The sequence below is a fragment of the Pristiophorus japonicus genome, chromosome 19 (assembly GCF_044704955.1).
Source record: "Pristiophorus japonicus isolate sPriJap1 chromosome 19, sPriJap1.hap1, whole genome shotgun sequence".
NCBI classification, from domain to species: Eukaryota; Metazoa; Chordata; class Chondrichthyes; family Pristiophoridae; genus Pristiophorus; species Pristiophorus japonicus.
The window spans coordinates 42,700,547-42,959,433 of NC_091995.1; positions in this window are offsets into that span (position 1 = coordinate 42,700,547).

A 258,887-nucleotide genomic window follows, 5' to 3' on the forward strand; every position below is an offset into this window, starting at 1 on the left:
TGTTCAGTGTTCAGTGGTCAGTATCAGTGTTCTGTGTCAGTGTCAGTGTTCAGTGTTCAGTGGTCAGTGTTCAGTGTCAGTGTTCAGTGTCAGTGTCAGTGTTCAGTGTTCAGTGTTCAGTGTCAGTGTCTGTGTCAGTGTCAGTGTTCATTGTCACTGTCAGTGTTCAGTGTCAGTGTTCAGTGTTCAGTGTTCAGTGTCAGTGTCAGTGTCAGTGTCAGTGTCAGTGTCACTGTCAGTGTTCAGTGTCAGTGTTCAGTGTTCAGTGTCAGTGTCAGTGTCAGTGTCTGTGTCTGTGTCAGTGTTCAGTGTCAGTGTCAGTGTTCAGTGTTCAGTGTTCAGTGTTCAGTGTCAGTGTTCAGTGTCAGTGTTCAGTGTCAGTGTCAGTGTTCAGTGTTCAGTGTCAGTGTCAGCATTCAGTGTTCAGTGTCAGTGTTCAGTGTCAGTGGTCAGTGTCAGGGTTCAGTGTCAGTGTCAGTGTTCAGTGTCAGCATTCAGTGTTCAGTGTCAGTGTTCAGTGTCAGTGTTCAGTGTCATTCAGTGTCAGTGTTCAGTGTCAGTGTTCAGTATCAGTGTTCTGTGTCAGTGTCAGTGTTCAGTGTTCAGTGGTCAGTGTTCAGTGTCAGTGTTCAGTGTCAGTGTCAGTGTTCAGTGTTCAGTGTTCAGTGTCAGTGTCTGTGTCAGTGTCAGTGTTCAGTGTCACTGTCAGTGTTCAGTGTCAGTGTTCAGTGTTCAGTGTTCAGTGTCAGTGTCAGTGTCAGTGTCACTGTCAGTGTTCAGTGTCAGTGTTCAGTGTTCAGTGTCAGTGTCAGTGTCAGTGTCTGTGTCTGTGTCAGTGTTCAGTGTCAGTGTCAGTGTTCAGTGTTCAGTGTCAGTGTCAGTGTCAGTGTCAGTGTCAGTGTTCAGTGTCAGTGTCAGTGTTCAGTGTTCAGTGTTCAGTGTTCAGTGTCAGTGTCAGTGTTCAGTGTTCAGTGTTCAGTGTCAGTGTTCAGTGTTCAGTGTCAATGTTTAGTGGTCAGTGTTCAGTGTCAGTGTTCAGTGTCAGTGTCAGTGTTCAGTGTCAGTGTTCAGTGTCAGTGTTCAGTGTCAGTGTCAGTGTTCAGTGTCACTGTTCAGTGTCAGTGTCAGTGTTCAGTGTCAGTGTCAGTGTCAGTGTCAGTGTTCAGTGTCAGTGTCAGTGTCAGTGTCAGTGTCAGTGTCAGTGTTCAGTGCCAGTGTTCAGTGTCAGTGTCAGTGTCAGTGTTCAGTGTTCAGTGTTCAGTGTCAGTGTCAGTGTTCAGTGTCAGTGTTCAGTGTCAGTGTCAGTGTTCAGTGTCAGCATTCAGTGTCAGTGTCAGTGTCAGTGTGCGGTGTTCAGTGTTCAGTGTTCAGTGTCAGTGTTCAGTGTCAGTGTCAGTGTTCAGTGTCAGTGTCAGTGTTCAGTGTTCAGTGTCGGTGTCAGTTTTCAGTGTCAGTGTCAGTGTTCTGTGTCACTGTCAGTGTTCAGTGTCAGTGTTCAGTGTTCAGTTTCAGTGTCAGTGTCAGTGTCAGTGTTCAGTGTCACTGTCAGTGTTCAGTGTCAGTGTTCAGTGTCAGTGTTCAGTGTCAGTGTCAGTGTCAGTGTCAGTGTCAGTGTCTGTGTCAGTGTTCAGTGTCAGTGTCAGTGGTCAGTGTCAGTGTCAGTGTTCAGTGTTCAGTGTCAGTGTCAGTGTTCAGTGTTCAGTGTTCAGTGTCAGTGTCAGTGTCAGTGTCAGTGTTCAGTGTCAGTGTTCAGTGTCAGTGTTCAGTGTCAGTGTTCAGTGTCAGTGTCAGTGTCAGTGTTCAGTGTCAGTGTTCAGTGTCAGTGATCAGTGGTCAGTGTTCAGTGTCAGTGTTCAGTGTCAGTGTCAGTGTCAGTGTCAGTGTCAGTGTTCAGTGTCAGTGTCAGTGTCAGTGGTCAGTGTCAGTGTTCAGTGTCAGTGTCAGTGTTCAGTCTTCAGTGTTCAGTGTTCAGTGTTCAGTGTCAGTGTCAGTGTTCAGTGTTCAGTGTTCAACTGTCAGTGTTCAGTGTCAGTGTTCAGTGTCAGTGTCAGTGTCAGTGTCAGTGTCAGTGTCAGTGTTCAGTGTTCATTGTCGGTGTCGGTGTCGGTGTCAGTATTCAGTATCAGTGTCAGTGTTCAGTGTCAGCGTTCAGTGTCAGTGTCAGTGTTCAGTGTCAGTGTCAGTGTTCAGTGTCAGCGTTCAGTGTCTGTGTCGGTGTTCAGTATCAGTGTCAGTGTTCAGTGTCATTGTCAGTGTTCGGTGTTCAGTGTCAGTGTCAGTGTCAGTGTTCAGTGTCAGTGTTCAGTGTCAGTGTCAGTGTCAGTGTCAGTGTTCAGTGTCAGTGTTCAGTGTCAGTGATCAGTGGTCAGTGTCAGTGTCAGTGTTCAGTGTCAGTGTTCAGTGTCAGTGATCAGTGGTCAGTGTCAGTGTCAGTGTTCAGTGTTCAGCGTCAGTGTCAGTGTTCAGTGTCAGTGTCAGTGTTCAGTGTCAGTGTCAGTGTCAGTGTTCAGTGTCAGTGTTCAGTGTCAGTGATCAGTGGTCAGTGTCAGTGTCAGTGTTCAGTGTCACTGTTCAGTGTTCAGTGTCAGTGTTCAGTGTCAGTGTTCAGTGTTCAGTGTCAATGTTTAGTGGTCAGTGTTCAGTGTCAGTGTTCAGTGCCAGTGTCAGTGTTCAGTGTCAGTGTTCAGTGTCAGTGTTCAGTGTCAGTGTCAGTGTTCAGTGTCACTGTTCAGTGTCAGTGTCAGTGTTCAGTGTCAGTGTCAGTGTCAGTGTCAGTGTTCAGTGTCAGTGTCAGTGTCAGTGTCAGTGTCAGTGTTCAGTGCCAGTGTTCAGTGTCAGTGTCAGTGTCAGTGTTCAGTGTTCAGTGTTCAGTGTCAGTGTCAGTGTTCAGTGTCAGTGTTCAGTGTCAGTGTCAGTGTTCAGTGTCAGCATTCAGTGTCAGTGTCAGTGTCAGTGTGCGGTGTTCAGTGTTCAGTGTTCAGTGTCAGTGTTCAGTGTCAGTGTCAGTGTTCAGTGTCAGTGTCAGTGTTCAGTGTTCAGTGTCGGTGTCAGTTTTCAGTGTCAGTGTCAGTGTTCTGTGTCACTGTCAGTGTTCAGTGTCAGTGTTCAGTGTTCAGTTTCAGTGTCAGTGTCAGTGTCAGTGTTCAGTGTCACTGTCAGTGTTCAGTGTCAGTGTTCAGTGTCAGTGTTCAGTGTCAGTGTCAGTGTCAGTGTCAGTGTCAGTGTCTGTGTCAGTGTTCAGTGTCAGTGTCAGTGGTCAGTGTCAGTGTCAGTGTTCAGTGTTCAGTGTCAGTGTCAGTGTTCAGTGTTCAGTGTTCAGTGTCAGTGTCAGTGTCAGTGTCAGTGTTCAGTGTCAGTGTTCAGTGTCAGTGTTCAGTGTCAGTGTTCAGTGTCAGTGTCAGTGTCAGTGTTCAGTGTCAGTGTTCAGTGTCAGTGATCAGTGGTCAGTGTTCAGTGTCAGTGTTCAGTGTCAGTGTCAGTGTCAGTGTCAGTGTCAGTGTTCAGTGTCAGTGTCAGTGTCAGTGGTCAGTGTCAGTGTTCAGTGTCAGTGTCAGTGTTCAGTGTTCAGTGTTCAGTGTTCAGTGTTCAGTGTCAGTGTCAGTGTTCAGTGTTCAGTGTTCAACTGTCAGTGTTCAGTGTCAGTGTTCAGTGTCAGTGTCAGTGTCAGTGTCAGTGTCAGTGTCAGTGTTCAGTGTTCATTGTCGGTGTCGGTGTCGGTGTCAGTATTCAGTATCAGTGTCAGTGTTCAGTGTCAGCGTTCAGTGTCAGTGTCAGTGTTCAGTGTCAGTGTCAGTGTTCAGTGTCAGCGTTCAGTGTCTGTGTCGGTGTTCAGTATCAGTGTCAGTGTTCAGTGTCATTGTCAGTGTTCGGTGTTCAGTGTCAGTGTCAGTGTCAGTGTTCAGTGTCAGTGTTCAGTGTCAGTGTCAGTGTCAGTGTCAGTGTTCAGTGTCAGTGTTCAGTGTCAGTGATCAGTGGTCAGTGTCAGTGTCAGTGTTCAGTGTCAGTGTTCAGTGTTCAGTGTCAGTGATCAGTGGTCAGTGTCAGTGTCAGTGTTCAGTGTTCAGCGTCAGTGTCAGTGTTCAGTGTCAGTGTCAGTGTTCAGTGTCAGTGTCAGTGTCAGTGTTCAGTGTCAGTGTTCAGTGTCAGTGATCAGTGGTCAGTGTCAGTGTCAGTGTTCAGTGTCAGTGTTCAGTGTTCAGTGTCAGTGTCAGTGTCAGTGTCAGTGTTCAGTGTTCAGTGTCAGTGTTCAGTGTCAGTGTCAGTGTTCAGTGTCAGCATTCAGTGTCAGTGTCAGTGTCAGTGTCAATGTTCAGTGTCAGTGTTCAGTGTCATTCAGTGTCAGTGTTCAGTGTTCAGTGTTCAGTGTCAGTGTTCAGTGTTCAGTGTCAGTGTTCAGTGTTCAGTGTCAGTGTCAGTGTTCAGTGTCAGTGTTCAGTGTTCAGTGTCAGTTTTCAGTGTTCAGTGTTCAGTGTTCAGTGTCAGTGTCAGTGTTCAGTGTCAGTGTCAGTGTTCAGTGTTCAGTGTTCAGTGTCAGTGTCAGTGTTCAGTGTCAGTGTCAGTGTCAGTGTCAGTGTTCAGTGTCAGTGTCAGTGTCAGTGTCAGTGTCAGTGTCAGTGTTCAGTGCCAGTGTTCAGTGTCAGTGTCAGTGTCAGTGTTCAGTGTTCAGTGTTCAGTGTCAGTGTCAGTGTTCAGTGTCAGTGTTCAGTGTCAGTGTCAGTGTTCAGTGTCAGCATTCAGTGTCAGTGTCAGTGTCAGTGTTCAGTGTTCAGTGTTCAGTGTTCAGTGTCAGTGTTCAGTGTTCAATGTCAGTGTCAGTGTTCAGTGTCAGTGTTCAGTGTTCAGTGTTCAGTGTCAGTGTTCAGTGTCAGTGTCAGTGTCAGTTTCAGTGTTCAGTGTCAGTGTTCAGTGTCAGTGTCAGTGTTCAGTGTCAGTGTCAGTGTTCAGTGTTCAGTGTCAGTGTCAGCATTCAGTGTTCAATGTCAGTGTCAGTGTCAGTGTCAGTGTTCAGCGTCAGTGTCAGTGTTCAGTGTCAGTGTCAGTGTCAGTGTTCAGTGTCAGTGTTCAGTGTCAGTGTCAGTGTTCAGTGTCAGTGTTCAGTGTCCAGTGTCAGTGTCAGTGTTCAGTGTTCAGTGCCAGTGTTCAGTGTCAGTGTTCAGTGTTCAGTGTTCAGTGTCAGTGTCAGTGTCAGTGTTCAGTGTCAGTGTCAGTGTTCAGTGTCAGCATTCAGTGTCAGTGTCAGTGTCAGTGTCAGTGTCAGTGTCAGTGTCAGTGTCAGTGTCAGTGTCAGTGTTCAGTGTTCAGTGTCGGTGTCAGTATTCAGTATCAGTGTCAGTGTCAGTGTCAGTGTTCAGTGTCAGTGTCAGTGTTCAGTGTCAGTGTTCAGTGTCAGTGTCAGTGTCAGTGTTCAGTGTCAGTGTCAGTGTCAGTGTTCAGTGTCAGTGTTCAGTGTTCAGTGTCGGTGTCGGTGTTGGTGTCAGTATTCAGTATCAGCGTCAGTGTTCAGTATCGGTGTCAGTGTTCAGTGTCAGTGTCAGTGTCAGTGTCAGTGTCACTGTCAGTGTCAGTGTTCAGTGTCGGTGTCGGTGTCAGTATTCAGTGTCAGTGTTCAGTGTCAGTGTTCAGTGTCAGTGTCAGTGTTCAGTGTCAGTGTCGGTGTTGGTGTCAGTGTTCATTGTCAGTGTCAGTGTCTATGTCTGTGTCGGAGTTCAGTATCAGTGTCAGTGTTCAGTGTTCACTGTCAGTGTCTGTGTCGGTGTCAGTGTTCGGTGTTCAGTGTCGGTGTCAGTGTTCAGTGTCAGTGATCAGTGTTCAGTGTCAGTGTCAGTGTTCAGTGTTCAGTGTCAGTGTCAGTTTTCAGTGTCAGTGTCGGTGTCAGTGTTCAGTGTCACTGTCAGTGTTCAGTGTTCAGTGCCAGTGTTCAGTGTTCAGTGTCAGTGTCAGTGTCAGTGTCTGTGTCAGTGTTCAGTATCAGTGTCAGTGTCAGTGTTCAGTGTTCAGTGTCAGTGTTCAGTGTCAGTGTCAGTGTTCAGTGTCAGCATTCAGTGTCAGTGTCAGTGTCAGTGTCAGTGTCAATGTTCAGTGTCAGTGTTCAGTGTCATTCAGTGTCAGTGTTCAGTGTTCAGTGTTCAGTGTCAGTGTTCAGTGTTCAGTGTCAGTGTTCAGTGTTCAGTGTCAGTGTCAGTGTTCAGTGTCAGTGTTCAGTGTTCAGTGTCAGTTTTCAGTGTTCAGTGTTCAGTGTTCAGTGTCAGTGTCAGTGTCAGTGGTCAGTGTCAGTGTTCAGTGTCAGTGTCAGTGTTCAGTGTTCAGTGTTCAGTGTCAGTGTCAGTGTTCAGTGTCAGTGTCAGTGTCAGTGTCAGTGTTCAGTGTCAGTGTCAGTGTCAGTGTCAGTGTCAGTGTCAGTGTTCAGTGCCAGTGTTCAGTGTCAGTGTCAGTGTCAGTGTTCAGTGTTCAGTGTTCAGTGTCAGTGTCAGTGTTCAGTGTCAGTGTTCAGTGTCAGTGTCAGTGTTCAGTGTCAGCATTCAGTGTCAGTGTCAGTGTCAGTGTTCAGTGTTCAGTGTTCAGTGTTCAGTGTCAGTGTTCAGTGTTCAATGTCAGTGTCAGTGTTCAGTGTCAGTGTTCAGTGTTCAGTGTTCAGTGTCAGTGTTCAGTGTCAGTGTCAGTGTCAGTTTCAGTGTTCAGTGTCAGTGTTCAGTGTCAGTGTCAGTGTTCAGTGTCAGTGTCAGTGTTCAGTGTTCAGTGTCAGTGTCAGCATTCAGTGTTCAATGTCAGTGTCAGTGTCAGTGTCAGTGTTCAGCGTCAGTGTCAGTGTTCAGTGTCAGTGTCAGTGTCAGTGTTCAGTGTCAGTGTTCAGTGTCAGTGTCAGTGTTCAGTGTCAGTGTTCAGTGTCCAGTGTCAGTGTCAGTGTTCAGTGTTCAGTGCCAGTGTTCAGTGTCAGTGTTCAGTGTTCAGTGTTCAGTGTCAGTGTCAGTGTTCAGTGTCAGTGTCAGTGTTCAGTGTCAGCATTCAGTGTCAGTGTCAGTGTCAGTGTCAGTGTCAGTGTCAGTGTCAGTGTCAGTGTTCAGTGTTCAGTGTCGGTGTCAGTATTCAGTATCAGTGTCAGTGTCAGTGTCAGTGTTCAGTGTCAGTGTCAGTGTTCAGTGTCAGTGTTCAGTGTCAGTGTCAGTGTCAGTGTTCAGTGTCAGTGTCAGTGTCAGTGTTCAGTGTCAGTGTTCAGTGTTCAGTGTCGGTGTCGGTGTTGGTGTCAGTATTCAGTATCAGCGTCAGTGTTCAGTATCGGTGTCAGTGTTCAGTGTCAGTGTCAGTGTCAGTGTCAGTGTCAGTGTCACTGTCAGTGTCAGTGTTCAGTGTCGGTGTCGGTGTCGGTGTCAGTATTCAGTGTCAGTGTTCAGTGTCAGTGTTCAGTGTCAGTGTCAGTGTTCAGTGTCAGTGTCGGTGTTGGTGTCAGTGTTCATTGTCAGTGTCAGTGTCTATGTCTGTGTCGGAGTTCAGTATCAGTGTCAGTGTTCAGTGTTCACTGTCAGTGTCTGTGTCGGTGTCAGTGTTCGGTGTTCAGTGTCGGTGTCAGTGTTCAGTGTCAGTGATCAGTGTTCAGTGTCAGTGTCAGTGTTCAGTGTTCAGTGTCGGTGTCAGTTTTCAGTGTCAGTGTCGGTGTCAGTGTTCAGTGTCACTGTCAGTGTTCAGTGTTCAGTGCCAGTGTTCAGTGTTCAGTGTCAGTGTCAGTGTCAGTGTCTGTGTCAGTGTTCAGTATCAGTGTCAGTGGTCAGTGTCAGTGTCAGTGTTCAGTGTCAGTGATCAGTGTCAGTGTCAGTGTTCAGTGTTCAGTGTCGGTGTCAGTTTTCAGTGTCAGTGTCGCTGTCAGTGTTCAGTGTCACTGTCAGTGTTCAGTGTCACTGTCAGTGTTCAGTGTTCAGTGTCAGTGTTCAGTGTTCAGTGTCAGTGTCTGTGTCAGTGTTCAGTGTCAGTGTCAGTGGTCAGTGTCAGTGTCAGTGTTCAGTGTCAGTGTTCAGTGTTTAGTGCCAGTGTTCAGTGTCAGTGTTCAGTGTCAGTGTTCAGTGTCAGTGTCAGTGTTCAGTGTCAGTGTCAGTGGTCAGTGTCGGTGTCAGTGTTCAGTGTCAGTGTCAGTGTTCAGTGTTCAGTGGTCAGTATCAGTGTTCTGTGTCAGTGTCAGTGTTCAGTGTTCAGTGGTCAGTGTTCAGTGTCAGTGTTCAGTGTCAGTGTCAGTGTTCAGTGTTCAGTGTTCAGTGTCAGTGTCTGTGTCAGTGTCAGTGTTCATTGTCACTGTCAGTGTTCAGTGTCAGTGTTCAGTGTTCAGTGTTCAGTGTCAGTGTCAGTGTCAGTGTCAGTGTCAGTGTCACTGTCAGTGTTCAGTGTCAGTGTTCAGTGTTCAGTGTCAGTGTCAGTGTCAGTGTCTGTGTCTGTGTCAGTGTTCAGTGTCAGTGTCAGTGTTCAGTGTTCAGTGTCAGTGTTCAGTGTCAGTGTTCAGTGTCAGTGTCAGTGTTCAGTGTTCAGTGTCAGTGTCAGCATTCAGTGTTCAGTGTCAGTGTTCAGTGTCAGTGGTCAGTGTCAGGGTTCAGTGTCAGTGTCAGTGTTCAGTGTCAGCATTCAGTGTTCAGTGTCAGTGTTCAGTGTCAGTGTTCAGTGTCATTCAGTGTCAGTGTTCAGTGTCAGTGTTCAGTATCAGTGTTCTGTGTCAGTGTCAGTGTTCAGTGTTCAGTGGTCAGTGTTCAGTGTCAGTGTTCAGTGTCAGTGTCAGTGTTCAGTGTTCAGTGTTCAGTGTCAGTGTCTGTGTCAGTGTCAGTGTTCAGTGTCACTGTCAGTGTTCAGTGTCAGTGTTCAGTGTTCAGTGTTCAGTGTCAGTGTCAGTGTCAGTGTCACTGTCAGTGTTCAGTGTCAGTGTTCAGTGTTCAGTGTCAGTGTCAGTGTCAGTGTCTGTGTCTGTGTCAATGTTCAGTGTCAGTGTCAGTGTTCAGTGTTCAGTGTCAGTGTCAGTGTCAGTGTCAGTGTCAGTGTTCAGTGTCAGTGTCAGTGTTCAGTGTTCAGTGTTCAGTGTCATTGTCAGTGTTCAGTGTTCAGTGTTCAGTGTCAGTGTTCAGTGTTCAGTGTCAATGTTTAGTGGTCAGTGTTCAGTGTCAGTGTTCAGTGTCAGTGTCAGTGTTCAGTGTCAGTGTTCAGTGTCAGTGTTCAGTGTCAGTGTCAGTGTTCAGTGTCACTGTTCAGTGTCAGTGTCAGTGTTCAGTGTTCAGTGTCGGTGTCAGTTTTCAGTGTCAGTGTCAGTGTTCTGTATCACTGTCAGTGTTCAGTGTCAGTGTTCAGTGTTCAGTGTCAGTGTCTGTGTCAGTGTTCAGTGTCAGTGTCAGTGTTCAGTGTTCAGTGTCAGTGTCAGTGTCAGTGTCAGTGTCAGTGTCAGTGTTCAGTGTTCAGTGTTCAGTGTCAGTGTCAGTGTTCAGTGTTCAGTGTTCAGTGTCAGTGTTCAGTGTTCAGTGTCAATGTTTAGTGGTCAGTGTTCAGTGTCAGTGTTCAATGTCAGTGTCAGTGTTCAGTGTCAGTGTTCAGTGTCAGTGTTCAGTGTCAGTGTTAGTGTTCAGTGTCACTGTTCAGTGTCAGTGTCAGTGTTCAGTGTTCAGTGTCGGTGTCAGTTTTCAGTGTCAGTGTCAGTGTTCTGTGTCACTGTCAGTGTTCAGTGTCAGTGTTCAGTGTTCAGTGTCAGTGTCAGTGTCAGTGTCAGTGTTCAGTGTCACTGTTCAGTGTCAGTGTCAGTGTTCAGTGTTCAGTGTCGGTGTCAGTTTTCAGTGTCAGTGTCAGTGTTCTGTGTCACTGTCAGTGTTCAGTGTCAGTGTTCAGTGTTCAGTGTCAGTGTCAGTGTCAGTGTCAGTGTTCAGTGTCACTGTCAGTGTTCAGTGTCAGTGTTCAGTGTCAGTGTCAGTGTCAGTGTCAGTGTCAGTGTCAGTGTCTGTGTCAGTGTTCAGTGTCAGTGTCAGTGGTCAGTGTCAGTGTCAGTGTCAGTGTTCAGTGTTCAGTGTCAGTGTCAGTGTTCAGTGTCAGTGTTCAGTGTTCAGTGTCAATGTTTAGTGGTCAGTGTTCAGTGTCAGTGTTCAGTGTCGGTGTCAGTTTTCAGTGTCAGTGTCAGTGTTCTGTGTCACTGTCAGTGTTCAGTGTCAGTGTTCAGTGTTCAGTGTTCAGTGTCAGTGTCAGTGTCAGTGTTCAGTGTCACTGTCAGTGTTCAGTGTCAGTGTTCAGTGTCAGTGTCAGTGTCAGTGTCAGTGTCAGTGTCTGTGTCAGTGGTCAGTGTCAGTGGTCAGTGTCAGTGTCAGTATTCAGTGTTCAGTGTCAGTGACAGTGTTCAGTGTCAGTGTTCAGTGTTCAGTGTCAGTGTCAGTGTCAGTGTCACTGTCAGTGTTCAGTGTCAGTGTTCAGTGTTCAGTGTCAGTGTCAGTGTCAGTGTCTGTGTCTGTGTCAGTGTTCAGTGTCAGTGTCAGTGTTCAGTGTTCAGTGTCAGTGTCAGTGTCAGTGTCAGTGTCAGTGTTCAGTGTCAGTGTCAGTGTTCAGTGTTCATTGTTCAGTGTCAGTGTCAGTGTTCAGTGTTCAGTGTTCAGTGTCAGTGTTCAGTGTTCAGTGTCAATGTTTAGTGGTCAGTGTTCAGTGTCAGTGTTCAGTGTCAGTGTCAGTGTTCAGTGTCAGTGTTCAGTGTCAGTGTTCAGTGTCAGTGTCAGTGTTCAGTGTCACTGTTCAGTGTCAGTGTCAGTGTTCAGTGTTCAGTGTCGGTGTCAGTTTTCAGTGTCAGTGTCAGTGTTCTGTGTCACTGTCAGTGTTCAGTGTCAGTGTTCAGTGTTCAGTGTCAGTGTCTGTGTCAGTGTTCAGTGTCAGTGTCAGTGTTCAGTGTTCAGTGTCAGTGTCAGTGTCAGTGTCAGTGTCAGTGTCAGTGTTCAGTGTCAGTGTCAGTGTTCAGTGTTCAGTGTTCAGTGTTCAGTGTCAGTGTCAGTGTTCAGTGTTCAGTGTTCAGTGTCAGTGTTCAGTGTTCAGTGTCAATGTTTAGTGGTCAGTGTTCAGTGTCAGTGTTCAGTGTCAGTGTCAGTGTTCAGTGTCAGTGTTCAGTGTCAGTGTCAGTGTTCAGTGTCAGTGTCAGTGTCAGTCTTCAGTGTCAGTGTTCAGTGTCCAGTGTCAGTGTCAGTGTCAGTGTCAGTGTCAGTGTTCAGTGTTCAGTGCCAGTGTTCAGTGTCAGTGTCAGTGTCAGTGTCAGTGTCAGTGTTCAGTGTCAGTGTCAGTGTTCAGTGTCAGTGTCAGTGTCAGTGTTCATTGTCAGTGTTCAGTGTCAGTGTCAGTGTTCAGTGTCAGTGTTCAGTGTTCAGTGTTCAGTGTCAGTGTTCTGTGTCAGTGTCAGTGTTCAGTGTTCAGTGTTCAGTGTCAGTGTCAGTGTCAGTGTCAGTGTCTGTGTCAGTGTTCAGTGTCACTGTCAGTGTTCAGTGTCAGTGTTCAGTGTTCAGTGTTCAGTGTCAGTGTCAGTGTCAGTGTCAGTGTCAGTGTCACTGTCAGTGTTCAGTGTTCAGTGTTCAGTGTCAGTGTCAGTGTCAGTGTCAGTGTCAGTGTCACTGTCAGTGTTCAGTGTCAGTGTTCAGTGTTCAGTGTCAGTGTCAGTGTCAGTGTCTGTGTCAGTGTTCAGTGTCAGTGTCAGTGTTCAGTGTCAGTGTTCAGTGTCAGTGTCAGTGTCAGTGTCAGTGTTCAGTGTCAGTGTCAGTGTCAGTGGTCAGGGCCAGTGTTCAGTGTCAGTGTCAGTGTTCAGTGTCCAGTGTTCAGTGTTCAGTGTCAGTGTCAGTGTTCAGTGTTCAGTGTTCAGTGTCAGTGTTCAGTGTCAATGTTTAGTGGTCAGTGTTCAGTGTCAGTGTTCAGTGTCAGTGTCAGTGTTCAGTGTCAGTGTTCAGTGTCAGTGTCAGTGTTCAGTGTCACTGTTCAGTGTCAGTGTCAGTGTTCAGTGTTCAGTGTCGGTGTCAGTTTTCAGTGTCAGTGTCAGTGTTCTGTGTCACTGTCAGTGTTCAGTGTCAGTGTTCAGTGTTCAGTGTCAGTGTCAGTGTCATTGTTCAGTGTCACTGTCAGTGTTCAGTGTCAGTGTTCAGTGTCAGTGTCAGTGTCAGTGTCTGTGTCAGTGTTCAGTGTCAGTGTCAGTGGTCAGTGTCAGTGTCAGTGTTCAGTGTTCAGTGTCAGTCTCAGTGTTCAGTGTCAGTGTTCAGTGTTCAGTGTTCAGTGTCAGTGTTCAGTGTCAGTGTCAGTGTCAGTGTCAGTGTTCAGTGTCAGTGTTCAGTGTCAGTGTTCAGTGTTCAGTGTTCAGTGTCAGTGTTCAGTGTCAGTGTCAGTGTCAGTGTTCAGTGTCAGTGTTCAGTGTCAGTGATCAGTGGTCAGTGTTCAGTGTTCAGTGTTCAGTGTCAGTGATCAGTGTTCAGTGTCAGTGTTCAGTGTCAGTGTTCAGTGTTCAGTGTCAGTGTCAGTCTTCAGTGTCAGTGTTCAGTGTCCAGTGTCAGTGTCAGTGTCAGTGTTCAGTGTTCAGTGCCAGTGTTCAGTGTCAGTGTCAGTGTCAGTGTTCAGTGTCAGTGTCAGTGTCAGTGTCAGTGTTCAGTGTCAGTGTTCAGTGTCAGTGTCAGTGTTCAGTGTCAGCATTCAGTGTCAGTGTCAGTGTCAGTGTCAGTGTTCAGTGTCAGTGTTCAGTGTCATTCAGTGTCAGTGTTTAGTGTTCAGTGTCAGTGTTCAGTGTCAGTGTTCAGTGTTCAGTGTCAGTGTCAGTGTTCAGTGTTCAGTGTCAGTGTTCAGTGTCAGTGTTCAGTGTCAGTGTTCAGTGTTCAGTGTCAGTGTCAGTGTCAGTGTCAGTGTTCAGTGTCAGTGTCAGTGTCAGTGTCAGTGTCAGTGTCTGTGTCAGTGTTCAGTGTCAGTGTCAGTGGTCAGTGTCAGTGTCAGTGTCAGTGTTCAGTGTTCAGTGTCAGTGTCAGTGTTCAGTGTCAGTGTTCAGTGTTCAGTGTTCAGTGTCAGTGTCAGTGTCAGTGTTCAGTGTCAGTGTTCAGTGTCAGTGTTCAGTGTTCAGTGTCAGTGTTCAGTGTCAGTATCAGTGTCAGTGTTCAGTGTCAGTGTTCAGTGTCAGTGATCAGTGGTCAGTGTTCAGTGTTCAGTGTTCAGTGTCAGTGATCAGTGGTCAGTGTCAGTGTTCAGTGTCAGTGTCAGTGTTCAGTGTCAGTGTCAGTGTCAGTCTTCAGTGTCAGTGTTCAGTGTCCAGTGTCAGTGTCAGTGTCAGTGTCAGTGTTCAGTGTTCAGTGCCAGTGTTCAGTGTCAGTGTCAGTGTCAGTGTCAGTGTCAGTGTTCAGTGTCAGTGTCAGTGTTCAGTGTCAGTGTCAGTGTCAGTGTCAGTGTTCATTGTCAGTGTTCAGTGTCAGTGTCAGTGTTCAGTGTCAGTGTTCAGTGTTCAGTGTTCAGTGTCAGTTTTCAGTGTCAGTGTCAGTGTTCTGTGTCACTGTCAGTGTTCAGTGTCAGTGTTCAGTGTTCAGTGTCAGTGTCAGTGTCAGTGTCAGTGTTCAGTGTCACTGTTCAGTGTCAGTGTCAGTGTTCAGTGTTCAGTGTCGGTGTCAGTTTTCAGTGTCAGTGTCAGTGTTCTGTGTCACTGTCAGTGTTCAGTGTCAGTGTTCAGTGTTCAGTGTCAGTGTCAGTGTCAGTGTCAGTGTTCAGTGTCACTGTCAGTGTTCAGTGTCAGTGTTCAGTGTCAGTGTCAGTGTCAGTGTCAGTGTCAGTGTCAGTGTCTGTGTCAGTGTTCAGTGTCAGTGTCAGTGGTCAGTGTCAGTGTCAGTGTCAGTGTTCAGTGTTCAGTGTCAGTGTCAGTGTTCAGTGTCAGTGTTCAGTGTTCAGTGTCAATGTTTAGTGGTCAGTGTTCAGTGTCAGTGTTCAGTGTCGGTGTCAGTTTTCAGTGTCAGTGTCAGTGTTCTGTGTCACTGTCAGTGTTCAGTGTCAGTGTTCAGTGTTCAGTGTTCAGTGTCAGTGTCAGTGTCAGTGTTCAGTGTCACTGTCAGTGTTCAGTGTCAGTGTTCAGTGTCAGTGTCAGTGTCAGTGTCAGTGTCAGTGTCTGTGTCAGTGGTCAGTGTCAGTGGTCAGTGTCAGTGTCAGTATTCAGTGTTCAGTGTCAGTGACAGTGTTCAGTGTCAGTGTTCAGTGTTCAGTGTCAGTGTCAGTGTCAGTGTCACTGTCAGTGTTCAGTGTCAGTGTTCAGTGTTCAGTGTCAGTGTCAGTGTCAGTGTCTGTGTCTGTGTCAGTGTTCAGTGTCAGTGTCAGTGTTCAGTGTTCAGTGTCAGTGTCAGTGTCAGTGTCAGTGTTCAGTGTCAGTGTCAGTGTTCAGTGTTCATTGTTCAGTGTCAGTGTCAGTGTTCAGTGTTCAGTGTTCAGTGTCAGTGTTCAGTGTTCAGTGTCAATGTTTAGTGGTCAGTGTTCAGTGTCAGTGTTCAGTGTCAGTGTCAGTGTTCAGTGTCAGTGTTCAGTGTCAGTGTTCAGTGTCAGTGTCAGTGTTCAGTGTCACTGTTCAGTGTCAGTGTCAGTGTTCAGTGTTCAGTGTCGGTGTCAGTTTTCAGTGTCAGTGTCAGTGTTCTGTGTCACTGTCAGTGTTCAGTGTCAGTGTTCAGTGTTCAGTGTCAGTGTCTGTGTCAGTGTTCAGTGTCAGTGTCAGTGTTCAGTGTTCAGTGTCAGTGTCAGTGTCAGTGTCAGTGTCAGTGTCAGTGTTCAGTGTCAGTGTCAGTGTTCAGTGTTCAGTGTTCAGTGTTCAGTGTCAGTGTCAGTGTTCAGTGTTCAGTGTTCAGTGTCAGTGTTCAGTGTTCAGTGTCAATGTTTAGTGGTCAGTGTTCAGTGTCAGTGTTCAGTTTCAGTGTCAGTGTTCAGTGTCAGTGTTCAGTGTCAGTGTCAGTGTTCAGTGTCAGTGTCAGTGTCAGTCTTCAGTGTCAGTGTTCAGTGTCCAGTGTCAGTGTCAGTGTCAGTGTCAGTGTCAGTGTTCAGTGTTCAGTGCCAGTGTTCAGTGTCAGTGTCAGTGTCAGTGTCAGTGTCAGTGTTCAGTGTCAGTGTCAGTGTTCAGTGTCAGTGTCAGTGTCAGTGTTCATTGTCAGTGTTCAGTGTCAGTGTCAGTGTTCAGTGTCAGTGTTCAGTGTTCAGTGTTCAGTGTCAGTGTTCTGTGTCAGTGTCAGTGTTCAGTGTTCAGTGTTCAGTGTCAGTGTCAGTGTCAGTGTCAGTGTCTGTGTCAGTGTTCAGTGTCACTGTCAGTGTTCAGTGTCAGTGTTCAGTGTTCAGTGTTCAGTGTCAGTGTCAGTGTCAGTGTCAGTGTCAGTGTCACTGTCAGTGTTCAGTGTTCAGTGTTCAGTGTCAGTGTCAGTGTCAGTGTCAGTGTCAGTGTCACTGTCAGTGTTCAGTGTCAGTGTTCAGTGTTCAGTGTCAGTGTCAGTGTCAGTGTCTGTGTCAGTGTTCAGTGTCAGTGTCAGTGTTCAGTGTCAGTGTTCAGTGTCAGTGTCAGTGTCAGTGTCAGTGTTCAGTGTCAGTGTCAGTGTCAGTGGTCAGGGCCAGTGTTCAGTGTCAGTGTCAGTGTTCAGTGTCCAGTGTTCAGTGTTCAGTGTCAGTGTCAGTGTTCAGTGTTCAGTGTTCAGTGTCAGTGTTCAGTGTCAATGTTTAGTGGTCAGTGTTCAGTGTCAGTGTTCAGTGTCAGTGTCAGTGTTCAGTGTCAGTGTTCAGTGTCAGTGTCAGTGTTCAGTGTCACTGTTCAGTGTCAGTGTCAGTGTTCAGTGTTCAGTGTCGGTGTCAGTTTTCAGTGTCAGTGTCAGTGTTCTGTGTCACTGTCAGTGTTCAGTGTCAGTGTTCAGTGTTCAGTGTCAGTGTCAGTGTCATTGTTCAGTGTCACTGTCAGTGTTCAGTGTCAGTGTTCAGTGTCAGTGTCAGTGTCAGTGTCTGTGTCAGTGTTCAGTGTCAGTGTCAGTGGTCAGTGTCAGTGTCAGTGTTCAGTGTTCAGTGTCAGTCTCAGTGTTCAGTGTCAGTGTTCAGTGTTCAGTGTTCAGTGTCAGTGTTCAGTGTCAGTGTCAGTGTCAGTGTCAGTGTTCAGTGTCAGTGTTCAGTGTCAGTGTTCAGTGTTCAGTGTTCAGTGTCAGTGTTCAGTGTCAGTGTCAGTGTCAGTGTTCAGTGTCAGTGTTCAGTGTCAGTGATCAGTGGTCAGTGTTCAGTGTTCAGTGTTCAGTGTCAGTGATCAGTGTTCAGTGTCAGTGTTCAGTGTCAGTGTTCAGTGTTCAGTGTCAGTGTCAGTCTTCAGTGTCAGTGTTCAGTGTCCAGTGTCAGTGTCAGTGTCAGTGTTCAGTGTTCAGTGCCAGTGTTCAGTGTCAGTGTCAGTGTCAGTGTTCAGTGTCAGTGTCAGTGTCAGTGTCAGTGTTCAGTGTCAGTGTTCAGTGTCAGTGTCAGTGTTCAGTGTCAGCATTCAGTGTCAGTGTCAGTGTCAGTGTCAGTGTTCAGTGTCAGTGTTCAGTGTCATTCAGTGTCAGTGTTTAGTGTTCAGTGTCAGTGTTCAGTGTCAGTGTTCAGTGTTCAGTGTCAGTGTCAGTGTTCAGTGTTCAGTGTCAGTGTTCAGTGTCAGTGTTCAGTGTCAGTGTTCAGTGTTCAGTGTCAGTGTCAGTGTCAGTGTCAGTGTTCAGTGTCAGTGTCAGTGTCAGTGTCAGTGTCAGTGTCTGTGTCAGTGTTCAGTGTCAGTGTCAGTGGTCAGTGTCAGTGTCAGTGTCAGTGTTCAGTGTTCAGTGTCAGTGTCAGTGTTCAGTGTCAGTGTTCAGTGTTCAGTGTTCAGTGTCAGTGTCAGTGTCAGTGTTCAGTGTCAGTGTTCAGTGTCAGTGTTCAGTGTTCAGTGTCAGTGTTCAGTGTCAGTATCAGTGTCAGTGTTCAGTGTCAGTGTTCAGTGTCAGTGATCAGTGGTCAGTGTTCAGTGTTCAGTGTTCAGTGTCAGTGATCAGTGGTCAGTGTCAGTGTTCAGTGTCAGTGTCAGTGTTCAGTGTCAGTGTCAGTGTCAGTCTTCAGTGTCAGTGTTCAGTGTCCAGTGTCAGTGTCAGTGTCAGTGTCAGTGTTCAGTGTTCAGTGCCAGTGTTCAGTGTCAGTGTCAGTGTCAGTGTCAGTGTCAGTGTTCAGTGTCAGTGTCAGTGTTCAGTGTCAGTGTCAGTGTCAGTGTCAGTGTTCATTGTCAGTGTTCAGTGTCAGTGTCAGTGTTCAGTGTCAGTGTTCAGTGTTCAGTGTTCAGTGTCAGTGTTCTGTGTCAGTGTCAGTGTTCAGTGTTCAGTGTTCAGTGTCAGTGTCAGTGTCAGTGTCAGTGTCTGTGTCAGTGTTCAGTGTCACTGTCAGTGTTCAGTGTCAAGTGTTCAGTGTTCAGTGTTCAGTGTCAGTGTCAGTGTCAGTGTCACTGTCAGTGTTCAGTGTTCAGTGTTCAGTGTCAGTGTCAGTGTCAGTGTCAGTGTCAGTGTCACTGTCAGTGTTCAGTGTCAGTGTTCAGTGTTCAGTGTCAGTGTCAGTGTCAGTGTCTGTGTCAGTGTTCAGTGTCAGTGTCAGTGTTCAGTGTCAGTGTTCAGTGTCAGTGTCAGTGTCAGTGTCAGTGTTCAGTGTCAGTGTCAGTGTCAGTGGTCAGTGCCAGTGTTCAGTGTCAGTGTCAGTGTTCAGTGTCCAGTGTTCAGTGTTCAGTGTCAGTGTCAGTGTTCAGTGTTCAGTGTTCAGTGTCAGTGTTCAGTGTCAATGTTTAGTGGTCAGTGTTCAGTGTCAGTGTTCAGTGTCAGTGTCAGTGTTCAGTGTCAGTGTTCAGTGTCAGTGTCAGTGTTCAGTGTCACTGTTCAGTGTCAGTGTCAGTGTTCAGTGTTCAGTGTCGGTGTCAGTTTTCAGTGTCAGTGTCAGTGTTCTGTGTCACTGTCAGTGTTCAGTGTCAGTGTTCAGTGTTCAGTGTCAGTGTCAGTGTCAGTGTTCAGTGTCACTGTCAGTGTTCAGTGTCAGTGTTCAGTGTCAGTGTCAGTGTCAGTGTCAGTGTCTGTGTCAGTGTTCAGTGTCAGTGTCAGTGGTCAGTGTCAGTGTCAGTGTTCAGTGTTCAGTGTCAGTGTCAGTGTTCAGTGTCAGTGTTCAGTGTTCAGTGTTCAGTGTCAGTGTTCAGTGTCAGTGTCAGTGTCAGTGTCAGTGTTCAGTGTCAGTGTTCAGTGTTCAGTGTTCAGTGTCAGTGTCAGTGTCAGTGGTCAGTGCCAGTGTTCAGTGTCAGTGTCAGTGTTCAGTGTCCAGTGTTCAGTGTTCAGTGTCAGTGTCAGTGTTCAGTGTTCAGTGTTCAGTGTCAGTGTTCAGTGTCAATGTTTAGTGGTCAGTGTTCAGTGTCAGTGTTCAGTGTCAGTGTCAGTGTTCAGTGTCAGTGTTCAGTGTCAGTGTCAGTGTTCAGTGTCACTGTTCAGTGTCAGTGTCAGTGTTCAGTGTTCAGTGTCGGTGTCAGTTTTCAGTGTCAGTGTCAGTGTTCTGTGTCACTGTCAGTGTTCAGTGTCAGTGTTCAGTGTTCAGTGTCAGTGTCAGTGTCATTGTTCAGTGTCACTGTCAGTGTTCAGTGTCAGTGTTCAGTGTCAGTGTCAGTGTCAGTGTCAGTGTCAGTGTCTGTGTCAGTGTTCAGTGTCAGTGTCAGTGGTCAGTGTCAGTGTCAGTGTTCAGTGTTCAGTGTCAGTCTCAGTGTTCAGTGTCAGTGTTCAGTGTTCAGTGTTCAGTGTCAGTGTTCAGTGTCAGTGTCAGTGTCAGTGTCAGTGTTCAGTGTCAGTGTTCAGTGTCAGTGTTCAGTGTTCAGTGTTCAGTGTCAGTGTTCAGTGTCAGTGTCAGTGTCAGTGTCAGTGTTCAGTGTCAGTGTTCAGTGTCAGTGATCAGTGGTCAGTGTTCAGTGTTCAGTGTTCAGTGTCAGTGATCAGTGTTCAGTGTCAGTGTTCAGTGTCAGTGTTCAGTGTTCAGTGTCAGTGTCAGTCTTCAGTGTCAGTGTTCAGTGTCCAGTGTCAGTGTCAGTGTCAGTGTTCAGTGTTCAGTGCCAGTGTTCAGTGTCAGTGTCAGTGTCAGTGTTCAGTGTCAGTGTCAGTGTCAGTGTCAGTGTTCAGTGTCAGTGTTCAGTGTCAGTGTCAGTGTTCAGTGTCAGCATTCAGTGTCAGTGTCAGTGTCAGTGTCAGTGTTCAGTGTCAGTGTTCAGTGTCATTCAGTGTCAGTGTTTAGTGTTCAGTGTCAGTGTTCAGTGTCAGTGTTCAGTGTCAGTGTCAGTGTTCAGTGTTCAGTGTCAGTGTTCAGTGTCAGTGTTCAGTGTCAGTGTTCAGTGTTCAGTGTCAGTGTCAGTGTCAGTGTCAGTGTTCAGTGTCAGTGTCAGTGTCAGTGTCAGTGTCAGTGTCTGTGTCAGTGTTCAGTGTCAGTGTCAGTGGTCAGTGTCAGTGTCAGTGTCAGTGTTCAGTGTTCAGTGTCAGTGTCAGTGTTCAGTGTCAGTGTTCAGTGTTCAGTGTTCAGTGTCAGTGTCAGTGTCAGTGTTCAGTGTCAGTGTTCAGTGTTCAGTGTTCAGTGTCAGTGTTCAGTGTCAGTGTCAGTGTCAGTGTTCAGTGTCAGTGTTCAGTGTCAGTGATCAGTGGTCAGTGTTCAGTGTTCAGTGTTCAGTGTCAGTGATCAGTGGTCAGTGTCAGTGTTCAGTGTCAGTGTCAGTGTTCAGTGTCAGTGTCAGTGTCAGTCTTCAATGTCAGTGTTCAGTGTCCAGTGTCAGTGTCAGTGTCAGTGTCAGTGTTCAGTGTTCAGTGCCAGTGTTCAGTGTCAGTGTCAGTGTCAGTGTCAGTGTCAGTGTTCAGTGTCAGTGTCAGTGTTCAGTGTCAGTGTCAGTGTCAGTGTCAGTGTTCATTGTCAGTGTTCAGTGTCAGTGTCAGTGTTCAGTGTCAGTGTTCAGTGTTCAGTGTCAGTGTTCTGTGTCAGTGTCAGTGTTCAGTGTTCAGTGTTCAGTGTCAGTGTCAGTGTCAGTGTCAGTGTCTGTGTCAGTGTTCAGTGTCACTGTCAGTGTTCAGTGTCAAGTGTTCAGTGTTCAGTGTTCAGTGTCAGTGTCAGTGTCAGTATCAGTGTCAGTGTCACTGTCAGTGTTCAGTGTTCAGTGTTCAGTGTCAGTGTCAGTGTCAGTGTCAGTGTCAGTGTCACTGTCAGTGTTCAGTGTCAGTGTTCAGTGTTCAGTGTCAGTGTCAGTGTCAGTGTCAGTGTCAGTGTCAGTGTCACTGTCAGTGTTCAGTGTCAGTGTTCAGTGTTCAGTGTCAGTGTCAGTGTCAGTGTCTGTGTCAGTGTTCAGTGTCAGTGTCAGTGTTCAGTGTCAGTGTTCAGTGTCAGTGTCAGTGTCAGTGTCAGTGTTCAGTGTCAGTGTCAGTGTCAGTGGTCAGTGCCAGTGTTCAGTGTCAGTGTCAGTGTTCAGTGTCCAGTGTTCAGTGTTCAGTGTCAGTGTCAGTGTTCAGTGTTCAGTGTTCAGTGTCAGTGTTCAGTGTCAATGTTTAGTGGTCAGTGTTCAGTGTCAGTGTTCAGTGTCAGTGTCAGTGTTCAGTGTCAGTGTTCAGTGTCAGTGTCAGTGTTCAGTGTCACTGTTCAGTGTCAGTGTCAGTGTTCAGTGTTCAGTGTCGGTGTCAGTTTTCAGTGTCAGTGTCAGTGTTCTGTGTCACTGTCAGTGTTCAGTGTCAGTGTTCAGTGTTCAGTGTCAGTGTCAGTGTCAGTGTTCAGTGTCACTGTCAGTGTTCAGTGTCAGTGTTCAGTGTCAGTGTCAGTGTCAGTGTCAGTGTCAGTGTCTGTGTCAGTGTTCAGTGTCAGTGTCAGTGGTCAGTGTCAGTGTCAGTGTTCAGTGTTCAGTGTCAGTGTCAGTGTTCAGTGTCAGTGTTCAGTGTTCAGTGTTCAGTGTCAGTGTTCAGTGTCAGTGTCAGTGTCAGTGTCAGTGTTCAGTGTCAGTGTTCAGTGTTCAGTGTTCAGTGTCAGTGTCAGTGTCAGTGTTCAGTGCCAGTGTTCAGTGTCAGTGTCAGTGTTCAGTGTCCAGTGTTCAGTGTTCAGTGTCAGTGTCAGTGTTCAGTGTTCAGTGTTCAGTGTCAGTGTTCAGTGTCAATGTTTAGTGGTCAGTGTTCAGTGTCAGTGTTCAGTGTCAGTGTCAGTGTTCAGTGTCAGTGTTCAGTGTCAGTGTCAGTGTTCAGTGTCACTGTTCAGTGTCAGTGTCAGTGTTCAGTGTTCAGTGTCGGTGTCAGTTTTCAGTGTCAGTGTCAGTGTTCTGTGTCACTGTCAGTGTTCAGTGTCAGTGTTCAGTGTTCAGTGTCAGTGTCAGTGTCATTGTTCAGTGTCACTGTCAGTGTTCAGTGTCAGTGTTCAGTGTCAGTGTCAGTGTCAGTGTCAGTGTCAGTGTCTGTGTCAGTGTTCAGTGTCAGTGTCAGTGGTCAGTGTCAGTGTCAGTGTTCAGTGTTCAGTGTCAGTCTCAGTGTTCAGTGTCAGTGTTCAGTGTTCAGTGTTCAGTGTCAGTGTTCAGTGTCAGTGTCAGTGTCAGTGTCAGTGTTCAGTGTCAGTGTTCAGTGTCAGTGTTCAGTGTTCAGTGTTCAGTGTCAGTGTTCAGTGTCAGTGTCAGTGTCAGTGTCAGTGTTCAGTGTCAGTGTTCAGTGTCAGTGATCAGTGGTCAGTGTTCAGTTTTCAGTGTTCAGTGTCAGTGATCAGTGTTCAGTGTCAGTGTTCAGTGTCAGTGTTCAGTGTTCAGTGTCAGTGTCAGTCTTCAGTGTCAGTGTTCAGTGTCCAGTGTCAGTGTCAGTGTCAGTGTTCAGTGTTCAGTGCCAGTGTTCAGTGTCAGTGTCAGTGTCAGTGTTCAGTGTCAGTGTCAGTGTCAGTGTCAGTGTTCAGTGTCAGTGTTCAGTGTCAGTGTCAGTGTTCAGTGTCAGCATTCAGTGTCAGTGTCAGTGTCAGTGTCAGTGTTCAGTGTCAGTGTTCAGTGTCATTCAGTGTCAGTGTTTAGTGTTCAGTGTCAGTGTTCAGTGTCAGTGTCAGTGTTCAGTGTTCAGTGTCAGTGTTCAGTGTCAGTGTTCAGTGTCAGTGTTCAGTGTTCAGTGTCAGTGTCAGTGTCAGTGTCAGTGTTCAGTGTCAGTGTCAGTGTCAGTGTCAGTGTCAGTGTCTGTGTCAGTGTTCAGTGTCAGTGTCAGTGGTCAGTGTCAGTGTCAGTGTCAGTGTTCAGTGTTCAGTGTCAGTGTCAGTGTTCAGTGTCAGTGTTCAGTGTTCAGTGTTCAGTGTCAGTGTCAGTGTCAGTGTTCAGTGTCAGTGTTCAGTGTTCAGTGTTCAGTGTCAGTGTTCAGTGTCAGTGTCAGTGTCAGTGTTCAGTGTCAGTGTTCAGTGTCAGTGATCAGTGGTCAGTGTTCAGTGTTCAGTGTTCAGTGTCAGTGATCAGTGGTCAGTGTCAGTGTTCAGTGTCAGTGTCAGTGTTCAGTGTCAGTGTCAGTGTCAGTCTTCAATGTCAGTGTTCAGTGTCCAGTGTCAGTGTCAGTGTCAGTGTCAGTGTTCAGTGTTCAGTGCCAGTGTTCAGTGTCAGTGTCAGTGTCAGTGTCAGTGTCAGTGTTCAGTGTCAGTGTCAGTGTTCAGTGTCAGTGTCAGTGTCAGTGTCAGTGTTCATTGTCAGTGTTCAGTGTCAGTGTCAGTGTTCAGTGTCAGTGTTCAGTGTTCAGTGTTCAGTGTCAGTGTTCTGTGTCAGTGTCAGTGTTCAGTGTTCAGTGTTCAGTGTCAGTGTCAGTGTCAGTGTCAGTGTCTGTGTCAGTGTTCAGTGTCACTGTCAGTGTTCAGTGTCAAGTGTTCAGTGTTCAGTGTTCAGTGTCAGTGTCAGTGTCAGTATCAGTGTCAGTGTCACTGTCAGTGTTCAGTGTTCAGTGTTCAGTGTCAGTGTCAGTGTCAGTGTCAGTGTCAGTGTCACTGTCAGTGTTCAGTGTCAGTGTTCAGTGTTCAGTGTCAGTGTCAGTGTCTGTGTCAGTGTTCAGTGTCAGTGTCAGTGTTCAGCGTCAGTGTTCAGTGTCAGTGTCAGTGTCAGTGTCAGTGTTCAGTGTCAGTGTCAGTGTCAGTGGTCAGTGCCAGTGTTCAGTGTCAGTGTCAGTGTTCAGTGTCCAGTGTTCAGTGTTCAGTGTCAGTGTCAGTGTTCAGTGTTCAGTGTTCAGTGTCAGTGTTCAGTTCAATGTTTAGTGGTCAGTGTTCAGTGTCAGTGTTCAGTGTCAGTGTCAGTGTTCAGTGTCAGTGTTCAGTGTCAGTGTCAGTGTTCAGTGTCACTGTTCAGTGTCAGTGTCAGTGTTCAGTGTTCAGTGTCGGTGTCAGTTTTCAGTGTCAGTGTTCTGTGTCACTGTCAGTGTTCAGTGTCAGTGTTCAGTGTTCAGTGTCAGTGTCAGTGTCAGTGTTCAGTGTCACTGTCAGTGTTCAGTGTCAGTGTTCAGTGTCAGTGTCAGTGTCAGTGTCAGTGTCAGTGTCTGTGTCAGTGTTCAGTGTCAGTGTCAGTGGTCAGTGTCAGTGTCAGTGTTCAGTGTTCAGTGTCAGTGTCAGTGTTCAGTGTCAGTGTTCAGTGTTCAGTGTCAGTGTTCAGTGTCAGTGTCAGTGTCAGTGTCAGTGTTCAGTGTCAGTGTTCAGTGTTCAGTGTTCAGTGTCAGTGTTCAGTGTCAGTGTCAGTGTCAGTGTCAGTGTTCAGTGTCAGTGTTCAGTGTCAGTGATCAGTGGTCAGTGTTCAGTGTTCAGTGTTCAGTGTCAGTGATCAGTGGTCAGTGTCAGTGTTCAGTGTCAGTGTTCAGTGTTCAGTGTCAGTGTCAGTCTTCAGTGTCAGTGTTCAGTGTCCAGTGTCAGTGTCAGTGTCAGTGTTCAGTGTTCAGTGCCAGTGTTCAGTGTCAGTGTCAGTGTCAGTGTTCAGTGTCAGTGTCAGTGTCAGTGTCAGTGTTCAGTGTCAGTGTTCAGTGTCAGTGTCAGTGTTCAGTGTCAGCATTCAGTGTCAGTGTCAGTGTCAGTGTCAGTGTTCAGTGTCAGTGTTCAGTGTTCAGTGTCAGTGTCAGTGTCAGTGTCAGTGTTCAGTGTCAGTGTCAGTGTTCAGTGTCAGTGTTCAGTGTCAGTGTCAGTGTCAGTGTTCATTGTCAGTGTTCAGTGTCAGTGTCAGTGTTCAGTGTCAGTGTTCAGTGTTCAGTGTTCAGTGTCAGTGTTCTGTGTCAGTGTCAGTGTTCAGTGTTCAGTGTTCAGTGTCAGTGTTCAGTGTCAATGTTTAGTGGTCAGTGTTCAGTGTCAGTGTTCAGTGTCAGTATCAGTGTTCAGTGTCAGTGTTCAGTGTCAGTGTCAGTGTCAGTGTTCAGTGTCACTGTTCAGTGTCAGTGTCAGTGTTCAGTGTTCAGTGTCGGTGTCAGTTTCCAGTGTCAGTGTCAGTGTCTGTGTCAGTGTCAGTGTTCAGTGTCACTGTCAGTGTTCAGTGTCAGTGTTCAGTGTTCAGTGTCAGTGTCAGTGTCAGTGTCAGTGTCTGTGTCAGTGTTCATGTCAGTGTCAGTGGTCAGTGTCAGTGTCAGTGTTCAGTGTCAGTGTTCAGTGTTCAGTGTTCAGTGTTCAGTGTTCAGTGTTCAGTGTCAGTGTCAGTGTTCAGTGTTCAGTGTTCAGTGTCAGTGTTCAGTGTCAATGTTTAGTGGTCAGTGTTCAGTGTCAGTGTTCAGTGTCAGTGTCAGTGTTCAGTGTCAGTGGTCAGTGTCAGTGTTCAGTGTCAGTGTCAGTGTTCAGTGTCACTGTTCTGTGTCAGTGTCAGTGTTCAGTGTTCAGTATTCAGTGTCAGTGTTCAGTGTCAGTGTCAGTGTCAGTGTTCATTGTCAGTGTTCAGTGTCAGTGTCAGTGTTCAGTGTCAGTGTTCAGTGTCAGTGTTCAGTGTCAGTGTCAGTGTTCAGTGTTCAGTATCAGTGCTCAGTGTCAATGTTTAGTGGTCAGTGTCAGTGTTCAGTGTCAGTGTCAGTGTTCAGTGTCAGTGTTCAGTGTCAGTGTCAGTGTCAGTGTTCAGTGTCAGTGTCAGTGTCAGTGTCACTGTCAGTGTTCAGTGTCAGTGTTCAGTGTTCAGTGTCAGTGTCAGTGTCTGTGTCAGTGTTCAGTGTCAGTGTCAGTGTTCAGTGTTCAGTGTTCAGTGTCAGTGTCAGTGTCAGTGTCAGTGTTCAGTGTCAGTGTCAGTGTCAGTGGTCAGTGTCAGTGTCAGTGTTCAGTGTCAGTGTCAGTGTTCAGTGTTCAGTGTTCAGTGTTCAGTGTTCAGTGTCAGTGTCAGTGTTCAGTGTTTAGTGTTCAGTGTTCAGTGTTCAGTGTCAATGTTTAGTGGTCAGTTTTCAGTGTCAGTGTTCAGTGTCAGTGTCAGTGTTCAGTGTCAGTGTTCAGTGTCACTGTTCAGTGTCAGTGTCAGTGTTCAGTGTTCAGTGTCGGTGTCAGTTTTCAGTGTCAGTGTCAGTGTTCTGTGTCACAGTCAGTGTTCAGTGTCAGTGTTCAGTGTTCAGTGTCAGTGTCAGTGTCAGTGTTCAGTGTCACTGTCAGTGTTCAGTGTCAGTGTTCAGTGTCAGTGTTCAGTGTCAGTGTCAGTGTCAGTGTCAGTGTCAGTGTCTGTGTCAGTGTTCAGTGTCAGTGTCAGTGGTCAGTGTCAGTGTCAGTGTTCAGTGTTCAGTGTCAGTGTCAGTGTTCAGTGTCAGTGTTCAGTGTTCAGTGTTCAGTGTCAGTGTCAGTGTCAGTGTCAGTGTTCAGTGTCAGTGTTCAGTGTCAGTGTTCAGTGTTCAGTGTTCAGTGTCAGTGTCAGTGTCAGTGTTCAGTGTCAGTATTCAGTGTCAGTGATCAGTGGTCAGTGTTCAGTGTTCAGTGTTCAGTGTCAGTGATCAGTGGTCAGTGTCAGTGTTCAGTGTCAGTGTCAGTGTTCAGTGTCAGTGTCAGTGTCAGTCTTCAGTGTCAGTGTTCAGTGTCCAGTGTCAGTGTCAGTGTCAGTGTCAGTGTTCAGTGTTCAGTGCCAGTGTTCAGTGTCAGTGTCAGTGTCAGTGTTCAGTGTCAGTGTCAGTGTTCAGTGTCAATGTTCAGTGTCAGTGTCAGTGTTCAGTGTCAGCGTTCAGTGTCAGTGTCAGTGTCAGTGTCAGTGTTCAGTGTCAGTGTTCAGTGTCATTCAGTGTCAGTGTTCAGTGTTCAGTGTTCAGTGTCAGTGTCAGTGTTCAGTGTTCAGTGTCAGTGTTCAGTGTCAGTGTTCAGTGTTCAGTGTCAGTGTTCAGTGTCAGTGTCAGTGTCAGTGTCAGTGTTCAGTGTCAGTGTCAGTGTTCAGTGTCAGTGTTCAGTGTCAGTGTCAGTGTCAGTGTCAGTGTTCATTGTCAGTGTTCAGTGTCAGTGTCAGTGTTCAGTGTCAGTGTTCAGTGTCAGTGTTCTGTGTCAGTGTCAGTGTTCAGTGTTCAGTGTTCAGTGTCAGTGTCAGTGTCAGTGTCAGTGTCAGTGTCAGTGTCTGTGTCAGTGTTCAGTGTCACTGTCAGTGTTCAGTGTCAGTGTTCAGTGTTCAGTGTCAGTGTCAGTGTCAGTGTCAGTGTCACTGTCAGTGTTCAGTGTCAGTGTTCAGTGTCAGTGTCATTGTCAGTGTCTGTGTCTGTGTCAGTGTTCAGTGTCAGTGTTCAGTGTCAGTGTCAGTGTCAGTGTCAGTGTTCAGTGTCAGTGTCAGTGTCAGTGGTCAGTGTCAGTGTCAGTGTCAGTGTCAGTGTTCAGTGTTCAGTGTTCAGTGTTCAGTGTCAGTGTCAGTGTTCAGTGTTCAGTGTTCAGTGTCAGTGTTCAGTGTCAATGTTTAGTGGTCAGTGTTCAGTGTCAGTGTTCAGTGTCAGTGTCAGTGTTCAGTGTCAGTGTTCAGTGTCAGTGTCAGTGTTCAGTGTCGGTGTCAGTTTTCAGTGTCAGTGTCAGTGTTCTGTGTCACTGTCAGTGTTCAGTGTCAGTGTTCAGTGTTCAGTGTTCAGTGTCAGTGTCAGTGTCAGTGTTCAGTGTCACTGTCAGTGTTCAGTGTCAGTGTTCATTGTCAGTGTCAGTGTCAGTGTCAGTGTCAGTGTCTGTGTCAGTAGTCAGTGTCAGTGGTCAGTGTCAGTGTCAGTGTTCAGTGTTCAGTGTCAGTGACAGTGTTCAGTGTCAGTGTTCAGTGTTCAGTGTTCAGTGTCAGTGTTCAGTGTCAGTGTTCAGTGTCAGTGTCAGTGTTCAGTGTCAGTGTTCAGTGTTCAGTGTCAGTGTTCAGTGTCAGTATCAGTGTCGGTGTTCAGTGTCAGTGTTCAGTGTCAGTGATCAGTGGTCAGTGTTCAGTGTTCAGTGTTCAGTGTCAGTGATCAGTGGTCAGTGTCAGTGTTCAGTGTCAATGTTTAGTGGTCAGTGTTCAGTGTCAGTGTTCAGTGTCAGTGTCAGTGTTCAGTGTCAGTGTTCAGTGTCAGTGTCAGTGTCAGTGTCAGTGTCAGTGTTCAGTGTCACTGTTCAGTGTCAGTGTCAGTGTTCAGTGTTCAGTGTCGGTGTCAGTTTTCAGTGTCAGTGTCAGTGTCTGTGTCAGTGTCAGTGTTCAGTGTCACTGTCAGTGTTCAGTGTTCAGTGTCAGTGTCAGTGTCAGTGTCAGTGTTCAGTGTCAGTGTCAGTATCAGTGTCAGTGTCAGTGTCAGTGTCAGTGTTCAGTGTCACTGTTCAGTGTCAGTGTCAGTGTTCAGTGTTCAGTGTCGGTGTCAGTTTTCAGTGTCAGTGTCAGTGTCTGTGTCAGTGTCAGTGTCCAGTGTCACTGTCAGTGTTCAGTGTCAGTGTCAGTGTCTGTGTCAGTGTTCATGTCAGTGTCAGTGGTCAGTGTCAGTGTCAGTGTTCAGTGTCAGTGTTCAGTGTTCAGTGTCAGTGTTCAGTGTCAGTGTCAGTGTTCAGTGTTCAGTGTCGGTGTCAGTTTTCAGTGTCAGTGTCAGTGTCTGTGTCAGTGTCAGTGTTCAGTGTCACTGTCAGTGTTCAGTGTTCAGTGTCAGTGTCAGTGTCAGTGTCTGTGTCAGTGTTCATGTCAGTGTCAGTGATCAGTGGTCAGTGTTCAGTGTTCAGTGTTCAGTGTCAGTGATCAGTGGACAGTGTCAGTGTTCAGTGTCAGTGTCAGTGTTCAGTGTCAGTGTCAGTGTCAGTCTTCAGTGTCAGTGTTCAGTGTCCAGTGTCAGTGTCAGTGTCAGTGTCAGTGTTCAGTGTTCAGTGCCAGTGTTCAGTGTCAGTGTCAGTGTCAGTGTTCAGTGTCAGTGTCAGTGTTCAGTGTCAATGTTCAGTGTCAGTGTCAGTGTTCAGTGTCAGCGTTCAGTGTCAGTGTCAGTGTCAGTGTCAGTGTTCAGTGTCATTCAGTGTCAGTGTTCAGTGTTCAGTGTTCAGTGTCAGTGTCAGTGTTCAGTGTTCAGTGTCAGTGTTCAGTGTCAGTGTTCAGTGTTCAGTGTCAGTGTTCAGTGTCAGTGTCAGTGTCAGTGTCAGTGTTCAGTGTCAGTGTCAGTGTTCAGTGTCAGTGTTCAGTGTCAGTGTCAGTGTCAGTGTCAGTGTTCATTGTCAGTGTTCAGTGTCAGTGTCAGTGTTCAGTGTCAGTGTTCAGTGTCAGTGTTCTGTGTCAGTGTCAGTGTTCAGTGTTCAGTGTTCAGTGTCAGTGTCAGTGTCAGTGTCAGTGTCAGTGTCAGTGTCTGTGTCAGTGTTCAGTGTCACTGTCAGTGTTCAGTGTCAGTGTTCAGTGTTCAGTGTCAGTGTCAGTGTCAGTGTCAGTGTCACTGTCAGTGTTCAGTGTCAGTATTCAGTGTCAGTGTCATTGTCAGTGTCTGTGTCTGTGTCAGTGTTCAGTGTCAGTGTTCAGTGTCAGTGTCAGTGTCAGTGTCAGTGTTCAGTGTCAGTGTCAGTGTCAGTTGTCAGTGTCAGTGTCAGTGTCAGTGTCAGTGTTCAGTGTTCAGTGTTCAGTGTTCAGTGTTCAGTGTCAGTGTCAGTGTTCAGTGTTCAGTGTTCAGTGTCAGTGTTCAGTGTCAATGTTTAGTGGTCAGTGTTCAGTGTCAGTGTTCAGTGTCAGTGTCAGTGTTCAGTGTCAGTGTTCAGTGTCAGTGTCAGTGTTCAGTGTCGGTGTCAGTTTTCAGTGTCAGTGTCAGTGTCAGTGTCAGTGTCTGTGTCAGTAGTCAGTGTCAGTGGTCAGTGTCAGTGTCAGTGTTCAGTGTTCAGTGTCAGTGACAGTGTTCAGTGTCAGTGTTCAGTGTTCAGTGTTCAGTGTCAGTGTTCAGTGTCAGTGTTCAGTGTCAGTGTCAGTGTTCAGTGTCAGTGTTCAGTGTTCAGTGTCAGTGTTCAGTGTCAGTATCAGTGTCGGTGTTCAGTGTCAGTGTTCAGTGTCAGTGATCAGTGGTCAGTGTTCAGTGTTCAGTGTTCAGTGTCAGTGATCAGTGGTCAGTGTCAGTGTTCAGTGTCAATGTTTAGTGGTCAGTGTTCAGTGTCAGTGTTCAGTGTCAGTGTCAGTGTTCAGTGTCAGTGTTCAGTGTCAGTGTCAGTGTCAGTGTCAGTGTCAGTGTTCAGTGTCACTGTTCAGTGTCAGTGTCAGTGTTCAGTGTTCAGTGTCGGTGTCAGTTTTCAGTGTCAGTGTCAGTGTCTGTGTCAGTGTCAGTGTTCAGTGTCACTGTCAGTGTTCAGTGTTCAGTGTCAGTGTCAGTGTCAGTGTCAGTGTTCAGTGTCAGTGTCAGTGTCAGTGTCAGTGTCAGTGTCAGTGTTCAGTGTCACTGTTCAGTGTCAGTGTCAGTGTTCAGTGTTCAGTGTCGGTGTCAGTTTTCAGTGTCAGTGTCAGTGTCTGTGTCAGTGTCAGTGTCCAGTGTCACTGTCAGTGTTCAGTGTCAGTGTCAGTGTCAGTGTCTGTGTCAGTGTTCATGTCAGTGTCAGTGGTCAGTGTCAGTGTCAGTGTTCAGTGTCAGTGTTCAGTGTTCAGTGTCAGTGTTCAGTGTCAGTGTCAGTGTTCAGTGTTCAGTGTCGGTGTCAGTTTTCAGTGTCAGTGTCAGTGTCTGTGTCAGTGTCAGTGTTCAGTGTCACTGTCAGTGTTCAGTGTTCAGTGTCAGTGTCAGTGTCAGTGTCTGTGTCAGTGTTCATGTCAGTGTCAGTGGTCAGTGTCAGTGTCAGTGTTCAGTGTCAGTGTTCAGTGTTCAGTGTTCAGTGTCAGTGTCAGTGTTCAGTGTTCAGTGTTCAGTGTCAGTGTTCAGTGTCAATGTTTAGTGGTCAGTGTTCAGTGTCAGTGTTCAGTGTCAGTGTCAGTGTTCAGTGTCAGTGGTCAGTGTCAGTGTTCAGTGTCAGTGTCAGTGTTCAGTGTCACTGTTCTGTGTCAGTGTCAGTGTTCAGTGTTCAGTGTTCAGTGTTCAGTGTCAGTGTTCAGTGTCAGTGTCAGTGTCAGTGTTCAGTGTCAGTGTTCAGTGTCAGTGTCAGTGTTCAGTGTCAGTGTCAGTGTTCAGTGTTCAGTATCAGTGCTCAGTGTCAATGTTTAGTGGTCAGTGTCAGTGTTCAGTGTCAGTGTCAGTGTTCAGTGTCAGTGTTCAGTGTCAGTGTCAGCGTCAGTGTTCAGTGTCAGTGTTCAGTGTTCAGTGTCGGTGTCGGTGTTGGTGTCAGTATTCAGTATCAGTGTCAGTGTTCAGTGTCAGCGTTCAGTGTCAGTGTCAGTGTTCAGTATCGGTGTCAGTGTTCAGTGTCAGTGTCAGTGTCAGTGTCAGTGTCAGTGTCAGTGTCACTGTCAGTGTCAGTGTTCAGTGTTCAGTGTCGGTGTCGGTGTCGGTGTCAGTATTCAGTATCAGTGTCAGTGTTCAGTGTCAGCGTTCAGTGTCAGTGTCAGTGTTCAGTGTCAGTGTCAGTGATCAGTGGTCAGTGTCAGTGTTCAGTGTCAATGTTTAGTGGTCAGTGTTCAGTGTCAGTGTTCAGTGTCAGTGTTCAGTGTCAGTGTCAGTGTCAGTGTCAGTGTCAGTGTCAGTGTTCAGTGTCACTGTTCAGTGTCAGTGTCAGTGTTCAGTGTTCAGTGTCGGTGTCAGTTTTCAGTGTCAGTGTCAGTGTCTGTGTCAGTGTCAGTGTTCAGTGTCACTGTCAGTGTTCAGTGTTCAGTGTCAGTGTCAGTGTCAGTGTCAGTGTTCAGTGTCAGTGTCAGTGTCAGTGTCAGTGTTCAGTGTCACTGTTCAGTGTCAGTGTCAGTGTTCAGTGTTCAGTGTCGGTGTCAGTTTTCAGTGTCAGTGTCAGTGTCTGTGTCAGTGTCAGTGTTCAGTGTCACTGTCAGTGTTCAGTGTTCAGTGTCAGTGTCAGTGTCAGTGTCAGTGTCAGTGTCTGTGTCAGTGTTCATGTCAGTGTCAGTGGTCAGTGTCAGTGTCAGTGTTCAGTGTCAGTGTTCAGTGTTCAGTGTCAGTGTTCAGTGTCAGTGTCACTGTTCTGTGTCAGTGTCAGTGTTCAGTGTTCAGTGTTCAGTGTTCAGTGTCAGTGTTCAGTGTCAGTGTCAGTGTCAGTGTTCAGTGTCGGTGTCAGTTTTCAGTGTCAGTGTCAGTGTCTGTGTCAGTGTCAGTGTCCAGTGTCACTGTCAGTGTTCAGTGTCAGTGTCAGTGTCAGTGTCTGTGTCAGTGTTCATGTCAGTGTCAGTGGTCAGTGTCAGTGTCAGTGTTCAGTGTCAGTGTTCAGTGTTCAGTGTCAGTGTTCAGTGTCAGTGTCAGTGTTCAGTGTTCAGTGTCGGTGTCAGTTTTCAGTGTCAGTGTCAGTGTCTGTGTCAGTGTCAGTGTTCAGTGTCACTGTCAGTGTTCAGTGTTCAGTGTCAGTGTCAGTGTCAGTGTCTGTGTCAGTGTTCATGTCAGTGTCAGTGGTCAGTGTCAGTGTCAGTGTTCAGTGTCAGTGTTCAGTGTTCAGTGTTCAGTGTCAGTGTCAGTGTTCAGTGTTCAGTGTTCAGTGTCAGTGTTCAGTGTCAATGTTTAGTGGTCAGTGTTCAGTGTCAGTGTTCAGTGTCAGTGTCAGTGTTCAGTGTCAGTGGTCAGTGTCAGTGTTCAGTGTCAGTGTCAGTGTTCAGTGTCACTGTTCTGTGTCAGTGTCAGTGTTCAGTGTTCAGTGTTCAGTGTTCAGTGTCAGTGTTCAGTGTCAGTGTCAGTGTCAGTGTTCAGTGTCAGTGTTCAGTGTCAGTGTCAGTGTTCAGTGTCAGTGTCAGTGTTCAGTGTTCAGTATCAGTGCTCAGTGTCAATGTTTAGTGGTCAGTGTCAGTGTTCAGTGTCAGTGTCAGTGTTCAGTGTCAGTGTTCAGTGTCAGTGTCAGCGTCAGTGTTCAGTGTCAGTGTTCAGTGTTCAGTGTTCAGTGTCGGTGTCGGTGTTGGTGTCAGTATTCAGTATCAGTGTCAGTGTTCAGTGTCAGCGTTCAGTGTCAGTGTCAGTGTTCAGTATCGGTGTCAGTGTTCAGTGTCAGTGTCAGTGTCAGTGTCAGTGTCAGTGTCACTGTCAGTGTCAGTGTTCAGTGTTCAGTGTCAGTGTTCAGTGTCAGTGTCAGTGTCAGTGTTCAGTGTCAGTGTTCAGTGTCAGTGATCAGTGGTCAGTGTTCAGTGTTCAGTGTTCAGTGTCAGTGTTCAGTGTCAATGTTTAGTGGTCAGTGTTCAGTGTCAGTGTTCAGTGTCAGTGTCAGTGTTCAGTGTCAGTGTCAGTATCAGTGTCAGTGTTCAGTGTCAGCGTTCAGTGTCAGTGTCAGTGTTCAGTATCGGTGTCAGTGTTCAGTGTCAGTGTCAGTGTCAGTGTCAGTGTCAGTGTTCAGTGTCATTCAGTGTCAGTGTTCAGTGTTCAGTGTTCAGTGTCAGTGTCAGTGTTCAGTGTTCAGTGTCAGTGTTCAGTGTCAGTGTTCAGTGTTCAGTGTCAGTGTTCAGTGTCAGTGTCAGTGTCAGTGTCAGTGTTCAGTGTCAGTGTCAGTGTTCAGTGTCAGTGTTCAGTGTCAGTGTCAGTGTCAGTGTCAGTGTTCATTGTCAGTGTTCAGTGTCAGTGTCAGTGTTCAGTGTCAGTGTTCAGTGTCAGTGTTCTGTGTCAGTGTCAGTGTTCAGTGTTCAGTGTTCAGTGTCAGTGTCAGTGTCAGTGTCAGTGTCAGTGTCAGTGTCTGTGTCAGTGTTCAGTGTCACTGTCAGTGTTCAGTGTCAGTGTTCAGTGTTCAGTGTCAGTGTCAGTGTCAGTGTCAGTGTCACTGTCAGTGTTCAGTGTCAGTATTCAGTGTCAGTGTCATTGTCAGTGTCTGTGTCTGTGTCAGTGTTCAGTGTCAGTGTTCAGTGTCAGTGTCAGTGTCAGTGTCAGTGTTCAGTGTCAGTGTCAGTGTCAGTTGTCAGTGTCAGTGTCAGTGTCAGTGTCAGTGTTCAGTGTTCAGTGTTCAGTGTTCAGTGTTCAGTGTCAGTGTCAGTGTTCAGTGTTCAGTGTTCAGTGTCAGTGTTCAGTGTCAATGTTTAGTGGTCAGTGTTCAGTGTCAGTGTTCAGTGTCAGTGTCAGTGTTCAGTGTCAGTGTTCAGTGTCAGTGTCAGTGTTCAGTGTCGGTGTCAGTTTTCAGTGTCAGTGTCAGTGTCAGTGTCAGTGTCTGTGTCAGTAGTCAGTGTCAGTGGTCAGTGTCAGTGTCAGTGTTCAGTGTTCAGTGTCAGTGACAGTGTTCAGTGTCAGTGTTCAGTGTTCAGTGTTCAGTGTCAGTGTTCAGTGTCAGTGTTCAGTGTCAGTGTCAGTGTTCAGTGTCAGTGTTCAGTGTTCAGTGTCAGTGTTCAGTGTCAGTATCAGTGTCGGTGTTCAGTGTCAGTGTTCAGTGTCAGTGATCAGTGGTCAGTGTTCAGTGTTCAGTGTTCAGTGTCAGTGATCAGTGGTCAGTGTCAGTGTTCAGTGTCAATGTTTAGTGGTCAGTGTTCAGTGTCAGTGTTCAGTGTCAGTGTCAGTGTTCAGTGTCAGTGTTCAGTGTCAGTGTCAGTGTCAGTGTCAGTGTCAGTGTTCAGTGTCACTGTTCAGTGTCAGTGTCAGTGTTCAGTGTTCAGTGTCGGTGTCAGTTTTCAGTGTCAGTGTCAGTGTCTGTGTCAGTGTCAGTGTTCAGTGTCACTGTCAGTGTTCAGTGTTCAGTGTCAGTGTCAGTGTCAGTGTCAGTGTTCAGTGTCAGTGTCAGTGTCAGTGTCAGTGTCAGTGTCAGTGTTCAGTGTCACTGTTCAGTGTCAGTGTCAGTGTTCAGTGTTCAGTGTCGGTGTCAGTTTTCAGTGTCAGTGTCAGTGTCTGTGTCAGTGTCAGTGTCCAGTGTCACTGTCAGTGTTCAGTGTCAGTGTCAGTGTCAGTGTCTGTGTCAGTGTTCATGTCAGTGTCAGTGGTCAGTGTCAGTGTCAGTGTTCAGTGTCAGTGTTCAGTGTTCAGTGTCAGTGTTCAGTGTCAGTGTCAGTGTTCAGTGTTCAGTGTCGGTGTCAGTTTTCAGTGTCAGTGTCAGTGTCTGTGTCAGTGTCAGTGTTCAGTGTCACTGTCAGTGTTCAGTGTTCAGTGTCAGTGTCAGTGTCAGTGTCTGTGTCAGTGTTCATGTCAGTGTCAGTGGTCAGTGTCAGTGTCAGTGTTCAGTGTCAGTGTTCAGTGTTCAGTGTTCAGTGTCAGTGTCAGTGTTCAGTGTTCAGTGTTCAGTGTCAGTGTTCAGTGTCAATGTTTAGTGGTCAGTGTTCAGTGTCAGTGTTCAGTGTCAGTGTCAGTGTTCAGTGTCAGTGGTCAGTGTCAGTGTTCAGTGTCAGTGTCAGTGTTCAGTGTCACTGTTCTGTGTCAGTGTCAGTGTTCAGTGTTCAGTGTTCAGTGTTCAGTGTCAGTGTTCAGTGTCAGTGTCAGTGTCAGTGTTCAGTGTCAGTGTTCAGTGTCAGTGTCAGTGTTCAGTGTCAGTGTCAGTGTTCAGTGTTCAGTATCAGTGCTCAGTGTCAATGTTTAGTGGTCAGTGTCAGTGTTCAGTGTCAGTGTCAGTGTTCAGTGTCAGTGTTCAGTGTCAGTGTCAGCGTCAGTGTTCAGTGTCAGTGTTCAGTGTTCAGTGTCGGTGTCGGTGTTGGTGTCAGTATTCAGTATCAGTGTCAGTGTTCAGTGTCAGCGTTCAGTGTCAGTGTCAGTGTTCAGTATCGGTGTCAGTGTTCAGTGTCAGTGTCAGTGTCAGTGTCAGTGTCAGTGTCAGTGTCACTGTCAGTGTCAGTGTTCAGTGTTCAGTGTCGGTGTCGGTGTCGGTGTCAGTATTCAGTATCAGTGTCAGTGTTCAGTGTCAGCGTTCAGTGTCAGTGTCAGTGTTCAGTGTCAGTGTCAGTGATCAGTGGTCAGTGTCAGTGTTCAGTGTCAATGTTTAGTGGTCAGTGTTCAGTGTCAGTGTTCAGTGTCAGTGTTCAGTGTCAGTGTCAGTGTCAGTGTCAGTGTCAGTGTCAGTGTTCAGTGTCACTGTTCAGTGTCAGTGTCAGTGTTCAGTGTTCAGTGTCGGTGTCAGTTTTCAGTGTCAGTGTCAGTGTCTGTGTCAGTGTCAGTGTTCAGTGTCACTGTCAGTGTTCAGTGTTCAGTGTCAGTGTCAGTGTCAGTGTCAGTGTTCAGTGTCAGTGTCAGTGTCAGTGTCAGTGTTCAGTGTCACTGTTCAGTGTCAGTGTCAGTGTTCAGTGTTCAGTGTCGGTGTCAGTTTTCAGTGTCAGTGTCAGTGTCTGTGTCAGTGTCAGTGTTCAGTGTCACTGTCAGTGTTCAGTGTTCAGTGTCAGTGTCAGTGTCAGTGTCAGTGTCAGTGTCTGTGTCAGTGTTCATGTCAGTGTCAGTGGTCAGTGTCAGTGTCAGTGTTCAGTGTCAGTGTTCAGTGTTCAGTGTCAGTGTTCAGTGTCAGTGTCACTGTTCTGTGTCAGTGTCAGTGTTCAGTGTTCAGTGTTCAGTGTTCAGTGTCAGTGTTCAGTGTCAGTGTCAGTGTCAGTGTTCAGTGTCGGTGTCAGTTTTCAGTGTCAGTGTCAGTGTCTGTGTCAGTGTCAGTGTCCAGTGTCACTGTCAGTGTTCAGTGTCAGTGTCAGTGTCAGTGTCTGTGTCAGTGTTCATGTCAGTGTCAGTGGTCAGTGTCAGTGTCAGTGTTCAGTGTCAGTGTTCAGTGTTCAGTGTCAGTGTTCAGTGTCAGTGTCAGTGTTCAGTGTTCAGTGTCGGTGTCAGTTTTCAGTGTCAGTGTCAGTGTCTGTGTCAGTGTCAGTGTTCAGTGTCACTGTCAGTGTTCAGTGTTCAGTGTCAGTGTCAGTGTCAGTGTCTGTGTCAGTGTTCATGTCAGTGTCAGTGGTCAGTGTCAGTGTCAGTGTTCAGTGTCAGTGTTCAGTGTTCAGTGTTCAGTGTCAGTGTCAGTGTTCAGTGTTCAGTGTTCAGTGTCAGTGTTCAGTGTCAATGTTTAGTGGTCAGTGTTCAGTGTCAGTGTTCAGTGTCAGTGTCAGTGTTCAGTGTCAGTGGTCAGTGTCAGTGTTCAGTGTCAGTGTCAGTGTTCAGTGTCACTGTTCTGTGTCAGTGTCAGTGTTCAGTGTTCAGTGTTCAGTGTTCAGTGTCAGTGTTCAGTGTCAGTGTCAGTGTCAGTGTTCAGTGTCAGTGTTCAGTGTCAGTGTCAGTGTTCAGTGTCAGTGTCAGTGTTCAGTGTTCAGTATCAGTGCTCAGTGTCAATGTTTAGTGGTCAGTGTCAGTGTTCAGTGTCAGTGTCAGTGTTCAGTGTCAGTGTTCAGTGTCAGTGTCAGCGTCAGTGTTCAGTGTCAGTGTTCAGTGTTCAGTGTTCAGTGTCGGTGTCGGTGTTGGTGTCAGTATTCAGTATCAGTGTCAGTGTTCAGTGTCAGCGTTCAGTGTCAGTGTCAGTGTTCAGTATCGGTGTCAGTGTTCAGTGTCAGTGTCAGTGTCAGTGTCAGTGTCAGTGTCACTGTCAGTGTCAGTGTTCAGTGTTCAGTGTCGGTGTCGGTGTCGGTGTCAGTATTCAGTATCAGTGTCAGTGTTCAGTGTCAGCGTTCAGTGTCAGTGTCAGTGTTCAGTGTCAGTGTCAGTGATCAGTGGTCAGTGTCAGTGTTCAGTGTCAATGTTTAGTGGTCAGTGTTCAGTGTCAGTGTTCAGTGTCAGTGTTCAGTGTCAGTGTCAGTGTCAGTGTCAGTGTCAGTGTTCAGTGTCACTGTTCAGTGTCAGTGTCAGTGTTCAGTGTTCAGTGTCGGTGTCAGTTTTCAGTGTCAGTGTCAGTGTCTGTGTCAGTGTCAGTGTTCAGTGTCACTGTCAGTGTTCAGTGTTCAGTGTCAGTGTCAGTGTCAGTGTCAGTGTTCAGTGTCAGTGTCAGTGTCAGTGTCAGTGTTCAGTGTCACTGTTCAGTGTCAGTGTCAGTGTTCAGTGTTCAGTGTCGGTGTCAGTTTTCAGTGTCAGTGTCAGTGTCTGTGTCAGTGTCAGTGTTCAGTGTCACTGTCAGTGTTCAGTGTTCAGTGTCAGTGTCAGTGTCAGTGTCAGTGTCAGTGTCTGTGTCAGTGTTCATGTCAGTGTCAGTGGTCAGTGTCAGTGTCAGTGTTCAGTGTCAGTGTTCAGTGTTCAGTGTCAGTGTTCAGTGTCAGTGTCACTGTTCTGTGTCAGTGTCAGTGTTCAGTGTTCAGTGTTCAGTGTTCAGTGTCAGTGTTCAGTGTCAGTGTCAGTGTCAGTGTTCAGTGTCAGTGTTCAGTGTCAGTGTCAGTGTTCAGTGTCAGTGTTCAGTGTCAGTGTTCAGTGTCAGTGTCAGTGTTCAGTGTTCAGTATCAGTGCTCAGTGTCAATGTTTAGTGGTCAGTGTCAGTGTTCAGTGTCAGTGTCAGTGTTCAGTGTCAGTGTTCAGTGTCAGTGTCAGCGTCAGTGTTCAGTGTCAGTGTTCAGTGTTCAGTGTCGGTGTCGGTGTTGGTGTCAGTATTCAGTATCAGTGTCAGTGTTCAGTGTCAGCGTTCAGTGTCAGTGTCAGTGTTCAGTATCGGTGTCAGTGTTCAGTGTCAGTGTCAGTGTCAGTGTCAGTGTCAGTGTCAGTGTCACTGTCAGTGTCAGTGTTCAGTGTTCAGTGTTCAGTGTCGGTGTCGGTGTCGGTGTCAGTATTCAGTATCAGTGTCAGTGTTCAGTGTCAGCGTTCAGTGTCAGTGTCAGTGTTCAGTGTTCAGTGTCAGTGTTCAGTGTCAATGTTTAGTGGTCAGTGTTCAGTGTCAGTGTTCAGTGTCAGTGTCAGTGTTCAGTGTCAGTGTTCAGTGTCAGTGTCAGTGTTCAGTGTCGGTGTCAGTTTTCAGTGTCAGTGTCAGTGTTCTGTGTCACTGTCAGTGTTCAGTGTCAGTGTTCAGTGTTCAGTGTTCAGTGTCAGTGTCAGTGTCAGTGTTCAGTGTCACTGTCAGTGTTCAGTGTCAGTGTTCAGTGTCAGTGTCAGTGTCAGTGTCAGTGTCAGTGTCTGTGTCAGTAGTCAGTGTCAGTGGTCAGTGTCAGTGTCAGTGTTCAGTGTTCAGTGTCAGTGACAGTGTTCAGTGTCAGTGATCAGTGGTCAGTGTTCAGTGTTCGTGTTCAGTGTCAGTGATCAGTGGTCAGTGTCAGTGTTCAGTGTCAATGTTTAGTGGTCAGTGTTCAGTGTCAGTGTTCAGTGTCAGTGTCAGTTTTCAGTGTCAGTGTTCAGTGTCAGTGTCAGTGTCAGTGTCAGTGTCAGTGTTCAGTGTCACTGTTCAGTGTCAGTGTCAGTGTTCAGTGTTCAGTGTCGGTGTCAGTTTTCAGTGTCAGTGTCAGTGTCTGTGTCAGTGTCAGTGTTCAGTGTCAGTGTCAGTGTCAGTGTCAGTGTCAGTGTTCAGTGTCACTGTTCAGTGTCAGTGTCAGTGTTCAGTGTTCAGTGTCGGTGTCAGTTTTCAGTGTCAGTGTCAGTGTCTGTGTCAGTGTCAGTGTCCAGTGTCACTGTCAGTGTTCAGTGTTCAGTGTTCAGTGTCAGTGTCAGTGTCAGTGTCAGTGTTCAGTGTCAGTGTCAGTGTCAGTGTCAGTGTCAGTGTCAGTGTCAGTGTTCAGTGTCACTGTTCAGTGTCAGTGTCAGTGTTCAGTGTTCAGTGTCGGTGTCAGTTTTCAGTGTCAGTGTCAGTGTCTGTGTCAGTGTCAGTGTCCAGTGTCACTGTCAGTGTTCAGTGTTCAGTGTCGGTGTCAGTTTTCAGTGTCAGTGTCAGTGTCTGTGTCAGTGTCAGTGTTCAGTGTCACTGTCAGTGTTCAGTGTTCAGTGTCAGTGTCAGTGTCAGTGTCTGTGTCAGTGTTCATGTCAGTGTCAGTGGTCAGTGTCAGTGTCAGTGTTCAGTGTCAGTGTTCAGTGTTCAGTGTTCAGTGTCAGTGTCAGTGTTCAGTGTTCAGTGTTCAGTGTCAGTGTTCAGTGTCAATGTTTAGTGGTCAGTGTTCAGTGTCAGTGTTCAGTGTCAGTGTCAGTGTTCAGTGTCAGTGGTCAGTGTCAGTGTTCAGTGTCAGTGTCAGTGTTCAGTGTCACTGTTCTGTGTCAGTGTCAGTGTTCAGTGTTCAGTGTTCAGTGTTCAGTGTCAATGTTTAGTGGTCAGTGTCAGTGTTCAGTGTCAGTGTCAGTGTTCAGTGTCAGTGTTCAGTGTCAGTGTCAGCGTCAGTGTTCAGTGTCAGTGTTCAGTGTTCAGTGTCGGTGTCGGTGTTGGTGTCAGTATTCAGTATCAGTGTCAGTGTTCAGTGTCAGCGTTCAGTGTCAGTGTCAGTGTTCAGTATCGGTGTCAGTGTTCAGTGTCAGTGTCAGTGTCAGTGTCAGTGTCAGTGTCACTGTCAGTGTCAGTGTTCAGTGTTCAGTGTCGGTGTCGGTGTCGGTGTCAGTATTCAGTATCAGTGTCAGTGTTCAGTGTCAGCGTTCAGTGTCAGTGTCAGTGTTCAGTGTCAGTGTCAGTGATCAGTGGTCAGTGTCAGTGTTCAGTGTCAATGTTTAGTGGTCAGTGTTCAGTGTCAGTGTTCAGTGTCAGTGTTCAGTGTCAGTGTCAGTGTCAGTGTCAGTGTTCAGTGTCACTGTTCAGTGTCAGTGTCAGTGTTCAGTGTTCAGTGTCGGTGTCAGTTTTCAGTGTCAGTGTCAGTGTCTGTGTCAGTGTCAGTGTTCAGTGTCACTGTCAGTGTTCAGTGTTCAGTGTCAGTGTCAGTGTCAGTGTCAGTGTCAGTGTCTGTGTCAGTGTTCATGTCAGTGTCAGTGGTCAGTGTCAGTGTCAGTGTTCAGTGTCAGTGTTCAGTGTTCAGTGTCAGTGTTCAGTGTCAGTGTCACTGTTCTGTGTCAGTGTCAGTGTTCAGTGTTCAGTGTTCAGTGTTCAGTGTCAGTGTTCAGTGTCAGTGTCAGTGTCAGTGTTCAGTGTCAGTGTTCAGTGTCAGTGTCAGTGTTCAGTGTCAGTGTTCAGTGTCAGTGTCAGTGTTCAGTGTTCAGTATCAGTGCTCAGTGTCAATGTTTAGTGGTCAGTGTCAGTGTTCAGTGTCAGTGTCAGTGTTCAGTGTCAGTGTTCAGTGTCAGTGTCAGCGTCAGTGTTCAGTGTCAGTGTTCAGTGTTCAGTGTCGGTGTCGGTGTTGGTGTCAGTATTCAGTATCAGTGTCAGTGTTCAGTGTCAGCGTTCAGTGTCAGTGTCAGTGTTCAGTATCGGTGTCAGTGTTCAGTGTCAGTGTCAGTGTCAGTGTCAGTGTCAGTGTCAGTGTCACTGTCAGTGTCAGTGTTCAGTGTTCAGTGTTCAGTGTCGGTGTCGGTGTCGGTGTCAGTATTCAGTATCAGTGTCAGTGTTCAGTGTCAGCGTTCAGTGTCAGTGTCAGTGTTCAGTGTTCAGTGTCAGTGTTCAGTGTCAATGTTTAGTGGTCAGTGTTCAGTGTCAGTGTTCAGTGTCAGTGTCAGTGTTCAGTGTCAGTGTTCAGTGTCAGTGTCAGTGTTCAGTGTCGGTGTCAGTTTTCAGTGTCAGTGTCAGTGTTCTGTGTCACTGTCAGTGTTCAGTGTCAGTGTTCAGTGTTCAGTGTTCAGTGTCAGTGTCAGTGTCAGTGTTCAGTGTCACTGTCAGTATTCAGTGTCAGTGTTCAGTGTCAGTGTCAGTGTCAGTGTCAGTGTCAGTGTCTGTGTCAGTAGTCAGTGTCAGTGGTCAGTGTCAGTGTCAGTGTTCAGTGTTCAGTGTCAGTGACAGTGTTCAGTGTCAGTGTTCAGTGTTCAGTGTTCAGTGTCAGTGTTCAGTGTCAGTGTTCAGTGTCAGTGTCAGTGTTCAGTGTCAGTGTTCAGTGTTCAGTGTCAGTGTTCAGTGTCAGTATCAGTGTCGGTGTTCAGTGTCAGTGTTCAGTGTCAGTGATCAGTGGTCAGTGTTCAGTGTTCAGTGTTCAGTGTCAGTGATCAGTGGTCAGTGTCAGTGTTCAGTGTCAATGTTTAGTGGTCAGTGTTCAGTGTCAGTGTTCAGTGTCAGTGTCAGTTTTCAGTGTCAGTGTTCAGTGTCAGTGTCAGTGTCAGTGTCAGTGTCAGTGTTCAGTGTCACTGTTCAGTGTCAGTGTCAGTGTTCAGTGTTCAGTGTCGGTGTCAGTTTTCAGTGTCAGTGTCAGTGTCTGTGTCAGTGTCAGTGTTCAGTGTCAGTGTCAGTGTCAGTGTCAGTGTCAGTGTCAGTGTCAGTGTTCAGTGTCACTGTTCAGTGTCAGTGTCAGTGTTCAGTGTTCAGTGTCGGTGTCAGTTTTCAGTGTCAGTGTCAGTGTCTGTGTCAGTGTCAGTGTCCAGTGTCACTGTCAGTGTTCAGTGTTCAGTGTTCAGTGTCAGTGTCAGTGTCAGTGTCAGTGTTCAGTGTCAGTGTCAGTGTCAGTGTCAGTGTCAGTGTCAGTGTCAGTGTTCAGTGTCACTGTTCAGTGTCAGTGTCAGTGTTCAGTGTTCAGTGTCGGTGTCAGTTTTCAGTGTCAGTGTCAGTGTCTGTGTCAGTGTCAGTGTCCAGTGTCACTGTCAGTGTTCAGTGTTCAGTGTCGGTGTCAGTTTTCAGTGTCAGTGTCAGTGTCTGTGTCAGTGTCAGTGTTCAGTGTCACTGTCAGTGTTCAGTGTTCAGTGTCAGTGTCAGTGTCAGTGTCTGTGTCAGTGTTCATGTCAGTGTCAGTGGTCAGTGTCAGTGTCAGTGTTCAGTGTCAGTGTTCAGTGTTCAGTGTTCAGTGTCAGTGTCAGTGTTCAGTGTTCAGTGTTCAGTGTCAGTGTTCAGTGTCAATGTTTAGTGGTCAGTGTTCAGTGTCAGTGTTCAGTGTCAGTGTCAGTGTTCAGTGTCAGTGGTCAGTGTCAGTGTTCAGTGTCAGTGTCAGTGTTCAGTGTCACTGTTCTGTGTCAGTGTCAGTGTTCAGTGTTCAGTGTTCAGTGTTCAGTGTCAGTGTTCAGTGTCAGTGTCAGTGTCAGTGTTCAGTGTCAGTGTTCAGTGTCAGTGTCAGTGTTCAGTGTCAGTGTCAGTGTTCAGTGTTCAGTATCAGTGCTCAGTGTCAATGTTTAGTGGTCAGTGTCAGTGTTCAGTGTCAGTGTCAGTGTTCAGTGTCAGTGTTCAGTGTCAGTGTCAGCGTCAGTGTTCAGTGTCAGTGTTCAGTGTTCAGTGTCGGTGTCGGTGTTGGTGTCAGTATTCAGTATCAGTGTCAGTGTTCAGTGTCAGCGTTCAGTGTCAGTGTCAGTGTTCAGTATCGGTGTCAGTGTTCAGTGTCAGTGTCAGTGTCAGTGTCAGTGTCAGTGTCACTGTCAGTGTCAGTGTTCAGTGTTCAGTGTCGGTGTCGGTGTCGGTGTCAGTATTCAGTATCAGTGTCAGTGTTCAGTGTCAGCGTTCAGTGTCAGTGTCAGTGTTCAGTGTCAGTGTCAGTGATCAGTGGTCAGTGTCAGTGTTCAGTGTCAATGTTTAGTGGTCAGTGTTCAGTGTCAGTGTTCAGTGTCAGTGTTCAGTGTCAGTGTCAGTGTCAGTGTCAGTGTCAGTGTTCAGTGTCACTGTTCAGTGTCAGTGTCAGTGTTCAGTGTTCAGTGTCGGTGTCAGTTTTCAGTGTCAGTGTCAGTGTCTGTGTCAGTGTCAGTGTTCAGTGTCACTGTCAGTGTTCAGTGTTCAGTGTCAGTGTCAGTGTCAGTGTCAGTGTTCAGTGTCAGTGTCAGTGTCAGTGTCAGTGTTCAGTGTCACTGTTCAGTGTCAGTGTCAGTGTTCAGTGTTCAGTGTCGGTGTCAGTTTTCAGTGTCAGTGTCAGTGTCTGTGTCAGTGTCAGTGTTCAGTGTCACTGTCAGTGTTCAGTGTTCAGTGTCAGTGTCAGTGTCAGTGTCAGTGTCAGTGTCTGTGTCAGTGTTCATGTCAGTGTCAGTGGTCAGTGTCAGTGTCAGTGTTCAGTGTCAGTGTTCAGTGTTCAGTGTCAGTGTTCAGTGTCAGTGTCACTGTTCTGTGTCAGTGTCAGTGTTCAGTGTTCAGTGTTCAGTGTTCAGTGTCAGTGTTCAGTGTCAGTGTCAGTGTCAGTGTTCAGTGTCAGTGTTCAGTGTCAGTGTCAGTGTTCAGTGTCAGTGTTCAGTGTCAGTGTTCAGTGTCAGTGTCAGTGTTCAGTGTTCAGTATCAGTGCTCAGTGTCAATGTTTAGTGGTCAGTGTCAGTGTTCAGTGTCAGTGTCAGTGTTCAGTGTCAGTGTTCAGTGTCAGTGTCAGCGTCAGTGTTCAGTGTCAGTGTTCAGTGTTCAGTGTCGGTGTCGGTGTTGGTGTCAGTATTCAGTATCAGTGTCAGTGTTCAGTGTCAGCGTTCAGTGTCAGTGTCAGTGTTCAGTATCGGTGTCAGTGTTCAGTGTCAGTGTCAGTGTCAGTGTCAGTGTCAGTGTCAGTGTCACTGTCAGTGTCAGTGTTCAGTGTTCAGTGTTCAGTGTTCAGTGTCGGTGTCGGTGTCGGTGTCAGTATTCAGTATCAGTGTCAGTGTTCAGTGTCAGCGTTCAGTGTCAGTGTCAGTGTTCAGTGTCAGTGTCAGTGTTCAGTGTCAGCGTTCAGTGTCTGTGTCGGTGTTCAGTATCAGTGTCAGTGTTCAGTGTCATTGTCAGTGTTCGGTGTTCAGTGTCAGTGTTCAGTGTCAGTGTTCAGTGTCAGTGTCAGTGTCAGTGTTCAGTGTCAGTGTGCAGTGTCAGTGTGCAGTGTCAGTGTTCAGTGTCAGTGTTCAGTGTCAGTGATCAGTGGTCAGTGTCAGTGTCAGTGTTCAGTGTCAGTGTTCAGTGTTCAGTGTCAGTGATCAGTGGTCAGTGTCAGTGTCAGTGTCTGTGTTCAGTGTCAGTGTCAGTGTCAGTGTTCAGTGTCAGTGATCAGTGGTCAGTGTCAGTGTCAGTGTTCAGTGTCAGTGTTCAGTGTTCAGTGTCAGTGATCAGTGGTCAGTGTCAGTGTCAGTGTTCAGTGTTCAGTGTCAGTGTCAGTGTTCAGTGTCCGTGTCAGTGTTCAGTGTCAGTGTCAGTGTCAGTCTTCAGTGTCAGTGTCAGTATTCAATGTCCAGTGTCAGTGTCAGTGTCAGTGTTCAGTGTTCAGTGCCAGTGTTCAGTGTCAGTGTCAGTGTTCAGTGTTCAGTGTCAGTGTCAGTGTTCAGTGTCAGTGTTCAGTGTCAGTGTCAGTGTTCAGTGTCAGCATTCAGTGTCAGTGTCAGTGTCAGTGTCAGTGTCAGTGTTCAGTGTCAGTGTTCAGTGTCATTCAGTGTCAGTGTTCAGTGTTCAGTGTTCAGTGTCAGTGTTCAGTGTCAGTGTTCAGTGTTCAGTGTCAGTGTCAGTGTTCAGTGTCAGTGTTCAGTGTTCAGTATTCAGTGTCAGTGTTCAGTGTCAGTGTCAGTGTCAGTGGTCAGTGTCAGTGTTCAGTGTCAGTGTCAGTGTTCAGTGTTCAGTGTTCAGTGTTCAGTGTCAGTGTCAGTGTTCAGTGTTCAGTGTTCAGTGTCAGTGTTCTGTGTCAATGTTTAGTGGTCAGTGTTCAGTGTCAGTGTTCAGTGTCAGTGTCAGTGTTCAGTGTCAGTGTTCAGTGTCAGTGTCAGTGTTCAGTGTCACTGTTCAGTGTCAGTGTCAGTGTTCAGTGTTCAGTGTCGGTGTCAGTTTTCAGTGTCAGTGTCAGTGTTCTGTGTCACTGTCAGTGTTCAGTGTCAGTGTTCAGTGTTCAGTGTTCAGTGTCAGTGTCAGTGTCAGTGTTCAGTGTCACTGTCAGTGTTCAGTGTCAGTGTTCAGTGTCAGTGTCAGTGTCAGTGTCTGTGTCAGTGTTCAGTGTCAGTGTCAGTGGTCAGTGTCAGTGTCAGTGTTCAGTGTTCAGTGTCAGTGTCAGTGTTCAGTGTCAGTGTTCAGTGTTCAGTGTTCAGTGTCAGTGTCAGTGTCAGTGTCAGTGTTCAGTGTCAGTGTTCAGTGTCAGTGTTCAGTGTTCAGTGTTCAGTGTCAGTGTTCAGTGTCAGTGTCAGTGTCAGTGTTCAGTGTCAGTGTTCAGTGTCAGTGATCAGTGGTCAGTGTTCAGTGTTCAGTGTTCAGTGTCAGTGATCAGTGTCAGTGTTCAGTGTCTGTGTCAGTGTTCAGTGTCAGTGTCAGTGTCAGTGTTCAGTGTTCAGTGCCAGTGTTCAGTGTCAGTGTCAGTGTCAGTGTCAGTGTCAGTGTTCAGTGTCAGTGTCAGTGTTCAGTGTCAGTGTTCAGTGTCAGTGTTCATTGTCAGTGTTCAGTGTCAGTGTCAGTGTTCAGTGTCAGTGTTCAGTGTTCAGTGTTCAGTGTCAGTGTTCTGTGTCAGTGTCAGTGTTCAGTGTTCAGTGTTCAGTGTCAGTGTCAGTGTCAGTGTCAGTGTCTGTGTCAGTGTTCAGTGTCACTGTCAGTGTTCAGTGTCAGTGTTCAGTGTTCAGTGTCAGTGTCAGTGTCAGTGTCAGTGTTCAGTGTTCAGTGTTCAGTGTCAGTGTCAGTGTCAGTGTCAGTGTCACTGTCACTGTTCAGTGTCACTGTTCAGTGTCAGTGTTCAGTGTCAGTGTCAGTGTCAGTGTCTGTGTCAGTGTTCAGTGTCAGTGTCATCAGTGTCAGTGTTCAGTGTCAGTGTCAGTGTCAGTGTCAGTGTCAGTGTTCAGTGTCAGTGTCAATGGTCAGTGTCAGTGTTCAGTGTCAGTGTCAGTGTTCAGTGTTCAGTGTTCAGTGTTCAGTGTCACTGTTCAGTGTCAATGTTTAGTGGTCAGTGTTCAGTGTCAGTGTTCAGTGTCAGTGTCAGTGTTCAGTGTCAGTGTTCAGTGTCAGTGTTCAGTGTCAGTGTCAGTGTTCAGTGTCAGTGTTCAGTGTCAGTGTCAGTGTTCAGTGTCACTGTTCAGTGTCAGTGTCAGTGTTCAGTGTTCAGTGTCGGTGTCAGTTTTCAGTGTCAGTGTCAGTGTTCTGTGTCACTGTCAGTGTTCAGTGTCAGTGTTCAATGTTCAGTGTTCAGTGTCAGTGTCAGTGTTCAGTGTCACTGTCAGTGTTCAGTGTCAGTGTTCAGTGTCAGTGTCAGTGTCAGTGTCAGTGTCAGTGTTCAGTGTCAGTGTCAGTGGTCAGTGTCAGTGTCAGTGTTCAGTGTTCAGTGTCAGTGTCAGTGTTCAGTGTCAGTGTTCAGTGTTCAGTGTTCAGTGTCAGTGTTCAGTGTCAGTGTCAGTGTCAGTCTTCAGTGTCAGTGTTCAGTGTCCAGTGTCAGTGTCAGTGTCAGTGTTCAGTGTTCAGTGCCAGTGTTCAGTGTCAGTGTCAGTGTCAGTTTTCAGTGTCAGTGTCAGTGTCAGTGTCAGTGTTCAGTGTCAGTGTTCAGTGTCAGTGTCAGTGTTCAGTGTCAGCATTCAGTGTCAGTGTCAGTGTCAGTGTCAGTGTTCAGTGTCAGTGTTCAGTGTCATTCAGTGTCAGTGTTCAGTGTTCAGTGTCAGTGTTCAGTGTCAGTGTTCAGTGTTCAGTGTCAGTGTCAGTGTTCAGTGTTCAGTGTCAGTGTTCAGTGTCAGTGTTCAGTGTCAGTGTTCAGTGTTCAGTGTCAGTGTCAGTGTCAGTGTCAGTGTTCAGTGTCAGTGTCAGTGTTCAGTGTCAGTGTTCAGTGTCAGTGTCAGTGTCAGTGTCAGTGTTCATTGTCAGTGTTCAGTGTCAGTGTCAGTGTTCAGTGTCAGTGTTCAGTGTTCAGTGTTCAGTGTCAGTGTTCTGTGTCAGTGTCAGTGTTCAGTGTCAGTGTCAGTGTTCAGTGTCAGTGTTCAGTGTCAGTGTTCAGTGTCAGTGTCAGTGTTCAGTGTCACTGTTCAGTGTCAGTGTCAGTGTTCAGTGTTCAGTGTCGGTATCAGTTTTCAGTGTCAGTGTCAGTGTTCTGTGTCACTGTCAGTGTTCAGTGTCAGTGTTCAGTGTTCAGTGTCAGTGTCAGTGTCAGTGTTCAGTGTCACTGTCAGTGTTCAGTGTCAGTGTTCAGTGTCAGTGTTCAGTGTCAGTGTCAGTGTCAGTGTCAGTGTCTGTGTCAGTGTTCAGTGTCAGTGTCAGTGATCAGTGTCAGTGTCAGTGTTCAGTGTTCAGTGTTCAGTGTCAGTGTCAGTGTTCAGTGTCAGTGTTCAGTGTTCAGTGTTCAGTGTCAGTGTCAGTGTCAGTGTCAGTGTCAGTGTTCAGTGTCAGTGTTCAGTGTCAGTGTTCAGTGTTCAGTGTTCAGTGTCAGTGTTCAGTGTCAGTGTCAGTGTCAGTGTTCAGTGTCAGTGTTCAGTGTCAGTGATCAGTGGTCAGTGTTCAGTGTTCAGTGTCAGTGATCAGTGGTCAGTGTCAGTGTTCAGTGTCAGTGTCAGTGTTCAGAGTCAGTGTCAGTGTCAGTCTTCAGTGTCAGTGTTCAGTGTCCAGTGTCAGTGTCAGTGTCAGTGTTCAGTGTTCAGTGCCAGTGTTCAGTGTCAGTGTCTGTGTCAGTGTTCAGTGTCAGTGTCAGTGTCAGTGTCAGTGTTCAGTGTCAGTGTTCAGTGTCAGTGTTCAGTGTTCAGTGTTCAGTGTCAGTGTCAGTGTCAGTGTCAGTGTCAGTGTTCAGTGTCAGTGTCAGTGTTCAGTGTTCAGTGTCAGTGTCAGTGTCAGTGTCAGTGTCAGTGTTCAGTGTCAGTGTTCAGTGTCAGTGTTCAGTGTTCAGTGTTCAGTGTCAGTGTTCAGTGTCAGTGTCAGTGTCAGTGTTCAGTGTCAGTGTTCAGTGTCAGTGATCAGTGGTCAGTGTTCAGTGTTCAGTGTCAGTGATCAGTGGTCAGTGTCAGTGTTCAGTGTCAGTGTCAGTGTTCAGAGTCAGTGTCAGTGTCAGTCTTCAGTGTCAGTGTTCAGTGTCCAGTGTCAGTGTCAGTGTCAGTGTTCAGTGTTCAGTGCCAGTGTTCAGTGTCAGTGTCTGTGTCAGTGTTCAGTGTCAGTGTCAGTGTCAGTGTCAGCGTTCAGTGTCAGTGTCAGTGTCAGTGTCAGTGTTCAGTGTCAGTGTTCAGTGTCATTCAGTGTCAGTGTTCAGTGTTCAGTGTCAGTGTCAGTGTTCAGTGTTCAGTGTCAGTGTTCAGTGTCAGTGTTCAGTGTTCAGTGTTCAGTGTCAGTGTTCAGTGTCAGTGTCAGTGTCAGTGTTCAGTGTCAGTGTCAGTGTTCAGTGTCAGTGTTCAGTGTCAGTGTCAGTGTCAGTGTTCATTGTCAGTGTTCATTGTCAGTGTCAGTGTTCAGTGTCAGTGTTCAGTGTCATTCAGTGTCAGTGTTCAGTGTTCAGTGTTCAGTGTCAGTGTCAGTGTTCAGTGTTCAGTGTCAGTGTTCAGTGTCAGTGTTCAGTGTTCAGTGTTCAGTGTCAGTGTTCAGTGTCAGTCTCAGTGTCAGTGTTCAGTGTCAGTGTCAGTGTTCAGTGTCAGTGTTCAGTGTCAGTGTCAGTGTCAGTGTCAGTGTTCATTGTCAGTGTTCAGTGTCAGTGTCAGTGTTCAGTGTCAGTGTTCAGTGTCAGTGTTCTGTGTCAGTGTCAGTGTTCAGTGTTCAGTGTTCAGTGTCAGTGTCAGTGTCAGTGTCAGTGTCTGTGTCAGTGTTCAGTGTCACTGTCAGTGTTCAGTGTCAGTGTTCAGTGTTCAGTGTCAGTGTCAGTGTCAGTGTCAGTGTCACTGTCAGTGTTCAGTGTCAGTGTTCAGTGTCAGTGTCAGTGTCAGTGTTCAGTGTCACTGTCAGTGTTCAGTGTTCAGTGTCAGTGTCAGTGTCTGTGTCAGTGTTCATGTCAGTGTCAGTGGTCAGTGTCAGTGTCAGTGTTCAGTGTCAGTGTTCAGTGTTCAGTGTTCAGTGTTCAGTGTCAGTGTCAGTGTTCAGTGTTCAGTGTTCAGTGTCAGTGTTCAGTGTCAATGTTTAGTGGTCAGTGTTCAGTGTCAGTGTTCAGTGTCAGTGTCAGTGTTCAGTGTCAGTGGTCAGTGTCAGTGTCAGTGTTCAGTGTCAGTGTTCAGTGTCAGTGTCAGCGTCAGTGTTCAGTGTCAGTGTTCAGTGTTCAGTGTCGGTGTCGGTGTTGGTGTCAGTATTCAGTATCAGTGTCAGTGTTCAGTGTCAGCGTTCAGTGTCAGTGTCAGTGTTCAGTATCGGTGTCAGTGTTCAGTGTCAGTGTCAGTGTCAGTGTCAGTGTCAGTGTCACTGTCAGTGTCAGTGTTCAGTGTTCAGTGTCGGTGTCGGTGTCGGTGTCAGTATTCAGTATCAGTGTCAGTGTTCAGTGTCAGCGTTCAGTGTCAGTGTCAGTGTTCAGTGTCAGTGTCAGTGTTCAGTGTCAGCGTTCAGTGTCTGTGTCGGTGTTCAGTATCAGTGTCAGTGTTCAGTGTCATTGTCAGTGTTCGGTGTTCAGTGTCAGTGTTCAGTGTCAGTGTTCAGTGTCAGTGTCAGTGTCAGTGTTCAGTGTCAGTGTTCAGTGTCACTGTTCAGTGTCAGTGTCAGTGCTCAGTGTCAGTGTTCAGTGTCAGTGATCAGTGGTCAGTGTCAGTGTCAGTGTCAGTGTTCAGTGTCAGTGTCAGTGTCAGTGTTCAGTGTCAGTGATCAGTGGTCAGTGTCAGTGTCAGTGTTCAGTGTCAGTGTTCAGTGTTCAGTGTCAGTGATCAGTGGTCAGTGTCAGTGTTCAGTGTTCAGTGTCAGTGTCAGTGTTCAGTGTCCGTGTCAGTGTTCAGTGTCAGTGTCAGTGTCAGTCTTCAGTGTCAGTGTCAGTGTTCAGTGTCCAGTGTCAGTGTCAGTGTCAGTGTTCAGTGTTCAGTGCCAGTGTTCAGTGTCAGTGTCAGTGTTCAGTGTTCAGTGTCAGTGTCAGTGTCAGTGTCAGTGTTCAGTGTCAGTGTTCAGTGTCAGTGTCAGTGTTCAGTGTCAGCATTCAGTGTCAGTGTCAGTGTCAGTGTCAGTGTTCAGTGTCAGTGTTCAGTGTCATTCAGTGTCAGTGTTCAGTGTTCAGTGTTCAGTGTCAGTGTTCAGTGTCAGTGTTCAGTGTTCAGTGTCAGTGTCAGTGTTCAGTGTTCAGTGTCAGTGTTCAGTGTTCAGTGTTCAGTGTCAGTGTTCAGTGTTCAGTGTTCAGTGTTCAGTGTCAGTGTTCAGTGTCAGTGTCAGTGTCAGTGGTCAGTGTCAGTGTTCAGTGTCAGTGTCAGTGTTCAGTGTTCAGTGTTCAGTGTTCAGTGTCAGTGTCAGTGTTCAGTGTTCAGTGTTCAGTGTTCAGTGTCAGTGTTCTGTGTCAATGTTTAGTGGTCAGTGTTCAGTGTCAGTGTTCAGTGTCAGTGTCAGTGTTCAGTGTCAGTGTTCAGTGTCAGTGTTCAGTGTCAGTGTCAGTGTTCAATGTCACTGTTCAGTGTCAGTGTCAGTGTTCAGTGTTCAGTGTCGGTGTCAGTTTTCAGTGTCAGTGTCAGTGTTCTGTGTCACTGTCAGTGTTCAGTGTCAGTGTTCAGTGTTCAGTGTTCAGTGTCAGTGTCAGTGTCAGTGTCAGTGTCAGTGTTCAGTGTCACTGTCAGTGTTCAGTGTCAGTGTTCAGTGTCAGTGTCAGTGTCAGTGTCTGTGTCAGTGTTCAGTGTCAGTGTCAGTGGTCAGTGTCAGTGTCAGTGTTCAGTGTTCAGTGTCAGTGTCAGTGTTCAGTGTCAGTGTTCAGTGTTCAGTGTTCAGTGTCAGTGTCAGTGTCAGTGTCAGTGTTCAGTGTCAGTGTTCAGTGTCAGTGTTCAGTGTTCAGTGTTCAGTGTCAGTGTTCAGTGTCAGTGTCAGTGTTCAGTGTCAGTGTTCAGTGTCAGTGATCAGTGGTCAGTGTTCAGTGTTCAGTGTTCAGTGTCAGTGATCAGTGGTCAGTGTCAGTGTTCAGTGTCAGTGTCAGTGTTCAGTGTCAGTGTCAGTCTTCAGTGTCAGTGTTCAGTGTCAGTGTCAGTGTCAGTGTCAGTGTTCAGTGTTCAGTGCCAGTGTTCAGTGTCAGTGTCAGTGTCAGTGTCAGTGTTCAGTGTCAGTGTCAGTGTTCAGTGTCAGTGTTCAGTGTCAGTGTTCATTGTCAGTGTTCAGTGTCAGTGTCAGTGTTCAGTGTCAGTGTTCAGTGTTCAGTGTTCAGTGTCAGTGTTCTGTGTCAGTGTCAGTGTTCAGTGTTCAGTGTTCAGTGTCAGTGTCAGTGTCAGTGTCAGTGTCTGTGTCAGTGTTCAGTGTCACTGTCAGTGTTCAGTGTCAGTGTTCAGTGTTCAGTGTCAGTGTCAGTGTCAGTGTCAGTGTCAGTGTTCAGTGTTCAGTGTTCAGTGTCAGTGTCAGTGTCAGTGTCAGTGTCAGTGTCAGTGTCACTGTCAGTGTTCAGTTTCAGTGTCAGTGTCAGTGTCTGTGTCAGTGTTCAGTGTCAGTGTCAGTGTTCAGTGTCAGTGTTCAGTGTCAGTGTCAGTGTCAGTGTCAGTGTTCAGTGTCAGTGTCAATGTCAATGTTCAGTGTCAGTGTTCAGTGTCAGTGTCAGTGTTCAGTGTTCAGTGTTCTGTGTTCAGTGTTCAGTGTCAGTGTCAGTGTTCAGTGTTCAGTGTTCAGTGTCAGTGTTCAGTGTCAATGTTTAGTGGTCAGTGTTCAGTGTCAGTGTTCAGTGTCAGTGTCAGTGTTCAGTGTCAGTGTTCAGTGTCAGTGTTCAGTGTCAGTGTCAGTGTTCAGTGTCACTGTTCAGTGTCAGTGTCAGTGTTCAGTGTTCAGTGTCGGTGTCAGTTTTCAGTGTCAGTGTCAGTGTTCTGTGTCACTGTCAGTGTTCAGTGTCAGTGTTCAGTGTTCAGTGTTCAGTGTCAGTGTCAGTGTTCAGTGTCACTGTCAGTGTTCAGTGTCAGTGTTCAGTGTCAGTGTCAGTGTCAGTGTCAGTGTCTGTGTCAGTGGTCAGTGTCAGTGTCAGTGGTCAGTGTCAGTGTCAGTGTTCAGTGTTCAGTGTCAGTGTCAGTGTTCAGTGTCAGTGTTCAGTGTTCAGTGTTCAGTGTCAGTGTTCAGTGTCAGTGTCAGTGTCAGTGTCAGTGTTCAGTGTCAGTGTCAGTGTTCAGTGTTCAGTGTTCAGTGTCAGTGTTCAGTGTCACTGTCAGTGTCAGTGTCAGTGTTCAGTGTCAGTGTTCAGTGTCAGTGATCAGTGGTCAGTGTTCAGTGTTCAGTGTTCAGTGTCAGTGATCAGTGGTCAGTGTCAGTGTTCAGTGTCAGTGTTCAGTGTTCAGTGTCAGTGTCAGTGTCAGTCTTCAGTGTCAGTGTTCAGTGTCCAGTGTCAGTGTCAGTGTCAGTGTTCAGTGTTCAGTGCCAGTGTTCAGTGTCAGTGTCAGTGTCAGTGTTCAGTGTCAGTGTCAGTGTCAGTGTTCAGTGTCAGCGTTCAGTGTCAGTGTCAGTGTTCAGTGTCAGCATTCAGTGTCAGTGTCAGTGTCAGTGTCAGTGTTCAGTGTCAGTGTTCAGTGTCATTCAGTGTCAGTGTTCAGTGTTCAGTGTCAGTGTTCAGTGTCAGTGTTCAGTGTTCAGTGTCAGTGTCAGTGTTCAGTGTTCAGTGTCAGTGTTCAGTGTCAGTGTTCAGTGTCAGTGTTCAGTGTTCAGTGTCAGTGTCAGTGTCAGTGTCAGTGTTCAGTGTCAGTGTCAGTGTTCAGTGTCAGTGTTCAGTGTCAGTGTCAGTGTCAGTGTCAGTGTTCATTGTCAGTGTTCAGTGTCAGTGTCAGTGTTCAGTGTCAGTGTTCAGTGTTCAGTGCTCAGTGTCAGTGTTCTGTGTCAGTGTCAGTGTTCAGTGTTCAGTGTTCAGTGTCAGTGTTCAGTGTCAATGTTTAGTGGTCAGTGTTCAGTGTCAGTGTTCAGTGTTCAGTGTTCAGTGTCAGTGTTCTGTGTCAGTGTCAGTGTTCAGTGTTCAGTGTTCAGTGTCAGTGTTCAGTGTCAATGTTTAGTGGTCAGTGTTCAGTGTCAGTGTTCAGTGTCAGTGTCAGTGTTCAGTGTCAGTGGTCAGTGTCAGTGTTCAGTGTCAGTGTCAGTGTTCAGTGTCACTGTTCTGTGTCAGTGTCAGTGTTCAGTGTTCAGTGTTCAGTGTCAGTGTTCAGTGTCAGTGATCAGTGGTCAGTGTCAGTGTCAGTGTTCAGTGTCAGTGTTCAGTGTTCAGTGTCAGTGATCAGTGGTCAGTGTCAGTGTCAGTGTTCAGTGTTCAGCGTCAGTGTCAGTGTTCAGTGTCAGTGTCAGTGTCAGTGTTCAGTGTTCAGTGTCAGTGTCAGTGTCAGTGTCAGTGTTCAGTGTCAGTGTCAGTGTTCAGTGTCAGTGTTCAGTGTCAGTGTCAGTGTCAGTGTCAGTGTTCATTGTCAGTGTTCAGTGTCAGTGTCAGTGTTCAGTGTCAGTGTTCAGTGTTCAGTGCTCAGTGTCAGTGTTCTGTGTCAGTGTCAGTGTTCAGTGTTCAGTGTCAGTGTTCAGTGTCAATGTTTAGTGGTCAGTGTTCAGTGTCAGTGTTCATTGTCAGTGTTCAGTGTCAGTGTCAGTGTTCAGTGTCAGTGTTCAGTGTTCAGTGTTCAGTGTCAGTGTTCTGTGTCAGTGTCAGTGTTCAGTGTTCAGTGTTCAGTGTCAGTGTTCAGTGTCAATGTTTAGTGGTCAGTGTTCAGTGTCAGTGTTCAGTGTCAGTGTCAGTGTTCAGTGTCAGTGGTCAGTGTCAGTGTTCAGTGTCAGTGTCAGTGTTCAGTGTCACTGTTCTGTGTCAGTGTCAGTTTTCAGTGTTCAGTGTTCAGTGTCAGTGATCAGTGGTCAGTGTCAGTGTCAGTGTTCAGTGTCAGTGTTCCGTGTTCAGTGTCAGTGATCAGTGGTCAGTGTCAGTGTCAGTGTTCAGTGTTCAGCGTCAGTGTCAGTGTTCAGTGTCAGTGTCAGTGTTCAGTGTCAGTGTCAGTGTCAGTGTTCAGTGTCAGTGTTCAGTGTTCAGTGTCAGTGATCAGTGGTCAGTGTCAGTGTCAGTGTTCCGTGTTCAGTGTCAGTGTCAGTGTTCAGTGTCAGTGTCAGTGTTCAGTGTCAGTGTCAGTGTCAGTCTTCAGTGTCAGTGTCAGTGTTCAGTGTCCAGTGTCAGTGTCAGTGTCAGTGTTCAGTGTTCAGTGCCAGTGTTCAGTGTCAGTGTCAGTGTTCAGTGTTCAGTGTTAGTGTCAGTGTCAGTGTCAGTGTTCAGTGTCAGTGTTCAGTGTCAGTGTCAGTGTCAGTGTTCAGTGTCAGTGTTCAGTGTCAGTGTCAGTGTTCAGTGTCAGCATTCAGTGTCAGTGTCAGTGTCAGTGTCAGCGTTCAGTGTCAGTGTTCAGTGTCATTCAGTGTCAGTGTTCAGTGTCAGTGTTCAGTGTCAGTGTTCAGTGTTCAGTGTCAGTGTCAGTGTTCAGTGTTCAGTGTCAGTGTCAGTGTTCAGTGTCAGTGTTCAGTGTTCAGTGTTCAGTGTCAGTGTTCAGTGTCAGTGTCAGTGTCAGTGGTCAGTGTCAGTGTTCAGTGTCAGTGTCAGTGTTCAGTGTTCAGTGTTCAGTGTTCAGTGTCAGTGTCAGTGTTCAGTGTTCAGTGTTCAGTGTCAGTGTTCTGTGTCAATGTTTAGTGGTCAGTGTTCAGTGTCAGTGTTCAGTGTCAGTGTCAGTGTTCAGTGTCAGTGTTCAGTGTCACTGTTCAGTGTCAGTGTCAGTGTTCAGTGTTCAGTGTCGGTGTCAGTTTTCAGTGTCAGTGTCAGTGTTCTGTGTCACTGTCAGTGTTCAGTGTCAGTGTTCAGTTTTCAGTGTTCAGTGTCAGTGTCAGTGTCAGTGTTCAGTGTCACTGTCAGTGTTCAGTGTCAGTGTTCAGTGTCAGTGTCAGTGTCAGTGTCTGTGTCAGTGTTCAGTGTCAGTGTCAGTGGTCAGTGTCAGTGTCAGTGTTCAGTGTTCAGTGTCAGTGTCAGTGTTCAGTGTCAGTGTTCAGTGTTCAGTGTTCAGTGTCAGTGTCAGTGTCAGTGTCAGTGTTCAGTGTCAGTGTTCAGTGTCAGTGTTCAGTGTTCAGTGTTCAGTGTCAGTGTCAGTGTCAGTGTTCAGTGTCAGTGTTCAGTGTCAGTGATCAGTGGTCAGTGTTCAGTGTTCAGTGTTCAGTGTCAGTGATCAGTGGTCAGTGTCAGTGTTCAGTGTCAGTGTCAGTGTTCAGTGTCAGTGTCAGTCTTCAGTGTCAGTGTTCAGTGTCCAGTGTCAGTGTCAGTGTCAGTGTCAGTGTTCAGTGTTCAGTGCCAGTGTTCAGTGTCAGTGTCAGTGTCAGTGTCAGTGTTCAGTGTCAGTGTCAGTGTTCAGTGTCAGTGTTCAGTGTCAGTGTTCATTGTCAGTGTTCAGTGTCAGTGTCAGTGTTCAGTGTCAGTGTTCAGTGTTCAGTGTTCAGTGTCAGTTTTCTGTGTCAGTGTCAGTGTTCAGTGTTCAGTGTTCAGTGTCAGTGTCAGTGTCAGTGTCTGTGTCAGTGTTCAGTGTCACTGTCAGTGTTCAGTGTCAGTGTTCAGTGTTCAGTGTTCAGTGTCAGTGTCAGTGTCAGTGTCAGTGTCAGTGTCAGTGTTCAGTGTTCAGTGTCAGTGTCAGTGTCAGTGTCAGTGTCAGTGTCACTGTCAGTGTTCAGTGTCAGTGTTCAGTGTTCAGTGTCAGTGTCAGTGTCAGTGTCTGTGTCAGTGTTCAGTGTCAGTGTCAGTGTTCAGTGTCAGTGTTCAGTGTCAGTGTCAGTGGCAGTGTCAGTGTCAGTGTTCAGTGTCAGTGTCAGTGTCAATGGTCAGTGTCAGTGTTCAGTGTCAGTGTCAGTGTTCAGTGTTCAGTGTTCAGTGTTCAGTGTTCAGTGTCAGTGTCAGTGTTCAGTGTTCAGTGTCAGTGTTCAGTGTCAATGTTTAGTGGTCAGTGTTCAGTGTCAGTGTTCAGTGTCAGTGTCAGTGTTCAGTGTCAGTGTTCAGTGTCAGTGTCAGTGTTCAGTGTCACTGTTCAGTGTCAGTGTCAGTGTTCAGTGTTCTGTGTCACTGTCAGTGTTCAGTGTCAGTGTTCAGTGTTCAGTGTTCAGTGTTCAGTGTCAGTGTCAGTGTTCAGTGTCACTGTCAGTGTTCAGTGTCAGTGTTCAGTGTCAGTGTCAGTGTCAGTGTCAGTGTCAGTGTCTGTGTCAGTGTTCAGTGTCAGTGTCAGTGGTCAGTGTCAGTGTCAGTGTTCAGTGTTCAGTGTCAGTGTCAGTGTTCAGTGTCAGTGTTCAGTGTTCAGTGTTCAGTGTCAGTGTTCAGTGTCAGTGTCAGTGTCAGTGTTCAGTGTCAGTGTTCAGTGTCAGTGTTCAGTGTTCAGTGTTCAGTGTCAGTGTTCAGTGTCAGTGTCAGTGTCAGTGTCAGTGTTCAGTGTCAGTGTTCAGTGTCAGTGATCAGTGGTCAGTGTTCAGTGTTCAGTGTTCAGTGTCAGTGGTCAGTGTCAGTGTTCAGTGTCAGTGTTCAGTGTTCAGTGTCAGTGTCAGTGTCAGTCTTCAGTGTCAGTGTTCAGTGTCCAGTGTCAGTGTCAGTGTCAGTGTTCAGTGTTCAGTGCCAGTGTTCAGTGTCAGTGTCAGTGTCAGTGTTCAGTGTCAGTGTCAGTGTCAGTGTCAGTGTTCAGTGTCAGTGTTCAGTGTCAGTGTCAGTGTTCAGTGTCAGCATTCAGTGTCAGTGTCAGTGTCAGTGTCAGTGTTCAGTGTCAGTGTTCAGTGTCATTCAGTGTCAGTGTTCAGTGTTCAGTGTCAGTGTTCAGTGTCAGTGTTCAGTGTTCAGTGTCAGTGTTCAGTGTTCAGTGTCAGTGTTCAGTGTCAGTGTTCAGTGTCAGTGTTCAGTGTTCAGTGTCAGTGTCAGTGTCAGTGTCAGTGTTCAGTGTCAGTGTCAGTGTTCAGTGTCAGTGTTCAGTGTCAGTGTCAGTGTCAGTGTCAGTGTTCATTGTCAGTGTTCAGTGTCAGTGTCAGTGTTCAGTGTCAGTGTTCAGTGTTCAGTGTTCAGTGTCAGTGTTCTGTGTCAGTGTCAGTGTTCAGTGTCAGTGTCAGTGTTCAGTGTCAGTGTTCAGTGTCAGTGTCAGTGTTCAGTGTCAGTGTCAGTGTCAGGGATCAGTGGTCAGTGTCAGTGTCAGTGTTCAGTGTCAGTGTCAGTGTTCAGTGTTCAGTGTCCAGTGTCAGTGTTCAGTGTCAATGTTTAGTGGTCAGTGTTCAGTGTCAGTGTTCAGTGTCAGTGTCAGTGTTCAGTGTCAGTGGTCAGTGTCAGTGTTCAGTGTCAGTGTCAGTGTTCAGTGTCACTGTTCTGTGTCAGTGTCAGTGTTCAGTGTTCAGTGTTCAGTGTTCAGTGTCAGTCTTCAGTGTCAGTGTTCAGTGTCAGTGTTCAGTGTCAGTGTCAGTGTTCAGTGTCAGTGTTCAGTGTCAGTGTTCAGTGTCAGTGTCAGTGTTCAGTGTTCAGTATCAGTGCTCAGTGTCAATGTTTAGTGGTCAGTGTCAGTGTTCAGTGTCAGTGTCAGTGTTCAGTGTCAGTGTTCAGTGTCAGTGTCAGCGTCAGTGTTCAGTGTCAGTGTTCAGTGTTCAGTGTCGGTGTCGGTGTTGGTGTCAGTATTCAGTATCAGTGTCAGTGTTCAGTGTCAGCGTTCAGTGTCAGTGTCAGTGTTCAGTATCGGTGTCAGTGTTCAGTGTCAGTGTCAGTGTCAGTGTCAGTGTCAGTGTCAGTGTCACTGTCAGTGTCAGTGTTCAGTGTTCAGTGTCGGTGTCGGTGTCGGTGTCAGTATTCAGTATCAGTGTCAGTGTTCAGTGTCAGCGTTCAGTGTCAGTGTCAGTGTTCAGTGTCAGTGTCAGTGTTCAGTGTCAGCGTTCAGTGTCTGTGTCGGTGTTCAGTATCAGTGTCAGTGTTCAGTGTCATTGTCAGTGTTCGGTGTTCAGTGTCAGTGTTCAGTGTCAGTGTTCAGTGTCAGTGTCAGTGTCAGTGTTCAGTGTCAGTGTTCAGTGTCAGTGTTCAGTGTCAGTGTCAGTGTCAGTGTTCAGTGTCAGTGTTCAGTGTCAGTGATCAGTGGTCAGTGTCAGTGTCAGTGTTCAGTGTCAGTGTTCAGTGTTCAGTGTCAGTGATCAGTGGTCAGTGTCAGTGTCAGTGTCAGTGTTCAGTGTCAGTGTCAGTGTCAGTGTTCAGTGTCAGTGATCAGTGGTCAGTGTCAGTGTCAGTGTTCAGTGTCAGTGTTCAGTGTTCACTGTCAGTGATCAGTGGTCAGTTTCAGTGTCAGTGTTCAGTGTTCAGTGTCAGTGTCAGTGTTCAGTGTCCGTGTCAGTGTTCAGTGTCAGTGTCAGTGTCAGTCTTCAGTGTCAGTGTCAGTGTTCAGTGTCCAGTGTCAGTGTCAGTGTCAGTGTTCAGTGTTCAGTGCCAGTGTTCAGTGTCAGTGTCAGTGTTCAGTGTTCAGTGTCAGTGTCAGTGTCAGTGTCAGTGTTCAGTGTCAGTGTTCAGTGTCAGTGTCAGTGTTCAGTGTCAGCATTCAGTGTCAGTGTCAGTGTCAGTGTTCAGTGTCAGTGTTCAGTGTCATTCAGTGTCAGTGTTCAGTGTTCAGTGTTCAGTGTCAGTGTTCAGTGTCAGTGTTCAGTGTTCAGTGTCAGTGTCAGTGTTCAGTGTTCAGTGTCAGTGTTCAGTGTTCAGTGTCAGTGTTCAGTGTTCAGTGTTCAGTGTTCAGTGTCAGTGTTCAGTGTCAGTGTCAGTGTCAGTGGTCAGTGTCAGTGTTCAGTGTCAGTGTCAGTGTTCAGTGTTCAGTGTTCAGTTCAGTGTCAGTGTTCAGTGTTCATTGTTCAGTGTTCAGTGTCAGTGTTCTGTGTCAATGTTTAGTGGTCAGTGTTCAGTGTCAGTGTTCAGTGTCAGTGTCAGTGTTCAGTGTCAGTGTTCAGTGTCAGTGTTCAGTGTCAGTGTCAGTGTTCAGTGTCACTGTTCAGTGTCAGTGTCAGTGTTCAGTGTCAGTGTTCAGTGTCAGTGATCAGTGGTCAGTGTCAGTGTCAGTGTTCAGTGTCAGTGTTCAGTGTTCAGTGTCAGTGATCAGTGGTCAGTGTCAGTGTCAGTGTCAGTGTTCAGTGTCAGTGTCAGTGTCAGTGTTCAGTGTCAGTGATCAGTGGTCAGTGTCAGTGTCAGTGTTCAGTGTCAGTGTTCAGTGTTCAGTGTCAGTGATCAGTGGTCAGTGTCAGTGTCAGTGTCAGTGTTCAGTGTCAGTGTTCAGTGTCAGTGTCAGTGTTCAGTGTCAGCATTCAGTGTCAGTGTCAGTGTCAGTGTCAGTGTTCAGTGTCAGTGTTCAGTGTCATTCAGTGTCAGTGTTCAGTGTTCAGTGTCAGTGTTCAGTGTCAGTGTTCAGTGTTCAGTGTCAGTGTTCAGTGTTCAGTGTCAGTGTTCAGTGTCAGTGTTCAGTGTCAGTGTTCAGTGTTCAGTGTCAGTGTCAGTGTCAGTGTCAGTGTTCAGTGTCAGTGTCAGTGTTCAGTGTCAGTGTTCAGTGTCAGTGTCAGTGTCAGTGTCAGTGTTCATTGTCAGTGTTCAGTGTCAGTGTCAGTGTTCAGTGTCAGTGTTCAGTGTTCAGTGTTCAGTGTCAGTGTTCTGTGTCAGTGTCAGTGTTCAGTGTCAGTGTCAGTGTTCAGTGTCAGTGTTCAGTGTCAGTGTCAGTGTTCAGTGTCAGTGTCAGTGTCAGTGTCAGGGATCAGTGGTCAGTGTCAGTGTCAGTGTTCAGTGTCAGTGTCAGTGTTCAGTGTTCAGTGTCCAGTGTCAGTGTTCAGTGTCAATGTTTAGTGGTCAGTGTTCAGTGTCAGTGTTCAGTGTCAGTGTCAGTGTTCAGTGTCAGTGGTCAGTGTCAGTGTTCAGTGTCAGTGTCAGTGTTCAGTGTCACTGTTCTGTGTCAGTGTCAGTGTTCAGTGTTCAGTGTTCAGTGTTCAGTGTCAGTGTTCAGTGTCAGTGTTCAGTGTCAGTGTTCAGTGTCAGTGTCAGTGTTCAGTGTCAGTGTTCAGTGTCAGTGTTCAGTGTCAGTGTCAGTGTTCAGTGTTCAGTATCAGTGCTCAGTGTCAATGTTTAGTGGTCAGTGTCAGTGTTCAGTGTCAGTGTCAGTGTTCAGTGTCAGTGTTCAGTGTCAGTGTCAGCGTCAGTGTTCAGTGTCAGTGTTCAGTGTTCAGTGTCGGTGTCGGTGTTGGTGTCAGTATTCAGTATCAGTGTCAGTGTTCAGTGTCAGCGTTCAGTGTCAGTGTCAGTGTTCAGTATCGGTGTCAGTGTTCAGTGTCAGTGTCAGTGTCAGTGTCAGTGTCAGTGTCAGTGTCACTGTCAGTGTCAGTGTTCAGTGTTCAGTGTCGGTGTCGGTGTCGGTGTCAGTATTCAGTATCAGTGTCAGTGTTCAGTGTCAGCGTTCAGTGTCAGTGTCAGTGTTCAGTGTCAGTGTCAGTGTTCAGTGTCAGCGTTCAGTGTCTGTGTCGGTGTTCAGTATCAGTGTCAGTGTTCAGTGTCATTGTCAGTGTTCGGTGTTCAGTGTCAGTGTTCAGTGTCAGTGTTCAGTGTCAGTGTCAGTGTCAGTGTTCAGTGTCAGTGTTCAGTGTCAGTGTTCAGTGTCAGTGTCAGTGTCAGTGTTCAGTGTCAGTGTTCAGTGTCAGTGATCAGTGGTCAGTGTCAGTGTCAGTGTTCAGTGTCAGTGTTCAGTGTTCAGTGTCAGTGATCAGTGGTCAGTGTCAGTGTCAGTGTCAGTGTTCAGTGTCAGTGTCAGTGTCAGTGTTCAGTGTCAGTGATCAGTGGTCAGTGTCAGTGTCAGTGTTCAGTGTCAGTGTTCAGTGTTCAGTGTCAGTGATCAGTGGTCAGTTTCAGTGTCAGTGTTCAGTGTTCAGTGTCAGTGTCAGTGTTCAGTGTCCGTGTCAGTGTTCAGTGTCAGTGTCAGTGTCAGTCTTCAGTGTCAGTGTCAGTGTTCAGTGTCCAGTGTCAGTGTCAGTGTCAGTGTTCAGTGTTCAGTGCCAGTGTTCAGTGTCAGTGTCAGTGTTCAGTGTTCAGTGTCAGTGTCAGTGTCAGTGTCAGTGTTCAGTGTCAGTGTTCAGTGTCAGTGTCAGTGTTCAGTGTCAGCATTCAGTGTCAGTGTCAGTGTCAGTGTTCAGTGTCAGTGTTCAGTGTCATTCAGTGTCAGTGTTCAGTGTTCAGTGTTCAGTGTCAGTGTTCAGTGTCAGTGTTCAGTGTTCAGTGTCAGTGTCAGTGTTCAGTGTTCAGTGTCAGTGTTCAGTGTTCAGTGTCAGTGTTCAGTGTCAGTGTCAGTGTTCAGTGTTCAGTGTTCAGTTCAGTGTCAGTGTTCAGTGTTCAGTGTTCAGTGTTCAGTGTCAGTGTTCTGTGTCAATGTTTAGTGGTCAGTGTTCAGTGTCAGTGTTCAGTGTCAGTGTCAGTGTTCAGTGTCAGTGTTCAGTGTCAGTGTTCAGTGTCAGTGTCAGTGTTCAGTGTCACTGTTCAGTGTCAGTGTCAGTGTTCAGTGTCAGTGTTCAGTGTCAGTGATCAGTGGTCAGTGTCAGTGTCAGTGTTCAGTGTCAGTGTTCAGTGTTCAGTGTCAGTGATCAGTGGTCAGTGTCAGTGTCAGTGTCAGTGTTCAGTGTCAGTGTCAGTGTCAGTGTTCAGTGTCAGTGATCAGTGGTCAGTGTCAGTGTCAGTGTTCAGTGTCAGTGTTCAGTGTTCAGTGTCAGTGATCAGTGGTCAGTGTCAGTGTCAGTGTTCAGTGTTCAGTGTCAGTGTCAGTGTTCAGTGTCCGTGTCAGTGTTCAGTGTCAGTGTTCAGTGTCAGTGTTCAGTGTCAGTGTCAGTGTTCAGTGTCAGCATTCAGTGTCAGTGTCAGTGTCAGTGTTCAGTGTCAGTGTTCAGTGTCATTCAGTGTCAGTGTTCAGTGTTCAGTGTTCAGTGTCAGTGTTCAGTGTCAGTGTTCAGTGTTCAGTGTCAGTGTCAGTGTTCAGTGTTCAGTGTCAGTGTTCAGTGTTCAGTGTCAGTGTTCAGTGTCAGTGTTCAGTGTTCAGTGTTCAGTGTCAGTGTTCAGTGTCAGTGTCAGTGTCAGTGGTCAGTGTCAGTGTTCAGTGTCAGTGTCAGTGTTCAGTGTTCAGTGTTCAGTTCAGTGTCAGTGTTCAGTGTTCAGTGTTCAGTGTCAGTGTTCTGTGTCAATGTTTAGTGGTCAGTGTTCAGTGTCAGTGTTCAGTGTCAGTGTCAGTGTTCAGTGTCAGTGTTCAGTGTCAGTCTTCAGTGTCAGTGTCAGTGTTCAGTGTCACTGTTCAGTGTCAGTGTCAGTGTTCAGTGTCGGTGTCAGTTTTCAGTGTCAGTGTCAGTGTTCTGTGTCACTGTCAGTGTTCAGTGTCAGTGTTCAGTGTTCAGTGTTCAGTGTCAGTGTCAGTGTCAGTGTCAGTGTTCAGTGTCACTGTCAGTGTTCAGTGTCAGTGTCAGTGTCAGTGTCAGTGTCTGTGTCAGTGTTCAGTGTCAGTGTCAGTGTCCGTGTTCAGTGTCAGTGTCAGTGTTCAGTGTTCAGTTCAGTGTCAGTGTTCAGTGTTCAGTGTTCAGTGTCAGTGTTCTGTGTCAATGTTTAGTGGTCAGTGTTCAGTGTCAGTGTTCAGTGTCAGTGGTCAGTGTCAGTGTTCAGTGTTCAGTGTTCAGTGTCAGTGTTCAGTGTCAGTGTCAGTGTCAGTGTTCAGTGTCAGTGTTCAGTGTCAGTGATCAGTGGTCAGTGTTCAGTGTTCAGTGTTCAGTGTCATTGATCAGTGGTCAGTGTTCAGTGTTCAGTGTCAGTGTCAGTGTTCAGTGTCAGTGTCAGTGTCAGTCTTCAGTGTCAGTGTTCAGTGTCCAGTGTCAGTGTCAGTGTCAGTGTCAGTGTTCAGTGTTCAGTGCCAGTGTTCAGTGTCAGTGTCAGTGTCCGTGTTCAGTGTCAGTGTCAGTGTCAGTGTCAGTGTTCAGTGTCAGTGTTCAGTGTCAGTGTCAGTGTTCAGTGTCAGCGTTCAGTGTCAGTGTCAGTGTCAGTGTCAGTGTTCAGTGTCAGTGTTCAGTGTCATTCAGTGTCAGTGTTCAGTGTTCAGTGTTCAGTGTCAGTGTCAGTGTTCAGTGTTCAGTGTCAGTGTTCAGTGTCAGTGTTCAGTGTTCAGTGTTCAGTGTCAGTGTTCAGTGTCAGTGTCAGTGTCAGTGTCAGTGTTCAGTGTCAGTGTCAGTGTTCAGTGTCAGTGTTCAGTGTCAGTGTCAGTGTTCATTGTCAGTGTTCAGTGTCAGTGTCACTGTTCAGTGTCAGTGTTCAGTGTCAGTGTTCTGTGTCAGTGTCAGTGTTCAGTGTTCAGTGTTCAGTGTCAGTGTCAGTGTCAGTGTCAGTGTCTGTGTCAGTGTTCAGTGTCACTGTCAGTGTTCAGTGTCAGTGTTCAGTGTTCAGTGTCAGTGTCAGTGTCAGTGTCAGTGTCACTGTCAGTGTTCAGTGTCAGTGTTCAGTGTCAGTGTCAGTGTCAGTGTCTGTGTCTGTGTCAGTGTTCAGTGTCAGTGTTCAGTGTCAGTGTCAGTGTCAGTGTCAGTGTCAGTGTTCAGTGTCAGTGTCAGTGTCAGTGGTCAGTGTCAGTGTCAGTGTCAGTGTCAGTGTTCAGTGTTCAGTGTTCAGTGTTCAGTGTTCAGTGTCAGTGTCAGTGTTCAGTGTTCAGTGTTCAGTGTCAGTGTTCAGTGTCAATGTTTAGTGGTCAGTGTTCAGTGTCAGTGTTCAGTGTCAGTGTCAGTGTTCAGTGTCAGTGTTCAGTGTCAGTGTCAGTGTTCAGTGTCGGTGTCAGTTTTCAGTGTCAGTGTCAGTGTTCTGTGTCACTGTCAGTGTTCAGTGTCAGTGTTCAGTGTTCAGTGTTCAGTGTCAGTGTCAGTGTCAGTGTTCAGTGTCACTGTCAGTGTTCAGTGTCAGTGTTCAGTGTCAGTGTCAGTGTCAGTGTCAGTGTCAGTGTCTGTGTCAGTGGTCAGTGTCAGTGGTCAGTGTCAGTGTCAGTGTTCAGTGTTCAGTGTCAGTGACAATGTTCAGTGTCAGTGTTCAGTGTTCAGTGTTCAGTGTCAGTGTTCAGTGTCAGTGTTCAGTGTCAGTGTCAGTGTTCAGTGTCAGTGTTCAGTGTTCAGTGTCAGTATTCAGTGTCAGTGTCAGTGTCGGTGTTCAGTGTCAGTGTTCAGTGTCAGTGATCAGTGGTCAGTGTTCAGTGTTCAGTGTTCAGTGTCAGTGATCAGTGGTCAGTGTCAGTGTTCAGTGTCAATGTTTAGTGGTCAGTGTTCAGTGTCAGTGTTCAGTGTCAGTGTCAGTGTTCAGTGTCAGTGTTCAGTGTCAGTGTCAGTGTCAGTGTCAGTGTTCAGTGTCACTGTTCAGTGTCAGTGTCAGTGTTCAGTGCTCAGTGTCGGTGTCAGTTTTCAGTGTCAGTGTCAGTGTCTGTGTCAGTGTCAGTGTTCAGTGTCACTGTCAGTGTTCAGTGTTCAGTGTCAGTGTCAGTGTCAGTGTCAGTGTCAGTGTTCAGTGTCAGTGTCAATGTCAGTGTCAGTGTCAGTGTCAGTGTTCAGTGTCACTGTTCAGTGTCAGTGTCAGTGTTCAGTGTTCAGTGTCGGTGTCAGTTTTCAGTGTCAGTGTCAGTGTCTGTGTCAGTGTGTTCAGTGTCACTGTCAGTGTTCAGTGTTCAGTGTCAGTGTCAGTGTCAGTGTCAGTGTCTGTGTCAGTGTTCATGTCAGTGTCAGTGGTCAGTGTCAGTGTCAGTGTTCAGTGTCAGTGTTCAGTGTTCAGTGTCAGTGTCAGTGTTCAGTGTTCAGTGTCGGTGTCAGTTTTCAGTGTCAGTGTCAGTGTCTGTGTCAGTGTCAGTGTTCAGTGTCACTGTCAGTGTTCAGTGTTCAGTGTCAGTGTCAGTGTCAGTGTCAGTGTCTGTGTCAGTGTTCATGTCAGTGTCAGTGGTCAGTGTCAGTGTCAGTGTTCAGTGTTCAGTGTTCAGTGTTCAGTGTCAGTGTCAGTGTTCAGTGTTCAGTGTTCAGTGTCAGTGTTCAGTGTCAATGTTTAGTGGTCAGTGTTCAGTGTCAGTGTTCAGTGTCAGTGTCAGTGTTCAGTGTCAGTGGTCAGTGTCAGTGTTCAGTGTCAGTGTCAGTGTTCAGTGTCACTGTTCTGTGTCAGTGTCAGTGTTCAGTGTTCAGTGTTCAGTGTTCAGTGTCAGTGTTCAGTGTCAGTGTCAGTGTCAGTGTTCAGTGTCAGTGTTCAGTGTCAGTGTCAGTGTTCAGTGTCAGTGTTCAGTGTCAGTGTTCAGTGTCAGTGTCAGTGTTCAGTGTTCAGTATCAGTGCTCAGTGTCAATGTTTAGTGGTCAGTGTCAGTGTTCAGTGTCAGTGTCAGTGTTCAGTGTCAGTGTTCAGTGTCAGTGTCAGCGTCAGTGTTCAGTGTCAGTGTTCAGTGTTCAGTGTCGGTGTCGGTGTTGGTGTCAGTATTCAGTATCAGTGTCAGTGTTCAGTGTCAGCGTTCAGTGTCAGTGTCAGTGTTCAGTATCAGTGTCAGTGTTCAGTGTCAGTGTCAGTGTCAGTGTCAGTGTCAGTGTCAGTGTCACTGTCAGTGTCAGTGTTTATTGTTCAGTGTCGGTGTCGGTGTCGGTGTCAGTATTCAGTATCAGTGTCAGTGTTCAGTGTCAGCGTTCAGTGTCAGTGTCAGTGTTCAGTGTCAGTGTCAGTGTTCAGTGTCAGCGTTCAGTGTTTGTGTCGGTGTTCAGTATCAGTGTCAGTGTTCAGTGTCATTGTCAGTGTTTGGTGTTCAGTGTCAGTGTTCAGTGTCAGTGTTCAGTGTCAGTGTCAGTGTCAGTGTTCAGTGTCAGTGTTCAGTGTCAGTGTTCAGTGTCAGTGTCAGTGTCAGGGTTCAGTGTCAGTGTTCAGTGTCAGTGATCAGTGGTCAGTGTCAGTGTCAGTGTTCAGTGTCAGTGTTCAGTGTTCAGTGTCAGTGATCAGTGGTCAGTGTCAGTGTCAGTGTCAGTGTTCAGTGTCAGTGTCAGTGTCAGTGTTCAGTGTCAGTGATCAGTGGTCAGTGTCAGTGTCAGTGTTCAGTGTCAGTGTTCAGTGTTCAGTGTCAGTGATCAGTGGTCTTTGTCAGTGTCAGTGTTCAGTGTTCAGTGTCAGTGTCAGTGTTCAGTGTCCGTGTCAGTGTTCAGTGTCAGTGTCAGTGTCAGTCTTCAGTGTCAGTGTCAGTGTTCAGTGTCCAGTGTCAGTGTCAGTGTCAGTGTTCAGTGTTCAGTGCCAGTGTTCAGTGTCAGTGTCAGTGTTCAGTGTTCAGTGTCAGTGTCAGTGTCAGTGTCAGTGTTCAGTGTCAGTGTTCAGTGTCAGTGTCAGTGTTCAGTGTCAGCATTCAGTGTCAGTGTCAGTGTCAGTGTCAGTGTTCAGTGTCAGTGTTCAGTGTCATTCAGTGTCAGTGTTCAGTGTTCAGTGTCAGTGTTCAGTGTCAGTGTTCAGTGTTCAGTGTCAGTGTCAGTGTTCATTGTTCAGTGTCAGTGTTCAGTGTCAGTGTTCAGTGTCAGTGTTCAGTGTTCAGTGTTCAGTGTTCAGTGTCAGTGTTCAGTGTCAGTGTCAGTGTCAGTGGTCAGTGTCAGTGTTCAGTGTCAGTGTCAGTGTTCAGTGTTCAGTGTTCAGTGTCAGTGTCAGTGTTCAGTGTTCAGTGTTCAGTGTCAGTGTTCTGTGTCAATGTTTAGTGGTCAGTGTTCAGTGTCAGTGTTCAGTGTCAGTGTCAGTGTTCAGTGTCAGTGTTCAGTGTCAGTGTTCAGTGTCAGTGTCAGTGTTCAGTGTCACTGTTCAGTGTCAGTGTCAGTGTTCAGTGTTCAGTGTCGGTGTCAGTTTTCAGTGTCAGTGTCAGTGTTCTGTGTCACTGTCAGTGTTCAGTGTCAGTGTTCATTGTTCAGTGTTCAGTGTCAGTGTCAGTGTCAGTGTCAGTGTTCAGAGTCACTGTCAGTGTTCAGTGTCAGTGTTCAGTGTCAGTGTCTGTGTCAGTGTTCAGTGTCAGTGTCAGTGGTCAGTGTCAGTGTCAGTGTTCAGTGTTCAGTGTCAGTGTCAGTGTTCAGTGTCAGTGTTCAGTGTTCAGTGTCCAGTGTCAGTGTCAGTGTCAGTGTTCAGTGTCAGTGTTCAGTGTCAGTGTTCAGTGTTCAGTGTTCAGTGTCAGTGATCAGTGGTCAGTGTTCAGTGTTCAGTGTTCAGTGTCAGTGATCAGTGGTCAGTGTCAGTGATCAGTGTCAGTGTCAGTGTTCAGTGTCAGTGTCAGTGTCAGTCTTCAGTGTCAGTGTTCAGTGTCAGTGTCAGTGTCAGTGTCAGTGTTCAGTGTTCAGTGCCAGTGTTCAGTGTCAGTGTCAGTGTCAGTGTCAGTGTCAGTGTTCAGTGTCAGTGTCAGTGTTCAGTGTCAGTGTTCAGTGTCAGTGTTCATTGTCAGTGTTCAGTGTCAGTGTCAGTGTTCAGTGTCAGTGTTCAGTGTTCAGTGTTCAGTGTCAGTGTTCTGTGTCAGTGTCAGTGTTCAGTGTTCAGTGTTCAGTGTCAGTGTCAGTGTCAGTGTCTGTGTCAGTGTTCAGTGTCACTGTCAGTGTTCAGTGTCAGTGTTCAGTGTTCAGTGTCAGTGTCAGTGTCAGTGTCAGTGTCAGTGTTCAGTGTTCAGTGTTCAGTGTCAGTGTCAGTGTCAGTGTCAGTGTCACTGTCAGTGTTCAGTGTCAGTGTTCAGTGTCAGTGTCAGTGTCAGTGTCTGTGTCAGTGTTCAGTGTCAGTGTCAGTGTTCAGTGTCAGTGTCAGTGTCAGTGTCAGTGTCAGTGTCAGTGTTCAGTGTCAGTGTCAGTGTCAATGGTCAGTGTCAGTGTTCAGTGTCAGTGTCAGTGTTCAGTGTTCAGTGTTCAGTGTTCAGTGTGCAGTGTCAGTGTCAGTGTTCAGTGTTCAATGTTCAGTGTCAGTGTTCAGTGTCAATGTTTAGTGGTCAGTGTTCAGTGTCAGTGTTCAGTGTCAGTGTCAGTGTTCAGTGTCAGTGTTCAGTGTCAGTGTCAGTGTTCAGTGTCACTGTTCAGTGTCAGTGTCAGTGTTCAGTGTTCAGTGTCGGTGTCAGTTTTCAGTGTCAGTGTCAGTGTTCTATGTCACTGTCAGTGTTCAGTGTCAGTGTTCAGTGTTCAGTGTTCAGTGTCAGTGTCAGTGTTCAGTGTCACTGTCAGTGTTCAGTGTCAGTGTTCAGTGTCAGTGTCAGTGTCAGTGTCTGTGTCAGTGGTCAGTGTCAGTGTCAGTGTTCAGTGTTCAGTGTCAGTGTCAGTGTTCAGTGTCAGTGTTCAGTGTTCAGTGTCAGTGTTCAGTGTCAGTGTCAGTGTCAGTGTCAGTGTCAGTGTTCAGTGTCAGTGTTCAGTGTCAGTGTTCAGTGTTCAGTGTCAGTGTTCAGTGTCAGTGTCAGTGTCAGTGTCAGTGTTCAGTGTCAGTGTTCAGTGTCAGTGATCAGTGGTCAGTGTTCAGTGTTCAGTGTTCAGTGTTCAGTGTCAGTGATCAGTGGTCAGTGTCAGTGTTCAGTGTCAGTGTTCAGTGTTCAGTGTCAGTGTCAGTGTCAGTCTTCAGTGTCAGTGTTCAGTGTCCAGTGTCAGTGTCAGTGTCAGTGTTCAGTGTTCAGTGCCAGTGTTCAGTGTCAGTGTCAGTGTCAGTGTTCAGTGTCAGTGTCAGTGTCAGTGTCAGTGTCAGTGTTCAGTGTCAGTGTTCAGTGTCAGTGTCAGTGTTCAGTGTCAGCATTCAGTGTCAGTGTCAGTGTCAGTGTCAGTGTTCAGTGTCAGTGTTCAGTGTCATTCAGTGTCAGTGTTCAGTGTTCAGTGTCAGTGTTCAGTGTCAGTGTTCAGTGTTCAGTGTCAGTGTCAGTGTTCAGTGTCAGTGTCAGTGTTCAGTGTCAGTGTCAGTGTTCAGTGTCAGTGTCAGTGTTCAGTGTCAGTGTCAGTGTCAGTGTCAGTGTTCATTGTCAGTGTTCAGTGTCAGTGTCAGTGTTCAGTGTCAGTGTTCAGTGTTCAGTGTTCAGTGTCAGTGTTCTGCGTCAGTGTCAGTGTTCAGTGTTCAGTGTTCAGTGTCAGTGTTCAGTGTCAATGTATAGTGGTCAGTGTTCAGTGTCAGTGTTCATTGTCAGTGTTCAGTGTCAGTGTCAGTGTTCAGTGTCAGTGTCAGTGTCAGTGTCAGTGTTCAGTGTCAGTGTCAGTGTTCAGTGTCAGTGTCAGTGTCAGTGTCAGTGTCAGTGTTCATTGTCAGTGTTCAGTGTCAGTGTCAGTGTTCAGTGTCAGTGTTCAGTGTTCAGTGTTCAGTGTCAGTGTTCTGCGTCAGTGTCAGTGTTCAGTGTTCAGTGTTCAGTGTCAGTGTTCAGTGTCAATGTTTAGTGGTCAGTGTTCAGTGTCAGTGTTCATTGTCAGTGTTCAGTGTCAGTGTCAGTGTTCAGTGTCAGTGTTCAGTGTTCAGTGTTCAGTGTCAGTGTTCTGTGTCAGTGTCAGTGTTCAGTGTTCAGTGTTCAGTGTTCAGTGTCAGTGTTCAGTGTCAATGTTTAGTGGTCAGTGTTCAGTGTCAGTGTTCAGTGTCAGTGTCAGTGTTCAGTGTCAGTGGTCAGTGTCAGTGTTCAGTGTCAGTGTCAGTGTTCAGTGTCACTGTTCTGTGTCAGTGTCAGTGTTCAGTGTTCAGTGTTCTGTGTCAGTGTTCAGTGTTAGTGATCAGTGGTCAGTGTCAGTGTCAGTGTTCAGTGTCAGTGTTCAGTGTTCAGTGTCAGTGATCAGTGGTCAGTGTCAGTGTCAGTGTTCAGTGTTCAGCGTCAGTGTCAGTGTTCAGTGTCAGTGTCAGTGTTCAGTGTCAGTGTCAGTGTCAGTGTTCAGTGTCAGTGATCAGTGGTCAGTGTCAGTGTCAGTGTTCAGTGTTCAGTGTCAGTGATCAGTGGTCAGTGTCAGTGTCAGTGTTCAGTGTTCAGTGTCAGTGTCAGTGTTCAGTGTCAGTGTCAGTGTTCAGTGTCAGTGTCAGTGTCAGTCTTCAGTGTCAGTGTCAGTGTTCAGTGTCCAGTGTCAGTGTCAGTGTTCAGTGTTCAGTGCCAGTGTTCAGTGTCAGTGTCAGTGTTCAGTGTTCAGTGTCAGTGTCAGTGTCAGTGTTCAGTGTCAGTGTCAGTGTCAATGGTCAGTGTCAGTGTTCAGTGTCAGTGTCAGTGTTCAGTGTTCAGTGTTCAGTGTTCAGTGTTCAGTGTCAGTGCCAGTGTTCAGTGTTCAGTGTTCAGTGTCAGTGTTCAGTGTCAATGTTTAGTGGTCAGTGTTCAGTGTCAGTGTTCAGTGTCAGTGTCAGTGTTCAGTGTCAGTGTTCAGTGTCAGTGTTCAGTGTCAGTGACAGTGTTCAGTGTCACTGTTCAGTGTCAGTGTCAGTGTTCAGTGTTCAGTGTCGGTGTCAGTTTTCAGTGTCAGTGTCAGTGTTCTGTGTCACTGTCAGTGTTCAGTGTCAGTGTTCAGTGTTCAGTGTTCAGTGTCAGTGTCACTGTTCAGTGTCACTGTCAGTGTTCAGTGTCAGTGTTCAGTGTCAGTGTCAGTGTCAGTGTCAGTTTCAGTGTCTGTGTCAGTGTTCAGTGTCAGTGTCAGTGGTCAGTGTCAGTGTCAGTGTTCAGTGTTCAGTGTCAGTGTCAGTGTTCAGTGTCAGTGTTCAGTGTTCAGTGTTCAGTGTCAGTGTTCAGTGTCAGTGTCAGTGTCAGTGTCAGTGTTCAGTGTCAGTGTTCAGTGTCACTGTTCAGTGTTCAGTGTTCAGTGTCAGTGTTCAGTGTCAGTGTCAGTGTCAGTGTCAGTGTTCAGTGTCAGTGTTCAGTGTCAGTGATCAATGTTCAGTGTTCAGTGTTCAGTGTCAGTGATCAGTGGTCAGTGTCAGTGTTCAGTGTCAGTGTTCAGTGTTCAGTGTCAGTGTCAGTGTCAGTCTTCAGTGTCAGTGTTCAGTGTCCAGTGTCAGTGTCAGTGTCAGTGTTCAGTGTTCAGTGCCAGTGTTCAGTGTCAGTGTCAGTGTCAGTGTTCAGTGTCAGTGTCAGTGTCAGTGTCAGTGTTCAGTGTCAGTGTCAGTGTTCAGTGTCAGCATTCAGTGTCAGTGTCAGTGTCAGTGTCAGTGTTCAGTGTCAGTGTTCAGTGTCATTCAGTGTCAGTGTTCAGTGTTCAGTGTCAGTTTTCAGTGTCAGTGTTCAGTGTTCAGTGTCAGTGTCAGTGTTCAGTGTTCAGTGTCAGTGTTCAGTGTCAGTGTTCAGTGTCAGTGTTCAGTGTTCAGTGTCAGTGTCAGTGTCAGTGTTCAGTGTCAGTGTCAGTGTTCAGTGTCAGTGTTCAGTGTCAGTGTCAGTGTCAATGGTCAGTGTCAGTGTTCAGTGTCAGTGTCAGTGTTCAGTGTTCAGTGTTCAGTGTTCAGTGTCAGTGTCAGTGTTCAGTGTTCAGTGTTCAGTGTCAGTGTTCAGTGTCAATGTTTAGTGGTCAGTGTTCAGTGTCAGTGTTCAGTGTCAGTGTCAGTGTTCAGTGTCAGTGTTCAGTGTCAGTGTTCAGTGTCAGTGTCACTGTTCAGTGTCACTGTTCAGTGTCAGTGTCAGTGTTCAGTGTTCAGTGTCGGTGTCAGTTTTCAGTGTCAGTGTCAGTGTTCTGTGTCACTGTCAGTGTTCAGTGTCAGTGTTCAGTGTTCAGTGTTCAGTGTCAGTGTCAGTGTTCAGTGTCACTGTCAGTGTTCAGTGTCAGTGTTCAGTGTCAGTGTCAGTGTCAGTGTCAGTGTCAGTGTCTGTGTCAGTGTTCAGTGTCAGTGTCAGTGGTCAGTGTCAGTGTCAGTGTTCAGTGTTCAGTGTCGGTGTCAGTGTCAGTCTTCAGTGTCAGTGTTCAGTGTCCAGTGTCAGTGTCAGTGTCAGTGTTCAGTGTCAATGTTCAGTGTCCAGTGTCAGTGTCAGTGTCAGTGTTCAGTGTTCAGTGTTCAGTGTTCAGTGTCAGTGATCAGTGGTCAGTGTCAGTGTTCAGTGTCAGTGTTCAGTGTTCAGTGTCGGTGTCAGTGTCAGTCTTCAGTGTCAGTGTTCAGTGTCCAGTGTCAGTGTCAGTGTCAGTGTTCAGTGTCAATGTTCAGTGTCCAGTGTCAGTGTCAGTGTCAGTGTTCAGTGTTCAGTGCCAGTGTTCAGTGTCAGTGTCAGTGTCAGTGTTCAGTGTCAGCATTCAGTGTCAGTGTCAGTGTCAGTGTCAGTGTTCAGTGTCAGTGTTCAGTGTCATTCAGTGTCAGTGTTCAGTGTTCAGTGTCAGTGTTCAGTGTCAGTGTTCAGTGTTCAGTGTCAGTGTCAGTGTCAGTGTCAGTGTCAGTGTCAGTGTTCAGTGTCAGTGTCAGTGTTCAGTGTCAGTGTTCAGTGTCAGTGTCAGTGTCAGTGTCAGTGTTCATTGTCAGTGTTCAGTGTCAGTGTCAGTGTTCAGTGTCAGTGTTCAGTGTTCAGTGTTCAGTGTCAGTGTTCTGTGTCAGTGTCAGTGTTCAGTGTTCAGTGTTCAGTGTCAGTGTTCAGTGTCAATGTTTAGTGGTCAGTGTTCAGTGTCAGTGTTCATTGTCAGTGTTCAGTGTCAGTGTCAGTGTTCAGTGTCAGTGTTCAGTGTTCAGTGTTCAGTGTTCAGTGTCAGTGTTCTGTGTCAGTGTCAGTGTTCAGTGTTCAGTGTTCAGTGTCAGTGTTCAGTGTCAATGTTTAGTGGTCAGTGTTCAGTGTCAGTGTTCAGTGTCAGTGTCAGTGTTCAGTGTCAGTGGTCAGTGTCAGTGTTCAGTGTCAGTGTCAGTGTTCAGTGTCACTGTTCTGTGTCAGTGTCAGTGTTCAGTGTTCAGTGTCAGTGTTCAGTGTCAGTGATCAGTGGTCAGTGTCAGTGTCAGTGTTCAGTGTCAGTGTTCAGTGTTCAGTGTCAGTGATCAGTTGTCAGTGTCAGTGTCAGTGTTCAGTGTTCAGCGTCAGTGTCAGTGTTCAGTGTCAGTGTCAGTGTTCAGTGTCAGTGTCAGTGTCAGTGTTCAGTGTCAGTGATCAGTGGTCAGTGTCAGTGTCAGTGTTCAGTGTCAGTGTTCAGTGTTCAGTGTCAGTGATCAGTGGTCAGTGTCAGTGTCAGTGTTCAGTGTTCAGTGTCAGTGTCAGTGTTCAGTGTCAGTGTCAGTGTTCAGTGTCAGTGTCAGTGTCAGTCTTCAGTGTCAGTGTCAGTGTTCAGTGTCCAGTGTCAGTGTCAGTGTCAGTGTTCAGTGTTCAGTGCCAGTGTTCAGTGTCAGTGTCAGTGTTCAGTGTTCAGTGTCAGTGTCAGTGTCAGTGTCAGTGTTCAGTGTCAGTGTTCAGTGTCAGTGTCAGTGTTCAGTGTCAGCATTCAGTGTCAGTGTCAGTGTCAGTGTTCAGTGTTCAGTGTCAGTGTTCAGTGTCATTCAGTGTCAGTGTTCAGTGTTCAGTGTTCAGTGTCAGTGTTCAGTGTCAGTGTTCAGTGTTCAGTGTCAGTGTCAGTGTTCAGTGTTCAGTGTCAGTGTTCAGTGTTCAGTGTCAGTGTTCAGTGTCAGTGTTCAGTGTTCAGTGTTCAGTGTTCAGTGTCAGTGTTCAGTGTCAGTGTCAGTGTCAGTGGTCAGTGTCAGTGTTCAGTGTCAGTGTCAGTGTTCAGTGTTCAGTGTTCAGTGTTCAGTGTTCAGTGTCAGTGTCAGTGTTCAGTGTTCAGTGTTCAGTGTCAGTGTTCTGTGTCAATGTTTAGTGGTCAGTGTTCAGTGTCAGTGTTCAGTGTCAGTGTCAGTGTTCAGTGTCAGTGTTCAGTGTCACTGTTCAGTGTCAGTGTCAGTGTTCAGTGTTCAGTGTCGGTGTCAGTTTTCAGTGTCAGTGTCAGTGTTCTGTGTCACTGTCAGTGTTCAGTGTCAGTGTTCAGTGTTCAGTGTTCAGTGTCAGTGTCAGTGTCAGTGTTCAGTGTCAGTGTTCAGTGTTCAGTGTTCAGTGTCAGTGTCAGTGTCAGTGTCAGTGTTCAGTGTCAGTGTTCAGTGTCAGTGTTCAGTGTTCAGTGTTCAGTGTCAGTGTTCAGTGTCAGTGTCAGTGTCAGTGTTCAGTGTCAGTGTTCAGTGTCAGTGATCAGTGGTCAGTGTTCAGTGTTCAGTGTTCAGTGTCAGTGATCAGTGGTCAGTGTCAGTGTTCAGTGTCAGTGTCAGTGTTCAGTGTCAGTGTCAGTGTCAGTCTTCAGTGTCAGTGTTCAGTGTCAGTGTCAGTGTCAGTGTCAGTGTCAGTGTTCAGTGTTCAGTGTTCAGTGTCAGTGTTCAGTGTCAGTGTCAGTGTCAGTGGTCAGTGTCAGTGTTCAGTGTCAGTGTCAGTGTTCAGTGTTCAGTGTTCAGTGTTCAGTGTCAGTGTCAGTGTTCAGTGTTCAGTGTTCAGTGTCAGTGTTCTGTGTCAATGTTTAGTGGTCAGTGTTCAGTGTCAGTGTTCAGTGTCAGTGTCAGTGTTCAGTGTCAGTGTTCAGTGTCACTGTTCAGTGTCAGTGTCAGTGTTCAGTGTTCAGTGTTCAGTGTCAGTGTCAGTGTCAGTGTTCAGTGTCAGTGTCAGTGTCAATGGTCAGTGTCAGTGTTCAGTGTCAGTGTCAGTGTTCAGTGTTCAGTGTTCAGTGTTCAGTGTTCAGTGTCAGTGTCAGTGTTCAGTGTTCAGTGTTCAGTGTCAGTGTTCAGTGTCAATGTTTAGTGGTCAGTGTTCAGTGTCAGTGTTCAGTGTCAGTGTCAGTGTTCAGTGTCAGTGTTCAGTGTCAGTGTTCAGTGTCAGTGACAGTGTTCAGTGTCACTGTTCAGTGTCAGTGTCAGTGTTCAGTGTTCAGTGTCGGTGTCAGTTTTCAGTGTCAGTGTCAGTGTTCTGTGTCACTGTCAGTGTTCAGTGTCAGTGTTCAGTGTTCAGTGTTCAGTGTCAGTGTCACTGTTCAGTGTCACTGTCAGTGTTCAGTGTCAGTGTTCAGTGTCAGTGTCAGTGTCAGTGTCAGTTTCAGTGTCTGTGTCAGTGTTCAGTGTCAGTGTCAGTGGTCAGTGTCAGTGTCAGTGTTCAGTGTTCAGTGTCAGTGTCAGTGTTCAGTGTCAGTGTTCAGTGTTCAGTGTTCAGTGTCAGTGTTCAGTGTCAGTGTCAGTGTCAGTGTCAGTGTTCAGTGTCAGTGTTCAGTGTCACTGTTCAGTGTTCAGTGTTCAGTGTCAGTGTTCAGTGTCAGTGTCAGTGTCAGTGTCAGTGTCAGTGTTCAGTGTCAGTGTTCAGTGTCAGTGATCAATGTTCAGTGTTCAGTGTTCAGTGTCAGTGATCAGTGGTCAGTGTCAGTGTTCAGTGTCAGTGTTCAGTGTTCAGTGTCAGTGTCAGTGTCAGTCTTCAGTGTCAGTGTTCAGTGTCCAGTGTCAGTGTCAGTGTCAGTGTTCAGTGTTCAGTGCCAGTGTTCAGTGTCAGTGTCAGTGTCAGTGTTCAGTGTCAGTGTCAGTGTCAGTGTCAGTGTTCAGTGTCAGTGTCAGTGTTCAGTGTCAGCATTCAGTGTCAGTGTCAGTGTCAGTGTCAGTGTTCAGTGTCAGTGTTCAGTGTCATTCAGTGTCAGTGTTCAGTGTTCAGTGTCAGTTTTCAGTGTCAGTGTTCAGTGTTCAGTGTCAGTGTCAGTGTTCAGTGTTCAGTGTCAGTGTTCAGTGTCAGTGTTCAGTGTCAGTGTTCAGTGTTCAGTGTCAGTGTCAGTGTCAGTGTTCAGTGTCAGTGTCAGTGTTCAGTGTCAGTGTTCAGTGTCAGTGTCAGTGTCAATGGTCAGTGTCAGTGTTCAGTGTCAGTGTCAGTGTTCAGTGTTCAGTGTTCAGTGTTCAGTGTCAGTGTCAGTGTTCAGTGTTCAGTGTTCAGTGTCAGTGTTCAGTGTCAATGTTTAGTGGTCAGTGTTCAGTGTCAGTGTTCAGTGTCAGTGTCAGTGTTCAGTGTCAGTGTTCAGTGTCAGTGTTCAGTGTCAGTGTCACTGTTCAGTGTCACTGTTCAGTGTCAGTGTCAGTGTTCAGTGTTCAGTGTCGGTGTCAGTTTTCAGTGTCAGTGTCAGTGTTCTGTGTCACTGTCAGTGTTCAGTGTCAGTGTTCAGTGTTCAGTGTTCAGTGTCAGTGTCAGTGTTCAGTGTCACTGTCAGTGTTCAGTGTCAGTGTTCAGTGTCAGTGTCAGTGTCAGTGTCAGTGTCAGTGTCTGTGTCAGTGTTCAGTGTCAGTGTCAGTGGTCAGTGTCAGTGTCAGTGTTCAGTGTTCAGTGTCGGTGTCAGTGTCAGTCTTCAGTGTCAGTGTTCAGTGTCCAGTGTCAGTGTCAGTGTCAGTGTTCAGTGTCAATGTTCAGTGTCCAGTGTCAGTGTCAGTGTCAGTGTTCAGTGTTCAGTGTTCAGTGTTCAGTGTCAGTGATCAGTGGTCAGTGTCAGTGTTCAGTGTCAGTGTTCAGTGTTCAGTGTCGGTGTCAGTGTCAGTCTTCAGTGTCAGTGTTCAGTGTCCAGTGTCAGTGTCAGTGTCAGTGTTCAGTGTCAATGTTCAGTGTCCAGTGTCAGTGTCAGTGTCAGTGTTCAGTGTTCAGTGCCAGTGTTCAGTGTCAGTGTCAGTGTCAGTGTTCAGTGTCAGCATTCAGTGTCAGTGTCAGTGTCAGTGTCAGTGTTCAGTGTCAGTGTTCAGTGTCATTCAGTGTCAGTGTTCAGTGTTCAGTGTCAGTGTTCAGTGTCAGTGTTCAGTGTTCAGTGTCAGTGTCAGTGTCAGTGTCAGTGTCAGTGTTCAGTGTCAGTGTCAGTGTTCAGTGTCAGTGTTCAGTGTCAGTGTCAGTGTCAGTGTCAGTGTTCATTGTCAGTGTTCAGTGTCAGTGTCAGTGTTCAGTGTCAGTGTTCAGTGTTCAGTGTTCAGTGTCAGTGTTCTGTGTCAGTGTCAGTGTTCAGTGTTCAGTGTTCAGTGTCAGTGTTCAGTGTCAATGTTTAGTGGTCAGTGTTCAGTGTCAGTGTTCATTGTCAGTGTTCAGTGTCAGTGTCAGTGTTCAGTGTCAGTGTTCAGTGTTCAGTGTTCAGTGTTCAGTGTCAGTGTTCTGTGTCAGTGTCAGTGTTCAGTGTTCAGTGTTCAGTGTCAGTGTTCAGTGTCAATGTTTAGTGGTCAGTGTTCAGTGTCAGTGTTCAGTGTCAGTGTCAGTGTTCAGTGTCAGTGGTCAGTGTCAGTGTTCAGTGTCAGTGTCAGTGTTCAGTGTCACTGTTCTGTGTCAGTGTCAGTGTTCAGTGTTCAGTGTCAGTGTTCAGTGTCAGTGATCAGTGGTCAGTGTCAGTGTCAGTGTTCAGTGTCAGTGTTCAGTGTTCAGTGTCAGTGATCAGTTGTCAGTGTCAGTGTCAGTGTTCAGTGTTCAGCGTCAGTGTCAGTGTTCAGTGTCAGTGTCAGTGTTCAGTGTCAGTGTCAGTGTCAGTGTTCAGTGTCAGTGATCAGTGGTCAGTGTCAGTGTCAGTGTTCAGTGTCAGTGTTCAGTGTTCAGTGTCAGTGATCAGTGGTCAGTGTCAGTGTCAGTGTTCAGTGTTCAGTGTCAGTGTCAGTGTTCAGTGTCAGTGTCAGTGTTCAGTGTCAGTGTCAGTGTCAGTCTTCAGTGTCAGTGTCAGTGTTCAGTGTCCAGTGTCAGTGTCAGTGTCAGTGTTCAGTGTTCAGTGCCAGTGTTCAGTGTCAGTGTCAGTGTTCAGTGTTCAGTGTCAGTGTCAGTGTCAGTGTCAGTGTTCAGTGTCAGTGTTCAGTGTCAGTGTCAGTGTTCAGTGTCAGCATTCAGTGTCAGTGTCAGTGTCAGTGTTCAGTGTTCAGTGTCAGTGTTCAGTGTCATTCAGTGTCAGTGTTCAGTGTTCAGTGTTCAGTGTCAGTGTTCAGTGTCAGTGTTCAGTGTTCAGTGTCAGTGTCAGTGTTCAGTGTTCAGTGTCAGTGTTCAGTGTTCAGTGTCAGTGTTCAGTGTCAGTGTTCAGTGTTCAGTGTTCAGTGTTCAGTGTCAGTGTTCAGTGTCAGTGTCAGTGTCAGTGGTCAGTGTCAGTGTTCAGTGTCAGTGTCAGTGTTCAGTGTTCAGTGTTCAGTGTTCAGTGTCAGTGTCAGTGTTCAGTGTTCAGTGTTCAGTGTCAGTGTTCTGTGTCAATGTTTAGTGGTCAGTGTTCAGTGTCAGTGTTCAGTGTCAGTGTCAGTGTTCAGTGTCAGTGTTCAGTGTCACTGTTCAGTGTCAGTGTCAGTGTTCAGTGTTCAGTGTCGGTGTCAGTTTTCAGTGTCAGTGTCAGTGTTCTGTGTCACTGTCAGTGTTCAGTGTCAGTGTTCAGTGTTCAGTGTTCAGTGTCAGTGTCAGTGTCAGTGTTCAGTGTCAGTGTTCAGTGTTCAGTGTTCAGTGTCAGTGTCAGTGTCAGTGTCAGTGTTCAGTGTCAGTGTTCAGTGTCAGTGTTCAGTGTTCAGTGTTCAGTGTCAGTGTTCAGTGTCAGTGTCAGTGTCAGTGTTCAGTGTCAGTGTTCAGTGTCAGTGATCAGTGGTCAGTGTTCAGTGTTCAGTGTTCAGTGTCAGTGATCAGTGGTCAGTGTCAGTGTTCAGTGTCAGTGTCAGTGTTCAGTGTCAGTGTCAGTGTCAGTCTTCAGTGTCAGTGTTCAGTGTCAGTGTCAGTGTCAGTGTCAGTGTCAGTGTTCAGTGTTCAGTGTTCAGTGTCAGTGTTCAGTGTCAGTGTCAGTGTCAGTGGTCAGTGTCAGTGTTCAGTGTCAGTGTCAGTGTTCAGTGTTCAGTGTTCAGTGTTCAGTGTCAGTGTCAGTGTTCAGTGTTCAGTGTTCAGTGTCAGTGTTCTGTGTCAATGTTTAGTGGTCAGTGTTCAGTGTCAGTGTTCAGTGTCAGTGTCAGTGTTCAGTGTCAGTGTTCAGTGTCACTGTTCAGTGTCAGTGTCAGTGTTCAGTGTTCAGTGTCGGTGTCAGTTTTCAGTGTCAGTGTCAGTGTTCTGTGTCACTGTCAGTGTTCAGTGTCAGTGTTCAGTGTTCAGTGTTCAGTGTCAGTGTCAGTGTCAGTGTTCAGTGTCAGTGTTCAGTGTTCAGTGTTCAGTGTCAGTGTCAGTGTCAGTGTCAGTGTTCAGTGTCAGTGTTCAGTGTCAGTGTTCAGTGTTCAGTGTTCAGTGTCAGTGTTCAGTGTCAGTGTCAGTGTCAGTGTTCAGTGTCAGTGTTCAGTGTCAGTGATCAGTGGTCAGTGTTCAGTGTTCAGTGTTCAGTGTCAGTGATCAGTGGTCAGTGTCAGTGTTCAGTGTCAGTGTCAGTGTTCAGTGTCAGTGTCAGTGTCAGTCTTCAGTGTCAGTATTCAGTGTCCAGTGTCAGTGTCAGTGTCAGTGTCAGTGTTCAGTGTTCAGTGCCAGTGTTCAGTGTCAGTGTCAGTGTCAGTGTCAGTGTTCAGTGTCAGTGTCAGTGTTCAGTGTCAGTGTTCAGTGTCAGTGTTCATAGTCAGTGTTCAGTGTCAGTGTCAGTGTTCAGTGTCAGTGGTCAGTGTTCAGTGTTCAGTGTCAGTGTTCTGTGTCAGTGTCAGTGTTCAGTGTTCAGTGTTCAGTGTCAGTGTCAGTGTCAGTGTCAGTGTCTGTGTCAGTGTTCAGTGTCACTGTCAGTGTTCAGTGTCAGTGTTCAGTGTTCAGTGTTCAGTGTCAGTGTCAGTGTCAGTGTCAGTGTCAGTGTCAGTGTTCAGTGTTCAGTGTTCAGTGTCAGTGTCAGTGTCAGTGTCACTGTCAGTGTCACTGTCAGTGTTCAGTGTCAGTGTTCAGTGTTCAGTGTCAGTGTCAGTGTCAGTGTCTGTGTCAGTGTTCAGTGTCAGTGTCAGTGTTCAGTGTTCAGTGTCAGTGTCAGTGTCAGTGTCAGTGTTCAGTGTCAGTGTTCAGTGTCAGTGTCAGTGTTCAGTGTCAGCATTCAGTGTCAGTGTCAGTGTCAGTGTTCAGTGTTCAGTGTCAGTGTTCAGTGTCATTCAGTGTCAGTGTTCAGTGTTCAGTGTTCAGTGTCAGTGTTCAGTGTCAGTGTTCAGTGTTCAGTGTCAGTGTCAGTGTTCAGTGTTCAGTGTCAGTGTTCAGTGTTCAGTGTCAGTGTTCAGTGTCAGTGTTCAGTGTTCAGTGTTCAGTGTTCAGTGTCAGTGTTCAGTGTCAGTGTCAGTGTCAGTGGTCAGTGTCAGTGTTCAGTGTCAGTGTCAGTGTTCAGTGTTCAGTGTTCAGTGTTCAGTGTCAGTGTCAGTGTTCAGTGTTCAGTGTCAGTGTCAGTGTTCAGTGTTCAGTGTCAGTGTTCAGTGTTCAGTGTCAGTGTTCAGTGTCAGTGTTCAGTGTTCAGTGTTCAGTGTTCAGTGTCAGTGTTCAGTGTCAGTGTCAGTGTCAGTGGTCAGTGTCAATGTTTAGTGGTCAGTGTTCAGTGTCAGTGTTCAGTGTCAGTGTCAGTGTTCAGTGTCAGTGTTCAGTGTCACTGTTCAGTGTCAGTGTCAGTGTTCAGTGTTCAGTGTCGGTGTCAGTTTTCAGTGTCAGTGTCAGTGTTCTGTGTCACTGTCAGTGTTCAGTGTCAGTGTTCAGTGTTCAGTGTTCAGTGTCAGTGTCAGTGTCAGTGTTCAGTGTCACTGTCAGTGTTCAGTGTCAGTGTTCAGTGTTCAGTGTTCAGTGTCAGTGTTCTGTGTCAGTGTCAGTGTCAGTGTTCAGTGTCAGTGTCAGTGTCAGTGTCAGTGTTCAGTGTCAGTGTCAGTGTTCAGTGTCAGTGTTCAGTGTTCAGTGTTCAGTGTCAGTGTCAGTGTCAGTGTTCAGTGTCAGTGTTCAGTGTTCAGTGTTCAGTGTCAGTGTCAGTGTCAGTGTCAGTGTTCAGTGTCAGTGTTCAGTGTCAGTGTTCAGTGTTCAGTGTTCAGTGTCAGTGTTCAGTGTCAGTGTCAGTGTCAGTGTTCAGTGTCAGTGTTCAGTGTCAGTGATCAGTGGTCAGTGTTCAGTGTTCAGTGTTCAGTGTCAGTGATCAGTGGTCAGTGTCAGTGTTCAGTGTCAGTGTCAGTGTTCAGTGTCAGTGTCAGTGTCAGTCTTCAGTGTCAGTGTTCAGTGTCAGTGTCAGTGTCAGTGTCAGTGTCAGTGTTCAGTGTTCAGTGTTCAGTGTCAGTGTTCAGTGTCAGTGTCAGTGTCAGTGGTCAGTGTCAGTGTTCAGTGTCAGTGTCAGTGTTCAGTGTTCAGTGTTCAGTGTTCAGTGTCAGTGTCAGTGTTCAGTGTTCAGTGTTCAGTGTCAGTGTTCTGTGTCAATGTTTAGTGGTCAGTGTTCAGTGTCAGTGTTCAGTGTCAGTGTCAGTGTTCAGTGTCAGTGTTCAGTGTCACTGTTCAGTGTCAGTGTCAGTGTTCAGTGTTCAGTGTCGGTGTCAGTTTTCAGTGTCAGTGTCAGTGTTCTGTGTCACTGTCAGTGTTCAGTGTCAGTGTTCAGTGTTCAGTGTTCAGTGTCAGTGTCAGTGTCAGTGTTCAGTGTCAGTGTTCAGTGTTCAGTGTTCAGTGTCAGTGTCAGTGTCAGTGTCAGTGTTCAGTGTCAGTGTTCAGTGTCAGTGTTCAGTGTTCAGTGTTCAGTGTCAGTGTTCAGTGTCAGTGTCAGTGTCAGTGTTCAGTGTCAGTGTTCAGTGTCAGTGATCAGTGGTCAGTGTTCAGTGTTCAGTGTTCAGTGTCAGTGATCAGTGGTCAGTGTCAGTGTTCAGTGTCAGTGTCAGTGTTCAGTGTCAGTGTCAGTGTCAGTCTTCAGTGTCAGTATTCAGTGTCCAGTGTCAGTGTCAGTGTCAGTGTCAGTGTTCAGTGTTCAGTGCCAGTGTTCAGTGTCAGTGTCAGTGTCAGTGTCAGTGTTCAGTGTCAGTGTCAGTGTTCAGTGTCAGTGTTCAGTGTCAGTGTTCATAGTCAGTGTTCAGTGTCAGTGTCAGTGTTCAGTGTCAGTGGTCAGTGTTCAGTGTTCAGTGTCAGTGTTCTGTGTCAGTGTCAGTGTTCAGTGTTCAGTGTTCAGTGTCAGTGTCAGTGTCAGTGTCAGTGTCTGTGTCAGTGTTCAGTGTCACTGTCAGTGTTCAGTGTCAGTGTTCAGTGTTCAGTGTTCAGTGTCAGTGTCAGTGTCAGTGTCAGTGTCAGTGTCAGTGTTCAGTGTTCAGTGTTCAGTGTCAGTGTCAGTGTCAGTGTCACTGTCAGTGTCACTGTCAGTGTTCAGTGTCAGTGTTCAGTGTTCAGTGTCAGTGTCAGTGTCAGTGTCTGTGTCAGTGTTCAGTGTCAGTGTCAGTGTTCAGTGTTCAGTGTCAGTGTCAGTGTCAGTGTCAGTGTTCAGTGTCAGTGTTCAGTGTCAGTGTCAGTGTTCAGTGTCAGCATTCAGTGTCAGTGTCAGTGTCAGTGTCAGTGTTCAGTGTTCAGTGTCAGTGTTCAGTGTCATTCAGTGTCAGTGTTCAGTGTTCAGTGTTCAGTGTCAGTGTTCAGTGTCAGTGTTCAGTGTTCAGTGTCAGTGTCAGTGTTCAGTGTTCAGTGTCAGTGTTCAGTGTTCAGTGTCAGTGTTCAGTGTCAGTGTTCAGTGTTCAGTGTTCAGTGTTCAGTGTCAGTGTTCAGTGTCAGTGTCAGTGTCAGTGGTCAGTGTCAGTGTTCAGTGTCAGTGTCAGTGTTCAGTGTTCAGTGTTCAGTGTTCAGTGTCAGTGTCAGTGTTCAGTGTTCAGTGTCAGTGTCAGTGTTCAGTGTTCAGTGTCAGTGTTCAGTGTTCAGTGTCAGTGTTCAGTGTCAGTGTTCAGTGTTCAGTGTTCAGTGTTCAGTGTCAGTGTTCAGTGTCAGTGTCAGTGTCAGTGGTCAGTGTCAATGTTTAGTGGTCAGTGTTCAGTGTCAGTGTTCAGTGTCAGTGTCAGTGTTCAGTGTCAGTGTTCAGTGTCACTGTTCAGTGTCAGTGTCAGTGTTCAGTGTTCAGTGTCGGTGTCAGTTTTCAGTGTCAGTGTCAGTGTTCTGTGTCACTGTCAGTGTTCAGTGTCAGTGTTCAGTGTTCAGTGTTCAGTGTCAGTGTCAGTGTCAGTGTTCAGTGTCACTGTCAGTGTTCAGTGTCAGTGTTCAGTGTCAGTGTCAGTGTCAGTGTTCAGTGTCAGTGTCAGTGTCAGTGTCTGTGTCAGTGTTCAGTGTCAGTGTCAGTGGTCAGTGTCAGTGTCAGTGTTCAGTGTTCAGTGTCAGTGTCAGTGTTCAGTGTCAGTGTTCAGTGTTCAGTGTTCAGTGTCAGTGTCAGTGTCAGTGTCAGTGTTCAGTGTCAGTGTTCAGTTTCAGTGTTCAGTGTTCAGTGTTCAGTGTCAGTGTTCAGTGTCAGTGTCAGTGTCAGTGTTCAGTGTCAGTGTTCAGTGTCAGTGATCAGTGGTCAGTGTTCAGTGTTCAGTGTTCAGTGTCAGTGATCAGTGGTCAGTGTCAGTGTTCAGTGTCAGTGTCAGTGTTCAGTGTCAGTGTCAGTGTCAGTCTTCAGTGTCAGTGTTCAGTGTCCAGTGTCAGTGTCAGTGTCAGTGTCAGTGTTCAGTGTTCAGTGCCAGTGTTCAGTGTCAGTGTCAGTGTCAGTGTCAGTGTTCAGTGTCAGTGTCAGTGTTCAGTGTCAGTGTTCAGTGTCAGTGTTCATTGTCAGTGTTCAGTGTCAGTGTCAGTGTTCAGTGTCAGTGGTCAGTGTTCAGTGTTCAGTGTCAGTGTTCTGTGTCAGTGTCAGTGTTCAGTGTTCAGTGTTCAGTGTCAGTGTCAGTGTCAGTGTCAGTGTCTGTGTCAGTGTTCAGTGTCACTGTCAGTGTTCAGTGTCAGTGTTCAGTGTTCAGTGTTCAGTGTCAGTGTCAGTGTCAGTGTCAGTGTCAGTGTCAGTGTTCAGTGTTCAGTGTTCAGTGTCAGTGTCAGTGTCAGTGTCAGTGTCACTGTCAGTGTCACTGTCAGTGTTCAGTGTCAGTGTTCAGTGTCAGTGTCAGTGTCAGTGTCTGTGTCAGTGTTCAGTGTCAGTGTCAGTGTTCAGTGTCAGTGTTCAGTGTCAGTGTCAGTGCCAGTGTCAGTGTCAGTGTTCAGTGTCAGTGTCAGTGCCAGTGTCAGTGTCAGTGTTCAGTGTCAGTTTCAGTGTCAATGTTTAGTGGTCAGTGTTCAGTGTCAGTGTTCAGTGTCAGTGTCAGTGTTCAGTGTCAGTGTTCAGTATCAGTGTCACTGTTCAGTGTCACTGTTCAGTGTCAGTGTCAGTGTTCAGTGTTCAGTGTCGGTGTCAGTTTTCAGTGTCAGTGTCAGTGTTCTGTGTCACTGTCAGTGTTCAGTGTCAGTGTTCAGTGTTCAGTGTTCAGTGTCAGTGTCAGTGTTCAGTGTCACTGTCAGTGTTCAGTGTCAGTGTTCAGTGTCAGTGTCAGTGTTCAGTGTCAGTGTCTGTGTCAGTGTTCAGTGTCAGTGTCAGTGGTCAGTGTCAGTGTCAGTGTTCAGTGTTCAGTGTCAGTGTCAGTGTTCAGTGTCAGTGTTCAGTGTTCAGTGTTCAGTGTTCAGTGTCAGTGTTCAGTGTCAGTGTCAGTGTCAGTGTCAGTGTTCAGTGTCAGTGTTCAGTGTCAGTGTTCAGTGTCAGTGTCAGTGGTCAGTGTCAGTGTCAGTGTTCAGTGTTCAGTGTCAGTGTCAGTGTTCAGTGTCAGTGTTCAGTGTTCAGTGTTCAGTGTCAGTGTCAGTGTCAGTGTCAGTGTTCAGTGTCAGTGTTCAGTGTCAGTGTTCAGTGTTCAGTGTTCAGTGTCAGTGTTCAGTGTCAGTGTCAGTGTCAGTGTTCAGTGTCAGTGTTCAGTGTCAGTGATCAGTGGTCAGTGTTCAGTGTTCAGTGTTCAGTGTCAGTGATCAGTGGTCAGTGTCAGTGTTCAGTGTCAGTGTCAGTGTTCAGTGTCAGTGTCAGTCTTCAGTGTCAGTATTCAGTGTCCAGTGTCAGTGTCAGTGTCAGTGTCAGTGTTCAGTGTTCAGTGCCAGTGTTCAGTGTCAGTGTCAGTGTCAGTGTCAGTGTTCAGTGTCAGTGTCAGTGTTCAGTGTCAGTGTTCAGTGTCAGTGTTCATTGTCAGTGTTCAGTGTCAGTGTCAGTGTTCAGTGTCAGTGGTCAGTGTTCAGTGTTCAGTGTCAGTGTTCTGTGTCAGTGTCAGTGTTCAGTGTTCAGTGTTCAGTGTCAGTGTCAGTGTCAGTGTCAGTGTCTGTGTCAGTGTTCAGTGTCACTGTCAGTGTTCAGTGTCAGTGTTCAGTGTTCAGTGTTCAGTGTCAGTGTCAGTGTCAGTGTCAGTGTCAGTGTCAGTGTTCAGTGTTCAGTGTTCAGTGTCAGTGTCAGTGTCAGTGTTCAGTGTCAGTGTTCAGTGTCAATGTTTAGTGGTCAGTGTTCAGTGTCAGTGTTCAGTGTCAGTGTCAGTGTTCAGTGTCAGTGTTCAGTGTCAGTGTTCAGTGTCAGTGTCACTGTTCAGTGTCACTGTTCAGTGTCAGTGTCAGTGTTCAGTGTTCAGTGTCGGTGTCAGTTTTCAGTGTCAGTGTAAGTGTTCTGTGTCACTGTCAGTGTTCAGTGTCAGTGTTCAGTGTTCAGTGTTCAGTGTCAGTGTCAGTGTTCAGTGTCACTGTCAGTGTTCAGTGTCTGTGTTCAGTGTCAGTGTCAGTGTCAGTGTCAGTGTCAGTGTCTGTGTCAGTGTTCAGTGTCAGTGTCAGTGGTCAGTGTCAGTGTCAGTGTTCAGTGTTCAGTGTCGGTGTCAGTGTCAGTCTTCAGTGTCAGTGTTCAGTGTCCAGTGTCAGTGTCAGTGTCAGTGTTCAGTGTCAATGTTCAGTGTCCAGTGTCAGTGTCAGTGTTCAGTGTCAGTGTCAGTGGTCAGTGTCAGTGTCAGTGTTCAGTGTTCAGTGTCAGTGTCAGTGTTCAGTGTCAGTGTTCAGTGTTCAGTGTTCAGTGTCAGTGTTCAGTGTCAGTGTCAGTGTCAGTGTCAGTGTTCAGTGTCAGTGTTCAGTGTCAGTGTTCAGTGTCAGTGTCAGTGGTCAGTGTCAGTGTCAGTGTTCAGTGTTCAGTGTCAGTGTCAGTGTTCAGTGTCAGTGTTCAGTGTTCAGTGTTCAGTGTCAGTGTCAGTGTCAGTGTCAGTGTTCAGTGTCAGTGTTCAGTGTCAGTGTTCAGTGTCAGTGTTCAGTGTCAGTGTCAGTGTCAGTGTTCAGTGTCAGTGTTCAGTGTCAGTGATCAGTGGTCAGTGTTCAGTGTTCAGTGTTCAGTGTCAGTGATCAGTGGTCAGTGTCAGTGTTCAGTGTCAGTGTCAGTGTTCAGTGTCAGTGTCAGTCTTCAGTGTCAGTATTCAGTGTCCAGTGTCAGTGTCAGTGTCAGTGTCAGTGTTCAGTGTTCAGTGCCAGTGTTCAGTGTCAGTGTCAGTGTCAGTGTCAGTGTTCAGTGTCAGTGTCAGTGTTCAGTGTCAGTGTTCAGTGTCAGTGTTCATTGTCAGTGTTCAGTGTCAGTGTCAGTGTTCAGTGTCAGTGGTCAGTGTTCAGTGTTCAGTGTCAGTGTTCTGTGTCAGTGTCAGTGTTCAGTGTTCAGTGTTCAGTGTCAGTGTCAGTGTCAGTGTCAGTGTCTGTGTCAGTGTTCAGTGTCACTGTCAGTGTTCAGTGTCAGTGTTCAGTGTTCAGTGTTCAGTGTCAGTGTCAGTGTCAGTGTCAGTGTCAGTGTCAGTGTTCAGTGTTCAGTGTTCAGTGTCAGTGTCAGTGTCAGTGTTCAGTGTCAGTGTTCAGTGTCAATGTTTAGTGGTCAGTGTTCAGTGTCAGTGTTCAGTGTCAGTGTCAGTGTTCAGTGTCAGTGTTCAGTGTCAGTGTTCAGTGTCAGTGTCACTGTTCAGTGTCACTGTTCAGTGTCAGTGTCAGTGTTCAGTGTTCAGTGTCGGTGTCAGTTTTCAGTGTCAGTGTCAGTGTTCTGTGTCACTGTCAGTGTTCAGTGTCAGTGTTCAGTGTTCAGTGTTCAGTGTCAGTGTCAGTGTTCAGTGTCACTGTCAGTGTTCAGTGTCAGTGTTCAGTGTCAGTGTCAGTGTCAGTGTCAGTGTCAGTGTCTGTGTCAGTGTTCAGTGTCAGTGTCAGTGGTCAGTGTCAGTGTCAGTGTTCAGTGTTCAGTGTCGGTGTCAGTGTCAGTCTTCAGTGTCAGTGTTCAGTGTCCAGTGTCAGTGTCAGTGTCAGTGTTCAGTGTCAATGTTCAGTGTCCAGTGTCAGTGTCAGTGTCAGTGTTCAGTGTTCAGTGTTCAGTGTTCAGTGTCAGTGATCAGTGGTCAGTGTCAGTGTTCAGTGTCAGTGTTCAGTGTTCAGTGTCGGTGTCAGTGTCAGTCTTCAGTGTCAGTGTTCAGTGTCCAGTGTCAGTGTCAGTGTCAGTGTTCAGTGTCAATGTTCAGTGTTCAGTGTTCAGTGTCAGTGTCAGTGTCAGTGTCAGTGTCAGTGTCAGTGTTCAGTGTTCAGTGTTCAGTGTCAGTGTCAGTGTCAGTGTTCAGTGTCAGTGTTCAGTGTCAATGTTTAGTGGTCAGTGTTCAGTGTCAGTGTTCAGTGTCAGTGTCAGTGTTCAGTGTCAGTGTTCAGTGTCAGTGTTCAGTGTCAGTGTCACTGTTCAGTGTCACTGTTCAGTGTCAGTGTCAGTGTTCAGTGTTCAGTGTCGGTGTCAGTTTTCAGTGTCAGTGTAAGTGTTCTGTGTCACTGTCAGTGTTCAGTGTCAGTGTTCAGTGTTCAGTGTTCAGTGTCAGTGTCAGTGTTCAGTGTCACTGTCAGTGTTCAGTGTCTGTGTTCAGTGTCAGTGTCAGTGTCAGTGTCAGTGTCAGTGTCTGTGTCAGTGTTCAGTGTCAGTGTCAGTGGTCAGTGTCAGTGTCAGTGTTCAGTGTTCAGTGTCGGTGTCAGTGTCAGTCTTCAGTGTCAGTGTTCAGTGTCCAGTGTCAGTGTCAGTGTCAGTGTTCAGTGTCAATGTTCAGTGTCCAGTGTCAGTGTCAGTGTTCAGTGTCAGTGTCAGTGGTCAGTGTCAGTGTCAGTGTTCAGTGTTCAGTGTCAGTGTCAGTGTTCAGTGTCAGTGTTCAGTGTTCAGTGTTCAGTGTCAGTGTTCAGTGTCAGTGTCAGTGTCAGTGTCAGTGTTCAGTGTCAGTGTTCAGTGTCAGTGTTCAGTGTCAGTGTCAGTGGTCAGTGTCAGTGTCAGTGTTCAGTGTTCAGTGTCAGTGTCAGTGTTCAGTGTCAGTGTTCAGTGTTCAGTGTTCAGTGTCAGTGTCAGTGTCAGTGTCAGTGTTCAGTGTCAGTGTTCAGTGTCAGTGTTCAGTGTCAGTGTTCAGTGTCAGTGTCAGTGTCAGTGTTCAGTGTCAGTGTTCAGTGTCAGTGATCAGTGGTCAGTGTTCAGTGTTCAGTGTTCAGTGTCAGTGATCAGTGGTCAGTGTCAGTGTTCAGTGTCAGTGTCAGTGTTCAGTGTCAGTGTCAGTCTTCAGTGTCAGTATTCAGTGTCCAGTGTCAGTGTCAGTGTCAGTGTCAGTGTTCAGTGTTCAGTGCCAGTGTTCAGTGTCAGTGTCAGTGTCAGTGTCAGTGTTCAGTGTCAGTGTCAGTGTTCAGTGTCAGTGTTCAGTGTCAGTGTTCATTGTCAGTGTTCAGTGTCAGTGTCAGTGTTCAGTGTCAGTGGTCAGTGTTCAGTGTTCAGTGTCAGTGTTCTGTGTCAGTGTCAGTGTTCAGTGTTCAGTGTTCAGTGTCAGTGTCAGTGTCAGTGTCAGTGTCTGTGTCAGTGTTCAGTGTAACTGTCAGTGTTCAGTGTCAGTGTTCAGTGTTCAGTGTTCAGTGTCAGTGTCAGTGTCAGTGTCAGTGTCAGTGTCAGTGTTCAGTGTTCAGTGTTCAGTGTCAGTGTCAGTGTCAGTGTTCAGTGTCAGTGTTCAGTGTCAATGTTTAGTGGTCAGTGTTCAGTGTCAGTGTTCAGTGTCAGTGTCAGTGTTCAGTGTCAGTGTTCAGTGTCAGTGTTCAGTGTCAGTGTCACTGTTCAGTGTCACTGTTCAGTGTCAGTGTCAGTGTTCAGTGTTCAGTGTCGGTGTCAGTTTTCAGTGTCAGTGTCAGTGTTCTGTGTCACTGTCAGTGTTCAGTGTCAGTGTTCAGTGTTCAGTGTTCAGTGTCAGTGTCAGTGTTCAGTGTCACTGTCAGTGTTCAGTGTCAGTGTTCAGTGTCAGTGTCAGTGTCAGTGTCAGTGTCAGTGTCTGTGTCAGTGTTCAGTGTCAGTGTCAGTGGTCAGTGTCAGTGTCAGTGTTCAGTGTTCAGTGTCGGTGTCAGTGTCAGTCTTCAGTGTCAGTGTTCAGTGTCCAGTGTCAGTGTCAGTGTCAGTGTTCAGTGTCAATGTTCAGTGTCCAGTGTCAGTGTCAGTGTCAGTGTTCAGTGTTCAGTGTTCAGTGTTCAGTGTCAGTGATCAGTGGTCAGTGTCAGTGTTCAGTGTCAGTGTTCAGTGTTCAGTGTCGGTGTCAGTGTCAGTCTTCAGTGTCAGTGTTCAGTGTCCAGTGTCAGTGTCAGTGTCAGTGTTCAGTGTCAATGTTCAGTGTCCAGTGTCAGTGTCAGTGTCAGTGTTCAGTGTTCAGTGCCAGTGTTCAGTGTCAGTGTCAGTGTCAGTGTTCAGTGTCAGCATTCAGTGTCAGTGTCAGTGTCAGTGTCAGTGTTCAGTGTCAGTGTTCAGTGTCATTCAGTGTCAGTGTTCAGTGTTCAGTGTCAGTGTTCAGTGTCAGTGTTCAGTGTTCAGTGTCAGTGTCAGTGTCAGTGTCAGTGTTCAGTGTCAGTGTCAGTGTTCAGTGTCAGTGTTCAGTGTCAGTGTCAGTGTCAGTGTCAGTGTCAGTGTTCATTGTCAGTGTTCAGTGTCAGTGTCAGTGTTCAGTGTCAGTGTTCAGTGTTCAGTGTTCAGTGTCAGTGTTCTGTGTCAGTGTCAGTGTTCAGTGTTCAGTGTTCAGTGTCAGTGTTCAGTGTCAATGTTTAGTGGTCAGTGTTCAGTGTCAGTGTTCATTGTCAGTGTTCAGTGTCAGTGTCAGTGTTCAGTGTCAGTGTTCAGTGTTCAGTGTTCAGTGTTCAGTGTCAGTGTTCTGTGTCAGTGTCAGTGTTCAGTGTTCAGTGTTCAGTGTCAGTGTTCAGTGTCAATGTTTAGTGGTCAGTGTTCAGTGTCAGTGTTCAGTGTCAGTGTCAGTGTTCAGTGTCAGTGGTCAGTGTCAGTGTTCAGTGTCAGTGTCAGTGTTCAGTGTCACTGTTCTGTGTCAGTGTCAGTGTTCAGTGTTCAGTGTTCAGTGTCAGTGTTCAGTGTCAGTGATCAGTGGTCAGTGTCAGTGTCAGTGTTCAGTGTCAGTGTTCAGTGTTCAGTGTCAGTGATCAGTGGTCAGTGTCAGTGTTCAGTGTTCAGCGTCAGTGTCAGTGTTCAGTGTCAGTGTCAGTGTTCAGTGTCAGTGTCAGTGTCAGTGTTCAGTGTCAGTGATCAGTGGTCAGTGTCAGTGTCAGTGTTCAGTGTCAGTGTTCAGTGTTCAGTGTCAGTGATCAGTGGTCAGTGTCAGTGTCAGTGTTCAGTGTTCAGTGTCAGTGTCAGTGTTCAGTGTCAGTGTCAGTGTTCAGTGTCAGTGTCAGTGTCAGTCTTCAGTGTCAGTGTCAGTGTTCAGTGTCCAGTGTCAGTGTCAGTGTCAGTGTTCAGTGTTCAGTGCCAGTGTTCAGTGTCAGTGTCAGTGTTCAGTGTTCAGTGTCAGTGTCAGTGTCAGTGTCAGTGTTCAGTGTCAGTGTTCAGTGTTCAGTGTCAGCATTCAGTGTCAGTGTCAGTGTCAGTGTTCAGTGTTCAGTGTCAGTGTTCAGTGTCATTCAGTGTCAGTGTTCAGTGTTCAGTGTTCAGTGTCAGTGTTCAGTGTCAGTGTTCAGTGTTCAGTGTCAGTGTCAGTGTTCAGTGTTCAGTGTCAGTGTTCAGTGTTCAGTGTCAGTGTTCAGTGTCAGTGTTCAGTGTTCAGTGTTCAGTGTTCAGTGTCAGTGTTCAGTGTCAGTGTCAGTGTCAGTGGTCAGTGTCAGTGTTCAGTGTCAGTGTCAGTGTTCAGTGTTCAGTGTTCAGTGTTCAGTGTCAGTGTCAGTGTTCAGTGTTCAGTGTTCAGTGTCAGTGTTCTGTGTCAATGTTTAGTGGTCAGTGTTCAGTGTCAGTGTTCAGTGTCAGTGTCAGTGTTCAGTGTCAGTGTCTGTGTCAGTGTTCAGTGTCAGTGTCAGTGGTCAGTGTCAGTGTCAGTGTTCAGTGTTCAGTGTCGGTGTCAGTGTCAGTCTTCAGTGTCAGTGTTCAGTGTCCAGTGTCAGTGTCAGTGTCAGTGTTCAGTGTCAATGTTCAGTGTCCAGTGTCAGTGTCAGTGTCAGTGTTCAGTGTTCAGTGTTCAGTGTTCAGTGTCAGTGATCAGTGGTCAGTGTCAGTGTTCAGTGTCAGTGTTCAGTGTTCAGTGTCGGTGTCAGTGTCAGTCTTCAGTGTCAGTGTTCAGTGTCCAGTGTCAGTGTCAGTGTCAGTGTTCAGTGTCAATGTTCAGTGTCCAGTGTCAGTGTCAGTGTCAGTGTTCAGTGTTCAGTGCCAGTGTTCAGTGTCAGTGTCAGTGTCAGTGTTCAGTGTCAGCATTCAGTGTCAGTGTCAGTGTCAGTGTCAGTGTTCAGTGTCAGTGTTCAGTGTCATTCAGTGTCAGTGTTCAGTGTTCAGTGTCAGTGTTCAGTGTCAGTGTTCAGTGTTCAGTGTCAGTGTCAGTGTCAGTGTCAGTGTTCAGTGTCAGTGTCAGTGTTCAGTGTCAGTGTTCAGTGTCAGTGTCAGTGTCAGTGTCAGTGTCAGTGTTCATTGTCAGTGTTCAGTGTCAGTGTCAGTGTTCAGTGTCAGTGTTCAGTGTTCAGTGTTCAGTGTCAGTGTTCTGTGTCAGTGTCAGTGTTCAGTGTTCAGTGTTCAGTGTCAGTGTTCAGTGTCAATGTTTAGTGGTCAGTGTTCAGTGTCAGTGTTCATTGTCAGTGTTCAGTGTCAGTGTCAGTGTTCAGTGTCAGTGTTCAGTGTTCAGTGTTCAGTGTTCAGTGTCAGTGTTCTGTGTCAGTGTCAGTGTTCAGTGTTCAGTGTTCAGTGTCAGTGTTCAGTGTCAATGTTTAGTGGTCAGTGTTCAGTGTCAGTGTTCAGTGTCAGTGTCAGTGTTCAGTGTCAGTGGTCAGTGTCAGTGTTCAGTGTCAGTGTCAGTGTTCAGTGTCACTGTTCTGTGTCAGTGTCAGTGTTCAGTGTTCAGTGTTCAGTGTCAGTGTTCAGTGTCAGTGATCAGTGGTCAGTGTCAGTGTCAGTGTTCAGTGTCAGTGTTCAGTGTTCAGTGTCAGTGATCAGTGGTCAGTGTCAGTGTTCAGTGTTCAGCGTCAGTGTCAGTGTTCAGTGTCAGTGTCAGTGTTCAGTGTCAGTGTCAGTGTCAGTGTTCAGTGTCAGTGATCAGTGGTCAGTGTCAGTGTCAGTGTTCAGTGTCAGTGTTCAGTGTTCAGTGTCAGTGATCAGTGGTCAGTGTCAGTGTCAGTGTTCAGTGTTCAGTGTCAGTGTCAGTGTTCAGTGTCAGTGTCAGTGTTCAGTGTCAGTGTCAGTGTCAGTCTTCAGTGTCAGTGTCAGTGTTCAGTGTCCAGTGTCAGTGTCAGTGTCAGTGTTCAGTGTTCAGTGCCAGTGTTCAGTGTCAGTGTCAGTGTTCAGTGTTCAGTGTCAGTGTCAGTGTCAGTGTCAGTGTTCAGTGTCAGTGTTCAGTGTTCAGTGTCAGCATTCAGTGTCAGTGTCAGTGTCAGTGTTCAGTGTTCAGTGTCAGTGTTCAGTGTCATTCAGTGTCAGTGTTCAGTGTTCAGTGTTCAGTGTCAGTGTTCAGTGTCAGTGTTCAGTGTTCAGTGTCAGTGTCAGTGTTCAGTGTTCAGTGTCAGTGTTCAGTGTTCAGTGTCAGTGTTCAGTGTCAGTGTTCAGTGTTCAGTGTTCAGTGTTCAGTGTCAGTGTTCAGTGTCAGTGTCAGTGTCAGTGGTCAGTGTCAGTGTTCAGTGTCAGTGTCAGTGTTCAGTGTTCAGTGTTCAGTGTTCAGTGTCAGTGTCAGTGTTCAGTGTTCAGTGTTCAGTGTCAGTGTTCTGTGTCAATGTTTAGTGGTCAGTGTTCAGTGTCAGTGTTCAGTGTCAGTGTCAGTGTTCAGTGTCAGTGTTCAGTGTCACTGTTCAGTGTCAGTGTCAGTGTTCAGTGTTCAGTGTCGGTGTCAGTTTTCAGTGTCAGTGTCAGTGTTCTGTGTCACTGTCAGTGTTCAGTGTCAGTGTTCAGTGTTCAGTGTTCAGTGTCAGTGTCAGTGTCAGTGTTCAGTGTCAGTGTTCAGTGTTCAGTGTTCAGTGTCAGTGTCAGTGTCAGTGTCAGTGTTCAGTGTCAGTGTTCAGTGTCAGTGTTCAGTGTTCAGTGTCAGTGTTCAGTGTCAGTGTCAGTGTCAGTGTTCAGTGTCAGTGTTCAGTGTCAGTGATCAGTGGTCAGTGTTCAGTGTTCAGTGTTCAGTGTCAGTGATCAGTGGTCAGTGTCAGTGTTCAGTGTCAGTGTCAGTGTTCAGTGTCAGTGTCAGTGTCAGTCTTCAGTGTCAGTATTCAGTGTCCAGTGTCAGTGTCAGTGTCAGTGTCAGTGTTCAGTGTTCAGTGCCAGTGTTCAGTGTCAGTGTCAGTGTCAGTGTCAGTGTTCAGTGTCAGTGTCAGTGTTCAGTGTCAGTGTTCAGTGTCAGTGTTCATTGTCAGTGTTCAGTGTCAGTGTCAGTGTTCAGTGTCAGTGGTCAGTGTTCAGTGTTCAGTGTTCAGTGTCAGTGTTCTGTGTCAGTGTCAGTGTTCAGTGTTCAGTGTTCAGTGTCAGTGTCAGTGTCAGTGTCAGTGTCTGTGTCAGTGTTCAGTGTCACTGTCAGTGTTCAGTGTCAGTGTTCAGTGTTCAGTGTTCAGTGTCAGTGTCAGTGTCAGTGTCAGTGTCAGTGTCAGTGTTCAGTGTTCAGTGTTCAGTGTCAGTGTCAGTGTCAGTGTCACTGTCAGTGTCACTGTCAGTGTTCAGTGTCAGTGTTCAGTGTTCAGTGTCAGTGTCAGTGTCAGTGTCTGTGTCAGTGTTCAGTGTCAGTGTCAGTGTTCAGTGTTCAGTGTCAGTGTCAGTGTCAGTGTCAGTGTTCAGTGTCAGTGTTCAGTGTCAGTGTCAGTGTTCAGTGTCAGCATTCAGTGTCAGTGTCAGTGTCAGTGTTCAGTGTTCAGTGTCAGTGTTCAGTGTCATTCAGTGTCAGTGTTCAGTGTTCAGTGTTCAGTGTCAGTGTTCAGTGTCAGTGTTCAGTGTTCAGTGTCAGTGTCAGTGTTCAGTGTTCAGTGTCAGTGTTCAGTGTTCAGTGTCAGTGTTCAGTGTCAGTGTTCAGTGTTCAGTGTTCAGTGTTCAGTGTCAGTGTTCAGTGTCAGTGTCAGTGTCAGTGGTCAGTGTCAGTGTTCAGTGTCAGTGTCAGTGTTCAGTGTTCAGTGTTCAGTGTCAGTGTCAGTGTTCAGTGTTCAGTGTCAGTGTCAGTGTTCAGTGTTCAGTGTCAGTGTCAGTGTTCAGTGTCAGTGTTCAGTGTCAGTGTTCATTGTCAGTGTTCAGTGTCAGTGTTCAGTGTTCAGTGTCAGTGTCAGTGTTCAGTGTTCAGTGTCAGTGTTCAGTGTTCAGTGTCAGTGTTCAGTGTCAGTGTTCAGTGTTCAGTGTTCAGTGTTCAGTGTCAGTGTTCAGTGTCAGTGTCAGTGTCAGTGGTCAGTGTCAGTGTTCAGTGTCAGTGTCAGTGTTCAGTGTTCAGTGTTCAGTGTTCAGTGTCAGTGTCAGTGTTCAGTGTTCAGTGTCAGTGTTCAGTGTCAGCATTCAGTGTCAGTGTCAGTGTCAGTGTTCAGTGTTCAGTGTCAGTGTTCAGTGTCATTTAGTGTCAGTGTTCAGTGTTCAGTGTTCAGTGTCAGTGTTCAGTGTCAGTGTTCAGTGTTCAGTGTCAGTGTCAGTGTTCAGTGTTCAGTGTCAGTGTTCAGTGTTCAGTGTCAGTGTTCAGTGTCAGTGTTCAGTGTTCAGTGTTCAGTGTTCAGTGTCAGTGTTCAGTGTCAGTGTCAGTGTCAGTGGTCAGTGTCAGTGTTCAGTGTCAGTGTCAGTGTTCAGTGTTCAGTGTTCAGTGTTCAGTGTCAGTGTCAGTGTTCAGTGTTCAGTGTTCAGTGTCAGTGTTCTGTGTCAATGTTTAGTGGTCAGTGTTCAGTGTCAGTGTTCAGTGTCAGTGTCAGTGTTCAGTGTCAGTGTTCAGTGTCACTGTTCAGTGTCAGTGTCAGTGTTCAGTGTTCAGTGTCGGTGTCAGTTTTCAGTGTCAGTGTCAGTGTTCTGTGTCACTGTCAGTGTTCAGTGTCAGTGTTCAGTGTTCAGTGTTCAGTGTCAGTGTCAGTGTCAGTGTTCAGTGTCAGTGTTCAGTGTTCAGTGTTCAGTGTCAGTGTCAGTGTCAGTGTCAGTGTTCAGTGTCAGTGTTCAGTGTCAGTGTTCAGTGTTCAGTGTTCAGTGTCAGTGTTCAGTGTCAGTGTCAGTGTCAGTGTTCAGTGTCAGTGTTCAGTGTCAGTGATCAGTGGTCAGTGTTCAGTGTTCAGTGTTCAGTGTCAGTGATCAGTGGTCAGTGTCAGTGTTCAGTGTCAGTGTCAGTGTTCAGTGTCAGTGTCAGTGTCAGTCTTCAGTGTCAGTATTCAGTGTCCAGTGTCAGTGTCAGTGTCAGTGTCAGTGTTCAGTGTTCAGTGCCAGTGTTCAGTGTCAGTGTCAGTGTCAGTGTCAGTGTTCAGTGTCAGTGTCAGTGTTCAGTGTCAGTGTTCAGTGTCAGTGTTCATTGTCAGTGTTCAGTGTCAGTGTCAGTGTCAGTGTTCAGTGTTCAGTGTCAGTGTTCAGTGTCATTCAGTGTCAGTGTTCAGTGTTCAGTGTTCAGTGTCAGTGTTCAGTGTCAGTGTTCAGTGTTCAGTGTCAGTGTCAGTGTTCAGTGTTCAGTGTCAGTGTTCAGTGTTCAGTGTCAGTGTTCAGTGTCAGTGTTCAGTGTTCAGTGTTCAGTGTTCAGTGTCAGTGTTCAGTGTCAGTGTCAGTGTCAGTGGTCAGTGTCAGTGTTCAGTGTCAGTGTCAGTGTTCAGTGTTCAGTGTTCAGTGTTCAGTGTCAGTGTCAGTGTTCAGTGTTCAGTGTTCAGTGTCAGTGTTCTGTGTCAATGTTTAGTGGTCAGTGTTCAGTGTCAGTGTTCAGTGTCAGTGTCAGTGTTCAGTGTCAGTGTTCAGTGTCACTGTTCAGTGTCAGTGTCAGTGTTCAGTGTTCAGTGTCGGTGTCAGTTTTCAGTGTCAGTGTCAGTGTTCTGTGTCACTGTCAGTGTTCAGTGTCAGTGTTCAGTGTTCAGTGTTCAGTGTCAGTGTCAGTGTCAGTGTTCAGTGTCAGTGTTCAGTGTTCAGTGTTCAGTGTCAGTGTCAGTGTCAGTGTCAGTGTTCAGTGTCAGTGTTCAGTGTCAGTGTTCAGTGTTCAGTGTTCAGTGTCAGTGTTCAGTGTCAGTGTCAGTGTCAGTGTTCAGTGTCAGTGTTCAGTGTCAGTGATCAGTGGTCAGTGTTCAGTGTTCAGTGTTCAGTGTCAGTGATCAGTGGTCAGTGTCAGTGTTCAGTGTCAGTGTCAGTGTTCAGTGTCAGTGTCAGTGTCAGTCTTCAGTGTCAGTATTCAGTGTCCAGTGTCAGTGTCAGTGTCAGTGTCAGTGTTCAGTGTTCAGTGCCAGTGTTCAGTGTCAGTGTCAGTGTCAGTGTCAGTGTTCAGTGTCAGTGTCAGTGTTCAGTGTCAGTGTTCAGTGTCAGTGTTCATTGTCAGTGTTCAGTGTCAGTGTCAGTGTTCAGTGTCAGTGGTCAGTGTTCAGTGTTCAGTGTCAGTGTTCTGTGTCAGTGTCAGTGTTCAGTGTTCAGTGTTCAGTGTCAGTGTCAGTGTCAGTGTCAGTGTCTGTGTCAGTGTTCAGTGTCACTGTCAGTGTTCAGTGTCAGTGTTCAGTGTTCAGTGTTCAGTGTCAGTGTCAGTGTCAGTGTCAGTGTCAGTGTCAGTGTTCAGTGTTCAGTGTTCAGTGTCAGTGTCAGTGTCAGTGTCACTGTCAGTGTCACTGTCAGTGTTCAGTGTCAGTGTTCAGTGTTCAGTGTCAGTGTCAGTGTCAGTGTCTGTGTCAGTGTTCAGTGTCAGTGTCAGTGTTCAGTGTTCAGTGTCAGTGTCAGTGTCAGTGTCAGTGTTCAGTGTCAGTGTTCAGTGTCAGTGTCAGTGTTCAGTGTCAGCATTCAGTGTCAGTGTCAGTGTCAGTGTTCAGTGTTCAGTGTCAGTGTTCAGTGTCATTCAGTGTCAGTGTTCAGTGTTCAGTGTTCAGTGTCAGTGTTCAGTGTCAGTGTTCAGTGTTCAGTGTCAGTGTCAGTGTTCAGTGTTCAGTGTCAGTGTTCAGTGTTCAGTGTCAGTGTTCAGTGTCAGTGTTCAGTGTTCAGTGTTCAGTGTTCAGTGTCAGTGTTCAGTGTCAGTGTCAGTGTCAGTGGTCAGTGTCAGTGTTCAGTGTCAGTGTCAGTGTTCAGTGTTCAGTGTTCAGTGTTCAGTGTCAGTGTCAGTGTTCAGTGTTCAGTGTCAGTGTCAGTGTTCAGTGTTCAGTGTCAGTGTCAGTGTTCAGTGTCAGTGTTCAGTGTCAGTGTTCATTGTCAGTGTTCAGTGTCAGTGTTCAGTGTTCAGTGTCAGTGTCAGTGTTCAGTGTTCAGTGTCAGTGTTCAGTGTTCAGTGTCAGTGTTCAGTGTCAGTGTTCAGTGTTCAGTGTTCAGTGTTCAGTGTCAGTGTTCAGTGTCAGTGTCAGTGTCAGTGGTCAGTGTCAGTGTTCAGTGTCAGTGTCAGTGTTCAGTGTTCAGTGTTCAGTGTTCAGTGTCAGTGTCAGTGTTCAGTGTTCAGTGTTCAGTGTCAGTGTTCTGTGTCAATGTTTAGTGGTCAGTGTTCAGTGTCAGTGTTCAGTGTCAGTGTCAGTGTTCAGTGTCAGTGTTCAGTGTCACTGTTCAGTGTCAGTGTCAGTGTTCAGTGTTCAGTGTCGGTGTCAGTTTTCAGTGTCAGTGTCAGTGTTCTGTGTCACTGTCAGTGTTCAGTGTCAGTGTTCAGTGTTCAGTGTTCAGTGTCAGTGTCAGTGTCAGTGTTCAGTGTCACTGTCAGTGTTCAGTGTCAGTGTTCAGTGTCAGTGTCAGTGTCAGTGTCTGTGTCAGTGTTCAGTGTCAGTGTCAGTGGTCAGTGTCAGTGTCAGTGTTCAGTGTTCAGGGTCAGTGTCAGTGTTCAGTGTCAGTGTTCAGTGTTCAGTGTTCAGTGTCAGTGTCAGTGTCAGTGTCAGTGTTCAGTGTCAGTGTTCAGTGTCAGTGTTCAGTGTTCAGTGTTCAGTGTCAGTGTTCAGTGTCAGTGTCAGTATCAGTGTTCAGTGTCAGTATTCAGTGTCAGTGATCAGTGGTCAGTGTTCAGTGTTCAGTGATCAGTGTCAGTGATCAGTGGTCAGTGTCAGTGTTCAGTGTCAGTGTCAGTGTTCAGTGTCAGTGTCAGTGTCAGTCTTCAGTGTCAGTGTTCAGTGTCCAGTGTCAGTGTCAGTGTCAGTGTTCAGTGTTCAGTGCCAGTGTTCAGTGTCAGTGTCAGTGTCAGTGTCAGTGTTCACTGTCAGTGTCAGTGTTCAGTGTCAGTGTTCAGTGTCAGTGTTCATTGTCAGTGTTCAGTGTCAGTGTCAGTGTTCAGTGTCAGTGGTCAGTGTTCAGTGTTCAGTGTCAGTGTTCTGTGTCAGTGTCAGTGTTCAGTGTTCAGTGTTCAGTGTCAGTGTCAGTGTCAGTGTCAGTGTCTGTGTCAGTGTTCAGTGTCACTGTCAGTGTTCAGTGTCAGTGTTCAGTGTTCAGTGTTCAGTGTCAGTGTCAGTGTCAGTGTCAGTGTCAGTGTCAGTGTTCAGTGTTCAGTGTTCAGTGTCACTGTCAGTGTCAGTGTCACTGTCAGTGTCACTGTCAGTGTTCAGTGTCAGTGTTCAGTGTCAGTGTCAGTGTCAGTGTCTGTGTCAGTGTTCAGTGTCAGTGTCAGTGTTCAGTGTCAGTGTTCAGTGTCAGTGTCAGTGCCAGTGTCAGTGTCAGTGTTCAGTGTCAGTGTCAGTGCCAGTGTCAGTGTCAGTGTTCAGTGTCAGTTTCAGTGTCAATGTTTAGTGGTCAGTGTTCAGTGTCAGTGTTCAGTGTCAGTGTCAGTGTTCAGTGTCAGTGTTCAGTGTCAGTGTTCAGTGTCAGTGTCAGTGTTCAGTGTCACTGTTCAGTGTCAGTGTCAGTGTTCAGTGTTCAGTGTCGGTGTCAGTTTTCAGTGTCAGTGTCAGTGTTCTGTGTCACTGTCAGTGTTCAGTGTCAGTGTTCAGTGTCAGTGTCACTGTTCAGTGTCACTGTTCAGTGTCAGTGTCAGTGTTCAGTGTTCAGTGTCGGTGTCAGTTTTCAGTGTCAGTGTCAGTGTTCTGTGTCACTGTCAGTGTTCAGTGTCAGTGTTCAGTGTTCAGTGTTCAGTGTCAGTGTCAGTGTTCAGTGTCACTGTCAGTGTTCAGTGTCAGTGTTCAGTGTCAGTGTCAGTGTCAGTGTCTGTGTCAGTGTTCAGTGTCAGTGTCAGTGGTCAGTGTCAGTGTCAGTGTTCAGTGTTCAGTGTCAGTGTCAGTGTTCAGTGTCAGTGTTCAGTGTTCAGTGTTCAGTGTCAGTGTTCAGTGTCAGTGTCAGTGTCAGTGTCAGTGTTCAGTGTCAGTGTTCAGTGTCAGTGTTCAGTGTTCAGTGTTCAGTGTCAGTGTTCAGTGTCAGTGTCAGTGTCAGTGTCAGTGTTCAGTGTCAGTATTCAGTGTCAGTGATCAGTGGTCAGTGTTCAGTGTTCAGTGATCAGTGTCAGTGATCAGTGGTCAGTGTCAGTGTTCAGTGTCAGTGTCAGTGTTCAGTGTCAGTGTCAGTGTCAGTCTTCAGTGTCAGTGTTCAGTGTCCAGTGTCAGTGTCAGTGTCAGTGTCAGTGTTCAGTGTTCAGTGCCAGTGTTCAGTGTCAGTGTCAGTGTCAGTGTCAGTGTTCACTGTCAGTGTCAGTGTTCAGTGTCAGTGTTCAGTGTCAGTGTTCATTGTCAGTGTTCAGTGTCAGTGTCAGTGTTCAGTGTCAGTGGTCAGTGTTCAGTGTTCAGTGTCAGTGTTCTGTGTCAGTGTCAGTGTTCAGTGTTCAGTGTTCAGTGTCAGTGTCAGTGTCAGTGTCAGTGTCTGTGTCAGTGTTCAGTGTCACTGTCAGTGTTCAGTGTCAGTGTTCAGTGTTCAGTGTTCAGTGTCAGTGTCAGTGTCAGTGTCAGTGTCAGTGTCAGTGTTCAGTGTTCAGTGTTCAGTGTCAGTGTCAGTGTCAGTGTCACTGTCAGTGTCACTGTCAGTGTTCAGTGTCAGTGTTCAGTGTCAGTGTCAGTGTCAGTGTCTGTGTCAGTGTTCAGTGTCAGTGTCAGTGTTCAGTGTCAGTGTTCAGTGTCAGTGTCAGTGCCAGTGTCAGTGTCAGTGTTCAGTGTCAGTGTCAGTGCCAGTGTCAGTGTCAGTGTTCAGTGTCAGTTTCAGTGTCAATGTTTAGTGGTCAGTGTTCAGTGTCAGTGTTCAGTGTCAGTGTCAGTGTTCAGTGTCAGTGTTCAGTGTCAGTGTTCAGTGTCAGTGTCAGTGTTCAGTGTCACTGTTCAGTGTCAGTGTTCAGTGTTCAGTGTCGGTGTCAGTTTTCAGTGTCAGTGTCAGTGTTCTGTGTCACTGTCAGTGTTCAGTGTCAGTGTTCAGTGTCAGTGTCACTGTTCAGTGTCACTGTTCAGTGTCAGTGTCAGTGTTCAGTGTTCAGTGTCGGTGTCAGTTTTCAGTGTCAGTGTCAGTGTTCTGTGTCACTGTCAGTGTTCAGTGTCAGTGTTCAGTGTTCAGTGTTCAGTGTCAGTGTCAGTGTTCAGTGTCACTGTCAGTGTTCAGTGTCAGTGTTCAGTGTCAGTGTCAGTGTCAGTGTCTGTGTCAGTGTTCAGTGTCAGTGTCAGTGGTCAGTGTCAGTGTCAGTGTTCAGTGTTCAGTGTCAGTGTCAGTGTTCAGTTTCAGTGTTCAGTGTTCAGTGTTCAGTGTCAGTGTTCAGTGTCAGTGTCAGTGTCAGTGTCAGTGTTCAGTGTCAGTGTTCAGTGTCAGTGTTCAGTGTTCAGTGTTCAGTGTCAGTGTTCAGTGTCAGTGTCAGTGTCAGTGTCAGTGTTCAGTGTCAGTGATCAGTGGTCAGTGTTCAGTGTTCAGTGTTCAGTGTCAGTGATCAGTGGTCAGTGTCAGTGTTCAGTTTCAGTGTTCAGTGTTCAGTGTCGGTGTCAGTGTCAGTCTTCAGTGTCAGTGTTCAGTGTCCAGTGTCAGTGTCAGTGTCAGTGTTCAGTGTTCAGTGCCAGTGTTCAGTGTCAGTGTCAGTGTCAGTGTTCAGTGTCAGTGTCAGTGTCAGTGTCAGTGTTCAGTGTCAGTGTTCAGTGTCAGTGTCAGTGTTCAGTGTCAGCATTCAGTGTCAGTGTCAGTGTCAGTGTCAGTGTTCAGTGTCAGTGTTCAGTGTTCAGTGTCAGTGTCAGTGTTCAGTGTTCAGTGTCAGTGTTCAGTGTCAGTGTTCAGTGTCAGTGTTCAGTGTTCAGTGTCAGTGTCAGTGTCAGTGTCAGTGTTCAGTGTCAGTGTCAGTGTTCAGTGTCAGTGTTCAGTGTCAGTGTCAGTGTCAGTGTTCATTGTCAGTGTTCAGTGTCAGTGTCAGTGTTCAGTGTCAGTGTTCAGTGTTCAGTGTCGGTGTCCGTTTTCAGTGTCAGTGTCAGTGTTCTGTGTCACTGTCAGTGATCAGTGTCAGTGTTCAGTGTTCAGTGTTCAGTGTCAGTGTCAGTGTTCAGTGTCACTGTCAGTGTTCAGTGGCAGTGTTCAGTGTCAGTGTCAGTGTCAGTGTCAGTGTCAGTGTCTGTGTCAGTGTTCAGTGTCAGTGTCAGTGGTCAGTGTCAGTGTCAGTGTTCAGTGTTCAGTGTCAGTGTCAGTGTTCAGTGTCAGTGTTCAGTGTTCAGTGTTCAGTGTCAGTGTCAGTGTCAGTGTTCAGTGTTCAGTGTCAGTGTTCAGTGTTCAGTGTCAGTGTCAGTGTCAGTGTCAGTGTCAGTGTTCAGTGTCAGTGATCAGTGGTCAGTGTTCAGTGTTCAGTGTTCAGTGTCAGTGATCAGTGGTCAGTGTCAGTGTTCAGTTTCAGTGTTCAATGTTCAGTGTCGGTGTCAGTGTCAGTCTTCAGTGTCAGTGTTCAGTGTCCAGTGTCAGTGTCAGTGTCAGTGTTCAGTGTTCAGTGCCAGTGTTCAGTGTCAGTGTCAGTGTCAGTGTTCAGTGTCAGTGTCAGTGTTCAGTGTCAGTGTTCAGTGTCAGTGTCAGTGTTCAGTGTCAGCATTCAGTGTCAGTGTCAGTGTCAGTGTCAGTGTTCAGTGTCAGTGTTCAGTGTCATTCAGTGTCAGTGTTCAGTGTTCAGTGTCAGTGTTCAGTGTCAGTGTTCAGTGTTCAGTGTCAGTGTCAGTGTTCAGTGTTCAGTGTCAGTGTTCAGTGTCAGTGTTCAGTGTCAGTGTTCAGTGTTCAGTGTCAGTGTCAGTGTCAGTGTCAGTGTTCAGTGTCAGTGTCAGTGTTCAGTGTCAGTGTTCAGTGTCAGTGTCAGTGTCAGTGTCAGTGTTCATTGTCAGTGTTCAGTGTCAGTGTCAGTGTTCAGTGTCAGTGTTCAGTGTTCAGTGTTCAGTGTCAGTGTTCTGTGTCAGTGTCAGTGTTCAGTGTTCAGTGTTCAGTGTCAGTGTTCAGTGTCAATGTTTAGTGGTCAGTGTTCAGTGTCAGTGTTCATTGTCAGTGTTCAGTGTCAGTGTCAGTGTTCAGTGTCAGTGTTCAGTGTTCAGTGTTCAGTGTCAGTGTCAGTGTTCAGTGTCAGCATTCAGTGTCAGTGTCAGTGTCAGTGTCAGTGTTCAGTGTCAGTGTTCAGTGTCATTCAGTGTCAGTGTTCAGTGTTCAGTGTCAGTGTTCAGTGTCAGTGTTCAGTGTTCAGTGTCAGTGTCAGTGTTCAGTGTTCAGTGTCAGTGTTCAGTGTCAGTGTTCAGTGTCAGTGTTCAGTGTTCAGTGTCAGTGTCAGTGTCAGTGTTCAGTGTCAGTGTCAGTGTTCAGTGTCAGTGTTCAGTGTCAGTGTCAGTGTCAATGGTCAGTGTCAGTGTTCAGTGTCAATGTTTAGTGGTCAGTGTTCAGTGTCAGTGTTCAGTGTCAGTGTCAGTGTTCAGTGTCAGTGTTCAGTGTCAGTGTTCAGTGTCAGTGTCACTGTTCAGTGTCACTGTTCAGTGTCAGTGTCAGTGTTCAGTGTTCAGTGTCGGTGTCAGTTTTCAGTGTCAGTGTCAGTGTTCTGTGTCACTGTCAGTGTTCAGTGTCAGTGTTCAGTGTTCAGTGTTCAGTGTCAGTGTCAGTGTTCAGTGTCACTGTCAGTGTTCAGTGTCAGTGTTCAGTGTCAGTGTCAGTGTCAGTGTCAGTGTCAGTGTCTGTGTCAGTGTTCAGTGTCAGTGTCAGTGGTCAGTGTCAGTGTCAGTGTTCAGTGTTCAGTGTCAGTGTCAGTGTTCAGTGTCAGTGTTCAGTGTTCAGTGTTCAGTGTCAGTGTTCAGTGTCAGTGTCAGTGTCAGTGTCAGTGTTCAGTGTCAGTGTTCAGTGTCAGTGTTCAGTGTTCAGTGTTCAGTGTCAGTGTTCAGTTTCAGTGTCAGTGTCAGTGTTCATTGTCAGTGTTCAGTGTCAGTGTCAGTGTTCAGTGTCAGTGTTCAGTGTTCAGTGTCGGTGTCAGTGTTCAGTGTCAGTGTTCAGTGTTCAGTGTCAGTGTCAGTGTCAGTGTCTGTGTCAGTGTTCAGTGTCAGTGTCAGTGTTCAGTGTTCAGTGTCAGTGTCAGTGTCAGTGTCAGTGTTCAGTGTCAGTGTTCAGTGTCAGTGTCAGTGTTCAGTGTCAGCATTCAGTGTCAGTGTCAGTGTCAGTGTTCAGTGTTCAGTGTCAGTGTTCAGTGTCATTCAGTGTCAGTGTTCAGTGTTCAGTGTTCAGTGTCAGTGTTCAGTGTCAGTGTTCAGTGTTCAGTGTCAGTGTCAGTGTTCAGTGTTCAGTGTCAGTGTTCAGTGTTCAGTGTCAGTGTTCAGTGTCAGTGTTCAGTGTTCAGTGTTCAGTGTTCAGTGTCAGTGTTCAGTGTCAGTGTCAGTGTCAGTGGTCAGTGTCAGTGTTCAGTGTCAGTGTCAGTGTTCAGTGTTCAGTGTTCAGTGTTCAGTGTCAGTGTCAGTGTTCAGTGTTCAGTGTCAGTGTCAGTGTTCAGTGTTCAGTGTCAGTGTCAGTGTTCAGTGTCAGTGTTCAGTGTCAGTGTTCATTGTCAGTGTTCAGTGTCAGTGTTCAGTGTTCAGTGTCAGTGTCAGTGTTCAGTGTTCAGTGTCAGTGTTCAGTGTTCAGTGTCAGTGTTCAGTGTCAGTGTTCAGTGTTCAGTGTTCAGTGTTCAGTGTCAGTGTTCAGTGTCAGTGTCAGTGTCAGTGGTCAGTGTCAGTGTCAGTGTTCAGTGTTCAGTGTTCAGTGTTCAGTGTCAGTGTCAGTGTTCAGTGTTCAGTGTTCAGTGTCAGTGTTCTGTGTCAATGTTTAGTGGTCAGTGTTCAGTGTCAGTGTTCAGTGTCAGTGTCAGTGTTCAGTGTCAGTGTTCAGTGTCACTGTTCAGTGTCAGTGTCAGTGTTCAGTGTTCAGTGTCGGTGTCAGTTTTCAGTGTCAGTGTCAGTGTTCTGTGTCACTGTCAGTGTTCAGTGTCAGTGTTCAGTGTTCAGTGTTCAGTGTCAGTGTCAGTGTCAGTGTTCAGTGTCACTGTCAGTGTTCAGTGTCAGTGTTCAGTGTCAGTGTCAGTGTCAGTGTCTGTGTCAGTGTTCAGTGTCAGTGTCAGTGGTCAGTGTCAGTGTCAGTGTTCAGTGTTCAGGGTCAGTGTCAGTGTTCAGTGTCAGTGTTCAGTGTTCAGTGTTCAGTGTCAGTGTCAGTGTCAGTGTCAGTGTTCAGTGTCAGTGTTCAGTGTCAGTGTTCAGTGTTCAGTGTTCAGTGTCAGTGTTCAGTGTCAGTGTCAGTGTCAGTGTTCAGTGTCAGTATTCAGTGTCAGTGAACAGTGGTCAGTGTTCAGTGTTCAGTGTTCAGTGTCAGTGATCAGTGGTCAGTGTCAGTGTTCAGTGTCAGTGTCAGTGTTCAGTGTCAGTGTCAGTGTCAGTCTTCAGTGTCAGTGTTCAGTGTCCAGTGTCAGTGTCAGTGTCAGTGTCAGTGTTAAGTGTTCAGTGCCAGTGTTCAGTGTCAGTGTCAGTGTCAGTGTCAGTGTTCACTGTCAGTGTCAGTGTTCAGTGTCAGTGTTCAGTGTCAGTGTTCATTGTCAGTGTTCAGTGTCAGTGTCAGTGTTCAGTGTCAGTGGTCAGTGTTCAGTGTTCAGTGTCAGTGTTCTGTGTCAGTGTCAGTGTTCAGTGTTCAGTGTTCAGTGTCAGTGTCAGTGTCAGTGTCAGTGTCTGTGTCAGTGTTCAGTGTCACTGTCAGTGTTCAGTGTCAGTGTTCAGTGTTCAGTGTTCAGTGTCAGTGTCAGTGTCAGTGTCAGTGTCAGTGTCAGTGTCAGTGTTCAGTGTTCAGTGTTCAGTGTCAGTGTCAGTGTCAGTGTCACTGTCAGTGTCACTGTCAGTGTTCAGTGTCAGTGTTCAGTGTCAGTGTCAGTGTCAGTGTCTGTGTCAGTGTTCAGTGTCAGTGTCAGTGTTCAGTGTCAGTGTTCAGTGTCAGTGTCAGTGCCAGTGTCAGTGCCAGTGTTCAGTGTCAGTGTCAGTGCCAGTGTCAGTGTCAGTGTTCAGTGTCAGTTTCAGTGTCAATGTTTAGTGGTCAGTGTTCAGTGTCAGTGTTCAGTGTCAGTGTCAGTGTTCAGTGTCAGTGTTCAGTGTCAGTGTTCAGTGTCAGTGTCAGTGTTCAGTGTCACTGTTCAGTGTCAGTGTCAGTGTTCAGTGTTCAGTGTCGGTGTCAGTTTTCAGTGTCAGTGTCAGTGTTCTGTGTCACTGTCAGTGTTCAGTGTCAGTGTTCAGTGTCAGTGTCACTGTTCAGTGTCACTGTTCAGTGTCAGTGTCAGTGTTCAGTGTTCAGTGTCGGTGTCAGTTTTCAGTGTCAGTGTCAGTGTTCTGTGTCACTGTCAGTGTTCAGTGTCAGTGTGCAGTGTTCAGTGTTCAGTGTCAGTGTCAGTGTTCAGTGTCACTGTCAGTGTTCAGTGTCAGTGTTCAGTGTCAGTGTCAGTGTCAGTGTCTGTGTCTGTGTCAGTGTTCAGTGTCAGTGTCAGTGGTCAGTGTCAGTGTCAGTGTTCAGTGTTCAGTGTCAGTGTCAGTGTTCAGTGTCAGTGTTCAGTGTTCAGTGTTCAGTGTCAGTGTTCAGTGTCAGTGTCAGTGTCAGTGTCAGTGTTCAGTGTCAGTGTTCAGTGTCAGTGTTCAGTGTTCAGTGTTCAGTGTCAGTGTTCAGTGTCAGTGTCAGTGTCAGTGTCAGTGTTCAGTGTCAGTGATCAGTGGTCAGTGTTCAGTGTTCAGTGTTCAGTGTCAGTGATCAGTGGTCAGTGTCAGTGTTCAGTTTCAGTGTTCAGTGTTCAGTGTCGGTGTCAGTGTCAGTCTTCAGTGTCAGTGTTCAGTGTCCAGTGTCAGTGTCAGTGTCAGTGTCAGTGTTCAGTGTTCAGTGCCAGTGTTCAGTGTCAGTGTCAGTGTCAGTGTTCAGTGTCAGTGTCAGTGTCAGTGTCAGTGTTCAGTGTCAGTGTTCAGTGTCAGTGTCAGTGTTCAGTGTCAGCATTCAGTGTCAGTGTCAGTGTCAGTGTCAGTGTTCAGTGACAGTGTTCAGTGTCATTCAGTGTCAGTGTTCAGTGTTCAGTGTCAGTGTTCAGTGTCAGTGTTCAGTGTTCAGTGTCAGTGTCAGTGTTCAGTGTTCAGTGTCAGTGTTCAGTGTCAGTGTTCAGTGTCAGTGTTCAGTGTTCAGTGTCAGTGTCAGTGTCAGTGTCAGTGTTCAGTGTCAGTGTCAGTGTTCAGTGTCAGTGTTCAGTGTCAGTGTCAGTGTCAGTGTTCATTGTCAGTGTTCAGTGTCAGTGTCAGTGTTCAGTGTCAGTGTTCAGTGTTCAGTGTCGGTGTCAGTTTTCAGTGTCAGTGTCAGTGTTCTGTGTCACTGTCAGTGTTCAGTGTCAGTGTTCAGTGTTCAGTGTTCAGTGTCAGTGTCAGTGTTCAGTGTCACTGTCAGTGTTCAGTGGCAGTGTTCAGTGTCAGTGTCAGTGTCAGTGTCAGTGTCAGTGTCTGTGTCAGTGTTCAGTGTCAGTGTCAGTGGTCAGTGTCAGTGTCAGTGTTCAGTGTTCAGTGTCAGTGTCAGTGTTCAGTGTCAGTGTTCAGTGTTCAGTGTCAGTGTCAGTGTCAGTGTTCAGTGTTCAGTGTCAGTGTTCAGTGTTCAGTGTCAGTGTCAGTGTCAGTGTCAGTGTCAGTGTTCAGTGTCAGTGATCAGTGGTCAGTGTTCAGTGTTCAGTGTTCAGTGTCAGTGATCAGTGGTCAGTGTCAGTGTTCAGTTTCAGTGTTCAATGTTCAGTGTCGGTGTCAGTGTCAGTCTTCAGTGTCAGTGTTCAGTGTCCAGTGTCAGTGTCAGTGTCAGTGTTCAGTGTTCAGTGCCAGTGTTCAGTGTCAGTGTCAGTGTCAGTGTTCAGTGTCAGTGTCAGTGTTCAGTGTCAGTGTTCAGTGTCAGTGTCAGTGTTCAGTGTCAGCATTCAGTGTCAGTGTCAGTGTCAGTGTCAGTGTTCAGTGTCAGTGTTCAGTGTCATTCAGTGTCAGTGTTCAGTGTTCAGTGTCAGTGTTCAGTGTCAGTGTTCAGTGTTCAGTGTCAGTGTCAGTGTTCAGTGTTCAGTGTCAGTGTTCAGTGTCAGTGTTCAGTGTCAGTGTTCAGTGTTCAGTGTCAGTGTCAGTGTCAGTGTCAGTGTTCAGTGTCAGTGTCAGTGTTCAGTGTCAGTGTTCAGTGTCAGTGTCAGTGTCAGTGTCAGTGTTCATTGTCAGTGTTCAGTGTCAGTGTCAGTGTTCAGTGTCAGTGTTCAGTGTTCAGTGTTCAGTGTCAGTGTTCTGTGTCAGTGTCAGTGTTCAGTGTTCAGTGTTCAGTGTCAGTGTTCAGTGTCAATGTTTAGTGGTCAGTGTTCAGTGTCAGTGTTCAGTGTCAGTGTCAGTGTTCAGTGTCAGTGGTCAGTGTCAGTGTTCAGTGTCAGTGTCAGTGTTCAGTGTCACTGTTCTGTGTCAGTGTCAGTGTTCAGTGTTCAGTGTCACTGTTCAGTGTCAGTGTCAGTGTTCAGTGTTCAGTGTCGGTGTCAGTTTTCAGTGTCAGTGTCAGTGTTCTGTGTCACTGTCAGTGTTCAGTGTCAGTGTTCAGTGTTCAGTGTTCAGTGTCAGTGTCAGTGTCAGTGTTCAGTGTCACTGTCAGTGTTCAGTGTCAGTGTTCAGTGTCAGTGTCAGTGTCAGTGTCTGTGTCAGTGTTCAGTGTCAGTGTCAGTGGTCAGTGTCAGTGTCAGTGTTCAGTGTTCAGGGTCAGTGTCAGTGTTCAGTGTCAGTGTTCAGTGTTCAGTGTTCAGTGTCAGTGTCAGTGTCAGTGTCAGTGTTCAGTGTCAGTGTTCAGTGTCAGTGTTCAGTGTTCAGTGTTCAGTGTCAGTGTTCAGTGTCAGTGTCAGTGTCAGTGTTCAGTGTCAGTATTCAGTGTCAGTGAACAGTGGTCAGTGTTCAGTGTTCAGTGTTCAGTGTCAGTGATCAGTGGTCAGTGTCAGTGTTCAGTGTCAGTGTCAGTGTTCAGTGTCAGTGTCAGTGTCAGTCTTCAGTGTCAGTGTTCAGTGTCCAGTGTCAGTGTCAGTGTCAGTGTCAGTGTTAAGTGTTCAGTGCCAGTGTTCAGTGTCAGTGTCAGTGTCAGTGTCAGTGTTCACTGTCAGTGTCAGTGTTCAGTGTCAGTGTTCAGTGTCAGTGTTCATTGTCAGTGTTCAGTGTCAGTGTCAGTGTTCAGTGTCAGTGGTCAGTGTTCAGTGTTCAGTGTCAGTGTTCTGTGTCAGTGTCAGTGTTCAGTGTTCAGTGTTCAGTGTCAGTGTCAGTGTCAGTGTCAGTGTCTGTGTCAGTGTTCAGTGTCACTGTCAGTGTTCAGTGTCAGTGTTCAGTGTTCAGTGTTCAGTGTCAGTGTCAGTGTCAGTGTCAGTGTCAGTGTCAGTGTCAGTGTTCAGTGTTCAGTGTTCAGTGTCAGTGTCAGTGTCAGTGTCACTGTCAGTGTCACTGTCAGTGTTCAGTGTCAGTGTTCAGTGTCAGTGTCAGTGTCAGTGTCTGTGTCAGTGTTCAGTGTCAGTGTCAGTGTTCAGTGTCAGTGTTCAGTGTCAGTGTCAGTGCCAGTGTCAGTGTCAGTGTTCAGTGTCAGTGTCAGTGCCAGTGTCAGTGTCAGTGTTCAGTGTCAGTTTCAGTGTCAATGTTTAGTGGTCAGTGTTCAGTGTCAGTGTTCAGTGTCAGTGTCAGTGTTCAGTGTCAGTGTTCAGTGTCAGTGTTCAGTGTCAGTGTCAGTGTTCAGTGTCACTGTTCAGTGTCAGTGTCAGTGTTCAGTGTTCAGTGTCGGTGTCAGTTTTCAGTGTCAGTGTCAGTGTTCTGTGTCACTGTCAGTGTTCAGTGTCAGTGTTCAGTGTCAGTGTCACTGTTCAGTGTCACTGTTCAGTGTCAGTGTCAGTGTTCAGTGTTCAGTGTCGGTGTCAGTTTTCAGTGTCAGTGTCAGTGTTCTGTGTCACTGTCAGTGTTCAGTGTCAGTGTTCAGTGTTCAGTGTTCAGTGTCAGTGTCAGTGTTCAGTGTCACTGTCAGTGTTCAGTGTCAGTGTTCAGTGTCAGTGTCAGTGTCAGTGTCTGTGTCTGTGTCAGTGTTCAGTGTCAGTGTCAGTGGTCAGTGTCAGTGTCAGTGTTCAGTGTTCAGTGTCAGTGTCAGTGTTCAGTGTCAGTGTTCAGTGTTCAGTGTTCAGTGTCAGTGTTCAGTGTCAGTGTCAGTGTCAGTGTCAGTGTTCAGTGTCAGTGTTCAGTGTCAGTGTTCAGTGTTCAGTGTTCAGTGTCAGTGTTCAGTGTCAGTGTCAGTGTCAGTGTCAGTGTTCAGTGTCAGTGATCAGTGGTCAGTGTTCAGTGTTCAGTGTTCAGTGTCAGTGATCAGTGGTCAGTGTCAGTGTTCAGTTTCAGTGTTCAGTGTTCAGTGTCGGTGTCAGTGTCAGTCTTCAGTGTCAGTGTTCAGTGTCCAGTGTCAGTGTCAGTGTCAGTGTCAGTGTTCAGTGTTCAGTGCCAGTGTTCAGTGTCAGTGTCAGTGTCAGTGTTCAGTGTCAGTGTCAGTGTCAGTGTCAGTGTTCAGTGTCAGTGTTCAGTGTCAGTGTCAGTGTTCAGTGTCAGCATTCAGTGTCAGTGTCAGTGTCAGTGTCAGTGTTCAGTGACAGTGTTCAGTGTCATTCAGTGTCAGTGTTCAGTGTTCAGTGTCAGTGTTCAGTGTCAGTGTTCAGTGTTCAGTGTCAGTGTCAGTGTTCAGTGTTCAGTGTCAGTGTTCAGTGTCAGTGTTCAGTGTCAGTGTTCAGTGTTCAGTGTCAGTGTCAGTGTCAGTGTCAGTGTTCAGTGTCAGTGTCAGTGTTCAGTGTCAGTGTTCAGTGTCAGTGTCAGTGTCAGTGTTCATTGTCAGTGTTCAGTGTCAGTGTCAGTGTTCAGTGTCAGTGTTCAGTGTTCAGTGTCGGTGTCAGTTTTCAGTGTCAGTGTCAGTGTTCTGTGTCACTGTCAGTGTTCAGTGTCAGTGTTCAGTGTTCAGTGTTCAGTGTCAGTGTCAGTGTTCAGTGTCACTGTCAGTGTTCAGTGGCAGTGTTCAGTGTCAGTGTCAGTGTCAGTGTCAGTGTCAGTGTCTGTGTCAGTGTTCAGTGTCAGTGTCAGTGGTCAGTGTCAGTGTCAGTGTTCAGTGTTCAGTGTCAGTGTCAGTGTTCAGTGTCAGTGTTCAGTGTTCAGTGTCAGTGTCAGTGTCAGTGTTCAGTGTTCAGTGTCAGTGTTCAGTGTTCAGTGTCAGTGTCAGTGTCAGTGTCAGTGTCAGTGTTCAGTGTCAGTGATCAGTGGTCAGTGTTCAGTGTTCAGTGTTCAGTGTCAGTGATCAGTGGTCAGTGTCAGTGTTCAGTTTCAGTGTTCAATGTTCAGTGTCGGTGTCAGTGTCAGTCTTCAGTGTCAGTGTTCAGTGTCCAGTGTCAGTGTCAGTGTCAGTGTTCAGTGTTCAGTGCCAGTGTTCAGTGTCAGTGTCAGTGTCAGTGTTCAGTGTCAGTGTCAGTGTTCAGTGTCAGTGTTCAGTGTCAGTGTCAGTGTTCAGTGTCAGCATTCAGTGTCAGTGTCAGTGTCAGTGTCAGTGTTCAGTGTCAGTGTTCAGTGTCATTCAGTGTCAGTGTTCAGTGTTCAGTGTCAGTGTTCAGTGTCAGTGTTCAGTGTTCAGTGTCAGTGTCAGTGTTCAGTGTTCAGTGTCAGTGTTCAGTGTCAGTGTTCAGTGTCAGTGTTCAGTGTTCAGTGTCAGTGTCAGTGTCAGTGTCAGTGTTCAGTGTCAGTGTCAGTGTTCAGTGTCAGTGTTCAGTGTCAGTGTCAGTGTCAGTGTCAGTGTTCATTGTCAGTGTTCAGTGTCAGTGTCAGTGTTCAGTGTCAGTGTTCAGTGTTCAGTGTTCAGTGTCAGTGTTCTGTGTCAGTGTCAGTGTTCAGTGTTCAGTGTTCAGTGTCAGTGTTCAGTGTCAATGTTTAGTGGTCAGTGTTCAGTGTCAGTGTTCATTGTCAGTGTTCAGTGTCAGTGTCAGTGTTCAGTGTCAGTGTTCAGTGTTCAGTGTTCAGTGTCAGTGTCAGTATTCAGTGTCAGCATTCAGTGTCAGTGTCAGTGTCAGTGTCAGTGTTCAGTGTCAGTGTTCAGTGTCATTCAGTGTCAGTGTTCAGTGTTCAGTGTCAGTGTTCAGTGTCAGTGTTCAGTGTTCAGTGTCAGTGTCAGTGTTCAGTGTTCAGTGTCAGTGTTCAGTGTCAGTGTTCAGTGTCAGTGTTCAGTGTTCAGTGTCAGTGTCAGTGTCAGTGTTCAGTGTCAGTGTCAGTGTTCAGTGTCAGTGTTCAGTGTCAGTGTCAGTGTCAATGGTCAGTGTCAGTGTTCAGTGTCAATGTTTAGTGGTCAGTGTTCAGTGTCAGTGTTCAGTGTCAGTGTCAGTGTTCAGTGTCAGTGTTCAGTGTCAGTGTTCAGTGTCAGTGTCACTGTTCAGTGTCACTGTTCAGTGTTCAGTGTTCAGTGTCGGTGTCAGTTTTCAGTGTCAGTGTCAGTGTTCTGTGTCACTGTCAGTGTTCAGTGTCAGTGTTCAGTGTTCAGTGTTCAGTGTCAGTGTCAGTGTTCAGTGTCACTGTCAGTGTTCAGTGTCAGTGTTCAGTGTCAGTGTCAGTGTCAGTGTCAGTGTCAGTGTCTGTGTCAGTGTTCAGTGTCAGTGTCAGTGGTCAGTGTCAGTGTCAGTGTTCAGTGTTCAGTGTCAGTGTCAGTGTTCAGTGTCAGTGTTCAGTGTTCAGTGTTCAGTGTCAGTGTTCAGTGTCAGTGTCAGTGTCAGTGTCAGTGTTCAGTGTCAGTGTTCAGTGTCAGTGTTCAGTGTTCAGTGTTCAGTGTCAGTGTTCAGTGTCAGTGTCAGTGTCAGTGTTCATTGTCAGTGTGCAGTGTCAGTGTCAGTGTTCAGTGTCAGTGTTCAGTGTTCAGTGTCGGTGTCAGTTTTCAGTGTCAGTGTCAGTGTTCAGTGGCAGTGTTCAGTGTTCAGTGTTCAGTGTCAGTGTCAGTGTCAGTGTCAGTGTCTGTGTCAGTGTTCAGTGTCAGTGTCAGTGGTCAGTGTCAGTGTCAGTGTTCAGTGTTCAGTGTCAGTGTCAGTGTTCAGTGTCAGTGTTCAGTGTTCAGTGTTCAGTGTCAGTGTCAGTGTCAGTGTTCAGTGTTCAGTGTCAGTGTTCAGTGTTCAGTGTCAGTGTCAGTGTCAGTGTCAGTGTCAGTGTTCAGTGTCAGTGATCAGTGGTCAGTGTTCAGTGTTCAGTGTTCAGTGTCAGTGATCAGTGGTCAGTGTCAGTGTTCAGTTTCAGTGTTCAATGTTCAGTGTCGGTGTCAGTGTCAGTCTTCAGTGTCAGTGTTCAGTGTCCAGTGTCAGTGTCAATGTCAGTGTTCAGTGTTCAGTGCCAGTGTTCAGTGTCAGTGTCAGTGTCAGTGTTCAGTGTCAGTGTCAGTGTTCAGTGTCAGTGTTCAGTGTCAGTGTCAGTGTTCAGTGTCAGCATTCAGTGTCAGTGTCAGTGTCAGTGTCAGTGTTCAGTGTCAGTGTTCAGTGTCATTCAGTGTCAGTGTTCAGTGTTCAGTGTCAGTGTTCAGTGTCAGTGTTCAGTGTTCAGTGTCAGTGTCAGTGTTCAGTGTTCAGTGTCAGTGTTCAGTGTCAGTGTTCAGTGTCAGTGTTCAGTGTTCAGTGTCAGTGTCAGTGTCAGTGTCAGTGTTCAGTGTCAGTGTCAGTGTTCAGTGTCAGTGTTCAGTGTCAGTGTCAGTGTCAGTGTCAGTGTTCATTGTCAGTGTTCAGTGTCAGTGTCAGTGTTCAGTGTCAGTGTTCAGTGTTCAGTGTTCAGTGTCAGTGTTCTGTGTCAGTGTCAGTGTTCAGTGTTCAGTGTTCAGTGTCAGTGTTCAGTGTCAATGTTTAGTGGTCAGTGTTCAGTGTCAGTGTTCATTGTCAGTGTTCAGTGTCAGTGTCAGTGTTCAGTGTCAGTGTTCAGTGTTCAGTGTTCAGTGTCAGTGTCAGTGTTCAGTGTCAGCATTCAGTGTCAGTGTCAGTGTCAGTGTCAGTGTTCAGTGTCAGTGTTCAGTGTCATTCAGTGTCAGTGTTCAGTGTTCAGTGTCAGTGTTCAGTGTCAGTGTTCAGTGTTCAGTGTCAGTGTCAGTGTTCAGTGTTCAGTGTCAGTGTTCAGTGTCAGTGTTCAGTGTCAGTGTTCAGTGTTCAGTGTCAGTGTCAGTGTCAGTGTTCAGTGTCAGTGTCAGTGTTCAGTGTCAGTGTTCAGTGTCAGTGTCAGTGTCAGTGTCAGTGTTCAGTGTCAATGTTTAGTGGTCAGTGTTCAGTGTCAGTGTTCAGTGTCAGTGTCAGTGTTCAGTGTCAGTGTTCAGTGTCAGTGTTCAGTGTCAGTGTCACTGTTCAGTGTCACTGTTCAGTGTCAGTGTCAGTGTTCAGTGTTCAGTGTCGGTGTCAGTTTTCAGTGTCAGTGTCAGTGTTCTGTGTCACTGTCAGTGTTCAGTGTCAGTGTTCAGTGTTCAGTGTTCAGTGTCAGTGTCAGTGTTCAGTGTCACTGTCAGTGTTCAGTGTCAGTGTTCAGTGTCAGTGTCAGTGTCAGTGTCAGTGTCAGTGTCTGTGTCAGTGTTCAGTGTCAGTGTCAGTGGTCAGTGTCAGTGTCAGTGTTCAGTGTTCAGTGTCAGTGTCAGTGTTCAGTGTCAGTGTTCAGTGTTCAGTGTTCAGTGTCAGTGTTCAGTGTCAGTGTCAGTGTCAGTGTCAGTGTTCAGTGTCAGTGTTCAGTGTCAGTGTTCAGTGTTCAGTGTTCAGTGTCAGTGTTCAGTGTCAGTGTCAGTGTCAGTGTTCAGTGGTCAGTGATCAGTGGTCAGTGTTCAGTGTTCAGTGTTCAGTGTCAGTGATCAGTGGTCAGTGTCAGTGTTCAGTGTCAGTGTTCAGTGTTCAGTGTCGGTGTCAGTGTCAGTCTTCAGTGTCAGTGTTCAGTGTCCAGTGTCAGTGTCAGTGTCAGTGTTCAGTGTTCAGTGTCAGTGTTCAGTGTCAGTGATCAGTGGTCAGTGTTCAGTGTTCAGTGTTCAGTGTCAGTGATCAGTGGTCAGTGTCAGTGTTCAGTGTCAGTGTTCAGTGTTCAGTGTCGGTGTCAGTGTCAGTCTTCAGTGTCAGTGTTCAGTGTCCAGTGTCAGTGTCAGTGTCAGTGTTCAGTGTTCAGTGCCAGTGTTCAGTGTCAGTGTCAGTGTCAGTGTTCAGTGTTCAGTGTTCAGTGTCAGTGTCACTGTTCAGTGTCACTGTCAGTGTTCAGTGTCAGTGTTCAGTGTCAGTGTCAGTGTCAGTGTCAGTGTCAGTGTCTGTGTCAGTGTTCAGTGTCAGTGTCAGTGGTCAGTGTCAGTGTCAGTGTTCAGTGTTCAGTGTCAGTGTCAGTGTTCAGTGTCAGTGTTCAGTGTTCAGTGTTCAGTGTCAGTGTTCAGTGTCAGTGTCAGTGTCAGTGTCAGTGTTCAGTGTCAGTGTTCAGTGTCAGTGTTCAGTGTTCAGTGTTCAGTGTCAGTGTTCAGTGTCAGTGTCAGTGTCAGTGTCAGTGTTCAGTGTCAGTGTTCAGTGTCAGTGATCAGTGGTCAGTGTTCAGTGTTCAGTGTTCAGTGTCAGTGATCAGTGGTCAGTGTCAGTGTTCAGTGTCAGTGTTCAGTGTTCAGTGTCAGTGTCAGTGTCAGTCTTCAGTGTCAGTGTTCATGGTCCAGTGTCAGTGTCAGTGTCAGTGTTCAGTGTTCAGTGCCAGTGTTCAGTGTCAGTGTCAGTGTCAGTGTTCAGTGTCAGTGTCAGTGTCAGTGTCAGTGTTCAGTGTCAGTGTCAGTGTTCAGTGTCAGCATTCAGTGTCAGTGTCAGTGTCAGTGTCAGTGTTCAGTGTCAGTGTTCAGTGTCATTCAGTGTCAGTGTTCAGTGTTCAGTGTCAGTTTTCAGTGTCAGTGTTCAGTGTTCAGTGTCAGTGTCAGTGTTCAGTGTTCAGTGTCAGTGTTCAGTGTCAGTGTTCAGTGTCAGTGTTCAGTGTTCAGTGTCAGTGTCAGTGTCAGTGTTCAGTGTCAGTGTCAGTGTTCAGTGTCAGTGTTCAGTGTCAGTGTCAGTGTCAATGGTCAGTGTCAGTGTTCAGTGTCAGTGTCAGTGTTCAGTGTTCAGTGTTCAGTGTTCAGTGTCAGTGTCAGTGTTCAGTGTTCAGTGTTCAGTGTCAGTGTTCAGTGTCAATGTTTAGTGGTCAGTGTTCAGTGTCAGTGTTCAGTGTCAGTGTCAGTGTTCAGTGTCAGTGTTCAGTGTCAGTGTTCAGTGTCAGTGTCACTGTTCAGTGTCACTGTTCAGTGTCAGTGTCAGTGTTCAGTGTTCAGTGTCGGTGTCAGTTTTCAGTGTCAGTGTCAGTGTTCTGTGTCACTGTCAGTGTTCAGTGTCAGTGTTCAGTGTTCAGTGTTCAGTGTCAGTGTCAGTGTTCAGTGTCACTGTCAGTGTTCAGTGTCAGTGTTCAGTGTCAGTGTCAGTGTCAGTGTCAGTGTCAGTGTCTGTGTCAGTGTTCAGTGTCAGTGTCAGTGGTCAGTGTCAGTGTCAGTGTTCAGTGTTCAGTGTCAGTGTCAGTGTTCAGTGTCAGTGTTCAGTGTTCAGTGTTCAGTGTCAGTGTTCAGTGTCAGTGTCAGTGTCAGTGTCAGTGTTCAGTGTCAGTGTTCAGTGTCAGTGTTCAGTGTTCAGTGTTCAGTGTCAGTGTTCAGTGTCAGTGTCAGTGTCAGTGTCAGTGTTCAGTGTCAGTGATCAGTGGTCAGTGTTCAGTGTTCAGTGTTCAGTGTCAGTGATCAGTGGTCAGTGTCAGTGTTCAGTGTCAGTGTCAGTGTCAGTGTTCATTGTCAGTGTTCAGTGTCAGTGTCAGTGTTCAGTGTCAGTGTTCAGTGTTCAGTGTTCAGTGTTCAGTGTCAGTGTTCTGTGTCAGTGTCAGTGTTCAGTGTTCAGTGTTCAGTGTCAGTGTTCAGTGTCAATGTTTAGTGGTCAGTGTTCAGTGTCAGTGTTCATTGTCAGTGTTCAGTGTCAGTGTCAGTGTTCAGTGTCAGTGTTCAGTGTTCAGTGTTCAGTGTTCAGTGTCAGTGTTCTGTGTCAGTGTCAGTGTTCAGTGTTCAGTGTTCAGTGTCAGTGTTCAGTGTCAATGTTTAGTGGTCAGTGTTCAGTGTCAGTGTTCAGTGTCAGTGTCAGTGTTCAGTGTCAGTGGTCAGTGTCAGTGTTCAGTGTCAGTGTTCAGTGTCAGTGTTCAGTGTCAGTGATCAGTGGTCAGTGTCAGTGTCAGTGTTCAGTGTCAGTGTTCAGTGTCAGTGTCAGTGTCAGTGTTCAGTGTCAGTGATCAGTGGTCAGTGTTCAGTGTTCAGTGTCAGTGATCAGTGGTCAGTGTCAGTGTTCAGTGTCAGTGTCAGTGTTCAGTGTCGGTGTCAGTGTCAGTCTTCAGTGTCAGTGTTCAGTGTCCAGTGTCAGTGTCAGTGTCAGTGTTCAGTGTCAGTGTTCAGTGTCCAGTGTCAGTGTCAGTGTCAGTGTTCAGTGTTCAGTGCCAGTGTTCAGTGTCAGTGTCAGTGTCAGTGTTCAGTGTCAGCATTCAGTGTCAGTGTCAGTGTCAGTGTCAGTGTTCAGTGTCAGTGTTCAGTGTCATTCAGTGTCAGTGTTCAGTGTTCAGTGTCAGTGTTCAGTGTCAGTGTTCAGTGTTCAGTGTCAGTGTCAGTGTTCAGTGTTCAGTGTCAGTGTTCAGTGTCAGTGTTCAGTGTCAGTGTTCAGTGTTCAGTGTCAGTGTCAGTGTCAGTGTCAGTGTTCAGTGTCAGTGTCAGTGTTCAGTGTCAGTGTTCAGTGTCAGTGTCAGTGTCAGTGTCAGTGTTCATTGTCAGTGTTCAGTGTCAGTGTCAGTGTTCAGTGTCAGTGTTCAGTGTTCAGTGTCAGTGTTCTGTGTCAGTGTCAGTGTTCAGTGTTCAGTGTTCAGTGTCAGTGTTCAGTGTCAATGTTTAGTGGTCAGTGTTCAGTGTCAGTGTTCATTGTCAGTGTTCAGTGTCAGTGTCAGTGTTCAGTGTCAGTGTTCAGTGTTCAGTGTTCAGTGTTCAGTGTCAGTGTTCTGTGTCAGTGTCAGTGTTCAGTGTTCAGTGTTCAGTGTCAGTGTTCAGTGTCAATGTTTAGTGGTCAGTGTTCAGTGTCAGTGTTCAGTGTCAGTGTCAGTGTTCAGTGTCAGTGGTCAGTGTCAGTGTTCAGTGTCAGTGTCAGTGTTCAGTGTCACTGTTCTGTGTCAGTGTCAGTGTTCAGTGTTCAGTGTTCAGTGTCAGTGTTCAGTGTCAGTGATCAGTGGTCAGTGTCAGTGTCAGTGTTCAGTGTCAGTGTTCAGTGTTCAGTGTCAGTGATCAGTGGTCAGTGTCAGTGTCAGTGTTCAGTGTTCAGCGTCAGTGTCAGTGTTCAGTGTCAGTGTCAGTGTTCAGTGTCAGTGTCAGTGTCAGTGTTCAGTGTCAGTGATCAGTGGTCAGTGTCAGTGTCAGTGTTCAGTGTCAGTGTTCAGTGTTCAGTGTCAGTGATCAGTGGTCAGTGTCAGTGTCAGTGTTCAGTGTTCAGTGTCAGTGTCAGTGTTCAGTGTCAGTGTCAGTGTTCAGTGTCAGTGTCAGTGTCAGTCTTCAGTGTCAGTGTCAGTGTTCAGTGTCCAGTGTCAGTGTCAGTGTCAGTGTTCAGTGTTCAGTGCCAGTCTTCAGTGTCAGTGTCAGTGTTCAGTGTTCAGTGTCAGTGTCAGTGTCAGTGTCAGTGTTCAGTGTCAGTGTTCAGTGTCAGTGTCAGTGTTCAGTGTCAGCATTCAGTGTCAGTGTCAGTGTCAGTGTTCAGTGTTCAGTGTCAGTGTTCAGTGTCATTCAGTGTCAGTGTTCAGTGTTCAGTGTTCAGTGTCAGTGTTCAGTGTCAGTGTTCAGTGTTCAGTGTCAGTGTCAGTGTTCAGTGTCAGTGTTCAGTGTCAGTGTTCAGTGTTCAGTGTTCAGTGTTCAGTGTCAGTGTTCAGTGTCAGTGTCAGTGTCAGTGGTCAGTGTCAGTGTTCAGTGTCAGTGTCAGTGTTCAGTGTTCAGTGTTCAGTGTTCAGTGTCAGTGTTCAGTGTTCAGTGTTCAGTGTCAGTGTTCTGTGTCAATGTTTAGTGGTCAGTGTTCAGTGTCAGTGTTCAGTGTCAGTGTCAGTGTTCAGTGTCAGTGTTCAGTGTCACTGTTCAGTGTCAGTGTCAGTGTTCAGTGTTCAGTGTCGGTGTCAGTTTTCAGTGTCAGTGTCAGTGTTCTGTGTCACTGTCAGTGTTCAGTGTCAGTGTTCAGTGTTCAGTGTTCAGTGTCAGTGTCAGTGTCAGTGTTCAGTGTCACTGTCAGTGTTCAGTGTCAGTGTTCAGTGTCAGTGTCAGTGTCAGTGTCTGTGTCAGTGTTCAGTGTCAGTGTCAGTGGTCAGTGTCAGTGTCAGTGTTCAGTGTTCAGTGTCAGTGTCAGTGTTCAGTGTCAGTGTTCAGTGTTCAGTGTTCAGTGTCAGTGTCAGTGTCAGTGTCAGTGTTCAGTGTCAGTGTTCAGTGTCAGTGTTCAGTGTTCAGTGTTCAGTGTCAGTGTTCAGTGTCAGTGTCAGTGTCAGTGTTCAGTGTCAGTGTTCAGTGTCAGTGATCAGTGGTCAGTGTTCAGTGTTCAGTGTTCAGTGTCAGTGATCAGTGGTCAGTGTCAGTGTTCAGTGTCAGTGTCAGTGTTCAGTGTCAGTGTCAGTGTCAGTCTTCAGTGTCAGTGTTCAGTGACCAGTGTCAGTGTCAGTGTCAGTGTCAGTGTTCAGTGTTCAGTGCCAGTGTTCAGTGTCAGTGTCAGTGTCAGTGTCAGTGTTCAGTGTCAGTGTCAGTGTTCAGTGTTAGTGTTCAGTGTCAGTGTTCATTGTCAGTGTTCAGTGTCAGTGTCAGTGTTCAGTGTCAGTGTTCAGTGTTCAGTGTTCAGTGTCAGTGTTCTGTGTCAGTGTCAGTGTTCAGTGTTCAGTGTTCAGTGTCAGTGTCAGTGTCAGTGTCAGTGTCTGTGTCAGTGTTCAGTGTCACTGTCAGTGTTCAGTGTCAGTGTTCAGTGTTCAGTGTTCAGTGTCAGTGTCAGTGTCAGTGTCAATGTCAGTGTTCAGTGTTCAGTGTCAGTGTCAGTGTCAGTGTCACTGTCAGTGTCACTGTCAGTGTTCAGTGTCAGTGTTCAGTGTTCAGTGTCAGTGTTCAGTGTCAGTGTCTGTGTCAGTGTTCAGTGTCAGTGTCAGTGTTCAGTGTCAGTGTTCAGTGTCAGTGTCAGTGCCAGTGTCAGTGTCAGTGTTCAGTGTCAGTGTCAGTGTCAATGGTCAGTGTCAGTGTTCAGTGTCAGTGTCAGTGTTCAGTGTTCAGTGTTCAGTGTTCAGTGTCAGTGTCAGTGTTCAGTGTTCAGTGTTCAGTGTCAGTGTTCAGTGTCAATGTTTAGTGGTCAGTGTTTAGTGTCAGTGTTCAGTGTCAGTGTCAGTGTTCAGTGTCAGTGTTCAGTGTCAGTGTCACTGTTCAGTGTCACTGTTCAGTGTCAGTGTCAGTGTTCAGTGTTCAGTGTCGGTGTCAGTTTTCAGTGTCAGTGTCAGTGTTCTGTGTCACTGTCAGTGTTCAGTGTCAGTGTTCAGTGTTCAGTGTTCAGTGTCAGTGTCAGTGTTCAGTGTCACTGTCAGTGTTCAGTGTCAGTGTTCAGTGTCAGTGTCAGTGTCAGTGTCAGTGTCAGTGTCTGTGTCAGTGTTCAGTGTCAGTGTCAGTGGTCAGTGTCAGTGTCAGTGTTCAGTGTTCAGTGTCAGTGTCAGTGTTCAGTGTCAGTGTTCAGTGTTCAGTGTTCAGTGTCAGTGTTCAGTGTCAGTGTCAGTGTCAGTGTTCAGTGTCAGTGTTCAGTGTCAGTGTTCAGTGTTCAGTGTTCAGTGTCAGTGTTCAGTGTCAGTGTCAGTGTCAGTGTCAGTGTTCAGTGTCAGTGATCAGTGGTCAGTGTTCAGTGTTCAGTGTTCAGTGTCAGTGATCAGTGGTCAGTGTCAGTGTTCAGTTTCAGTGTTCAGTGTTCAGTGTCGGTGTCAGTGTCAGTCTTCAGTGTCAGTGTTCAGTGTCCAGTGTCAGTGTCAGTGTCAGTGTTCAGTGTTCAGTGCCAGTGTTCAGTGTCAGTGTCAGTGTTCAGTGTCAGTGTCAGTGTTCAGTGTCAGTGTTCAGTGTCAGTGTCAGTGTTCAGTGTCAGCATTCAGTGTCAGTGTCAGTGTCAGTGTCAGTGTCAGTTTTCAGTGTCAGTGTTCAGTGTCATTCAGTGTCAGTGTTCAGTGTTCAGTGTCAGTGTTCAGTGTCAGTGTTCAGTGTTCAGTGTCAGTGTCAGTGTCAGTGTCAGTGTTCAGTGTCAGTGTCAGTGTTCAGTGTCAGTGTTCAGTGTCAGTGTCAGTGTCAGTGTCAGTGTTCATTGTCAGTGTTCAGTGTCAGTGTCAGTGTTCAGTGTCAGTGTTCAGTGTTCAGTGTCGGTGTCAGTTTTCAGTGTCAGTGTCAGTGTTCTGTGTCACTGTCAGTGTTCAGTGTCAGTGTTCAGTGTTCAGTGTTCAGTGTCAGTGTCAGTGTTCAGTGTCACTGTCAGTGTTCAGTGTCAGTGTTCAGTGTCAGTGTCAGTGTCAGTGTCAGTGTCAGTGTTCATTGTCAGTGTTCAGTGTCAGTGTCAGTGTTCAGTGTCAGTGTTCAGTGTTCAGTGTTCAGTGTTCAGTGTCAGTGTTCTGTGTCAGTGTCAGTGTTCAGTGTTCAGTGTTCAGTGTCAGTGTTCAGTGTCAATGTTTAGTGGTCAGTGTTCAGTGTCAGTGTTCATTGTCAGTGTTCAGTGTCAGTGTCAGTGTTCAGTGTCAGTGTTCAGTGTTCAGTGTTCAGTGTTCAGTGTCAGTGTTCTGTGTCAGTGTCAGTGTTCAGTGTTCAGTGTTCAGTGTCAGTGTTCAGTGTCAATGTTTAGTGGTCAGTGTTCAGTGTCAGTGTTCAGTGTCAGTGTCAGTGTTCAGTGTCAGTGGTCAGTGTCAGTGTTCAGTGTCAGTGTCAGTGTTCAGTGTCACTGTTCTGTGTCAGTGTCAGTGTTCAGTGTTCAGTGTTCAGTGTCAGTGTTCAGTGTCAGTGATCAGTGGTCAGTGTCAGTGTCAGTGTTCAGTGTCAGTGTTCAGTGTTCAGTGTCAGTGATCAGTGGTCAGTGTCAGTGTCAGTGTTCAGTGTTCAGCGTCAGTGTCAGTGTTCAGTGTCAGTGTCAGTGTTCAGTGTCAGTGTCAGTGTCAGTGTTCAGTGTCAGTGATCAGTGGTCAGTGTCAGTGTCAGTGTTCAGTGTCAGTGTTCAGTGTTCAGTGTCAGTGATCAGTGGTCAGTGTCAGTGTCAGTGTTCAGTGTTCAGTGTCAGTGTCAGTGTTCAGTGTCAGTGTCAGTGTTCAGTGTCAGTGTCAGTGTCAGTGTTCAGTGTCAGTGTCATTGTTCAGTGTCCAGTGTCAGTGTCAGTGTCAGTGTTCAGTGTTCAGTGCCAGTCTTCAGTGTCAGTGTCAGTGTTCAGTGTTCAGTGTCAGTGTCAGTGTCAGTGTCAGTGTTCAGTGTCAGTGTTCAGTGTCAGTGTCAGTGTTCAGTGTCAGCATTCAGTGTCAGTGTCAGTGTCAGTGTTCAGTGTTCAGTGTCAGTGTTCAGTGTCATTCAGTGTCAGTGTTCAGTGTTCAGTGTTCAGTGTCAGTGTTCAGTGTCAGTGTTCAGTGTTCAGTGTCAGTGTCAGTGTTCAGTGTTCAGTGTCAGTGTTCAGTGTTCAGTGTCAGTGTTCAGTGTCAGTGTTCAGTGTTCAGTGTTCAGTGTTCAGTGTCAGTGTTCAGTGTCAGTGTCAGTGTCAGTGGTCAGTGTCAGTGTTCAGTGTCAGTGTCAGTGTTCAGTGTTCAGTGTTCAGTGTTCAGTGTCAGTGTTCAGTGTTCAGTGTTCAGTGTCAGTGTTCTGTGTCAATGTTTCGTGGTCAGTGTTCAGTGTCAGTGTTCAGTGTCAGTGTCAGTGTTCAGTGTCACTGTTCAGTGTCAGTGTCAGTGTTCAGTGTTCAGTGTCGGTGTCAGTTTTCAGTGTCAGTGTCAGTGTTCTGTGTCACTGTCAGTGTTCAGTGTCAGTGTTCAGTGTTCAGTGTTCAGTGTCAGTGTCAGTGTCAGTGTTCAGTGTCACTGTCAGTGTTCAGTGTCAGTGTTCAGTGTCAGTGTCAGTGTCAGTGTCTGTGTCAGTGTTCAGTGTCAGTGTCAGTGGTCAGTGTCAGTGTCAGTGTTCAGTGTTCAGTGTCAGTGTCAGTGTTCAGTGTCAGTGTTCAGTGTTCAGTGTTCAGTGTCAGTGTCAGTGTCAGTGTCAGTGTTCAGTGTCAGTGTTCAGTGTCAGTGTTCAGTGTTCAGTGTTCAGTGTCAGTGTTCAGTGTCAGTGTCAGTGTCAGTGTTCAGTGTCAGTGTTCAGTGTCAGTGATCAGTGGTCAGTGTTCAGTGTTCAGTGTTCAGTGTCAGTGATCAGTGGTCAGTGTCAGTGTTCAGTGTCAGTGTCAGTGTTCAGTGTCAGTGTCAGTGTCAGTCTTCAGTGTCAGTGTTCAGTGACCAGTGTCAGTGTCAGTGTCAGTGTCAGTGTTCAGTGTTCAGTGCCAGTGTTCAGTGTCAGTGTCAGTGTCAGTGTCAGTGTTCAGTGTCAGTGTCAGTGTTCAGTGTTAGTGTTCAGTGTCAGTGTTCATTGTCAGTGTTCAGTGTCAGTGTCAGTGTTCAGTGTCAGTGTTCAGTGTTCAGTGTTCAGTGTCAGTGTTCTGTGTCAGTGTCAGTGTTCAGTGTTCAGTGTTCAGTGTCAGTGTCAGTGTCAGTGTCAGTGCCTGTGTCAGTGTTCAGTGTCACTGTCAGTGTTCAGTGTCAGTGTTCAGTGTTCAGTGTTCAGTGTCAGTGTCAGTGTCAGTGTCAGTGTCAGTGTCAGTGTTCAGTGTTCAGTGTTCAGTGTCAGTGTCAGTGTCAGTGTCACTGTCAGTGTCACTGTCAGTGTTCAGTGTCAGTGTTCAGTGTTCAGTGTCAGTGTCAGTGTCAGTGTCTGTGTCAGTGTTCAGTGTCAGTGTCAGTGTTCAGTGTCAGTGTTCAGTGTCAGTGTCAGTGCCAGTGTCAGTGTCAGTGTTCAGTGTCAGTGTCAGTGTCAATGGTCAGTGTCAGTGTTCAGTGTCAGTGTCAGTGTTCAGTGTTCAGTGTTCAGTGTTCAGTGTCAGTGTCAGTGTTCAGTGTTCAGTGTTCAGTGTCAGTGTTCAGTGTCAATGTTTAGTGGTCAGTGTTTAGTGTCAGTGTTCAGTGTCAGTGTCAGTGTTCAGTGTCAGTGTTCAGTGTCAGTGTCACTGTTCAGTGTCACTGTTCAGTGTCAGTGTCAGTGTTCAGTGTTCATTGTCGGTGTCAGTTTTCAGTGTCAGTGTCAGTGTTCTGTGTCACTGTCAGTGTTCAGTGTCAGTGTTCAGTGTTCAGTGTTCAGTGTCAGTGTCAGTGTTCAGTGTCACTGTCAGAGTTCAGTGTCAGTGTTCAGTGTCAGTGTCAGTGTCAGTGTCAGTGTCAGTGTCTGTGTCAGTGTTCAGTGTCAGTGGTCAGTGTCAGTGTCAGTGTTCAGTGTTCAGTGTTCAGTGTCAGTGTTCAGTGTCAGTGTTCAGTGTTCAGTGTTCAGTGTCAGTGTTCAGTGTCAGTGTCAGTGTCAGTGTTCAGTGTCAGTGTTCAGTGTCAGTGTTCAGTGTTCAGTGTTCAGTGTCAGTGTTCAGTGTCAGTGTCAGTGTCAGTGTCAGTGTTCAGTGTCAGTGATCAGTGGTCAGTGTTCAGTGTTCAGTGTTCAGTGTCAGTGATCAGTGGTCAGTGTCAGTGTTCAGTTTCAGTGTTCAGTGTTCAGTGTCGGTGTCAGTGTCAGTCTTCAGTGTCAGTGTTCAGTGTCCAGTGTCAGTGTCAGTGTCAGTGTTCAGTGTTCAGTGCCAGTGTTCAGTGTCAGTGTCAGTGTCAGTGTTCAGTGTCAGTGTCAGTGTTCAGTGTCAGTGTTCAGTGTCAGTGTCAGTGTTCAGTGTCAGCATTCAGTGTCAGTGTCAGTGTCAGTGTCAGTGTTCAGTGTCAGTGTTCAGTGTCATTCAGTGTCAGTGTTCAGTGTTCAGTGTCAGTGTTCAGTGTCAGTGTTCAGTGTTCAGTGTCAGTGTCAGTGTCAGTGTCAGTGTTCAGTGTCAGTGTCAGTGTTCAGTGTCAGTGTTCAGTGTCAGTGTCAGTGTCAGTGTCAGTGTTCATTGTCAGTGTTCAGTGTCAGTGTCAGTGTTCAGTGTCAGTGTTCAGTGTTCAGTGTCGGTGTCAGTTTTCAGTGTCAGTGTCAGTGTTCTGTGTCACTGTCAGTGTTCAGTGTCACTGTCAGTGTTCAGTGTCAGTGTTCAGTGTCAGTGTCAGTGTCAGTGTCAGTGTCTGTGTCAGTGTTCAGTGTCAGTGTCAGTGTTCAGTGTCAGTGTTCAGTGTCAGTGTTCAGTGTCAGTGTTCAGTGTTCAGTGTCAGTGTCAGTGTCAGTGTCAGTGTTCAGTGTCAGTGTCAGTGTTCAGTGTCAGTGTTCAGTGTCAGTGTCAGTGTCAGTGTCAGTGTTCATTGTCAGTGTTCAGTGTCAGTGTCAGTGTTCAGTGTCAGTGTTCAGTGTTCAGTGTCGGTGTCAGTTTTCAGTGTCAGTGTCAGTGTTCTGTGTCACTGTCAGTGTTCAGTGTCAGTGTTCAGTGTTCAGTGTTCAGTGTCAGTTTCAGTGTTCAGTGTCACTGTCAGTGTTCAGTGTCAGTGTTCAGTGTCAGTGTCAGTGTCAGTGTCAGTGTCAGTGTCTGTGTCAGTGTTCAGTGTCAGTGTCAGTGGTCAGTGTCAGTGTCAGTGTTCAGTGTTCAGTGTCAGTGTCAGTGTTCAGTGTCAGTGTTCAGTGTTCAGTGTTCAGTGTCAGTGTTCAGTGTCAGTGTCAGTGTCAGTGTCAGTGTTCAGTGTCAGTGTTCAGTGTCAGTGTTCAGTGTTCAGTGTTCAGTGTCAGTGTTCAGTGTCAGTGTCAGTGTCAGTGTCAGTGTTCAGTGTCAGTGATCAGTGGTCAGTGTTCAGTGTTCAGTGTCAGTGATCAGTGGTCAGTGTCAATGTTCAGTTTCAGTGTTCAGTGTTCAGTGTCGGTGTCAGTGTCAGTCTTCAGTGTCAGTGTTCAGTGTCCAGTGTCAGTGTCAGTGTCAGTGTTCAGTGTTCAGTGCCAGTGTTCAGTGTCAGTGTCAGTGTCAGTGTTCAGTGTCAGTGTCAGTGTCAGTGTCAGTGTTCAGTGTCAGTGTTCAGTGTCAGTGTCAGTGTTCAGTGTCAGCATTCAGTGTCAGTGTCAGTGTCAGTGTCAGTGTTCAGTGTCAGTGTTCAGTGTCATTCAGTGTCAGTGTTCAGTGTTCAGTGTCAGTGTTCAGTGTCAGTGTTCAGTGTTCAGTGTCAGTGTCAGTGTTCAGTGTTCAGTGTCAGTGTTCAGTGTCAGTGTTCAGTGTTCAGTGTTCAGTGTCAGTGTCAGTGTCAGTGTTCAGTGTCAGTGTCAGTGTTCAGTGTCAGTGTTCAGTGTCAGTGTCAGTGTCAGTGTCAGTGTTCATTGTCAGTGTTCAGTGTCAGTGTCAGTGTTCAGTGTCAGTGTTCAGTGTTCAGTGTTCAGTGTCAGTGTTCTGTGTCAGTGTCAGTGTTCAGTGTTCAGTGTTCAGTGTCAGTGTTCAGTGTCAATGTTTAGTGGTCAGTGTTCAGTGTTCAGTGTCAGCATTCAGTGTCAGTGTCAGTGTCAGTGTCAGTGTTCAGTGTCAGTGTTCAGTGTCATTCAGTGTCAGTGTTCAGTGTTCAGTGTCAGTGTTCAGTGTCAGTGTTCAGTGTTCAGTGTCAGTGTCAGTGTTCAGTGTTCAGTGTCAGTGTTCAGTGTCAGTGTTCAGTGTTCAGTGTTCAGTGTCAGTGTCAGTGTCAGTGTTCAGTGTCAGTGTCAGTGTTCAGTGTCAGTGTTCAGTGTCAGTGTCAGTGTCAGTGTCAGTGTTCATTGTCAGTGTTCAGTGTCAGTGTCAGTGTTCAGTGTCAGTGTTCAGTGTTCAGTGTTCAGTGTCAGTGTTCTGTGTCAGTGTCAGTGTTCAGTGTTCAGTGTTCAGTGTCAGTGTTCAGTGTCAATGTTTAGTGGTCAGTGTTCAGTGTCAGTGTTCATTGTCAGTGTTCAGTGTCAGTGTCAGTGTTCAGTGTCAGTGTTCAGTGTTCAGTGTTCAGTGTCAGTGTCAGTGTTCAGTGTCAGCATTCAGTGTCAGTGTCAGTGTCAGTGTCAGTGTTCAGTGTCAGTGTTCAGTGTCATTCAGTGTCAGTGTTCAGTGTTCAGTGTCAGTGTTCAGTGTCAGTGTTCAGTGTTCAGTGTCAGTGTCAGTGTTCAGTGTTCAGTGTCAGTGTTCAGTGTCAGTGTTCAGTGTTCAGTGTCAGTGTCAGTGTCAGTGTTCAGTGTCAGTGTCAGTGTTCAGTGTCAGTGTTCAGTGTCAGTGTCAGTGTCAATGGTCAGTGTCAGTGTTCAGTGTCAATGTTTAGTGGTCAGTGTTCAGTGTCAGTGTTCAGTGTCAGTGTCAGTGTTCAGTGTCAGTGTTCAGTGTCAGTGTTCAGTGTCAGTGTCACTGTTCAGTGTCACTGTTCAGTGTCAGTGTCAGTGTTCAGTGTTCAGTGTCGGTGTCAGTTTTCAGTGTCAGTGTCAGTGTTCTGTGTCACTGTCAGTGTTCAGTGTCAGTGTTCAGTGTTCAGTGTTCAGTGTCAGTGTCAGTGTTCAGTGTCACTGTCAGTGTTCAGTGTCAGTGTTCAGTGTCAGTGTCAGTGTCAGTGTCAGTGTCAGTGTCTGTGTCAGTGTTCAGTGTCAGTGTCAGTGGTCAGTGTCAGTGTCAGTGTTCAGTGTTCAGTGTCAGTGTCAGTGTTCAGTGTCAGTGTTCAGTGTTCAGTGTTCAGTGTCAGTGTTCAGTGTCAGTGTCAGTGTCAGTGTCAGTGTTCAGTGTCAGTGTTCAGTGTCAGTGTTCAGTGTTCAGTGTTCAGTGTCAGTGTTCAGTGTCAGTGTCAGTGTCAGTGTTCAGTGTCAGTGATCAGTGGTCAGTGTTCAGTGTTCAGTGTTCAGTGTCAGTGATCAGTGGTCAGTGTCAGTGTTCAGTGTCAGTGTTCAGTGTTCAGTGTCGGTGTCAGTGTCAGTCTTCAGTGTCAGTGTTCAGTGTCCAGTGTCAGTGTCAGTGTCAGTGTTCAGTGTTCAGTGCCAGTGTTCAGTGTCAGTGTCAGTGTCAGTGTTCAGTGTCAGTGTCAGTGTCAGTGTCAGTGTTCAGTGTCAGTGTTCGTGTCAGTGTTCAGTGTCAGCATTCAGTGTCAGTGTCAGTGTCAGTGTCAGTGTTCAGTGTCAGTGTTCAGTGTCATTCAGTGTCAGTGTTCAGTGTTCAGTGTCAGTGTTCAGTGTCAGTGTTCAGTGTTCAGTGTCAGTGTCAGTGTTCAGTGTTCAGTGTCAGTGTTCAGTGTCAGTGTTCATTGTCAGTGTTCAGTGTTCAGTGTCAGTGTCAGTGTCAGTGTCAGTGTCAGTGTTCAGTGTCAGTGTCAGTGTTCAGTGTCAGTGTTCAGTGTCAGTGTCAGTGTCAGTGTCAGTGTTCATTGTCAGTGTTCAGTGTCAGTGTCAGTGTTCAGTGTCAGTGTTCAGTGTTCAGTGTTCAGTGTCAGTGTTCTGTGTCAGTGTCAGTGTTCAGTGTTCAGTGTTCAGTGTCAGTGTTCAGTGTCAATGTTTAGTGGTCAGTGTTCAGTGTCAGTGTTCATTGTCAGTGTTCAGTGTCAGTGTCAGTGTTCAGTGTCAGTGTTCAGTGTTCAGTGTTCAGTGTTCAGTGTCAGTGTTCTGTGTCAGTGTCAGTGTTCACTGTTCAGTGTTCAGTGTCAGTGTTCAGTGTCAATGTTTAGTGGTCAGTGTTCAGTGTCAGTGTTCAGTGTCAGTGTCAGTGTTCAGTGTCAGTGGTCAGTGTCAGTGTTCAGTGTCAGTGTCAGTGTTCAGTGTCAGTGTTCTGTGTCAGTGTCAGTGTTCAGTGTTCAGTGTTCAGTGTCAGTGTTCAGTGTCAATGTTTAGTGGTCAGTGTTCAGTGTCAGTGTTCAGTGTCAGTGTCAGTGATCAGTGGTCAGTGTCAGTGTCAGTGTTCAGTGTCAGTGTTCAGTGTTCAGTGTCAGTGATCAGTGGTCAGTGTCAGTGTCAGTGTTCAGTGTTCAGCGTCAGTGTCAGTGTTCAGTGTCAGTGTCAGTGTTCAGTGTCAGTGTCAGTGTCAGTGTTCAGTGTCAGTGATCAGTGGTCAGTGTCAGTGTCAGTGTTCAGTGTCAGTGTTCAGTGTTCAGTGTCAGTGATCAGTGGTCAGTGTCAGTGTCAGTGTTCAGTGTTCAGTGTCAGTGTCAGTGTTCAGTGTCAGTGTCAGTATTCAATGTCAGTGTCAGTGTCAGTCTTCAGTGTCAGTGTCAGTGTTCAGTGTCCAGTGTCAGTGTCAGTGTCAGTGTTCAGTGTTCAGTGCCAGTGTTCAGTGTCAGTGTCAGTGTTCAGTGTTCAGTGTCAGTGTCAGTGTCAGTGTCAGTGTTCAGTGTCAGTGTTCAGTGTCAGTGTCAGTGTTCAGTGTCAGCATTCAGTGTCAGTGTCAGTGTCAGTGTTCAGTGTTCAGTGTCAGTGTTCAGTGTCATTCAGTGTCAGTGTTCAGTGTTCAGTGTTCAGTGTCAGTGTTCAGTGTCAGTGTTCAGTGTTCAGTGTCAGTGTCAGTGTTCAGTGTTCAGTGTCAGTGTTCAGTGTTCAGTGTCAGTGTTCAGTGTCAGTGTTCAGTGTTCAGTGTTCAGTGTTCAGTGTTCAGTGTCAGTGTTCAGTGTCAGTGTCAGTGTTCAGTGTTCAGTGTTCAGTGTTCAGTGTCAGTGTCAGTGTCAGTGTCAGTGTTCATTGTCAGTGTTCAGTGTCAGTGTCAGTGTCAGTGTCAGTGTCAGTGTCAGTGTTCAGTGTCAGTGTTCAGTGTCAGTGTTCAGTGTTCAGTGTTCAGTGTCAGTGTTCAGTGTCAGTGTCAGTGTCAGTGTCAGTGTTCAGTGTCAGTGATCAGTGGTCAGTGTTCAGTGTTCAGTGTCAGTGATCAGTGGTCAGTGTCAATGTTCAGTTTCAGTGTTCAGTGTTCAGTGTCGGTGTCAGTGTCAGTCTTCAGTGTCAGTGTTCAGTGTTCAGTGCCAGTGTTCAGTGTCAGTGTCAGTGTTCAGTGTTCAGTGTCAGTGTCAGTGTCAGTGTCAGTGTTCAGTGTCAGTGTTCAGTGTCAGTGTCAGTGTTCAGTGTCAGCATTCAGTGTCAGTGTCAGTGTCAGTGTTCAGTGTTCAGTGTCAGTGTTCAGTGTCATTCAGTGTCAGTGTTCAGTGTTCAGTGTTCAGTGTCAGTGTTCAGTGTCAGTGTTCAGTGTTCAGTGTCAGTGTCAGTGTTCAGTGTTCAGTGTCAGTGTTCAGTGTTCAGTGTCAGTGTTCAGTGTCAGTGTTCAGTGTTCAGTGTTCAGTGTTCAGTGTTCAGTGTCAGTGTTCAGTGTCAGTGTCAGTGTTCAGTGTTCAGTGTTCAGTGTTCAGTGTCAGTGTCAGTGTCAGTGTCAGTGTTCATTGTCAGTGTTCAGTGTCAGTGTCAGTGTCAGTGTCAGTGTCAGTGTCAGTGTTCAGTGTCAGTGTTCAGTGTCAGTGTTCAGTGTTCAGTGTTCAGTGTCAGTGTTCAGTGTCAGTGTCAGTGTCAGTGTCAGTGTTCAGTGTCAGTGATCAGTGGTCAGTGTTCAGTGTTCAGTGTCAGTGATCAGTGGTCAGTGTCAATGTTCAGTTTCAGTGTTCAGTGTTCAGTGTCGGTGTCAGTGTCAGTCTTCAGTGTCAGTGTTCAGTGTCCAGTGTCAGTGTCAGTGTCAGTGTTCAGTGTTCAGTGCCAGTGTTCAGTGTCAGTGTCAGTGTCAGTGTTCAGTGTCAGTGTCAGTGTTCAGTGTCAGTGTTCAGTGTCAGTGTCAGTGTTCAGTGTCAGCATTCAGTGTCAGTGTCAGTGTCAGTGTTCAGTGTCAGTGTTCAGTGTCATTCAGTGTCAGTGTTCAGTGTTCAGTGTCAGTGTTCAGTGTCAGTGTTCAGTGTTCAGTGTCAGTGTCAGTGTTCAGTGTTCAGTGTCAGTGTTCAGTGTCAGTGTTCAGTGTTCAGTGTTCAGTGTCAGTGTCAGTGTCAGTGTCAGTGTTCAGTGTCAGTGTCAGTGTTCAGTGTCAGTGTTCAGTGTCAGTGTCAGTGTCAGTGTCAGTGTTCATTGTCAGTGTTCAGTGTCAGTGTCAGTGTTCAGTGTCAGTGTTCAGTGTTCAGTGTTCAGTGTCAGTGTTCTGTGTCAGTGTCAGTGTTCAGTGTTCAGTGTTCAGTGTCAGTGTTCAGTGTCAATGTTTAGTGGTCAGTGTTCAGTGTCAGTGTTCATTGTCAGTGTTCAGTGTCAGTGTCAGTGTTCAGTGTCAGTGTTCAGTGTTCAGTGTTCAGTGTCAGTGTCAGTGTTCAGTGTCAGCATTCAGTGTCAGTGTCAGTGTCAGTGTCAGTGTTCAGTGTCAGTGTTCAGTGTCATTCAGTGTCAGTGTTCAGTGTTCAGTGTCAGTGTTCAGTGTCAGTGTTCAGTGTTCAGTGTCAGTGTCAGTGTTCAGTGTTCAGTGTCAGTGTTCAGTGTCAGTGTTCAGTGTCAGTGTTCAGTGTTCAGTGTCAGTGTCAGTGTCAGTGTTCAGTGTCAGTGTCAGTGTTCAGTGTCAGTGTTCAGTGTCAGTGTCAGTGTCAATGGTCAGTGTCAGTGTTCAGTGTCAATGGTTAGTGGTCAGTGTTCAGTGTCAGTGTTCAGTGTCAGTGTCAGTGTTCAGTGTCAGTGTTCAGTGTCAGTGTTCAGTGTCAGTGTCACTGTTCAGTGTCACTGTTCAGTGTCAGTGTCAGTGTTCAGTGTTCAGTGTCGGTGTCAGTTTTCAGTGTCAGTGTCAGTGTTCTGTGTCACTGTCAGTGTTCAGTGTCAGTGTTCAGTGTTCAGTGTTCAGTGTCAGTGTCAGTGTTCAGTGTCACTGTCAGTGTTCAGTGTCAGTGTTCAGTGTCAGTGTCAGTGTCAGTGTCAGTGTCAGTGTCAGTGTCTGTGTCAGTGTTCAGTGTCAGTGTCAGTGGTCAGTGTCAGTGTCAGTGTTCAGTGTTCAGTGTCAGTGTCAGTGTTCAGTGTCAGTGTTCAGTGTTCAGTGTTCAGTGTCAGTGTTCAGTGTCAGTGTCAGTGTCAGTGTCAGTGTTCAGTGTCAGTGTTCAGTGTCAGTGTTCAGTGTCAGTGTCAGTGTCAGTGTTCAGTGTCAGTGATCAGTGGTCAGTGTTCAGTGTTCAGTGTTCAGTGTCAGTGATCAGTGGTCAGTGTCAGTGTTCAGTGTCAGTGTTCAGTGTTCAGTGTCGGTGTCAGTGTCAGTCTTCAGTGTCAGTGTTCAGTGTCCAGTGTCAGTGTCAGTGTCAGTGTTCAGTGTTCAGTGCCAGTGTTCAGTGTCAGTGTCAGTGTCAGTGTTCAGTGTCAGTGTCAGTGTCAGTGTCAGTGTTCAGTGTCAGTGTTCAGTGTCAGTGTCAGTGTTCAGTGTCAGCATTCAGTGTCAGTGTCAGTGTCAGTGTCAGTGTTCAGTGTCAGTGTTCAGTGTCATTCAGTGTCAGTGTTCAGTGTTCAGTGTCAGTGTTCAGTGTCAGTGTTCAGTGTTCAGTGTCAGTGTCAGTGTTCAGTGTTCAGTGTCAGTGTTCAGTGTCAGTGTTCATTGTCAGTGTTCAGTGTTCAGTGTCAGTGTCAGTGTCAGTGTCAGTGTTCAGTGTCAGTGTCAGTGTTCAGTGTCAGTGTTCAGTGTCAGTGTCAGTGTCAGTGTCAGTGTTCATTGTCAGTGTTCAGTGTCAGTGTCAGTGTTCAGTGTCAGTGTTCAGTGTTCAGTGTTCAGTGTCAGTGTTCTGTGTCAGTGTCAGTGTTCAGTGTTCAGTGTTCAGTGTCAGTGTTCAGTGTCAATGTTTAGTGGTCAGTGTTCAGTGTCAGTGTTCATTGTCAGTGTTCAGTGTCAGTGTCAGTGTTCAGTGTCAGTGTTCAGTGTTCAGTGTTCAGTGTTCAGTGTCAGTGTTCTGTGTCAGTGTTCAGTGTTCAGTGTTCAGTGTCAGTGTTCAGTGTCAATGTTTAGTGGTCAGTGTTCAGTGTCAGTGTTCAGTGTCAGTGTCAGTGTTCAGTGTCAGTGGTCAGTGTCAGTGTTCAGTGTCAGTGTCAGTGTTCAGTGTCACTGTTCTGTGTCAGTGTCAGTGTTCAGTGTTCAGTGTTCAGTGTCAGTGTTCAGTGTCAGTGATCAGTGGTCAGTGTCAGTGTCAGTGTTCAGTGTCAGTGTTCAGTGTTCAGTGTCAGTGATCAGTGGTCAGTGTCAGTGTCAGTGTTCAGTGTTCAGCGTCAGTGTCAGTGTTCAGTGTCAGTTTCAGTGTTCAGTGTCAGTGTCAGTGTCAGTGTTCAGTGTCAGTGATCAGTGGTCAGTGTCAGTGTCAGTGTTCAGTGTCAGTGTTCAGTGTTCAGTGTCAGTGATCAGTGGTCAGTGTCAGTGTCAGTGTTCAGTGTTCAGTGTCAGTGTCAGTGTTCAGTGTCAGTGTCAGTATTCAATGTCAGTGTCAGTGTCAGTCTTCAGTGTCAGTGTCAGTGTTCAGTGTCCAGTGTCAGTGTCAGTGTCAGTGTTCAGTGTTCAGTGCCAGTGTTCAGTGTCAGTGTCAGTGTTCAGTGTTCAGTGTCAGTGTCAGTGTCAGTGTCAGTGTTCAGTGTCAGTGTTCAGTGTCAGTGTCAGTGTTCAATGTCAGCATTCAGTGTCAGTGTCAGTGTCAGTGTTGAGTGTTCAGTGTCAGTGTCAGTGTCAGTGGTCAGTGTCAGTGTCAGTGTTCAGTGTTCAGTGTCAGTGTCAGTGTTCAGTGTCAGTGTTCAGTGTTCAGTGTTCAGTGTCAGTGTCAGTGTCAGTGTCAGTGTTCAGTGTCAGTGTTCAGTGTCAGTGTTCAGTGTTCAGTTTTCAGTGTCAGTGTTCAGTGTCAGTGTCAGTGTCAGTGTTCAGTGTCAGTGTTCAGTGTCAGTGATCAGTGGTCAGTGTTCAGTGTTCAGTGTTCAGTGTCAGTGATCAGTGGTCAGTGTCAGTGTTCAGTGTCAGTGTCAGTGTTCAGTGTCAGTGTCAGTGTCAGTCTTCAGTGTCAGTGTTCAGTGTCCAGTGTCAGTGTCAGTGTCAGTGTCAGTGTTCAGTGTTCAGTGCCAGTGTTCAGTGTCAGTGTCAGTGTCAGTGTCAGTGTTCAGTGTCAGTGTCAGTGTTCAGTGTCAGTGTTCAGTGTCAGTGTTCATTGTCAGTGTTCAGTGTCAGTGTCAGTGTTCAGTGTCAGTGTTCAGTGTTCAGTGTTCAGTGTCAGTGTTCTGTGTCAGTGTCAGTGTTCAGTGTTCAGTGTTCAGTGTCAGTTTCAGTGTCAGTGTCTGTGTCAGTGTTCAGTGTCACTGTCAGTGTTCAGTGTCAGTGTTCAGTGCTCAGTGTTCAGTGTTCAGTGTCAGTGTCAGTGTTCAGTGTTCAGTGTCAGTGTTCAGTGTTCAGTGTCAGTGTTCAGTGTCAGTGTTCAGTGTTCAGTGTTCAGTGTTCAGTGTTCAGTGTCAGTGTTCAGTGTCAGTGTTAGTGTCAGTGGTCAGTGTCAGTGTTCAGTGTCAGTATCAGTGTTCAGTGTTCAGTGTTCAGTGTCAGTGTCAGTGTTCAGTGTTCAGTGTTCAGTGTCAGTGTTCTGTGTCAATTTTTAGTGGTCAGTGTTCAGTGTCAGTGTTCAGTATCAGTGTCAGTGTTCAGTGTCAGTGTTCAGTGTCACTGTTCAGTGTCAGTGTCAGTGTTCAGTGTTCAGTGTCGGTGTCAGTTTTCAGTGTCAGTGTCAGTGTTCAGTGTCACTGTCAGTGTTCAGTGTCAGTGTTCAGTGTCAGTGTCAGTGTCAGTGTTCAGTGTCACTGTCAGTGTTCAGTGTCAGTGTTCAGTGTCAGTGTCAGTGTCAGTGTCTGTGTCAGTGTTCAGTGTCAGTGTCAGTGGTCAGTGTCAGTGTCAGTGTTCAGTGTTCAGTGTCAGTGTCAGTGTTCAGTGTCAGTGTTCAGTGTTCAGTGTTCAGTGTCAGTGTCAGTGTCAGTGTCAGTGTTCAGTGTCAGTGTTCAGTGTCAGTGTTCAGTGTTCAGTTTTCAGTGTCAGTGTTCAGTGTCAGTGTCAGTGTCAGTGTTCAGTGTCAGTGTTCAGTGTCAGTGATCAGTGGTCAGTGTTCAGTGTTCAGTGTTCAGTGTCAGTGATCAGTGGTCAGTGTCAGTGTTCAGTGTCAGTGTCAGTGTTCAGTGTCAGTGTCAGTGTCAGTCTTCAGTGTCAGTGTTCAGTGTCCAGTGTCAGTGTCAGTGTCAGTGTCAGTGTTCAGTGTTCAGTGCCAGTGTTCAGTGTCAGTGTCAGTGTCAGTGTCAGTGTTCAGTGTCAGTGTCAGTGTTCAGTGTCAGTGTTCAGTGTCAGTGTTCATTGTCAGTGTTCAGTGTAAGTGTCAGTGTTCAGTGTCAGTGTTCAGTGTTCAGTGTTCAGTGTCAGTGTTCTGTGTCAGTGTCAGTGTTCAGTGTTCAGTGTTCAGTGTCAGTGTCAGTGTCAGTGTCTGTGTCAGTGTTCAGTGTCACTGTCAGTGTTCAGTGTCAGTGTTCAGTGTTCAGTGTTCAGTGTCAGTGTCAGTGTCAGTGTCAGTGTCAGTGTCAGTGTCAGTGTTCAGTGTCCAGTGTCAGTGTCAGTGTCAGTGTTCAGTGTTCAGTGCCAGTGTTCAGTGTCAGTGTCAGTGTCAGTGTTCAGTGTCAGTGTCAGTGTCAGTGTCAGTGTTCAGTGTCAGTGTTCAGTGTCAGTGTCAGTGTTCAGTGTCAGCATTCAGTGTCAGTGTCAGTGTTCAGTGTCAGTGTTCAGTGTCATTCAGTGTCAGTGTTCAGTGTTCAGTGTCAGTGTTCAGTGTCAGTTTTCAGTGTTCAGTGTCAGTGTCAGTGTTCAGTGTTCAGTGTCAGTGTTCAGTGTCAGTGTTCAGTGTCAGTGTTCAGTGTTCAGTGTCAGTGTCAGTGTCAGTGTCAGTGTCAGTGTTCAGTGTCAGTGTCAGTGTTCAGTGTCAGTGTTCAGTGTCAGTGTCAGTGTCAGTGTCAGTGTTCATTGTCAGTGTTCAGTGTCAGTGTCAGTGTTCAGTGTCAGTGTTCAGTGTTCAGTGTTCAGTGTCAGTGTTCTGTGTCAGTGTCAGTGTTCAGTGTTCAGTGTTCAGTGTCAGTGTTCAGTGTCAATATTTAGTGGTCAGTGTTCAGTGTCAGTGTTCATTGTCAGTGTTCAGTGTCAGTGTTAGTGTTCAGTGTCAGTGTTCAGTGTTCAGTGTCAGTGTTCTGTGTCAGTGTCAGTGTTCAGTGTTCAGTGTTCAGTGTCAGTTTTCAGTGTCAATGTTTAGTGGTCAGTGTTCAGTGTCAGTGTTCAGTGTCAGTGTCAGTGTTCAGTGTCAGTGTTCAGTGTCAGTGTCAGTGTCAGTGTTCAGTGTCACTGTTCAGTGTCAGTGTCAGTGTTCAGTGTTCAGTGTCGGTGTCAGTTTTCAGTGTCAGTGTCAGTGTCTGTGTCAGTGTCAGTGTTCAGTGTCACTGTCAGTGTTCAGTGTCAGTGTTCAGTGTTCATGTCAGTGTCAGTGGTCAGTGTCAGTGTCAGTGTTCATTGTCAGTGTTCAGTGTTCAGTGTTCAGTGTTCAGTGTCAGTGTCAGTGTTCAGTGTTCAGTGTTCAGTGTCAGTGTTCAGTGTCAATGTTTAGTGGTCAGTGTTCAGTGTCAGTGTTCAGTGTCAGTGTCAGTGTTCAGTGTCAGTGGTCAGTGTCAGTGTTCAGTGTCAGTGTCAGTGTTCAGTGTCACTGTTCTGTGTCAGTGTCAGTGTTCAGTGTTCAGTGTTCAGTGTCAGTGTTCAGTGTCAGTGTCAGTGTCAGTGTTCAGTGTCAGTGTTCAGTGTCAGTGTCAGTGTTCAGTGTCAGTGTTCAGTGTCAGTGTTCAGTGTTCAGTATCAGTGCGCAGTGTCAATGTTTAGTGGTCAGTGTCAGTGTTCAGTGTCAGTGTCAGTGTTCAGTGTCAGTGTTCAGTGTCAGTGTCAGTGTCAGTGTTCAGTGTCAGTGTCAGTTTCACTGTCAGTGTTCAGTGTCAGTGTTCAGTGTTCAGTGTCAGTGTTCAGTGTTCAGTGTCAGTGTTCAGTGTTCAGTGCCAGTGTTCAGTGTCAGTGTCAGTGTTCAGTGTTCAGTGTCAGTGTCAGTGTCAGTGTCAGTGTTCAGTGTCAGTGTTCAGTGTCAGTGTCAGTGTTCAGTGTCAGCATTCAGTGTCAGTGTCAGTGTTCAGTGTCAGTGTTCAGTGTCATTCAGTGTCAGTGGTCAGTGTTCAGTGTCAGTGTTCAGTGTTCAGTGTCAGTGTTCAGTGTCAGTGTTCAGTGTTCAGTGTTCAGTGTCAGTGTTCAGTGTCAGTGTCAGTGTCAGTGGTCAGTGTCAGTGTTCAGTGTCAGTGTCAGTGTTCAGTGTTCAGTGTTCAGTGTTCAGTGTCAGTGTCAGTGTTCAGTGTTCAGTGTTCAGTGTCAGTGTTCTGTGTCAATGTTTAGTGGTCAGTGTTCAGTGTCAGTGTTCAGTGTCAGTGTCAGTGTTCAGTGTCAGTGTTCAGTGTCACTGTTCAGTGTCAGTGTCAGTGTTCAGTGTTCAGTGTCGGTGTCAGTTTTCAGTGTCAGTGTCAGTGGTCTGTGTCACTGTCAGTGTTCAGTGTCAGTGTTCAGTGTTCAGTGTTCAGTGTCAGTGTCAGTGTCAGTGTTCAGTGTCACTGTCAGTGTTCAGTGTCAGTGTTCAGTGTCAGTGTCAGTGTCAGTGTCTGTGTCAGTGTTCAGTGTCAGTGTCAGTGGTCAGTGTCAGTGTCAGTGTTCAGTGTTCAGTGTCAGTGTCAGTGTTCAGTGTCAGTGTTCAGTGTTCAGTGTTCAGTGTCAGTGTCAGTGTCAGTGTCAGTGTTCAGTGTCAGTGTTCAGTGTCAGTGTTCAGTGTTCAGTGTTCAGTGTCAGTGTTCAGTGTCAGTGTCAGTGTCAGTGTTCAGTGTCAGTGTTCAGTGTCAGTGATCAGTGGTCAGTGTTCAGTGTTCAGTGTTCAGTGTCAGTGATCAGTGGTCAGTGTCAGTGTTCAGTGTCAGTGTCAGTGTTCAGTGTCAGTGTCAGTGTCAGTCTTCAGTGTCAGTGTTCAGTGTCCAGTGTCAGTGTCAGTGTCAGTGTCAGTGTTCAGTGTTCAGTGCCAGTGTTCAGTGTCAGTGTCAGTGTCAGTTTCAGTGTTCAGTGTCAGTGTCAGTGTTCAGTGTCAGTGTTCAGTGTCAGTGTTCATTGTCAGTGTTCAGTGTCAGTGTCAGTGTTCAGTGTCAGTGTTCAGTCTTCAGTGTTCAGTGTCAGTGTCAGTGTCAGTGTCAGTGTTCAGTGTTCAGTGTTCAGTGTCAGTGTCAGTGTCAGTGTCAGTGTCAGTGTCACTGTCAGTGTTCAGTGTCAGTGTTCAGTGTTCAGTGTCAGTGTCAGTGTCTGTGTCAGTGGTCAGTGTCAGTGTTCAGTGTCAGTGTTCAGTGTCAGTGTCAGTGTCAGTGTCAGTGTCAGTGTCAGTGTTCAGTGTCAGTGTCAGTGTCAATGGTCAGTGTCAGTGTTCAGTGTCAGTGTTCAGTGTTCAGTGTCAGTGTCAGTGTTCAGTGTTCAGTGTTCAGTGTCAGTGTTCAGTGTCAATGTTTAGTGGTCAGTGTTCAGTGTCAGTGTTCAGTGTCAGTGTCAGTGTTCAGTGTCAGTGTTCAGTGTCAGTGTTCAGTGTCAGTGTCACTGTTCAGTGTCACTGTTCAGTGTCAGTGTCAGTGTTCAGTGTTCAGTGTCGGTGTCAGTTTTCAGTGTCAGTGTCAGTGTTCTGTGTCACTGTCAGTGTTCAGTGTCAGTGTTCAGTGTTCAGTGTTCAGTGTCAGTGTCAGTGTTCAGTGTCACTGTCAGTGTTCAGTGTCAGTGTTCAGTGTCAGTGTCAGTGTCAGTGTCAGTGTCAGTGTCAGTGTCTGTGTCAGTGTTCAGTGTCAGTGTCAGTGGTCAGTGTCAGTGTCAGTGTTCAGTGTTCAGTGTCAGTGTCAGTGTTCAGTGTTCAGTGTTCAGTGTCAGTGTTCAGTGTCAGTGTCAGTGTCAGTGTCAGTGTTCAGTGTCAGCGTTCAGTGTCAGTGTTCAGTGTTCAGTGTTCAGTGTCAGTGTTCAGTGTCAGTGTCAGTGTCAGTGTCAGTGTCAGTGTTCAGTGTCAGTGATCAGTGGTCAGTGTTCAGTGTTCAGTGTTCAGTGTCAGTGATCAGTGGTCAGTGTCAGTGTTCAGTGTCAGTGTTCAGTGTTCAGTGTCGGTGTCAGTGTCAGTCTTCAGTGTTAGTGTTCAGTGTCCAGTGTCAGTGTCAGTGTCAGTGTTCAGTGTTCAGTGCCAGTGTTCAGTGTCAGTGTCAGTGTCAGTGTTCATTGTCAGTGTCAGTGTCAGTGTCAGTGTTCAGTGTCAGTGTTCAGTGTCAGTGTCAGTGTTCAGTGTCAGCATTCAGTGTCAGTGTCAGTGTCAGTGTCAGTGTTCAGTGTCAGTGTTCAGTGTCATTCAGTGTCAGTGTTCAGTGTTCAGTGTCAGTGTTCAGTGTCAGTGTTCAGTGTTCAGTGTCAGTGTCAGTGTTCAGTGTTCAGTGTCAGTGTTCAGTGTCAGTGTTCAGTGTTCAGTGTCAGTGTCAGTGTTCAGTGTCAGTGTCAGTGTTCAGTGTCAGTGTTCAGTGTCAGTGTCAGTGTCAGTGTTCAGTGTCACTGTTCAGTGTCAGTGTTCAGTGTTCAGTGTTCAGTGTCAGTGTTCAGTGTCAGTGTCAGTGTCAGTGTTCAGTGTCAGTGTTCAGTGTCAGTGATCAGTGGTCAGTGTTCAGTGTTCAGTGTTCAGTGTCAGTGATCAGTGGTCAGTGTCAGTGTTCAGTGTCAGTGTCAGTGTTCAGTGTCAGTGTCAGTGTCAGTCTTCAGTGTCAGTGTTCAGTGTCCAGTGTCAGTGTCAGTGTCAGTGTCAGTGTTCAGTGTTCAGTGCCAGTGTTCAGTGTCAGTGTCAGTGTCAGTGTCAGTGTCAGTGTTCAGTGTCAGTGTCAGTGTTCAGTGTCAGTGTTCAGTGTCAGTGTTCATTGTCAGTGTTCAGTGTCAGTGTCAGTGTTCAGTGTCAGTGTTCAGTGTTCAGTGTTCAGTGTCAGTGTTCTGTGTCAGTGTCAGTGTTCAGTGTTCAGTGTCAGTGTCAGTGTCAGTGTCAGTGTCAGTGTCTGTGTCAGTGTTCAGTGTCACTGTCAGTGTTCAGTGTCAGTGTTCAGTGTTCAGTGTTCAGTGTCAGTGTCAGTGTCAGTGTCAGTGTCAGTGTCAGTGTTCAGTGTTCAGTGTTCAGTGTCAGTGTCAGTTTCAGTGTCAGTGTCAGTGTCACTGTCAGTGTTCAGTGTCAGTGTTCAGTGTTCAGTGTCAGTGTCAGTGTCTGTGTCAGTGGTCAGTGTCAGTGTTCAGTGTCAGTGTTCAGTGTCAGTGTCAGTGTCAGTGTCAGTGTTCAGTGTCAGTGTCAATGGTCAGTGTCAGTGTTCAGTGTCAGTGTTCAGTGTCAGTGTTCAGTGTCAATGTTTAGTGGTCAGTGTTCAGTGTCAGTGTTCAGTGTCAGTGTCAGTGTTCAGTGTCAGTGTTCAGTGTCAGTGTTCAGTGTCAGTGTCACTGTTCAGTGTCACTGTTCAGTGTCAGTGTCAGTGTTCAGTGTTCAGTGTCGGTGTCAGTTTTCAGTGTCAGTGTCAGTGTTCTGTGTCACTGTCAGTGTTCAGTGTCAGTGTTCAGTGTTCAGTGTTCAGTGTCAGTGTCAGTGTTCAGTGTCACTGTCAGTGTTCAGTGTCAGTGTTCAGTGTCAGTGTCAGTGTCAGTGTCAGTGTCAGTGTCTGTGTCAGTGTTCAGTGTCAGTGTCAGTGGTCAGTGTCAGTGTCAGTGTTCAGTGTTCAGTGTCAGTGTGAGTGTTCAGTGTCAGTGTTCAGTGTTCAGTGTTCAGTGTCAGTGTTCAGTGTCAGTGTCAGTGTCAGTGTCAGTGTTCAGTGTCAGCGTTCAGTGTCAGTGTTCAGTGTTCAGTGTCAGTGTCAGTGTTCAGTGTCAGTGTCAGTGTCAGTGTCAGTGTCAGTGTTCAGTGTCAGTGATCAGTGGTCAGTGTTCAGTGTTCAGTGTTCAGTGTCAGTGATCAGTGGTCAGTGTCAGTGTTCAGTGTCAGTGTTCAGTGTTCTGTGTCGGTGTCAGTGTCAGTCTTCAGTGTTAGTGTTCAGTGTCCAGTGTCAGTGTCAGTGTCAGTGTTCAGTGTTCAGTGCCAGTGTTCAGTGTCAGTGTCAGTGTCAGTGTTCATTGTCAGTGTCAGTGTCAGTGTCAGTGTTCAGTGTCAGTGTTCAGTGTCAGTGTCAGTGTTCAGTGTCAGCATTCAGTGTCAGTGTCAGTGTCAGTGTCAGTGTTCAGTGTCAGTGTTCAGTGTCATTCAGTGTCAGTGTTCAGTGTTCAGTGTCAGTGTTCAGTGTCAGTGTTCAGTGTTCAGTGTCAGTGTCAGTGTTCAGTGTTCAGTGTCAGTGTTCAGTTCAGTGTTCAGTGTCAGTGTTCAGTGTTCAGTGTCAGTGTCAGTGTTCAGTGTCAGTGTCAGTGTTCAGTGTCAGTGTTCAGTGTCAGTGTCAGTGTCAGTGTTCAGTGTCACTGTTCAGTGTCAGTGTCAGTGTTCAGTGTTCAGTGTCGGTGTCAGTTTTCAGTGTCAGTGTCAGTGTCTGTGTCAGTGTCAGTGTTCAGTGTCACTGTCAGTGTTCAGTGTCAGTGTTCAGTGTTCATGTCAGTGTCAGTGGTCAGTGTCAGTGTCAGTGTTCATTGTCAGTGTTCAGTGTTCAGTGTTCAGTGTTCAGTGTCAGTGTCAGTGTTCAGTGTTCAGTGTTCAGTGTCAGTGTTCAGTGTCAATGTTTAGTGGTCAGTGTTCAGTGTCAGTGTTCAGTGTCAGTGTCAGTGTTCAGTGTCAGTGTTCAGTGTCAGTGTTCAGTGTCAGTGTCAGTGTTCAGTGTTCAGTATCAGTGCTCAGTTTCAATGTTTAGTGGTCAGTGTCAGTGTTCAGTGTCAGTGTCAGTGTTCAGTGTCAGTGTTCAGTGTCAGTGTCAGTGTCAGTGTTAAGTGTCAGTGTCAGTGTCACTGTCAGTGTTCAGTGTCAGTGTTCAGTGTTCAGTGTCAGTGTTCAGTGTTCAGTGTCAGTGTTCAGTGTTCAGTGCCAGTGTTCAGTGTCAGTGTCAGTGTTAAGTTTTCAGTGTCAGTGTCAGTGTCAGTGTCAGTGTTCAGTGTCAGTGTTCAGTGTCAGTGTCAGTGTTCAGTGTCAGCATTCAGTGTCAGTGTCAGTGTCAGTGTCAGTGTTCAGTGTCAGTGTTCAGTGTCATTCAGTGTCAGTGGTCAGTGTTCAGTGTCAGTGTTCAGTGTTCAGTGTCAGTGTTCAGTGTCAGTGTTCAGTGTTCAGTGTTCAGTGTTCAGTGTCAGTGTTCAGTGTTCAGTGTCAGTGTCAGTGGTCAGTGTCAGTATTCAGTGTCAGTGTCAGTGTTCAGTGTTCAGTGTTCAGTGTTCAGTGTCAGTGTCAGTGTTCAGTGTTCAGTGTTCAGTGTCAGTGTTCTGTGTCAATGTTTAGTGGTCAGTGTTCAGTGTCAGTGTTCAGTGTCAGTGTCAGTGTTCAGTGTCAGTGTTCAGTGTCACTGTTCAGTGTCAGTGTCAGTGTTCAGTGTTCAGTGTCGGTGTCAGTTTTCAGTGTCAGTGTCAGTGGTCTGTGTCACTGTCAGTGTTCAGTGTCAGTGTTCAGTGTTCAGTGTTCAGTGTCAGTGTCAGTGTCAGTGTTCAGTGTCACTGTCAGTGTTCAGTGTCAGTGTTCAGTGTCAGTGTCAGTGTCAGTGTCTGTGTCAGTGTTCAGTGTCAGTGTCAGTGGTCAGTGTCAGTGTCAGTGTTCAGTGTTCAGTGTCAGTGTCAGTGTTCAGTGTCAGTGTTCAGTGTTCAGTGTTCAGTGTTCAGTGTTCAGTGTCAGTGTTCAGTGTCAGTGTTAGTGTCAGTGGTCAGTGTCAGTGTTCAGTGTCAGTGTCAGTGTTCAGTGTTCAGTGTTCAGTGTTCAGTGTCAGTGTCAGTGTTCAGTGTTCAGTGTTCAGTGTCAGTGTTCTGTGTCAATTTTTAGTGGTCAGTGTTCAGTGTCAGTGTTCAGTATCAGTGTCAGTGTTCAGTGTCAGTGTTCAGTGTAACTGTTCAGTGTCAGTGTCAGTGTTCAGTGTTCAGTGTCGGTGTCAGTTTTCAGTGTCAGTGTCAGTGTTCTGTGTCACTGTCAGTGTTCAGTGTCAGTGTTCAGTGTTCAGTGTTCAGTGTCAGTGTCAGTGTCAGTGTTCAGTGTCACTGTCAGTGTTCAGTGTCAGTGTTCAGTGTCAGTGTCAGTGTCAGTGTCTGTGTCAGTGTTCAGTGTCAGTGTCAGTGGTCAGTGTCAGTGTCAGTGTTCAGTGTTCAGTGTCAGTGTCAGTGTTCAGTGTCAGTGTTCAGTGTTCAGTGTTCAGTGTCAGTGTCAGTGTCAGTGTCAGTGTTCAGTGTCAGTGTTCAGTGTCAGTGTTCAGTGTTCAGTTTTCAGTGTCAGTGTTCAGTGTCAGTGTCAGTGTCAGTGTTCAGTGTCAGTGTTCAGTGTCAGTGATCAGTGGTCAGTGTTCAGTGTTCAGTGTTCAGTGTCAGTGATCAGTGGTCAGTGTCAGTGTTCAGTGTCAGTGTCAGTGTTCAGTGTCAGTGTCAGTGTCAGTCTTCAGTGTCAGTGTTCAGTGTCCAGTGTCAGTGTCAGTGTCAGTGTCAGTGTTCAGTGTTCAGTGCCAGTGTTCAGTGTCAGTGTCAGTGTCAGTGTCAGTGTTCAGTGTCAGTGTCAGTGTTCAGTGTCAGTGTTCAGTGTCAGTGTTCATTGTCAGTGTTCAGTGTCAGTGTCAGTGTTCAGTGTCAGTGTTCAGTGTTCAGTGTTCAGTGTCAGTGTTCTGTGTCAGTGTCAGTGTTCAGTGTTCAGTGTTCAGTGTCAGTGTCAGTGTCAGTGTCTGTGTCAGTGTTCAGTGTCACTGTCAGTGTTCAGTGTCAGTGTTCAGTGTTCAGTGTTCAGTGTCAGTGTCAGTGTCAGTGTCAGTGTCAGTGTCAGTGTCAGTGTTCAGTGTTCAGTGTTCAGTGTCAGTGTCAGTGTCAGTGTCACTGTCAGTGTCACTGTCAGTGTTCAGTGTCAGTGTTCAGTGTTCAGTGTCAGTGTCAGTGTCAGTGTCTGTGTCAGTGTTCAGTGTCAGTGTCAGTGTTCAGTGTCAGTGTTCAGTGTCAGTGTCAGTGCCAGTGTCAGTGTCAGTGTTCAGTGTCAGTGTCAGTGTCAATGGTCAGTGTCAGTGTTCAGTGTCAGTGTCAGTGTTCAGTGTTCAGTGTTCAGTGTTCAGTGTCAGTGTCAGTGTTCAGTGTTCAGTGTTCAGTGTCAGTGTTCAGTGTCAATGTTTAGTGGTCAGTGTTCAGTGTCAGTGTTCAGTGTCAGTTTCAGTGTTCAGTGTCAGTGTTCAGTGTCAGTGTTCAGTGTCAGTGTCACTGTTCAGTGTCACTGTTCAGTGTCAGTGTCAGTGTTCAGTGTTCAGTGTCGGTGTCAGTTTTCAGTGTCACTGTCAGTGTTCAGTGTCAGTGTTCAGTGTCAGTGTCAGTGTCAGTGTTCAGTGTCAGTGTCAGTGTCACTGTTCAGTGTCACTGTTCAGTGTCAGTGTCAGTGTTCAGTGTTCAGTGTCGGTGTCAGTTTTCAGTGTCAGTGTCAGTGTTCTGTGTCACTGTCAGTGTTCAGTGTCAGTGTTCAGTGTTCAGTGTTCAGTGTCAGTGTCAGTGTTCAGTGTCACTGTCAGTGTTCAGTGTCAGTGTTCAGTGTCAGTGTCAGTGTCAGTGTCTGTGTCAGTGTTCAGTGTCAGTGTCAGTGGTCAGTGTCAGTGTCAGTGTTCAGTGTTCAGTGTCAGTGTCAGTGTTCAGTGTCAGTGTTCAGTGTTCAGTGTTCAGTGTCAGTGTTCAGTGTCAGTGTCAGTGTCAGTGTCAGTGTTCAGTGTCAGTGTTCAGTGTCAGTGTTCAGTGTTCAGTGTTCAGTGTCAGTGTTCAGTGTCAGTGTCAGTGTCAGTGTCAGTGTTCAGTGTCAGTGATCAGTGGTCAGTGTTCAGTGTTCAGTGTCAGTGATCAGTGGTCAGTGTCAATGTTCAGTTTCAGTGTTCAGTGTTCAGTGTCGGTGTCAGTGTCAGTCTTCAGTGTCAGTGTTCAGTGTCCAGTGTCAGTGTCAGTGTCAGTGTTCAGTGTTCAGTGCCAGTGTTCAGTGTCAGTGTCAGTGTCAGTGTTCAGTGTCAGTGTCAGTGTCAGTGTCAGTGTTCAGTGTCAGTGTTCAGTGTCAGTGTCAGTGTTCAGTGTCAGCATTCAGTGTCAGTGTCAGTGTTCAGTGTCAGTGTTCAGTGTCATTCAGTGTCAGTGTTCAGTGTTCAGTGTCAGTGTTCAGTGTCAGTGTTCAGTGTTCAGTGTCAGTGTCAGTGTTCAGTGTTCAGTGTCAGTGTTCAGTGTCAGTGTTCAGTGTCAGTGTTCAGTGTTCAGTGTCAGTGTCAGTGTCAGTGTCAGTGTTCAGTGTCAGTGTCAGTGTTCAGTGTCAGTGTTCAGTGTCAGTGTCAGTGTCAGTGTCAGTGTTCATTGTCAGTGTTCAGTGTCAGTGTCAGTGTTCAGTGTCAGTGTTCAGTGTTCAGTGTTCAGTGTCAGTGTTCTGTGTCAGTGTCAGTGTTCAGTGTTCAGTGTTCAGTGTCAGTGTTCAGTGTCAATATTTAGTGGTCAGTGTTCAGTGTCAGTGTTCATTGTCAGTGTTCAGTGTCAGTGTTAGTGTTCAGTGTCAGTGTTCAGTGTTCAGTGTCAGTGTTCTGTGTCAGTGTCAGTGTTCAGTGTTCAGTGTTCAGTGTCAGTTTTCAGTGTCAATGTTTAGTGGTCAGTGTTCAGTGTCAGTGTTCAGTGTCAGTGTCAGTGTTCAGTGTCAGTGTTCAGTGTCAGTGTCAGTGTCAGTGTTCAGTGTCACTGTTCAGTGTCAGTGTCAGTGTTCAGTGTTCAGTGTCGGTGTCAGTTTTCAGTGTCAGTGTCAGTGTCTGTGTCAGTGTCAGTGTTCAGTGTCACTGTCAGTGTTCAGTGTCAGTGTTCAGTGTTCATGTCAGTGTCAGTGGTCAGTGTCAGTGTCAGTGTTCATTGTCAGTGTTCAGTGTTCAGTGTTCAGTGTTCAGTGTCAGTGTCAGTGTTCAGTGTTCAGTGTTCAGTGTCAATGTTTAGTGGTCAGTGTTCAGTGTCAGTGTTCAGTGTCAGTGTCAGTGTTCAGTGTCAGTGGTCAGTGTCAGTGTTCAGTGTCAGTGTCAGTGTCAGTGTTCAGTGTCACTGTTCTGTGTCAGTGTCAGTGTTCAGTGTTCAGTGTTCAGTGTCAGTGTTCAGTGTCAGTGTCAGTGTCAGTGTTCAGTGTCAGTGTTCAGTGTCAGTGTCAGTGTTCAGTGTCAGTGTTCAGTGTCAGTGTTCAGTGTTCAGTATCAGTGCGCAGTGTCAATGTTTAGTGGTCAGTGTCAGTGTTCAGTGTCAGTGTCAGTGTTCAGTGTCAGTGTTCAGTGTCAGTGTCAGTGTCAGTGTTCAGTGTCAGTGTCAGTTTCACTGTCAGTGTTCAGTGTCAGTGTTCAGTGTTCAGTGTCAGTGTTCAGTGTTCAGTGTCAGTGTTCAGTGTTCAGTGCCAGTGTTCAGTGTCAGTGTCAGTGTTCAGTGTTCAGTGTCAGTGTCAGTGTCAGTGTCAGTGTTCAGTGTCAGTGTTCAGTGTCAGTGTCAGTGTTCAGTGTCAGCATTCAGTGTCAGTGTCAGTGTTCAGTGTCAGTGTTCAGTGTCATTCAGTGTCAGTGGTCAGTGTTCAGTGTCAGTGTTCAGTGTTCAGTGTCAGTGTTCAGTGTCAGTGTTCAGTGTTCAGTGTTCAGTGTTCAGTGTCAGTGTTCAGTGTCAGTGTCAGTGTCAGTGGTCAGTGTCAGTGTTCAGTGTCAGTGTCAGTGTTCAGTGTTCAGTGTTCAGTGTTCAGTGTCAGTGTCAGTGTTCAGTGTTCAGTGTTCAGTGTCAGTGTTCTGTGTCAATGTTTAGTGGTCAGTGTTCAGTGTCAGTGTTCAGTGTCAGTGTCAGTGTTCAGTGTCAGTGTTCAGTGTCACTGTTCAGTGTCAGTGTCAGTGTTCAGTGTTCAGTGTCGGTGTCAGTTTTCAGTGTCAGTGTCAGTGGTCTGTGTCACTGTCAGTGTTCAGTGTCAGTGTTCAGTGTTCAGTGTTCAGTGTCAGTGTCAGTGTCAGTGTCAGTGTTCAGTGTCACTGTCAGTGTTCAGTGTCAGTGTTCAGTGTCAGTGTCATTGTCAGTGTCTGTGTCAGTGTTCAGTGTCAGTGTCAGTGGTCAGTGTCAGTGTCAGTGTTCAGTGTTCAGTGTCAGTGTCAGTGTTCAGTGTCAGTGTTCAGTGTTCAGTGTTCAGTGTCAGTGTCAGTGTCAGTGTCAGTGTTCAGTGTCAGTGTTCAGTGTCAGTGTTCAGTGTTCAGTGTTCAGTGTCAGTGTTCAGTGTCAGTGTCAGTGTCAGTGTTCAGTGTCAGTGTTCAGTGTCAGCGATCAGTGGTCAGTGTTCAGTGTTCAGTGTTCAGTGTCAGTGATCAGTGGTCAGTGTCAGTGTTCAGTGTCAGTGTCAGTGTTCAGTGTCAGTGTCAGTGTCAGTCTTCAGTGTCAGTGTTCAGTGTCCAGTGTCAGTGTCAGTGTCAGTGTCAGTGTTCAGTGTTCAGTGCCAGTGTTCAGTGTCAGTGTCAGTGTCAGTTTCAGTGTTCAGTGTCAGTGTCAGTGTTCAGTGTCAGTGTTCAGTGTCAGTGTTCATTGTCAGTGTTCAGTGTCAGTGTCAGTGTTCAGTGTCAGTGTTCAGTCTTCAGTGTTCAGTGTCAGTGTTCTGTGTCAGTGTCAGTGTTCAGTGTTCAGTGTCAGTGTCAGTGTCAGTGTCAGTGTCTGTGTCTGTGTCAGTGTTCAGTGTCACTGTCAGTGTTCAGTGTCAGTGTTCAGTGTTCAGTGTTCAGTGTCAGTGTCAGTGTCAGTGTCAGTGTCAGTGTCAGTGTTCAGTGTTCAGTGTTCAGTGTCAGTGTCAGTGTCAGTGTCAGTGTCAGTGTCACTGTCAGTGTTCAGTGTCAGTGTTCAGTGTTCAGTGTTCAGTGTTCAGTGTCTGTGTCAGTGGTCAGTGTCAGTGTTCAGTGTCAGTGTTCAGTGTCAGTGTCAGTGTCAGTGTCAGTGTCAGTGTCAGTGTTCAGTGTCAGTGTCAGTGTCAATGGTCAGTGTCAGTGTTCAGTGTCAGTGTTCAGTGTTCAGTGTCAGTGTCAGTGTTCAGTGTTCAGTGTTCAGTGTCAGTGTTCAGTGTCAATGTTTAGTGGTCAGTGTTCAGTGTCAGTGTTCAGTGTCAGTGTCAGTGTTCAGTGTCAGTGTTCAGTGTCAGTGTTCAGTGTCAGTGTCACTGTTCAGTGTCACTGTTCAGTGTCAGTGTCAGTGTTCAGTGTTCAGTGTCGGTGTCAGTTTTCAGTGTCAGTGTCAGTGTTCTGTGTCACTGTCAGTGTTCAGTGTCAGTGTTCAGTGTTCAGTGTTCAGTGTCAGTGTCAGTGTTCAGTGTCACTGTCAGTGTTCAGTGTCAGTGTTCAGTGTCAGTGTCAGTGTCAGTGTCTGTGTCAGTGTCAGTGTCTGTGTCAGTGTTCAGTGTCAGTGTCAGTGGTCAGTGTCAGTGTCAGTGTCCAGTGTTCAGTGTCAGTGTCAGTGTTCAGTGTTCAGTGTTCAGTGTCAGTGTTCAGTGTCAGTGTCAGTGTCAGTGTCAGTGTTCAGTGTCAGCGTTCAGTGTCAGTGTTCAGTGTTCAGTGTTCAGTGTCAGTGTTCAGTGTCAGTGTCAGTGTCAGTGTCAGTGTCAGTGTTCAGTGTCAGTGATCAGTGGTCAGTGTTCAGTGTTCAGTGTCAGTGATCAGTGGTCAGTGTCAGTGTTCAGTGTCAGTGTTCAGTGTTCAGTGTCGGTGTCAGTGTCAGTCTTCAGTGTTAGTGTTCAGTGTCCAGTGTCAGTGTCAGTGTCAGTGTTCAGTGTTCAGTGCCAGTGTTCAGTGTCAGTGTCAGTGTCAGTGTTCATTGTCAGTGTCAGTGTCAGTGTCAGTGTTCAGTGTCAGTGTTCAGTGTCAGTGTCAGTGTTCAGTGTCAGCATTCAGTGTCAGTGTCAGTGTCAGTGTCAGTGTTCAGTGTCAGTGTTCAGTGTCATTCAGTGTCAGTGTTCAGTGTTCAGTGTCAGTGTTCAGTGTCAGTGTTCAGTGTTCAGTGTCAGTGTCAGTGTTCAGTGTTCAGTGTCAGTGTTCAGTGTCAGTGTTCAGTGTTCAGTGTCAGTGTCAGTGTTCAGTGTCAGTGTCAGTGTTCAGTGTCAGTGTTCAGTGTCAGTGTCAGTGTCAGTGTTCAGTGTCACTGTTCAGTGTCAGTGTTCAGTGTTCAGTGTTCAGTGTCAGTGTTCAGTGTCAGTGTCAGTGTCAGTGTTCTGTGTCAGTGTTCAGTGTCAGTGATCAGTGGTCAGTGTTCAGTGTTCAGTGTTCAGTGTCAGTGATCAGTGGTCAGTGTCAGTGTTCAGTGTCAGTGTCAGTGTTCAGTGTCAGTGTCAGTGTCAGTCTTCAGTGTCAGTGTTCAGTGTCCAGTGTCAGTGTCAGTGTCAGTGTCAGTGTTCAGTGTTCAGTGCCAGTGTTCAGTGTCAGTGTCAGTGTCAGTGTCAGTGTTCAGTGTCAGTGTCAGTGTTCAGTGTCAGTGTTCAGTGTCAGTGTTCATTGTCAGTGTTCAGTGTCAGTGTCAGTGTTCAGTGTCAGTGTTCAGTGTTCAGTGTTCAGTGTCAGTGTCAGTGTCACTGTCAGTGTTCAGTGTCAGTGTTCAGTGTTCAGTGTCAGTGTCAGTGTCTGTGTCAGTGGTCAGTGTCAGTGTTCAGTGTCAGTGTTCAGTGTCAGTGTCAGTGTCAGTGTCAGTGTTCAGTGTCAGTGTCAATGGCCAGTGTCAGTGTTCAGTGTCAGTGTTCAGTGTCAGTGTTCAGTGTCAATGTTTAGTGGTCAGTGTTCAGTGTCAGTGTTCAGTGTCAGTGTCAGTGTTCAGTGTCAGTGTTCAGTGTCAGTGTTCAGTGTCAGTGTCACTGTTCAGTGTCACTGTTCAGTGTCAGTGTCAGTGTTCAGTGTTCAGTGTCGGTGTCAGTTTTCAGTGTCAGTGTCAGTGTTCTGTGTCACTGTCAGTGTTCAGTGTCAGTGTTCAGTGTTCAGTGTTCAGTGTCAGTGTCAGTGTTCAGTGTCACTGTCAGTGTTCAGTGTCAGTGTTCAGTGTCAGTGTCAGTGTCAGTGTCAGTGTCTGTGTCAGTGTTCAGTGTCAGTGTCAGTGGTCAGTGTCAGTGTCAGTGTACAGTGTTCAGTGTCAGTGTGAGTGTTCAGTGTCAGTGTTCAGTGTTCAGTGTTCAGTGTCAGTGTTCAGTGTCAGTGTCAGTGTCAGTGTCAGTGTTCAGTGTCAGCGTTCAGTGTCAGTGTTCAGTGTTCAGTGTTCAGTGTCAGTGTTCAGTGTCAGTGTCAGTGTCAGTGTCAGTGTCAGTGTTCAGTGTCAGTGATCAGTGGTCAGTGTCAGTGTTCAGTGTCAGTGTTCAGTGTTCTGTGTCGGTGTCAGTGTCAGTCTTCAGTGTTAGTGTTCAGTGTCCAGTGTCAGTGTCAGTGTCAGTGTTCAGTGTTCAGTGCCAGTGTTCAGTGTCAGTGTCAGTGTCAGTGTTCATTGTCAGTGTCAGTGTCAGTGTCAGTGTTCAGTGTCAGTGTTCAGTGTCAGTGTCAGTGTTCAGTGTCAGCATTCAGTGTCAGTGTCAGTGTCAGTGTCAGTGTTCAGTGTCAGTGTTCAGTGTCATTCAGTGTCAGTGTTCAGTGTTCAGTGTCAGTGTTCAGTGTCAGTGTTCAGTGTTCAGTGTCAGTGTCAGTGTTCAGTGTTCAGTGTCAGTGTTCAGTTCAGTGTTCAGTGTCAGTGTTCAGTGTTCAGTGTCAGTGTCAGTGTTCAGTGTCAGTGTCAGTGTTCAGTGTCAGTGTTCAGTGTCAGTGTCAGTGTCAGTGTTCAGTGTCACTGTTCAGTGTCAGTGTCAGTGTTCAGTGTTCAGTGTCGGTGTCAGTTTTCAGTGTCAGTGTCAGTGTCTGTGTCAGTGTCAGTGTTCAGTGTCACTGTCAGTGTTCAGTGTCAGTGTTCAGTGTTCATGTCAGTGTCAGTGGTCAGTGTCAGTGTCAGTGTTCATTGTCAGTGTTCAGTGTTCAGTGTTCAGTGTTCAGTGTCAGTGTCAGTGTTCAGTGTTCAGTGTTCAGTGTCAGTGTTCAGTGTCAATGTTTAGTGGTCAGTGTTCAGTGTCAGTGTTCAGTGTCAGTGTCAGTGTTCAGTGTCAGTGTTCAGTGTCAGTGTTCAGTGTCAGTGTCAGTGTTCAGTGTTCAGTATCAGTGCTCAGTGTCAATGTTTAGTGGTCAGTGTCAGTGTTCAGTGTCAGTGTCAGTGTTCAGTGTCAGTGTTCAGTGTCAGTGTCAGTGTCAGTGTTCAGTGTCAGTGTCAGTGTCACTGTCAGTGTTCAGTGTCAGTGTTCAGTGTTCAGTGTCAGTGTTCAGTGTTCAGTGTCAGTGTTCAGTGTTCAGTGCCAGTGTTCAGTGTCAGTGTCAGTGTTAAGTTTTCAGTGTCAGTGTCAGTGTCAGTGTCAGTGTTCAGTGTCAGTGTTCAGTGTCAGTGTCAGTGTTCAGTGTCAGCATTCAGTGTCAGTGTCAGTGTCAGTGTCAGTGTTCAGTGTCAGTGTTCAGTGTCATTCAGTGTCAGTGGTCAGTGTTCAGTGTCAGTGTTCAGTGTTCAGTGTCAGTGTTCAGTGTCAGTGTTCAGTGTTCAGTGTTCAGTGTCAGTGTTCAGTGTTCAGTGTCAGTGTCAGTGGTCAGTGTAAGTATTCAGTGTCAGTGTCAGTGTTCAGTGTTCAGTGTTCAGTGTTCAGTGTCAGTGTCAGTGTTCAGTGTTCAGTGTTCAGTGTCAGTGTTCTGTGTCAATGTTTAGTGGTCAGTGTTCAGTGTCAGTGTTCAGTGTCAGTGTCAGTGTTCAGTGTCAGTGTTCAGTGTCACTGTTCAGTGTCAGTGTCAGTGTTCAGTGTTCAGTGTCGGTGTCAGTTTTCAGTGTCAGTGTCAGTGGTCTGTGTCACTGTCAGTGTTCAGTGTCAGTGTTCAGTGTTCAGTGTTCAGTGTCAGTGTCAGTGTCAGTGTTCAGTGTCACTGTCAGTGTTCAGTGTCAGTGTTCAGTGTCAGTGTCAGTGTCAGTGTCTGTGTCAGTGTTCAGTGTCAGTGTCAGTGGTCAGTGTCAGTGTCAGTGTTCAGTGTTCAGTGTCAGTGTCAGTGTTCAGTGTCAGTGTTCAGTGTTCAGTGTTCAGTGTCAGTGTCAGTGTTCAGTGTCAGTGTTCAGTGTCAGTGTTCAGTGTTCAGTGTTCAGTGTCAGTGTTCAGTGTCAGTGTCAGTGTTCAGTGTCAGTGTTCAGTGTCAGTGATCAGTGGTCAGTGTTCAGTGTTCAGTGTTCAGTGTCAGTGATCAGTGGTCAGTGTCAGTGTTCAGTGTCAGTGTCAGTGTTCAGTGTCAGTGTCAGTGTCAGTCTTCAGTGTCAGTGTTCAGTGTCCAGTGTCAGTGTCAGTGTCAGTGTCAGTGTTCAGTGTTCAGTGCCAGTGTTCAGTGTCAGTGTCAGTGTCAGTGTCAGTGTTCAGTGTCAGTGTCAGTGTTCAGTGTCAGTGTTCAGTGTCAGTGTTCATTGTCAGTGTTCAGTGTCAGTGTCAGTGTTCAGTGTCAGTGTTCAGTGTTCAGTGTTCAGTGTCAGTGTTCTGTGTCAGTGTCAGTGTTCAGTGTTCAGTGTTCAGTGTCAGTGTCAGTGTCAGTGTCAGTGTCTGTGTCAGTGTTCAGTGTCACTGTCAGTGTTCAGTGTCAGTGTCAGTGTCAGTGTCAGTGTTCAGTGTTCAGTGTTCAGTGTTCAGTGTCAGTGTCAGTGTCAGTGTCAGTGTCACTGTCAGTGTTCAGTGTCAGTGTTCAGTGTTCAGTGTTCAGTGTCAGTGTCAGTGTCTGTGTCAGTGGTCAGTGTCAGTGTTCAGTGTCAGTGTTCAGTGTCAGTTTCAGTGTCAGTGTCAGTGTCAGTGTTCAGTGTCAGTGTCAGTGTCAATGGTCAGTGTCAGTGTTCAGTGTCAGTGTCAGTGTTCAGTGTTCAGTGTTAGTGTTCAGTGTCCAGTGTCAGTGTCAGTGTCAGTGTTCAGTGCCAGTGTTCAGTGTCAGTGTCAGTGTCAGTGTTCATTGTCAGTGTCAGTGTCAGTGTCAGTGTTCAGTGTCAGTGTTCAGTGTCAGTGTCAGTGTTCAGTGTCAGCATTCAGTGTCAGTGTCAGTGTCAGTGTCAGTGTTCAGTGTCAGTGTTCAGTGTCATTCAGTGTCAGTGTTCAGTGTTCAGTGTCAGTGTTCAGTGTCAGTGTTCAGTGTTCAGTGTCAGTGTCAGTGTTCAGTGTTCAGTGTCAGTGTTCAGTTCAGTGTTCAGTGTCAGTGTTCAGTGTTCAGTGTCAGTGTCAGTGTTCAGTGTCAGTGTCAGTGTTCAGTGTCAGTGTTCAGTGTCAGTGTCAGTGTCAGTGTCAGTGTTCAGTGTCAGCGTTCAGTGTCAGTGTTCAGTGTTCAGTGTTCAGTGTCAGTGTTCAGTGTCAGTGTCAGTGTCAGTGTCAGTGTCAGTGTTCAGTGTCAGTGATCAGTGGTCAGTGTTCAGTGTTCAGTGTTCAGTGTCAGTGATCAGTGGTCAGTGTCAGTGTTCAGTGTCAGTGTTCAGTGTTCAGTGTCGGTGTCAGTGTCAGTCTTCAGTGTTAGTGTTCAGTGTCCAGTGTCAGTGTCAGTGTCAGTGTTCAGTGTTCAGTGCCAGTGTTCAGTGTCAGTGTCAGTGTCAGTGTTCATTGTCAGTGTCAGTGTCAGTGTCAGTGTTCAGTGTCAGTGTTCAGTGTCAGTGTCAGTGTTCAGTGTCAGCATTCAGTGTCAGTGTCAGTGTCAGTGTCAGTGTTCAGTGTCAGTGTTCAGTGTCATTCAGTGTCAGTGTTCAGTGTTCAGTGTCAGTGTTCAGTGTCAGTGTTCAGTGTTCAGTGTCAGTGTCAGTGTTCAGTGTTCAGTGTCAGTGTTCAGTTCAGTGTTCAGTGTCAGTGTTCAGTGTTCAGTGTCAGTGTCAGTGTTCAGTGTCAGTGTCAGTGTTCAGTGTCAGTGTTCAGTGTCAGTGTCAGTGTCAGTGTTCAGTGTCACTGTTCAGTGTCAGTGTCAGTGTTCAGTGTTCAGTGTCGGTGTCAGTTTTCAGTGTCAGTGTCAGTGTCTGTGTCAGTGTCAGTGTTCAGTGTCACTGTCAGTGTTCAGTGTCAGTGTTCAGTGTTCATGTCAGTGTCAGTGGTCAGTGTCAGTGTCAGTGTTCATTGTCAGTGTTCAGTGTTCAGTGTTCAGTGTTCAGTGTCAGTGTCAGTGTTCAGTGTTCAGTGTTCAGTGTCAGTGTTCAGTGTCAATGTTTAGTGGTCAGTGTTCAGTGTCAGTGTTCAGTGTCAGTGTCAGTGTTCAGTGTCAGTGTTCAGTGTCAGTGTTCAGTGTCAGTGTCAGTGTTCAGTGTTCAGTATCAGTGCTCAGTGTCAATGTTTAGTGGTCAGTGTCAGTGTTCAGTGTCAGTGTCAGTGTTCAGTGTCAGTGTTCAGTGTCAGTGTCAGTGTCAGTGTTCAGTGTCAGTGTCAGTGTCACTGTCAGTGTTCAGTGTCAGTGTTCAGTGTTCAGTGTCAGTGTTCAGTGTTCAGTGTCAGTGTTCAGTGTTCAGTGCCAGTGTTCAGTGTCAGTGTCAGTGTTAAGTGTTCAGTGTCAGTGTCAGTGTCAGTGTCAGTGTTCAGTGTCAGTGTTCAGTGTCAGTGTCAGTGTTCAGTGTCAGCATTCAGTGTCAGTGTCAGTGTCAGTGTCAGTGTTCAGTGTCAGTGTTCAGTGTCATTCAGTGTCAGTGGTCAGTGTTCAGTGTCAGTGTTCAGTGTTCAGTGTCAGTGTTCAGTGTCAGTGTTCAGTGTTCAGTGTTCAGTGTCAGTGTTCAGTGTCAGTGTCAGTGTCAGTGGTCAGTGTCAGTGTTCAGTGTCAGTGTCAGTGTTCAGTGTTCAGTGTTCAGTGTTCAGTGTCAGTGTCAGTGTTCAGTGTTCAGTGTTCAGTGTCAGTGTTCTGTGTCAATGTTTAGTGGTCAGTGTTCAGTGTCAGTGTTCAGTGTCAGTGTCAGTGTTCAGTGTCAGTGTTCAGTGTCACTGTTCAGTGTCAGTGTCAGTGTTCAGTGTTCAGTGTCGGTGTCAGTTTTCAGTGTCAGTGTCAGTGGTCTGTGTCACTGTCAGTGTTCAGTGTCAGTGTTCAGTGTTCAGTGTTCAGTGTCAGTGTCAGTGTCAGTGTTCAGTGTCACTGTCAGTGTTCAGTGTCAGTGTTCAGTGTCAGTGTCAGTGTCAGTGTCTGTGTCAGTGTTCAGTGTCAGTGTCAGTGGTCAGTGTCAGTGTCAGTGTTCAGTGTTCAGTGTCAGTGTCAGTGTTCAGTGTCAGTGTTCAGTGTTCAGTGTTCAGTGTTCAGTGTCAGTGTCAGTGTTCAGTGTCAGTGTTCAGTGTCAGTGTTCAGTGTTCAGTGTTCAGTGTCAGTGTTCAGTGTCAGTGTCAGTGTCAGTGTTCAGTGTCAGTGTTCAGTGTCAGTGATCAGTGGTCAGTGTTCAGTGTTCAGTGTTCAGTGTCAGTGATCAGTGGTCAGTGTCAGTGTTCAGTGTCAGTGTCAGTGTTCAGTGTCAGTGTCAGTCTTCAGTGTCAGTGTTCAGTGTCCAGTGTCAGTGTCAGTGTCAGTGTCAGTGTTCAGTGTTCAGTGCCAGTGTTCAGTGTCAGTGTCAGTGTCAGTGTCAGTGTTCAGTGTCAGTGTCAGTGTTCAGTGTCAGTGTTCAGTGTCAGTGTTCATTGTCAGTGTTCAGTGTCAGTGTCAGTGTTCAGTGTCAGTGTTCAGTGTTCAGTGTTCAGTGTCAGTGTTCTGTGTCAGTGTCAGTGTTCAGTGTTCAGTGTTCAGTGTCAGTGTCAGTGTCAGTGTCAGTGTCTGTGTCAGTGTTCAGTGTCACTGTCAGTGTTCAGTGTCAGTGTCAGTGTCAGTGTCAGTGTCAGTGTTCAGTGTTCAGTGTTCAGTGTCAGTGTCAGTGTCAGTGTCAGTGTCAGTGTCAGTGTCACTGTCAGTGTTCAGTGTCAGTGTTCAGTGTTCAGTGTCAGTGTCAGTGTCTGTGTCAGTGGTCAGTGTCAGTGTTCAGTGTCAGTGTTCAGTGTCAGTTTCAGTGTCAGTGTCAGTGTCAGTGTTCAGTGTCAGTGTCAGTGTCAATGGTCAGTGTCAGTGTTCAGTGTCAGTGTCAGTGTTCAGTGTTCAGTGTTCAGTGTTCAGTGTCAGTGTCAGTGTTCAGTGTTCAGTGTTCAGTGTTTAGTGTCAGTGTTCAGTGTCAATGTTTAGTGGTCAGTGTTCAGTGTCAGTGTTCAGTGTCAGTGTCAGTGTTCAGTGTCAGTGTTCAGTGTCAGTGTTCAGTGTCAGTGTCACTGTTCAGTGTCACTGTTCAGTGTCAGTGTCAGTGTTCAGTGTTCAGTGTCGGTGTCAGTTTTCAGTGTCAGTGTCAGTGTTCTGTGTCACTGTCAGTGTTCAGTGTCAGTGTTCAGTGTTCAGTGTTCAGTGTCAGTGTCAGTGTTCAGTGTCACTGTCAGTGTTCAGTGTCAGTGTTCAGTGTCAGTGTCAGTGTCAGTGTCAGTGTCAGTGTCTGTGTCAGTGTTCAGTGTCAGTGTCAGTGGTCAGTGTCAGTGTTCAGTGTTCAGTGTCAGTGTCAGTGTTCAGTATCAGTGTTCAGTGTTCAGTGTTCAGTGTCAGTGTTCAGTGTCAGTGTCAGTGTCAGTGTCAGTGTTCAGTGTCAGCGTTCAGTGTCAGTGTTCAGTGTCAGTGTTCAGTGTCAGTGTCAGTGTCAGTGTCAGTGTCAGTGTTCAGTGTCAGTGATCAGTGGTCAGTGTTCAGTGTTCAGTGTTCAGTGTCAGTGATCAGTGGTCAGTGTCAGTGTTCAGTGTCAGTGTTCAGTGTTCAGTGTCGGTGTCAGTGTCAGTCTTCAGTGTTAGTGTTCAGTGTCCAGTGTCAGTGTCAGTGTCAGTGTTCAGTGTTCAGTGCCAGTGTTCAGTGTCAGTGTCAGTGTCAGTGTTCATTGTCAGTGTCAGTGTCAGTGTCAGTGTTCAGTGTCAGTGTTCAGTGTCAGTGTCAGTGTTCAGTGTCAGCATTCAGTGTCAGTGTCAGTGTCAGTGTCAGTGTTCAGTGTCAGTGTTCAGTGTCATTCAGTGTCAGTGTTCAATGTTCAGTGTCAGTGTTCAGTGTCAGTGTTCAGTGTTCAGTGTCAGTGTCAGTGTTCAGTGTTCAGTGTCAGTGTTCAGTGTCAGTGTTCAGTGTCAGTGTTCAGTGTTCAGTGTCAGTGTCAGTGTTCAGTGTCAGTGTCAGTGTTCAGTGTCAGTGTTCAGTGTCAGTGTCAGTGTCAGTGTTCATTGTCAGTGTTCAGTGTCAGTGTCAGTGTTCAGTGTCAGTGTTCAGTGTTCAGTGTTCAGTGTCAGTGTTCTGTGTCAGTGTCTGTGTTCAGTGTTCAGTGTTCAGTGTCAGTGTTCAGTGTCAATGTTTAGTGGTCAGTGTTCAGTGTCAGTGTTCATTGTCAGTGTTCAGTGTCAGTGTCAGTGTTCAGTGTCAGTGTTCAGTGTTCAGTGTTCAGTGTCAGTGTTCTGTGTCAGTGTCAGTGTTCAGTGTTCAGTGTTCAGTGTCAGTTTTCAGTGTCAATGTTTAGTGGTCAGTGTTCAGTGTCAGTGTTCAGTGTCAGTGTCAGTGTTCAGTGTCAGTGTTCAGTGTCAGTGTCAGTGTCAGTGTTCAGTGTCACTGTTCAGTGTCAGTGTCAGTGTTCAGTGTTCAGTGTCGGTGTCAGTTTTCAGTGTCAGTGTCAGTGTCTGTGTCAGTGTCAGTGTTCAGTGTCACTGTCAGTGTTCAGTGTCAGTGTTCAGTGTGCAGTGTCAGTGTCAGTGTCAGTGTCTGTGTCAGTGTTCATGTCAGTGTCAGTGGTCAGTGTCAGTGTCAGTGTTCATTGTCAGTGTTCAGTGTTCAGTGTTCAGTGTCAGTGTTCAGTGTCAATGTTTAGTGGTCAGTGTTCAGTGTCAGTGTTCAGTGTCAGTGTCAGTGTTCAGTGTCAGTGGTCAGTGTCAGTGTTCAGTGTCAGTGTCAGTGTTCAGTGTCACTGTTCTGTGTCAGTGTCAGTGTTCAGTGTTCAGTGTTCAGTGTCAGTGTTCAGTGTCAGTGTCAGTGTCAGTGTTCAGTGTCAGTGTTCAGTGTCAGTGTCAGTGTTCAGTGTCAGTGTTCAGTGTCAGTGTTCAGTGTCAGTGTCAGTGTTCAGTGTTCAGTATCAGTGCTCAGTGTCAATGTTTAGTGGTCAGTGTCAATGTTCAGTGTCAGTGTCAGTGTTCAGTGTCAGTGTTCAGTGTCAGTGTCAGTGTCAGTGTTCAGTGTCAGTGTCAGTGTCAGTGTCACTGTCAGTGTTCAGTGTCAGTGTTCAGTGTTCAGTGTCAGTGTCAGTGTCAGTGTCTGTGTCAGTGTTCAGTGTCAGTGTCAGTGTCAGTGTCAGTGTCAGTGTTCAGTGTCAGTGTCAGTGTCAGTGGTCAGTGTCAGTGTCAGTGTTCAGTGTCAGTGTCAGTGTTCAGTGTTCAGTGTTCAGTGTTCAGTGTCAGTGTCAGTGTTCAGTATTCAGTGTTCAGTGTTCAGTGTCAATGTTTAGTGGTCAGTGTTCAGTGTCAGTGTTCAGTGTCAGTTTCAGTGTTCAGTGTCAGTGTTCAGTGTCAGTGTCAGTGTTCAGTGTCACTGTTCAGTGTCAGTGTCAGTGTTCAGTGTTCAGTGTCGGTGTCAGTTTTCAGTGTCAGTGTCAGTGTTCTGTGTCACTGTCAGTGTTCAGTGTCAGTGTTCAGTGTTCAGTGTCAGTGTCAGTGTCAGTGTCAGTGTTCAGTGTTCAGTGTCAGTGTTCAGTGTCAGTGTTCAGTGTCAGTGTCAGTGTCAGTGTCAGTGTCTGTGTCAGTGTTCAGTGTCAGTGTCAGTGGTCAGTGTCAGTGTCAGTGTTCAGTGTTCAGTGTCAGTGTCAGTGTTCAGTGTCAGTGTTCAGTGTTCAGTGTTCAGTGTCAGTGTCAGTGTCAGTGTCAGTGTTCAGTGTCAGTGTTCAGTGTTCAGTGTCAGTGTTCAGTGTCAGTGTTCAGTGTCAGTGTTCAGTGTCAGTGATCAGTGGTCAGTGTTCAGTGTTCAGTGTTCAGTGTCAGTGATCAGTGGTCAGTGTCAGTGTTCAGTGTCAGTGTCAGTGTTCAGTGTCAGTGTCAGTGTCAGTCTTCAGTGTCAGTGTTCAGTGTCCAGTGTCAGTGTCAGTGTCAGTTTCAGTGTTCAGTGTTCAGTGCCAGTGTTCAGTGTCAGTGTCAGTGTCAGTGTTCAGTGTCAGTGTCAGTGTCAGTGTCAGTGTCAGTGATCAGTGTCAGTGTTCGGTGTCAGTGTCAGTGTTCAGTGTCAGCGTTCAGTGTCAGTGTCAGTGTCAGTGTCAGTGTTCAGTGTCAGTGTTCAGTGTCATTCAGTGTCAGTGTTCAGTGTTCAGTGTTCAGTGTCAGTGTCAGTGTTCAGTGTTCAGTGTCAGTGTTCAGTGTCAGTGTTCAGTGTTCAGTGTTCAGTGTCAGTGTTCAGTGTTCAGTGTCAGTGTTCAGTGTCAGTGTTCAGTGTCAGTGTTCTGTGTCAGTGTCAGTGTTCAGTGTTCAGTGTTCAGTGTCAGTGTCAGTGTCAGTGTCAGTGTCTGTGTCAGTGTTCAGTGTCACTGTCAGTGTTCAGTGTCAGTGTTCAGTGTTCAGTGTCAGTGTCAGTGTCAGTGTCAGTGTCAGTGTCAGTGTCACTGTCAGTGTTCAGTGTCAGTGTTCAGTGTTCAGTGTCAGTGTCAGTGTCAGTGTCTGTGTCTGTGTCAGTGTTCAGTATCAGTGTTCAGTGTCAGTGTCAGTGTCAGTGTCAGTGTCAGTGTCAGTGTCAGTGTTCAGTGTCAGTGTCAGTGTCAGTGGTCAGTGTCAGTGTTCAGTGTCAGTGTCAGTGTTCAGTGTTCAGTGTTCAGTGTTCAGTGTTCAGTGTCAGTGTCAGTGTCAGTGTTCAGTAGTCAGTGTTCAGTGTCAGTGTTCAGTGTCAATGTTTAGTGGTCAGTGTTCAGTGTCAGTGTTCAGTGTCAGTGTCAGTGTTCAGTGTCAGTGTTCAGTGTCAGTGTTCAGTGCCAGTGTCAGTGTTCAGTGTCACTGTTCAGTGTCAGTGTCAGTGTTCAGTGTCGGTGTCAGTTTTCAGTGTCAGTGTCAGTGTTCTGTGTCACTGTCAGTGTTCAGTGTCAGTGTTCAGTGTTCAGTGTTCAGTGTCAGTGTCAGTGTCAGTGTTCAGTGTCACTGTCAGTGTTCAGTTTCAGTGTTCAGTGTCAGTGTCAGTGTCAGTGTCAGTGTCAGTGTCAGTGTCTGTGTCAGTGTTCAGTGTCAGTGTCAGTGGTCAGTGTCAGTGTCAGTGTTCAGTGTTCAGTGTCAGTGTCAGTGTTCAGTGTCAGTGTTCAGTGTCAGTGTTCAGTGTCAGTGTTCAGTGTCAGTGTCAGTGTTCAGTGTCAGTGTTCAGTGTCAGTGTTCAGTGTTCAGTGTCAGTGTTCAGTGTCAGTGTCAGTGTCAGTGTTCAGTGTCAGTGTTCAGTGTCAGTGGTCAGTGTTCAGTGTTCAGTGTTCAGTGTCAGTGATCAGTGGTCAGTGTCAGTGTTCAGTGTCAATGTTTAGTGGTCAGTTTTCAGTGTCAGTGTTCAGTGTCAGTGTCAGTGTTCAGTGTCAGTGTCAGTGTCAGTGTCAGTGTTCAGTGTCACTGTTCAGTGTCAGTGTCAGTGTTCAGTGTTCAGTGTCGGTGTCAGTTTTCAGTGTCAGTGTCAGTGTCTGTGTCAGTGTCAGTGTTCAGTGTCACTGTCAGTGTTCAGTGTTCAGTGTCAGTGTCAGTGTCAGTGTCTGTGTCAGTGTTCATGTCAGTGTCAGTGGTCAGTGTCAGTGTCAGTGTTCAGTGTCAGTGTTCAGTGTTCAGTGTTCAGTGTCAGTGTTCAGTGTCAGTGTCAGTGTTCAGTGTTCAGTGTCGGTGTCAGTTTTCAGTGTCAGTGTCAGTGTCTGTGTCAGTGTCAGTGTTCAGTGTCACTGTCAGTGTTCAGTGTTCAGTGTCAGTGTCAGTGTCAGTGTCTGTGTCTGTGTTCATGTCAGTGTCAGTGGTCAGTGTCAGTGTCAGTGTTCAGTGTCAGTGTTCAGTGTTCAGTGTTCAGTGTTCAGTGTCAGTGTCAGTGTTCAGTGTTCAGTGTTCAGTGTCAGTGTTCAGTGTCAATGTTTAGTGGTCAGTGTTCAGTGTCAGTGTTCAGTGTCAGTGTCAGTGTTCAGTGTCAGTGGTCAGTGTCAGTGTTCAGTGTCAGTGTCAGTGTTCAGTGTCACTGTTCTGTGTCAGTGTCAGTGTTCAGTGTTCAGTGTCAGTGTTCAGTGTCAGTGTCAGTGTCAGTGTTCAGTGTCAGTGTTCAGTGTCAGTGTCAGTGTTCAGTGTCAGTGTTCAGTGTCAGTGTTCAGTGTCAGTGTCAGTGTTCAGTGTTCAGTATCAGTGCTCAGTGTCAATGTTTAGTGGTCAGTGTCAGTGTTCAGTGTCAGTGTCAGTGTTCAGTGTCAGTGTTCAGTGTCAGTGTCAGTGTCAGTGTTCAGTGTCAGTGTTCAGTGTTCAGTGTCGGTGTCGGTGTTGGTGTCAGTATTCAGTATCAGTGTCAGTGTTCAGTGTCAGCGTTCAGTGTCAGTGTCAGTGTTCAGTATCGGTGTCAGTGTTCAGTGTCAGTGTCAGTGTCAGTGTCAGTGTCAGTGTCACTGTCAGTGTCAGTGTTCAGTGTTCAGTGTCGGTGTCGGTGTCGGTGTCAGTATTCAGTATCAGTGTCAGTGTTCAGTGTCAGCGTTCAGTGTCAGTGTCAGTGTTCAGTGTCAGTGTCAGTGTTCAGTGTCAGCGTTCAGTGTCTGTGTCGGTGTTCAGTATCAGTGTCAGTGTTCAGTGTCATTGTCAGTGTTCGGTGTTCAGTGTCAGTGTCAGTGTCAGTGTCAGTGTTCAGTGTCAGTGTTCAGTGAAAGTGTCAGTGTCAGTGTCAGTGTTCAGTGTCAGTGTTCAGTGTCAGTGATCAGTGGTCAGTGTCAGTGTCAGTGTTCAGTGTCAGTGTTCAGTGTTCAGTGTCAGTGATCAGTGGTCAGTGTCAGTGTCAGTGTTCAGTGTTCAGCGTCAGTGTCAGTGTTCAGTGTCAGTGTCAGTGTTCAGTGTCAGTGTCAGTGTCAGTGTTCAGTGTCAGTGATCAGTGGTCAGTGTCAGTGTCAGTGTTCAGTGTCAGTGTTCAGTGCTCAGTGTCAGTGATCAGTGGTCAGTGTCAGTGTCAGTGTTCAGTGTTCAGTGTCAGTGTCAGTGTTCAGTGTCAGTGTCAGTCTTCAGTGTCAGTGTCAGTGTCAGTCTTCAGTGTCAGTGTCAGTGTTCAGTGTCCAGTGTCAGTGTCAGTGTCAGTGTTCAGTGTTCAGTGCCAGTGTTCAGTGTCAGTGTCAGTGTTCAGTGTCAGTGTCAGTGTCAGTGTCAGTGTCAGTGTTCAGTGTCAGTGTTCAGTGTCAGTGTCAGTGTTCAGTGTCAGCATTCAGTGTCAGTGTCAGTGTCAGTGTCAGTGTTCAGTGTCAGCGTTCAGTGTCAATCAGTGTCAGTGTTCAGTGTTCAGTGTTCAGTGTCAGTGTTCAGTGTCAGTGTTCAGTGTTCAGTGTCAGTGTCAGTGTTCAGTGTTCAGTGTTCAGTGTCAGTGTTCAGTGTCAATGTTTAGTGGTCAGTGTTCAGTGTCAGTGTTCAGTGTCAGTGTCAGTGTTCAGTGTCAGTGTTCAGTGTCAGTGTTCAGTGTCAGTGTCAGTGTTCAGTGTTCAGTATCAGTGCTCAGTGTCAATGTTTAGTGGTCAGTGTCAGTGTTCAGTGTCAGTGTCAGTGTTCAGTGTCAGTGTTCAGTGTCAGTGTCAGTGTCAGTGTTCAGTGTCAGTGTCAGTGTCACTGTCAGTGTTCAGTGTCAGTGTTCAGTGTTCAGTGTCAGTGTTCAGTGTTCAGTGTCAGTGTTCAGTGTTCAGTGCCAGTGTTCAGTGTCAGTGTCAGTGTTAAGTGTTCAGTGTCAGTGTCAGTGTCAGTGTCAGTGTTCAGTGTCAGTGTTCAGTGTCAGTGTCAGTGTTCAGTGTCAGCATTCAGTGTCAGTGTCAGTGTCAGTGTCAGTGTTCAGTGTCAGTGTTCAGTGTCATTCAGTGTCAGTGGTCAGTGTTCAGTGTCAGTGTTCAGTGTTCAGTGTCAGTGTTCAGTGTCAGTGTTCAGTGTTCAGTGTTCAGTGTTCAGTGTCAGTGTTCAGTGTCAGTGTCAGTGTCAGTGGTCAGTGTCAGTGTTCAGTGTCAGTGTCAGTGTTCAGTGTTCAGTGTTCAGTGTTCAGTGTCAGTGTCAGAGTTCAGTGTTCAGTGTTCAGTGTCAGTGTTCTGTGTCAATGTTTAGTGGTCAGTGTTCAGTGTCAGTGTTCAGTGTCAGTGTCAGTGTTCAGTGTCAGTGTTCAGTGTCACTGTTCAGTGTCAGTGTCAGTGTTCAGTGTTCAGTGTCGGTGTCAGTTTTCAGTGTCAGTGTCAGTGGTCTGTGTCACTGTCAGTGTTCAGTGTCAGTGTTCAGTGTTCAGTGTTCAGTGTCAGTGTCAGTGTCAGTGTTCAGTGTCACTGTCAGTGTTCAGTGTCAGTGTTCAGTGTCAGTGTCAGTGTCAGTGTCAGTGTCAGTGTTCAGTGTCAGTGTCAGTGGTCAGTGTCAGTGTCAGTGTTCAGTGTCAGTGTCAGTGTTCAGTGTCAGTGTTCAGTGTTCAGTGTTCAGTGTCAGTGTCAGTGTTCAGTGTCAGTGTTCAGTGTCAGTGTTCAGTGTTCAGTGTTCAGTGTCAGTGTTCAGTGTCAGTGTCAGTGTCAGTGTTCAGTGTCAGTGTTCAGTGTCAGTGATCAGTGGTCAGTGTTCAGTGTTCAGTGTTCAGTGTCAGTGATCAGTGGTCAGTGTCAGTGTTCAGTGTCAGTGTCAGTGTTCAGTGTCAGTGTCAGTGTCAGTCTTCAGTGTCAGTGTTCAGTGTCCAGTGTCAGTGTCAGTGTCAGTGTCAGTGTTCAGTGTTCAGTGCCAGTGTTCAGTGTCAGTGTCAGTGTCAGTGTCAGTGTTCAGTGTCAGTGTCAGTGTTCAGTGTCAGTGTTCAGTGTCAGTGTTCATTGTCAGTGTTCAGTGTCAGTGTCAGTGTTCAGTGTCAGTGTTCAGTGTTCAGTGTTCAGTGTCAGTGTTCTGTGTCAGTGTCAGTGTTCAGTGTTCAGTGTTCAGTGTCAGTGTCAGTGTCAGTGTCAGTGTCTGTGTCAGTGTTCAGTGTCACTGTCAGTGTTCAGTGTCAGTGTCAGTGTCAGTGTCAGTGTTCAGTGTTCAGTGTTCAGTGTCAGTGTCAGTGTCAGTGTCAGTGTCAGTGTCACTGTCAGTGTTCAGTGTCAGTGTTCAGTGTTCAGTGTCAGTGTCAGTGTCTGTGTCAGTGGTCAGTGTCAGTGTTCAGTGTCAGTGTTCAGTGTCAGTTTCAGTGTCAGTGTCAGTGTCAGTGTTCAGTGTCAGTGTCAGTGTCAATGGTCAGTGTCAGTGTTCAGTGTCAGTGTCAGTGTTCAGTGTTCAGTGTTCAGTGTTCAGTGTCAGTGTCAATGTTCAGTGTTCAGTGTTCAGTGTTTAGTGTCAGTGTTCAGTGTCAATGTTTAGTGGTCAGTGTTCAGTGTCAGTGTTCAGTGTCAGTGTCAGTGTTCAGTGTCAGTGTTCAGTGTCAGTGTTCAGTGTCAGTGTCACTGTTCAGTGTCACTGTTCAGTGTCAGTGTCAGTGTTCAGTGTTCAGTGTCGGTGTCAGTTTTCAGTGTCAGTGTCAGTGTTCTGTGTCACTGTCAGTGTTCAGTGTCAGTGTTCAGTGTTCAGTGTTCAGTGTCAGTGTCAGTGTTCAGTGTCACTGTCAGTGTTCAGTGTCAGTGTTCAGTGTCAGTGTCAGTGTCAGTGTCAGTGTCAGTGTCTGTGTCAGTGTTCAGTGTCAGTGTCAGTGGTCAGTGTCAGTGTTCAGTGTTCAGTGTCAGTGTCAGTGTTCAGTATCAGTGTTCAGTGTTCAGTGTTCAGTGTCAGTGTCAGTGTCAGTGTCAGTGTTCAGTGTCAGCGTTCAGTGTCAGTGTTCAGTGTCAGTGTTCAGTGTCAGTGTCAGTGTCAGTGTCAGTGTCAGTGTTCAGTGTCAGTGATCAGTGGTCAGTGTTCAGTGTTCAGTGTTCAGTGTCAGTGATCAGTGGTCAGTGTCAGTGTTCAGTGTCAGTGTTCAGTGTTCAGTGTCGGTGTCAGTGTCAGTCTTCAGTGTTAGTGTTCAGTGTCCAGTGTCAGTGTCAGTGTCAGTGTTCAGTGTTCAGTGCCAGTGTTCAGTGTCAGTGTCAGTGTCAGTGTTCATTGTCAGTGTCAGTGTCAGTGTCAGTGTTCAGTGTCAGTGTTCAGTGTCAGTGTCAGTGTTCAGTGTCAGCATTCAGTGTCAGTGTCAGTGTCAGTGTCAGTGTTCAGTGTCAGTGTTCAGTGTCATTCAGTGTCAGTGTTCAATGTTCAGTGTCAGTGTTCAGTGTCAGTGTTCAGTGTTCAGTGTCAGTGTCAGTGTTCAGTGTTCAGTGTCAGTGTTCAGTGTCAGTGTTCAGTGTCAGTGTTCAGTGTTCAGTGTCAGTGTCAGTGTTCAGTGTCAGTGTCAGTGTTCAGTGTCAGTGTTCAGTGTCAGTGTCAGTGTCAGTGTTCATTGTCAGTGTTCAGTGTCAGTGTCAGTGTTCAGTGTCAGTGTTCAGTGTTCAGTGTTCAGTGTCAGTGTTCTGTGTCAGTGTCTGTGTTCAGTGTTCAGTGTTCAGTGTCAGTGTTCAGTGTCAATGTTTAGTGGTCAGTGTTCAGTGTCAGTGTTCATTGTCAGTGTTCAGTGTCAGTGTCAGTGTTCAGTGTCAGTGTTCAGTGTTCAGTGTTCAGTGTCAGTGTTCTGTGTCAGTGTCAGTGTTCAGTGTTCAGTGTTCAGTGTCAGTTTTCAGTGTCAATGTTTAGTGGTCAGTGTTCAGTGTCAGTGTTCAGTGTCAGTGTCAGTGTTCAGTGTCAGTGTTCAGTGTCAGTGTCAGTGTCAGTGTTCAGTGTCACTGTTCAGTGTCAGTGTCAGTGTTCAGTGTTCAGTGTCGGTGTCAGTTTTCAGTGTCAGTGTCAGTGTCTGTGTCAGTGTCAGTGTTCAGTGTCACTGTCAGTGTTCAGTGTCAGTGTTCAGTGTGCAGTGTCAGTGTCAGTGTCAGTGTCTGTGTCAGTGTTCATGTCAGTGTCAGTGGTCAGTGTCAGTGTCAGTGTTCATTGTCAGTGTTCAGTGTTCAGTGTTCAGTGTCAGTGTTCAGTGTCAATGTTTAGTGGTCAGTGTTCAGTGTCAGTGTTCAGTGTCAGTGTCAGTGTTCAGTGTCAGTGGTCAGTGTCAGTGTTCAGTGTCAGTGTCAGTGTTCAGTGTCACTGTTCTGTGTCAGTGTCAGTGTTCAGTGTTCAGTGTTCAGTGTCAGTGTTCAGTCTCAGTGTCAGTGTCAGTGTTCAGTGTCAGTGTTCAGTGTCAGTGTCAGTGTTCAGTGTCAGTGTTCAGTGTCAGTGTTCAGTGTCAGTGTCAGTGTTCAGTGTTCAGTATCAGTGCTCAGTGTCAATGTTTAGTGGTCAGTGTCAGTGTTCAGTGTCAGTGTCAGTGTTCAGTGTCAGTGTTCAGTGTCAGTGTCAGTGTCAGTGTTCAGTGTCAGTGTCAGTGTCAGTGTCACTGTCAGTGTTCAGTGTCAGTGTTCAGTGTTCAGTGTCAGTGTCAGTGTCAGTGTCTGTGTCAGTGTTCAGTGTCAGTGTCAGTGTCAGTGTCAGTGTCAGTGTTCAGTGTCAGTGTCAGTGTCAGTGGTCAGTGTCAGTGTCAGTGTTCAGTGTCAGTGTCAGTGTTCAGTGTTCAGTGTTCAGTGTTCAGTGTTCAGTGTTCAGTGTCAGTGTCAGTGTTCAGTATTCAGTGTTCAGTGTTCAGTGTCAATGTTTAGTGGTCAGTGTTCAGTGTCAGTGTTCAGTGTCAGTTTCAGTGTTCAGTGTCAGTGTTCAGTGTCAGTGTCAGTGTTCAGTGTCACTGTTCAGTGTCAGTGTCAGTGTTCAGTGTTCAGTGTCGGTGTCAGTTTTCAGTGTCAGTGTCAGTGTTCTGTGTCACTGTCAGTGTTCAGTGTCAGTGTTCAGTGTTCAGTGTCAGTGTCAGTGTCAGTGTCAGTGTCAGTGTTCAGTGTTCAGTGTCAGTGTTCAGTGTCAGTGTTCAGTGTCAGTGTCAGTGTCAGTGTCAGTGTCTGTGTCAGTGTTCAGTGTCAGTGTCAGTGGTCAGTGTCAGTGTCAGTGTTCAGTGTTCAGTGTCAGTGTCAGTGTTCAGTGTCAGTGTTCAGTGTTCAGTGTTCAGTGTTCAGTGTCAGTGTCAGTGTCAGTGTTCAGTGTCAGTGTTCAGTGTCAGTGATCAGTGGTCAGTGTTCAGTGTTCAGTGTCAGTGATCAGTGGTCAGTGTCAGTGTTCAGTGTCAGTGTCAGTGTTCAGTGTCAGTGTCAGTGTCAGTCTTCAGTGTCAGTGTTCAGTGTCCAGTGTCAGTGTCAGTGTCAGTTTCAGTGTTCAGTGTTTAGTGCCAGTGTTCAGTGTCAGTGTCAGTGTCAGTGTTCAGTGTCAGTGTCAGTGTCAGTGTCAGTGTCAGTGTTCAGTGTCAGTGTTCAGTGTCAGTGTCAGTGTTCAGTGTCAGCGTTCAGTGTCAGTGTCAGTGTCAGTGTCAGTGTTCAGTGTCAGTGTTCAGTGTCATTCAGTGTCAGTGTTCAGTGTTCAGTGTTCAGTGTCAGTGTCAGTGTTCAGTGTTCAGTGTCAGTGTTCAGTGTCAGTGTTCAGTGTTCAGTGTTCAGTGTCAGTGTTCAGTGTTCAGTGTCAGTGTTCAGTGTCAGTGTTCAGTGTCAGTGTTCTGTGTCAGTGTCAGTGTTCAGTGTTCAGTGTCAGTGTCAGTGTCAGTGTCAGTGTCTGTGTCAGTGTTCAGTGTCACTGTCAGTGTTCAGTGTCAGTGTTCAGTGTTCAGTGTTCAGTGTCAGTGTCAGTGTCAGTGTCAGTGTCAGTGTCAGTGTCAGTGTCACTGTCAGTGTTCAGTGTCAGTGTTCAGTGTTCAGTGTCAGTGTCAGTGTCAGTGTCTGTGTCTGTGTCAGTGTTCAGTATCAGTGTTCAGTGTCAGTGTCAGTGTCAGTGTCAGTGTCAGTGTCAGTGTTCAGTGTCAGTGTCAGTGTCAGTGGTCAGTGTCAGTGTTCAGTGTCAGTGTCAGTGTTCAGTGTTCAGTGTTCAGTGTTCAGTGTTCAGTGTCAGTGTCAGTGTCAGTGTTCAGTATTCAGTGTTCAGTGTCAGTGTTCAGTGTCAATGTTTAGTGGTCAGTGTTCAGTGTCAGTGTTCAGTGTCAGTGTCAGTGTTCAGTGTCAGTGTTCAGTGTCAGTGTTCAGTGCCAGTGTCAGTGTTCAGTGTCACTGTTCAGTGTCAGTGTCAGTGTTCAGTGTCGGTGTCAGTTTTCAGTGTCAGTGTCAGTGTTCTGTGTCACTGTCAGTGTTCAGTGTCAGTGTTCAGTGTTCAGTGTTCAGTGTCAGTGTCAGTGTCAGTGTCAGTGTCAGTGTCTGTGTCAGTGTTCAGTGTCAGTGTCAGTGTTCAGTGTCAGTGTCAGTGTTCAGTGTTCAGTGTCAGTGTCAGTGTTCAGTGTCAGTGTTCAGTGTCAGTGTTCAGTGTCAGTGTTCAGTGTCAGTGTCAGTGTTCAGTGTCAGTGTTCAGTGTCAGTGTTCAGTGTTCAGTGTCAGTGTTCAGTGTCAGTGTCAGTGTCAGTGTTCAGTGTCAGTGTTCAGTGTCAGTGGTCAGTGTTCAGTGTTCAGTGTTCAGTGTCAGTGATCAGTGGTCAGTGTCAGTGTTCAGTGTCAATGTTTAGTGGTCAGTGTTCAGTGTCAGTGTTCAGTGTCAGTGTCAGTGTTCAGTGTCAGTGTCAGTGTCAGTGTCAGTGTTCAGTGTCACTGTTCAGTGTCAGTGTCAGTGTTCAGTGTTCAGTGTCGGTGTCAGTTTTCAGTGTCAGTGTCAGTGTCTGTGTCAGTGTCAGTGTTCAGTGTCACTGTCAGTGTTCAGTGTCAGTGTCAGTGTCAGTGTCAGTGTCTGTGTCAGTGTTCATGTCAGTGTCAGTGGTCAGTGTCAGTGTCAGTGTTCAGTGTCAGTGTTCAGTGTTCAGTGTTCAGTGTCAGTGTTCAGTGTCAGTGTCAGTGTTCAGTGTTCAGTGTCGGTGTCAGTTTTCAGTGTCAGTGTCAGTGTCTGTGTCAGTGTCAGTGTTCAGTGTCACTGTCAGTGTTCAGTGTTCAGTGTCAGTGTCAGTGTCAGTGTCTGTGTCTGTGTTCATGTCAGTGTCAGTGGTCAGTGTCAGTGTCAGTGTTCAGTGTCAGTGTTCAGTGTTCAGTGTTCAGTGTCAGTGTCAGTGTTCAGTGTTCAGTGTTCAGTGTCAGTGTTCAGTGTCACTGTTCAGTGTCAGTGTCAGTGTTCAGTGTTCAGTGTCGGTGTCAGTTTTCAGTGTCAGTGTCAGTGGTCTGTGTCACTGTCAGTGTTCAGTGTCAGTGTTCAGTGTTCAGTGTTCAGTGTCAGTGTCAGTGTCAGTGTTCAGTGTCACTGTCAGTGTTCAGTGTCAGTGTTCAGTGTCAGTGTCAGTGTCAGTGTCAGTGTCAGTGTCAGTGTTCAGTGTCAGTGTCAGTGGTCAGTGTCAGTGTCAGTGTTCAGTGTTCAGTGTCAGTGTCAGTGTTCAGTGTCAGTGTTCAGTGTTCAGTGTTCAGTGTCAGTGTCAGTGTTCAGTGTCAGTGTTCAGTGTCAGTGTTCAGTGTTCAGTGTTCAGTATCAGTGTTCAGTGTCAGTGTCAGTGTCAGTGTTCAGTGTCAGTGTTCAGTGTCAGTGATCAGTGGTCAGTGTTCAGTGTTCAGTGTTCAGTGTCAGTGATCAGTGGTCAGTGTCAGTGTTCAGTGTCAGTGTCAGTGTTCAGTGTCAGTGTCAGTGTCAGTCTTCAGTGTCAGTGTTCAGTGTCCAGTGTCAGTGTCAGTGTCAGTGTCAGTGTTCAGTGTTCAGTGCCAGTGTTCAGTGTCAGTGTCAGTGTCAGTGTCAGTGTTCAGTGTCAGTGTCAGTGTTCAGTGTCAGTGTTCAGTGTCAGTGTTCATTGTCAGTGTTCAGTGTCAGTGTCAGTGTTCAGTGTCAGTGTTCAGTGTTCAGTGTTCAGTGTCAGTGTTCTGTGTCAGTGTCAGTGTTCAGTGTTCAGTGTTCAGTGTCATTGTCAGTGTCAGTGTCAGTGTCTGTGTCAGTGTTCAGTGTCACTGTCAGTGTTCAGTGTCAGTGTCAGTGTCAGTGTCAGTGTCAGTGTTCAGTGTTCAGTGTTCAGTGTCAGTGTCAGTGTCAGTGTCAGTGTCAGTGTCACTGTCAGTGTTCAGTGTCAGTGTTCAGTGTTCAGTGTCAGTGTCAGTGTCTGTGTCAGTGGTCAGTGTCAGTGTTCAGTGTCAGTGTTCAGTGTCAGTTTCAGTGTCAGTGTCAGTGTCAGTGTTCAGTGTCAGTGTCAGTGTCAATGGTCAGTGTCAGTGTTCAGTGTCAGTGTCAGTGTTCAGTGTTCAGTGTTCAGTGTTCAGTGTCAGTGTCAGTGTTCAGTGTTCAGTGTTCAGTGTTTAGTGTCAGTGTTCAGTGTCAATGTTTAGTGGTCAGTGTTCAGTGTCAGTGTTCAGTGTCAGTGTCAGTGTTCAGTGTCAGTGTTCAGTGTCAGTGTTCAGTGTCAGTGTCACTGTTCAGTGTCACTGTTCAGTGTCAGTGTCAGTGTTCAGTGTTCAGTGTCGGTGTCAGTTTTCAGTGTCAGTGTCAGTGTTCTGTGTCACTGTCAGTGTTCAGTGTCAGTGTTCAGTGTTCAGTGTTCAGTGTCAGTGTCAGTGTTCAGTGTCACTGTCAGTGTTCAGTGTCAGTGTTCAGTGTCAGTGTCAGTGTCAGTGTCAGTGTCAGTGTCTGTGTCAGTGTTCAGTGTCAGTGTCAGTGGTCAGTGTCAGTGTTCAGTGTTCAGTGTCAGTGTCAGTGTTCAGTATCAGTGTTCAGTGTTCAGTGTTCAGTGTCAGTGTTCAGTGTCAGTGTCAGTGTCAGTGTCAGTGTTCAGTGTCAGCGTTCAGTGTCAGTGTTCAGTGTCAGTGTTCAGTGTCAGTGTCAGTGTCAGTGTCAGTGTCAGTGTTCAGTGTCAGTGATCAGTGGTCAGTGTTCAGTGTTCAGTGTTCAGTGTCAGTGATCAGTGGTCAGTGTCAGTGTTCAGTGTCAGTGTTCAGTGTTCAGTGTCGGTGTCAGTGTCAGTCTTCAGTGTTAGTGTTCAGTGTCCAGTGTCAGTGTCAGTGTCAGTGTTCAGTGTTCAGTGCCAGTGTTCAGTGTCAGTGTCAGTGTCAGTGTTCATTGTCAGTGTCAGTGTCAGTGTCAGTGTTCAGTGTCAGTGTTCAGTGTCAGTGTCAGTGTTCAGTGTCAGCATTCAGTGTCAGTGTCAGTGTCAGTGTTCAGTGTCAGTGTTCAGTGTCATTCAGTGTCAGTGTTCAATGTTCAGTGTCAGTGTTCAGTGTCAGTGTTCAGTGTTCAGTGTCAGTGTCAGTGTTCAGTGTTCAGTGTCAGTGTTCAGTGTCAGTGTTCAGTGTCAGTGTTCAGTGTTCAGTGTCAGTGTCAGTGTTCAGTGTCAGTGTCAGTGTTCAGTGTCAGTGTTCAGTGTCAGTGTCAGTGTCAGTGTTCATTGTCAGTGTTCAGTGTCAGTGTCAGTGTTCAGTGTCAGTGTTCAGTGTTCAGTGTTCAGTGTCAGTGTTCTGTGTCAGTGTCTGTGTTCAGTGTTCAGTGTTCAGTGTCAGTGTTCAGTGTCAATGTTTAGTGGTCAGTGTTCAGTGTCAGTGTTCATTGTCAGTGTTCAGTGTCAGTGTCAGTGTTCAGTGTCAGTGTTCAGTGTTCAGTGTTCAGTGTCAGTGTTCTGTGTCAGTGTCAGTGTTCAGTGTTCAGTGTTCAGTGTCAGTTTTCAGTGTCAATGTTTAGTGGTCAGTGTTCAGTGTCAGTGTTCAGTGTCAGTGTCAGTGTTCAGTGTCAGTGTTCAGTGTCAGTGTCAGTGTCAGTGTTCAGTGTCACTGTTCAGTGTCAGTGTCAGTGTTCAGTGTTCAGTGTCGGTGTCAGTTTTCAGTGTCAGTGTCAGTGTCTGTGTCAGTGTCAGTGTTCAGTGTCACTGTCAGTGTTCAGTGTCAGTGTTCAGTGTGCAGTGTCAGTGTCAGTGTCAGTGTCTGTGTCAGTGTTCATGTCAGTGTCAGTGGTCAGTGTCAGTGTCAGTGTTCATTGTCAGTGTTCAGTGTTCAGTGTTCAGTGTCAGTGTTCAGTGTCAATGTTTAGTGGTCAGTGTTCAGTGTCAGTGTTCAGTGTCAGTGTCAGTGTTCAGTGTCAGTGGTCAGTGTCAGTGTTCAGTGTCAGTGTCAGTGTTCAGTGTCACTGTTCTGTGTCAGTGTCAGTGTTCAGTGTTCAGTGTTCAGTGTCAGTGTTCAGTGTCAGTGTCAGTGTCAGTGTTCAGTGTCAGTGTTCAGTGTCAGTGTCAGTGTTCAGTGTCAGTGTTCAGTGTCAGTGTTCAGTGTCAGTGTCAGTGTTCAGTGTTCAGTATCAGTGCTCAGTGTCAATGTTTAGTGGTCAGTGTCAGTGTTCAGTGTCAGTGTCAGTGTTCAGTGTCAGTGTTCAGTGTCAGTGTCAGTGTCAGTGTTCAGTGTCAGTGTCAGTGTCAGTGTCACTGTCAGTGTTCAATGTCAGTGTTCAGTGTTCAGTGTCAGTGTCAGTGTCAGTGTCTGTGTCAGTGTTCAGTGTCAGTGTCAGTGTCAGTGTCAGTGTCAGTGTTCAGTGTCAGTGTCAGTGTCAGTGGTCAGTGTCAGTGTCAGTGTTCAGTGTCAGTGTCAGTGTTCAGTGTTCAGTGTTCAGTGTTCAGTGTTCAGTGTCAGTGTCAGTGTTCAGTATTCAGTGTTCAGTGTTCAGTGTCAATGTTTAGTGGTCAGTGTTCAGTGTCAGTGTTCAGTGTCAGTTTCAGTGTTCAGTGTCAGTGTTCAGTGTCAGTGTCAGTGTTCAGTGTCACTGTTCAGTGTCAGTGTCAGTGTTCAGTGTTCAGTGTCGGTGTCAGTTTTCAGTGTCAGTGTCAGTGTTCTGTGTCACTGTCAGTGTTCAGTGTCAGTGTTCAGTGTTCAGTGTCAGTGTCAGTGTCAGTGTCAGTGTCAGTGTTCAGTGTTCAGTGTCAGTGTTCAGTGTCAGTGTTCAGTGTCAGTGTCAGTGTCAGTGTCAGTGTCTGTGTCAGTGTTCAGTGTCAGTGTCAGTGGTCAGTGTCAGTGTCAGTGTTCAGTGTTCAGTGTCAGTGTCAGTGTTCAGTGTCAGTGTTCAGTGTTCAGTGTTCAGTGTCAGTGTCAGTGTCAGTGTCAGTGTTCAGTGTCAGTGTTCAGTGTTCAGTGTCAGTGTTCAGTGTCAGTGTCAGTGTCAGTGTTCAGTGTCAGTGTTCAGTGTCAGTGATCAGTGGTCAGTGTTCAGTGTTCAGTGTCAGTGATCAGTGGTCAGTGTCAGTGTTCAGTGTCAGTGTCAGTGTTCAGTGTCAGTGTCAGTGTCAGTCTTCAGTGTCAGTGTTCAGTGTCCAGTGTCAGTGTCAGTGTCAGTTTCAGTGTTCAGTGTTTAGTGCCAGTGTTCAGTGTCAGTGTCAGTGTCAGTGTTCAGTGTCAGTGTCAGTGTCAGTGTCAGTGTCAGTGTTCAGTGTCAGTGTTCAGTGTCAGTGTCAGTGTTCAGTGTCAGCGTTCAGTGTCAGTGTCAGTGTCAGTGTCAGTGTTCAGTGTCAGTGTTCAGTGTCATTCAGTGTCAGTGTTCAGTGTTCAGTGTTCAGTGTCAGTGTCAGTGTTCAGTGTTCAGTGTCAGTGTTCAGTGTCAGTGTTCAGTGTTCAGTGTTCAGTGTCAGTGTTCAGTGTTCAGTGTCAGTGTTCAGTGTCAGTGTTCAGTGTCAGTGTTCTGTGTCAGTGTCAGTGTTCAGTGTTCAGTGTTCAGTGTTCAGTGTCAGTGTCAGTGTCAGTGTCAGTGTCTGTGTCAGTGTTCAGTGTCACTGTCAGTGTTCAGTGTCAGTGTTCAGTGTTCAGTGTTCAGTGTCAGTGTCAGTGTCAGTGTCAGTGTCAGTGTCAGTGTCACTGTCAGTGTTCAGTGTCAGTGTTCAGTGTTCAGTGTCAGTGTCAGTGTCAGTGTCTGTGTCTGTGTCAGTGTTCAGTATCAGTGTTCAGTGTCAGTGTCAGTGTCAGTGTCAGTGTCAGTGTCAGTGTCAGTGTCAGTGGTCAGTGTCAGTGTTCAGTGTCAGTGTTCAGTGTCAGTGTCAGTGTTCAGTGTTCAGTGTTCAGTGTTCAGTGTTCAGTGTCAGTGTCAGTGTCAGTGTTCAGTATTCAGTGTTCAGTGTCAGTGTTCAGTGTCAATGTTTAGTGGTCAGTGTTCAGTGTCAGTGTTCAGTGTCAGTGTCAGTGTTCAGTGTCAGTGTTCAGTGTCAGTGTTCAGTGCCAGTGTCAGTGTTCAGTGTCACTGTTCAGTGTCAGTGTCAGTGTTCAGTGTCGGTGTCAGTTTTCAGTGTCAGTGTCAGTGTTCTGTGTCACTGTCAGTGTTCAGTGTCAGTGTTCAGTGTTCAGTGTTCAGTGTCAGTGTCAGTGTCAGTGTCAGTGTCAGTGTCTGTGTCAGTGTTCAGTGTCAGTGTCAGTGGTCAGTGTCAGTGTCAGTGTTCAGTGTTCAGTGTCAGTGTCAGTGTTCAGTGTCAGTTTTCAGTGTCAGTGTTCAGTGTCAGTGTTCAGTGTCAGTGTCAGTGTTCAGTGTCAGTGTTCAGTGTCAGTGTTCAGTGTTCAGTGTCAGTGTTCAGTGTCAGTGTCAGTGTCAGTGTTCAGTGTCAGTGTTCAGTGTCAGTGGTCAGTGTTCAGTGTTCAGTGTTCAGTGTCAGTGATCAGTGGTCAGTGTCAGTGTTCAGTGTCAATGTTTAGTGGTCAGTGTTCAGTGTCAGTGTTCAGTGTCAGTGTCAGTGTTCAGTGTCAGTGTCAGTGTCAGTGTCAGTGTTCAGTGTCACTGTTCAGTGTCAGTGTCAGTGTTCAGTGTTCAGTGTCGGTGTCAGTTTTCAGTGTCAGTGTCAGTGTCTGTGTCAGTGTCAGTGTTCAGTGTCACTGTCAGTGTTCAGTGTTCAGTGTCAGTGTCAGTGTCAGTGTCTGTGTCAGTGTTCATGTCAGTGTCAGTGGTCAGTGTCAGTGTCAGTGTTCAGTGTCAGTGTTCAGTGTTCAGTGTTCAGTGTCAGTGTTCAGTGTCAGTGTCAGTGTTCAGTGTTCAGTGTCGGTGTCAGTTTTCAGTGTCAGTGTCAGTGTCTGTGTCAGTGTCAGTGTTCAGTGTCACTGTCAGTGTTCAGTGTTCAGTGTCAGTGTCAGTGTCAGTGTCTGTGTCTGTGTTCATGTCAGTGTCAGTGGTCAGTGTCAGTGTCAGTGTTCAGTGTCAGTGTTCAGTGTTCAGTGTTCAGTGTTCAGTGTCAGTGTCAGTGTTCAGTGTTCAGTGTTCAGTGTCAGTGTTCAGTGTCAATGTTTAGTGGTCAGTGTTCAGTGTCAGTGTTCAGTGTCAGTGTCAGTGTTCAGTGTCAGTGGTCAGTGTCAGTGTTCAGTGTCAGTGTCAGTGTTCAGTGTCACTGTTCTGTGTCAGTGTCAGTGTTCAGTGTTCAGTGTCAGTGTTCAGTGTCAGTGTCAGTGTCAGTGTTCAGTGTCAGTGTTCAGTGTCAGTGTCAGTGTTCAGTGTCAGTGTTCAGTGTCAGTGTTCAGTGTCAGTGTCAGTGTTCAGTGTTCAGTATCAGTGCTCAGTGTCAATGTTTAGTGGTCAGTGTCAGTGTTCAGTGTCAGTGTCAGTGTTCAGTGTCAGTGTTCAGTGTCAGTGTCAGTGTCAGTGTTCAGTGTCAGTGTTCAGTGTTCAGTGTCGGTGTCGGTGTTGGTGTCAGTATTCAGTATCAGTGTCAGTGTTCAGTGTCAGCGTTCAGTGTCAGTGTCAGTGTTCAGTATCGGTGTCAGTGTTCAGTGTCAGTGTCAGTGTCAGTGTCAGTGTCAGTGTCAGTGTCACTGTCAGTGTCAGTGTTCAGTGTTCAGTGTCGGTGTCGGTGTCGGTGTCAGTATTCAGTATCAGTGTCAGTGTTCAGTGTCAGCGTTCAGTGTCAGTGTCAGTGTTCAGTGTCAGTGTCAGTGTTCAGTGTCAGCGTTCAGTGTCTGTGTCGGTGTTCAGTATCAGTGTCAGTGTTCAGTGTCATTGTCAGTGTTCGGTGTTCAGTGTCAGTGTCAGTGTCAGTGTCAGTGTTCAGTGTCAGTGTTCAGTGAAAGTGTCAGTGTCAGTGTCAGTGTTCAGTGTCAGTGTTCAGTGTCAGTGATCAGTGGTCAGTGTCAGTGTCAGTGTTCAGTGTCAGTGTTCAGTGTTCAGTGTCAGTGATCAGTGGTCAGTGTCAGTGTCAGTGTTCAGTGTTCAGCGTCAGTGTCAGTGTTCAGTGTCAGTGTCAGTGTTCAGTGTCAGTGTCAGTGTCAGTGTTCAGTGTCAGTGATCAGTGGTCAGTGTCAGTGTCAGTGTTCAGTGTCAGTGTTCAGTGTTCAGTGTCAGTGATCAGTGGTCAGTGTCAGTGTCAGTGTTCAGTGTTCAGTGTCAGTGTCAGTGTTCAGTGTCAGTGTCAGTCTTCAGTGTCAGTGTCAGTGTCAGTCTTCAGTGTCAGTGTCAGTGTTCAGTGTCCAGTGTCAGTGTCAGTGTCAGTGTTCATTGTTCAGTGCCAGTGTTCAGTGTCAGTGTCAGTGTTCAGTGTCAGTGTCAGTGTCAGTGTCAGTGTCAGTGTTCAGTGTCAGTGTTCAGTGTCAGTGTCAGTGTTCAGTGTCAGCATTCAGTGTCAGTGTCAGTGTCAGTGTCAGTGTTCAGTGTCAGCGTTCAGTGTCAATCAGTGTCAGTGTTCAGTGTTCAGTGTTCAGTGTCAGTGTTCAGTGTCAGTGTTCAGTGTTCAGTGTCAGTGTCAGTGTTCAGTGTTCAGTGTCAGTGTTCAGTGTTCAGTGTCAGTGTTCAGTGTCAGTGTTCAGTGTTCAGTGTTCAGTGTTCAGTGTTCTGTGTCAATGTTTAGTGGTCAGTGTTCAGTGTCAGTGTTCAGTGTCAGTGTCAGTGTTCAGTGTCAGTGTTCAGTGTCAGTGTTCAGTGTCAGTGTCAGTGTTCAGTGTCACTGTTCAGTGTCAGTGTCAGTGTTCAGTGTTCAGTGTCGGTGTCAGTTTTCAGTGTCAGTGTCACTGTCAGTGTTCAGTGTCAGTGTTCAGTGTTCAGTGTTCAGTGTCAGTGTCAGTGTCAGTGTTCAGTGTCACTGTCAGTGTTCAGTGTCAGTGTTCAGTGTCAGTGTCAGTGTCAGTGTCTGTGTCAGTGTTCAGTGTCAGTGTCAGTGGTCAGTGTCAGTGTCAGTGTTCAGTGTTCAGTGTCAGTGTCAGTGTTCAGTGTCAGTGTTCAGTGTTCAGTGTTCAGTGTCAGTGTTCAGTGTCAGTGTCAATGTCAGTGTCAGTGTTCAGTGTCAGTGTTCAGTGTCAGTGTTCAGTGTTCAGTGTTCAGTGTCAGTGTTCAGTGTCAGTGTCAGTGTCAGTGTTCAGTGTCAGTGTTCAGTGTCAGTGATCAGTAGTCAGTGTTCAGTGTTCAGTGTTCAGTGTCAGTGATCAGTGGTCAGTGTCAGTGTTCAGTGTCAGTGTCAGTGTTCAGTGTCAGTGTCAGTGTCAGTCTTCAGTGTCAGTGTCAGTCTTCAGTGTCAGTGTTCAGTGTCCAGTGTCAGTGTCAGTGTCAGTGTTCAGTGTTCAGTGCCAGTGTTCAGTGTCAGTGTCAGTGTCAGTGTTCAGTGTCAGTGTCAGTGTCAGTGTCAGTGTTCAGTGTCAGTGTTCAGTGTCAGTGTCAGTGTTCAGTGTCAGCATTCAGTGTCAGTGTCAGTGTCAGTGTCAGTGTTCAGTGTCAGTGTTCAGTGTCATTCAGTGTCAGTGTTCAGTGTTCAGTGTCAGTGTTCAGTGTCAGCATTCAGTGTCAGTGTCAGTGTCAGTGTCAGTATTCAGTGTTCAGTGTTCAGTGTCAGTGTCAGTGTTCAGTGTCAGTGTTCAGTGTCATTCAGTGTCAGTGTTCAGTGTTCAGTGTCAGTGTTCAGTGTCAGCATTCAGTGTCAGTGTCAGTGTCAGTGTCAGTATTCAGTATTCAGTGTTCAGTGTTCAGTGTCAGTGTTCAGTGTCAGTGTTCAGTGTTCAGTGTCAGTGTCAGTGTTCAGTGTTCAGTGTCAGTGTTCAGTGTCAGTGTCAGTGTCAGTGTCAGTGTTCAGTGTCAGTGTCAGTGTTCAGTGTCAGTGTTCAGTGTCAGTGTCAGTGTCAGTGTCAGTGTTCATTGTCAGTGTTCAGTGTCAGTGTCAGTGTTCAGTGTCAGTGTTCAGTGTTCAGTGTTCAGTGTCAGTGTTCTGTGTCAGTGTCAGTGTTCAGTGTTCAGTGTTCAGTGTCAGTGTTCAGTGTCAATGTTTAGTGGTCAGTGTTCAGTGTCAGTGTTCAGTGTCAGTGTCAGTGTTCAGTGTCAGTGTTCAGTGTCAGTGTCAGTGTCAGTGTTCAGTTTCACTGTTCAGTGTCAGTGTCAGTGTTCAGTGTTCAGTGTCGGTGTCAGTTTTCAGTGTCAGTGTCAGTGTCTGTGTCAGTGTCAGTGTTCAGTGTCACTGTCAGTGTTCAGTGTCAGTGTTCAGTGTTCAGTGTCAGTGTCAGTGTCAGTGTCAGTGTCTGTGTCAGTGTTCATGTCAGTGTCAGTGGTCAGTGTCAGTGTCAGTGTTCAGTGTCAGTGTTCAGTGTTCAGTGTTCAGTGTCAGTGTCAGTGTTCAGTGTTCAGTGTTCAGTGTTCAGTGTCAGTGTTCAGTGTCAGTGTCAGTGTCAGTGGTCAGTGTCAGTGTTCAGTGTCAGTGTCAGTGTCTGTGTCAGTGTTCATGTCAGTGTCAGTGGTCAGTGTCAGTGTCAGTGTTCAGTGTCAGTGTTCAGTGTTCAGTGTTCAGTGTCAGTGTCAGTGTTCAGTGTTCAGTGTTCAGTGTTCAGTGTTCAGTGTTCAGTGTTCAGTGTTCAGTGTCAGTGTCAGTGTTCAGTGTTCAGTGTTCAGTGTCAGTGTTCTGTGTCAATGTTTAGTGGTCAGTGTTCAGTGTCAGTGTTCAGTGTCAGTGTCAGTGTTCAGTGTCAGTGTTCAGTGTCAGTGTTCAGTGTCAGTGTCAGTGTTCAGTGTCACTGTTCAGTGTCAGTGTTCAGTGTCGGTGTCAGTTTTCAGTGTCAGTGTCAGTGTTCTGTGTCACTGTCAGTGTTCAGTGTCAGTGTTCAGTGTTCAGTGTTCAGTGTCAGTGTCAGTGTCAGTGTTCAGTGTCACTGTCAGTGTTCAGTTTCAGTGTTCAGTGTCAGTGTCAGTGTCAGTGTCAGTGTTCAGTGTCAGTGTTCAGTGTTCAGTGTCAGTGTCTGTGTCTGTGTCAGTGTTCAGTGTCAGTGTCAGTGTTCAGTGTTCAGTGTTCAGTGTCAGTGTCAGTGTCAGTGTCAGTGTTCAGTGTCAGTGTCAGTGTCAGTGGTCAGTGTCAGTGTCAGTGTTCAGTGTCAGTGTCAGTGTTCAGTGTTCAGTGTTCAGTGTTCAGTGTCAGTGTCAGTGTTCAGTGTTCAGTGTTCAGTGTTCACGTCAATGTTTAGTGGTCAGTGTTCAGTGTCAGTGTTCAGTGTCAGTGTCAGTGTTCAGTGTCAGTGTTCAGTGTCAGTGTTCAGTGTCAGTGTCAGTGTTCAGTGTCACTGTTCAGTGTCAGTGTCAGTGTTCAGTGTTCAGTGTCGGTGTCAGTTTTCAGTGTCAGTGTCAGTGTTCTGTGTCACTGTCAGTGTTCAGTGTCAGTGTTCAGTGTTCAGTGTTCAGTGTCAGTGTCAGTGTCAGTGTCAGTGTCAGTGTTCAGTGTTCAGTGTCAGTGTTCAGTGTCAGTGTTCAGTGTCAGTGTCAGTGTCAGTGTCAGTGTCTGTGTCAGTGTTCAGTGTCAGTGTCAGTGGTCAGTGTCAGTGTCAGTGTTCAGTGTTCAGTGTCAGTGTCAGTGTTCAGTGTCAGTGTTCAGTGTTCAGTGTTCAGTGTCAGTGTCAGTGTCAGTGTCAGTGTTCAGTGTCAGTGTTCAGTGTCAGTGTTCAGTGTTCAGTGTTCAGTGTCAGTGTTCAGTGTCAGTGTCAGTGTCAGTGTTCAGTGTCAGTGTTCAGTGTCAGTGATCAGTGGTCAGTGTTCAGTGTTCAGTGTCAGTGATCAGTGGTCAGTGTCAGTGTTCAGTGTCAGTGTCAGTGTTCAGTGTCAGTGTCAGTGTCAGTCTTCAGTGTCAGTGTTCAGTGTCCAGTGTCAGTGTCAGTGTCAGTGTCAGTGTTCAGTGTTCAGTGCCAGTGTTCAGTGTCAGTGTCAGTGTCAGTGTTCAGTGTCAGTGTCAGTGTCAGTGTCAGTGTCAGTGTTCAGTGTCAGTGTTCAGTGTCAGTGTCAGTGTTCAGTGTCAGCGTTCAGTGTCAGTGTCAGTGTCAGTGTTCAGTGTCAGTGTTCAGTGTCATTCAGTGTCAGTGTTCAGTGTTCAGTGTTCAGTGTCAGTGTCAGTGTTCAGTGTTCAGTGTCAGTGTTCAGTGTCAGTGTTCAGTGTTCAGTGTTCAGTGTCAGTGTTCAGTGTCAGTGTCAGTGTCAGTGTCAGTGTTCAGTGTCAGTGTCAGTGTTCAGTGTCAGTGTCAGTGTCAGTGTTCATTGTTAGTGTTCAGTGTCAGTGTCAGTGTTCAGTGTCAGTGTTCAGTGTCAGTGTTCTGTGTCAGTGTCAGTGTTCAGTGTTCAGTGTTCAGTGTTCAGTGTCAGTGTCAGTGTCAGTGTTCAGTGTCTGTGTCAGTGTTCAGTGTCACTGTCAGTGTTCAGTGTCAGTGTTCAGTGTTCAGTGTTCAGTGTCAGTGTCAGTGTCAGTGTCAGTGTCAGTGTCACTGTCAGTGTTCAGTGTCAGTGTTCAGTGTTCAGTGTCAGTGTCAGTGTCAGTGTCTGTGTCTGTGTCAGTGTTCAGTATCAGTGTTCAGTGTCAGTGTCAGTGTCAGTGTCAGTGTCAGTGTTCAGTGTCACTGTCAGTGTCAGTGGTCAGTGTCAGTGTTCAGTGTCAGTGTCAGTGTTCAGTGTTCAGTGTTCAGTGTTCAGTGTTCAGTGTCAGTGTCAGTGTTCAGTGTTCAGTGTTCAGTGTCAGTGTTCAGTGTCAATGTTTAGTGGTCAGTGTTCAGTGTCAGTGTTCAGTGTCAGTGTCAGTGTTCAGTGTCAGTGTTCAGTGTCAGTGTTCAGTGTCAGTGTCAGTGTTCAGTGTCACTGTTCAGTGTCAGTGTCAGTGTTCAGTGTCAGTGTTCAGTGTTCAGTGTTCAGTGTCAGTGTCAGTGTCAGTGTTCAGTGTCACTGTCAGTGTTCAGTGTCAGTGTTCAGTGTCCAGTGTCAGTGTCAGTGTCAGTGTTCAGTGTTCAGTGTTCAGTGTCAGTGTCAGTGTTCAGTGTTCAGTGTTCAGTGTTCAGTGTTCAGTGTTCAGTGTCAGTGTCAGTGTTCAGTGTTCAGTGTTCAGTGTCAGTGTTCAGTGTCAATGTTTAGTGGTCAGTGTTCAGTGTCAGTGTTCAGTGTCAGTGTCAGTGTTCAGTGTCAGTGTTCAGTGTCAGTGTTCAGTGTCAGTGTCAGTGTTCAGTGTCATTGTTCAGTGTCAGTGTCAGTGTTCAGTGTCGGTGTCAGTTTTCAGTGTCAGTGTTCTGTGTCACTGTCAGTGTTCAGTGTCAGTGTTCAGTGTTCAGTGTTCAGTGTCAGTGTCAGTGTCAGTGTTCAGTGTCACTGTCAGTGTTCAGTGTCAGTGTTCAGTGTCCAGTGTCAGTGTCAGTGTCAGTGTTCAGTGTTCAGTGTTCAGTGTCAGTGTCAGTGTTCAGTGTTCAGTGTTCAGTGTTCAGTGTCAGTGTTCAGTGTCAGTGTCAGTGTCAGTGGTCAGTGTCAGTGTTCAGTGTCAGTGTCAGTGTTCAGTGTTCAGTGTTCAGTGTTCAGTGTCAGTGTCAGTGTTCAGTGTTCAGTGTTCAGTGTCAGTGTTCTGTGTCAATGTTTAGTGGTCAGTGTTCAGTGTCAGTGTTCAGTGTCAGTGTCAGTGTTCAGTGTCAGTGTTCAGTGTCAGTGTTCAGTGTCAGTGTTCAGTGTCACTGTTCAGTGTCAGTGTTCAGTGTCGGTGTCAGTTTTCAGTGTCAGTGTCAGTGTTCTGTGTCACTGTCAGTGTTCAGTGTCAGTGTTCAGTGTTCAGTGTTCAGTGTCAGTGTCAGTGTCAGTGTTCAGTGTCACTGTCAGTGTTCAGTTTCAGTGTTCAGTGTCAGTGTCAGTGTCAGTGTCAGTGTTCAGTGTCAGTGTTCAGTGTTCAGTGTCAGTGTCTGTGTCAGTGTTCAGTGTCAGTGTCAGTGTTCAGTGTTCAGTGTTCAGTGTCAGTGTCAGTGTCAGTGTTCAGTGTCAGTGTCAGTGTCAGTGGTCAGTGTCAGTGTCAGTGTTCAGTGTCAGTGTCAGTGTTCAGTGTTCAGTGTTCAGTGTTCAGTGTCAGTGTCAGTGTTCAGTGTTCAGTGTTCAGTGTTCAGTGTCAATGTTTAGTGGTCAGTGTTCAGTGTCAGTGTTCAGTGTCAGTGTCAGTGTTCAGTGTCAGTGTTCAGTGTCAGTGTTCAGTGTCAGTGTCAGTGTTCAGTGTCACTGTTCAGTGTCAGTGTCAGTGTTCAGTGTTCAGTGTCGGTGTCAGTTTTCAGTGTCAGTGTCAGTGTTCTGTGTCACTGTCAGTGTTCAGTGTCAGTGTTCAGTGTTCAGTGTTCAGTGTCAGTGTCAGTGTCAGTGTTCAGTGTTCAGTGTCAGTGTTCAGTGTCAGTGTTCAGTGTCAGTGTCAGTGTCAGTGTCAGTGTCTGTGTCAGTGTTCAGTGTCAGTGTCAGTGGTCAGTGTCAGTGTCAGTGTTCAGTGTTCAGTGTCAGTGTCAGTGTTCAGTGTTCAGTGTTCAGTGTCAGTGTCAGTGTCAGTGTCAGTGTTCAGTGTCAGTGTTCAGTGTCAGTGTTCAGTGTTCAGTGTTCAGTGTCAGTGTTCAGTGTCAGTGTCAGTGTCAGTGTTCAGTGTCAGTGTTCAGTGTCAGTGATCAGTGGTCAGTGTTCAGTGTTCAGTGTCAGTGATCAGTGGTCAGTGTCAGTGTTCAGTGTCAGTGTCAGTGTTCAGTGTCAGTGTCAGTGTCAGTCTTCAGTGTCAGTGTTCAGTGTCCAGTGTCAGTGTCAGTGTCAGTGTCAGTGTTCAGTGTTCAGTGCCAGTGTTCAGTGTCAGTGTCAGTGTCAGTGTTCAGTGTCAGTGTCAGTGTCAGTGTCAGTGTCAGTGTTCAGTGTCAGTGTTCAGTGTCAGTGTCAGTGTTCAGTGTCAGCGTTCAGTGTCAGTGTCAGTGTCAGTGTTCAGTGTCAGTGTTCAGTGTCATTCAGTGTCAGTGTTCAGTGTTCAGTGTTCAGTGTCAGTGTCAGTGTTCAGTGTTCAGTGTCAGTGTTCAGTGTCAGTGTTCAGTGTTCAGTGTTCAGTGTCAGTGTTCAGTGTCAGTGTCAGTGTCAGTGTCAGTGTTCAGTGTCAGTGTCAGTGTTCAGTGTCAGTGTCAGTGTCAGTGTTCATTGTCAGTGTTCAGTGTCAGTGTCAGTGTTCAGTGTCAGTGTTCAGTGTCAGTGTTCTGTGTCAGTGTCAGTGTTCAGTGTTCAGTGTTCAGTGTTCAGTGTCAGTGTCAGTGTCAGTGTTCAGTGTCTGTGTCAGTGTTCAGTGTCACTGTCAGTGTTCAGTGTCAGTGTTCAGTGTTCAGTGTTCAGTGTCAGTGTCAGTGTCAGTGTCAGTGTCAGTGTCACTGTCAGTGTTCAGTGTCAGTGTTCAGTGTTCAGTGTCAGTGTCAGTGTCAGTGTCTGTGTCTGTGTCAGTGTTCAGTATCAGTGTTCAGTGTCAGTGTCAGTGTCAGTGTCAGTGTCAGTGTCAGTGTTCAGTGTCAGTATCAGTGTCAGTGGTCAGTGTCAGTGTTCAGTGTCAGTGTCAGTGTTCAGTGTTCAGTGTTCAGTGTTCAGTGTCAGTGTCAGTGTTCAGTGTTCAGTGTTCAGTGTCAGTGTTCAGTGTCAATGTTTAGTGGTCAGTGTTCAGTGTCAGTGTTCAGTGTCAGTGTCAGTGTTCAGTGTCAGTGTTCAGTGTCAGTGTTCAGTGTCAGTGTCAGTGTTCAGTGTCACTGTTCAGTGTCAGTGTCAGTGTTCAGTGTCGGTGTCAGTTTTCAGTGTCAGTGTTCTGTGTCACTGTCAGTGTTCAGTGTCAGTGTTCAGTGTTCAGTGTTCAGTGTCAGTGTCAGTGTCAGTGTTCAGTGTCACTGTCAGTGTTCAGTTTCAGTGTTCAGTGTCAGTGTCAGTGTCAGTGTCAGTGTCTGTGTCAGTGTTCAGTGTCAGTGTCAGTGGTCAGTGTCAGTGTCAGTGTTCAGTGTTCAGTGTCAGTGGCAGTGTTCAGTGTCAGTGTTCAGTGTTCAGTGTTCAGTGTCAGTGTTCAGTGTCAGTGTTCAGTGTCAGTGTCAGTGTTCAGTGTCAGTGTTCAGTGTCAGTGTTCAGTGTTCAGTGTCAGTGTTCAGTGTCAGTGTCAGTGTCAGTGTTCAGTGTCAGTGTTCAGTGTCAGTGGTCAGTGTTCAGTGTTCAGTGTTCAGTGTCAGTGATCAGTGGTCAGTGTCAGTGTTCAGTGTCAATGTTTAGTGGTCAGTGTTCAGTGTCAGTGTTCAGTGTCAGTGTCAGTGTTCAGTGTCAGTGTTCAGTGTCAGTGTCAGTGTCAATGTCAGTGTTCAGTGTCACTGTTCAGTGTCAGTGTCAGTGTTCAGTGTCATTCAGTGTCGGTGTCAGTTTTCAGTGTCAGTGTCAGTGTCTGTGTCAGTGTCAGTGTTCAGTGTCACTGTCAGTGTTCAGTGTTCAGTGTCAGTGTCAGTGTCAGTGTCTGTGTCAGTGTTCATGTCAGTGTCAGTGGTCAGTGTCAGTGTCAGTGTTCAGTGTCAGTGTTCAGTGTTCAGTGTTCAGTGTCAGTGTTCAGTGTCAGTGTCAGTGTTCAGTGTTCAGTGTCGGTGTCAGTTTTCAGTGTCAGTGTCAGTGTCTGTGTCAGTGTCAGTGTTCAGTGTCACTGTCAGTGTTCAGTGTTCAGTGTCAGTGTCAGTGTCAGTGTCTGTGTCAGTGTTCATGTCAGTGTCAGTGGTCAGTGTCAGTGTCAGTGTTCAGTGTCAGTGTTCAGTGTTCAGTGTTCAGTGTTCAATGTTCAGTGTCAGTGTCAGTGTTCAGTGTTCAGTGTTCATTGTCAGTGTTCAGTGTCAATGTTTAGTGGTCAGTGTTCAGTGTCAGTGTTCAGTGTCAGTGTCAGTGTTCAGTGTCAGTGGTCAGTGTCAGTGTTCAGTGTCAGTGTCAGTGTTCAGTGTCACTGTTCTGTGTCAGTGTCAGTGTTCAGTGTTCAGTGTCAGTGTTCAGTGTCAGTGTCAGTGCCAGTGTTCAGTGTCAGTGTTCAGTGTCAGTGTCAGTGTTCAGTGTCAGTGTTCAGTGTCAGTGTTCAGTGTCAGTGTCAGTGTTCAGTGTTCAGTATCAGTGCTCAGTGTCAATGTTTAGTGGTCAGTGTCAGTGTTCAGTGTCAGTGTCAGTGTTCAGTGTCAGTGTTCAGTGTCAGTGTCAGTGTCAGTGTTCAGTGTCAGTGTTCAGTGTTCAGTGTCGGTGTCGGTGTTGGTGTCAGTATTCAGTATCAGTGTCAGTGTTCAGTGTCAGCGTTCAGTGTCAGTGTCAGTGTTCAGTATCGGTGTCAGTGTTCAGTGTCAGTGTCAGTGTCAGTGTCAGTGTCAGTGTCAGTGTCACTGTCAGTGTCAGTGTTCAGTGTTCAGTGTCGGTGTCGGTGTCGGTGTCAGTATTCAGTATCAGTGTCAGTGTTCAGTGTCAGCGTTCAGTGTCAGTGTCAGTGTTCAGTGTCAGTGTCAGTGTTCAGTGTCAGCGTTCAGTGTCTGTGTCGGTGTTCAGTATCAGTGTCAGTGTTCAGTGTCATTGTCAGTGTTCGGTGTTCAGTGTCAGTGTCAGTGTCAGTGTTCAGTGTCAGTGTTCAGTGTCAGTGTCAGTGTCAGTGTCAGTGTTCAGTGTCAGTGTCAGTGATCAGTGGTCAGTGTCAGTGTCAGTGTTCAGTGTCAGTGTTCAGTGTTCAGTGTTCAGTGTCAGTGATCAGTGGTCAGTGTCAGTGATCAGTGGTCAGTGTCAGTGTTCAGTGTTCAGTGTCAGTGTCAGTGTTCAGTGTTCAGTGTTCAGTGTCAGTGTCAGTGTCAGTGTTCAGTGTCACTGTCAGTGTTCAGTTTCAGTGTTCAGTGTCAGTGTCAGTGTCAGTGTCAGTGTCTGTGTCAGTGTTCAGTGTCAGTGTCAGTGGTCAGTGTCAGTGTCAGTGTTCAGTGTTCAGTGTCAGTGGCAGTGTTCAGTGTCAGTGTTCAGTGTTCAGTGTTCAGTGTCAGTGTTCAGTGTCAGTGTTCAGTGTCAGTGTCAGTGTTCAGTGTCAGTGTTCAGTGTCAGTGTTCAGTGTTCAGTGTCAGTGTTCAGTGTCAGTATCAGTGTCAGTGTTCAGTGTCAGTGTTCAGTGTCAGTGGTCAGTGTTCAGTGTTCAGTGTTCAGTGTCAGTGATCAGTGGTCAGTGTCAGTGTTCAGTGTCAATGTTTAGTGGTCAGTGTTCAGTGTCAGTGTTCAGTGTCAGTGTCAGTGTTCAGTGTCAGTGTTCAGTGTCAGTGTCAGTGTCAATGTCAGTGTTCAGTGTCACTGTTCAGTGTCAGTGTCAGTGTTCAGTGTCATTCAGTGTCGGTGTCAGTTTTCAGTGTCAGTGTCAGTGTCTGTGTCAGTGTCAGTGTTCAGTGTCACTGTCAGTGTTCAGTGTTCAGTGTCAGTGTCAGTGTCAGTGTCTGTGTCAGTGTTCATGTCAGTGTCAGTGGTCAGTGTCAGTGTCAGTGTTCAGTGTCAGTGTTCAGTGTTCAGTGTTCAGTGTCAGTGTTCAGTGTCAGTGTCAGTGTTCAGTGTTCAGTGTCGGTGTCAGTTTTCAGTGTCAGTGTCAGTGTCTGTGTCAGTGTCAGTGTTCAGTGTCACTGTCAGTGTTCAGTGTTCAGTGTCAGTGTCAGTGTCAGTGTCTGTGTCAGTGTTCATGTCAGTGTCAGTGGTCAGTGTCAGTGTCAGTGTTCAGTGTCAGTGTTCAGTGTTCAGTGTTCAGTGTTCAATGTTCAGTGTCAGTGTCAGTGTTCAGTGTTCAGTGTTCATTGTCAGTGTTCAGTGTCAATGTTTAGTGGTCAGTGTTCAGTGTCAGTGTTCAGTGTCAGTGTCAGTGTTCAGTGTCAGTGGTCAGTGTCAGTGTTCAGTGTCAGTGTCAGTGTTCAGTGTCACTGTTCTGTGTCAGTGTCAGTGTTCAGTGTTCAGTGTCAGTGTTCAGTGTCAGTGTCAGTGCCAGTGTTCAGTGTCAGTGTTCAGTGTCAGTGTCAGTGTTCAGTGTCAGTGTTCAGTGTCAGTGTTCAGTGTCAGTGTCAGTGTTCAGTGTTCAGTATCAGTGCTCAGTGTCAATGTTTAGTGGTCAGTGTCAGTGTTCAGTGTCAGTGTCAGTGTTCAGTGTCAGTGTTCAGTGTCAGTGTCAGTGTCAGTGTTCAGTGTCAGTGTTCAGTGTTCAGTGTCGGTGTCGGTGTTGGTGTCAGTATTCAGTATCAGTGTCAGTGTTCAGTGTCAGCGTTCAGTGTCAGTGTCAGTGTTCAGTATCGGTGTCAGTGTTCAGTGTCAGTGTCAGTGTCAGTGTCAGTGTCAGTGTCAGTGTCACTGTCAGTGTCAGTGTTCAGTGTTCAGTGTCGGTGTCGGTGTCGGTGTCAGTATTCAGTATCAGTGTCAGTGTTCAGTGTCAGCGTTCAGTGTCAGTGTCAGTGTTCAGTGTCAGTGTCAGTGTTCAGTGTCAGCGTTCAGTGTCTGTGTCGGTGTTCAGTATCAGTGTCAGTGTTCAGTGTCATTGTCAGTGTTCGGTGTTCAGTGTCAGTGTCAGTGTTCAGTGTCAGTGTTCAGTGTCAGTGTCAGTGTCAGTGTCAGTGTTCAGTGTCAGTGTCAGTGATCAGTGGTCAGTGTCAGTGTCAGTGTTCAGTGTCAGTGTTCAGTGTTCAGTGTCAGTGATCAGTGATCAGTGGTCAGTGTCAGTGTTCAGTGTTCAGTGTCAGTGTTCAGTGTTCAGTGTCAGTGATCAGTGGTCAGTGTCAGTGTTCAGTGTTCAGTGTCAGTGTCAGTGTTCAGTGTCAGTGTCAGTGTTCAGTGTCAGTGTCAGTGTCAGTCTTCAGTGTCAGTGTCAGTGTTCAGTGTCCAGTGTCAGTGTCAGTGTCAGTGTTCAGTGTTCAGTGCCAGTGTTCAGTGTCAGTGTCAGTGTTCAGTGTTCAGTGTCAGTGTCAGTGTCAGTGTCAGTGTCAGTGTCAGTGTTCAGTGTCAGTGTCAGTGTTCAGTGTCAGCATTCAGTGTCAGTGTCAGTGTCAGTGTCAGTGTTCAGTGTCAGTGTTCAGTGTCATTCAGTGTCAGTGTTCAGTGTTCAGTGTTCAGTGTCAGTGTTCAGTGTCAGTGTTCAGTGTTCAGTGTCAGTGTCAGTGTTCAGTGTTCAGTGTCAGTGTTCAGTGTTCAGTGTCAGTGTTCAGTGTCAGTGTTCAGTGTTCAGTGTTCAGTGTTCAGTGTCAGTGTTCAGTTTCAGTGTCAGTGTCAGTGGTCAGTGTCAGTGTTCAGTGTCAGTGTCAGTGTTCAGTGTTCAGTGTTCAGTGTCAGTGTCAGTGTTCAGTGTTCAGTGTCAGTGTTCTGTGTCAATGTTTAGTGGTCAGTGTTCAGTGTCAGTGTCAGTGTTCAGTGTCAGTGTTCAGTGTCAGTGTCAGTGTTCAGTGTCACTGTTCAGTGTCAGTGTCAGTGTTCAGTGTTCAGTGTCGGTGTCAGTTTTCAGTGTCAGTGTCAGTGTTCTGTGTCACTGTCAGTGTTCAGTGTCAGTGTTCAGTGTTCAGTGTTCAGTGTCAGTGTCAGTGTCAGTGTTCAGTGGCACTGTCAGTGTTCAGTGTCAGTGTTCAGTGTCAGTGTCTGTGTCAGTGTCTGTGTCAGTGTTCAGTGTCAGTGTCAGTGGTCAATGTCAGTGTCAGTGTTCAGTGTTCAGTGTCAGTGTCAGTGTTCAGTGTCAGTGTTCAGTGTTCAGTGATCAGTGTCAGTGTTCAGTGTCAGTGTCAATGTCAGTGTCAGTGTTCAGTGTCAGTGTTCAGTGTCAGTGTTCAGTGTTCAGTGTTCAGTGTCAGTGTTCAGTGTCAGTGTCAGTGTCAGTGTTCAGTGTCAGTGTTCAGTGTCAGTGATCAGTAGTCAGTGTTCAGTGTTCAGTGTTCAGTGTCAGTGATCAGTGGTCAGTGTCAGTGTTCAGTGTCAGTGTCAGTGTTCAGTGTCAGTGTCAGTGTCAGTCTTCAGTGTCAGTGTCAGTCTTCAGTGTCAGTGTACAGTGTCCAGTGTCAGTGTCAGTGTCAGTGTTCAGTGTTCAGTGCCAGTGTTCAATGTCAGTGTCAGTGTCAGTGTTCAGTGTCAGTGTCAGTGTCAGTGTCAGTGTCAGTGTTCAGTGTCAGTGTTCAGTGTCAGTGTCAGTGTCAGTGTTCAGTGTTCAGTGCCAGTGTTCAGTGTCAGTGTCAGTGTCAGTGTTCAGTGTCAGTGTCAGTGTCAGTGTCAGTGTTCAGTGTCAGTGTTCAGTGTTCAGTGTCAGCATTCAGTGTCAGTGTCAGTGTCAGTGTCAGTGTCAGTGTTCAGTGTCAGTGTTCAGTGTCATTCAGTGTCAGTGTTCAGTGTTCAGTGTTCAGTGTCAGTGTTCAGTGTCAGTGTTCAGTGTTCAGTGTCAGTGTCAGTGTTAAGTGTTCAGTGTCAGTGTTCAGTGTCAGTGTTCAGTGTCAGTGTCAGTGTTCTGTGTCAGTGTCAGTGTTCAGTGTCAGTGTTCAGTGTCAGTGTCAGTGTCAGTGTCAGTGTTCATTGTCAGTGTTCAGTGTCAGTGTCAGTGTTCTGTGTCAGTGTCAGTGTTCAGTGTTCAGTGTTCAGTGTCAGTGTTCAGTGTCAATGTTTAGTGGTCAGTGTTCAGTGTCAGTGTTCAGTGTCAGTGTTCAGTGTCAGTGTTCAGTGTCAGTGTCAGTGTCAGTGTCAGTGTTCAGTGTCACTGTTCAGTGTCAGTGTCAGTGTTCAGTGTTCAGTGTCGGTGTCAGTTTTCAGTGTCAGTGTCAGTGTCTGTGTCAGTGTCAGTGTTCAGTGTCACTGTCAGTGTTCAGTGTCAGTGTTCAGTGTTCAGTGTCAGTGTCAGTGTCAGTGTCAGTGTCTGTGTCAGTGTTCATGTCAGTGTCAGTGGTCAGTGTCAGTGTCAGTGCTCAGTGTCAGTGTTCAGTGTTCAGTGTTCAGTGTCAGTGTCAGTGTTCAGTGTTCAGTGTTCAGTGTTCAGTGTCAGTGTTCAGTGTCAGTGTCAGTGTCAGTGGTCAGTGTCAGTGTTCAGTGTCAGTGTCAGTGTTCAGTGTTCAGTGTTCAGTGTCAGTGTCAGTGTTCAGTGTTCAGTGTTCAGTGTCAGTGTTCTGTGTCAATGTTTAGTGGTCAGTGTTCAGTGTCAGTGTTCAGTGTCAGTGTCAGTGTTCAGTGTCAGTGTTCAGTGTCAGTGTCAGTGTTCAGTGTCACTGTTCAGTGTCAGTGTCAGTGTTCAGTGTTCAGTGTCGGTGTCAGTTTTCAGTGTCAGTGTCAGTGTTCTGTGTCACTGTCAGTGTTCAGTGTCAGTGTTCAGTGTTCAGTGTTCAGTGTCAGTGTCAGTGTCAGTGTTCAGTGTCACTGTCAGTGTTCAGTGTCAGTGTTCAGTGTCAGTGTCAGTGTCTGTGTCAGTGTTCAGTGTCAGTGTCAGTGGTCAGTGTCAGTGTCAGTGTTCAGTGTCAGTGTCAGTGTTCAGTGTCAGTGTTCAGTGTTCAGTGTTCAATGTCAGTGTTCAGTGTCAGTGTCAATGTCAGTGTCAGTGTTCAGTGTCAGTGTTCAGTGTCAGTGTTCAGTGTTCAGTGTTCAGTGTCAGTGTTCAGTGTCAGTGTCAGTGTCAGTGTTCAGTGTCAGTGTTCAGTGTCAGTGATCAGTAGTCAGTGTTCAGTGTTCAGTGTTCAGTGTCAGTGATCAGTGGTCAGAGTCAGTGTTCAGTGTCAGTGTCAGTGTTCAGTGTCAGTGTCAGTGTCAGTGTTCATTGTCAGTGTTCAGTGTCAGTGTCAGTGTTCAGTGTCAGTGTTCAGTGTTCAGTGTCAGTGTTCTGTGTCAGTGTCAGTGTTCAGTGTTCAGTGTTCAGTGTCAGTGTTCAGTGTCAATGTTTAGTGGTCAGTGTTCAGTGTCAGTGTTCAGTGTCAGTGTCAGTGTTCAGTGTCAGTGTTCAGTGTCAGTGTCAGTGTCAGTGTTCAGTGTCACTGTTCAGTGTCAGTGTCAGTGTTCAGTGTTCAGTGTCGGTGTCAGTTTTCAGTGTCAGTGTCAGTGTCTGTGTCAGTGTCAGTGTTCAGTGTCACTGTCAGTGTTCAGTGTCAGTGTTCAGTGTTCAGTGTCAGTGTCAGTGTCAGTGTCTGTGTCAGTGTTCATGTCAGTGTCAGTGGTCAGTGTCAGTGTCAGTGTTCAGTGTCAGTGTTCAGTGTTCAGTGTTCAGTGTCAGTGTCAGTGTTCAGTGTTCAGTGTTCAGTGTTCAGTGTCAGTGTTCAGTGTCAGTGTCAGTGTCAGTGGTCAGTGTCAGTGTTCAGTGTCAGTGTCAGTGTTCAGTGTTCAGTGTTCAGTGTTCAGTGTCAGTGTCAGTGTTCAGTGTTCAGTGTTCTGTGTCAGTGTTCTGTGTCAATGTTTAGTGGTCAGTGTTCAGTGTCAGTGTTCAGTGTCAGTGTCAGTGTTCAGTGTCAGTGTTCAGTGTCAGTGTTCAGTGTCAGTGTCAGTGTTCAGTGTCACTGTTCAGTGTCAGTGTCAGTGTTCAGTGTTCAGTGTCGGTGTCAGTTTTCAGTGTCAGTGTCAGTGTTCTGTGTCACTGTCAGTGTTCAGTGTCAGTGTTCAGTGTTCAGTGTCAGTGTCAGTGTCAGTGTTCAGTGTCACTGTCAGTGTTCAGTGTCAGTGTTCAGTGTCAGTGTCAGTGTCAGTGTCTGTGTCAGTGTTCAGTGTCAGTGTCAGTGGTCAGTGTCAGTGTCAGTGTTCAGTGTCAGTGTCAGTGTTCAGTGTCAGTGTTCAGTGTTCAGTGTTCAATGTCAGTGTTCAGTGTCAGTGTCAATGTCAGTGTCAGTGTTCAGTGTCAGTGTTCAGTGTCAGTGTTCAGTGTTCAGTGTTCAGTGTCAGTGTTCAGTGTCAGTGTCAGTGACAGTGTTCAGTGTCAGTGTTCAGTGTCAGTGTTCAGTGTCAGTGTTCAGTGTTCAGTGTCAGTGTCAGTGTTCAGTGTCAGTGTTCAGTGTCAGTGTTCAGTGTCAGTGTCAGTGTCAGTGTCAGTGTCAGTGTTCAGTGTCAGTGTCAGTGTTCAGTGTCAGTGTCAGTGTCAGTGTCAGTGTCAGTGTTCAGTGTTCAGTGCCAGTGTTCAGTGTCAGTGTCAGTGTCAGTGTTCAGTGTCAGTGTCAGTGTCAGTGTCAGTGTTCAGTGTCAGTGTTCAGTGTCAGTGTTCAGTGTTCAGTGTCAGTGTTCAGTGTCAGCATTCAGTGTCAGTGTCAGTGTCAGTGTCAGTGTTCAGTGTCAGTGTTCAGTGTCATTCAGTGTCAGTGTTCAGTGTTCAGTGTCAGTGTTCAGTGTCAGTGTTCAGTGTTCAGTGTCAGTGTCTGTGTTCAGTGTTCAGTGTCAGTGTTCAGTGTCAGTGTTCAGTGTCAGTGTCAGTGTCAGTGTCAGTGTCAGTGTTCAGTGTCAGTGTCAGTGTTCAGTGTCAGTGTCAGTGTCAGTGTCAGTGTTCATTGTCAGTGTTCAGTGTCAGTGTCAGTGTTCAGTGTCAGTGTTCAGTGTTCAGTGTTCAGTGTCAGTGTTCTGTGTCAGTGTCAGTGTTCAGTGTTCAGTGTCAGTGTTCAGTGTCAGTGTTCAGTGTCAGTGTCAGTGTCAGTGTCAGTGTTCAGTGTCAGTGTCAGTGTTCAGTGTCAGTGTTCAGTGTCAGTGTCAGTGTCAGTGTCAGTGTTCATTGTCAGTGTTCAGTGTCAGTGTCAGTGTTCAGTGTCAGTGTTCAGTGTTCAGTGTTCAGTGTCAGTGGTCTGTGTCAGTGTCAGTGTTCAGTGTTCAGTGTTCAGTGTCAGTGTTCAGTGTCAATGTTTAGTGGTCAGTGTTCAGTGTCAGTGTTCAGTGTCAGTGTCAGTGTTCAGTGTCAGTGTTCAGTGTCAGTGTCAGTGTCAGTGTCAGTGTTCAGTGTCAGTGTTCTGTGTCAGTGTCAGTGTTCAGTGTTCAGTGTTCAGTGTCAGTGTTCAGTGTCAATGTTTAGTGGTCAGTGTTCAGTGTCAGTGTTCAGTGTCAGTGGTCAGTGTCAGTGTCAGTGTTCAGTGTCAGTGTTCAGTGTTCAGTGTTCAGTGTCAGTGTCAGTGTTCAGTGTTCAGTGTTCAGTGTTCAGTGTCAGTGTTCAGTGTCAGTGTCAGTGTCAGTGGTCAGTGTCAGTGTTCAGTGTCAGTGTCAGTGTTCAGTGTTCAGTGTTCAGTGTTCAGTGTCAGTGTCAGTGTTCAGTGTTCAGTGTTCAGTGTCAGTGTTCTGTGTCAATGTTTAGTGGTCAGTGTTCAGTGTCAGTGTTCAGTGTCAGTGTCAGTGTTCAGTGTCAGTGTTCAGTGTCAGTGTTCAGTGTCAGTGTCAGTGTTCAGTGTCACTGTTCAGTGTCAGTGTCAGTGTTCAGTGTTCAGTGTCGGTGTCAGTTTTCAGTGTCAGTGTCAGTGTTCTGTGTCACTGTCAGTGTTCAGTGTCAGTGTTCAGTGTTCAGTGTTCAGTGTCAGTGTCAGTGTCAGTGTTCAGTGTCACTGTCAGTGTTCAGTGTCAGTGTTCAGTGTCAGTGTCAGTGTCAGTGTCTGTGTCAGTGTTCAGTGTCAGTGTCAGTGGTCAGTGTCAGTGTCAGTGTTCAGTGTCAGTGTCAGTGTTCAGTGTCAGTGTTCAGTGTTCAGTGTTCAATGTCAGTGTTCAGTGTCAGTGTCAATGTCAGTGTCAGTGTTCAGTGTCAGTGTTCAGTGTCAGTGTTCAGTGTTCAGTGTTCAGTGTCAGTGTTCAGTGTCAGTGTCAGTGTCAGTGTTCAGTGTCAGTGTTCAGTGTCAGTGTTCAGTGTCAGTGTTCAGTGTTCAGTGTCAGTGTCAGTGTTCAGTGTCAGTGTTCAGTGTCAGTGTTCAGTGTCAGTGTCAGTGTCAGTGTCAGTGTCAGTGTTCAGTGTCAGTGTCAGTGTTCAGTGTCAGTGTCAGTGTCAGTGTCAGTGTTCAGTGTTCAGTGCCAGTGTTCAGTGTCAGTGTCAGTGTCAGTGTTCAGTGTCAGTGTCAGTGTCAGTGTCAGTGTTCAGTGTCAGTGTTCAGTGTCAGTGTTCAGTGTTCAGTGTCAGTGTTCAGTGTCAGCATTCAGTGTCAGTGTCAGTGTCAGTGTCAGTGTTCAGTGTCAGTGTTCAGTGTCATTCAGTGTCAGTGTTCAGTGTTCAGTGTCAGTGTTCAGTGTCAGTGTTCAGTGTTCAGTGTCAGTGTCAGTGTTCAGTGTTCAGTGTCAGTGTTCAGTGTCAGTGTTCAGTGTCAGTGTCAGTGTCAGTGTCAGTGTCAGTGTTCAGTGTCAGTGTCAGTGTTCAGTGTCAGTGTCAGTGTCAGTGTCAGTGTTCATTGTCAGTGTTCAGTGTCAGTGTCAGTGTTCAGTGTCAGTGTTCAGTGTTCAGTGTTCAGTGTCAGTGTTCTGTGTCAGTGTCAGTGTTCAGTGTTCAGTGTCAGTGTTCAGTGTCAGTGTTCAGTGTCAGTGTCAGTGTCAGTGTCAGTGTTCAGTGTCAGTGTCAGTGTTCAGTGTCAGTGTTCAGTGTCAGTGTCAGTGTCAGTGTCAGTGTTCATTGTCAGTGTTCAGTGTCAGTGTCAGTGTTCAGTGTCAGTGTTCAGTGTTCAGTGTTCAGTGTCAGTGTTCTGTGTCAGTGTCAGTGTTCAGTGTTCAGTGTTCAGTGTCCGTGTTCAGTGTCAATGTTTAGTGGTCAGTGTTCAGTGTCAGTGTTCAGTGTCAGTGTCAGTGTTCAGTGTCAGTGTTCAGTGACAGTGTCAGTGTCAGTGTCAGTGTTCAGTGTCACTGTTCAGTGTCAGTGTCAGTGTTCAGTGTTCAGTGTCGGTGTCAGTTTTCAGTGTCAGTGTCAGTGTCTGTGTCAGTGTCAGTGTTCAGTGTCACTGTCAGTGTTCAGTGTCAGTATTCAGTGTTCAGTGTCAGTGTCAGTGTCAGTGTCAGTGTCTGTGTCAGTGTTCATGTCAGTGTCAGTGGTCAGTGTCAGTGTCAGTGTTCAGTGTCAGTGTTCAGTGTTCAGTGTTCAGTGTCAGTGTCAGTGTTCAGTGTTCAGTGTTCAGTGTTCAGTGTCAGTGTTCAGTGTCAGTGTCAGTGGTCAGTGGTCAGTGTCAGTGTTCAGTGTCAGTGTCAGTGTTCAGTGTTCAGTGTTCAGTGTTCAGTGTCAGTGTCAGTGTTCAGTGTTCAGTGTTCAGTGTCAGTGTTCTGTGTCAATGTTTAGTGGTCAGTGTTCAGTGTCAGTGTTCAGTGTCAGTGTCAGTGTTCAGTGTCAGTGTTCAGTGTCAGTGTTCAGTGTCAGTGTCAGTGTTCAGTGTCACTGTTCAGTGTCAGTGTCAGTGTTCAGTGTTCAGTGTCGGTGTCAGTTTTCAGTGTCAGTGTCAGTGTTCTGTGTCACTGTCAGTGTTCAGTGTCAGTGTTCAGTGTTCAGTGTTCAGTGTCAGTGTCAGTGTCAGTGTCAGTGTCAGTGTTCATTGTCAGTGTTCAGTGTCAGTGTCAGTGTTCAGTGTCAGTGTTCAGTGTTCAGTGTTCAGTGTCAGTGTTCTGTGTCAGTGTCAGTGTTCAGTGTTCAGTGTTCAGTGTCAGTGTTCAGTGTCAATGTTTAGTGGTCAGTGTTCAGTGTCAGTGTTCAGTGTCAGTGTCAGTGTTCAGTGTCAGTGTTCAGTGTCAGTGTCAGTGTCAGTGTTCAGTGTCACTGTTCAGTGTCAGTGTCAGTGTTCAGTGTTCAGTGTCGGTGTCAGTTTTCAGTGTCAGTGTCAGTGTCTGTGTCAGTGTCAGTGTTCAGTGTCACTGTCAGTGTTCAGTGTCAGTGTTCAGTGTTCAGTGTTCAGTGTCAGTGTCAGTGTCAGTGTCAGTGTCAGTGTCTGTGTCAGTGTTCATGTCTGTGTCAGTGTTCATGTCAGTGTCAGTGTTCATGTCAGTGTCAGTGGTCAGTGTCAGTGTCAGTGTTCAGTGTCAGTGTTCAGTGTTCAGTGTTCAGTGTCAGTGTCAGTGTTCAGTGTTCAGTGTTCAGTGTTCAGTGTCAGTGTTCAGTGTCAGTGTCAGTGTCAGTGGTCAGTGTCAGTGTTCAGTGTCAGTGTCAGTGTTCAGTGTTCAGTGTTCAGTGTTCAGTGTCAGTGTCAGTGTTCAGTGTTCAGTGTTCAGTGTCAGTGTTCTGTGTCAATGTTTAGTGGTCAGTGTTCAGTGTCAGTGTTCAGTGTCAGTGTCAGTGTTCAGTGTCAGTGTTCAGTGTCAGTGTTCAGTGTCAGTGTCAGTGTTCAGTGTCACTGTTCAGTGTCAGTGTCAGTGTTCAGTGTTCAGTGTCGGTGTCAGTTTTCAGTGTCAGTGTCAGTGTTCTGTGTCACTGTCAGTGTTCAGTGTCAGTGTTCAGTGTTCAGTGTTCAGTGTCAGTGTCAGTGTCAGTGTTCAGTGTCACTGTCAGTGTTCAGTGTCAGTGTTCAGTGTCAGTGTCAGTGTCAGTGTCTGTGTCAGTGTTCAGTGTCAGTGTCAGTGGTCAGTGTCAGTGTCAGTGTTCAGTGTCAGTGTCAGTGTTCAGTGTCAGTGTTCAGTGTTCAGTGTTCAATGTCAGTGTTCAGTGTCAGTGTCAATGTCAGTGTCAGTGTTCAGTGTCAGTGTTCAGTGTCAGTGTTCAGTGTTCAGTGTTCAGTGTCAGTGTTCAGTGTCAGTGTCAGTGTCAGTGTTCAGTGTCAGTGTTCAGTGTCAGTGTTCAGTGTCAGTGTTCAGTGTTCAGTGTTCAGTGTCAGTGTCAGTGTTCAGTGTCAGTGTTCAGTGTCAGTGTTCAGTGTCAGTGTCAGTGTCAGTGTCAGTGTCAGTGTTCAGTGTCAGTGTCAGTGTTCAGTGTCAGTGTCAGTGTTCAGTGTTCAGTGCCAGTGTTCAGTGTCAGTGTCAGTGTCAGTGTTCAGTGTCAGTGTCAGTGTCAGTGTCAGTGTTCAGTGTCAGTGTTCAGTGTCAGTGTTCAGTGTTCAGTGTCAGTGTTCAGTGTCAGCATTCAGTGTCAGTGTCAGTGTCAGTGTCAGTGTTCAGTGTCAGTGTTCAGTGTCATTCAGTGTCAGTGTTCAGTGTTCAGTGTCAGTGTTCAGTGTCAGTGTTCAGTGTTCAGTGTCAGTGTCAGTGTTCAGTGTTCAGTGTCAGTGTTCAGTGTCAGTGTTCAGTGTCAGTGTCAGTGTCAGTGTCAGTGTCAGTGTTCAGTGTCAGTGTCAGTGTTCAGTGTCAGTGTCAGTGTCAGTGTCAGTGTTCATTGTCAGTGTTCAGTGTCAGTGTCAGTGTTCAGTGTCAGTGTTCAGTGTTCAGTGTTCAGTGTCAGTGTTCTGTGTCAGTGTCAGTGTTCAGTGTTCAGTGTCAGTGTTCAGTGTCAGTGTTCAGTGTCAGTGTCAGTGTCAGTGTCAGTGTTCAGTGTCAGTGTCAGTGTTCAGTGTCAGTGTTCAGTGTCAGTGTCAGTGTCAGTGTCAGTGTTCATTGTCAGTGTTCAGTGTCAGTGTCAGTGTTCAGTGTCAGTGTTCAGTGTTCAGTGTTCAGTGTCAGTGTTCTGTGTCAGTGTCAGTGTTCAGTGTTCAGTGTTCAGTGTCAGTGTTCAGTGTCAATGTTTAGTGGTCAGTGTTCAGTGTCAGTGTTCAGTGTCAGTGTCAGTGTTCAGTGTCAGTGTTCAGTGTCAGTGTCAGTGTCAGTGTCAGTGTTCAGTGTCACTGTTCAGTGTCAGTGTCAGTGTTCAGTGTTCAGTGTCGGTGTCAGTTTTCAGTGTCAGTGTCAGTGTCTGTGTCAGTGTCAGTGTTCAGTGTCACTGTCAGTGTTCAGTGTCAGTATTCAGTGTTCAGTGTCAGTGTCAGTGTCAGTGTCAGTGTCTGTGTCAGTGTTCATGTCAGTGTCAGTGGTCAGTGTCAGTGTCAGTGTTCAGTGTCAGTGTTCAGTGTTCAGTGTTCAGTGTCAGTGTCAGTGTTCAGTGTTCAGTGTTCAGTGTTCAGTGTCAGTGTTCAGTGTCAGTGTCAGTGGTCAGTGGTCAGTGTCAGTGTTCAGTGTCAGTGTCAGTGTTCAGTGTTCAGTGTTCAGTGTTCAGTGTCAGTGTCAGTGTTCAGTGTTCAGTGTTCAGTGTCAGTGTTCTGTGTCAATGTTTAGTGGTCAGTGTTCAGTGTCAGTGTTCAGTGTCAGTGTCAGTGTTCAGTGTCAGTGTTCAGTGTCAGTGTTCAGTGTCAGTGTCAGTGTTCAGTGTCACTGTTCAGTGTCAGTGTCAGTGTTCAGTGTTCAGTGTCGGTGTCAGTTTTCAGTGTCAGTGTCAGTGTTCTGTGTCACTGTCAGTGTTCAGTGTCAGTGTTCAGTGTTCAGTGTCAGTGTCAGTGTCAGTGTCAGTGTCAGTGTTCATTGTCAGTGTTCAGTGTCAGTGTCAGTGTTCAGTGTCAGTGTTCAGTGTTCAGTGTTCAGTGTCAGTGTTCTGTGTCAGTGTCAGTGTTCAGTGTTCAGTGTTCAGTGTCAGTGTTCAGTGTCAATGTTTAGTGGTCAGTGTTCAGTGTCAGTGTTCAGTGTCAGTGTCAGTGTTCAGTGTCAGTGTTCAGTGTCAGTGTCAGTGTCAGTGTTCAGTGTCACTGTTCAGTGTCAGTGTCAGTGTTCAGTGTTCAGTGTCGGTGTCAGTTTTCAGTGTCAGTGTCAGTGTCTGTGTCAGTGTCAGTGTTCAGTGTCACTGTCAGTGTTCAGTGTCAGTGTTCAGTGTTCAGTGTTCAGTGTCAGTGTCAGTGTCAGTGTCAGTGTCAGTGTCTGTGTCAGTGTTCATGTCAGTGTCAGTGGTCAGTGTCAGTGTCAGTGTTCAGTGTCAGTGTTCAGTGTTCAGTGTTCAGTGTCAGTGTCAGTGTTCAGTGTTCAGTGTTCAGTGTTCAGTGTCAGTGTTCAGTGTCAGTGTCAGTGTCAGTGGTCAGTGTCAGTGTTCAGTGTCAGTGTCAGTGTTCAGTGTTCAGTGTTCAGTGTCAGTGTCAGTGTTCAGTGTTCAGTGTTCAGTGTCAGTGTTCTGTGTCAATGTTTAGTGGTCAGTGTTCAGTGTCAGTGTTCAGTGTCAGTGTCAGTGTTCAGTGTCAGTGTTCAGTGTCAGTGTTCAGTGTCAGTGTCAGTGTTCAGTGTCACTGTTCAGTGTCAGTGTCAGTGTTCAGTGTTCAGTGTCGGTGTCAGTTTTCAGTGTCAGTGTCAGTGTTCTGTGTCACTGTCAGTGTTCAGTGTCAGTGTTCAGTGTTCAGTGTTCAGTGTCAGTGTCAGTGTCAGTGTTCAGTGTCACTGTCAGTGTTCAGTGTCAGTGTTCAGTGTCAGTGTCAGTGTTCAGTGTTCAGTGTCAGTGTTCAGTGTCAGTGTTCAGTGTCAGTGTCAGTGTCAGTGTCAGTGTCAGTGTTCAGTGTCAGTGTCAGTGTTCAGTGTCAGTGTTCAGTGTCAGTGTTAGTGTCAGTGTCAGTGTTCATTGTCAGTGTTCAGTGTCAGTGTCAGTGTTCAGTGTCAGTGTTCAGTGTTCAGTGTTCAGTGTCAGTGTTCTGTGTCAGTGTCAGTGTTCAGTGTTCAGTGTCAGTGTTCAGTGTCAGTGTTCAGTGTTCAGTGTCAGTGTTCAGTGTCAGTGTCAGTGTCAGTGTTCAGTGTTCAGTGTCAGTGTTCAGTGTTCAGTGTTCAGTGTCAGTGTTCTGTGTCAGTGTCAGTGTTCAGTGTTCAGTGTTCAGTGTCAGTGTTCAGTGTCAATGTTTAGTGGTCAGTGTTCAGTGTCAGTGTTCAGTGTCAGTGTCAGTGTTCAGTGTCAGTGTTCAGTGTCAGTGTCAGTGTCAGTGTCAGTGTTCAGTGTCACTGTTCAGTGTCAGTGTCAGTGTTCAGTGTTCAGTGTCGGTGTCAGTTTTCAGTGTCAGTGTCAGTGTCTGTGTCAGTGTCAGTGTTCAGTGTCACTGTCAGTGTTCAGTGTCAGTGTTCAGTGTTCAGTGTCAGTGTCAGTGTCAGTGTCAGTGTCTGTGTCAGTGTTCATGTCAGTGTCAGTGGTCAGTGTCAGTGTCAGTGTTCAGTGTCAGTGTTCAGTGTTCAGTGTTCAGTGTCAGTGTCAGTGTTCAGTGTCAGTGTTCAGTGTCATTCAGTGTCAGTGTTCAGTGTTCAGTGTCAGTGTTCAGTGTCAGTGTTCAGTGTTCAGTGTCAGTGTCAGTGTTCAGTGTTCAGTGTCAGTGTTCAGTGTCAGTGTTCAGTGTCAGTGTCAGTGTCAGTGTCAGTGTCAGTGTTCAGTGTCAGTGTCAGTGTTCAGTGTCAGTGTCAGTGTCAGTGTCAGTGTTCATTGTCAGTGTTCAGTGTCAGTGTCAGTGTTCAGTGTCAGTGTTCAGTGTTCAGTGTTCAGTGTCAGTGTTCTGTGTCAGTGTCAGTGTTCAGTGTTCAGTGTCAGTGTTCAGTGTCAGTGTTCAGTGTCAGTGTCAGTGTCAGTGTCAGTGTCAGTGTTCAGTGTCAGTGTCAGTGTTCAGTGTCAGTGTTCAGTGTCAGTGTCAGTGTCAGTGTCAGTGTTCATTGTCAGTGTTCAGTGTCAGTGTCAGTGTTCAGTGTCAGTGTTCAGTGTTCAGTGTTCAGTGTCAGTGTTCTGTGTCAGTGTCAGTGTTCAGTGTTCAGTGTTCAGTGTCAGTGTTCAGTGTCAATGTTTAGTGGTCAGTGTTCAGTGTCAGTGTTCAGTGTCAGTGTCAGTGTTCAGTGTCAGTGTTCAGTGTCAGTGTCAGTGTCAGTGTCAGTGTTCAGTGTCACTGTTCAGTGTCAGTGTCAGTGTTCAGTGTTCAGTGTCGGTGTCAGTTTTCAGTGTCAGTGTCAGTGTCTGTGTCAGTGTCAGTGTTCAGTGTCACTGTCAGTGTTCAGTGTCAGTATTCAGTGTTCAGTGTCAGTGTCAGTGTCAGTGTCAGTGTCTGTGTCAGTGTTCATGTCAGTGTCAGTGGTCAGTGTCAGTGTCAGTGTTCAGTGTCAGTGTTCAGTGTTCAGTGTTCAGTGTCAGTGTCAGTGTTCAGTGTTCAGTGTTCAGTGTTCAGTGTCAGTGTTCAGTGTCAGTGTCAGTGGTCAGTGGTCAGTGTCAGTGTTCAGTGTTCAGTGTTCAGTGTTCAGTGTCAGTGTTCAGTGTCAGTGTCAGTGGTCAGTGGTCAGTGTCAGTGTTCAGTGTCAGTGTCAGTGTTCAGTGTTCAGTGTTCAGTGTTCAGTGTCAGTGTCAGTGTTCAGTGTTCAGTGTTCAGTGTCAGTGTTCTGTGTCAATGTTTAGTGGTCAGTGTTCAGTGTCAGTGTTCAGTGTCAGTGTCAGTGTTCAGTGTCAGTGTTCAGTGTCAGTGTTCAGTGTCAGTGTCAGTGTTCAGTGTCACTGTTCAGTGTCAGTGTCAGTGTTCAGTGTTCAGTGTCGGTGTCAGTTTTCAGTGTCAGTGTCAGTGTTCTGTGTCACTGTCAGTGTTCAGTGTCAGTGTTCAGTGTTCAGTGTTCAGTGTCAGTGTCAGTGTCAGTGTCAGTGTTCATTGTCAGTGTTCAGTGTCAGTGTCAGTGTTCAGTGTCAGTGTTCAGTGTTCAGTGTTCAGTGTCAGTGTTCTGTGTCAGTGTCAGTGTTCAGTGTTCAGTGTTCAGTGTCAGTGTTCAGTGTCAATGTTTAGTGGTCAGTGTTCAGTGTCAGTGTTCAGTGTCAGTGTCAGTGTTCAGTGTCAGTGTTCAGTGTCAGTGTCAGTGTCAGTGTTCAGTGTCACTGTTCAGTGTCAGTGTCAGTGTTCAGTGTTCAGTGTCGGTGTCAGTTTTCAGTGTCAGTGTCAGTGTCTGTGTCAGTGTCAGTGTTCAGTGTCACTGTCAGTGTTCAGTGTCAGTGTTCAGTGTTCAGTGTTCAGTGTCAGTGTCAGTGTCAGTGTCAGTGTCAGTGTCTGTGTCAGTGTTCATGTCAGTGTCAGTGGTCAGTGTCAGTGTCAGTGTTCAGTGTCAGTGTTCAGTGTTCAGTGTTCAGTGTCAGTGTCAGTGTTCAGTGTTCAGTGTTCAGTGTTCAGTGTCAGTGTTCAGTGTCAGTGTCAGTGTCAGTGGTCAGTGTCAGTGTTCAGTGTCAGTGTCAGTGTTCAGTGTTCAGTGTTCAGTGTTCAGTGTCAGTGTCAGTGTTCAGTGTTCAGTGTTCAGTGTCAGTGTTCTGTGTCAATGTTTAGTGGTCAGTGTTCAGTGTCAGTGTTCAGTGTCAGTGTCAGTGTTCAGTGTCAGTGTTCAGTGTCAGTGTTCAGTGTCAGTGTCAGTGTTCAGTGTCACTGTTCAGTGTCAGTGTTCAGTGTTCAGTGTCGGTGTCAGTTTTCAGTGTCAGTGTCAGTGTTCTGTGTCACTGTCAGTGTTCAGTGTCAGTGTTCAGTGTTCAGTGTTCAGTGTCAGTGTCAGTGTCAGTGTTCAGTGTCACTGTCAGTGTTCAGTGTCAGTGTTCAGTGTCAGTGTCAGTGTTCAGTGTTCAGTGTCAGTGTTCAGTGTCAGTGTTCAGTGTCAGTGTCAGTGTCAGTGTCAGTGTTCAGTGTCAGTGTCAGTGTTCAGTGTCAGTGTTCAGTGTCAGTGTTAGTGTCAGTGTCAGTGTTCATTGTCAGTGTTCAGTGTCAGTGTCAGTGTTCAGTGTCAGTGTTCAGTGTTCAGTGTTCAGTGTCAGTGTTCTGTGTCAGTGTCAGTGTTCAGTGTTCAGTGTCAGTGTTCAGTGTCAGTGTTCAGTGTCAGTGTCAGTGTCAGTGTCAGTGTCAGTGTCAGTGTTCAGTGTCAGTGTCAGTGTTCAGTGTCAGTGTTCAGTGTCAGTGTCAGTGTCAGTGTCAGTGTTCAGTGTCAGTGTTCAGTGTTCAGTGTTCAGTGTCAGTGTTCTGTGTCAGTGTCAGTGTTCAGTGTTCAGTGTTCAGTGTCAGTGTTCAGTGTCAATGTTTAGTGGTCAGTGTTCAGTGTCAGTGTTCAGTGTCAGTGTCAGTGTTCAGTGTCAGTGTTCAGTGTCAGTGTCAGTGTCAGTGTCAGTGTTCAGTGTCACTGTTCAGTGTCAGTGTCAGTGTTCAGTGTTCAGTGTCGGTGTCAGTTTTCAGTGTCAGTGTCAGTGTCTGTGTCAGTGTCAGTGTTCAGTGTCACTGTCAGTGTTCAGTGTCAGTGTTCAGTGTTCAGTGTCAGTGTCAGTGTCAGTGTCAGTGTCTGTGTCAGTGTTCATGTCAGTGTCAGTGGTCAGTGTCAGTGTCAGTGTTCAGTGTCAGTGTTCAGTGTTCAGTGTTCAGTGTCAGTGTCAGTGTTCAGTGTTCAGTGTTCAGTGTTCAGTGTCAGTGTTCAGTGTCAGTGTCAGTGGTCAGTGGTCAGTGTCAGTGTTCAGTGTCAGTGTCAGTGTTCAGTGTTCAGTGTTCAGTGTTCAGTGTCAGTGTCAGTGTTCAGTGTTCAGTGTTCAGTGTCAGTGTTCTGTGTCAATGTTTAGTGGTCAGTGTTCAGTGTCAGTGTTCAGTGTCAGTGTCAGTGTTCAATGTCAGTGTTCAGTGTCAGTGTTCAGTGTCAGTGTCAGTGTTCAGTGTCACTGTTCAGTGTCAGTGTCAGTGTTCAGTGTTCAGTGTCGGTGTCAGTTTTCAGTGTCAGTGTCAGTGTTCTGTGTCACTGTCAGTGTTCAGTGTCAGTGTTCAGTGTTCAGTGTTCAGTGTCAGTGTCAGTGTCAGTCTTCATTGTCAGTGTTCAGTGTCAGTGTCAGTGTTCAGTGTCAGTGTTCAGTGTTCAGTGTTCAGTGTCAGTGTTCTGTGTCAGTGTCAGTGTTCAGTGTTCAGTGTTCAGTGTCAGTGTTCAGTGTCAATGTTTAGTGGTCTGTGTTCAGTGTCAGTGTTCAGTGTCAGTGTCAGTGTTCAGTGTCAGTGTTCAGTGTCAGTGTCAGTGTCAGTGTCAGTGTTCAGTGTCACTGTTCAGTGTCAGTGTCAGTGTTCAGTGTTCAGTGTCGGTGTCAGTTTTCAGTGTCAGTGTCAGTGTCTGTGTCAGTGTCAGTGTTCAGTGTCACTGTCAGTGTTCAGTGTCAGTGTTCAGTGTTCAGTGTTCAGTGTCAGTGTCAGTGTCAGTGTCAGTGTTCAGTGTCAGTGTTCAGTGTTCAGTGTCAGTGTTCAGTGTCAGCATTCAGTGTCAGTGTCAGTGTCAGTGTCAGTGTTCAGTGTCAGTGTTCAGTGTCATTCAGTGTCAGTGTTCAGTGTTCAGTGTCAGTGTTCAGTGTCAGTGTTCAGTGTTCAGTGTCAGTGTCAGTGTTCAGTGTTCAGTGACAGTGTTCAGTGTCAGTGTTCAGTGTCAGTGTCAGTGTCAGTGTCAGTGTCAGTGTTCAGTGTCAGTGTCAGTGTTCAGTGTCAGTGTCAGTGTCAGTGTCAGTGTTCATTGTCAGTGTTCAGTGTCAGTGTCAGTGTTCAGTGTCAGTGTTCAGTGTTCAGTGTTCAGTGTCAGTGTTCTGTGTCAGTGTCAGTGTTCAGTGTTCAGTGTCAGTGTTCAGTGTCAGTGTTCAGTGTCAGTGTCAGTGTCAGTGTCAGTGTTCAGTGTCAGTGTCAGTGTTCAGTGTCAGTGTTCAGTGTCAGTGTCAGTGTCAGTGTCAGTGTTCATTGTCAGTGTTCAGTGTCAGTGTCAGTGTTCAGTGTCAGTGTTCAGTGTTCAGTGTTCAGTGTCAGTGTTCTGTGTCAGTGTCAGTGTTCAGTGTTCAGTGTTCAGTGTCAGTGTTCAGTGTCAATGTTTAGTGGTCAGTGTTCAGTGTCAGTGTTCAGTGTCAGTGTCAGTGTTCAGTGTCAGTGTTCAGTGTCAGTGTCAGTGTCAGTGTCAGTGTTCAGTGTCACTGTTCAGTGTCAGTGTCAGTGTTCAGTGTTCAGTGTCGGTGTCAGTTTTCAGTGTCAGTGTCAGTGTCTGTGTCAGTGTCAGTGTTCAGTGTCTCTGTCAGTGTTCAGTGTCAGTATTCAGTGTTCAGTGTCAGTGTCAGTGTCAGTGTCAGTGTCTGTGTCAGTGTTCATGTCAGTGTCAGTGGTCAGTGTCAGTGTCAGTGTTCAGTGTCAGTGTTCAGTGTTCAGTGTTCAGTGTCAGTGTCAGTGTTCAGTGTTCAGTGTTCAGTGTTCAGTGTCAGTGTTCAGTGTCAGTGTCAGTGGTCAGTGGTCAGTGTCAGTGTTCAGTGTCAGTGTCAGTGTTCAGTGTTCAGTGTTCAGTGTTCAGTGTCAGTGTCAGTGTTCAGTGTTCAGTGTTCAGTGTCAGTGTTCTGTGTCAATGTTTAGTGGTCAGTGTTCAGTGTCAGTGTTCAGTGTCAGTGTCAGTGTTCAGTGTCAGTGTTCAGTGTCAGTGTTCAGTGTCAGTGTCAGTGTTCAGTGTCACTGTTCAGTGTCAGTGTCAGTGTTCAGTGTTCAGTGTCGGTGTCAGTTTTCAGTGTCAGTGTCAGTGTTCTGTGTCACTGTCAGTGTTCAGTGTCAGTGTTCAGTGTTCAGTGTTCAGTGTCAGTGTCAGTGTCAGTGTCAGTGTTCATTGTCAGTGTTCAGTGTCAGTGTCAGTGTTCAGTGTCAGTGTTCAGTGTTCAGTGTTCAGTGTCAGTGTTCTGTGTCAGTGTCAGTGTTCAGTGTTCAGTGTTCAGTGTCAGTGTTCAGTGTCAATGTTTAGTGGTCAGTGTTCAGTGTCAGTGTTCAGTGTCAGTGTCAGTGTTCAGTGTCAGTGTTCAGTGTCAGTGTCAGTGTCAGTGTTCAGTGTCACTGTTCAGTGTCAGTGTCAGTGTTCAGTGTTCAGTGTCGGTGTCAGTTTTCAGTGTCAGTGTCAGTGTCTGTGTCAGTGTCAGTGTTCAGTGTCACTGTCAGTGTTCAGTGTCAGTGTTCAGTGTTCAGTGTTCAGTGTCAGTGTCAGTGTCAGTGTCAGTGTCAGTGTCTGTGTCAGTGTTCATGTCAGTGTCAGTGGTCAGTGTCAGTGTCAGTGTTCAGTGTCAGTGTTCAGTGTTCAGTGTTCAGTGTCAGTGTCAGTGTTCAGTGTTCAGTGTTCAGTGTCAGTGTTCAGTGTCAGTGTCAGTGTCAGTGGTCAGTGTCAGTGTTCAGTGTCAGTGTCAGTGTTCAGTGTTCAGTGTTCAGTGTTCAGTGTCAGTGTCAGTGTTCAGTGTTCAGTGTTCAGTGTCAGTGTTCTGTGTCAATGTTTAGTGGTCAGTGTTCAGTGTCAGTGTTCAGTGTCAGTGTCAGTGTTCAGTGTCAGTGTTCAGTGTCAGTGTTCAGTGTCAGTGTCAGTGTTCAGTGTCACTGTTCAGTGTCAGTGTCAGTGTTCAGTGTTCAGTGTCGGTGTCAGTTTTCAGTGTCAGTGTCAGTGTCTGTGTCAGTGTCAGTGTTCAGTGTCTCTGTCAGTGTTCAGTGTCAGTATTCAGTGTTCAGTGTCAGTGTCAGTGTCAGTGTCAGTGTCTGTGTCAGTGTTCATGTCAGTGTCAGTGGTCAGTGTCAGTGTCAGTGTTCAGTGTCAGTGTTCAGTGTTCAGTGTTCAGTGTCAGTGTCAGTGTTCAGTGTTCAGTGTTCAGTGTTCAGTGTCAGTGTTCAGTGTCAGTGTCAGTGGTCAGTGGTCAGTGTCAGTGTTCAGTGTCAGTGTCAGTGTTCAGTGTTCAGTGTTCAGTGTTCAGTGTCAGTGTCAGTGTTCAGTGTTCAGTGTTCAGTGTCAGTGTTCTGTGTCAATGTTTAGTGGTCAGTGTTCAGTGTCAGTGTTCAGTGTCAGTGTCAGTGTTCAGTGTCAGTGTTCAGTGTCAGTGTTCAGTGTCAGTGTCAGTGTTCAGTGTCACTGTTCAGTGTCAGTGTCAGTGTTCAGTGTTCAGTGTCGGTGTCAGTTTTCAGTGTCAGTGTCAGTGTTCTGTGTCACTGTCAGTGTTCAGTGTCAGTGTTCAGTGTTCAGTGTTCAGTGTCAGTGTCAGTGTCAGTGTCAGTGTTCATTGTCAGTGTTCAGTGTCAGTGTCAGTGTTCAGTGTCAGTGTTCAGTGTTCAGTGTTCAGTGTCAGTGTTCTGTGTCAGTGTCAGTGTCAGTGTTCAGTGTTCAGTGTTCAGTGTCAGTGTTCAGTGTCAATGTTTAGTGGTCAGTGTTCAGTGTCAGTGTTCAGTGTCAGTGTCAGTGTTCAGTGTCAGTGTTCAGTGTCAGTGTCAGTGTCAGTGTTCAGTGTCACTGTTCAGTGTCAGTGTCAGTGTTCAGTGTTCAGTGTCGGTGTCAGTTTTCAGTGTCAGTGTCAGTGTCTGTGTCAGTGTCAGTGTTCAGTGTCACTGTCAGTGTTCAGTGTCAGTGTTCAGTGTTCAGTGTTCAGTGTCAGTGTCAGTGTCAGTGTCAGTGTCAGTGTCTGTGTCAGTGTTCATGTCAGTGTCAGTGGTCAGTGTCAGTGTCAGTGTTCAGTGTCAGTGTTCAGTGTTCAGTGTTCAGTGTCAGTGTCAGTGTTCAGTGTTCAGTGTTCAGTGTCAGTGTTCAGTGTCAGTGTCAGTGTCAGTGGTCAGTGTCAGTGTTCAGTGTCAGTGTCAGTGTTCAGTGTTCAGTGTTCAGTGTTCAGTGTCAGTGTCAGTGTTCAGTGTTCAGTGTTCAGTGTCAGTGTTCTGTGTCAATGTTTAGTGGTCAGTGTTCAGTGTCAGTGTTCAGTGTCAGTGTCAGTGTTCAGTGTCAGTGTTCAGTGTCAGTGTTCAGTGTCAGTGTCAGTGTTCAGTGTCACTGTTCAGTGTCAGTGTCAGTGTTCAGTGTTCAGTGTCGGTGTCAGTTTTCAGTGTCAGTGTCAGTGTTCTGTGTCACTGTCAGTGTTCAGTGTCAGTGTTCAGTGTTCAGTGTTCAGTGTCAGTGTCAGTGTCAGTGTTCAGTGTCACTGTCAGTGTTCAGTGTCAGTGTTCAGTGTCAGTGTCAGTGTTCAGTGTTCAGTGTCAGTGTTCAGTGTCAGTGTTCAGTGTCAGTGTCAGTGTCAGTGTCAGTGTTCAGTGTCAGTGTCAGTGTTCAGTGTCAGTGTTCAGTGTCAGTGTTAGTGTCAGTGTCAGTGTTCATTGTCAGTGTTCAGTGTCAGTGTCAGTGTTCAGTGTCAGTGTTCAGTGTTCAGTGTTCAGTGTCAGTGTTCTGTGTCAGTGTCAGTGTTCAGTGTTCAGTGTCAGTGTTCAGTGTCAGTGTTCAGTGTCAGTGTCAGTGTCAGTGTCAGTGTCAGTGTCAGTGTTCAGTGTCAGTGTCAGTGTTCAGTGTCAGTGTTCAGTGTCAGTGTCAGTGTCAGTGTCAGTGTTCAGTGTCAGTGTTCAGTGTTCAGTGTTCAGTGTCAGTGTTCTGTGTCAGTGTCAGTGTTCAGTGTTCAGTGTTCAGTGTCAGTGTTCAGTGTCAATGTTTAGTGGTCAGTGTTCAGTGTCAGTGTTCAGTGTCAGTGTCAGTGTTCAGTGTCAGTGTTCAGTGTCAGTGTCAGTGTCAGTGTTCAGTGTCACTGTTCAGTGTCAGTGTTCAGTGTTCAGTGTCGGTGTCAGTTTTCAGTGTCAGTGTCAGTGTCTGTGTCAGTGTCAGTGTTCAGTGTCACTGTCAGTGTTCAGTGTCAGTGTTCAGTGTTCAGTGTCAGTGTCAGTGTCAGTGTCAGTGTCTGTGTCAGTGTTCATGTCAGTGTCAGTGGTCAGTGTCAGTGTCAGTGTTCAGTGTCAGTGTTCAGTGTTCAGTGTTCAGTGTCAGTGTCAGTGTTCAGTGTCAGTGTTCAGTGTCATTCAGTGTCAGTGTTCAGTGTTCAGTGTCAGTGTTCAGTGTCAGTGTTCAGTGTTCAGTGTCAGTGTCAGTGTTCAGTGTTCTTTGTCAGTGTTCAGTGTCAGTGTTCAGTGTCAGTGTCAGTGTCAGTGTCAGTGTCAGTGTTCAGTGTCAGTGTCAGTGTTCAGTGTCAGTGTCAGTGTCAGTGTCAGTGTTCATTGTCAGTGTTCAGTGTCAGTGTCAGTGTTCAGTGTCAGTGTTCAGTGTTCAGTGTTCAGTGTCAGTGTTCTGTGTCAGTGTCAGTGTTCAGTGTTCAGTGTCAGTGTTCAGTGTCAGTGTTCAGTGTCAGTGTCAGTGTCAGTGTCAGTGTCAGTGTCAGTGTTCAGTGTCAGTGTCAGTGTTCAGTGTCAGTGTTCAGTGTCAGTGTCAGTGTCAGTGTCAGTGTTCATTGTCAGTGTTCAGTGTCAGTGTCAGTGTTCAGTGTCAGTGTTCAGTGTTCAGTGTTCAGTGTCAGTGTTCTGTGTCAGTGTCAGTGTTCAGTGTTCAGTGTTCAGTGTCAGTGTTCAGTGTCAATGTTTAGTGGTCAGTGTTCAGTGTCAGTGTTCAGTGTCAGTGTCAGTGTTCAGTGTCAGTGTTCAGTGTCAGTGTCAGTGTCAGTGTCAGTGTTCAGTGTCACTGTTCAGTGTCAGTGTCAGTGTTCAGTGTTCAGTGTCGGTGTCAGTTTTCAGTGTCAGTGTCAGTGTCTGTGTCAGTGTCAGTGTTCAGTGTCACTGTCAGTGTTCAGTGTCAGTATTCAGTGTTCAGTGTCAGTGTCAGTGTCAGTGTCAGTGTCTGTGTCAGTGTTCATGTCAGTGTCAGTGGTCAGTGTCAGTGTCAGTGTTCAGTGTCAGTGTTCAGTGTTCAGTGTTCAGTGTCAGTGTCAGTGTTCAGTGTTCAGTGTTCAGTGTTCAGTGTCAGTGTTCAGTGTCAGTGTCAGTGGTCAGTGGTCAGTGTCAGTGTTCAGTGTCAGTGTCAGTGTTCAGTGTTCAGTGTTCAGTGTTCAGTGTCAGTGTCAGTGTTCAGTGTTCAGTGTTCAGTGTCAGTGTTCTGTGTCAATGTTTAGTGGTCAGTGTTCAGTGTCAGTGTTCAGTGTCAGTGTCAGTGTTCAGTGTCAGTGTTCAGTGTCAGTGTTCAGTGTTCAGTGTCAGTGTCAGTGTTCAGTGTCACTGTTCAGTGTCAGTGTCAGTGTTCAGTGTTCAGTGTCGGTGTCAGTTTTCAGTGTCAGTGTCAGTGTTCTGTGTCACTGTCAGTGTTCAGTGTCAGTGTTCAGTGTTCAGTGTTCAGTGTCAGTGTCAGTGTCAGTGTCAGTGTTCATTGTCAGTGTTCAGTGTCAGTGTCAGTGTTCAGTGTCAGTGTTCAGTGTTCAGTGTTCAGTGTCAGTGTTCTGTGTCAGTGTCAGTGTTCAGTGTTCTGTGTTCAGTGTCAGTGTTCAGTGTCAATGTTTAGTGGTCAGTGTTCAGTGTCAGTGTTCAGTGTCAGTGTCAGTGTTCAGTGTCAGTGTTCAGTGTCAGTGTCAGTGTCAGTGTTCAGTGTCACTGTTCAGTGTCAGTGTCAGTGTTCAGTGTTCAGTGTCGGTGTCAGTTTTCAGTGTCAGTGTCAGTGTCTGTGTCAGTGTCAGTGTTCAGTGTCACTGTCAGTGTTCAGTGTCAGTGTTCAGTGTTCAGTGTTCAGTGTCAGTGTCAGTGTCAGTGTCAGTGTCAGTGTCTGTGTCAGTGTTCATGTCAGTGTCAGTGGTCAGTGTCAGTGTCAGTGTTCAGTGTCAGTGTTCAGTGTTCAGTGTTCAGTGTCAGTGTCAGTGTTCAGTGTTCAGTGTTCAGTGTTCAGTGTCAGTGTTCAGTGTCAGTGTCAGTGTCAGTGTCAGTGGTCAGTGTCAGTGTTCAGTGTCAGTGTCAGTGTTCAGTGTTCAGTGTTCAGTGTTCAGTGTCAGTGTCAGTGTTCAGTGTTCAGTGTTCAGTGTCAGTGTTCTGTGTCAATGTTTAGTGGTCAGTGTTCAGTGTCAGTGTTCAGTGTCAGTGTCAGTGTTCAGTGTCAGTGTTCAGTGTCAGTGTTCAGTGTCAGTGTCAGTGTTCAGTGTCACTGTTCAGTGTCAGTGTCAGTGTTCAGTGTTCAGTGTCGGTGTCAGTTTTCAGTGTCAGTGTCAGTGTTCTGTGTCACTGTCAGTGTTCAGTGTCAGTGTTCAGTGTTCAGTGTTCAGTGTCAGTGTCAGTGTCAGTGTTCAGTGTCACTGTCAGTGTTCAGTGTCAGTGTTCAGTGTCAGTGTCAGTGTTCAGTGTTCAGTGTCAGTGTTCAGTGTCAGTGTTCAGTGTCAGTGTCAGTGTCAGTGTCAGTGTTCAGTGTCAGTGTCAGTGTTCAGTGTCAGTGTTCAGTGTCAGTGTTAGTGTCAGTGTCAGTGTTCATTGTCAGTGTTCAGTGTCAGTGTCAGTGTTCAGTGTCAGTGTTCAGTGTTCAGTGTTCAGTGTCAGTGTTCTGTGTCAGTGTCAGTGTTCAGTGTTCAGTGTCAGTGTTCAGTGTCAGTGTTCAGTGTCAGTGTCAGTGTCAGTGTCAGTGTCAGTGTCAGTGTTCAGTGTCAGTGTCAGTGTTCAGTGTCAGTGTTCAGTGTCAGTGTCAGTGTCAGTGTCAGTGTTCAGTGTCAGTGTTCAGTGTTCAGTGTTCAGTGTCAGTGTTCTGTGTCAGTGTCAGTGTTCAGTGTTCAGTGTTCAGTGTCAGTGTTCAGTGTCAATGTTTAGTGGTCAGTGTTCAGTGTCAGTGTTCAGTGTCAGTGTCAGTGTTCAGTGTCAGTGTTCAGTGTCAGTGTCAGTGTCAGTGTCAGTGTTCAGTGTCACTGTTCAGTGTCAGTGTCAGTGTTCAGTGTTCAGTGTCGGTGTCAGTTTTCAGTGTCAGTGTCAGTGTCTGTGTCAGTGTCAGTGTTCAGTGTCACTGTCAGTGTTCAGTGTCAGTGTTCAGTGTTCAGTGTCAGTGTCAGTGTCAGTGTCAGTGTCTGTGTCAGTGTTCATGTCAGTGTCAGTGGTCAGTGTCAGTGTCAGTGTTCAGTGTCAGTGTTCAGTGTTCAGTGTTCAGTGTCAGTGTCAGTGTTCAGTGTTCAGTGTTCAGTGTTCAGTGTCAGTGTTCAGTGTCAGTGTCAGTGGTCAGTGGTCAGTGTCAGTGTTCAGTGTCAGTGTCAGTGTTCAGTGTTCAGTGTTCAGTGTTCAGTGTCAGTGTCAGTGTTCAGTGTTCAGTGTTCAGTGTCAGTGTTCTGTGTCAATGTTTAGTGGTCAGTGTTCAGTGTCAGTGTTCAGTGTCAGTGTCAGTGTTCAATGTCAGTGTTCAGTGTCAGTGTTCAGTGTCAGTGTCAGTGTTCAGTGTCACTGTTCAGTGTCAGTGTCAGTGTTCAGTGTTCAGTGTCGGTGTCAGTTTTCAGTGTCAGTGTCAGTGTTCTGTGTCACTGTCAGTGTTCAGTGTCAGTGTTCAGTGTTCAGTGTTCAGTGTCAGTGTCAGTGTCAGTCTTCATTGTCAGTGTTCAGTGTCAGTGTCAGTATTCAGTGTCAGTGTTCAGTGTTCAGTGTTCAGTGTCAGTGTTCTGTGTCAGTGTCAGTGTCAGTGTTCAGTGTTCAGTGTCGGTGTCAGTTTTCAGTGTCAGTGTCAGTGTCTGTGTCAGTGTCAGTGTTCAGTGTCACTGTCAGTGTTCAGTGTCAGTGTTCAGTGTTCAGTGTCAGTGTCAGTGTCAGTGTCAGTGTCTGTGTCAGTGTTCATGTCAGTGTCAGTGGTCAGTGTCAGTGTCAGTGTTCAGTGTCAGTGTTCAGTGTTCAGTGTTCAGTGTCAGTGTCAGTGTTCAGTGTTCAGTGTTCAGTGTTCAGTGTCAGTGTTCAGTGTCAGTGTCAGTGGTCAGTGGTCAGTGTCAGTGTTCAGTGTCAGTGTCAGTGTTCAGTGTTCAGTGTTCAGTGTTCAGTGTCAGTGTCAGTGTTCAGTGTTCAGTGTTCAGTGTCAGTGTTCTGTGTCAATGTTTAGTGGTCAGTGTTCAGTGTCAGTGTTCAGTGTCAGTGTCAGTGTTCAATGTCAGTGTTCAGTGTCAGTGTTCAGTGTCAGTGTCAGTGTTCAGTGTCACTGTTCAGTGTCAGTGTCAGTGTTCAGTGTTCAGTGTCGGTGTCAGTTTTCAGTGTCAGTGTCAGTGTTCTGTGTCACTGTCAGTGTTCAGTGTCAGTGTTCAGTGTTCAGTGTTCAGTGTCAGTGTCAGTGTCAGTCTTCATTGTCAGTGTTCAGTGTCAGTGTCAGTGTTCAGTGTCAGTGTTCAGTGTTCAGTGTTCAGTGTCAGTGTTCTGTGTCAGTGTCAGTGTTCAGTGTTCAGTGTTCAGTGTCAGTGTTCAGTGTCAATGTTTAGTGGTCTTTGTTCAGTGTCAGTGTTCAGTGTCAGTGTCAGTGTTCAGTGTCAGTGTTCAGTGTCAGTGTCAGTGTCAGTGTCAGTGTTCAGTGTCACTGTTCAGTGTCAGTGTCAGTGTTCAGTGTTCAGTATCGGTGTCAGTTTTCAGTGTCAGTGTCAGTGTCTGTGTCAGTGTCAGTGTTCAGTGTCACTGTCAGTGTTCAGTGTCAGTGTTCAGTGTTCAGTGTTCAGTGTCAGTGTCAGTGTCAGTGTCAGTGTCTGTGTCAGTGTTCATGTCAGTGTCAGTGGTCAGTGTCAGTGTCAGTGTTCAGTGTCAGTGTTCAGTGTTCAGTGTTCAGTGTCAGTGTCAGTGTTCAGTGTTCAGTGTTCAGTGTTCAGTGTCAGTGTTCAGTGTCAGTGTCAGTGTCAGTGGTCAGTGTCAGTGTTCAGTGTCAGTGTCAGTGTTCAGTGTTCAGTGTTCAGTGTTCAGTGTCAGTGTCAGTGTTCAGTGTTCAGTGTTCAGTGTCAGTGTTCTGTGTCAATGTTTAGTGGTCAGTGTTCAGTGTCAGTGTTCAGTGTCAGTGTCAGTGTTCAGTGTCACTGTTCAGTGTCAGTGTCAGTGTTCAGTGTTCAGTGTCGGTGTCAGTTTTCAGTGTCAGTGTCAGTGTCTGTGTCAGTGTCAGTGTTCAGTGTCACTGTCAGTGTTCAGTGTCAGTGTTCAGTGTTCAGTGTTCAGTGTCAGTGTCAGTGTCAGTGTCAGTGTCTGTGTCAGTGTTCATGTCAGTGTCAGTGGTCAGTGTCAGTGTCAGTGTTCAGTGTCAGTGTTCAGTGTTCAGTGTTCAGTGTCAGTGTTCAGTGTTCAGTGTTCAGTGTCAGTGTCAGTGTTCAGTGTTCAGTGTTCAGTGTCAGTGTTCAGTGTCAGTGTCAGTGTCAGTGGTCAGTGTCAGTGTTCAGTGTCAGTGTCAGTGTTCAGTGTTCAGTGTTCAGTGTTCAGTGTCAGTGTCAGTGTTCAGTGTTCAGTGTTCAGTGTCAGTGTTCTGTGTCAATGTTTAGTGGTCAGTGTTCAGTGTCAGTGTTCAGTGTCAGTGTCAGTGTTCAGTGTCACTGTTCAGTGTCAGTGTCAGTGTTCAGTGTTCAGTGTCGGTGTCAGTTTTCAGTGTCAGTGTCAGTGTTCTGTGTCACTGTCAGTGTTCAGTATCAGTGTTCAGTGTTCAGTGTTCAGTGTCAGTGTCAGTGTTCAGTGTCACTGTCAGTGTTCAGTGTCAGTGTTCAGTGTCAGTGTCAGTGTTCAGTGTCAGTGTCAGTGGTCAGTGTCAGTGTCAGTGTTCAGTGTTCAGTGTCAGTGTCAGTGTTCAGTGTCAGTGTTCAGTGTTCAGTGTTCAGTGTCAGTGTTCAGTGTCAGTGTCAATGTCAGTGTCAGTGTTCAGTATCAGTGTTCAGTGTCAGTTTTCAGTGTTCAGTGTTCAGTGTCAGTGTTCAGTGTCAGTGTCAGTGTCAGTGTTCAGTGTCAGTGATCAGTAGTCAGTGTTCAGTGTTCAGTGTTCAGTGTCAGTGATCAGTGGTCAGTGTCAGTGTTCAGTGTCAGTGTCAGTGTTCAGTGTCAGTGTCAGTGTCAGTGTTCAGTGTCAGCATTCAGTGTCAGTGTCAGTGTCAGTGTCAGTGTTCAGTGTCAGTGTTCAGTGTCATTCAGTGTCAGTGTTCAGTGTTCAGTGTCAGTGTTCAGTGTCAGCATTCAGTGTCAGTGTCAGTGTCAGTGTCAGTGTTCAGTGTCAGTGTTCAGTGTCATTCAGTGTCAGTGTTCAGTGTTCAGTGTCAGTGTTCAGTGTCAGTGTTCAGTGTTCAGTGTCAGTGTCAGTGTTCAGTGTTCAGTGTCAGTGTTCTGTGTCAGTGTTCAGTGTCAGTGTCAGTGTCAGTGTCAGTGTCAGTGTTCAGTGTCAGTGTCAGTGTTCAGTGTCAGTGTCAGTGTCAGTGTCAGTGTTCATTGTCAGTGTTCAGTGTCAATGTCAGTGTTGAGTGTCAGTGTTCAGTGTTCAGTGTCAGTGTTCTGTGTCAGTGTCAGTGTTCAGTGTTCAGTGTTCAGTGTCAGTGTCAGTGTTCAGTGTCAGTGTTCAGTGTCAGTGTTCTGTGTCAGTGTCAGTGTTCAGTGTCAGTGTTCAGTGTTCAGTGTTCAGTGTCAGTGTTCTGTGTCAGTGTCAGTGTTCATTGTCAGTGTTCAGTGTCAGTGTCAGTGTTCAGTGTCAGTGTTCAGTGTTCAGTGTTCAGTGTCAGTGTTCTGTGTCAGTGTCAGTGTTCAGTGTTCAGTGTTCAGTGTCAGTGTCAGTGTTCAGTGTCAGTGTTCAGTGTTCAGTGTCAGTGTTCAGTGTCAATGTTTAGTGGTCAGTGTTCAGTGTCAGTGTTCAGTGTCAGTGTCAGTGTTCAGTGTCAGTGTTCAGTGTCAGTGTCAGTGTCAGTGTCAGTGTTCAGTGTCACTGTTCAGTGTCAGTGTCAGTGTCAGTGTTCAGTGTTCAGTGTCGGTGTCAGTTTTCAGTGTCAGTGTCAGTGTCAGTGTCTGTGTCAGTGTCAGTGTTCAGTGTCACTGTCAGTGTTCAGTGTCAGTGTTCAGTGTTCAGTGTCAGTGTCAGTGTCAGTGTCAGTGTCTGTGTCAGTGTTCATGTCAGTGTCAGTGGTCAGTGTCAGTGTCAGTGTTCAGTGTCAGTGTTCAGTGTTCAGTGTTCAGTGTCAGTGTCAGTGTTCAGTGTTCAGTGTTCAGTGTTCAGTGTCAGTGTTCAGTGTCAGTGTCAGTGGTCAGTGGTCAGTGTCAGTGTTCAGTGTCAGTGTCAGTGTTCAGTGTTCAGTGTTCAGTGTTCAGTGTCAGTGTCAGTGTTCAGTGTTCAGTGTTCAGTGTCAGTGTTCTGTGTCAATGTTTAGTGGTCAGTGTTCAGTGTCAGTGTTCAGTGTCAGTGTCAGTGTTCAGTGTCAGTGTTCAGTGTCAGTGTTCAGTGTCAGTGTCAGTGTTCAGTGTCACTGTTCAGTGTCAGTGTCAGTGTTCAGTGTTCAGTGTCGGTGTCAGTTTTCAGTGTCAGTGTCAGTGTTCTGTGTCACTGTCAGTGTTCAGTGTCAGTGTTCAGTGTTCAGTGTTCAGTGTCAGTGTCAGTGTCAGTGTTCAGTGTCACTGTCAGTGTTCAGTGTCAGTGTTCAGTGTCAGTGTCAGTGTCAGTGTCTGTGTCAGTGTTCAGTGTCAGTGTCAGTGGTCAGTGTCAGTGTCAGTGTTCAGTGTTCAGTGTCAGTGTCAGTGTTCAGTGTCAGTGTTCAGTGTTCAGTGTTCAGTGTCAGTGTTCAGTGTCAGTGTCAATGTCAGTGTCAGTGTTCAGTGTCAGTGTTCAGTGTCAGTGTTCAGTGTTCAGTGTTCAGTGTCAGTGTTCAGTGTCAGTGTCAGTGTCAGTGTTCAGTGTCAGTGTTCAGTGTCAGTGATCAGTAGTCAGTGTTCAGTGTTCAGTGTTCAGTGTCAGTGATCAGTGGTCAGTGTCAGTGTTCAGTGTCAGTGTCAGTGTTCAGTGTCAGTGTCAGTGTCAGTCTTCAGTGTCAGTGTCAGTCTTCAGTGTCAGTGTTCAGTGTCCAGTGTCAGTGTCAGTGTCAGTGTTCAGTGTTCAGTGCCAGTGTTCAGTGTCAGTGTCAGTGTCAGTGTTCAGTGTCAGTGTCAGTGTCAGTGTCAGTGTCAGTGTTCAGTGTCAGTGTTCAGTGTCAGTGTCAGTGTTCAGTGTCAGCATTCAGTGTCAGTGTCAGTGTCAGTGTCAGTGCTCAGTGTCAGTGTTCAGTGTCATTCAGTGTCAGTGTTCAGTGTTCAGTGTCAGTGTTCAGTGTCAGCATTCAGTGTCAGTGTCAGTGTCAGTGTCAGTGTTCAGTGTCAGTGTTCAGTGTCATTCAGTGTCAGTGTTCAGTGTTCAGTGTCAGTGTTCAGTGTCAGTGTTCAGTGTTCAGTGTCAGTGTCAGTGTTCCGTGTTCAGTGTCAGTGTTCAGTGTCAGTGTTCAGTGTCAGTGTCAGTGTCAGTGTCAGTGTTCAGTGTCAGTGTCAGTGTTCAGTGTCAGTGTTCAGTGTCAGTGTCAGTGTCAGTGTCAGTGTTCATTGTCAGTGTTCAGTGTCAGTGTCAGTGTTCAGTGTCAGTGTTCAGTGTTCAGTGTTCAGTGTCAGTGTTCTGTGTCAGTGTCAGTGTTCAGTGTTCAGTGTTCAGTGTCAGTGTTCAGTGTCAATGTTTAGTGGTCAGTGTTCAGTGTCAGTGTTCAGTGTCAGTGTCAGTGTTCAGTGTCAGTGTTCAGTGTCAGTGTCAGTGTCAGTGTCAGTGTTCAGTGTCACTGTTCAGTGTCAGTGTCAGTGTTCAGTGTTCAGTGTCGGTGTCAGTTTTCAGTGTCAGTGTCAGTGTCTGTGTCAGTGTCAGTGTTCAGTGTCACTGTCAGTGTTCAGTGTCAGTGTTCAGTGTTCAGTGTCAGTGTCAGTGTCAGTGTCAGTGTCTGTGTCAGTGTTCATGTCAGTGTCAGTGGTCAGTGTCAGTGTCAGTGTTCAGTGTCAGTGTTCAGTGTTCAGTGTTCAGTGTCAGTGTCAGTGTTCAGTGTTCAGTGTTCAGTGTCAGTGTTCAGTGTCAATGTTTAGTGGTCAGTGTTCAGTGTCAGTGTTCAGTGTCAGTGTCAGTGTTCAGTGTCAGTGGTCAGTGTCAGTGTTCAGTGTCAGTGTCAGTGTTCAGTGTCACTGTTCTGTGTCAGTGTCAGTGTTCAGTGTTCAGTGTCAGTGTTCAGTGTCAGTGTCAGTGTTCAGTGTCAGTGTTCAGTGTCAGTGTCAGTGTTCAGTATCAGTGCTCAGTGTCAAGGTTTAGTGGTCAGTGTCAGTGTTCAGTGTCAGTGTCAGTGTTCAGTGTCAGTGTTCAGTGTCAGTGTCAGTGTTCAGTGTCAGTGTCAGTGTCAGTGTCACTGTCAGTGTTCAGTGTCAGTGTTCAGTGTTCAGTGTCAGTGTCAGTGTCAGTGTCAGTGTTCAGTGTCAGTGTCAGTGTCAGTGTCACTGTCAGTGTTCAGTGTCAGTGTTCAGTGTCAGTGTCAGTGTTCAGTGTCTGTGTCAGTGTTCAGTGTCAGTGTCAGTGTTCAGTGTTCAGTGTCAGTGTCAGTGTCAGTGTCAGTGTCAGTGTTCAGTGTCAGTGTCAGTGTCAGTGGTCAGTGTCAGTTTCAGTGTTCAGTGTCAGTGTTCAGTGTTCAGTGTTCAGTTTTCAGTGTTCAGTGTCAGTGTCAGTGTTCAGTGTTCAGTGTTCAGTGTCAGTGTTCTGTGTCAATGTTTAGTGGTCAGTGTTCAGTGTCAGTGTTCAGTGTCAGTGTCAGTGTTCAGTGTCAGTGTTCAGTGTCAGTGTTCAGTGTCAGTGTCAGTGTTCAGTGTCACTGTTCAGTGTCAGTGTCAGTGTTCAGTGTTCAGTGTCGGTGTCAGTTTTCAGTGTCAGTGTCAGTGTTCTTTGTCACTGTCAGTGTTCAGTGTCAGTGTTCAGTGTTCAGTGTTCAGTGTCAGTGTCAGTGTCAGTGTTCAGTGTCACTGTCAGTGCTCAGTGTCAGTGTTCAGTGTCAGTGTCAGTGTTCAGTGTTCAGTGTCAGTGTTCAGTGTCAGTGTTCAGTGTCAGTGTCAGTGTCAGTGTCAGTGTTCAGTGTCAGTGTCAGTGTTCAGTGTCAGTGTTCAGTGTCAGTGTTGGTGTCAGTGTCAGTGTTCATTGTCAGTGTTCAGTGTCAGTGTCAGTGTTCAGTGTCAGTGTTCAGTGTCAGTGTCAATGTCAGTGTCAGTGTTCAGTATCAGTGTTCAGTGTCAGTTTTCAGTGTTCAGTGTTCAGTGTCAGTGTTCAGTGTCAGTGTCAGTGTCAGTGTTCAGTGTCAGTGATCAGTAGTCAGTGTTCAGTGTTCAGTGTTCAGTGTCAGTGATCAGTGGTCAGTGTCAGTGTTCAGTGTCAGTGTCAGTGTTCAGTGTCAGTGTCAGTGTCAGTGTTCAGTGTCAGCATTCAGTGTCAGTGTCAGTGTCAGTGTCAGTGTTCAGTGTCAGTGTTCAGTGTCATTCAGTGTCAGTGTTCAGTGTTCAGTGTCAGTGTTCAGTGTCAGCATTCAGTGTCAGTGTCAGTGTCAGTGTCAGTGTTCAGTGTCAGTGTTCAGTGTCATTCAGTGTCAGTGTTCAGTGTTCAGTGTCAGTGTTCAGTGTCAGTGTTCAGTGTTCAGTGTCAGTGTCAGTGTTCAGTGTTCAGTGTCAGTGTTCTGTGTCAGTGTTCAGTGTCAGTGTCAGTGTCAGTGTCAGTGTCAGTGTTCAGTGTCAGTGTCAGTGTTCAGTGTCAGTGTCAGTGTCAGTGTCAGTGTTCATTGTCAGTGTTCAGTGTCAATGTCAGTGTTGAGTGTCAGTGTTCAGTGTTCAGTGTCAGTGTTCTGTGTCAGTGTCAGTGTTCAGTGTTCAGTGTTCAGTGTCAGTGTCAGTGTTCAGTGTCAGTGTTCAGTGTCAGTGTTCTGTGTCAGTGTCAGTGTTCAGTGTCAGTGTTCAGTGTTCAGTGTTCAGTGTCAGTGTTCTGTGTCAGTGTCAGTGTTCATTGTCAGTGTTCAGTGTCAGTGTCAGTGTTCAGTGTCAGTGTTCAGTGTTCAGTGTTCAGTGTCAGTGTTCTGTGTCAGTGTCAGTGTTCAGTGTTCAGTGTTCAGTGTCAGTGTCAGTGTTCAGTGTCAGTGTTCAGTGTTCAGTGTCAGTGTTCAGTGTCAATGTTTAGTGGTCAGTGTTCAGTGTCAGTGTTCAGTGTCAGTGTCAGTGTTCAGTGTCAGTGTTCAGTGTCAGTGTCAGTGTCAGTGTCAGTGTTCAGTGTCACTGTTCAGTGTCAGTGTCAGTGTCAGTGTTCAGTGTTCAGTGTCGGTGTCAGTTTTCAGTGTCAGTGTCAGTGTCAGTGTCTGTGTCAGTGTCAGTGTTCAGTGTCACTGTCAGTGTTCAGTGTCAGTGTTCAGTGTTCAGTGTCAGTGTCAGTGTCAGTGTCAGTGTCTGTGTCAGTGTTCATGTCAGTGTCAGTGGTCAGTGTCAGTGTCAGTGTTCAGTGTCAGTGTTCAGTGTTCAGTGTTCAGTGTCAGTGTCAGTGTTCAGTGTTCAGTGTTCAGTGTTCAGTGTCAGTGTTCAGTGTCAGTGTCAGTGGTCAGTGGTCAGTGTCAGTGTTCAGTGTCAGTGTCAGTGTTCAGTGTTCAGTGTTCAGTGTTCAGTGTCAGTGTCAGTGTTCAGTGTTCAGTGTTCAGTGTCAGTGTTCTGTGTCAATGTTTAGTGGTCAGTGTTCAGTGTCAGTGTTCAGTGTCAGTGTCAGTGTTCAGTGTCAGTGTTCAGTGTCAGTGTTCAGTGTCAGTGTCAGTGTTCAGTGTCACTGTTCAGTGTCAGTGTCAGTGTTCAGTGTTCAGTGTCGGTGTCAGTTTTCAGTGTCAGTGTCAGTGTTCTGTGTCACTGTCAGTGTTCAGTGTCAGTGTTCAGTGTTCAGTGTTCAGTGTCAGTGTCAGTGTCAGTGTTCAGTGTCACTGTCAGTGTTCAGTGTCAGTGTTCAGTGTCAGTGTCAGTGTCAGTGTCTGTGTCAGTGTTCAGTGTCAGTGTCAGTGGTCAGTGTCAGTGTCAGTGTTCAGTGTTCAGTGTCAGTGTCAGTGTTCAGTGTCAGTGTTCAGTGTTCAGTGTTCAGTGTCAGTGTTCAGTGTCAGTGTCAATGTCAGTGTCAGTGTTCAGTGTCAGTGTTCAGTGTCAGTGTTCAGTGTTCAGTGTTCAGTGTCAGTGTTCAGTGTCAGTGTCAGTGTCAGTGTTCAGTGTCAGTGTTCAGTGTCAGTGATCAGTAGTCAGTGTTCAGTGTTCAGTGTTCAGTGTCAGTGATCAGTGGTCAGTGTCAGTGTTCAGTGTCAGTGTCAGTGTTCAGTGTCAGTGTCAGTGTCAGTCTTCAGTGTCAGTGTCAGTCTTCAGTGTCAGTGTTCAGTGTCCAGTGTCAGTGTCAGTGTCAGTGTTCAGTGTTCAGTGCCAGTGTTCAGTGTCAGTGTCAGTGTCAGTGTTCAGTGTCAGTGTCAGTGTCAGTGTCAGTGTCAGTGTTCAGTGTCAGTGTTCAGTGTCAGTGTCAGTGTTCAGTGTCAGCATTCAGTGTCAGTGTCAGTGTCAGTGTCAGTGCTCAGTGTCAGTGTTCAGTGTCATTCAGTGTCAGTGTTCAGTGTTCAGTGTCAGTGTTCAGTGTCAGCATTCAGTGTCAGTGTCAGTGTCAGTGTCAGTGTTCAGTGTCAGTGTTCAGTGTCATTCAGTGTCAGTGTTCAGTGTTCAGTGTCAGTGTTCAGTGTCAGTGTTCAGTGTTCAGTGTCAGTGTCAGTGTTCCGTGTTCAGTGTCAGTGTTCAGTGTCAGTGTTCAGTGTCAGTGTCAGTGTCAGTGTCAGTGTTCAGTGTCAGTGTCAGTGTTCAGTGTCAGTGTTCAGTGTCAGTGTCAGTGTCAGTGTCAGTGTTCATTGTCAGTGTTCAGTGTCAGTGTCAGTGTTCAGTGTCAGTGTTCAGTGTTCAGTGTTCAGTGTCAGTGTTCTGTGTCAGTGTCAGTGTTCAGTGTTCAGTGTTCAGTGTCAGTGTTCAGTGTCAATGTTTAGTGGTCAGTGTTCAGTGTCAGTGTTCAGTGTCAGTGTCAGTGTTCAGTGTCAGTGTTCAGTGTCAGTGTCAGTGTCAGTGTCAGTGTTCAGTGTCACTGTTCAGTGTCAGTGTCAGTGTTCAGTGTTCAGTGTCGGTGTCAGTTTTCAGTGTCAGTGTCAGTGTCTGTGTCAGTGTCAGTGTTCAGTGTCACTGTCAGTGTTCAGTGTCAGTGTTCAGTGTTCAGTGTCAGTGTCAGTGTCAGTGTCAGTGTCTGTGTCAGTGTTCATGTCAGTGTCAGTGGTCAGTGTCAGTGTCAGTGTTCAGTGTCAGTGTTCAGTGTTCAGTGTTCAGTGTCAGTGTCAGTGTTCAGTGTTCAGTGTTCAGTGTCAGTGTTCAGTGTCAATGTTTAGTGGTCAGTGTTCAGTGTCAGTGTTCAGTGTCAGTGTCAGTGTTCAGTGTCAGTGGTCAGTGTCAGTGTTCAGTGTCAGTGTCAGTGTTCAGTGTCACTGTTCTGTGTCAGTGTCAGTGTTCAGTGTTCAGTGTCAGTGTTCAGTGTCAGTGTCAGTGTTCAGTGTCAGTGTTCAGTGTCAGTGTCAGTGTTCAGTATCAGTGCTCAGTGTCAAGGTTTAGTGGTCAGTGTCAGTGTTCAGTGTCAGTGTCAGTGTTCAGTGTCAGTGTTCAGTGTCAGTGTCAGTGTTCAGTGTCAGTGTCAGTGTCAGTGTCACTGTCAGTGTTCAGTGTCAGTGTTCAGTGTTCAGTGTCAGTGTCAGTGTCAGTGTCAGTGTTCAGTGTCAGTGTCAGTGTCAGTGTCACTGTCAGTGTTCAGTGTCAGTGTTCAGTGTCAGTGTCAGTGTTCAGTGTCTGTGTCAGTGTTCAGTGTCAGTGTCAGTGTTCAGTGTTCAGTGTCAGTGTCAGTGTCAGTGTCAGTGTCAGTGTTCAGTGTCAGTGTCAGTGTCAGTGGTCAGTGTCAGTTTCAGTGTTCAGTGTCAGTGTTCAGTGTTCAGTGTTCAGTTTTCAGTGTTCAGTGTCAGTGTCAGTGTTCAGTGTTCAGTGTTCAGTGTCAGTGTTCTGTGTCAATGTTTAGTGGTCAGTGTTCAGTGTCAGTGTTCAGTGTCAGTGTCAGTGTTCAGTGTCAGTGTTCAGTGTCAGTGTTCAGTGTCAGTGTCAGTGTTCAGTGTCACTGTTCAGTGTCAGTGTCAGTGTTCAGTGTTCAGTGTCGGTGTCAGTTTTCAGTGTCAGTGTCAGTGTTCTTTGTCACTGTCAGTGTTCAGTGTCAGTGTTCAGTGTTCAGTGTTCAGTGTCAGTGTCAGTGTCAGTGTTCAGTGTCACTGTCAGTGCTCAGTGTCAGTGTTCAGTGTCAGTGTCAGTGTTCAGTGTTCAGTGTCAGTGTTCAGTGTCAGTGTTCAGTGTCAGTGTCAGTGTCAGTGTCAGTGTTCAGTGTCAGTGTCAGTGTTCAGTGTCAGTGTTCAGTGTCAGTGTTGGTGTCAGTGTCAGTGTTCATTGTCAGTGTTCAGTGTCAGTGTCAGTGTTCAGTGTCAGTGTTCAGTGTTCAGTGTTCAGTGTCAGTGTTCTGTGTCAGTGTCAGTGTTCAGTGTTCAGTGTCAGTGTTCAGTGTCAGTGTTCAGTGTCAGTGTCAGTGTCAGTGTCAGTGTCAGTGTCAGTGTTCAGTGTCAGTGTCAGTGTTCAGTGTCAGTGTTCAGTGTCAGTGTCAGTGTCAGTGTCAGTGTTCATTGTCAGTGTTCAGTGTCAGTGTCAGTGTTCAGTGTTCAGTGTTCAGTGTCAGTGTCAGTGTTCAGTGTCAGTGTTCAGTGTTCAGTGTTCAGTGTCAGTGTTCTGTGTCAGTGTCAGTGTTCAGTGTTCAGTGTTCAGTGTCAGTGTTCAGTGTCAATGTTTAGTGGTCAGTGTTCAGTGTCAGTGTTCAGTGTCAGTGTCAGTGTTCAGTGTCAGTGTTCAGTGTCAGTGTCAGTGTCAGTGTCAGTGTTCAGTGTCACTGTTCAGTGTCAGTGTCAGTGTTCAGTGTTCAGTGTCGGTGTCAGTTTTCAGTTTCAGTGTCAGTGTCTGTGTCAGTGTCAGTGTTCAGTGTCACTGTCAGTGTTCAGTGTCAGTGTTCAGTGTTCAGTGTCAGTGTCAGTGTCAGTGTCAGTGTCTGTGTCAGTGTTCATGTCAGTGTCAGTGGTCAGTGTCAGTGTCAGTGTTCAGTGTCAGTGTTCAGTGTTCAGTGTTCAGTGTCAGTGTCAGTGTTCAGTGTTCAGTGTTCAGTGTTCAGTGTCAGTGTTCAGTGTCAGTGTCAGTGGTCAGTGGTCAGTGTCAGTGTTCAGTGTCAGTGTCAGTGTTCAGTGTTCAGTGTTCAGTGTTCAGTGTCAGTGTCAGTGTTCAGTGTTCAGTGTTCAGTGTCAGTGTTCTGTGTCAATGTTTAGTGGTCAGTGTTCAGTGTCAGTGTTCAGTGTCAGTGTCAGTGTTCAATGTCAGTGTTCAGTGTCAGTGTTCAGTGTCAGTGTCAGTGTTCAGTGTCACTGTTCAGTGTCAGTGTCAGTGTTCAGTGTTCAGTGTCGGTGTCAGTTTTCAGTGTCAGTGTCAGTGTTCTGTGTCACTGTCAGTGTTCAGTGTCAGTGTTCAGTGTTCAGTGTTCAGTGTCAGTGTCAGTGTCAGTCTTCATTGTCAGTGTTCAGTGTCAGTGTCAGTGTTCAGTGTCAGTGTTCAGTGTTCAGTGTTCAGTGTCAGTGTTCTGTGTCAGTGTCAGTGTTCAGTGTTCAGTGTTCAGTGTCAGTGTTCAGTGTCAATGTTTAGTGGTCAGTGTTCAGTGTCAATGTTCAGTGTCAGTGTCAGTGTTCAGTGTCAGTGTTCAGTGTCAGTGTCAGTGTCAGTGTCAGTGTTCAGTGTCACTGTTCAGTGTCAGTGTCAGTGTTCAGTGTTCAGTGTCGGTGTCAGTTTTCAGTGTCATTGTCAGTGTCTGTGTCAGTGTCAGTGTTCAGTGTCACTGTCAGTGTTCAGTGTCAGTGTTCAGTGTTCAGTGTTCAGTGTCAGTGTCAGTGTCTGTGTCAGTGTTCATGTCAGTGTCAGTGGTCAGTGTCAGTGTCAGTGTTCAGTGTCAGTGTTCAGTGTTCAGTGTTCAGTGTTCAGTGTCAGTGTCAGTGTTCAGTGTTCAGTGTTCAGTGTTCAGTGTCAGTGTTCAGTGTCAGTGTCAGTGTCAGTGGTCAGTGTCAGTGTTCAGTGTCAGTGTCAGTGTTCAGTGTTCAGTGTTCAGTGTTCAGTGTCAGTGTCAGTGTTCAGTGTTCAGTGTTCAGTGTCAGTGTTCTGTGTCAATGTTTAGTGGTCAGTGTTCAGTGTCAGTGTTCAGTGTCAGTGTCAGTGTTCAGTGTCAGTGTTCAGTGTCAGTGTTCAGTGTCAGTGTCAGTGTTCAGTGTCACTGTTCAGTGTCAGTGTCAGTGGTCAGTGTCAGTGTCAGTGTTCAGTGTTCAGTGTCAGTGTCAGTGTTCAGTGTCGGTGTCAGTTTTCAGTGTCATTGTCAGTGATCTGTGTCACTGTCAGTGTTCAGTGTCAGTGTTCAGTGTTCAGTGTTCAGTGTCAGTGTCAGTGTCAGTGTTCAGTGTCACTGTCAGTGTTCAGTGTCAGTGTTCAGTGTCAGTGTCAGTGTTCAGTGTCAGTGTCAGTGGTCAGTGTCAGTGTCAGTGTTCAGTGTTCAGTGTCAGTGTCAGTGTTCAGTGTCAGTGTTCAGTGTTCAGTGTTCAGTGTCAGTGTTCAGTGTCAGTGTCAATGTCAGTGTCAGTGTTCAGTATCAGTGTTCAGTGTCAGTTTTCAGTGTTCAGTGTTCAGTGTCAGTGTTCAGTGTCAGTGTCAGTGTTCAGTGTCAGTGATCAGTAGTCAGTGTTCAGTGTTCAGTGTTCAGTGTCAGTGATCAGTGGTCAGTGTCAGTGTTCAGTGTCAGTGTCAGTGTTCAGTGTCAGTGTCAGTGTCAGTGTTCAGTGTCAGCATTCAGTGTCAGTGTCAGTGTCAGTGTCAGTGTTCAGTGTCAGTGTTCAGTGTCATTCAGTGTCAGTGTTCAGTGTTCAGTGTCAGTGTTCAGTGTCAGCATTCAGTGTCAGTGTCAGTGTCAGTGTCAGTGTTCAGTGTCAGTGTTCAGTGTCATTCAGTGTCAGTGTTCAGTGTTCAGTGTCAGTGTTCAGTGTCAGTGTTCAGTGTTCAGTGTCAGTGTCAGTGTTCAGTGTTCAGTGTCAGTGTTCAGTGTCAGTGTTCAGTGTCAGTGTCAGTGTCAGTGTCAGTGTCAGTGTTCAGTGTCAGTGTCAGTGTTCAGTGTCAGTGTTCAGTGTCAGTGTCAGTGTCAGTGTCAGTGTTCATTGTCAGTGTTCAGTGTCAGTGTCAGTGTTCAGTGTCAGTGTTCTGTGTCAGTGTCAGTGTTCAATGTTCAGTGTCAGTGTTCAGTGTCAGTGTTCAGTGTCAGTGTCAGTGTCAGTGTCAGTGTCAGTGTCAGTGTTCAGTGTCAGTGTCAGTGTTCAGTGTCAGTGTCAGTGTCAGTGTCAGTGTTCATTGTCAGTGTTCAGTGTCAGTGTCAGTGTTCAGTGTCAGTGTTCAGTGTTCAGTGTTCAGTGTCAGTGTTCTGTGTCAGTGTCAGTGTTCAGTGTTCAGTGTTCAGTGTCAGTGTTCAGTGTCAATGTTTAGTGGTCAGTGTTCAGTGTCAGTGTTCAGTGTCAGTGTCAGTGTTCAGTGTCAGTGTTCAGTGTCAGTGTCAGTGTCAGTGTCAGTGTTCAGTGTCACTGTTCAGTGTCAGTGTCAGTGTTCAGTGTTCAGTGTCGGTGTCAGTTTTCAGTGTCAGTGTCAGTGTCAGTGTCTGTGTCAGTGTCAGTGTTCAGTGTCACTGTCAGTGTTCAGTGTCAGTGTTCAGTGTTCAGTGTCAGTGTCAGTGTCAGTGTCAGTGTCTGTGTCAGTGTTCATGTCAGTGTCAGTGGTCAGTGTCAGTGTCAGTGTTCAGTGTCAGTGTTCAGTGTTCAGTGTTCAGTGTCAGTGTCAGTGTTCAGTGTTCAGTGTTCAGTGTTCAGTGTCAGTGTTCAGTGTCAGTGTCAGTGGTCAGTGGTCAGTGTCAGTGTTCAGTGTCAGTGTCAGTGTTCAGTGTTCAGTGTTCAGTGTCAGTGTCAGTGTTCAGTGTTCAGTGTTCAGTGTCAGTGTTCTGTGTCATTGTTTAGTGGTCAGTGTTCAGTGTCAGTGTACAGTGTCAGTGTCAGTGTTCAGTGTCAGTGTTCAGTGTCAGTGTTCAGTGTCAGTGTCAGTGTTCAGTGTCACTGTTCAGTGTCAGTGTCAGTGTTCAGTGTTCAGTGTCAGTGTCAGTTTTCAGTGTCAGTGTCAGTGTTCTGTGTCACTGTCAGTGTTCAGTGTCAGTGTTCAGTGTTCAGTGTTCAGTGTCAGTGTGAGTGTCAGTGTTCAGTGTCACTGTCAGTGTTCAGTGTCAGTGTTCAGTGTCAGTGTCAGTGTCAGTGTCTGTGTCAGTGTTCAGTGTCAGTGTCAGTGGTCAGTGTCAGTGTCAGTGTTCAGTGTTCAGTGTCAGTGTTCAGTGTCAGTGTTCAGTGTTCAGTGTTCAGTGTCAGTGTTCAGTGTCAGTGTCAATGTCAGTGTCAGTGTTCAGTGTCAGTGTTCAGTGTCAGTGTTCAGTGTTCAGTGTTCAGTGTTCAGTGTCAGTGTCAGTGTCAGTGTTCAGTGTCAGTGTTCAGTGTCAGTGATCAGTAGTCAGTGTTCAATGTTCAGTGTTCAGTGTCAGTGATCAGTGGTCAGTGTCAGTGTTCAGTGTCAGTGTCAGTGTTCAGTGTCAGTGTCAGTGTCAGTCTTCAGTGTCAGTGTCAGTCTTCAGTGTCAGTGTTCAGTGTCCAGTGTCAGTGTCAGTGTCAGTGTTCAGTGTTCAGTGCCAGTGTTCAGTGTCAGTGTCAGTGTCAGTGTTCAGTGTCAGTGTCAGTGTCAGTGTCAGTGTCAGTGTTCAGTGTCAGTGTTCAGTGTCAGTGTCAGTGTTCAGTGTCAGCATTCAGTGTCAGTGTCAGTGTCAGTGTTCAGTGTCAGTGTTCAGTGTCATTCAGTGTCAGTGTTCAGTGTTCAGTGTCAGTGTTCAGTGTCAGCATTCAGTGTCAGTGTCAGTGTCAGTGTCAGTGTTCAGTGTCAGTGTTCAGTGTCATTCAGTGTCAGTGTTCAGTGTTCAGTGTTCAGTGTCAGTGTTCAGTGTCAGTGTTCAGTGTTCAGTGTCAGTGTCAGTGTTCAGTGTTCAGTGTCAGTGTTCAGTGTCAGTGTTCAGTGTCAGTGTCAGTGTCAGTGTCAGTGTCAGTGTTCAGTGTCAGTGTCAGTGTTCAGTGTCAGTGTTCAGTGTCAGTGTCAGTGTCAGTGTCAGTGTTCATTGTCAGTGTTCAGTGTCAGTGTCAGTGTTCAGTGTCAGTGTTCAGTGTTCAGTGTTCAGTGTCAGTGTTCTGTGTCAGTGTCAGTGTTCAGTGTTCAGTGTTCAGTGTCAGTGTTCAGTGTCAATGTTTAGTGGTCAGTGTTCAGTGTCAGTGTTCAGTGTCAGTGTCAGTGTTCAGTGTCAGTGTTCAGTGTCAGTGTCAGTGTCAGTGTCAGTGTTCAGTGTCACTGTTCAGTGTCAGTGTCAGTGTTCAGTGTTCAGTGTCGGTGTCAGTTTTCGGTGTCAGTGTCAGTGTCTGTGTCAGTGTCAGTGTTCAGTGTCACTGTCAGTGTTCAGTGTCAGTGTTCAGTGTTCAGTGTCAGTGTCAGTGTCAGTGTCAGTGTCAGTGTCTGTGTCAGTGTTCATGTCAGTGTCAGTGGTCAGTGTCAGTGTCAGTGTTCAGTGTCAGTGTTCAGTGTTCAGTGTTCAGTGTCAGTGTCAGTGTTCAGTGTTCACTGTTCAGTGTCAGTGTTCAGTGTCAATGTTTAGTGGTCAGTGTTCAGTGTCAGTGTACAGTGTCAGTGTCAGTGTTCAGTGTCAGTGGTCAGTGTCAGTGTTCAGTGTCAGTGTCAGTGCTCAGTGTCACTGTTCTGTGTCAGTGTCAGTGTTCAGTGTTCAGTGTTCAGTGTCAGTGTTCAGTGTCAGTGTCAGTGTTCAGTGTCAGTGTTCAGTGTCAGTGTCAGTGTTCAGTATCAGTGCTCAGTGTCAAGGTTTAGTGGTCAGTGTCAGTGTTCAGTGTCAGTGTCAGTGTTCAGTGTCAGTTTCAGTGTCAGTGTCTCTGTCAGTGTTCAGTGTCAGTGTTCAGTGTTCAGTGTCAGTGTCAGTGTCAGTGTCAGTGTCAGTGTCAGTGTCAGTGTCAGTGTCACTGTCAGTGTTCAGTGTCAGTGTTCAGTGTCAGTGTCAGTGTCAGTGTCTGTGTCAGTGTTCAGTGTCAGTGTTCAGTGTTCAGTGTCAGTGTCAGTGATCAGTAGTCAGTGTTCAATGTTCAGTGTTCAGTGTCAGTGATCAGTGGTCAGTGTCAGTGTTCAGTGTCAGTGTCAGTGTTCAGTGTCAGTGTCAGTGTCAGTCTTCAGTGTCAGTGTCAGTCTTCAGTGTCAGTGTTCAGTGTCCAGTGTCAGTGTCAGTGTCAGTGTTCAGTGTTCAGTGCCAGTGTTCAGTGTCAGTGTCAGTGTCAGTGTTCAGTGTCAGTGTCAGTGTCAGTGTCAGTGTTCAGTGTCAGTGTTCAGTGTCAGTGTCAGTGTTCAGTGCCAGTGTTCAGTGTTCAGTGTCAGTGTCAGTGTCAGTGTCAGTGTCAGTGTTCAGTGTCAGTGTCAGTGTTCAGTGTCAGTGTTCAGTGTCAGTGTCAGTGTCAGTGTCAGTGTTCATTGTCAGTGTTCAGTGTCAGTGTCAGTGTTCAGTGTCAGTGTTCAGTGTTCAGTGTTCAGTGTCAGTGTTCTGTGTCAGTGTCAGTGTTCAGTGTTCAGTGTTCAGTGTCAGTGTTCAGTGTCAATGTTTAGTGGTCAGTGTTCAGTGTCAGTGTTCAGTGTCAGTGTCAGTGTTCAGTGTCAGTGTTCAGTGTCAGTGTCAGTGTCAGTGTCAGTGTTCAGTGTCACTGTTCAGTGTCAGTGTCAGTGTTCAGTGTTCAGTGTCGGTGTCAGTTTTCAGTGTCAGTGTCAGTGTCTGTGTCAGTGTCAGTGTTCAGTGTCACTGTCAGTGTTCAGTGTCAGTGTTCAGTGTTCAGTGTCAGTGTCAGTGTCAGTGTCAGTGTCAGTGTCTGTGTCAGTGTTCATGTCAGTGTCAGTGGTCAGTGTCAGTGTCAGTGTTCAGTGTCAGTGTTCAGTGTTCAGTGTTCAGTGTCAGTGTCAGTGTTCAGTGTTCACTGTTCAGTGTCAGTGTTCAGTGTCAATGTTTAGTGGTCAGTGTTCAGTGTCAGTGTACAGTGTCAGTGTCAGTGTTCAGTGTCAGTGGTCAGTGTCAGTGTTCAGTGTCAGTGTCAGTGCTCAGTGTCACTGTTCTGTGTCAGTGTCAGTGTTCAGTGTTCAGTGTTCAGTGTCAGTGTCAGTGTTCAGTGTCAGTGTTCAGTGTCAGTGTCAGTGTTCAGTATCAGTGCTCAGTGTCAAGGTTTAGTGGTCAGTGTCAGTGTTCAGTGTCAGTGTCAGTGTTCAGTGTCAGTTTCAGTGTCAGTGTCTCTGTCAGTGTTCAGTGTCAGTGTTCAGTGTTCAGTGTCAGTGTCAGTGTCAGTGTCAGTGTCAGTGTCAGTGTCAGTGTCAGTGTCACTGTCAGTGTTCAGTGTCAGTGTTCAGTGTCAGTGTCAGTGTCAGTGTCTGTGTCAGTGTTCAGTGTCAGTGTCAGTGTTCAGTGTTCAGTGTCAGTGTCAGTGTCAGTGTCAGTGTCAGTGTTCAGTGTCAGTGTCAGTGTCAGTGGTCAGTGTCAGTGTCAGTGTTCAGTGTCAGTGTTCAGTGTTCAGTGTTCAGTTTTCAGTGTTCAGTGTCAGTGTCAGTGTTCAGTGTTCAGTGTTCAGTGTCAGTGTTCAGTGTCAATGTTTAGTGGTCAGTGTTCAGTGTCAGTGTTCAGTGTCAGTGTCAGTGTTCAGTGTCAGTGTTCAGTGTCAGTGTTCAGTGTCAGTGTCAGTGTTCAGTGTCACTGTTCAGTGTCAGTGTCAGTGTTCAATGTTCAGTGTCGGTGTCAGTTTTCAGTGTCAGTGTCAGTGTTCTGTGTCACTGTCAGTGTTCAGTGTCAGTGTTCAGTGTTCAGTGTCAGTGTCAGTGTCAGTGTCAGTGTTCAGTGTCACTGTCAGTGTTCAGTGTCAGTGTTCAGTGTCAGTGTCAGTGTCAGTGTCAGTGTCAGTGTCTGTGTCAGTGTTCAGTGTCAGTGTCAGTGGTCAGTGTCAGTGTCAGTGTTCAGTGTTCAGTGTCAGTATCAGTGTTCAGTGTCAGTGTTCAGTGTTCAGTGTTCAGTGTCAGTGTCAGTGTCAGTGTCAGTGTTCAGTGTCAGTGTTCAGTGTCAGTGTTCAGTGTTCAGTGTTCAGTGTCAGTGTTCAGTGTCAGTGTCAGTGTCAGTGTTCAGTGTCAGTGTTCAGTGTCAGTGATCAGTGTTCAGTGTTCAGTGTTCAGTGTTCAGTGTCAGTGTCAGTGTTCAGTGTCAGTCTTCAGTGTCAGTGTTCAGTGTCCAGTGTCAGTGTCAGTGTCAGTGTCAGTGTTCAGTGTTCAGTGCCAGTGTTCAGTGTCAGTGTCAGTGTCAGTGTTCAGTGTCAGTGTCAGTATCAGTGTCAGTGTTCAGTGTCAGTGTTCAGTGTCAGTGTCAGTGTTCAGTGTCAGCATTCAGTGTCAGTGTCAGTGTCCGTGTCAGTGTTCAGTGTCAGTGTTCAGTGTCATTCAGTGTCAGTGTTCAGTGTTCAGTGTTCAGTGTCCGTGTTCAGTGTCAGTGTTCAGTGTTCAGTGTCAGTGTCAGTGTTCAGTGTTCAGTGTTCAGTGTCAGTGTTCAGTGTCAGTGTCAGTGTCAGTGTCAGTGTCAGTGTTCAGTGTCAGTGTCAGTGTTCAGTGTCAGTGTTCAGTGTCAGTGTCAGTGTCAGTGTTCATTGTCAGTGTTCAGTGTCAGTGTCAGTGTTCAGTGTCAGTGTTCAGTGTTCAGTGTTCAGTGTCAGTGTTCTGTGTCAGTGTCAGTGTTCAGTGTTCAGTGTTCAGTGTCAGTGTCAGTGTCAGTGTCAGTGTCAGTGTCTGTGTCTGTGTCAGTGTTCAGTGTCACTGTCAGTGTTCAGTGTCAGTGTTCAGTGTTCAGTGGCAGTGTCAGTGTCAGTGTCAGTGTCAGTGTCAGTGTCACTGTCAGTGTTCAGTGTCAGTGTTCAGTGTTCAGTTTCAGTGTCAGTGTCAGTGTCTGTGTCAGTGTTCAGTGTCAGTGTCAGTGTTCAGTGTTCAGTGTCAGTATTCAGTGTCAATGTTTAGTGGTCAGTGTTCAGTGTCAGTGTTCAGTTTCAGTGTCAGTGTTCAGTGTCAGTGTTCAGTGTCAGTGTTCAGTGTCAGTGTCAGTGTTCAGTTTCACTGTTCAGTGTCAGTGTCAGTGTTCAGTGTTCAGTGTCGGTGTCAGTTTTCAGTGTCAGTGTCAGTGTTCAGTGTCAATGTTTAGTGGTCAGTGTTCAGTGTCAGTGTTCAGTGTCAGTGTCAGTGTTCAGTGTCAGTGTTCAGTGTCAGTGTTCAGTGTCAGTGTCAGTGTTCAGATTCACTGTTCAGTGTCAGTGTCAGTGTCAGTGTTCAGTGTCAGTGTTCAGTGTTCAGTGTTCAGTGTCAGTGTTCTGTGTCAGTGTCAGTGTTCAGTGTTCAGTGTTCAGTGTCAGTGTTCAGTGTCAATGTTTAGTGGTCAGTGTTCAGTGTCAGTGTTCAGTGTCAGTGTCAGTGTTCAGTGTCAGTGTTCAGTGTCAGTGTCAGTGTCAGTGTCAGTGTTCAGTGTCACTGTTCAGTGTCAGTGTCAGTGTTCAGTGTTCAGTGTCGGTGTCAGTTTTCAGTGTCAGTGTCAGTGTCTGTGTCAGTGTCAGTGTTCAGTGTCACTGTCAGTGTTCAGTGTCAGTGTTCAGTGTTCAGTGTCAGTGTCAGTGTCAGTGTCAGTGTCTGTGTCAGTGTTCATGTCAGTGTCAGTGGTCAGTGTCAGTGTCAGTGTTCAGTGTCAGTGTTCAGTGTTCAGTGTTCAGTGTCAGTGTCAGTGTTCAGTGTTCAGTGTTCAGTGTCAGTGTTCAGTGTCAATGTTTAGTGGTCAGTGTTCAGTGTCAGTGTTCAGTGTCAGTGTCAGTGTTCAGTGTCAGTGGTCAGTGTCAGTGTTCAGTGTCAGTGTCAGTGTTCAGTGTCACTGTTCTGTGTCAGTGTCAGTGTTCAGTGTTCAGTGTTCAGTGTCAGTGTTCAGTGTCAGTGTCAGTGTTCAGTGTCAGTGTTCAGTGTCAGTGTCAGTGTTCAGTATCAGTGCTCAGTGTCAATGTTTAGTGGTCAGTGTCAGTGTTCAGTGTCAGTGTCAGTGTTCAGTGTCAGTGTTCAGTGTCAGTGTCAGTGTTCAGTGTCAGTGTCAGTGTCAGTGTTCAGTGTCAGTGTCAGTGTTCAGATTCACTGTTCAGTGTCAGTGTCAGTGTCAGTGTTCAGTGTCAGTGTTCAGTGTTCAGTGTTCAGTGTCAGTGTTCTGTGTCAGTGTCAGTGTTCAGTGTTCAGTGTTCAGTGTCAGTGTTCAGTGTCAATGTTTAGTGGTCAGTGTTCAGTGTCAGTGTTCAGTGTCAGTGTCAGTGTTCAGTGTCAGTGTTCAGTGTCAGTGTCAGTGTCAGTGTCAGTGTTCAGTGTCACTGTTCAGTGTCAGTGTCAGTGTTCAGTGTTCAGTGTCGGTGTCAGTTTTCAGTGTCAGTGTCAGTGTCTGTGTCAGTGTCAGTGTTCAGTGTCACTGTCAGTGTTCAGTGTCAGTGTTCAGTGTTCAGTGTCAGTGTCAGTGTCAGTGTCAGTGTCTGTGTCAGTGTTCATGTCAGTGTCAGTGGTCAGTGTCAGTGTCAGTGTTCAGTGTCAGTGTTCAGTGTTCAGTGTTCAGTGTCAGTGTCAGTGTTCAGTGTTCAGTGTTCAGTGTCAGTGTTCAGTGTCAATGTTTAGTGGTCAGTGTTCAGTGTCAGTGTTCAGTGTCAGTGTCAGTGTTCAGTGTCAGTGGTCAGTGTCAGTGTTCAGTGTCAGTGTCAGTGTTCAGTGTCACTGTTCTGTGTCAGTGTCAGTGTTCAGTGTTCAGTGTTCAGTGTCAGTGTTCAGTGTCAGTGTCAGTGTTCAGTGTCAGTGTTCAGTGTCAGTGTCAGTGTTCAGTATCAGTGCTCAGTGTCAATGTTTAGTGGTCAGTGTCAGTGTTCAGTGTCAGTGTCAGTGTTCAGTGTCAGTGTTCAGTGTCAGTGTCAGTGTTCAGTGTCAGTGTCAGTGTCAGTGTCACTGTCAGTGTTCAGTGTCAGTGTTCAGTGTTCAGTGTCAGTGTCAGTGTCAGTGTCAGTGTCAGTGTTCAGTGTCAGTGTCAGTGTCAGTGTCACTGTCAGTGTTCAGTGTCAGTGTTCAGTGTCAGTGTCAGTGTCAGTGTATGTGTCAGTGTTCAGTGTCAGTGTCAGTGTTCAGTGTTCAGTGTCAGTGTCAGTGTCAGTGTCAGTGTCAGTGTTCAGTGTCAGTGTCAGTGTCAGTGGTCAGTGTCAGTGTCAGTGTTCAGTGTCAGTGTTCAGTGTTCAGTGTTCAGTGTTCAGTGTTCAGTGTCAGTGTCAGTGTTCAGTGTTCAGTGTTCAGTGTCAGTGTTCAGTGTCAATGTTTAGTGGTCAGTGTTCAGTGTCAGTATTCAGTGTCAGTGTCAGTGTTCAGTGTCAGTGTTCAGTGTCAGTGTTCAGTGTCAGTGTCAGTGTTCAGTTTCACTGTTCAGTGTCAGTGTCAGTGTTCAGTTTTCAGTGTCGGTGTCAGTTTTCAGTGTCAGTGTCAGTGTTCTGTGTCACTGTCAGTGTTCAGTGTCAGTGTTCAGTGTTCAGTGTTCAGTGTCAGTGTCAGTGTTCAGTGTCAGTGTCAGTGTTCAGTGTCAGCATTCAGTGTCAGTGTCAGTGTCAGTGTCAGTGTTCAGTGTCCGTGTTCAGTGTCATTCAGTGTCAGTGTTCAGTGTCAGTGTTCAGTGTCAGTGTTCAGTGTTCAGTGTCAGTGTCAGTGTTCAGTGTTCAGTGTCAGTGTTCAGTTTCAGTGTTCAGTGTCAGTGTTCAGTGTTCAGTGTCAGTGTCAGTGTCAGTGTCAGTGTTCAGTGTCAGTGTCAGTGTTCAGTGTCAGTGTTCAGTGTCAGTGTCAGTGTCAGTGTTCATTGTCAGTGTTCAGTGTCAGTGTCAGTGTTCAGTGTCAGTGTTCAGTGTTCAGTGTTCAGTGTCAGTGTTCTGTGTCAGTGTCAGTGTTCAGTGTTCAGTGTTCAGTATCAGTGTTCACTGTCAATGTTTAGTGGTCAGTGTTCAGTGTCAGTGTTCAGTGTCAGTGTCAGTGTTCAGTGTCAGTGTTCAGTGTCAGTGTCAGTGTCAGTGTCAGTGTCAGTGTTCAGTGTTCAGTGTCAGTGTTCAGTGTCACTGTCAGTGTTCAGTGTCAGTGTTCAGTGTCAGTGTCAGTGTCAGTGTCAGTGTTCAGTGTTCAGTGTCAGTGTCAGTGTCAGTGTTCAGTGTTCAGTGTCAGTGTTCAGTGTCACTGTCAGTGTTCAGTGTCAGTGTTCAGTGTCAGTGTCAGTGTCAGTGTCAGTGTTCAGTGTTCAGTGTCAGTGTCAGTGTTCAGTGTTCAGTGTTCAGTGTCAGTGTTCAGTGTCAGTGTCAGTGTTCAGTGTTCAGTGTTCAGTGCCAGTGTTCAGTGTCAGTGTCAGTGTCAGTGTTCAGTGTCAGTGTCAGTGTCAGTGTCAGTGTTCAGTGTCAGTGTCAGTGTCAGTGTCAGCATTCAGTGTCAGTGTCAGTGTCAGTGTCAGTGTTCAGTGTCAGTGTTCAGTGTCATTCAGTGTCAGTGTTCAGTGTTCAGTGTCAGTGTTCAGTGTCAGTGTTCAGTGTTCAGTGTCAGTGTCAGTGTTCAGTGTTCAGTGTCAGTGTTCAGTGTCAGTGTTCAGTGTCAGTGTTCAGTGTTCAGTGTCAGTGTCAGTGTCAGTGTCAGTGTTCAGTGTCAGTGTCAGTGTTCAGTGTCAGTGTTCAGTGTCAGTGTCAGTGTCAGTGTCAGTGTTCATTGTCAGTGTTCAGTGTCAGTGTCAGTGTTCAGTGTCAGTGTTCAGTGTCAGTGTTCTGTGTCAGTGTCAGTGTTCAGTGTTCAGTGTTCAGTGTCAGTGTTCACTGTCAATGTTTAGTGGTCAGTGTTCAGTGTCAGTGTCAGTGTTCAGTGTCAGTGTTCAGTGTCAGTGTCAGTGTCAGTGTCAGTGTCAGTGTTCAGTGTCAGTGTCAGTGTTCAGTGTTCAGTGTCGGTGTCAGTTTTCAGTGTCAGTGTCAGTGTCTGTGTCAGTGTCAGTGTTCAGTGTCACTATCAATGTTCAGTGTTAATGTTCAGTGTTCAGTGTCAGTGTCAGTGTCAGTGTCAGTGTCTGTGTCAGTGTTCATGTCAGTGTCAGAGGTCAGTGTCAGTGTCAGTGTTCAGTGTCAGTGTTCAGTGTTCAGTGTTCAGTGTTCAGTGTTCAGTGTCAGTGTCAGTGTTCAGTGTTCAGTGTTCAGTGTCAGTGTTCAGTGTCAATGTTTAGTGGTCAGTGTTCAGTGTCAGTGTTCAGTGTCAGTGTCAGTGTTCAGTGTCAGTGGTCAGTGTCAGTGTTCAGTGTCAGTGTCAGTGTTCAGTGTCACTGTTCTGTGTCAGTGTCAGTGTTCAGTGTTCAGTGTTCAGTGTCAGTGTTCAGTGTCAGTGTCAGTGTCAGTGTTCAGTGTCAGTGTTCAGTGTCAGTGTCAGTGTTCAGTGTCAGTGTTCAGTGTCAGTGTTCAGTGTCAGTGTCAGTGGTCAGTGTCAGTGTCAGTGTTCAGTGTTCAGTGTCAGTATCAGTGTTCAGTGTCAGTGTCAGTGTCAGTCTTCAGTGTCAGTGTTCAGTGTCCAGTGTCAGCATTCAGTGTCAGTGTCAGTGTCAGTGTCAGTGTTCAGTGTCAGTGTTCAGTGTTATTCAGTGTCAGTGTTCAGTGTTCAGTGTCAGTGTTCAGTGTCAGTGTTCAGTGTTCAGTGTCAGTGTCAGTGTTCAGTGTTCAGTGTCAGTGTTCAGTTTCAGTGTTCAGTGTCAGTGTTCAGTGTTCAGTGTCAGTGTCAGTGTCAGTGTCAGTGTTCAGTGTCAGTGTCAGTGTTCAGTGTCAGTGTTCAGTGTCAGTGTCAGTGTCAGTGTTCATTGTCAGTGTTCAGTGTCAGTGTCAGTGTTCAGTGTCAGTGTTCAGTGTTCAGTGTTCAGTGTCAGTGTTCTGTGTCAGTGTCAGTGTTCAGTGTTCAGTGTTCTATGTTCAGTATCAGTGTTCACTGTCAATGTTTAGTGGTCAGTGTTCAGTGTCAGTGTTCAGTGTCAGTGTCAGTGTTCTGTGTCACTGTCAGTGTTCAGTGTCAGTGTTCAGTGTTCAGTGTTCAGTGTCAGTGTCAGTGTCAGTGTCAGTGTTCTGTGTCACTGTCAGTGTTCAGTGTCAGTGTTCAGTGGTCAGTGTTCAGTGTCAGTGTCAGTGTTCAGTGTCACTGTCAGTGTTCAGTGTCAGTGTTCAGTGTCAGTGTCAGTGTCAGTGTCAGTGTCAGTGTTCAGTGTTCAGTGTCAGTGTCAGTGTTCAGTGTCAGTGTTCAGTGTTCAGTGTTCAGTGTCAGTGTTCAGTGTCAGTGTCAGTGTTCAGTGTCAGTGTTCAGTGTCAGTGTTCAGTGTTCAGTGTTCAGTGTTCAGTGTTCAGTGTTCAGTGTCAGTGTCAGTGTCAGTGTACAGTGTCAGTGTTCAGTGTCAGTGATCAGTGGTCAGTGTTCAGTGTTCAGTGTTCAGTGTTCAGTGTTCAGTGTCAGTGTCAGTGTCAGTGTCAGTGTCAGTGTTCAGTGTCAGTGTCAGTGTTCAGTGTCAGTGTTCAGTGTCAGTGTCAGTGTCAGTGTTCATTGTCAGTGTTCAGTGTCAGTGTCAGTGTTCAGTGTCAGTGTTCAGTGTTCAGTGTTCAGTGTCAGTGTTCTGTGTCAGTGTCAGTGTTCAGTGTTCAGTGTTCAGTATCAGTGTTCACTGTCAATGTTTAGTGGTCAGTGTTCAGTGTCAGTGTTCAGTGTCAGTGTCAGTGTTCAGTGTCAGTGTTCAGTGTCAGTGTCAGTGTCAGTGTCAGTGTCAGTGTTCAGTGTTCAGTGTCAGTGTTCAGTGTCACTGTCAGTGTTCAGTGTCAGTGTTCAGTGTCAGTGTCAGTGTCAGTGTCAGTGTTCAGTGTTCAGTGTCAGTGTCAGTGTCAGTGTTCAGTGTTCAGTGTCAGTGTTCAGTGTCACTGTCAGTGTTCAGTGTCAGTGTTCAGTGTCAGTGTCAGTGTCAGTGTCAGTGTTCAGTGTTCAGTGTCAGTGTCAGTGTTCAGTGTTCAGTGTTCAGTGTCAGTGTTCAGTGTCAGTGTCAGTGTTCAGTGTTCAGTGTTCAGTGCCAGTGTTCAGTGTCAGTGTCAGTGTCAGTGTTCAGTGTCAGTGTCAGTGTCAGTGTCAGTGTTCAGTGTCAGTGTCAGTGTCAGTGTCAGCATTCAGTGTCAGTGTCAGTGTCAGTGTCAGTGTTCAGTGTCAGTGTTCAGTGTCATTCAGTGTCAGTGTTCAGTGTTCAGTGTCAGTGTTCAGTGTCAGTGTTCAGTGTTCAGTGTCAGTGTCAGTGTTCAGTGTTCAGTGTCAGTGTTCAGTGTCAGTGTTCAGTGTCAGTGTTCAGTGTTCAGTGTCAGTGTCAGTGTCAGTGTCAGTGTTCAGTGTCAGTGTCAGTGTTCAGTGTCAGTGTTCAGTGTCAGTGTCAGTGTCAGTGTCAGTGTTCATTGTCAGTGTTCAGTGTCAGTGTCAGTGTTCAGTGTCAGTGTTCAGTGTCAGTGTTCTGTGTCAGTGTCAGTGTTCAGTGTTCAGTGTTCAGTGTCAGTGTTCACTGTCAATGTTTAGTGGTCAGTGTTCAGTGTCAGTGTCAGTGTTCAGTGTCAGTGTTCAGTGTCAGTGTCAGTGTCAGTGTCAGTGTCAGTGTTCAGTGTCAGTGTCAGTGTTCAGTGTTCAGTGTCGGTGTCAGTTTTCAGTGTCAGTGTCAGTGTCTGTGTCAGTGTCAGTGTTCAGTGTCACTATCAATGTTCAGTGTTAATGTTCAGTGTTCAGTGTCAGTGTCAGTGTCAGTGTCAGTGTCTGTGTCAGTGTTCATGTCAGTGTCAGAGGTCAGTGTCAGTGTCAGTGTTCAGTGTCAGTGTTCAGTGTTCAGTGTTCAGTGTTCAGTGTTCAGTGTCAGTGTCAGTGTTCAGTGTTCAGTGTTCAGTGTCAGTGTTCAGTGTCAATGTTTAGTGGTCAGTGTTCAGTGTCAGTGTTCAGTGTCAGTGTCAGTGTTCAGTGTCAGTGGTCAGTGTCAGTGTTCAGTGTCAGTGTCAGTGTTCAGTGTCACTGTTCTGTGTCAGTGTCAGTGTTCAGTGTTCAGTGTTCAGTGTCAGTGTTCAGTGTCAGTGTCAGTGTCAGTGTTCAGTGTCAGTGTTCAGTGTCAGTGTCAGTGTTCAGTGTCAGTGTTCAGTGTCAGTGTTCAGTGTCAGTGTCAGTGGTCAGTGTCAGTGTCAGTGTTCAGTGTTCAGTGTCAGTATCAGTGTTCAGTGTCAGTGTCAGTGTCAGTCTTCAGTGTCAGTGTTCAGTGTCCAGTGTCAGCATTCAGTGTCAGTGTCAGTGTCAGTGTCAGTGTCAGTGTTCAGTGTCAGTGTTCAGTGTTATTCAGTGTCAGTGTTCAGTGTTCAGTGTCAGTGTTCAGTGTCAGTGTTCAGTGTTCAGTGTCAGTGTCAGTGTTCAGTGTTCAGTGTCAGTGTTCAGTTTCAGTGTTCAGTGTCAGTGTTCAGTGTTCAGTGTCAGTGTCAGTGTCAGTGTCAGTGTTCAGTGTCAGTGTCAGTGTTCAGTGTCAGTGTTCAGTGTCAGTGTCAGTGTCAGTGTTCATTGTCAGTGTTCAGTGTCAGTGTCAGTGTTCAGTGTCAGTGTTCAGTGTTCAGTGTTCAGTGTCAGTGTTCTGTGTCAGTGTCAGTGTTCAGTGTTCAGTGTTCTATGTTCAGTATCAGTGTTCACTGTCAATGTTTAGTGGTCAGTGTTCAGTGTCAGTGTTCAGTGTCAGTGTCAGTGTTCTGTGTCACTGTCAGTGTTCAGTGTCAGTGTTCAGTGTTCAGTGTTCAGTGTCAGTGTCAGTGTCAGTGTCAGTGTTCTGTGTCACTGTCAGTGTTCAGTGTCAGTGTTCAGTGGTCAGTGTTCAGTGTCAGTGTCAGTGTTCAGTGTCACTGTCAGTGTTCAGTGTCAGTGTTCAGTGTCAGTGTCAGTGTCAGTGTCAGTGTCAGTGTCAGTGTTCAGTGTTCAGTGTCAGTGTCAGTGTTCAGTGTCAGTGTTCAGTGTTCAGTGTTCAGTGTCAGTGTTCAGTGTCAGTGTCAGTGTTCAGTGTCAGTGTTCAGTGTCAGTGTTCAGTGTTCAGTGTTCAGTGTTCAGTGTTCAGTGTTCAGTGTCAGTGTCAGTGTCAGTGTACAGTGTCAGTGTTCAGTGTCAGTGATCAGTGGTCAGTGTTCAGTGTTCAGTGTTCAGTGTTCAGTGTTCAGTGTCAGTGATCAGTGGTCAGTGTCAGTGTTCAGTGTCAGTGTCAGTGTCAGTGTTCAGTGTCAGTGTCAGTGTCAGTCTTCAGTGTCAGTGTTCAGTGTCCAGTGTCAGTGTCAGTGTCAGTGTTCAGTGTTCAGTGCCAGTGTTCAGTGTCAGTGTCAGTGTCAGTGTTCAGTGTCAGTGTCAGTGTCAGTGTCAGTGTTCAGTGTCAGTGTTCAGTGTCAGTGTCAGTGTTCAGTGTCAGCATTCAGTGTCAGTGTCAGTGTCAGTGTCAGTGTCAGTGTTCAGTGTCAGTGTTCAGTGTCATTCAGTGTCAGTGTCAGTGTTCAGTGTCAGTGTTCAGTGTCAGTGTTCAGTGTTCAGTGTTCAGTGTTCAGTGTTCAGTGTTCAGTGTCAGTGTCAGTGTCAGTGTACAGTGTCAGTGTTCAGTGTCAGTGATCAGTGGTCAGTGTTCAGTGTTCAGTGTTCAGTGTTCAGTGTTCAGTGTCAGTGATCAGTGGTCAGTGTCAGTGTTCAGTGTCAGTGTCAGTGTTCAGTGTCAGTGTCAGTGTCAGTCTTCAGTGTCAGTGTTCAGTGTCCAGTGTCAGTGTCAGTGTCAGTGTTCAGTGTTCAGTGCCAGTGTTCAGTGTCAGTGTCAGTGTCAGTGTTCAGTGTCAGTGTCAGTGTCAGTGTCAGTGTTCAGTGTCAGTGTTCAGTGTCAGTGTCAGTGTTCAGTGTCAGCATTCAGTGTCAGTGTCAGTGTCAGTGTCAGTGTTCAGTGTCAGTGTTCAGTGTCATTCAGTGTCAGTGTTCAGTGTTCAGTGTCAGTGTTCAGTGTCAGTGTTCAGTGTTCAGTGTCAGTGTCAGTGTTCAGTGTTCAGTGTCAGTGTTCAGTTTCAGTGTTCAGTGTCAGTGTTCAGTGTTCAGTGTCAGTGTCAGTGTCAGTGTCAGTGTTCAGTGTCAGTGTCAGTGTTCAGTGTCAGTGTTCAGTGTCAGTGTCAGTGTCAGTGTTCATTGTCAGTGTTCAGTGTCAGTGTCAGTGTTCAGTGTCAGTGTTCAGTGTTCAGTGTTCAGTGTCAGTGTTCTGTGTCAGTGTCAGTGTTCAGTGTTCAGTGTTTAGTATCAGTGTTCACTGTCAATGTTTAGTGGTCAGTGTTCAGTGTCAGTGTTCAGTGTCAGTGTCAGTGTTCAGTGTCAGTGTTCAGTGTCAGTGTCAGTGTCAGTGTCAGTGTCAGTGTTCAGTGTTCAGTGTCAGTGTTCAGTGTCACTGTCAGTGTTCAGTGTCAGTGTTCAGTGTCAGTGTCAGTGTCAGTGTCAGTGTCAGTGTTCAGTGTTCAGTGTCAGTGTCAGTGTTCAGTGTCAGTGTTCAGTGTTCAGTGTTCAGTGTCAGTGTTCAGTGTCAGTGTCAGTGTTCAGTGTTCAGTGTTCAGTGCCAGTGTTCAGTGTCAGTGTCAGTGTCAGTGTTCAGTGTCAGTGTCAGTGTCAGTGTCAGTGTTCAGTGTCAGTATTCAGTGTTCAGTGTCAGTGTTCAGTGTCAGTGTTCAGTGTTCAGTGTCAGTGTCAGTGTTCAGTGTTCAGTGTCAGTGTTCAGTGTCAGTGTTCAGTGTCAGTGTTCAGTGTTCAGTGTCAGTGTCAGTGTCAGTGTCAGTGTTCAGTGTCAGTGTCAGTGTTCAGTGTCAGTGTTCAGTGTCAGTGTCAGTGTCAGTGTCAGTGTTCATTGTCAGTGTTCAGTGTCAGTGTCAGTGTTCAGTGTCAGTGTTCAGTGTCAGTGTTCTGTGTCAGTGTCAGTGTTCAGTGTTCAGTGTTCAGTGTCAGTGTTCACTGTCAATGTTTAGTGGTCAGTGTTCAGTGTCAGTGTTCAGTGTCAGTGTCAGTGTTCAGTGTCAGTGTTCAGTGTCAGTGTCAGTGTCAGTGTCAGTGTCAGTGTCAGTGTTCAGTGTCACTGTTCAGTGTCAGTGTCAGTGTTCAGTGTTCAGTGTCGGTGTCAGTTTTCAGTGTCAGTGTCAGTGTCTGTGTCAGTGTCAGTGTTCAGTGTCACTATCAATGTTCAGTGTTAATGTTCAGTGTTCAGTGTCAGTGTCAGGGTCAGTGTCAGTGTCTGTGTCAGTGTTCATGTCAGTGTCAGTGGTCAGTGTCAGTGTCAGTGTTCAGTGTCAGTGTTCAGTGTTCAGTGTTCAGTGTTCAGTGTCAGTGTCAGTGTTCAGTGTTCAGTGTTCAGTGTCAGTGTTCAGTGTCAATGTTTAGTGGTCAGTGTTCAGTGTCAGTGTTCAGTGTCAGTGTCAGTGTTCAGTGTCAGTGGTCAGTGTCAGTGTTCAGTGTCAGTGTCAGTGTTCAGTGTCACTGTTCTGTGTCAGTGTCAGTGTTCAGTGTTCAGTGTTCAGTGTCAGTGTTCAGTGTCAGTGTCAGTGTCAGTGTTCAGTGTCAGTGTCAGTGTTCAGTGTCAGTGTTCAGTGTCAGTGTTCAGTGTCAGTGTCAGTGGTCAGTGTCAGTGTCAGTGTTCAGTGTTCAGTGTCAGTATCAGTGTTCAGTGTCAGTGTTCAGTGTTCAGTGTTCAGTGTCAGTGTCAGTGTCAGTGTCAGTGTTCAGTATCAGTGTTCAGTGTCAGTGTTCAGTGTTCAGTGTTCAGTGTCAGTGTTCAGTGTCAGTGTCAGTGTCAGTGTTCAGTGTCAGTGTTCAGTGTCAGTGATCAGTGTTCAGTGTTCAGTGTTCAGTGTCAGTGTCAGTGTTCAGTGTCAGTCTTCAGTGTCAGTGTTCAGTGTCCAGTGTCAGTGTCAGTGTCAGTGTCAGTGTTCAGTGTTCAGTGCCAGTGTTCAGTGTCAGTGTCAGTGTCAGTGTTCAGTGTCAGTGTCAGTGTCAGTGTCAGTGTTCAGTGTCAGTGTTCAGTGTCAGTGTCAGTGTTCAGTGTCAGCATTCAGTGTTAAGTGTCAGTGTCAGTGTCAGTGTCAGTGTTCAGTGTCAGTGTCAGTGTTCAGTGTCAGTGTCAGTGTCAGTCTTCAGTGTCAGTGTTCAGTGTCCAGTGTCAGTGTCAGTGTCAGTGTTCAGTGTTCAGTGCCAGTGTCCAGTGTCAGTGTCAGTGTCAGTGTTCAGTGTCAGTGTCAGTGTCAGTGTCAGTGTTCAGTGTCAGTGTTCAGTGTCAGTGTCAGTGTTCAGTGTCAGCATTCAGTGTCAGTGTCAGTGTCAGTGTCAGTGTCAGTGTTCAGTGTCAGTGTTCAGTGTCATTCAGTGTCAGTGTCAGTGTTCAGTGTCAGTGTTCAGTGTCAGTGTTCAGTGTTCAGTGTTCAGTGTTCAGTGTTCAGTGTCAGTGTCAGTGTCAGTGTACAGTGTCAGTGTTCAGTGTCAGTGATCAGTGGTCAGTGTCAGTGTTCAGTGTCAGTGTCAGTGTTCAGTGTCAGTGTCAGTGTCAGTCTTCAGTGTCAGTGTTCAGTGTCCAGTGTCAGTGTCAGTGTCAGTGTTCAGTGTTCAGTGCCAGTGTTCAGTGTCAGTGTCAGCGTCAGTGTTCAGTGTCAGTGTCAGTGTCAGTGTCAGTGTTCAGTGTCAGTGTTCAGTGTCAGTGTCAGTGTTCAGTGTCAGCATTCAGTGTCAGTGTCAGTGTCAGTGTCAGTGTTCAGTGTCAGTGTTCAGTGTCATTCAGTGTCAGTGTTCAGTGTTCAGTGTCAGTGTTCAGTGTCAGTGTTCAGTGTTCAGTGTCAGTGTCAGTGTTCAGTGTTCAGTGTCAGTGTTCAGTTTCAGTGTTCAGTGTCAGTGTTCAGTGTTCAGTGTCAGTGTCAGTGTCAGTGTCAGTGTTCAGTGTCAGTGTCAGTGTTCAGTGTCAGTGTTCAGTGTCAGTGTTCATTGTCAGTGTTCAGTGTCAGTGTCAGTGTTCAGTGTCAGTGTTCAGTGTTCAGTGTTCAGTGTCAGTGTTCTGTGTCAGTGTCAGTGTTCAGTGTTCAGTGTTTAGTATCAGTGTTCACTGTCAATGTTTAGTGGTCAGTGTTCAGTGTCAGTGTTCAGTGTCAGTGTCAGTGTTCAGTGTCAGTGTTCAGTGTCAGTGTCAGTGTCAGTGTCAGTGTCAGTGTTCAGTGTTCAGTGTCAGTGTTCAGTGTCACTGTCAGTGTTCAGTGTCAGTGTTCAGTGTCAGTGTCAGTGTCAGTGTCAGTGTCAGTGTTCAGTGTTCAGTGTCAGTGTCAGTGTTCAGTGTCAGTGTTCAGTGTTCAGTGTTCAGTGTCAGTGTTCAGTGTCAGTGTCAGTGTTCAGTGTTCAGTGTTCAGTGCCAGTGTTCAGTGTCAGTGTCAGTGTCAGTGTTCAGTGTCAGTGTCAGTGTCAGTGTTCAGTGTCAGTGTTCAGTGTTCAGTGTCAGTGTTCAGTGTCAGTGTTCAGTGTTCAGTGTCAGTGTCAGTGTTCAGTGTTCAGTGTCAGTGTTCAGTGTCAGTGTTCAGTGTCAGTGTTCAGTGTTCAGTGTCAGTGTCAGTGTCAGTGTCAGTGTTCAGTGTCAGTGTCAGTGTTCAGTGTCAGTGTTCAGTGTCAGTGTCAGTGTCAGTGTCAGTGTTCATTGTCAGTGTTCAGTGTCAGTGTCAGTGTTCAGTGTTCAGTGTTCAGTGTCAGTGTTCACTGTCAATGTTTAGTGGTCAGTGTTCAGTGTCAGTGTTCAGTGTCAGTGTCAGTGTTCAGTGTCAGTGTTCAGTGTCAGTGTCAGTGTCAGTGTCAGTGTCAGTGTTCAGTGTCACTGTTCAGTGTCAGTGTCAGTGTTCAGTGTTCAGTGTCGGTGTCAGTTTTCAGTGTCAGTGTCAGTGTCTGTGTCAGTGTCAGTGTTCAGTGTCACTATCAATGTTCAGTGTTAATGTTCAGTGTTCAGTGTCAGTGTCAGGGTCAGTGTCAGTGTCTGTGTCAGTGTTCATGTCAGTGTCAGTGGTCAGTGTCAGTGTCAGTGTTCAGTGTCAGTGTTCAGTGTTCAGTGTTCAGTGTTCAGTGTCAGTGTCAGTGTTCAGTGTTCAGTGTTCAGTGTCAGTGTTCAGTGTCAATGTTTAGTGGTCAGTGTTCAGTGTCAGTGTTCAGTGTCAGTGTCAGTGTTCAGTGTCAGTGGTCAGTGTCAGTGTTCAGTGTCAGTGTCAGTGTTCAGTGTCACTGTTCTGTGTCAGTGTCAGTGTTCAGTGTTCAGTGTTCAGTGTCAGTGTTCAGTGTCAGTGTCAGTGTCAGTGTTCAGTGTCAGTGTCAGTGTTCAGTGTCAGTGTTCAGTGTCAGTGTTCAGTGTCAGTGTCAGTGGTCAGTGTCAGTGTCAGTGTTCAGTGTTCAGTGTCAGTATCAGTGTTCAGTGTCAGTGTTCAGTGTTCAGTGTTCAGTGTCAGTGTCAGTGTCAGTGTCAGTGTTCAGTATCAGTGTTCAGTGTCAGTGTTCAGTGTTCAGTGTTCAGTGTCAGTGTTCAGTGTCAGTGTCAGTGTCAGTGTTCAGTGTCAGTGTTCAGTGTCAGTGATCAGTGTTCAGTGTTCAGTGTTCAGTGTCAGTGTCAGTGTTCAGTGTCAGTCTTCAGTGTCAGTGTTCAGTGTCCAGTGTCAGTGTCAGTGTCAGTGTCAGTGTTCAGTGTTCAGTGCCAGTGTTCAGTGTCAGTGTCAGTGTCAGTGTTCAGTGTCAGTGTCAGTGTCAGTGTCAGTGTTCAGTGTCAGTGTTCAGTGTCAGTGTCAGTGTTCAGTGTCAGCATTCAGTGTTAAGTGTCAGTGTCAGTGTCAGTGTCAGTGTTCAGTGTCAGTGTCAGTGTTCAGTGTCAGTGTTCAGTGCCAGTGTCAGTGTCAGTGTCAGTGTTCATTGTCAGTGTTCAGTGTCAGTGTCAGTGTTCAGTGTCAGTGTTCAGTGTCAGTGTTCTGTGTCAGTGTCAGTGTTCAGTGTTCAGTGTTCAGTGTCAGTGTTCACTGTCAATGTTTAGTGGTCAGTGTTCAGTGTCAGTGTTCAGTGTCAGTGTCAGTGTTCAGTGTCAGTGTTCAGTGTCAGTGTCAGTGTCAGTGTCAGTGTTCAGTGTCACTGTTCAGTGTCAGTGTCAGTGTTCAGTGTTCAGTGTCGGTGTCAGTTTTCAGTGTCAGTGTTAGTGTCTGTGTCAGTGTCAGTGTTCAGTGTCACTATCAATGTTCAGTGTTAATGTTCAGTGTTCAGTGTTCATGTCAGTGTCAGTGGTCAGTGTCAGTGTCAGTGTTCAGTGTCAGTGTTCAGTGTTCAGTGTTCAGTGTTCAGTGTCAGTGTCAGTGTTCAGTGTTCAGTGTTCAGTGTCAGTGTTCAGTGTCAATGTTTAGTGGTCAGTGTTCAGTGTCAGTGTTCAGTGTCAGTGTCAGTGTTCAGTGTCAGTGGTCAGTGTCAGTGTTCAGTGTCAGTGTCAGTGTTCAGTGTCACTGTTCTGTGTCAGTGTCAGTGTTCAGTGTTCAGTGTTCAGTGTCAGTGTTCAGTGTCAGTGTCAGTGTCAGTGTTCAGTGTCAGTGTTCAGTGTCAATGTCAGTGTTCAGTGTCAGTGTTCAGTGTCAGTGTTCAGTGTCAGTGTCAGTGGTCAGTGTCAGTGTCAGTGTTCAGTGTTCAGTGTCAGTATCAGTGTTCAGTGTCAGTGTTCAGTGTTCAGTGTTCAGTGTCAGTGTCAGTGTCAGTGTCAGTGTTCAGTGTCAGTGTTCAGTGTTCAGTGTTCAGTGTCAGTGTTCAGTGTCAGTGTCAGTGTCAGTGTTCAGTGTCAGTGTTCAGTGTCAGTGATCAGTGTTCAGTGTTCAGTGTTCAGTGTCAGTGTCAGTGTTCAGTGTCAGTCTTCAGTGTCAGTGTTCAGTGTCCAGTGTCAGTGTCAGTGTCAGTGTCAGTGTTCAGTGTTCAGTGCCAGTGTTCAGTGTCAGTGTCAGTGTCAGTGTTCAGTGTCAGTGTCAGTGTCAGTGTCAGTGTTCAGTGTCAGTGTTCAGTGTCAGTGTCAGTGTTCAGTGTCAGCATTCAGTGTCAGTGTCAGTGTCAGTGTTCAGTGTCAGTGTTCAGTGTCATTCAGTGTCAGTGTTCAGTGTTCAGTGTTCAGTGTCAGTGTTCAGTGTCAGTGTTCAGTGTTCAGTGTCAGTGTCAGTGTTCAGTGTTCAGTGTCAGTGTTCAGTGTCAGTGTTCAGTGTTCAGTGTTCAGTGTTCAGTGTCAGTGTTCAGTGTCAGTGTCAGTGTCAGTGTCAGTGTCAGTGTCAGTGTCAGTGTTCAGTGTCAGTGTTCAGTGTCAGTGTCAGTGTCAGTGTTCATTGTCAGTGTTCAGTGTCAGTGTCAGTGTTCAGTGTCAGTGTTCAGTGTTCAGTGTTCAGTGTCAGTGTTCAGTGTCAGTGTTCAGTGTCAGTGTTCAGTGTCAGTGTCAGTGTCAGTGTCAGTGTTCAGTGTCAGTGTTCAGTGTCAGTGTCAGTGTTCAGTGTCAGCATTCAGTGTCAGTGTCAGTGTCAGTGTTCAGTGTCAGTGTTCAGTGTCATTCAGTGTCAGTGTTCAGTGTTCAGTGTTCAGTGTCAGTGTTCAGTGTCAGTGTTCAGTGTTCAGTGTCAGTGTCAGTGTTCAGTGTTCAGTGTCAGTGTTCAGTGTCAGTGTTCAGTGTTCAGTGTTCAGTGTCAGTGTTCAGTGTCAGTGTCAGTGTCAGTGTCAGTGTCAGTGTCAGTGTTCAGTGTCAGTGTTCAGTGTCAGTGTCAGTGTCAGTGTTCATTGTCAGTGTTCAGTGTCAGTGTCAGTGTTCAGTGTCAGTGTTCAGTGTTCAGTGTTCAGTGTCAGTGTTCTGTGTCAGTGTCAGTGTTCAGTGTTCAGTGTTCAGTGTCAGTGTCAGTGTCAGTGTCAGTGTCTGTGTCTGTGTCAGTGTTCAGTGTCACTGTCAGTGTTCAGTGTCAGTGTTCAGTGTCAGTGTCAGTGTCAGTGTCAGTGTCAGTGTCACTGTCAGTGTTCAGTGTCAGTGTTCAGTGTTCAGTGTCAGTGTCAGTGTCAGTGTCAGTGTCTGTGTCAGTGTTCAGTGTCAGTGTCAGTGTTCAGTGTTCAGTGTCAGTGTTCAGTGTCAATGTTTAGTGGTCAGTGTTCAGTGTCAGTGTTCAGTGTCAGTGTCAGTGTTCAGTGTCAGTGTCAGTGTTCAGTGTCGGTGTCAGTGTCAGTGTCAGTGTCAGTGTTCTGTGTCACTGTCAGTGTTCAGTGTCAGTGTTCAGTGGTCAGTGTTCAGTGTCAGTGTCAGTGTTCAGTGTCACTGTCAGTGTTCAGTGTCAGTGTCAGTGTCAGTGTCAGTGTCAGTGTCACTGTCAGTGTTCAGTGTCAGTGTTCAGTGTTCAGTGTCAGTGTCAGTGTCAGTGTCAGTGTCAGTGTCAGTGTTCAGTGTTCAGTGTCAGTGTCAGTGTTCAGTGTCAGTGTTCAGTGTTCAGTGTTCAGTGTCAGTGTTCAGTGTCAGTGTCAGTGTTCAGTGTCAGTGTTCACTGTCAGTGTTCAGTGTTCAGTGTTCAGTGTTCAGTGTCAGTGTCAGTGTCAGTGTTCAGTGTCAGTGTTCAGTGTCAGTGATCAGTGGTCAGTGTTCAGTGTTCAGTGTTCAGTGTTCAGTGTTCAGTGTTCAGTGTCAGTGATCAGTGGTCAGTGGTCAGTGTCAGTGTTCAGTGTCAGTGTCAGTGTTCAGTGTCAGTGTCAGTGTCAGTCTTCAGTGTCAGTGTTCAGTGTCCAGTGTCAGTGTCAGTGTCAGTGTTCAGTGTTCAGTGCCAGTGTTCAGTGTCAGTGTCAGTGTCAGTGTTCAGTGTCAGTGTCAGTGTCAGTGTCAGTGTTCAGTGTCAGTGTTCAGTGTCAGTGTCAGTGTTCAGTGTCAGCATTCAGTGTCAGTGTCAGTGTCAGTGTCAGTGTTCAGTGTCAGTGTTCAGTGTCATTCAGTGTCAGTGTTCAGTGTTCAGTGTCAGTGTTCAGTGTCAGTGTTCAGTGTTCAGTGTCAGTGTCAGTGTTCAGTGTTCAGTGTCAGTGTTCAGTTTCAGTGTTCAGTGTCAGTGTTCAGTGTTCAGTGTCAGTGTTCAGTGTCAGTGTCAGTGTCAGTGTCAGTGTTCATTGTCAGTGTTCAGTGTCAGTGTCAGTGTTCAGTGTCAGTGTTCAGTGTCAGTGTTCTGTGTCAGTGTCAGTGTTCAGTGTTCAGTGTTCAGTGTCAGTGTTCACTGTCAATGTTTAGTGGTCAGTGTTCAGTGTCAGTGTTCAGTGTCAGTGTCAGTGTTCAGTGTCAGTGTTCAGTGTCAGTGTCAGTGTCAGTGTCAGTGTTCAGTGTCACTGTTCAGTGTCAGTGTCAGTGTTCAGTGTTCAGTGTCGGTGTCAGTTTTCAGTGTCAGTGTCAGTGTCTGTGTCAGTGTCAGTGTTCAGTGTCACTATCAATGTTCAGTGTTAATGTTCAGTGTTCAGTGTCAGTGTCAGTGTCAGTGTCAGTGTCTGTGTCAGTGTTCATGTCAGTGTCAGTGGTCAGTGTCAGTGTCAGTGTTCAGTGTCAGTGTCAGTGTCAGTGTCAGTGTCTGTGTCAGTGTTCATGTCAGTGTCAGTGGTCAGTGTCAGTGTCAGTGTTCAGTGTCAGTGTTCAGTGTTCAGTGTTCAGTGTTCAGTGTTCAGTGTCAGTGTCAGTGTTCAGTGTTCAGTGTTCAGTGTCAGTGTTCAGTGTCAATGTTTAGTGGTCAGTGTTCAGTGTCAGTGTTCAGTGTCAGTGTCAGTGTCAGTGTCAGTGTTCAGTGTCACTGTTCAGTGTCAGTGTCAGTGTTCAGTGTCACTGTTCTGTGTCAGTGTCAGTGTTCAGTGTTCAGTGTTCAGTGTCAGTGTTCAGTGTCAGTGTCAGTGTCAGTGTTCAGTGTCAGTGTTCAGTGTCAGTGTCAGTGTTCAGTGTCAGTGTTCAGTGTCAGTGTTCAGTGTCAGTGTCAGTGGTCAGTGTCAGTGTCAGTGTTCAGTGTTCAGTGTCAGTATCAGTGTTCAGTGTCAGTGTTCAGTGTTCAGTGTTCAGTGTCAGTGTCAGTGTCAGTGTCAGTGTTCAGTGTCAGTGTTCAGTGTCAGTGTTCAGTGTTCAGTGTTCAGTGTCAGTGTTCAGTGTCAGTGTCAGTGTCAGTGTTCAGTGTCAGTGTTCAGTGTCAGTGATCAGTGTTCAGTGTTCAGTGTTCAGTGTCAGTGTCAGTGTTCAGTGTCAGTCTTCAGTGTCAGTGTTCAGTGTCCAGTGTCAGTGTCAGTGTCAGTGTCAGTGTTCAGTGTTCAGTGCCAGTGTTCAGTGTCAGTGTCAGTGTCAGTGTTCAGTGTCAGTGTCAGTGTCAGTGTCAGTGTTCAGTGTCAGTGTTCAGTGTCAGTGTCAGTGTTCAGTGTCAGCATTCAGTGTCAGTGTCAGTGTCAGTGTCAGTGTTCAGTGTCAGTGTTCAGTGTCATTCAGTGTCAGTGTTCAGTGTTCAGTGTTCAGTGTCAGTGTTCAGTGTCAGTGTTCAGTGTTCAGTGTCAGTGTCAGTGTTCAGTGTTCAGTGTCAGTGTTCAGTGTCAGTGTTCAGTGTTCAGTGTTCAGTGTCAGTGTTCAGTGTCAGTGTCAGTGTCAGTGTCAGTGTCAGTGTCAGTGTCAGTGTTCAGTGTCAGTGTTCAGTGTCAGTGTCAGTGTCAGTGTTCATTGTCAGTGTTCAGTGTCAGTGTCAGTGTTCAGTGTCAGTGTTCAGTGTTCAGTGTTCAGTGTCAGTGTTCTGTGTCAGTGTCAGTGTTCAGTGTTCAGTGTTCAGTGTCAGTGTCAGTGTCAGTGTCTGTGTCTGTGTCAGTGTTCAGTGTCACTGTCAGTGTTCAGTGTCAGTGTTCAGTGTCAGTGTCAGTGTCAGTGTCAGTGTCAGTGTCACTGTCAGTGTTCAGTGTCAGTGTTCAGTGTTCAGTATCAGTGTCAGTGTCAGTGTCAGTGTCTGTGTCGGTGTTCAGTGTCAGTGTCAGTGTTCAGTGTTCAGTGTCAGTGTTCAGTGTCAATGTTTAGTGGTCAGTGTTCAGTGTCAGTGTTCAGTGTCAGTGTCAGTGTTCAGTGTCAGTGTTCAGTGTCAGTGTTCAGTGTCAGTGTCAGTGTTCAGTTTCACTGTTCAGTGTCAGTGTCAGTGTTCAGTGTTCAGTGTCGGTGTCAGTTTTCAGTGTCAGTGTCAGTGTTCTGTGTCACTGTCAGTGTTCAGTGTCAGTGTTCAGTGTTCAGTGTTCAGTGTCAGTGTCAGTGTCAGTGTCAGTGTTCTGTGTCACTGTCAGTGTTCAGTGTCAGTGTTCAGTGGTCAGTGTTCAGTGTCAGTGTCAGTGTTCAGTGTCACTGTCAGTGTTCAGTGTCAGTGTTCAGTGTCAGTGTCAGTGTCAGTGTCAGTGTCAGTGTTCAGTGTTCAGTGTCAGTGTCAGTGTTCAGTGTCAGTGTTCAGTGTTCAGTGTTCAGTGTCAGTGTTCAGTGTCAGTGTCAGTGTTCAGTGTCAGTGTTCAGTGTCAGTGTTCAGTGTTCAGTGTTCAGTGTTCAGTGTCAGTGTCAGTGTCAGTGTTCAGTGTCAGTGTTCAGTGTCAGTGATCAGTGGACAGTGTTCAGTGTTCAGTGTTCAGTGTTCAGTGTCAGTGATCAGTGGTCAGTGGTCAGTGTCAGTGTTCAGTGTCAGTGTCAGTGTTCAGTGTCAGTGTCAGTGTCAGTCTTCAGTGTCAGTGTTCAGTGTTCAGTGTCCAGTGTCAGTGTCAGTGTCAGTGTTCAGTGTTCAGTGCCAGTGTTCAGTGTCAGTGTCAGTGTCAGTGTTCAGTGTCAGTGTCAGTGTCAGTGTCAGTGTTCAGTGTCAGTGTTCAGTGTCAGTGTCAGTGTTCAGTGTCAGCATTCAGTGTCAGTGTCAGTGTCAGTGTCAGTGTTCAGTGTCAGTGTTCAGTGTCATTCAGTGTCAGTGTTCAGTGTTCAGTGTCAGTGTTCAGTGTCAGTGTTCAGTGTTCAGTGTCAGTGTCAGTGTTCAGTGTTCAGTGTCAGTGTTCAGTTTCAGTGTTCAGTGTCAGTGTTCAGTGTTCAGTGTCAGTGTCAGTGTCAGTGTTCAGTGTCAGTGTCAGTGTTCAGTGTCAGTGTTCAGTGTCAGTGTCAGTGTCAGTGTTCATTGTCAGTGTTCAGTGTCAGTGTCAGTGTTCAGTGTCAGTGTTCAGTGTTCAGTGTTCAGTGTCAGTGTTCTGTGTCAGTGTCAGTGTTCAGTGTTCAGTGTTCAGTATCAGTGTTCACTGTCAATGTTTAGTGGTCAGTGTTCAGTGTCAGTGTTCAGTGTCAGTGTCAGTGTTCTGTGTCACTGTCAGTGTTCAGTGTTCAGTGTTCAGTGTCAGTGTCAGTGTCAGTGTCAGTGTCAGTGTCTGTGTCTGTGTCAGTGTTCAGTGTCACTGTCAGTGTTCAGTGTCAGTGTTCAGTGTCAGTGTCAGTGTCAGTGTCAGTGTCAGTGTTCAGTGTTCAGTATCAGTGTCAGTGTCAGTGTCAGTGTCTGTGTCGGTGTTCAGTGTCAGTGTCAGTGTTCAGTGTTCAGTGTCAGTGTTCAGTGTCAATGTTTAGTGGTCAGTGTTCAGTGTCAGTGTTCAGTGTCAGTGTCAGTGTTCAGTGTCAGTGTTCAGTGTCAGTGTTCAGTGTCAGTGTCAGTGTTCAGTTTCACTGTTCAGTGTCAGTGTCAGTGTTCAGTGTTCAGTGTCGGTGTCAGTTTTCAGTGTCAGTGTCAGTGTTCTGTGTCACTGTCAGTGTTCAGTGTCAGTGTTCAGTGTTCAGTGTTCAGTGTTCAGTGTCAGTGTCAGTGTCAGTGTCAGTGTTCTGTGTCACTGTCAGTGTTCAGTGTCAGTGTTCAGTGGTCAGTGTTCAGTGTCAGTGTCAGTGTTCAGTGTCACTGTCAGTGTTCAGTGTCAGTGTTCAGTGTCAGTGTCAGTGTCAGTGTCAGTGTCAGTGTTCAGTGTTCAGTGTCAGTGTCAGTGTTCAGTGTCAGTGTTCAGTGTTCAGTGTTCAGTGTCAGTGTTCAGTGTCAGTGTCAGTGTTCAGTGTCAGTGTTCAGTGTTCAGTGTTCAGTGTTCAGTGTCAGTGTCAGTGTCAGTGTTCAGTGTCAGTGTTCAGTGTCAGTGATCAGTGGACAGTGTTCAGTGTTCAGTGTTCAGTGTTCAGTGTCAGTGATCAGTGGTCAGTGGTCAGTGTCAGTGTTCAGTGTCAGTGTCAGTGTTCAGTGTCAGTGTCAGTGTCAGTCTTCAGTGTCAGTGTTCAGTGTTCAGTGTCCAGTGTCAGTGTCAGTGTCAGTGTTCAGTGTTCAGTGCCAGTGTTCAGTGTCAGTGTCAGTGTCAGTGTTCAGTGTCAGTGTCAGTGTCAGTGTCAGTGTTCAGTGTCAGTGTTCAGTGTCAGTGTCAGTGTTCAGTGTCAGCATTCAGTGTCAGTGTCAGTGTCAGTGTCAGTGTTCAGTGTCAGTGTTCAGTGTCATTCAGTGTCAGTGTTCAGTGTTCAGTGTCAGTGTTCAGTGTCAGTGTTCAGTGTTCAGTGTCAGTGTCAGTGTTCAGTGTTCAGTGTCAGTGTTCAGTTTCAGTGTTCAGTGTCAGTGTTCAGTGTTCAGTGTCAGTGTCAGTGTCAGTGTCAGTGTTCAGTGTCAGTGTCAGTGTTCAGTGTCAGTGTTCAGTGTCAGTGTCAGTGTCAGTGTTCATTGTCAGTGTTCAGTGTCAGTGTCAGTGTTCAGTGTCAGTGTTCAGTGTTCAGTGTTCAGTGTCAGTGTTCTGTGTCAGTGTCAGTGTTCAGTGTTCAGTGTTCAGTATCAGTGTTCACTGTCAATGTTTAGTGGTCAGTGTTCAGTGTCAGTGTTCAGTGTCAGTGTCAGTGTTCTGTGTCACTGTCAGTGTTCAGTGTCAGTGTTCAGTGTTCAGTGTCAGTGTCAGTGTCAGTGTCAGTGTTCTGTGTCACTGTCAGTGTTCAGTGTCAGTGTTCAGTGGTCAGTGTTCAGTGTCAGTGTCAGTGTTCAGTGTCACTGTCAGTGTTCAGTGTCAGTGTTCAGTGTCAGTGTCAGAGTCAGTGTCAGTGTTCAGTGTTCAGTGTCAGTGTCAGTGTTCAGTGTCAGTGTTCAGTGTTCAGTGTTCAGTGTCAGTGTTCAGTGTCAGTGTCAGTGTTCAGTGTCAGTGTTCAGTGTCAGTGTTCAGTGTTCAGTGTTCAGTGTTCAGTGTTCAGTGTTCAGTGTCAGTGTCAGTGTCAGTGTTCAGTGTCAGTGTTCAGTGTCAGTGATCAGTGGTCAGTGTTCAGTGTTCAGTGTTCAGTGTTCAGTGTTCAGTGTCAGTGATCAGTGGTCAGTGTCAGTGTTCAGTGTCAGTGTCAGTGTTCAGTGTCAGTGTCAGTGTCAGTCTTCAGTGTCAGTGTTCAGTGTCCAGTGTCAGTGTCAGTGTCAGTGTTCAGTGTTCAGTGCCAGTGTTCAGTGTCAGTGTCAGTGTCAGTGTTCAGTGTCAGTGTCAGTGTCAGTGCCAGTGTTCAGTGTCAGTGTTCAGTGTCAGTGTCAGTGTTCAGTGTCAGCATTCAGTGTCAGTGTCAGTGTCAGTGTCAGTGTTCAGTGTCAGTGTTCAGTGTCATTCAGTGTCAGTGTTCAGTGTTCATTGTCAGTGTTCAGTGTCAGTGTCAGTGTTCAGTGTCAGTGTTCAGTGTCAGTGTTCTGTGTCAGTGTCAGTGTTCAGTGTTCAGTGTTCAGTGTCAGTGTTCACTGTCAATGTTTAGTGGTCAGTGTTCAGTGTCAGTGTTCAGTGTCAGTGTCAGTGTTCAGTGTCAGTGTTCAGTGTCAGTGTCAGTGTCAGTGTCAGTGTTCAGTGTCACTGTTCAGTGTCAGTGTCAGTGTTCAGTGTTCAGTGTCGGTGTCAATTTTCAGTGTCAGTGTCAGTGTCTGTGTCAGTGTCAGTGTTCAGTGTCACTATCAATGTTCAGTGTTAATGTTCAGTGTTCAGTGTCAGTGTCAGTGTCAGTGTCAGTGTCTGTGTCAGTGTTCATGTCAGTGTCAGTGGTCAGTGTGGAGTGTCAGTGTTCAGTGTCAGTGTTCAGTGTTCAGTGTTCAGTGTTCAGTGTTCAGTGTCAGTGTCAGTGTTCAGTGTTCAGTGTTCAGTGTCAGTGTTCAGTGTCAATGTTTAGTGGTCAGTGTTCAGTGTCAGTGTTCAGTGTCAGTGTCAGTGTCAGTGTCAGTGTTCAGTGTCACTGTTCAGTGTCAGTGTCAGTGTTCAGTGTCACTGTTCTGTGTCAGTGTCAGTGTTCAGTGTTCAGTGTTCAGTGTTCAGTGTCAGTGTTCAGTGTCAGTGTCAGTGTCAGTGTTCAGTGTCAGTGTTCAGTGTCAGTGTCAGTGTCAGTGTTCAGTGTCAGTGTTCAGTGTCAGTGTTCAGTGTCAGTGTCAGTGGTCAGTGTCAGTGTCAGTGTTCAGTGTTCAGTGTCAGTATCAGTGTTCAGTGTCAGTGTTCAGTGTTCAGTGTTCAGTGTCAGTGTCAGTGTCAGTGTCAGTGTTCAGTGTCAGTGTTCAGTGTCAGTGTTCAGTGTTCAGTGTTCAGTGTCAGTGTTCAGTGTCAGTGTCAGTGTCAGTGTTCAGTGTCAGTGTTCAGTGTCAGTGATCAGTGTTCAGTGTTCAGTGTTCAGTGTCAGTGTCAGTGTTCAGTGTCAGTCTTCAGTGTCAGTGTTCAGTGTCCAGTGTCAGTGTCAGTGTCAGTGTCAGTGTTCAGTGTTCAGTGCCAGTGTTCAGTGTCAGTGTCAGTGTCAGTGTTCAGTGTCAGTGTCAGTGTCAGTGTCAGTGTTCAGTGTCAGTGTTCAGTGTCAGTGTCAGTGTTCAGTGTCAGCATTCAGTGTCAGTGTCAGTGTCAGTGTCAGTGTTCAGTGTCAGTGTTCAGTGTCATTCAGTGTCAGTGTTCAGTGTTCAGTGTTCAGTGTCAGTGTTCAGTGTCAGTGTTCAGTGTTCAGTGTCAGTGTCAGTGTTCAGTGTTCAGTGTCAGTGTTCAGTGTCAGTGTTCAGTGTTCAGTGTTCAGTGTTCAGTGTCAGTGTTCAGTGTCAGTGTCAGTGTCAGTGTCAGTGTCAGTGTCAGTGTTCAGTGTCAGTGTTCAGTGTCAGTGTCAGTGTCAGTGTTCATTGTCAGTGTTCAGTGTCAGTGTCAGTGTTCAGTGTCAGTGTTCAGTGTTCAGTGTTCAGTGTCAGTGTTCTGTGTCAGTGTCAGTGTTCAGTGTTCAGTGTTCAGTGTCAGTGTCAGTGTCAGTGTCAGTGTCTGTGTCTGTGTCAGTGTTCAGTGTCACTGTCAGTGTTCAGTGTCAGTGTTCAGTGTCAGTGTCAGTGTCAGTGTCAGTGTCAGTGTCACTGTCAGTGTTCAGTGTCACTGTTCAGTGTTCAGTGTCAGTGTCAGTGTCAGTGTCAGTGTCTGTGTCAGTGTTCAGTGTCAGTGTCAGTGTTCAGTGTTCAGTGTCAGTGTTCAGTGTCAATGTTTAGTGGTCAGTGTTCAGTGTCAGTGTTCAGTGTCAGTGTCAGTGTTCAGTGTCAGTGTTCAGTGTCAGTGTTCAGTGTCAGTGTCAGTGTTCAGTTTCACTGTTCAGTGTCAGTGTCAGTGTTCAGTGTTCAGTGTCGGTGTCAGTTTTCAGTGTCAGTGTCAGTGTTCTGTGTCACTGTCAGTGTTCAGTGTCAGTGTTCAGTGTTCAGTGTTCAGTGTCAGTGTCAGTGTCAGTGTCAGTGTTCTGTGTCACTGTCAGTGTTCAGTGTCAGTGTTCAGTGGTCAGTGTTCAGTGTCAGTGTCAGTGTTCAGTGTCACTGTCAGTGTTCAGTGTCAGTGTTCAGTGTCAGTGTCAGTGTCAGTGTCAGTGTCAGTGTTCAGTGTTCAGTGTCAGTGTCAGTGTTCAGTGTCAGTGTTCAGTGTTCAGTGTTCAGTGTCAGTGTTCAGTGTCAGTGTCAGTGTTCAGTGTCAGTGTTCAGTGTCAGTGTTCAGTGTTCAGTGTTCAGTGTCAGTGTCAGTGTCAGTGTTCAGTGTCAGTGTTCAGTGTCAGTGATCAGTGGACAGTGTTCAGTGTTCAGTGTTCAGTGTTCAGTGTCAGTGATCAGTGGTCAGTGGTCAGTGTCAGTGTTCAGTGTCAGTGTCAGTGTTCAGTGTCAGTGTCAGTGTCAGTCTTCAGTGTCAGTGTTCAGTGTCCAGTGTCAGTGTCAGTGTCAGTGTTCAGTGTTCAGTGCCAGTGTTCAGTGTCAGTGTCAGTGTCAGTGTTCAGTGTCAGTGTCAGTGTCAGTGTCAGTGTTCAGTGTCAGTGTTCAGTGTCAGTGTCAGTGTTCAGTGTCAGCATTCAGTGTCAGTGTCAGTGTCAGTGTCAGTGTTCAGTGTCAGTGTTCAGTGTCATTCAGTGTCAGTGTTCAGTGTTCAGTGTCAGTGTTCAGTGTCAGTGTTCAGTGTTCAGTGTCAGTGTCAGTGTTCAGTGTTCAGTGTCAGTGTTCAGTTTCAGTGTTCAGTGTCAGTGTTCAGTGTTCAGTGTCAGTGTCAGTGTCAGTGTCAGTGTTCAGTGTCAGTGTCAGTGTTCAGTGTCAGTGTTCAGTGTCAGTGTCAGTGTCAGTGTTCATTGTCAGTGTTCAGTGTCAGTGTCAGTGTTCAGTGTCAGTGTTCAGTGTTCAGTGTTCAGTGTCAGTGTTCTGTGTCAGTGTCAGTGTTCAGTGTTCAGTGTTCAGTATCAGTGTTCACTGTCAATGTTTAGTGGTCAGTGTTCAGTGTCAGTGTTCAGTGTCAGTGTCAGTGTTCTGTGTCACTGTCAGTGCTCAGTGTCAGTGTTCAGTGTTCAGTGTTCAGTGTCAGTGTCAGTGTCAGTGTCAGTGTTCTGTGTCACTGTCAGTGTTCAGTGTCAGTGTTCAGTGGTCAGTGTTCAGTGTCAGTGTCAGTGTTCAGTGTCACTGTCAGTGTTCAGTGTCAGTGTTCAGTGTCAGTGTCAGTGTCAGAGTCAGTGTCAGTGTTCAGTGTTCAGTGTCAGTGTCAGTGTTCAGTGTCAGTGTTCAGTGTTCAGTGTTCAGTGTCAGTGTTCAGTGTCAGTGTCAGTGTTCAGTGTCAGTGTTCAGTGTCAGTGTTCAGTGTTCAGTGTTCAGTGTTCAGTGTTCAGTGTTCAGTGTCAGTGTCAGTGTCAGTGTTCAGTGTCAGTGTTCAGTGTCAGTGATCA